The sequence below is a fragment of the Podarcis bocagei genome (assembly GCF_964188305.1).
Source record: "Podarcis bocagei genome assembly, chromosome: 11".
NCBI classification, from domain to species: domain Eukaryota; kingdom Metazoa; phylum Chordata; class Lepidosauria; order Squamata; family Lacertidae; genus Podarcis; species Podarcis bocagei.
In genome coordinates, this window is record NC_138136.1 from 6,768,013 (window position 1) to 7,009,568 (window position 241,556).

Genomic DNA, 241,556 nt, shown 5'->3' on the forward strand with positions numbered 1-241,556 from the left:
TCCCAGGAGTGATGATGTATGGAAGTGAGAGCTGGACCATAAAGAAGGCTGATCGCCGAAGAATTGATGCTTTTGAATTCTGGTGCTGGAGGAGACTCTTGAGAGTCCCATGGACTGCAAGAAGATCAAACCTCTCCATTCTGAAGGAAATCAGCCTTGAGTGCTCACTGGAAGGACAGATCGTGAAGCTGAAGCTCTAATACTTTGGCCACCTCATGAGAAGAGAAGACTCCCTGGAAAAGACCCTGATGTTGGGAAAGAGTGAGGGCACAAGGAGAAGGGGACGACAGAGGACGAGATGGTGGGACAGTGTTCTCGAGGCTACCGGCATGCGTTTGACCAAACTGCAGGAGGCAGTGGAGGACAGGAGTGCCTGGCGTGCTCTGGTCCATGGGGTCACGAAGAGTCGGACACGACTGAATGACTAAACAACAACAAGGAGCCACCCCTCCCAATCCACCCTGAGCTGGCAGTCTCCAGTCAGGCTGACCCAACCTAGGGTAACCCAGGGACCACCTTGCTTGCAAAGGAGAGCTCTGCACCAGCCCTGCATCAATGCCTCCACTGAGACAGCCGTTGATCCTGATTGGTGATGCTTCAAGGATAGGCCTAAAGCAGGAAGAGAGAGCCAATAGCCAGCTCTTCTCAAGAAGATGCAGCCAGCAGTCAGGGTAGATCTTGGCCTTTTGACAGGCTCTTCCTGCTAGATGTTTGTCTCGCCAGAGTGGTGCATGCTCTAGTTATCTCCCACTTGGACTACTGCAATGCGCTCTATGTGGGGCTACCTTTGAAGGTGACCCAGAAACTACAACTAATTCAGAATGCGGCAGCTAGACTGGTGACTGGGAGCGGCCACCGAGACCATATAACACCGGTCTTGAAAGACCTACACTGGCTCCCAGTACGTTTCCGAGCACAACACAAAGTGTTGGTGTTGACCTTTAAAGCCCTAAACGGCCTCGGTCCTGTATACCTGAAGGAGCGTCTCCACCCCCATCGTCCAGTCCAGACACTGAGGTCCAGCACTGAGGGCCTTCTGGTGGTTCCCTCACTATGAGAAGCCAAGTTACAGGGAACCAGGCAGAGGGCCTTCTCGGTAGTGGCACCTGCCCTGTGGAATGCTCTCCCACCAGATGTCAAAAAGAAAAACAACTACCTGACTTTTAGAAGACATCTGAAGGCAGCCCTGTTTGGGGAAGCTTTTAAGGTTTAATAGACTATTGTATTTTAGTGTTCTGTTGAGGGCCGCCTAGAGTGGTAGATGGTAGATGATGAAGATGATGATGATGATGATGATGATGATGATGTTTGGCTCTTCTCCCACTCTGACAGCCATAGATTGCTCCTGGCCATCCAGCCCAACTTTGGATGGTTCGTGGCTGTCCGTCCCTGACACTGATTCCCAAGTCCCAAGAATGGCAAAACAAACTCTGAGTTTGTAGAAATGGCAAAATTGATGGCAATTATTAGCGGCCTCTCAAATCAGAGAATAATTAGAGAGTGGGATGGAGTGAAGGAATACATGGAAAAACATGGTTCCGGAATTGAAATATTAATAGAGAATGTGTAAAATGTGCCGGGGTAAGCAAGAAAATAATAATAGAATCAACTGAATAATTATTAAATTATAACAACACAACAAGATGGAAGAAGTAAAATATTGAGATCACACATGGGTGAAGGGGAGTGGGGGGTATATGGGAACCTATAATATCATTTATAATATAATTTGGTAATTGTGTTGTATTTACATATAGCAAAGGGAAGCCTAGAGCAGTTAGATATATTTTAATTTAGGTAATCTATGTAATAGGCTTATGTCAGAAAATGAATATGGATTTTGAATTTGATGGTTGTATTATTTTATTTTATTTTATTTTGCTTTTGAAATAATATTTTTTTAATAAATAAATAAAGAAGGTCCAATTTGGCTCAGGGCTCAGTTGAATCTGGAGCACCACTCTACTTACTGTGGAAGCTCCAATCCTCAGTCACCATGTCTAGCATTAGGAAATCACCTTTTGTTGAGAAGGGGTGGGAAACCTGAGGCCATCGCGATATTACAGGACTCCCAGCTCCCATCAGCTCCAGCTACTGCGGCCAGTGGTTAGGAATGATGGGCGTTGGAGGCTAGGAACATCTCAAGGGCCACAGGTTCCCGCAACCCTAGGCCAGAGCCTTACCTTTTGCCCTCCGACAACTTCTGCCATCCAAATGTGAACAGTTACCCTTTGCCTGTTTGATCCAGCCCTGTGGAATCTTTCCAAGGTGCCAGCAAAGTTATGCATAGAATTAGCAATCCAGAGGCCAAATCTTGACACTGAAATTAACACTCTTTTTGTGAACGCTTTCAAAGCAAAAAGGCATCATTATTGAATTTTTCTCCATATTTGTTTGCCAATAATTTGCGTTTCAAACCCATGACAACGTTTCCACGTAAACAAGATGGTTCAGACTCATATAATTTTATACATTAAAGTGAAAGCCTAATTAGCCTCCAAGTCAAGCCGATTATGTCTTGTTTGCTGTAATATTCATCCAGATACATAAAATATACTAAGCAGTGTTCCATCTGAATCCTATCAAGCAAAGTTACTGAAGCATGAGGCCTGTGCAGGCAGTGAAGCAGAAGACCATGCTATTACATGGATAAATGCTCCAGAGTTACTGAAGCAATGCAAAAACAATCACAGAACATGGCTTTTTGAGGTCTCCCATGCAACTCATTTTTTAAAAATAGAGAAACAGGAAAAAGCCATTCACTACCCAGAGGCCTCTGACTGCCCCCACTGCTAAAGAGGAAAAAGCTATTTTCCTTCTTTAAAAATTAAAAAAATAATAATCAAGAAGAAGAGCGACAATTAGAAACAAAAGATGCACAGGGATTTTTCTTCGGTCCAGACCAATCGTTCATGGCATACGGTAATAAACCAAGCCCAGACTATGTGCCGAAAAGCAAGCGCAAAACCCGAGGGCGTGCAAATGAAGCTGAAAAATGAATCATTAATTTCAGCTGACATTTCCGCTTGCCAGAACATTCAGGCATTTTCGCAAACAATAGAACGGTCTATAGCCTCTCAACCACAATGTAGGAGATGTTCAATTCTATTGAGGGCTTGGCAGGAAGTGCCTAATCCCACAGGGGTCTTCCTGGTGCTTTAGGCCCTGCAGAGTGTAGCTCACTGTTTGATGCAGGGTCTTCTTGGTGTCAGCACCAGTATTAAGTGTGTCACTGACAGAGATCCACCATCTACTTCCATTAGGTATTTTAGCAGAGGCCTTTAGTAGAGTGAATTATTGGCAAGGCTGCTGATCCATTTTCAATAATTGCTGCTTGCTGTTTGGCTGTTCCATTTGTTGATTCAGCTGCTGCTTTTCAACCTATTGTAATTGATCTTATTTTCAAGTTGCAGTCCATTTTGGGTCATATATATTAAAAATAATAATAACTGGTCTGTACTTTTTATCAGTCAACAAAGCTTAATATTTGCAATTAATGCAAACAATGTACGTTTGCAGTTAATGCTTGAGAGGTGCCTATGAATGAAAACCTTAGTCATCTTTTACTTAAAGACACCGCAAAACAAAGCACAACTGCTATACCGAGGTTGGCAACTATTGTCTGATCATTATAAAAGATATACAAACACACACAACCATCACACACTGCTATACACAGTGCAAAAATGATACTTGTAATCAGTGCTATTTTTCTAGAAACTCACCACGAACACCTCCCTTAGTCTCTTAATAATGGCAAAGGCACCCACCTGAGTTCCTGCTGAAAAAAAGCCCTGCTTTTAACAGAAAATAAGTGAGAATAGTGACCCCTGGTGGCAAGGCCTTGGGCTCTGCTTTGAGCAGCAAAATGCTTTGGCAGTGCAATCATCAAAACAGATGCAGAGAATTTGTGCAGATGACTTTCCAGTAATTCATGAAAATACCCTAAAGGTTGATCATTTCAGTTCTCAGTGCTCTACATGCAATTAAAATGAAAAGCAGCTGAGCAGCAGAGATTGGTCAGTTGCGCTACAAGTGACCAGATTTAATTAAAGCAACCTATCAACACTGCCACAACAAGGATTTTATTATTATTAACAGGAATGATTTAACTAAGAAGCCATTACCACATATTACCGACAAGCTACTGTTACTGGGCAATGTGCTTGCAATGTGGAGGCACAGTCAACCACAAGTTGGATCACAGTAGTATTTTTCCTCCAGGGTACCTCCAGATTCATTGCACATTCGTCCTTGAGAGGCTAGGCAAGGTTGGTTGTTTAATGAGCATTCATTCTGATTTGTCTGCAGGGAGGTTAGACGACGTGTCAAAACAAGGGCATTATCCCGCATTTTCCAGTTCACCTTCCTGTCACTTTACCTAAAGCAAAAAGTGGATTTGTTGCGCAAGGCCTGCCAATAAACTTTCACTTTGCAACCTGATTTTTTGGGGACGTGATTGAATACCACCCCAAAATAATGAAAGTCTGGAAGTGCCCCCAGCTTCATTAGCGATTCCTCTTCTCACCCCAATATTCAAATGGCTGAACAACAACCAGTATTTACAACAGCAGTAAGTCTACAGTGTTTTTAAAGCAAAACATGAAAATGCACATTCGATATCTCTAATCACCCAAGCAACCTGATCAAACAATAACTACTCTAACGTTAATATATTATGTGCCAGGCTTTGCATAGAGCAAAATATCATTTTTATTTTTATTGTCAAATGGTTAAACACAAATATCCTCCAGAAGGAGAGGGAGTGCCTGACAAGACTTTTAGCTTGAAACATTCCTCTGCAATAACCTAGGTTTTTTTTTTAATAAAAAACATATATTTTTAATGATTATTTTCCTTTATGCCTATCTGTCCTGAGGTATTATCTTTGTTGGAAAAGAAGGGGTTCAGTTGGGTAATGCTGCCCTCATGTGGTAACTTTTTTATATACTATATTTAAAAATGCACAAGCTTTTATTCCATTGAAATTCCTTGGTTATCATTTGCAGAATTCAGTTCTTTTGGACCACAGGACAACTTCTCTATACCTAAAATTTGAAGGGAGTTTTAGCTTGTATGAGTTTTAAAGGAAGCAAAATCTGCCAATCTGACTAAAACCATGGCAGCAATGCGAAACCAGAGTAAGTGAGCAACGCTGCAAGTTGGTCTGTATTACACAGAATGATGCTAGGAGCTCCTTGTCGGAGCCAAAGGCATCTCTCTCTCTCCCTCCCTCCCTCCCTCCCTCCCTCTCTCTCTCTCTCTCTGCATGGCTATTTTCATTACAAGCCCTGCAAGGTGAGATTTGAAAGGTTTGATGTGCCGCCTGCATCGCAATGACAGAAAATCATTCTGAATTGATTGCTCTGAAAGGCTGAATTACTCCATGTGGTCTTATATTTGATTGTAAAAGGAGAAAAGAGTTTGTCACAGGGTGGGGCGAGCAACACACCGCCCTGCACAGAAGAAATTGCGTGGCTGACGATAGCTAGAGATTCGCAAAGCATCTGGGTCGAAAAGAAATTATTTAAGAAAGCGTGGAGAATTGCAAAGACAAAAGGGGAAGTGGGAGAATCCACAAATATCAGTGGCCTGGACCGGCCCATCCATGAGGCAAGATGAGGCGGTCGCCTTGGGCAACAGGATTCACAACTGCAGCAGCTGGAGTGACAACACCACTCCATGGAGGCCAGACCTTCCACCTTCTCTGCAGTCCCCAGCCCCAATTCTGCTTCTCCAGGGGTTTCTCAGTAAATAGGAGGCACTGCTTTTTTCCTCCCATCCCTAGAGAGGAAATGGTTGGGGCAGCCCTCTGGGGTCTCCTGGACTTTGCACCCACCCACTGTGATTCTGATGGCAGCCTTTGATTGTGAGCCAAGGCCCCACTCCACGCTCCATGATAAAATAAGACACATGCACACAAGTATTTTAGGTTAATGGGCTAAAAAGGGCCACAACTTTATTGGTTGCAGAATGTGAGTGGTATTGGCTTAGTCACTGGATCCGAACAAACTATACCTGACTCCTGCCCTCTCTGCAGGGAATCACACGAGGGTGAGGGGGGAGCTGGTTGGTGCAAATCAACTGGAAGCTTTCCCCAGAGTCACCGGAGGGTCGTGCTATGGCCCTAGCCACCACCTGGGCATCGGACAGGAACCACGACCGCTGGATTTCTTTAACAGAATACCCTTCAAGTGGAGGGGTAGGTGATGGCCACAACCTCCAACACACAATGCATTTTCCAATGCCTAACCGCCAAACCTTACAAAGTTGTGGCAATTTGCTATGAGGTAGGTGAAAAACCAAGTGGCTGGAGCCAATCTGCCAAGTGGAAAAAATTCCTACCAGGCCCCTTGGGCAACCAACCAAGGTCCATAGCAAGGTCAGACGCTGAAGCAAAGCCTAAAGGGCGGGCAGGCGGGTGATCTGAGGGAGCCGGGAACAAGGAGGAGCTTGTAGGGTCTGCGGCCATTTTAAATGGCTAAACCATGCCCACCAGCCTGCCGGATTGGCTGGCTGGAGTGCATGACGCAGGCCCAGAACTCCAATGAGCAGGGGGCCCGGCCACCACCACCACCCTGCAAACACGGGAAGCGATTCCCACTCACACCTCCCCTCTGGGAAGAGGAGAGGCTTTCCCACAAACCGTTGATTTGATCTTGCCCCCTTGTTCCCTGTGTAGGTCTTCACCCACTTTCCCCTTCTTTGCTGGCTGGGTGGGGGTGCCATTTTGTGGTTCGCCTCAGCTGCCAAAATGTCTTGAGCAGGCCCTGGCAATGAACGAAGAGTTCATATTGGATTGGGCATTGAAAGATGAAAAAGAGCAAAGGATTGCAGGTTGGGCATCAGGGTAAAAACAGCTACTGCAGCACCTGGACTTTTTGGGAATATGCAAGTTGTTGGGCTGCAACTTATTTCACATCTGAATTTATCATTGATGCATCTGTATTTTGAAAGGAGTGGCACCTCTTTGCGCAGTGGGTGTATTTGCGTAAGGAAAGAGACTTCATGAGGAAGGAAAAAACCTGTCCATTTATTCCCCCCCCCCCCAAAAGTGCACTGCATAGTACTGGAGAGGATAAAATGCAGTTAAAAAAGAAAAATAAGAAAAACTGCCATTAAAAAAACTTCTTTCTGCTCTGAAACATGAAGCCATTAGATTCAAAATTATGTCTGCATTGATAATTTTAGTAGGGACAAAAAAAATTGCAAGAAAAAAATTGGGAAAAGCCCTGCCTTTAGTTTCTTTGTTCACTCAGGTAAGATTGCCAACTGGTATTTTGTAGTGATTGCTATCTACCCTCTAATATGTTTTTTAAAGAACATACGCAAGAGGAGAGAGGGACAGAGCCACAGGCAAGTTAAATCTGCATTCACTGTAGATCAAGATGCCAATCCTCACTCACACATTCGGGTGCACACCCCAACCCACCCATAGTGTGTTTGTACGCGTGTGTACGTACATTATACATGGGATGAGATAGAGGAAAGATAATTGCCCTCTGTCTCTCACACACCTCTCCATCCACCCATCTGTGTGCACATTGTGAGTGGATGAGCAGGACATGTGGAAATATGGTTTGTGGAGGGTGAACTGATTCACAGGGAGTCCTCCACCTCCAATCCATCCACACAGCTGAGCAGTGAGGAAACAGCTGAGTGTTGGGGAAGCAGGGCAGTCGCATATTCATGTTATGGCGCAGAGGGGTTGGGTGCTGTTGACCTCAAGCGGGACTGCTGAGAGGAACCAAGCCACCTGCCAGGTGCTGGCAAAGCTTCTTCAGATGTGTAATAGAGGGAGACCCTCTGCCATCTTATACTTAAAGAAACAAACATCCTCCTAATTCTCTTGCCCACTCCTCTCAGAAGTCACTGAATACCCATACACAGAGATACAACTTTGTCAGGGGAGGGGGAAAATACACGGTCCTGTAAAAGTGAAATGAATCCTAATTCATTATTTAAATGAATGAATGAATAAGTGCAAAGACATACACTTAGAATGAAAGAATTTTTTAGCTCAGGAATTTGTTCTGAGCACCAGAAGTAGACTGAACTTACAGTCCTATACCAAATCAATCAATCAATCAGTCAATCCACTCCTGATTAATACCCTCCAGCTGCTGCTTCTTCTTCTTCTGTGGTGGGGAGGTCATGTGTTGTCATCATGTTTAAACAATTAGGAGCCAGAAACCAATGCCAATATACTTCAAATCACCTAAAGGCCCACCAGGAAATCCTAGTTGAGATTCTGCTCACCTCTGACTTACAGAACAGAGTTTCACATGGTTTAATTAGGCATGCTTACCAGGATGGCAATCCTAGACTGGAGCAAGTCCCACTGAACGCTTAAGAGTACTTAACTTCTGAGTGGGAAAAACATAGGATCGCAATGTTTGCAACTACCTAACAGAACCATATTAGAAAGACTTCAAAAATGACATTTTCAATAAAGAGAGTGCTCATTCATGTTTTATAGAGCATTTTAATTCTAAGACATTTTGGTGCAGCATATTTTGGCTCATAAAAACTATTGGCATGTGTTTAAAGGCCAGCTACCAAAGCACTTTGCTAGCAGATCAATTATCTAAGGAGGCCAAAACACAAAGATCATTGGCTTTAAAAACAGCATGGTATGTGTTAACATTTCAGAAGCTAAAGACAGTAAGTGACAGACAATGGTATTTAAGTGCTAAATGCATAAAAATAAATCTTATGTACATAATTTATGAGAAACAAAATCATATAAAGATTTTCCATCGAAAATAAATATACATGTATATGGTAACATGGTCACTAAATAAATAAAGACTACTTTTGCAGTTAAGGCTACAAGTACTCAACAAATCAACAAGAAAATTAGCTGTACAAAGTGGCTGAGCTCTGCTAACCAAACATATGGGCACAAACATATTCAGGACTGGCATGTCCCAGTCCAGTGTCCCACATTGTGCAATGAGTTGCTGTGAGTGGAGGAGAAAGGAAAAGATCTCCTTGCACTCCAGCAGGGATGGGGGAACCCGCGGTCCTCTGGTGTTATTGGACTCCAACTCCCATCAGCCCCAGCCAGCAAGGGCAACAGTCAGGGATGGCAAGAGTCCAGCAACATCTGGAGGGACAGAGGTTCCCCAATCCTGTACTACATTTCATGGCATGAATGGAACCGCTCTTTCCATTGAAAAAGACAGGGACTTCTTGGCATGTGGCAGGATTCGTATTTGCACCGCTCCAGTCTATAAAGGATGATTTGCTAGGAAGTTGGCAACTTCAGAAATAGAAAGTAAAGTTGCAAAAGTGCAATCATGCTGGTTTAAACTGCTGGCTGTTGCTGAGGTAACAAAACCAGTACTTGAGTTTGGCAGTCCCTGCTACTGTAAAGGCATTTCAAAGACTTGTATAAGCCCTGATGCTGAGTAGTTTATACTTATTTTAACACTTCAATTTTTGTTTGCATATCAGACTTGTAACCCATAACCGTGAATGCTTCACGATTACTGCTACTGGTGCTTTAAAATAACACCTAGAAATCTTTAAAATAAATCAACCTGCGAAAACTGGAAATTCTGGGCTCGATTGTTAGGATTGAGTATAAATGTATGTATAAAAGGAGAACGTGCAAATCACTTACGGTGCCCTACTCAGCACAGATTTGCATCCAAGTTGGCTGAATTACAAACATTTGTATTTCCATTTCACCCCAATTTTAAACATTTCCACTGATACGTCTGTTTTGAAATATAAGAGTTTTGGTGGTATTTAAGTGTCCCCAATTCTCTGTTTGCAGTTTTTCCTTGGATACATTGCTTACACCAAGATGGAGCACCTGTAGCCCTCCAAAGGTTGCTATCTTTGGCTACTGACTGTGCTGGCTGTGGCTGAAGGGAACAGAAGTCCAACAACATCCCAAGGGCCACAGATTGGCTACTCCTGAGCTACAAGTAAAGCAATGCACCCACCCACCCCTCGCAACCCAGGCAGTTCTATTGAGACTTGCAGAATTTAGACTAGTTTTCTAGGTTGCTGTAAGTTTCACAGACATGAACAGCTAACAAATGCTTCAATTGCAAACACTTTCCTCACTATGATAAAGCATGGGAAAGCAAAATAAAATCTATACATCTATAAAAATAGACTAGTTTTTATAAATTAGTTATAAGGAAAAAGATATGAACCTATAAATGCAGTAAAATAGTTAACATGTATATAAAAGAGCCCAAGTTTCTTAGCTCAGTCAACAAACTTTTGCATGTACAAATCTCCACCAACTTCCCGTTCCACAGGTCAGAAAAAAGCCCTCGCTCCAGGTAGTAGTTATCAGTAACAGAGGTCAGAATCAACCCTCTAATTTTGTATGTAAGAGTTTTTGTTCTCCATTGTTTTATCTGTTGGGGGCCTTTTCCTTTCTTTCCCTTTAGACTGTTTGAACTCAGGCCCACTGCAAACTTAACCATTTCCAGGTGAGCTGCAGAGGCTGGGATCAGCTGTTTGCCTAAGCTAAGTACAGACTACTTAGGGTGCAGCCTGTGAAAGCTGCTGATCTAAATCAGTTAGCATTAGAGCTCATTATTTTGAAGGAGGGAAGAAAACACCCATATTTAACTCCACTGCATTATGAGGATACTGGCATGTGGGGAGCAGGTCTTTCAACAAAGGGCACATGACAGACTTAAGCACTAGTTCTCACGAGGGCCATGAGCCTGCGCTTGGGCTATATACCTCTTGAGATGTGGGATGCACACAAATTAACTCTCTTCAATAACAAAAATTGGACTATATCCATTGTTAGTCCTCACAGTAGTCATTGAACCTGACAGGCATGACTAACTTTCACCCATGAATTTCAGTGGCTCACTCTGAGTAGAACTTAGTTGGATTTTCTCCACCCAGAAAACAAGATGCCTGAGGGGGAAAGAGGTTCTAGCTTAGCCTTCTTCAAAACCTGCTTAATTTACATTTTACTACACACACATCCCCTGCAACTGGGAGCACTCCAAAGCTGTACAGCCTAGACACAGTGACAGCTAAGACACATTTCATTTATCCTGGTCAACTGACATGTATGGCTTCTAAAAGGAGAAGCAAGCCTGAATGGTGAATTCTTCCCCAGAGTTCCTAAATGACGTCAGGGATGCATGATTAGTTTAGCTTTTGACACAGCCACGTTTTCCTTTCCAATGCAGGTTCATTTGCCTAGAGGTTGACTGCCGCCATGTTTCCTTGGGAACCAGATGCAGCACAGAATGCAGGGGGGAGTGCAGAACTCCACTCAAAATAGACATGGGGCAAGTTTCAGGTCGGGGATGAAATTGCACGAACAGCAGCAAATGTCTCCCAGGAGGTCAGAGAATGGGCTTACTATTTACATGTATATTTCGAGTAAGGAGGATGCCTTGCTTCAACATTTCTTGGGCAGGTTGTCTTTAAAAGGCACAGGCGGTTTGCAGCTGGTTCTTGCACACAGGAAACGATGTCCCAGGAGTGTCTGGCGCTGCTTCTGAACTGAAGGTCCCAGACTCCCTGGCTTGGTTTTGCTCAACAGGGTTCCAAAGCACCTGAAGCTGCTGAAAGGATGTGGCAACTCAAGAGTAATGGTTCTCAGGTTCTTCTCTACAGAACACTCTATGCCTAAATCCTTCATTACTCCTTTTCTGCCCCAGCCACAGGAATCTGTTTCTTTGGAGCAAAAAGAGGGCTGGATTGTCTCTAAACACCACAGCAGTTTTTGGTGAGAGACGGCTTCTTTAATGATGTCCCAGTCAGGTTTGTTACAGACTTGTCCTCCTCTTTGTCACTCCTTTTTCGCACTTCTCTGAAAAATAATAGTTTGGTATGATTACTAGCAGACCTGACTACAACCCAAAACCTGCATACTCAACCGAGCCAAGTTTGAGTCTGCTAGCTGCCTTTCACATGCCATGGATTCACTATCAGCCAGGATTTTCTCTTCCTCTCTCTCCCCTTGTTGTTTACTATCTAGCCTCATAAAAAGTTCTCCAACTTGCACACTATTTTGTGACATTCTGGTTGGCCTAATACAAGGTACTGCTCTAACATGTAGTTGGGTTGCCTTTACTTTCTGCAGTCCTGTGAACGGCTTGCTATATTGGGTCCTATTTGCTCTTGGTAATATAGGAAGCAGGCTTACACCAGGTCAGACTATTAATCCATCTAGCCTGGCAATGTTTGCTCCAGGGATAGGGAAACCCTTTACCCCTGACCATTGGCCATGTCCACCAACATCTGGAGGAACCACAAATGCCCCATTCATGTTCCCCATTCATTCCCTGTTCAGCTCTCACAGTCTCAGAGAGAAATGAGCCTCTCTCAATACCTGCTACCTGAGATACTTTCAGCAAGAGAACTCAAAAGATTGAATCCGGGACATTACATGCACAATGGCCCTTGCCACAGATCTATGGTCCTTCACCATGTAAAAGTAGAGAAATTAAAATGCAGTGTTATAATCTACATGCTCAAGAGGCTGTGACAGAGGTGACCAATGTTGTGCCTCACAGATCTTGCTGGTACAGTGGTACCTCGGGTTAAGTACTTAATTCGTTCCGGAGGTCCGTTCTTAACCTGAAACTGCTCTTAACCTGAAGCACCACTTTAGCTAATGGGGCCTCCTGCTGCCACCGCGCCGCCGGAGCACAACTTCTGTTCTCATCCTGAAGCAAAGTTCTGAACATGAAGCACTATTTCTGGGTTAGCAGAGTCTGTAACTTGAAGCGTATGTAACCTGAAGCGTATGTAACCCAAGGTACCACTGTATTCCAATTCTAATCATGGCTGACATTGGCCATGCTGACGGGAGCCGATGGGAGTTGGTCCAACAATATCTGGAGGAGTCCTCCTCAGATTCCCCTGGAAACATTATTGGAGCAAGCAAATTATTTTCTTCAGTTTGGAAGCAGCCACTAAAGCACCTCTAGAGTTTTGGAGTATGTTTGTTCATGGTCCGCAACCACTCTCAAATATAACCCCCAGAAAACAGGTTTCCCACTCTAGGATGAGCAAAATGGTTAAAATCTCCATTTTGTCAAAAAGAGGGGAACATTTCAGGTCTCGAATAATTCATTTAGTAGTCTGAAAATTAGAACTAAGAGGTCTGTTTTCCATCAACTGTTTGGGTTATATAATTGCTCTGTACTTGCTCCCTGGAAATCTCTAATGCACTGCGCTATTTAAAGGGTAGCGCCTGAAAATTCCTGGAAATGAATCATACCACAAGGCAACAATTAACTTTGAATTGATACTTCCAGATAAGTGGATTGTTACACCTCTGCTGCACCTGTTGCCATTGGAAGATAAGGGTTTTTCGCTGTGCTCCGAATGAACAAGCAGCTTTGCCTCTTTCCAGGAATCCCATACTTATTTTTATTTATTCAAGAAGGGCTTTTGAAAACAAAACAGCTTGCCATAAAATGTAGAAAAATGATTCCAGAAATCCCCTAATTTTTTCATATGAAAGGCCATATATTTCAAGCAGCATAGGGACAAATAATTTATGTTTGGGTACTGAACAGCATTTGTTACCATTTGGAAGACAATTATTAAGAGGCTTAGGGTACAGTGTGTTCCTTTGCTTAAGGTTTCAAAAGCCCTTTGAGGCTGCTTCCTAAGTTACAAAGTTCCTGCACAGAAAGCAATTCCACACAGGAATGCATGAGAAAACAGTGTATCGCTCAGCGCATGAAACAAGAGCACACAGGTATTTCGCACTTGACGTCCTCCTAGGAAGCAGCTCTCCGGGAGACGCCATCGCATGTAATGCAAGGTTCATGTTCATTTTACACAGAAAGAACATCTGTGCAGATTTTTATTTTTTTAAGACGTGAAATGCCATTTAGCAGATCTGACTCCCCTCGCCAAAAAAGAGAAACAGTGTAAATGGGATTAAGAAAAAGTAATTCGTATCTTTCAACCTACCGAGCAAGATGAAGTACTGCCTCCACAATATTAGATCCATCTTTAGCACTTGTTTCACAGAACAATGCACTGTAGGTCTAGGTGGAAAAACAAAAGCAGAAGAGGCTTATGCACATATGCATGGAAGTTTTCCTTCCAATAAATTAATTAAAAGATATGAGAACACCGGGGAAGAAGCTAACCTACAGGAGGTACAGTTCACTAGCCACAGTTGTTTCTGCGTGCTTTGAGGTACCTATCTGAATAAAGCTTGCCAAAACATCAGCCAGCGACAAACCATAAATTTTCAGCAAGTTTCAAACTAAGCACTTATTAAGTGTCATCCAATACCAATGTTTTAAGTGAATTACAATCTCAGTTCTTTATGACTTGACTCTCATAAATCCAAGATCTGACACTATCATTTTAATACATTCATCCAATCCTCCCCTTCCCACTGCCAAGTCTTTCTTGACTGTGAGCGATGAGTTCTGTAGTTCTTACCATGGCCAGCTTCTCTCCATAGTTTATCGGCACACATTTCTGTCCTTGCTCAGCAAGCACCTGGCGAAGATCGGCTTTGTTTCCTACCATCATGATTGGAATGTTTTCATGAGTTGCATCCTGCAAGAACACAGTTTGTTTTCGGTTTTAGGGGTTGCTGGAGCTTGAGACACTAAGCTCCAATTAAACATTTAAACTTCTGCTGTCAAAAAGTACAAGGTCAAATTTCAATGGATGTCAGTTAGATTATACAGGCACATTTATCAAGCTATACTGAATACGGTAACCACACTGAAATGGAATTATCTGATTATAACATTTAAAAACAAAGGGAGTTTCCATTTTAAAAAACAGAAAAGAACATCCCACCTTCAACCCTCCTGGTCAATGTTTTATTTAGCCTTTATTAATGAAAGCAAGTGCTTGCCCTACATTGGTCGAGTCAATACATGAATTGGCTGTTTATCCAGGGAAGCAGAAGACATTTCCTGTGACTCACAGTGGCTCAGAGCAATGCTTGCAGTTACCTGTGTACCAAATCCCTCTTACAACCTAAACCAGTGGTGAGGAACCATGCCCACTTGTCCCACTCCTGATGTCAGGTGTGATTTGAGGTGGGAGCAGGTGTGGCCACAGCTGTGAAGGAACTGATGGGCACTGACAGGGATCCCCACTAGGGAGTTGCCAGCTGAGAAGTCCCTAGTGCAATTGAGCATGTTTGCTTTCTTCATTTGGGAGAAGCAGTTTGACTCCCAACCACTTGCTCTACAATGGAGCTTTCCCCCCCCCCCCTGCAGACATCTGCGGAGGAGAAAATGTTGCATCTGGAGAAAGTAGTTTGAATCATAGCTACTTCTTCCAGACTTCAAAGGGGCTCCCTGAAATTGCCAATCAGCTTATTGGCTGTTACAGTGACCTCCTTTGAATTTGGTCAGGTGTCAGTCTCACAAATAAATACAGCACTCCAGAAGAAGCTCACTGGATTTAAGTGGGAATCTTATGTACACCGAGTTGGAAGCATGCTCCACAGGTTTCACATGGCCAAAATCCTTACCGCAATCATATCCACCCATTCTCGTACATTCAGGAAACTCTTCTCACAGGTAACGTCATATAGTAGAAGTACCCCATCTGCTCTTCTGAAGTACGATTTAGCAATACTTCGGAACCTTTTAAGAGAAAGTTACATTTAAAACCACACTAGGTTTTACCACACTAATAATAACTCTTTTGTTATTTTTTCCAGTCTGATCTATACACAAGTTCAATGAACTCAGTAGACCAGACCCAGAGACTTGAATCCATTTGTTGTGCAGGCAGGAGAAATATTGGCAAGTGGGAGGCACCCGCTAGTCCAAACTGTGGCCAAGTCTTCTAAGATATGAACCTGCCTCCAAGGAAACAGAAAGCAAAGCATCCCAGTGTCTGGGCCCCTGAGTGCTGACGGGTAGCAAGAATTTGGTTTGGATACTATTAGCATCACCATTACTGACCTAGTGCAAGATGTACAAACTTTTGTGCTAACTTTTAAACTTAAGGAAGGTGGCACCTCGTTTTTTAAAAAAATGCAGATTGTATAAGCTGCAGTCATTAGGCATTGAAAGTAATGGCACGATTCAAACACTGTTGATGGGGAGCCCAGGACCAGACTGGACTTTAAAGGCTAACATGCCAGAACTATCCTTAAATTGTACAGATAAAAAACCTGAATGGGAAATATATGTGCCCATTTATACTGTTATATAGTTAAGGCTATACTGAAAGCTTCCTGAGTTGGTGCAGAGATGCCATCCGGTCTAAAGATGACTTAGTTATTAATACACCTCCACAGAGTCATATGTGTGATTAATTTGGGGGTCTCTTTCCCTCCCTGAAACATGCCACCACTCATGTTTTATGTATAAATGTATTGCATTGAATGAATATCCTGCGTTGTACGAAATAGTTTTAATATAATGGAAAAGGAAAATTGATGAAAACCACGGTATGTTGCCTCAAGGCATTCAGCATCCGAGGCTGAAGGATTTCAATATAAATGTACTATGATGCACTAGGAAGCCTTTCTGTACATAACTTTTAAGAAATATGGTAGGAATGGCAAAAAAAGGAAAAAGGAAATTTGCTAAAATATAATGAATTATATTGATTTTATTGGTTTCCCACCCCCAGATCTTCATAGTAATACACAAGTGGGAAAATGTTTATAGAAAAGTTGCAATCTCCCTGACCATACTGTTAATTAATAACAATCCCAATTCATTACAGCTTACCTACTAATGCATTTTTCATATTGCATGGATATCTTCAACCAGCTTCACTGCACAGCAGCAAACTCAATCCACTTTTACGCAAGTACAGGTCAAGACTGCGGCTTGCATTTTCACAGATTTGATCTTAATTATTGCTTCTCCCTTTGAAATTTGGTATGAGATCTAACCCCAAGGTACAACCCCAGGTCACACTAACCTCTCTTGTCCCGCCGTGTCCCACAGCTGCAGCACTGTGGGTTCCCCATCAACAATGAGCCTCTTCATTTGAAAGTCAACACCTTAAAAAAAAAAATACAGAATCCATTATAACCTTTAACAGAGTAGAAGAAAACGAAGGCAGAGGAATAACTTAGTGCAGCTTTCCCCAACCTCCAAATATTGTTGGACTCCCAAGTTCCCATCATCCTTGACCGCAGGTCTAATAATATCTGGAAGACACTCTGACATAACTCTACGACAATTGTGATGACAATATTTAATTTAAGTTGAGGTGAGCATGATGGTGTCCTCCAGGTGCTGCTGAACTACAACTCCCATCACCCCTGTCCATGGGTCATGCTGTCTGAGTCTGATGGAGTCTACAACAGCTGGAGAGGCCCATGTTGGCCACACCTGATTACTTTCCTGTTAATGAATATTAAAATATATGCAGAAATAATTATATTAACTACATTTTTCAATACTTGGCACAGGTATGACACCATTTCCATATACTGATAGTACTTCTATTTAACATAACCTTTAAGAGAAAGAAACATACAAAAAGCTACGGGCATTTTCAGATTGCATAGATCAGGCACGTCCAACTCCCAAGAGACTGCGATCTACTCACAGTATAAAAAGACTGCAGTGATCTACCCATTGTTTGTTTTGCTCCAAAGATTGACCAGGGGTACCCCACGATTGACCAGTAGGTTGCGATCGACCAGTTGGACATGCCTGGCATAGATTAAAAACTGCATCACTGATGCAGTTACAAGTGAATAATAGTAAGGTGGTTTTAGCAAAGTCAATGTTAAGTGCCCCACCCAGACACTTACTGGTTGACAGGAATGCTGTCTTCCAACAGTGACTCAAATGAGATTCTCCATTAACAGACCTCAAGTGCATTTGATCATTGCACATTTTATCATCTTTACAAAATCCACATGCACAGAATACAGATAACAAAGTAAAAATATACACCACTTGCAGCAGCTAAAGAAGGACTGGAATACAGTGGTACCTCTGGTTATGAACTTAATTCATTCTGGAGGTCCGTTCTTAAACTGAAACTGTTCTTAACCTGAGGTACCACTTTAGCTAATGGGGCCTCCCGCTGCCTCTGCCTCGCAATTTCTGTTCTCATCCTGAAGCAAAGTTCTTAACCCGAGGTACTATTTCTGGGTTAGCAGAGTCTCTAACCAAGTGTCTGTAACCTGGAGCATCTGTAAGCCGAGGTACCACTGTATATAAATGGTGCCTTTCGCCTTCACAATACAATTAGCCCACAGGGCTGAGAGTGGGGAAGCCTTTATTCATGCAGAAGTCTCACAATACTTGGCTAATGGCAAGTTACTGGGAGGCTTCATTCCCCATCCCCATTCCAACCATGGCTTCTTCAAGTGGTTGTTGCCTCCTGGATAGCTGCCATTTTCCTCCTCTATCTCTGCTATAGGACAAAGGGTCCAAACTGTGCCTCTTCCTTTCACAGTAATGGCAGCCAGGTCAAATTAGACACCCTCACTGTATAGCAGGTGAAATAAAGATTTAAAAAAATGTCCAGTAGCACCTTATAGACCAACGAAGTTTGCTCTGGTATAAGCTTTCGTGTGCATGCACACTTCTTCAGATACACATAGCAGGCAGCTGTGTACATCAGGCATAGGCAAACTCGGCCCTCCAGATGTTTTGGGACTACAACTCCCATCATCCCTAGCTAACAGGACCAGTGCTCAGGGATGATGGGAGTTGTAGTCCCAAAACATCTTTTTTTTAAAAAAAAAAAAATATTACATTTTTCAGATACAAACTCCAGAAATATAAGAAATATAAGAAAGAAGTAAGAAAAAAGAAAAGAAAAAAAAAAAAACCAACTTTCCAAAACTTTTTTGTACAACCTACTGGACTTCCCCACATCTTCCTCACCCTGCGTTCTTTACAATAAAAATATCAGCAAATTATTACCTTGTTTCATATCTTATTTTGTACCTTTCAGAGTTGTAGTCCCAAAACATCTAGAGGGCCAAGTGTAGCAGAGCCTGATTCCTTAACATATGTAGCAGGCAGCTATGTTGTACCTTGTTTTTTCTTAACTAACTGCAGGGACAAGGAGCCCAATTTTCACTATAAAGGCAGCAATTATTTACAGAGTCGAACCCCCTGCCAGTGATTCGAATGGAGGTTGCCCCCCACCATGTGGTGAGTGGTCTTACAAAATTAGACCCCATTTGTGCCAGTGGGAACTCCACACCCCCCAAGGTCCCTGGCTGCTTAAATGAAAAAGGCTCCCATCCTGAATTGCTGCCTTTACAGTGAAAGTTGCCTGCAGTTAGTGAAGAAAAAGCAAGGTAAAAGGGAGCTGCCTGCTACATCTTACACACATATCTACTGTGTCCATTGGGAGCAGAACACACCCACTGCTGCTTATATTTTAAACCTAGGGTTTTGGCTCAAGCCTCCTTCAAAAGTGATACAATATCACTCCAGTCTGTTGTGACCAGGTGCTGACACCCCAGAAGGGAAAAGTCCGACGAACATACCTAGAGTTGCGCTGGTGTTCCCTCGAAATTCGTTTTTGCAAAGCCTCATAAGGAAGCTAGATTTTCCAACAGCTGCATCCCCAGCAAGAACTATCTTGTAAGCTTTCTCTGAGCTTGGGTATCTGGAGCTGCAGTCTGGAGAGTCCGACTAAGGGCAAACAAACACACGTAAGATTGACATTCATGAAGTGTACAAACCGCCTCTCGTCTACAGTCAACAATCTCATTCCTACGGCGGCTTGCATCCCCAATAGACAGAAGCACATGTCTATTCCAAACCATCCAATGGAATGTCGGACTTGTCTTTCTTAAACAGCTGCCCTTCATGTCACCTGGCAAGTGTCTTTAGAAACCGAGCATGAGTTTTTAAATTTTGTGAGGTAGCAGCGTGACAGGAAGGAAACCTGCCATTTAAAGGAATACTAGTCAAATATTACACTGATCAAGCCCTTAGATATGTCTAAAGCTAAAAGGGGGGTCCTCAGGCTAAAAATTTCTCCACCCCAGGTCGAAAGTATCTGTTGGATCCCAGTCAATACGGCTTTCAGGTGAAACCTGTGGGGAGATACCTGTGGAGACATGACAGGGAGACATTTCCTTATTGAAGCTCCAGAGCTGCTTCGACTGACTGGGTGGGTGGGCTTCCAGTCCAAGACGGTGCCGACATCATCAGGACTATATACCTCTTCATCTCGGATATCTGGGACCTGCAGAGAACAGCAAGTGTTACCAACTTCCACAATGACCTCAAATTAGCCTTAGGAAGGGCACAAGTGGATCAAAGCACACAGCAGTGTCTCTCTTTTTTGGAAATAACTTCACACTGCATTTTCAACAGAGACAGGATATAAACATTGCAGCGTTTTGAAACCAGTGGGGCAAGCGTAAAAAGATTCCAGGCAGGGGGTGGTGTGTGAGAGAGGGTTTCCCCCAAAATATGTACAATGTTAAGTAGCAATAATTAAAAGTCACAGTATTTCAATCATTTTGAAAATCCAAATGAAACAATTAGGGAAGCCAGGTTCTAAGGGGTCATGGAATTTTGTTGGCTAAAAGGGGGCAAGGGTTAAAAAAAGACTGAGAAACACTGACACAGAGGTAAAATATTAGCAGAGCAGGGAAGGCTATTTTCTCCCTGCCCTCTGATGTCCAGGGTTTGCAACTTATGTATGGCCTTTTCTGCTCAATATAATATATTGTTATCAATAATAATAATAATAATAATAATAATAATAATAATAATAATAATAAACAACTTTTATTTATACCCCGCCCTCCCTGGCCAGAGCCGGGCTCAGAGCAGCTAACACCAATAAAATTACAATAAAACAAAATAGGGGGAAAACAAACAAAAACCAGTTTATTAAAATATGTGTTAAAATGCAATTTAAAATGCAGCCTCATTTTAATAGAAGCCCATAAATCAAAACCATAAGGGGAGGGCAACATAAGGGTCAGACAGAGTCCAAACCAAAGGCCAGGCAAAACAGCTCTGTCTTGCAGGCCCTGCGGAAAGATGTCAAGTCCCGCAGGGCCCTAGTCTCTTGTGACAGAGCGTTCCACCAAGTCGGGGCCAGTACTGAAAAGTACTGGTTAAACAACCATACTCAATGAATGGAGATGAGGGGAGGGCGAGAGACACAAAGGAGCTACATGATCTATGGGATGGGGCACAGTACAGCCCCCTTCCCCTTCCATATGGTGTATCCCTCAAACATATGAAGAAGGCTTGCATAATACCTAAGAAGTGGCTTCCACAATCTTGATTTTTGGGGGGCTTGCAAATTATCATAGATGGTTATCATTCTCTCTGATATGTGGGCCTTGAGTAGATCACTGCCATATCAAACATGCTGTCCTTTGTGGATTAGCATACATTTCATTCATGAATTTTATTTTATTTTAATCAGGTCTCTCCAAAAAACATTCTGTGTACTCACAAATCAGACGTATGTGAGCAACCATTCCACAAAATAAACCTCACAGCCACATACTGATTCCTCCCCCTTTTGGTCTGTGCATACACAGTAATAACTCAGACCCGGTGCTTTATTTCTTACTTATATGAAACTGTTGAGTTCGCTGAACAGGTAGCAAGTAATAATTTTGTCTCTTTTTAAAATGCAGTTAAGTCTGGACTTACATCTGTATCAGACGCATCACCCGTAAAGCTTTCACGCAGACCCTGTGGCCTCTGAGAAATCCTTTGGTGTTTAGATTCCACTTCTGAATCATAATCATTTGAATCTCTCAAGGTAGACAAGCCACTGTCAAAGCAGCTTTCGGGCAGGCTGTCAACCTCACAGTTTGTCCTCTGCATAGGGTCACAAAGGGCAAGGGAATCGTAGTCTTCATCCATATAGGACGAATGGTATGACCTGAATGGAGAAACAACATTCCATAACATTGGCTGACAAAGTTCCTTATCTACAGCCAAATAATACTGGTGTGCCCAAGAGCCACAAGATACACACGGCATGCCATTTTTCTGCCTTTCCAGAACAGCCCAACTGCAAGTCCTGCTTCCATTTCCCCCACTAATCCTACTCAGACACACACACACACACACACACACACAATCACTCAAGCTGGGCCACTGTTTTGAGTTCTCACTCTACTACCTTGGAGTCTCTGCTACCACCACCCTCTCATTTTCCTTTCCTCATCACCTCTTAGTTCAAATCTAATGCACATGGTTAATGGTCTTCTAATTTTGAATCACAGAGTTGGAAGATACCGTATTTTTCGCTCTATAGGACGCACTTTTTCCCCTTCAAAAATGAAGGGGAAATGTGTGTGCGCCCTATGGAGCGATGAAGCCATAGCCCTGTGACCCTCTCCCGGCTGGAGAGGTGGCGCGCGGCTATGGCAGGAGCCTCTTTAGCCGCACACCACTTCTCCAGCCGGAAGAGGGTCGCGGGGGGCTTCTTTAGCTAAAGCAGCCCCCCGCGACCCTCTCCCAGCTGGAGAGGTGACATGCAGCTATGGCAGGAGCCTCTATAGCTGCGTGTCACCTCTCCAGCCGGGAGAGCGCGCGCGCGGCTAAACAAGCCCCCCGGGACCCTCTCCCGGCTGGAGAGGTGACGCGCGACTACGGCAGGAGCCTCTATAGCTGCGTGTCACCTCTCCAGCCTGGAGAGCGCGCGGGGGGCTATGGCAGGAGCCTCTCCGCTGCGCGCCTTTCCCCGCTCCCCGACTTGCTCTTTGGGGCTGGTGGTGGGCTTCCCCCTGCCAGTCCCAAAGAGCAGGTCAAAAGGAACCTGAAGCCTGGAGAGCGAGAGGGATCGGTGGGCACCGACCCCTTTCGCTCTCCAGGCTTCCAAGGTAGCCGCCTGAAGGCGACTGTTTTAGAGGGGGAAAACAAGAGGGGGAAAATTCTCCCCCTCTCTGTGCATCGCCTCCTGCCGCTTCGCTGAAGGGGTGCTGGGCAGAGAGGGGGAGAATTTTTTTTTCTTGTTTTCCCCCCTCTAAAACAAGGTGCGTCCTATTGTCCGGTGCGTCCTATAGAGCGAAAAATACGGTAGTTTCCAAATTCCCTGAGATACACTTTGCTAAGGAAACATTAAAGAAAGAATAATGGTAAACCACTGGAGGACTGATTAATGTTTTGGCTTTCTGGAGATATGAAAAAGTTATTCCAGTTCTTCACTGAACAGGGAACAATGCACGTTGAAGAAAAGAAGGTTGCAAGGACCTTGCTCTGAAGTTCAATGAACATTTACTGTCCTTGAAGCTACCGCATGATATTCTAGAAACGCTTGCAGTGCCAACCCCAAGTTTGCAAAATTATTCATCCGGGTAGAAATGCCGAGAACAGTTAGTGTATGGGAAGTGCTAACTTTACTCTGGATGGAATCCAAACGAGTTGTTCCTAATAGTCAGCTGGCAGAAGCATGTCCCTTGCTGCTCGCTGATCATTAACTCCACTAGAGAGCAGCATGGGGTAAGGCAGCCAATCAACGCGTCTGGATCTACCAGCAACTTTAATCACTTAAAACAGAAGGTTAGGGATGTGAGTCTGTGCTCTTTACATGTCTCAGAAAGGCATTAAGCATTCCCAGTCCTCCTAGATTTAAATAGGGCAAGTTCCAATGAACAGTGGCTTCCCCCATCACACACAAACACAGAATTGATACAGAGGGAAGACGCTTAGCTCTAACTTTTTTCCAACTGTGATGCTTTGCTGGCATTGCAGGCCTCGAAACACAGTAGCTTAGAACCAAGTCTCATCAATTTCAGTGAAAAGTATTTTCAGAAAGTGCATGTGTTTAAAGGATCACAGCCTGAAAGGTCTCCTTTATATTGCTAAGATCTGAAAAACATAAAGTAACAGCTGTATCAGTTCTACCTGTCATATCGTGGATTTTGGGGAGATTGGCCACCGCTGCATTTGGGACTGCTTCTGGCGAGAGTATTCCCTGAAGAAGTGTTTGTCAGACGCTGAAAAATATAGGTAAAGAAAGCTTTTCAGAACACCTGGCTTATAAAATACAGTGCTACCTTGGTTTAAGAACAGCTTAGTTTATGAACAACTTGGATTAACGCTGCAAACCTGGAAGTAGGTGTTTTGGTTTGTAAACTTTGCCTTGGAATAAGAACATGTTTCGCTTCCTGTTGAGTGTGTTCCATTTGTAAATTGAGTCCCCAGCTGCTGTGGGAAAGCACGCCTTGGTTTAAGAAGGCTTTGGTTTAAGAACAGACTTCCGGAACGGATTAAGTTTGTAAACCAGGGTACCACTGTACTCTTTAGCTAACAAATGGTAGTCCTGATTCTGGACATTTATTTTTTTGTTATTTTGGAATGTTCAAAACCAAAGGGTAGTATTGAACATTGGGCAGGTAAGGCAACAATCCCCCCCACCCCAAAACTGATTTTGAGGCTGCACAGAGGGCTGTGGGGTGAAAAGAAGAAGGTAACATCCTGCTTTGCAAGCAGAAGTCTGGTCCACTTTGACACTAGATAAAACGCAAAGCAAGAGCTACACTAGCTGAACAGCAGTCAGCCCTTTTTCTGTGGTCCAGTCAGGGACAAAATAGTGTAAATGAAGGATTTCCATGTGAGGGGTTTTTGTTTGTTTTTTGCCCACCTGTTTTTCCTTATGTGACTGAAACATAATTTAACCTATATGGAGAAAAGTTCCAGTACATTAGCTGTGCAGAAGAGAACAACATATACTCTCTGGTGGCAACCATAATTCCTAATTTACCAGGGAGTAAGCTTCATTTAAGGGACGCGGGTGGCTCTGTGGGTTAAACCACAGAGCCTAGGACTTGCCGATTAGAAAGTTGGCAGTTCGAATCCCCACAACGGGGTGAGCTCCCGTTGCTCGGTCCCTGCTCCTGCCAACCTAGCAGTTTGAAAGCAGGTCAAAGTGCAAGTAGATAAATAGGTACCACTCCGGCGGGAAGGTAAACGGCGTTTCCGTGCGCTGCTCTGGTTCACCAGAAGCGGCTTAGTCATGCTGGCCACATGACCTGGAAGCTGTACGCCGGCTCCCTCGGCCAATAAAGCGAGATGAGCGCCGCAACCCCAGAGTCGGCCACAACTGGACCTAATGATCAGGGGTCCCTTTACCTTTTTAAGCTTCATTTAACTTGATGGGACTTGCTTTTGAGTAAAAGTGCACAAGATCACACTATGAGTTACTTTGGCATCAAACCAGAATGACTACATTATTTCCATCACTATCTTACGGCTTATATTGGTATAACCAAGAGCAAATATTTATATTACTGCACAATTATTTAAACATATTGCTTATGCAATGTCGCTGCCTACCAGCGATCTGTTGTACATGCTCCAGCTATTCTCTAATGCGCTTCTTAAGCCATCGTTGCTGTCGTGAAGTTTCCTGTTGGCTGACCTAAAAAACAAGCCAGGACAAACAAAATTATTCACATTCAGAAGGTATCAGAATTAGATTGTAGAGTTTCAATCATCTGGCATTTTGAAAGCCAACAGATAGCAGGGCATTTAATAAGGTGACCTTGACTTTTGTGATAGTGGCACAATGGATCAGTATAAATCATTGCATCAAAGACAGCAGAAGGAATCACATTAATGCCATTTAGACTCTTACAGTAACCCAAAAGTAGGGGAGGAGATTTTCCTATATCACGTAATGCTCCCTGAATGGTCCTACAATGGGGAGGGGGGTTGACTGTTCTGTTATTTTTCTGGGTCTAGCTTGTTCTTTTTAACTTTGCAAGTTCCTTTGGCAGGTGATGCAGCAGCTGATATAAAGGCATTAACCTGTCAGCAATTCGCTAAATTCAAAGCCAAAGCTGATTTCGAGTTGAAAGCAAAAAGTCATAATTATGATACTGCAGGTCTGAGAGACCCCATAAATGTAAAAAAAACCCACTAAATAACTAACTAAATCAATGATTTCTTGATATGTGAACAAACAGCCTTCAAGGAATGCAGTCCAAAGGCTTAACCGTCTGGCCATAATATTTAATCTATCAAATGGGAGGGCAGAAATGCCGGTTAGGGAACCAGCAAAACTTTTCATTACAGCCAAGTACATCTGCTTTTCTCTCATTTTATTATGGGTGCTCAAGTATAAAAGTCCATAAATAAAAAGTGATTTATTGGCAGCTTACTGTAGAATGTCTATCTGCCTCTCCAGACTATCTCTGTCTTCCGTGTATTCTCTGATCATTTCTAGTTCTCTGCAAAACAAAAATTTGCACAATTATTTTTCTTTACTGACCAGAGTATACACAGGGAACTAAATAACCAATTTTCTACAAATATGACTACGGAAGACTCTTACCTTTCTGAACTCAAGCTCTGATCTGCAAGATCGCTTTTCAAAGTATCTAACTCGCTCTGAAGGAAAGCGATATTTGTCTGTGCTTCCATAAGATCTTTCTTAAGTTTCTGGTTTTCCTGAAAACAAACCAGGGGAAAACAATATTACTGATTAAAAATCACTTGTTACATATGTAATGCACGTTCAAAAATACCTAAAAATAAAATATTCACTGCTACTAACTACGAAATGATAATATGAAAATGCTTGATGTGCAAACTCATAGCCCATTTAAAGTGCATAAATGCCTCAAGGCCAGTCTACATGTTACAGTCCGACATGGAGACTCCTCCACAAACATCCGTAGAGAAGACATACCATATAATGCCACTAAGACATGAAAATGTCTTCAGTCACTGCTGTAAGTTCCCATGTCTGCTAATGGTGATGGCAGCATGGAAATTTCATGAAATGAAAAGTAAACCCAACATGTACTTTCCAATTAGGTTTCCAATATGAAGAGGTGACTACACGGAAGTTATTCTAGCCGGCCCCAGATCAGTTAATATTAACCCAACCTCACTTAAAGAGCTTGAGGCAATATTTGTTAAGAAACTGGGTCCACAGAACAGAACTGGTCAAAAATATTTTCCATGAGAAAGAAATGAGAAAGTTATTCTTACTTTGAAAAGCCAGAGTCCTGTAATACCTATACATTCTCCATTGCTAATGTGTGAAAATGACACCCAAGCATGATATACGCAGCTTAAACAGTATAATTTCTTCTCCCTCTGAAATGCTCCCTTCTTTACAACCTCAACAATTTTCAAGAAAATGCCATCGCCCAACAAGCTACTTAAATATGATGGGTGGTAAAGATACCGATCATATCGAAACGTGACAGGCGCAATGATCACCCCGAGTAGGAAAATTATAACGCAGCTCATACCAAGGTCAGATCATGTATCCTGTTCTTTAATGCCACCAAATCTTCTTTGTGATGAATGTTTTTAGATTGCTCTTCAAGCTGAAACAGTAAAGACAGTGTGATTGATGTAACAAAATAACTTTGATGGACACATTAGAATGCATGAAGAGCAGTAGAAAGGGATCAAGCGGTACAGTGGGGGCTTTTAAAAAAACAAAAACAGACAAACTACAAAGCATTTCAGTACAGCCTTGAAAATAAGACAAAAACGACTATCACAAAAACAGTTCCTTGCCAGCTTGCCGGCTCTTAGCAACTTTAGCCCATTTGTGGAACATGGGAAGCTGCCTTCTACTGAGTCAAACCACTGGCCTGCCTACCTCTTTAGTGTCTACACAGACTGGCAGCTGTTCCCCAAAGTTTCAGGACAGGGGACATTCCCAGAACTACCTGGAGATACTGGGGAATGAACCTGGAATCTTCTGCATGCGAAACTGATACTCTGCCCCTGAGCTACAGTGGTGTGCCAATAACCTACAAAGGCAAGGAGCTGACTGCTTTTCCATTTATGAAAGGAACGTCTCCCCATCTGATTAGCTAAAGAGGATTTACACCCATCACAAGCAGTAGGTGGGTGGCTATTTAAAGTTTGCTTTAGTAACTGTGAACATTAATAATTGTATGTAGTTATTTGGTTAATATAAAACAGTAATTCTCAAACAGTTCTCCACACACACACAGTGCCACAGATGCAGTCTTGAGTGCAGTGAAACCCTTACTGAGACCTGACATCATCATTTATGAAAGCACTCTGAAAGCTACTGGTTCCTTCCTGTCTCAGAAAGCATGGCTTTGCAGCCCTTCTTCTCCTTCAACTCATAGACTTCAATCTTACAAACAATCTTCCAGCAAAATGAAGTTCCTGGTTCATCCTCTGAAGTGTGATATGCCCTTAATTACTTCAAAGATAGCAGTGAACGTATCAGAGGTCCCAATAAATTTGTCACAAACGCCAGACCGCAAAAGTCAGCACAACTTACCATTTTAAGTTTTTTTATCGTCACTTGGAGCTCATCCACTTCAGCTTCGTATTGGCGCTTGAGGTCATTCAGAGCCTCTTCTGTTTTCCGCTTCTCCTACAGGCATGATATATTTGTTAAATTACAAATGGCAGGCTTAAGCAATGCACTTTTACACAATCACATGTCTGGGAAGCATCTCTTCCCATTACAGTGCAACAAAAATATTTTGGGCTACCCTTAATGTTTCTACGCGTGGCTATGCATGTGTGAGAGTTGGACATATGCTTATGGATACATGTTGTGCAACCCACAATATGAAAAGAAGTGCAGGGAAATCCCATGGCACTGACAAGCAAGCACACAAAATACAAGGTGACTGTGTCATAAGTCAGCCCTGCATCAGTAATAACTGTGTACATGGTTACCATTAAAATTTATAGTTCAGTACTAACCCACAAAGTAAATATCACCGAAGGAGTGCATTTACATTTGGGGTGTCATACTTCTTAAAATTGCGAGCAGCACTGAATGAAGGACAGAGTAAAGAATGATAAGTGAAATAAGTCATCACCGGGCCAGCCTTGCTATTTCTATCTAGGTGGTAAATTGACTGATACTTGGCAAGATGCTTATCAACTCGGACATTCCATTGTGTGTGTGTGTGTGTGTGTGTGTGTGTGTGTGCTTAGGGAACTACTGATACATTTATAAGGTGGGTTCAAAGTCCATGGTAAGGCCAGTGCTCAGAGAACTGTGGGATCAGCTGTGAATTACCAGCTGTGGTTTGGACTTCACAAAGAGCAGCCTCACTGCCTCCCCTACTAATTCAACAGCGTAGCTAAACGCTTCAGAGCCTCAGGGACATTTTAGAAGTCACATGTGGTCGGGTGTGCAGCCCTGTCATTCCATCGCTGCGCACACACAAGCTCTTAGGGCAGGCCTGCACAACTTGCAATATCTTCTACAGTACACACATCACAAGAGAAAGGTATTCTGCTACTCAGATAGTGGGCCCTAACTAGATGCTTAACAAGCCCCCCATGTGAAGTTCCTGGAAGACAGCAAAAGGAGGAGGTTTATCAACATGGCTGGCTGGTGGGGTCAATTGCCTAAGCGAGTCACAACTTGGGCCAGCTTGCCTTAGGCTTGGGGTAGGGAACCTGTGGCCCACCATATGTTGCTGGACTTCAACGCCCCTCATCCCTGGTCATGCAGATGGGAACTGGAGTCCAGCATTAACTGAAGAGCCCAATGTTCATCACCTGCGCCTTAGGCGCAACTGAGAAAGCCCTCTCAATTGTGGACACAACCTTTGACAACTCAGAGGCTCCTTCAATGAGTAACTAAGCAATCGAAATGGGTGGGAGGAAGAGTCGCTTGCATGCAATTTAAAGAACCTGTGCTCTGTTGAATGTGCAGTCTGGAGGTACCGTATTTTTCGCTCTATAAGATGCATTTTTCCCCTCCTAAAAAGTAAGGGGAAATGTGTGTGCGTCTTATGGAGCGAATGCAGGCTGCGCAGCTATCCCAGAAGCCAGAACAGCAAGAGGGATCGCTGCTTTCGCTGCGCAGCAATCCCTCTTGCTGTTCTGGCTTCTGAGATTCAGAATATTTTTTTTCTTGTTTTCCTCCTCCAAAAACTAGGTGCGTCTTATGGTCTGGTGTGTCTTATAGAGCGAAAAATATGGTACTTAGGAATGAAACACAGAAATGCAGCAGCTTAAAACTTCTATATTACTACTAGTCAGAAAATAACTAGTTCTAATTCTTCTATTAGGGTCTGTTTTAGAGCCACCACATTCAAGGGAACTGTATGCTGACTGCTGCTATACAGCAGGCAAGTTGCTTGCCCATCATGTGGATCAGGCAATTTCTCAAAAAAGTCACACACACAAAAGCTGAGCTAAAAGAAAACTCCTGGTATAGATACAACCAAATACAACCAAAAATGTGCATTTTAGAAAAGAAAAGTTCCAATTAAAATGCACACCAGCCTCTATCTGGCCTAAAAAATGTTTCTCACAGGCACTGAAAACAGCACCACCCCAGCCAAGCTTTCCTTAATAATGCTCCCCACCCAAAAACTGAGGTGGAGAAAGCTCTGACCTTCATACCTTTCACATCCATGGCAAATTGGGAGGAGAAAGAATGCAGAGAGAAAGGTTTCATGTATGAAGCCTCAGGCACAGAAGCCAGAACCTCTTCACTAATTTTCTTAAGCAGAGAAGCCAGTTCTAAAAGAAATATTAGGTCTGTAAACATCAACTATTCACCTCCTTCTTGATTTTATGCTCTGCGGCCTGTATTCTCTGGTCCATCTCCTCTTCTAGTTCACCAAGCTGCATTGCTGCTTTATCTTGTGCTCTAAAATGTAAGCATTCACACAAGGCCATCTTGAGAAACTTCAAAGAAAACTGAGAATACATGGTTTGTTCCATCCCTAACCTGAATCGGTGGCTCAAGATGTTGCAAGTCAGGCATCTGGGGAAAGGTGAACAAAGACCTTGGTCTCATCTCCATTCCACTTTAAACAATAACAGCTCCCCCCAATGCATTCTGGGGACTGTAGTTCGTAAAGAGTGCTTGAAGTTTGAGATCCCAATGCCAGTAATAGAGCTACAATCTACAGCAGTGGAGTCCAAACTTTCTTCAAAGAGGGCCAGATTTGATGAAGTGAAGGGCCATAAGGGATAACCAAAGTTGTTGAAGTTGTTGAGCTTTTTTAAGGTTGAAGTTGTTGAGGTTGTTTTAGGATTTTACCCCAGGAAATAAACTGCCACAAGGGCTGCATTAAACTGACTGGTGGACCTGATTAGGCCCCCAAAATGGACTTTGGACATGCCTGATCTACAGAGTAGTTCATCAGACAGTACCTCTTTCCAGGAAATTCTGGGAATCACAGCACTTTGGAAAGAACAGAAGGTTTCCTAACAACTCCCAGCACCTCTTACGAATTGCAGTTCTCAGGCAGGAAGCCGTGGCCGTTTAAAGTGGTATGATACTGCTTTAAATATATAGTGCAGATCGGCAACTCCAAATTAAAGTCACCTGATTCTCATTACTGTCATTAAAAGCAACCGAATTATCTTAGCATGGTACATGCTACACAGATATCCCAAGCTTAGGACATCCAATTAGCAAGGCTGTGACTGCAAATGATGTGCAGAACTGAATGTGAAGTGGTTTTCCACACACCATTCTGAACATCTTCTCACGGCAGCACAAAGAAGGCAGCTTCATTTTCCGCTTCCCTTTCTGCTGCCAACTTCCTATGAGGTGTTACCACAAAAAGGTAGATCATCTGGGACCTAAAACTGTTGCTTCTCATGGAATAATATTGGATATATACCATCAGCAACAAAAAGTTCAAACACATTTCACCAATCACATCGGCCTGGATGGCATACTGCTTGAACAGTCTACAACTGATAACTATTTCCTTTTTACATATGTGTGTTCAAAGGTATAACTTTAAAGTAAAACAGACTTCTGACAGGACATTTTTTTTTAAGTTACAATCCTGATTCCATAAGGAAGGAATTTTGGTTGTGTCCAGCCACATTATACTCACTGAAATGAATGGACTTAAGTTGGTTGTGTCCATTAATTTCAGTGGGTCTACTCTGAGGAGATAACCCCATGATTGCAAGGAAAAAACATAGCATGAAAAAGAATGATATGAGGCTAATAGTTCTGCCTTTGGATCTTAAGCACTTCATTCAGCTTCTCAGAGACTCCAGGACAACCAATGCTAATTTTGACTTCTCACACCCACCAGCCTCATCCAACTCACAGTGAAATTTTGGCAGTTGAATGCTGCCATTAACATTATCATGTGACTTTAAACACCACCATGTACTGCAGACAAAAATGGTAATTGTTTCACTGTGAAGTACAAAACATTTGACTCTTACCTTTTTACAGCTATGGCTAAGTTTTCCATCTCTGCACTCTGAAGCTTGATCTCTCGAATAAAGTTCTTAATAACATGCTCATAAGGTTGAATTAATCGTGGTTCCACGATATTGATGTTCTGATACAGAACACTGACCTGTTCTTGCCTGGAAGAGGGAAAAAATTACTAATTAAAGCATATGCAGATTTTCTCACAAATAATCGGTTTATATCTCATGCAGAGATGGCTGTTGAAATGGCGAAGGAAAAAGCTCTCCTATTCAGTTTTCGCGGGTTAGGCTTTCGTACCACGAACCAATTATATTTAACCCTTACAAAATTGTTAGCATTTCTTTGGTTATTGGCATCAACTCAGAAGAGATCTGGATATCTTCAAAACAATATTACAAAATGTTTTGGAAACAGTGTAATTGCACAATAATTAATGCTTTTACTGTGGAGACAGAGGCAACTTCTGCACAACTTTCTGAGGGTCACATGCCAGTGGGAGGGTGAGGTCAGAAGCAAAAGTAGGTGAAGCAACAAATGTCATTCTTTGCCTTTGTGCGGTAGGCTAGTTTCTACTCAGGCGCATCTCTATCTTCCATCCAAGCAAGAGGTATAATGGGAGTTCAAAGGCAAATTGCAGCCAGACAAACACTCTTTGGGGTGCAAAGCAGGGCCAGTGAGTGGTGTGGCCTGGGGAGAGTTTGGAGGGCCAAACAGAAAGGCCTGGAGGGCCACATCTGGCTCCCGAGGTTCCTCACCACTGGCTTATGTAAACTTGGTAGAAAACGGTTTGCTCCATGTAAATGCCAACTATGGTACTGGTTTTGTGCCCAGGCATGTGCTGGGATAGCTTAGTTCAGGGGTCGGCAAGGTTTACCTCGCCTGGGCCGGTTCACTCCAGCGGAGATCCCTCCGTGGGCCGGATTGTGTGCGCGCAATTGCCGGCATCTGTGTATGCACAGGCGCGATTTCTGGCGCCATGGAAGCAAATCCCCATGCCACGCTGAGCCAGTTTACAACAGTGCGCAGGGACTCACCGAGCGGGCGGCTCAGTTCGGGAGTGGCTTGTGGGCCGGTTAAACAACCCCAGTGGGCCGCTTTTGGCCCATGGGCCTTAGGTTGCCAACCCCTGGCTTAGTTGGTAGAGCAGGAGACTCTTAATCTCAGAGTTGTGGGTTTGAGCCCCACATTGGGCAAAATTCCTGCACTGCAGGGGGCGGACTAGATGAAACTCGTGGACCCTTCCAACTCTAGAATTCTCCGATTCTCTGTTGATGGCTCCACCTCCTAGGCATCCATGCGTGGGACCAGATACCTGCCTTTATGAAGCCTTGGGGTGAGCAGCTGCTTGCTCATAGGTTTCCATGCAAGTGGCTCTCCTAATCACATGGGTGGCCTCCTTGTGTAGAAGACCACACACCCAGCAGCTGCTTCAGCACAGGCTTTGCCAGTTCAGATGTGTGCCCCAATGAATGGGTGCCTGGGGAGGGCCAGGGCCAAAGGGGCCAGCTCTGCTCCCCAATAATTGTGTGAAGAATATATATAGTGCAAGGTTTTAGATGCAGGATAAACTTTAGAGAAGTGGACAGAAACCAGCAAGCACACGCCCATGCACGGTTAGTAAGAAAGGCAGCACGATAAAAGCTTTTCTAGGATGCTGTAACAAAAATTAACTTAACTCAACCGATAACCTACCATTGGATGCCACTGGCGTTCCTGTTGGGATAATTAAAGATAGTCAATATATATGATCTAGGAACTGCAACCAAAATACTCATTGGAATTGGTGGTGGATGAATCAGGGCAAACTGATGTGGTTCTGGAGGCCAACTTTCATGGCAAATAATACTAATAATACTACTAATAATAATAATAATAATATTTATACCCCGCCCATCTGGCTGGGTTTCCCCAGCCACTCTGGGCAGCTTCCAACAAAATATTAAAATACAATAGTCCGTCAAACATTAAAAGCTGCCTAAACAGGGCTGCCTTCAGATGTCTTCTAAAAGTCTGGTAGTCGTTTTTTCTCTTTGACATCTGGTGGGAGGGCGTTCCACAGGGCGGGTGCCCAATTTTATTTTTACAGAAAGGTAAGCAAATTTTTCAGTGCACCTTCCGTAAAATTGTCCAGACATGTAGCTGTGTTAGTTGGCTGCCACAAAAACAAAACAAAAACAGTCTTACGTCATCTTAAAAACTAACAGATTTATCATGGCATAAAATTCTGTGGACGAGGGCCAACCTTGTCTGGTGCACGAACTGTTCTCTTTAGTTGGCAAGTATGCACAATGGGAACGGGGGGGGGGGGGGAGAGATATAAACAGTGGCGCAAAACAACAGTGAGAAGCCCAGTCTGAGACAATTGTGTGCAACGTTCAAATGTATATAAGATAAGCAAAGTGGCAGTTCACTATGGCAGTACGTTAACTCACCCCTGTAGTGAGAGGGGATGCCATTGTCTCTATTCAAGGCTAAATAAATAGAATCAAATTCCCCAATAAATTCTAGTCCAACAGCTTCACACTGTGGTCTCCCTTTGAAGTTCCTTTGTTTTAGACTGACAACTGCCAGCTCAGTGAGCAAAGTGTCCTGGGAGACGGAAATGTTCGCCCACTTGTTGCTTTGAATGTTGCCGTTTCTTTATGTCAGATCCGTTTCCCATTTGCTCCTTTGTGCAGAGACTGACTCGCTTGTCCTGCGTTGACCACAGAGGAGCAATGCTGACAAGGACACACTGCGTTGGGGAATGACCCTGGGTGGCATGGCTGATATTACGAAGGAGAACAGCAGTGCGGCCTGAGGAGATATGCGAAAAGAACTGGCACCTGGCTGGATGCAGCAGAGTCTGGCCAAGGCGTTTGGCTCGGTTATTGGGCCTGTTGATATCTTTCTGAGTGCTCTGAATAATCAGAGAAAGCGTCTGAAGTCTCTGGGCAGCTTCCCTCACACAGGCAATCTCCTGGGCACAGAATCTTTCTGGGGACACTGTCTTCCAGACTGGCCTTGTAAGGGGCATCAAATATCCTGACATATCATTTTCAACAAGCAGAGCAGGAAGGTACCGTATTTTTTGCTCTGTAAGACGCACCAGACCTTCCTGGAGGAGGAAAACAAGAAAAAAAAAATATTCTGTATCTCAGAAGCCAGAACAGCAAGAGGGATCGATGCTCAGTGAAAGCAGCAATCCCTCTTGCTGTTCTGGCTTCTGGGATAGCTGTGCAGCCTGCATTCGCTCCATAAGACGCACACACATTTCCCCTTACTTTTTAGGAGGGAAGAAGTGAGTCTTATAAAGCAAAAAATATGGTAGGTTCACTTAAAAAAAATAATCCACACTTTTTTTAAAAAAAACAACCTACTTGCATAAAAATCACCACAGCCTTGATTCAGTCAAAGTTATTAGGTACGTAAGACTGAATCTCAGGAGGGATAAGGGTCATTTAGGGGGTTCTGTGCCAAGCTGAGATTCGAAAAAGAGGCTTCCACTTCATAGCTCTGAAATGTTCAGCCTTCGCCAACCTAGTTCCCGGAAGATGTTTTGAATTGCAATAGTGCGCTGTAGCCCCAAACACCTGGAAGGCACCAGGCCAGTTTAATGATGATGGCATATAAAAGTTGTTTGTTTGTTTGTTTGTTTACCACCTGCTGTCAGGCATGTTTAAGCCACTTTGTGGGTCAAATACTTTTAAAGATTTTTCTCAGGGGGAAGCAACAGGTTTTGTTTCTGCATGGCATGCATGCATCAGAGCATGTTGTTTTATTTATTTATTCTACACCCCAGCATCTCAACTTCACAATACACATCTCCCCACAGCCCTGCCGCCTCCCTTTCCATAGAGCCCTTGTAAACCTATCTTCGGGAGCTGAGAAGCAGGCTTCGTGGCCCTATTCTGACAGTGCTACCTTTTGTTCAGGATCTCAAGCGCGTCACAGCTGCTGTTCTTGGAGATTTTTCAGCTTCAAAGATTAAACAAACAAGAAGCCTGAAAGAAGGGAGGTTGAAAGCTTAAGGCTCAAACCCCCCCCCCAGCCATGCTGTTCAGTCTGCGCCTGCTGCGCTCGGCTAAGAAGAGCCGCTGCTGTCACAAACATATGGCGGCAATTGCGGGAGTTTGCTCAGCTTATTTGATCTCAAAAACCACAATATGGTTTCATTGTTCCTCGCTGGCCCAATTACAACTGTCAAAAGAGCTTGATTCAGCAGACTCCAGCGGCCTACATTTATGCTGTGCCAGTCAGGTGCAAGGAGCGAGAAAACACACTGCAGGCAAGCGCAACAGCGCAACCCTCTCCGGAAGCACCGGGAGTCACAAGGAGGCGATGGGGTCTTTTTAAATGAGAGGCGACAGCGGGCACTCACCTGAATGCTTATATACAAAAAGGCTGAATGAGATTTGAAATTAAAAGCACGCGTTGGCAACTGCTACCACCAGCCCCAGAGCCATTTTGGAAACAGAAGTTTTTTAACTACGGTCATCTGGGAAGGCAAAGACACCCTTAATCTTCAGTGAATGGCAACGCCACCAGTTAAAGGCTTCTGCGGGGCGGCGGCATTGTATGGGCCATTCAACAGGAACTCCACAGCACCTTCACAGAGGCACAGGGTACCAGAAATAGAGATTTACAAAGCAATAGAGAAATATAGATTAACAAGCAGTCCAGTCTTCAACTGGGTTGGGTCCCACTTTCAGCTTGTGGCCTGATCTAAGGTCAGTCACAACAGTAGCAGCAGCACCAGCAAATATATGAAAGAAAGGAAAAGCATTGGGTTCCCAAATGCATGTTTGGATTAAAACAGGCATAGGCAAACTTGGCCCTCCAGCTGTTTGGGGACTACAACTCCCATCATCCCTGACCACTGGTCCTGTTAGCTAGGGATGATGGGAGTTGTAGTCCCAAAACATCTGAAGGGCTGAGTTTGCCTATGCCTGGATTAAAGGCAGGTGTTTAAAAATACTGAAGACTACTGCTCTGCTAGCTAGTCCATGAAATTGCATGGGGCATTTAGAGGAAGGGGCATGTGGAAATCATTCTTCCCTCCTGCAGTTTGTATCCAAGTAAGTTCTTCTCGGAGTAAAACCACGGAAATTAAGGGACTTAAGTTAATCATGTCTATTAACTTCAATGGGTCTACTGCTAGTATGACCAAGACAGGATATAACCCCATGTTTCAGATCACTTGAGATTATTGTTTCAGAGCAACCTCTACCCCTGATTATCATTACCTCTTACTGTAGCTCAACTGATTGAAATGGCACCCTGGTAACCTAAAGACTGAAATATTCCAGGAGAAATATGTGTAAGTTGGTTCATCAATGCCGCCAAATATTGTGACCATTTGTTGAAAATGAATTATTAAGGAGCAAAATATTGTGTTCAAAGTTCCCATTAACTTTGTCCTTTGCTTCTGCATCAGAGACGAGTCAGAAACAAAATCCAAATACCAGAATCATTTTAAGGAATTTCTGATCCACATACACTCAAATACATTTCCAGGTAATGAAATGATAATGAGAAATCTACATTCAGCTGTCAAACCTGAAGCTTGAGTCACCCAAGCTTGAAGAAGTGCATTAAGATTTGGAGTTCCACTTGTGGCTGGAGGACAAAGTCATTTTAAAAGCTGTCCCAAGCAAAGTCCCCAGCCATCGTGGTGGAGTGAGGAGTGGCACTGAGATGGTGAATGACAGAGCTGTGTGCCACGTGACCACTTCTGAGCCCCCTAAGCTAGTCTGTTGCCCTCAAGAGCAGGAGAAAACCAAGTTTCGTTGCCAGAGTTAAAACAAGATCCAGCTAGCAGCTCAGTCAGCTTCTGGACATGGAATGGGAGCTTGTCATCTTGTTCTTCACCTCAGGCTACAAGCGTCTTAGACTAGTCCTGCTGCACTTTAATACAGAAAAAGGACTCAAAACTATGACTAAGCATCCGTGCATCTGCCCCCATTATTACTACTCTGTGCACAGCCCACACCCAAGGAAGTAGGAGGTGAGCATGATGTTTGGCTGGAGTTAACAAGCAATCCTTTCCCCTCACGTGGGATAGTGAACCTGAGTCCAGATTAGACTGCTTTGCACCACCAAGTACCTAACTTTGTCATGTGTCTCGATTCACCTCAGCTATCCCATTTTGACCATCGCTCTGTCTGAAGTGATGCATGAGAATTGCCATTCAGTAGAATCAAACGGGTGGTGCTGTGGTCCAAACCGCAGAGCCTAGGGCTTGCCAATCAGAAGGTCGGCGGTTCGAATCCCCGCCACAGGGATGGATTGGTCCCTGTTCCTGCCAACCTAGCAGTTCGAAAGCATGAAGTGCAAGCAGATAAATAGGTACCACTCCAGCAGGAAGGTAAATGGCGTTTCCATGCGCTGCTCTGGTTCGCCAGAAGCGGCTTAGTCATGCTGGCTACATGACCCAGAAGCTGTACGCCGGCTCCCTCGGCCAATAAAGCGAGATGAGCGCCGCAACCCCAGAGTCGGTCACGACTGGACCTAATGGTCAGGGGTCCCTTTACCTTTACCTTTAGAATCAAACCAGGCATCTGCACACTCACACTATGAAAAGCTATGGCAATTCACTCTATCACCCTATTAAGCAGCTGGACTGCATTCAAAGTGCTATGGCAAACATTGCATCCATGGCATTGCGATAAGGACTAGCTGCTGAAACACAAACTCTCTTTGCACATGCCTCATTCCACCACCAACTCAGCAGTCTGCTATACCTGAGCAGCCTTTGTTTGGCAACCACCATCTTACAAAAATAAGAATAACTTTGCCTTTCAGAAAACAGGACAAACCAAGGACTCCCTTCCAAGTTTAAAAAGCACCTATTCTGCAAACCTTTCTGGTTATGTTGTTTTAAAGATAACACACCCACACAATCTATATTTTTTTAAAAAAGCATACATATATATTTAAGTGAAGACTTTAGGGATTTCCAATCTTTTTAAAAAAATAATGTTATAACAATTTTGTAAGATACTGAATAGATAAATGAACAGCCTATAAAGTTCTTGATCATCTGCATTATTCTACATAAGCCCAATACAGTGGTGCCTCGCAAGACAAAAAGAATCCGTTCTGTGATTCTCTTCGTCTAGCGGTTTTTTCGTCTTGCGAAGCAAGCCCATTGACGGATTAGCGGATTAGCGCTATTAGCGCTATTAGCAGCTTTTAGCGGCTTATCGGATCAGCTGATAAGCGGCTTAGTGGCTTAGAAAAAGGGGGGAGGGGGGAAAACCACAGGAACTCGCAAGACATTTTCATCTTGTGAAGCAAGCCCATAGGAGATTCGTTTTGCGAAGCACCTCCAAGACGGAAAACTCTTTCGTCTAGCGAGTTTTCCGTCTTGCGAGGCATTCGTCTTGCGGGGCACCACTGTATCTCAAATGGGCAACTGCAATCTATATTCAGTTAATATTTTCAATACAGGAGTTTCTGATTCAATAAAACAGAAATATAAATTACGCAGCTCTTGCAAGTTCATATTAGAATCATTACAGGCTACAAGGAGGCCATGGCAACACTTCAGTGCTTATCTAACTAGAAGCAGTGCCTACAACCCTCTAGCCTTTTTATTCAGAAATATAAAGGAAAAGACAAGCTACAGTGTTCTAGCTGATTGGTCAGTAAGAATGAAATCTGAACCAATCTTCCAGTGTCCTAACCAATGGTCGCAAAGCTACTGAAATGACAGACAAGTGTAAGCAGCTTATTTTAAATATTTATATGGCAAATGCATACTAAGCTTAATTAGATTCTTGTTGTATCATGTAGATTCATTCCCAGTGTACTCTTGGGTCCCCTTCACTGCATTTCTAGCACTGAGCATTGCTTGGTGTACATTCACCACTAAGGGTTAGTGCTCTTTAGATGGAAGCATAACTTTCTTTGCATCCCCTTCAACAGCCTCCGGGTGGATAATTTGCACTCTCACACTTCATGCCAAAGGAGCATCTTGAACTCGGGGAAACGGTGTTCTAATGTGATTCTGTATGAAAGAGCCTTATTAAGCCCACTCAGAACACCATGGCAATTGATACATGGATCAAGTTACAGGACTCAAGTGCCAAAGTGAACAACAGCAATGCAATGATCCCCTTTTCGTATGTTCCAGAAAATCAATGATAATTTTTACCTTTCCTTGAAAATCTGACATCTCAGTTCCTTTTCATAATCAACTGCAGTCTCATATAACCAAGATGCTGAAGTGTAATTAATGCATGAAGGGGTTAAAACCATAGAGTCAGCTGTCCTGCTAGGTTTAGCTAGGTCACACCCTCTCACCTCTTCCACCATGTGAATCCAACTAGTAAGGCTGTCTAAACTGGATTTTCCAAGCTTAGACAACATGGCTTTAGCAAGCCATCTTTATGTTTCTGTACAAATAATTTAGAAACTCTTACCATTTTTTAAGCTAAGTTGTACAGCCTGCTTTTTCTTGCTGCTATCTGGAAAAGCGCATAAATCTGACCTTTGATGCCTGGAGCTGCCAGGGACTGAACTCAGGACCCTCTGGAAGACACAAGATCTACCCACTCTGGAAGAATGGCAGATGAAAGTGATGGACTATATGACATTGGCCGAGATGACAGGCAGAATCCGTGACCAAGGAAAAGAGACGGCGGAAGAAGAATGGAGAAAATTCAAAAGTTATCTTAAGGACTATTATAAACTTAATGAATGCTAGAGTGTTGAGGTTTTCAGGAACAAAGGGACACAGTGATATAAGGTCAGAATACAGAGATGACTAAGATGACAGAGGTTGGAAAGTAACAATTGGGAGTTGCTATAAAATTATGGACATTGGGATGCAGAAAGGGGGGGTATGGGGAAGTCCCAGAAAAGAGGTTTATGAAAATATGTTATGAAATTATACGTGTATGTTTGTCTTTTTAAGTGTTTGTTTGTGCTATAAAATTTTGTAAAACCAATAAAAATTTTATAAAAAAAAAATGAACTCAGGACCCTCTGCATGCAGATAAGATGCTCCGTCACTGAGCTATGGCTCTTAAATAAAGGAGGCATCTGACTAACAACTACCCAAAGCAGGATGTTGGGCCACATCAGGACTGGCTAACCCTTTGGCCCTTTTGATCTTGCTGGACTCCCCAACCAGCGGCCATGATGGGAACTGGACTCCAATATGACAGGTTACCTGCCCATGGCCTAGATCAGCCTTTCTCAACCTGTGGGTCCCCAGATGTTGTTGAACTACAACTCCCATCACCTCTAGCTAGCAAGGCCAGAGCTCAGGGATGATGGGAGTTGTAGTCCAACATCTGGGGACGCACAGGTTGAGAACCGCTGGCCTAGATGGAGCCTTAATCGAAACCTAAACATCTCTTCCTATGTGGCTAGTTAAAATTATTTAATTGATTGTGTTTTATTTATCTATTAAGAACACTTCTAAGTCTGTCCTTTAGCCTAAGATCCCTGGGTACAGTACAATGATCAATACATAAATAATTCCAATATTATTAAAAGAGCAGGTAAAACAAATCCTTAAAATCACAGTCCATAAAACCACTTAGAGCCACTCACTGACTCCTTAACTGAAGCCCCATACTAGCTATAGTATCCTACAGAAGCCCAGGCAAACAGCTTTACCTGCTACCAAAAAGGGGGAAAGCTTTTGGGAGATACGGAAGGAAGTGCAGTATAAATTATTATATACAGTTGGAAAGAAAGCCCATCTTTGCTGTTCTCTGTCATACAAAGCTCAATAGTACAGCAGAAGCAAAATGGCCTTTGAAATCTGACAGAAGAGACCTTACACCACTCACAGCAAATAATCTACTCAGAACAGCAAGACCAACTGTTAACATCGTAAGCAAAATGATGGTAACCAGTTACTGCGGATGAAAGAAGCTTGCGGTGCAGAAATGCACAGGGTGGCATTTCTTTAGCATGACCACTCCCTCCTCTGGCATCCCAGGGTGTCACCGTTACTATTTGGTCACTGCACCTTTCACGTCACAGCATGGTTGGGTGAAATGGCTATCACAGATCAGCTATCACAAACAGAGCCTTCTTACTGCGCAAACACAGAGCCCATCCATAAAGGCAAACACGGAATGTGATATGCTTGTCACAAGATAATTTATCACCCCACAGGATTGCGAATGCTAAGCCTAAATCCTCGTTCTTGACAATATCTGTTGCAGGCCCAGATAGTCCACTTCCTATGCGTGTTTGTTACTCAGAAGGAGAGCCCACCAAGTTCAATGGGCCTGAGGATGCAATCCTGTACACAGTTACCTGGAAGTAAGCTCTGCTGAACTCTGCAGGACTCACTTGAGTTGACATGCACAGGATTGCATTAATAGTCCCAGGTACATAGGATACACATGGGACGCGGGTGGCGCTGTGGGTAAAACCTCAGTGCCTAGGACTTGCCCATCGTATGGTTCGAATCCCCGTGGCGGGGTGAGCTCCCATCTTTCGGTCCCAGCTCCTGCCCACCTAGCAGTTTGAAAGCACCCTTAAGTGCAAGCAGATAAATAGGTACCGCTTTATAGTGGGAAGGTAAACGGCGTTTCCGTGTGCGGCGCTGGTGCTGGCTTGCCAGAGCAGCTTCGTCACACTGGCCACGTGACCCGGAAGTGTCTTCGGACGGCGCCGGCTCACGGCCTCTAGAGCGAGATGAGCACGCAACCCTAGAGTCGGACACGACTGGCCCGTACGGGCAGGGGTACCTTTACCTTTACATAGGATACACAGGATTCCACAGGAGCATAAAAAGCTGCCTCATAGTGAGTCAGACCACTGGTCCATTTATCTCAATACTGTTTACACAGAGTGGCAGCGTCTCTCCCAGCCTTACCTGCCCCTGCCGGGGATTGAACTTGCAACCTTCTACATGAAAAGCAGGTGCTCTACCACGGAGCTATGCCCTTTCCCCAAACTGAATTGCAATTCAAGCTGAATAGAAACCTGTGTTATTGTCATACATACGGGGAGAGGGAGAGAACACAAACCTAAGAAGAGCCATCTGGATCGCCAATGGCCCATGTAGATAGCATCCTGTTCTCACAGTAGCCAACCAAAAGTCTGCGGGAAACCGGATGTAGGACCCAAGAACAAAAGAACACTTCCCTCCTGTGGCTTCTAGAAACTGGTATTCAGAAGCCTGACTGCCTCCAATTTAAACCACCCATGAGATAGGGAGGAATCTTTGGGTGCTTTGATCATTTCACATACGGAAGTTATTTCTGGCCGATAACCTGTACATTAAAACAGTTACAAAAATCTGATTTCACTGCTCTGCAGAGTGAATGAATTTGCCTTTATACCAGTGTTAGAAACCTGAGATAGATATGAAAGCTAGGAGCTAAATGGCACCTTAAACCGAGCTTATGTGCGCAACAATGGAATGTCTAGGCACACTTTTTTATATAGCAAGAAAACAAAGCTGAAAATGAATGAACTACAGCTAAAATAATGTATGTTCATTTTTCACATGGTCCAGTCCTTCCCCTGCCCACCCCCTAATATTCTTAAGAGGGTCTCTTCTCTAGACTTCAGAGAGTAGCTGGAAGTAGAGAGGCAGAAAAAGGTCCTCCTTTCCTTCCACTCTGCCGTTTTGATCTGAAATCTTAAGCCATGGGTAGGCAAACTAAGGCCCGGGGGCCGGATCCAGCCCAATCGCCTTCTAAATCCGGCCTGCAGATGGTCCAGGAATTAGCGTGTTTTTACATGAGTAGAATGTGCGCTTTTATTTAAAATGCATCTCTGGGTGATTTGTGGGGCATAGGAATTCGTTCATCCCCCCCCAAAAAAATATAGTCCTCCCCCCCCCCACAAGGTCTAAGGACAGTGCAGTACTGCGCACAGAGTTCATAAACTTCTCACGCTAATGAAACTCTCTGTCACAAAATGTACCTAGAACAATAGGAGTTCCAAACACTTCTTTATACCAAATTCGACCCTTTCTTTCTGACTGCTTTTCAGCCTCTGCTTTGAAGTCGTAGGAAGTGGCATATCCAGTCTCAAAAAAAGACGCGGAGTGTGGCGTGAGAAGAGTCTGTTCCAAAACTGCTCCTACCCCAGTGTAGAGGGCTGCCATTTGGACAGGGCTGCTATAGCAGATGGATCATCTACAGATGGGGAAGGGGCAGTATTTTCACAAGAGCAAAGCAGCACAAGCGTGAACTTCCTGCCCCGCCTTAAATAGCCACACTACTACCCTTGCTATTCCAGCTGTAAATACAGCCCCAACACTAAACAGAAACAGATGCAATAAAAGATAACGATTTATTTGTTGATTTGTTTGTGTTCAATATTTTCCTTGTAAGCTGGGCAGCAACTGCCCACTCCAAAAATAGGGAGGGAGTGGCAAGGTACACTTTCTTCTTCTTCGCAATGTGTTCTGCAAACTTTTACAGAACTGGGATGCCTTCAGATAACCATTGCTGCTTGCTTTGGGGTTTCTAAAGCAGTAAGAGAAAAGACCTGAAAACCTCAAAGAGAGTAGCACCGTCTGCCTGCAGTAATGGACAAAAAGGAGCCCAGAAGCGACGTGGCACCTTGCAGACTTGTAGCGCAGGATATTTCAAAGATATGGATTGCATCATAAAATATTCTCTTAAGGGCCTCTTATCATTATTGGTTCCCCCCTCTCCCATCCCAAAGTCCTATTGCAGCGTGACTGGATTGCCACTGCCTAATGTTTTATCTCAAACAATGGGGGGCAGAGAAAAGGCTGTGTGTGTGTGTTTTCTTTTCTTTTAAAAAACACACACATAAAAATGTTTATGTGGACAGAGTGGGCCGTTGCCACCAGTTAATTTCTAAAATTGCAAGAGGATGCCTAGAAACTAAATGCTTTGACTTACAAGCTTTGTCTCTTTATCCCTTTATCTTAGAGACAGTGTTGTTCAGTGGCTAGTGCCAAAAGAGGAATCCCAAGGTGAAAGGTCCACTAGAATAACTAACTTGGGTCAGTCACACTCTTTCTCCCCACTGAGCCACTGTAAGGATAAAATGGGGGGGGGGGACTCTGACTGCTACCTAGAGCTCCTCAGAGGAAGTGAGGTGGGGGAGGACACACAAATAAAGAGCTAAGAAATACCATACTTTTCTGTGTATAAGACTAGGTTTTTTTTACTAAAAAAATGATGTTTAAAAAGGGGGGTAGTCTTATACACGGGGGCAATCTCCCCCCATTTTCTTAATTTTGAGTCCCCAAAAATAGGAGGCGTCTTATACACGGGGGCGTCTTATACATGGAAAAATATGGTACCTCACAAGCTGACCAGTGACAGAAGGTAAACTGCCTTTAGGGATGTTGCCTTGTTCCAAGCAGGATGTCCCTGTGCACACTTTAGGAGGGGGGAATCTACAGCCCTCCAGATGTTGTTGGGCTACAGCCCTCTGTAGCCCTGAGCACAAGCCCTGCTGACGGGGGCTGAGAGGCGTCGGGAGTCCAACAGTTTCGGGAAGATCGCAGGCTCCCCATCCCTCCATCATTCTTGAAAGGCCGACAAGTTTTCCAGGCGGAAAGGTGCATAGGAATTCCTACCGTTGTCTACTTTGTAGTGAGTCGCTGCCAGAGAGGAAAAGCCCGGCAACGCTACTCGGCACATGCTCAGAAGCCCTTTTACCATTCATAACACCCTGCACACCCCAGATGTTCTGGCATGTCGCCTGCCTGCCTGCCTTCCTCCCCGCGGTTTTCTCCTCGCTCGCCCCCCAGTCCGGCAGGGACGGCGGCGGGGGTTACCTGGGGATGAAGCCGGCCTCGTCCCCGAGCCGCTGCTCGAACTCCCGCCAAGCCTGGCTCGGCTCCATCGCCGCCGCCGCCGCCGCCACCTGGCTCAAGACGTCGCGGGCATCTGCCAGCCCCGGCTCGTCCGCCCCGTCCTCGGACGCCTCCTGCGCGCTGTCCCGCCGCCGCTGCTGCTGCCGCCTCCGGCGATGCGTGGCGCCGCGGAAGCCGCGGGCGAACTCGGCGAAGGTGATGGCGCCGTCGCGGTCGGTGTCGAGGCGCTGGAAGATGGCCTCGGCCTCGGCCGGCCGGACCCGCAGCTCGGCGCACAGCGCGCCGAAGTCGTCGCGCTCGATCCGGCCCGAGCCGTTCACGTCGCAGGCCACGAAGAGCGAGCGGAGCCAGGACACGTCGTCCAGGGGCCCCTGCTCTCCTCCGGGGGAGCCCATCGGGCACCCGGAGGCTGGATCCGGCTCGGAAGGGCGATCGCAAGCAGGACGAGCAGCACCCGCCACCCAGCCCAGCCACCCTGCCCGCGCCCAGGCGCCGCGGGGGCCGGTTCCCTTCGGCGCCGCCCCTTCGGCGCTCCACCCCCTCGGCCGAGAAAGTTTCTTCCGAGAGCCCAGCGCCATTCGGCGCGCCCGCCCCGTCCCGCCCGGCGGCCACCTGGAGCGCCGCGTTTGGCCGTGGAGAGGCGGCCGCGCCGTCGACGCCTCCCAAGAGCAGCGCGGGGCCAGGAGGAGGGAGCGGCGCGCCCGAGGCTCTTCCGTCGGAGCGCACGCCTCCGACTCTCTCTTTTTCCTTTCCTCTCGATTTTAGGACTAGCCAAGGGTGCAGAGCGCACGTCGGAGACTAGACGCCAAAGCGTGGATTTCAGGGTTTGCCGAAACCGCTTAATCCGGACTAGGCAGCCTGCGGCCCCCAGCCAGTGGCCAGAGATGTGGTCCGTAGGGAATCTAAGAAGTAGCCCGCCTAATAGCACAACCACGGTTGGTCTCTTAAAGCACCGCTACCTCGTTCCTCTTAGCCAGGGGTCAGGAAACTTTTTCTGCAGGGGGCCGGTCCACTGCCCCTAAGACCTTGTAGGGGGCCGGACTGTATTTTGGAGGGGGGGAATGAACGAATTCCTATGCCCCACAAATAACCCAGAGATGCATTTGAAATAAAAGCACACATTCTACTCATGCAAAAACACGCTGATTCCCGGACCGTCTGCAGGCCAGATTTAGAAGGTTATTGGGCCGGATCTGGCCCCCAGGCCTTAGGTTGCCTACCCCTGCATGTTCTTAGCTGAAAGTACCAGGAGTTAAACGTGGGACCTTGAGCTTTATCGCTGAGCAATGGTCTTATAACACTCCAGCTTAATTTATAAGGATTCTATCCGAAACTTTTCTTGCCCAGGGAGGTTTTTCTGCCTATATAGAGAATCTCTTTATCTTGGCCAAAAATCACTAACCTGTTCACTGCTTCCTATAAAGCCACCCATGGAAAACCCCTTCAATGGCGCAAATACACAATGGGCGTTATTTCTCTTGCATCCCTGAGGCTGCCGTTCTGCGCTCACTTACCCAGGAGTAAGTCCAACTGCATATGAGACTCGCTTCCAAATAAACTCCCATAGGGATGTGCTGTAAGTTATTTCAGTTGCTTAGCTAAGGCAGCAGACATGTTTTTGTTTGCAGCAATCCTAAGCAAGTTGAGCTTACTTCTGAGTAAACACATTTAGGATTATATTGCAAGTGTGGCTTGCTCATACCCAAATACATAGAACTGCAGCCTCCTCAGGCTTCTTCTACTTAAAATCACTTACTCAGAACTAAGTCCCATTAAACATACTGGGAGTGTGTTAAAATTACATGGAATTTTCACCATGAGGCATCTTTTCCATGGAGACATTCTTTTTCCTCCCTTATCTCACTTGCATTTCAGCATTTTGTATTTGTTAAGAGACAGTTTCCTTATAGATATGTATGTGGAGAGTCTATCTAAATAGGTTTATGTGAAATAGAATTACCTTCTTATAAAAACAGGAACTGTGGTCGTGCTGCTGCTACTGGACTACAACTCCCATAATTCCTGACTGAGTGCCACTGCTGGGAGTTTCTGCGTACACCATACATTTAAAGCACATGACTTCCCCAAAGAATCCAGGACACTGTAGTTTACCCCCTCAAGAGCTACAGTTCCCAGCACCCTTAACAAACTACAGTTCCCAAGAGTCTTTGGGGGAAGTCATGTGTTTTAAAATGGAGTGTGTGCATCCTGGGGACCAAAAACGCATGGAAGGCTACAAGCAAAAGGCTCAAGGAGCTGCCTTTTAATTCTGTGGCTGACCATTGGTCTAACTAGCCACAGTTTGTAAGTTCTCATATATACCACATTTTTTGCTCTATAACACGCACCCGACCATAACACACACGTAGTTTTTAGAGGAGGAAAACAAGAAAAAAAGTATTCCAAACGAAATAGTGGATATATGATTTTTGTGGTTCATGCTGTGGCCACAGACATGTGATCTGACAGTGAGTTTGGAGTAGCCCAATGCAAAAATCCTGAGGATCCATGTGGATCCATGCTTTGTAACCACGGAGGAGGGAAGGAAGGGGAACCATGGATCCTCTGCTCACGACTGCAGCAGATCTCCCCCGCCACCCGCAGGCATTCGCTCCATAACACGCACAGACATTTCCCCTTACTTTCTAGGAGGAAAAAATTGAGTGTTATGGTTCAAAAAATACGGTATTTCCCTGTGCTCCTGTAGTCTTGAAATCTTTTAGTTGCATTGGTCAAAAACTTGGTCAAAGGACCTAGTAGACCTTTCCATGTGTTGTGCCACTAAACTCTGATCTTGTATGGATTATTGCTGAATATAAGGGAAAAACTGAAAGGAACACAATCTCTTTTCCTTACTATATGGGGTCCTTTCAAAGAGTAACAAGTCTAGACTTTACAAGTGTGTGGCTTCTAAACATTAAACACACTGACCTTTCTGCTTGCAGAACAGTGTGCTCAAAATAGATTACCTGAGAACCAGAGAAAGGAAGTGGCATAGAGTTGCAACACTGGTTTTGCGAGGTTGGGATTCGCTAAGAAAAGGCTTACTTGCTGAGCAGGTTTCTTTGCTCTAACTACAGTTAACAGATATCACTTAGATTGTATTGCCTGCATATATTACAAGGACAGAAAGAGACTAGCTGCCTGTTGAAACAGAAAGTGTGCCAATGTATTTTCTGGAATATGAGTCCTTAATCAAAATAGATTCATAATTGACTATTATCTTCACATAATGCTGCTGCTCCCTGTGATTTTGGTTTCTATTCACCTATAGAACAATTGTGATATTTTTTTGCTTCAAGGAACAGGCAAAATAAAGGTCTTAAACCCACAGACTTACATCAACACTAGATGGGCTGTGAGGGCAGCTCTAAGAGAGGCAGCTCTAAGAGTGAGTCTTGGATTCAAAAATGGAACTTGAGAGACATGGGGAGGTGTGTTCAATAACTAGATGAACAGTCCCCCAACCACCCAGACCAACATACTGCATGTGCAAAATGTGAGGTGGTGTAGTGACATACAGGGCAGTCTTAAGTATATCTGGCGCCCTTGTGCAAAGCTCCCTCCGGCGCCCGCCCCCCCCCCCCCGTTTTCCAGATTTTTTTAGGGAGGACAGCACTGCTGGCGGGGCTGGAAGAGGTGGGCAGTAGCTGGAGGGCGGCTCCTCTGGCAGGGAAGAGGCGGAGGCTAGACGCGGCGCCTTCCGGCTCAGCTGGCCGCTTTGTGCCACGGTGGCCACGGCAGAGAGGCTCTGGGCGTGGCGCTGCTTCAGCGCGGCATGGTGGAGGTGGGTGAGGGCAGCGAACTGATGCCAGGAGGTGCCGGGTTCAGCTTCCGCCTCTTCCCTGGCACCCTCCAGAACTTGGCAGCCTGGCGCCCCGTGCCACTAGCCTCTATGGGTAAGACACATCTTTTGGCACACTCCAACCAAGTTTCAGGAATGGGCTGAAACAGGCCAAACAGGTTGAATACATTCTGTCCCAACCATTCAGGCCCTTTCCCTTGGCTCTCTTCTTAAGATCAAATATGACGTCTTTGAGCACTGTCACAGGGATGTAACCTATAAAATGGATGGCACTGGTTGTATTTATTCAGGCTGCCAATTTCCACCTATGAAGGCTTGGCACCACCCAGCCTATTCAAGCAACTGGCAGAAAAACCACCCAACAAAAGATGATTTATTTTTATGAGCAGTAAGTGTGGGCGTTGGGAGACGCAGCTCTCAGCACAAAAAGAGAAAACAAAGCTTTATTCCGATATGTCTTATACATTTGTGGGGAGGGGGGAGGACAAGAGATAGCAATTTGAATGCAACCCCAATTTAAATTAAATGTTAAAAATGTGTCAGATTTGGTCTCTAGTCTACATAGTGCCCTCTTTGAATTCAATGACTGAGTAATTCTGGTAGGTAGATGTTATAAGAATTTTTAGGTCTTATAAATATATAATGAATGTTCATAAATGTACCAAGCAAACACATATATAAACCACATGTCTGAAACCAATAAGGTAAAAGGACCCCTGACCATTAGGTCCAGTCGTGACTGACTCTGGGGTTGCAGTGCTCATCTCGCTTTATTGGCCGAGGGAGCTGGCGTACAGCTTCTGGGTCATGTGGCCAGCATGACTAAGCCACTTCTGGCAAACCAGAGCAGCACACGGAAACGCCGTTTACCTTCCTGCTGGAGTGGTACCTATTTAACTACTTGCACTTTGACGTGCTTTCAAACTGCTGGGTTGGCAGGAGCAGGGACCGCACCACCCGTATCCCTTCTGAACCCCATAGGAAAAGTCCTAAAGCCATTTTGACTCTTTCAGTCACCTCAAATATTTCTCTACAAGGTCGAAGGAAATGCTCCCCATTGTCTCTGTCCTCACAAATCCTGCCTTAAGGGCACATTTAAGGTGTAAATAGGGTGAGCCTGTGACCTGGCTCAGGAATTAAGTATTATCATTAAAAATAATGGCCAGACTCTCCAGGTAATCCAGTCAAGTGACCATTAACAGGTAATCTGGCAGACAGGGTAAAAACAATGCATTCAGATTTCTGTTGTAGACTGCCTTTTCTGTGATGTAGATATGGTGTATCTGGGGGGTGGTCTTGGGCTACACCCCTTCTGTGATGTATGTATGATGTTTCGGGGGGTGGTCTTGGACTCCAGGGTGGGCAATTTAAAATGTCTATATAAGAGCAGGCACACCTTTGTTCTGGGTCCTCCTCTCTCCTGTGTGTGTGGGAGCACCCTGCTGCAACAGTTAATAAAGATCAGACTTACTAGCTGCTTTGCTTCACAATATTCTCTGGTTGGTCTCTGTTATTTTCTCCTACTGATAGAGAACCTACATAAGGACTCTATATGGGCTCTTGGGTACCCCATAAGGGGAAAGGAGCAGCTTAATGACTTATAACATAGATATCAAAGCAACCGTTCATTGAGGTAAGACGTTTTTCTATCCTATTTCACTGTAAAATAAAATTCTAGTTTCAAAACTCAACTAGCTTTAGAACCTAAAAGCAGTGCTTTTTTCTGGGGGGACGCATACCCCAAAACATTTTGTGAATCTTTGTACTTTTGTCCATTTACTGTATTTATTTTCCCCAATTTGAACTATAAAATGGTGATTTCCATGAGTCAAAATGAGAGTACCCCTAAACATTTTTTAAAGGAAAAAAGCACTGCCTAAAAGTATAATGAAGCTTTCAGAAATCTCCCAGAGTGTTTCATGTAGGCAATCATGGCACCAATTTTGTGATGTCAAATAAGACATGTAACCATTAGCACACTTCCTGTGGACTCACTGTCATTTTTACTCCATATTTACTATATTTAGGCACCCCAATGCTCAACATTAGAATTTCCAAGTACTGGATGATTCTAGCACCAGTTTTGTGAGGTTGGAAATTATGATCAGTAAGCCCAATCCAGAAAAAGTCGATAAATAAATAAATAACTCTTGACATATATATTAAAGTTCTTATTTTATCCTCTCTTGCCTCACTCATTGCAATCATCAGGACTTAAATGTGGTCCACTACTTGTGATTCACAATTCAAAAATATGTGTGTTTGGCTATATTCACCATGTTTTCCTGCACACATCTTAAGCACATACAAAAAAGTACGTAGATCCGCTTCAGCTCTCTAGCTGAGTTTTACCTTTGTAACTGGATTGTCCCGTTTATGTATTTATTTATGTACTATTTCTTTATGTAAAATAGTTCTATCACACTTTTCTTTGCACAGAAAGAAATGCCGCTAACATGAAAATCATTATTTATTTATTTTTTAAAAAATTAACCAGAGTAAGTTGAGTGTGTGTGGGGGTGTGTGTAAATATTAATAATATAATATAATATAATATAATATAATATAATATAATATAATATAATATAATATAATATAATATAATATAATATAATATAATATAATATAATATAAATCTGAGTGCATCAACAGAGAAAGCCTTTTCCTTTGTTGAAGCCAAATGTCGGTTTGGAAGAAAGTGCAAGTAGATAAATAGGTACCGCTCTGGCGTGAAGGTAAACGGTGTTTCCATGTGCTGCTCTCGTTTGCCACATGACCCGGAAGCTGTACCAATAAAGCGAGATGAGTGTCACAACCCCAGAGTCGGCCACGACTGGACCTAATGGTCAGGGGTCCCTTTACCTTTTTTAGGACCTCTGTAGTATGTGGCAGGCTCATATGTGTCTAGATAGCTTTTCCATTCCTCATACTTCTTCTACACATACTTTTAAACAAAGAGTAAAATATGAATTAAGTTAAACACTTTAAGCACAATTTATGCTTATTGTTTATTGTACTTTTTCAAATTATGTTAAACACTAACTCTTGCAACAGCCTTGTGCAAAGTAGACACGTTTCTCCTCTCTTATTTCACAGATATTGAAGATACAGTAGCAGCAGAGATAGTATCTGGATTAAAGCTAAGTAAAGGTAGATTCTATACCTTGCCCAAGTATAAATTTGTACGTCTTCTTAATAAAACTCTGAGCAGGAAAAACTAATATAATATCTCTTTGCTGAATCAAAATTGTTTTTTGTGAAGTTCCTCATTCAGATGACAATTTAGTAGCTGCCAGGTCATGCAGCACTTCAACGTTTTTATTGATTCTTTTAATGGAGTCCAGATCAGGCACAAAGTGGCAACTATATAAATGAAGTATCTTCAGTCTGGGGAGAAAAAACAACATTTGTAGATAGTTCATTAATTTATTTTACTAGTCATCTGGCAGCCCCAGAATAAGTCCCTGAAAATATGTTGCTTCCTTTTAAAAAACGCCAGAGGGCCTTTCCTGTAAGATGCTCTGCAGATAGTAGGATGAACGTGCGTTACGTGCGCCACTGAAGTCTCTACCAAGTAGCTGTTGACTTTCTGGGAGTTTATAGTGTTTTATTATCTGTTAATGGGGTTATTTTAGTTGGGGTGGTGACAGAATGAGTAGACCACAGGCTTTTCATGCCAAAGGTCCAGGTTCAATCCTCAGCATCTCTAGGTATAGCTGAAAAAGACCTATGAAAAACTGCAGCCGGTCAGTGTACATGTCCTTTCTCCAACCTGATGCCCTCTAGATGCTTTGTACTACAACTCCCATCATCCCTGGTCCATAGCTGTCAACTTACAGATTTGAAAATAAGGGACCAGCAGCCAAAATAAGGGATTTTGCTTAGTTCATACAGAAATCCGGCACTGATGGAGCCCTGCTGCTTTTGCTGCGACTGACTGTGTTTTGCAGGGAGTTGGACTACATGATCCTAAGGGTCTACAACTCCGACCAAAGAAGAGTGGCAGACAAAACTGATGAACGACGTCGAGATGGCAAAGCTTACAGGCAGAATTAGAAACCAGGAAGAGGACCTCTTTAATAAAGAATGGGGAAAGTTTATAATTTAGTTGAAAAGCTATTGTAAAGAGTTACATACATTGGTGGGATTGACAGAAAACTTGTAGTAAAAATTTGAACTATGGATGGACAAATGATTTATAAAAATAGAGTTATGAAAGGGATGCAGAGGGGGAAATCACTACACTAAGATGTTGCACTGGTTGGGGGATACTCTAAGCAGCACGTCGGGGCTGCCGTCGTCCTGGCGTGAGGAGTTCCATCGGCCCCTCCCCTCCAAGGGGGGGCGAGGGAGAGAGACTCTCGCCCGCAAGCCCGGCATGAGGCAGTTGCGGTGCCACAGCGGCCACTGAAGTGCTGCCCTTCTGCGTCCCTCCCCATCCCCTCCTCTTCCTCCTCCCTCAGGCCGCCTCCTCAGCCGCCGCCTCCGGCTTCCCCTGGCAGCACAGCGGAAGTCTCGCAAGAGAGGGGCTGCCTGCCCACCCGCCACCGCCTGTCTCCTCATGGCATGCCCCTGAGGGGGAAAAGGGAGAGATTGAGGCGTGGCAGCTTGTGCGTGCGCGCTCTCTCGTGGCAGAGGACCCCGAGCCACTGCTTCCCTCCTGAGCCGGGCGAGCATGAAACTCGGGAAATTTAAGGGACATCATCAATAAGGGACAGCAGTGGGACACGGTGCTGGGATAAGGGAGTTTCCCACCAAATAAGGGACGGTTGACAGCTATGCCCTGATCACTGGCTACACTGGCTGGAGCTGATGGAGGTTGTACCCAAAACATCTAGAGAGCACGATCTGATTTGATATAAGGCAGCATTCTATGTTCTTAACAGCTGGGCATATTTTCCTGATGGACTAGGATTCTGCCTTCACTGGGTAATAACTGACAAGAGCTGGGAGAGACAGCAGAGACACAGTTTGAAGCCAGTTTGGCAGTTATGAATTTGGAAAGAGAAAACTAAAGGGAAGCAGAGGGGAGGAGGCAAGCTCTCTTTTTTCCCATACAACATAAATGTTTAAAAGGTGCTTCCTACTTCACAGAGCGAGCCCACTATCTCTGGAGAAACAAATGTGCTAACTCCTTGCAAATCCAGTGACAGGAGCCTAAACTATTCCTGCTTGAAGACTGCCAGCACTTTTTGGAATTCTCAAGCTATCACCTTGAGAGATGTCAAACTCTATCCACAAGAAAACTAAAATTTGATTGTCATTCTTGATTCTTGTTGCCAGGTCTCCTTCTGCACTAACAGCTCTTCTTCTGCTGGTAATACAAACTTACTTGAAGCACTACAAAAAGTAAGAGGTATTTCTTCAACTGAATAATATCAAAACCACCTACATTGTCCTGATCCCCAGCCAGCCAGCAAATAGCCAAACAACAGCAACAAGTGAAAAATAAAAAGGCAGGATAGCATTACGGTATCTCTAAAGAATTTGTTAAATGAGGAAATGTTTAATGGAGGTTTCACCATTCATTTACCTCAAAGGAGACTAAGGTTACTCACACTACAAAATAAAACAAACAATAAAGGTCTGGAATGCAAATTGCTCTGGAATGCAATATGACACCACACTCACTGTCTTTAATCTTAACTACAGGGCATTAAAATCTGCACACACACACACATGAATTCTTCCTAATGCAGGTTTGAATAAACTGAACATTGTTTTGGATCCTTGCCTCTCCCTCAGCAACTTCACATTCCTTGGAATGCAAGAAATGGGCCCCTACATATGGCCATACACAGCCTGGGAAGTCCAATTGTATGGAGTTCCTGCTTACATGAACATCAAGGGGCACAAAGCCCTAGGGGTGGATTACACCTCCACCGCCTGCTCATATTGTCATTGAAAATGACAGCTAAAGATGGATCAAAAGATCATCAAATCTAGCATTCTGTTTCTGACAGCAATTTCTGGCGACCAGTGGGGCATGAATCTGATGTCCCACATCAACTGGTATTCATTCTGTCTCTGCACATGGAGGCTCCATTTGGCCATTATGGCAAACAAATGGAACCTATAATAAAACAGTGCAATGGTTTTCTGCTCCATTCAAGCCATGCCCTCCTCCAGGATACTCCATCCTACTCTCCAAATACTGAAACCTTTCCTCGTAATTTAGTTCCAGCAGGGTCTTATTGTTGATCCCTTTACTATTAAGTCAATGAAATCATCAATACCTGGATTGTATTAGAGGAAGTCACACTCACCTTTTGCAATTTTTGCATAATTTCACAACTGCATCCAGGGAGATATTCTTGCAGAAACTCAGCTTCACACATTCCAAAGTCCTGAAGCAGAAGCTAGCCAACAGGCAAACCCTGAAGCCCATAAACAAGACACAAGCTACAAGTTAAGTTCTGCTTTTGAAGTAAGATTTGAAAAGGAATTTTGCTCTAGGAAGTCACTTCTCGGATTAAGCACACAGCACATTCTAAACCATCAAAGGTCACCTATTCCTGATGGACACAGCACTAGGTGAAAAGCTATTTCATGCTTTCAAGACCAGCTACTTATTTGCAAGATGATTCAGACATTTTTGGGGTATATGTATTCTACAGGATGTGATGCGTTTGCACTCCTTAAATCAGCAATGAAAGGCTTTGCTGTAGGAGAAGCCACATTTCACATTTTCTTAACTTTGTTTCATGCTTCTCCATAAAGTATTTATTTTGTCGTTCATTTCTGAAGGTTACATACAAGAGGTTAGCTTCTACACCAGGGTTACCAACCTTTACGGACCAGTTGGTACATTTTGAATTCTGGGAGAGTGTTGTGGGTGCCAGTCACAAAATAGTTTCCATGGGGGGCATGGTATAACACAGAATTAGAGAGCATAGTCATTGCTGCTTCTACCACCTCAAGAACCTCATTCTTATCATGGGAAGTCAGTTATAGTCTGCTGGTGCTGATTGTAGACATACAGCTGTTAAAGTCACAAGTGCTCTGCTTTCCCTAATGCCAATCCTAAACCAAAAGCTCAGCTGCCCTCTTGTGCCCAGTTTCCAAGGGACTATTCCCCATTAAACCTAAGGAGATTTATTTCTGAAGTAAACAATGCATACCATTGTACCGTAACTTACAGTGACTTCTTAATGAGTGCAGGGACATCATTTCATGTACAGTAGGAGATATCCCTGAGTCTTGTTGCAAAGTTTTCACATTTTGCACTTGCCATTTGGGGAAAGTCCTCTTTTAACATCCACCCATACTTACTGACTGTGTACTAGTATTTGCAAAAACTTCCAAGGAGTACCTGATCTCAGTCAAAACCACCACAGGAAAAGTACATCCTGGTTGCCAGGAAAAAGGGAAGGGAAATCATGGAGATTCCAAGGTCTGCTAAAAAAATAAGATGGAAGCAGGGAAAGCATACTAATGGGGAGCAGAAAATAGAAGCTCTTATGACCCCAGGGATTTCTACTGTCTGGTATCTAAACAACTCACTTAGCTCTGACTCAACTCATTTGCTTAAAAACACTGGCAGACGGGAACAGCCAGACCAGCTCATTTTACCTAAATTGCTTAGAAATTGTTTAGAAGGGCACCTGCACATTTCACCTCATAGCTTTCTTTCCAGGAGGGCCAGTTTAGGGTCTGAGAGCCTTAGCCTAGAGGCCCCGATGAGGGCCTTCATAGGTGTCATGGCAATCTCTGGATGAAATGTCCAAAACATTCATTAACCATCAGCTTCAATATACTTAACAAGGATGAAGCTTGGGTGGGGGGGGGGAGAGGGGGTTGTTGGTTTATTTTTGTTCTTTTTTATTATGCATTTTGTGTGGTTTTGTATCCTGAGATTTACAGATGAGATTTAATAAATTAATAAAAATAATATTATGCAAGTATTTCAGAGCCTGTTGCTAACAAGATACTGATCTGCTTGCAGCCAGTGGGAGTGGAGGGCTATGCAATCAAGAAAGTCCATCAATATTATTACAGCAATTTAGCTGAATGTGCTGCAGTCTGAATAACTGCAAGGAGGACATGTTCCAGTGCTGTGACATTTAAATCCACTTAGTTCATAGAAGAAAAATAGCTACATGAGAAGCAGCTGGAAACATTTCTGATAATAATGGAATCAAAAAGTTAAACAGAGCAGACCAATCAGATGAAGCTCGGATAGTCCAGCAGTGCTAGAATGCATCTAAAGAACATAACGCACTTACAATTATATAGCTGTTGCCATAGCTACCTAGGAAACAGTCTTAATGCTCTGCAAATCAGAATGGCAAATTGAAGGGTTCGGGGAAAAGCTCTTAGGTTATTTTGTCTACTCTCCACTCTGGATCTTAATTAACAGATCCTCAGCTTCTGGGGCTGAAAATCCAGTCATGATGAAAAGGGAGATTACAAATTGCACCTACTGGTAACAACTGCAGCTTAGTAGCCACTGGTGCACACCAGGTTACTTTAGCAACAACAAAAACCGCTCTCCTTTTTAAATGTAGATAATAAACTAATCAGAAATAGTCTTTATGCTCTACAACAGCCATATGATCAGCAGCACAACGTACGTAGCCTGAAAGGGAGATAGCGAAACTCCAAATTTTGCCTGAAAATAAATCTGTTCAAACCACAATTTTGGAGCTGAACTGTCCCGCCCTGCCTTATTCCCCAGGCAGGCTGCAGAAACATGGGTGTCAGAAGGGCAGTTCCACCATACAATTACTGGCTGCTACTGTTTGAAGGTCAGATTACATTTTTATTGCATATTTCCTTGAACACGTCACTTGCAAAATGTCCTCAAACACCCTACCCTCTCTTGCTGGTTGCAGTGGAACTTAAATCAAGGAAAGAAAGCTTCCGGCAGCTCCTCGCCAAAGCTTGAACTCCAATGTCAGTGACCTCTTTACAGCCACTAACATCCAGGTACCTGCAGCAATTTTTAAAAAAGAAAGAAAAAACCAGCATCCATATATAGCAATCAGCTGATTATGTAGATCAGAGGTAAGTGTTTAAAGTAGTTACGGCAGCTCCATGTAGTACATAGTTGGTTTTTATGATCCAACCCCGTAGCAGACTAAACTAGCAAGTACGCATATAGGGATGGGTGCACCTTACCAATTGTGTGGTACCTCATTACATGACAATATTTATAAGTGGTTACAGAGGAATAACTTGAGCTCCCCTTTTAACACTTCCCAGGTAAGATGAGAAGCAGGAATTTGCACAGATGTGCACAGAGCTCACACATTTCACCAAAGAGGAGATCCACAAGTTCATGTTTCCTGTGTCACCACTTGTAACACTGAAAATTATTTTTATAGTACGAAACTCTCATTTCTTGCAAAAAGGAAATGGGGAAAAAGACAAAGTACGTTTCCGAGCACAATTCAAAGTGTTGGTGCTGACCTTTAAAGCCCTAAACGGCCTTGGTCCAGTATATCTGAAGGAGCGTCTCCACCCCCATCGTTCTACCCGGACACTGAGGTCCAGCACCGAGGGCCTTCTGGCGGTTCCCTCACTGCGAGAAGCCAAGTTACAGGGAACCAGGCAGAGGGCCTTCTCGGTAGTGGCGCCTTCCCTGTGGAACACCCTCCCACCAGATGTCAAAGAGAACAACAACTACCAGGCTTTTAGAAGATATCTGAAGGCAGCCCTGTTTCGGGAAGCTTTTAATGTTTGATGTATTATAGTATTTTAATATTCTTTTGGAAGCCGCCCAGAGTGGCTGGGGAGGCCCAGCCAGAGGGGCAGGGTATAAATATTATTAAGTTAAATTAAAGTACATTTGTTTCATTTGTGGTCATTGAACAAGCAAATCTCCAAACTTGGCTTTTGATTCTCTTGTCTGCAGTATTAATTTAAACAATTTCATATCGCAAGGTAAAATTATAAAGCTGTAATAAAACACTCTGCTGTAAAGCGTCTTGTAAATAATCCATAATGATTTTAGAAAAGCTTTCTACTTTATCTCTGCCACATGGTATGTTGGACAACTAATTAACCAATTAGGAGATGATGCATAAAATACTTATGATGGTGTGTCTTCAGTCCAAATAAATATATTGAATGAGTTATCAAATAAGAGCACTGCATAAAATAAAACAATGAACTATGAGTACAAGCCAGTTTTATCCACCCTTCAAACTTATCACCATGAACTCATGAAATTCAAGGCAATCTAAGAATACAACTGGTCGTCAGCCAGGAAAAAGCCAATCTTTCAAGGATTAAGTGGTAATAATGCTGACAAAATTCCATGCTACTCAAATAACTGACTAACTCTGTTTTAGAAGCAAGATAAATGGTTCCTTTAAAAGTCATTCTACACACACCAATCACTGTCTCTGGGCTTTCCAAAGACTGCCATTATTGGGGAATCACCTTTCACCAAAGTCAGTTGAGGAATGGTGTAATGCCCCCACTGAGAATGGGTTTTATTATCATATGCTCCATCCCAATCTCTCACACAAATTTCCCTTGTTAGGCCCCTGCTACACTATATGTTTAAAATTGTATCATGGGACATTAAATAATGCTGGGAACCCTAACTGCAGTGCAGATTTCACTCTCAAGTAGCACTCCAACTTGAACACTATAATGAGATTTCCTTTTCAAAAGCTAACATTTAGAATCTAAGATGCCCTGAACTACTTTTTAAAATCATTAATAATTGTATATTGCCATGCATTTCCAAGTGTCATGTAATGAGGTACCAAATGTGCAGTGTTTTGTTTGGCTACTACAGAATTGCATGCTTCTCTGTAAAATGAATATTTTTATTTTACGATTGCGTTTTGCGCGTACATGGCATCCACCACAAACACTGAATCATGCCATGCTCCTGTAAGCAGGAACACCACATCACCCAAAGGGTTAAAAAATGACAGTGTGATTTAAAACACCTGAGAACAATAACGATGAGGCCAGGGCAGGACTTTGCAGGAGAGGTCTGGAGCCCCAAAGTATTATAAAAGGGTTCTTCATTAGACGATTAAGTCTGGTGTGCTGGTGGCCTGTAAGACCTTTAAGTCTAGAGTTGAAAGATTGCTTGCACCATTGAATAACAAATGCATTTACAATAGCTAGTCTTCAAACATACCTGATTGTTGGTAAGCCAATGCTGATTTCTAAAAGGCTTATATCAGTTACTTGGGAGCATGAACTGAGAACCAAACTTTCCAGTTTAGGACATTTCTTCACAATTAAATGTACAACACAATCCCTCACCTGCAGCCCAACAGGAGAGAGAAAAAGGAAACACAACAATTTGGGTAGCACTCTTCATCTAGTGCAGCTCTACAATCTTATTGCCACTGTCATGCAGGCCTCTCTATTGCAGTTTCAACCAATTGAAAAGGAAGGAATGCATCAATATATATGTAATAGTCACAGGCCAGCAGACTGGCCAGTTGGCTACGCTAGTTGTGACAGTCTTATCAACCACCGCAGTCCTATGCAAAACAAGAGGCACTTTTCCTGAGTTGCTGCAAGATTTGTTCTGCTGTGAAATAAAAACCACCTACTCAAAAAACGTACTCGCATAAGATGGCAAAATAGCAGCTGTTAAGAAAACAAATACTGTACTGAGAATGCACAGTCATATGGCAATAAACTTTTATATAGCTCACTGCTGTTTTTCTCCTCCGCAGTTCTGACATAATCACAGACAACATGAAATATATATATATATATCAACATGACTTTTGCATTATAGTAATAATTATAATAAACCACCACATCTATCTTCCCTCTGTAGTTTCTTCAACAGACGGAGTCCTCATGCTGAAATACTTCATCCGTCAGCAGGCAAGTTAAATGCAATTAGCCTAATTTGCACTCCATGCGCATGAACATGGTTGATGCTATATCACAGTTGGACAATATGCTGTATTTAATAATAAATCAGCGTTGTGCTGGAATTAACTCAACTTGTGGTGGCAAACTTTGATTTAAACCATTCACAGTTTGCCACAAGCAAATTTCAGTCACTGCTGAATATAGTCACAAGCATAATTCCAATGAAAACTGTTATATCCCATTTGTGGCCCATTTGTTTTTTTAACTCACCCTCTGGTTTAGAAGTCTCCGCCCACCTTGCTATCACCATTTTCTAACCTAACTTCAAAACACTGAAAACTAGAACTTTTTGAAAAGTGCTAAGTGGGATTTCAGATTTCCAGTAAGAACTTGTAACCTGTACATGTGAGCCTTGAATTCATGAATACCCGTGATTCATGTCTTTCTTTTGCCCACACATAACAATTTATTCCACACAAATGAAGACAGGGGAACAAGGGGGTGGGGGAACTACCTGCTTACCATATTGAGCCCCGTAAGGTTAACACTAGTTAGCTTTTTCATAGAGCTTATGACTTTCGCCAAGCACTCCTCAGTAATCTTGTGAATTCTGCCAATGTTCAGCACCTCTAGATCTGGACACTTCACAGCCACGGATCTCAAGCATTTGTCAGTAAGAGCATGGCATCCAAATATTTCCAGCTTCTTAAGGCTAGAAAAGACACGATAGAGAAAAGTAACATGGTTTTCTAATATTATCAGTTCAATGATCATTAAACCACCACTGTTTCATAAACTTGTCCAAAATGTTTATATATTTTAAAAAATAAGGATGCATATGGGTATCATAACTGTATTGATTCCACAACTCCAATATGAAACAGCTTAAGGAAGTAGATGATAAAACTACTAATGAAATTGTATCTCAAATGCTCTAAATAGGTTCATTTGTGCAATTTCACAAATTGGAAGTGCTATAAAAAGAATAACCCTCTGTTCACACCAAGATCAGCAACACCAGCTATTACTTTTTTGATGCCATAAAAGTATGAGGCATCGTATGCTATTAAATATACAATATAGAAGGCTTATGTTATATGTTTAGTATATTTTTCCTCCATTTATTATTAGTAAAAATAATGAAATTCCAATTATAATACACTTCGTTAACTTAGACCTTTATCAACAAGAATACTGATTATCAGAGATATCAGCTTCATATTTACTTAGAAGTCTCACCATTTTCAATAAGGTTTGCACCCTAATATTACAACTGTGACACCTTTTTCCCCAGGCTGAGGCATCACAATAACTGGACCAACACAGAGACAATTTTTTTTACAAGGAAGATTTTCACCAGAATTCATTGACTTGCCAAACACCATTATATATAAATCATGGAAACTTTGGAGTGTCAGGCATAGCCCTATTGGCTTTAGCCCAAACGTAGCAGAGTTTTCCTGCACAGCGAAGAAGCTAGTTGCGGCAGTAATGACTAGTCAGCTAGACTCAGAATAACTATTTACAGGATTTATTAAAGGAAAAATAAAACCAGCAGAGTTTCTGCATACAAATAAAAGCAAAATAAATCCTCTCTTTCTCTCTCTCAAAACCATACACAGCACTTCTAACTCCTAACACACCTCACACCACACTGTGCTAGCAATCCCTAGATAACAGAGTTGAGTGCTGCTCGTTAACCAATCAGAGTGAGTAGTTTCTAGGTCAAGCAGACCTGGGCTTTCTGCCAAGAGTAAATTGACACCAGCTTGAGTTAATTGGTGAAGCTAGAATCTGCAAGTTTCCCACGAGAACCAATTAACAGAAACTGAACACCCCCTCACAGATTCTGCTGAACAATTAACATCAAATACACCTATGTAGGAGATCATTTTTCCAGCAAACCTAAACCCTTGCACATTCGCTTGTTCTTTACCTTTGCCAATGGTTTAGTTAACACATCTGCTACATTTTCTTCACTTGACACATAAGTACAGGTGATTATATTGTCTTGTACACAGCAACGTACATTTTGGTATTTTACAGAGATATGTTTGGAACGCGATTTGAAACCCTCTGTTTTACTTAAGGTTATACAAGCTTGATTATCAATGTAAACTTGTACTGGTTCTCCACAATTCACATTTAAATCTGCCATCAAATGCTTGAAATAAATCACCTCGTTGCACAATTCACTCAATGCGGCATACTCTGATTCCGTTGATGACACACTTACAACGTCTTGCTTGCGTGACCGCCAGCTGATTAAAGCTCCACCGACCATTATGACTAGTCCTGTGACAGATTTTCTATCTGGCAAATTTCCCCAGTCACTATCACAGTAGCAACTCAACATTTCGTCCTCGGAAGAATTTAATTGTAACATATAGCCGATTGTCTGCTTGAGATACCTCAGAACTTGTTTTACCCCTTTCCAGGCATTTAGTGTGGGTTTTGAGACCAATCTACTTAATATGCCCACAGCGTAGCTAATATCAGGTCTGGACCACTGTGCTATATACAATAAACTTCCAATTACAGAGTGATATACATCAGGATGTTCAAATTCAGGACTCTCATCTATATGGAGTGTTTTTATGAAACCTGGATCCATAGGCACCGCTGCCCCTTTGCAATCCTGCATCCTGTATGTAGTCAGTAGTTGTTTAACTTTGTTCTGCTGACTAATTAGGCAGCTGCCATCTTGGGCCCAGCACACTTCCAACCCTAGATATGTCCTAACCGGACCTAAGTCTTTCACTTTGAACTTACTGGACAATTGCTTGGCAAACCTTTTAGTTTGTTTATCTGTTTTGCAGGCATACAAAACATCATCTACATAAATCAGACAAAACTCTTGATCACTGCCTGTACCACGTACATAAACACAATTGTCAGCTGTACTCTGCTTAAAACCAAATGACACTAAGGCCTCATGGAAGCATTTGTTCCAAGATCTTGCAGCCTGTTTGAGACCGTATAGAGCTTTGTTTAATTTCAACACTCTATTGGAACCTGTCTCATAACCAGGCGGTTCGGCTAGATACAGGTCTTCTGATATTGATGCATGCAAATATGCAGTCTGGATATCAAAATGGTTTAACAGGAGTTTTCTCTTTGCTCCAAGCGTTAAAATCAGCCTTACACTGTCCCCCTTAGCAGTAGGCGAAAAAGTCTCGTCATAATCTTTTCCAGGCCTCTGAGAATATCCTTGAGCAACTAAACGAGCTTTGTATTTGTACTCTCCTGTCACCAGAGGTTTAAGTTTGTACACCCACCTGCAGCCTACAATCTTTGCCCCCTCAGGCGCTGCTACTGGTGTAAAAACCTTGTGCTCATTCAGAGAGGACATCTCTTCCTCCATTGCCTGTTTCCAGCGCTCTGCCTCCTCTTTTGGTAACTTTAACACCTCCTGAAAACTCTTGGGTTCTGCACTTACACTAAACACATTTGCAGTATCAGGAGAAAAACGCACCGGAGGCACTCCTTTGTTTTGTCTTTTAGATCTTCTGGGAGAAAATTTTTCTTCTGACCCACTTTCCTCCTCAGAACTATGACCTCTCTTTTGTTGCTTAGCAACTGGTCTTTGGCTAACTTGAGAGCTCTTATCTGAACTTTCCTCCCCCTCAGACTCTGATTCTCTGTGTCTACCTTCAGAGTCATGAAGCTCCTGGGAAGGTTCAAACCAAACCTCAGTATTGGCATGTAGTCTCTCCCAGCCACTATGTTCACAAAAACTGGCATTCCTGGAGATCACAATGCCATTTGTCCCTTCAGCAAAGCGGAAACCTTTTCCCAGCTCCTGGTAACCCACAAACACTAGCTGTTTGGTCTTAGGATCTCCCTTCTTTCTCATTTGTTTCGGAATTAATACCCAGGCTTTTGATCCAAACACATGCAAGTGGTCAATTTTGGGTTTTTTCTGAAACAATTTAAAGTACGGGGTTGTACCTATTGTTTGATGAAAGAGCCTATTTTGGAGATAACACGCGGTGAGCATGCTCTCCCCCCAATAAGACATGGGTAAATCAGCATCATCAAGCATGGCAAACATCATATCTTGTAAAGATCTGTTTTTTCGCTCTGCAACGCCATTCTCCTCTGGAGAAAAAACGTTCGTTTTCCTATGCCCAATGCCACGCTTTTGTAACCAATCTTTAAAAGCATTTGACATAAATTCGCCACCTCTGTCCGTCTGAATCCTTTTGAGTTTAATGGACAGAAATCTTTCCACAGATGCCACCCAGCCTTTAAACTTAGTGAACACGTCACCCTTATTCTTCATGGGAAAAACCCAAGAATAACGCGTGGCGTCATCCACAATTGTTAGTGAAAAACGCGATCCACCCCTGCTTACAGCAAATGGACCAATTACGTCCATGTGAACCAGCTGTAGCGGTGACTCACTAACTCTGTCACTTCTGGGGTAAGAGACTCTGTGGGTTTTAACCTTTTTACAGACATTACAATCAAGGTACTTGTTACAACTCTTTAAATTACCCCCATCAGCCAATTCAGACATTTTTAGTACACTTTTCCAGCAAGCATGCCCCATTTTCCTATGCAATAAGTGAACACAGTTGTCATGTATAGCTTTGTTATTCACTGCAGGCTGAGATTTACTGACTACTGCTGCAACTTGAGATCCTGCTTTAAGCCAAAACAAGCCTCCCTCTGACTTAGCAGTGCCTAAAATCTCACCAGCCTTCTTAATAATGCAACTGTCTCCTTCAAAATGCACTTTAAACCCAGCTTTTAGCAAACAATCTACAGACATCAGATTGCTCCTTAATGATGGCACACAAAGTACATTTTGCAGGCATTCACGAAGACAAGGAACAAAAACTGCACCCCCCGAAATCACTTCGGAAGTACTTCCGTCTGCTAGAGCCACCTGGCTGCGCTGTGCTGAGTTCTTGGAAACAAACAAGTCATCTGAGTTCACGATGTGGCGAGACGCTCCCGAATCGACCACCCAGACCGCTTGTTTCTCATCAGCAATCTTGACCTCGCCGGTCACCAGCTGAGCCGACTGTTTTCGTTTGAAGAATTTCTTTTTACGCTGCTGCTGATCTCGTCTCTGCTCCTGCACCGGCAACTGAGACTTGACCAACTCCGGACATTGTCGTTTTAGATGCGCTGAAGACCCACATCGGAAACAACGCCTAACAGCAAACGCTGACTCCTCACCGGTACGCTGCTTTTGCTTCACCTCTGGCATGGCATAAGAACTCCTTCCAAACCGCCCGCCAGTAGAAGTCTCTGCAGCCAACGACCTTTCTTGCCTCTTCTGCCATTCTTCAATCAAACGCCCAGTAACGTAACCGACTGATAAATCACGCTCCTGTATGCCTTCTAGAGACAAAACTAAATTGTCCCAGCTTTCCGGGAGAGAACTCAAAATAATAGCCACCTTCTCCTGCTGGTCTAGTGCACAGTCTCTTTCCTGTAGCGCGGCAAACTTTAACTGTAAACTGTGTAGGTGTTCTTGCATTGTAACCCCAGGCTGTAACATTGCCTTGTACAATGCCTTGCGAATGAACAGCTTGGAAACCGCTGTCTCACGCACATGGAGTTCTTTAAGTGCTTGCCACACACCTCTAGCTGTCTTGATTCCCCTCACATACGGCAACTGGGAATCTTCCAGCCCCAAGACAATTGTGGCCCTTGCTCTTTGGTCTTTATCGAGGTCTTCATCATCAGGCTTCGTAGGAAACTTACTCACCACTTGCCAGAGACGATCCCTCTGCAGCACTGCCTGCATGCGTTCCGACCACAGCAAGTAATTGGAGTCATTCAGACGCTCAAAAGCCATCTGAACTGGTTGTGAGGCCATCTTGAGAGCGATGTCCCTGGAACCCGGAACCAGCTACTCACGACCACCGAGAGAGAAAACAGGAACCACAGCACCCAGCACTCACACGCTGCAGCTGTTGTCCTTGTGTCCGCTGCGTCACCAGCTCACCACGGTCAGGAACCAGCCAGAGAACAACAACTTCTGGAACTACTGGAACCAACGCCGTTGATGCTGACACCACCGCAACTCAGGCTGGCAGCACAATGCCCATAACCTCATGGAAACTTTGGAGTGTCAGGCATAGCCCTATTGGCTTTAGCCCAAACGTAGCAGAGTTTTCCTGCACAGCGAAGAAGCTAGTTGCGGCAGTAATGACTAGTCAGCTAGACTCAGAATAACTATTTACAGGATTTATTAAAGGAAAAATAAAACCAGCAGAGTTTCTGCATACAAATAAAAGCAAAATAAATCCTCTCTTTCTCTCTCTCAAAACCATACACAGCACTTCTAACTCCTAACACACCTCACACCACACTGTGCTAGCAATCCCTAGATAACAGAGTTGAGTGCTGCTCGTTAACCAATCAGAGTGAGTAGTTTCTAGGTCAAGCAGACCTGGGCTTTCTGCCAAGAGTAAATTGACACCAGCTTGAGTTAATTGGTGAAGCTAGAATCTGCAAGTTTCCCACGAGAACCAATTAACAGAAACTGAACAATAAAACCCTGAAAATCTCATTTGAAGCTAGAGGCAGGCAGCATGGTATAAGCTGGGCAGAACTGAGACAGTTAAGTTCCCTAACAGTAAATAGCTTGTGTGACATATTTGTTACGTGTGCAGCGCCATGAACTTCAGAACAGATATATTAAATCATGGAGCATATGGGGAAAACTGCGTCCCAATCAACATCCTACAAAGTGCCAATGGCAGCTTCTCTCTCTGGTTGAATAACAACTTTGGGAGGGGGCCATTTTTACTAAAATCAACATGCACAGGTAAAGGACTAACCCACCCCTTCCAACATATCATAGTTCTAATTCTGAGTAGTTGCTGTTTATTTACTTTAAAAACCAGATACATAAAATGCATTCACACATTTTACATATTGTCTAGCTTGGCCCTCAGGTGACAGACTGTGGGTTCTGTTAAAAGTGGTAGATTAATGTGAGAACATGTGCAGTTAAGCAATTCAGATATGCTGAAATAACGCTTCCAGATGGGGCTTAATTTGCAAACTGAAATATTGCAAGTGATTGGTTGTCAACAGGGTTTTTAAAATATATTTTTATTAGATTTACCTCCGAGAGGTTAAAGCCAGATTAAATGGGTGGGGGGAGAATACAGCCTGACATTTTGATGCCAACAAGACTGTGTGGCTACTTTTTTTAAAAAAAAAATCTATTTGTGGGAGATCCTGCAATAAACAACTTCCTGGAAGGGCCCAAAGTATGAACCAGCTTTACACCAGAGAGAAATCCATGTAGGCTGTACCCACAAAGGAAGTTAAAAATGTTTTTCATAAAGTGAAAACCTAAGGAAACTCTGGGAAAACAATAAGAAAAACAAATGTGCGACAGCAAATCAGGCAGGCGACATTCTGATTTATTTATCAGTAGCTCCTGGCTGTGTTGCTCCTGCCATGTCTTAAGCGGCTCTGTTATATTTTCCTGCATTATCGCAGATGTCTTCGCAGTCATACTTGCACTCTGTGCTGAAACACAAATTCATCGTATGCTTTTATTGCACTCAGCTGGAGTATTCCATATCATTAAAGTGCATCTGCCATGTGTAAACACATCAGCAAGAAGAATCATCGCACTCTGCCATGCTCTGAAATTTTGCAATAAAAAGAACAGTCAAATTATGATGGGGAAAGAAGCCCTTGTTGAAATCAGTCATCGTATGAGAGCATCTTTTTAACAATCAAGGCAAGGAGCCAATACTGATTAAGCCACTTAAAATAAGGTATTTTGTGTCTTGTTCTGTTCTAATTTTACAGCCATGACAATTCAAAAGTAACTTCTCAACAGATTATATTCATGTAAATCTGACGCTGGAGATATAAAGGAAAACTCGTTTTGGCTCTATGTCACTTCACGTAGCTGCTGGTGCCATGTTAGGTCTGAAGTCAGGTGCTACAGTATTAGAAGGGAACAGTGTCTTCCCTAACATTGGGCCCTGGGGTTCTGGTTGCCTGACCCTCTGACTACTGGCACAATGGCTTAAATGGCAAAGTCAGTGCTGTTTTTCTAGAAAAAGAGGTGCCGGAACTCACCATGAACGCCTACCTTGTTCTCTTATAGTGCCGGAACTGAGTTCCAGTGAGTTCCTGCTGAGGGGGAAAGCCCTGTGCAAAGTAATGATTGAACAGAGGTGAAACTAGGCTTTGTTTCACATAGGTCAAAGACCTCCCTTGCACATCTGTGTACACACATACACAGGCTGGGAGCCTTAATGGCACCCCTCTGGAGGCTTTACCTGGGGCAAAAACCTGGCTAGTCCTGTCCCCCATCGCTACAGCTTGAACTAGACATAACATATTCAAAACATCTTTACATTTAATGTGCATTTTAAAAATGAATATAGTAGTTGCTGGGGGGTTTATAATTATCAAAATTGTAGCAGGCATTGATGGAGCATTTAATCTTTTCCTCCCCTGCTGTGGTCCTGATGAAAATCACTCTTCTAGAGCTGCTATTTGCATTGGGATGAAAGCTCCCATTCCTCAGTTTTGAAATACCTTCTTCTTTAATTTAAAAAGATAAACCTCCCGTATTTTGTTTTGTTGTTGTCTTTGCTATCAGTTGCAATGAGTAGGCTTTTAAAAATAGGAACTGTTACTCACAGGAAATAATAAAATACAATTCTTTAAGCATAAATTATCCAAAGTGGAAAAAAGAGCCACCATTCTGAAAATATTGAAGGAATTAGAGCAAATCAATACAGATTAGACAGAGAAGTACAAAAAGCAATTTTCAGACAGTCCTGTACAGACTCTCAAATAAACAGCCTGGAACATCAAGTCCAAAGGCTTCAACAACAAAAGAACCTCTTGGATTCAGATACTTCATACATATTAAGCAGAATGAACCACCTAAGTAGAATGACCCATCTAAATTAAGATGCCTCTTAATGGAAAGAAATGGGGTTTTGGTTTTTTCTAATGCAGAAGTATATGTGGGCATGATCTCATACAACAAATAATTGGAGCAGCCAGATCTTTACAGACTGTGTATAATGATGGTTTTGTTTCTAACCACTATGAAAAAACTACTATGTACCTAAGATATAATGAAATACAAACAAGCTAGAATTACGTGGAGAAGGAGGGATGGGCCCACAACCCATATTTGTTTATTTATGCACATATATACAATAGCCTAATAGTCCAGCCTTAGCATGTCTTACCTTCCAGATTTCACGGTATAGGGTGGGTTTAGTTCTTATTGATTTGTTACTGAACCTGCTGGGAGTTGGACCTTCTTGCAAATACTAAATGTTTCTATTTTTGGATGCCATAGACGATAACATAAATCCTGTAATCCATGGACCCAATTACACATGCAGCACTGCCAAGTAACTGGAAACAGAATTCTCCCACCGTGACTTTGCCAACATGATTTTGAAGAACACCTGAATAGGACTCATATGATGACAAATATAGGCGTAGGTATGATTTGAAGGCCAGAGGTTAATACTAAGGGAAATATTTATGACACAATCTCTTTAAAGTTCCAAGACAGCACAGGGTGAGGCATAAAGTAAAAGGGATTGTAAGAAAATTGTAATTACAGAACATAGGTCCTGACTGGCTTAAAACTGGCAAAATGAACAGAGGCTGAAAAGAGAAAGAAATAAGCAAAGCTTTGACAGACGGTGGCTACCATCTGTTAACAATGGTTTTGCATTGTATTCATTTCCCTTGATATTACATGCCTTTTAATAAGTTTATTGTCTTCATTTGTCTTGTTAGCACACCTTGGATAAAATTCATCACAGGGGTAAAATTAATTTTAAAACATTATCCACTAAACTTTTTGTTGCCCTGGGCAGGCACCTGCTGTATATGAGTCGTAGCCAGACTGAGACAGACAGTATTTATTGACTAAAACTTTCTAGGCAAACACACAACCAAATGAAAACTGTACCTGAGAAGTTAGCGTGAATTCTAAAAAAATGAAATCCTGTCCTTTTCATTTTTATAACTAAATATAGGTTCAGAACCCCAAGACCTTGTACATACTTTCAGCTTTAATAATTTGGCATTGAATTGGCCGAATGACTATTTCCAAGGAATAGCTCAAAACAAAATGTAAAAAGCGGTTACTTTTGCAACTGAAAGTTTGTGCTAATTTAAGGCACCAGCCCTCAATAATGCAACATTGTTCTGAGGGCAATTAGCAAAAGGGTATGAGGGAATGTGATGCTAACACTCAACACCAAGATGAAGGTCTACCAGGCTTTGCACATTGAGCACACTGCTTTATGGAAGTGAGTCTTGGGCAACTTACAACTGTCAGGGGTGATGCCTCAGCTGTGCTGTGTCAGAAAAAATTGGGCATCACATGGCAGCACAGAGTTTCAAACAAAGATGTGTTCTCTCAAGCCCACTGCTGGCTTGGTTATGTCCAAAGAATGGAAGATGGCAGAATCCTCAAGGATGTGTTCTATGAGGAGCTGGCTTCAGGCACAAGGCTAATTGGCAGACCAAGTATGCATCACAAAGATGACATGTCATGAAAGCTGGCAAGACGAACCTGTTGTAATCACCTGCAGATGGCCTTTATGCCTGAAGACAGACAGCCCAGTCATGTATCCATAGCAGTGACCAGAGGAGGAAGGAGTGCTGGAAGGAGTGCAGAAAGAAGAAACACCATAGTGTATCCGCTTCAGCACAACCAGACGCCTTCACCTGCCCCAGCTGCAACAAAGCATGTCTCTACAATATAAGCTGCTTCTTTGATGACAATTTGTGAATTATGGCATGCTATTGCACTCATGCCTGTTGTCTTTGTCCATGGAGTTTTCTTGGCAGGGATACTGGAGTGGTTTGCGGGTTCCTACTCCAGGTGGATCACGTTTGGTCAAAACTCTCCACTATGACCTGTCCGTCTTGGGTGGCCCTGCACGGCGTAGCTCATAGCTTCTCTGAGTTATTGAAGCCCCTTCACCACAGCAAGGCAGTGATCCATGAAGGCTCCAATACTTTGGCCCCCTCATGAGAAGAGAAGACTCCCTGGAAAAGACCCTGATGTTGAGAAAGATGGAGGGCACAAGGAGAAGGGGATGACAGAGGACGAGATGGTTGGACAGTGTTCTCAAAGCTATGAACATGAGTTTGACCAAACTGCGGGAGGCAGTGGAAGACAGGAGTGTCTGGCTTGCTCTATTCGATGGGGGTCACAAAGAGTCAGACATGACTAAAAGACTAAACAACAACAACATTGCACTCATATTCTACTTTGAGCCATCAACATCTGGTTGGCTACTGCAGGAACAATATGCTGGACTAGATAGGTCTTGGTCTGATCCATTTATGTGTTTATCTATGCCAACAACAGCAAATAAATAAAATGCAGTGTTTTCAGAGAGAAAACGCACAACTTTGTGAACCATATATAGCTATGGTTATGAAACAAGCACTAAATATTCGTATTGTGGTGCTGGTATATGAATTACCTTTTCCCATGCTTTTCAATCAAGGCAGTTACTGCATCATCTGTAATCCGGCATCCATTAGTAGAAAGGCACTGCAATCTAAAACAGAGAGCAACAGCAATTATCTTCTTTTATTTGAGCAATTAAGCAATATGCAGCCCAGATTTGAGCTTATGTTATGATTTCTCTACACAGATATTCTACCTACATAGGAAGACACCTGAAAGCATCAAAGGTAGTATAGATCAGGGGCAAATGGTAGACTAGTAGATTTCTCAAAGACTTGAAATAGATAGACAGGGTTTCTGTCTAACAACAACAAGTAACAACAACAACAACAACAAAACATTTACTATGGCTGGCATTTAGTTAACTAATTATTTGCTATGGCTGGTCATGTATTTCACAGCCTCCATGTTCCATCCTCACCTGTTAAATGCAAAATATGTTGCAATATACACCCTCAAAAAAAACCAAACCTAGTCTGGAGGACCCCTTAATCTCCTTGTTTCTACAGATCCATTCTACAAAATGGTACCTAGTTGTGCGCAACAGTATGAAGAACAACAAATGTTTGGGTTTTCAATTGTACCTTACAGATGATGCTACTAAGGCAATGAGTCCCGAATCAGTAGCTCCTGTCCAGCTAATATCTACAGTTGTCAGGTTATGGCAAAAGGTGCTTGCACAAAGCAGAACTTTGTCCCCTCTAAATCCAGGACCACTGCAGCTTTTTATATTCAGTTCCTATGTGCAAAAGAAAATTCCAAGTGTGGGTTCATTAAAATGACTTTTCTTCTTTGATATTAATAATAATAATATGCTTTTAAATATTGTCATAACATTTTCAAGCAACCTCATTTAGGGGTTAGGAATGCCATAATTAAATAAATAAAAGAGGGGGTGGTATTCAGTGTCCTCTTACTGACAGAGGCTTCTATCAGCAGAACAGGGAGGCAAGCCATTTTAATTCATCCCCTTCTCTCCACTGTGCCTCCCACATTGTTCCAAAGGGCCTCAATTCTCTGAAGCAGATTTGTGAGAGATGTGGTTTGGCTACAGGAGTGAAGGGGAAATTGGCACACGCATACACACAAATCCCCAACCCAACACTGGCCTCCAGGTCCAACTGATGGAAGCCTTCATTGGAGCAAAGTGCCTTCCATCAGTATGGGGACGTACTGGATGCAACCCAACATATTTTATACAGCACATTTTCCTTTTAACTAGACCCTAGGCAAAGCTTTTATGAAATCAGGCTTTATTTATTTATATAATGCAACCAAGGTAGAATACATAGGGTTCCTAGTTTGTCACCACTGACCAGCTCTACACCTGCTTAGTTCCTGAAAGGTAGCTGGATCATGTGTCTTCAGACCGTGGCCTTATCATAAATGAGATGTCTGCAAGGTCAATGAATATTATTGAGATTCCTACTGCACTAATTTCAGCCTCAACTGTGAGTTGCAGCAAATATTCAGCACTTTCATGGCTCTTCAGATTTCACAGAAAACAAAGTAATCTTGTTGGCTTGCATATCAAATTGTTATCTCCTGCTCTGCTTCGGTCATGGTTCATTTAGATGTTTCCACTGCAGACGCACGCAATCACACTCCTTGCCCTCATTTGAGTTAACAATAAATAATTCTTATGTCACGGATCAGGAAAATACTATATTGTAAAAAGGATAAGAAAATACAAAACTGGGATCCTTCCAATCAAGAAGTAAAACATCGTTTCCTTTGGTTTGCTTTTATGCTAGCTGGAGCTTCGCTTATTTCTTAGCAGGCAGCTGTAGATCCAGTGACTTCACTGTCAGTAGGGATGGATGAATCTGTCCACTTTGGTTTTTCTCATTTTCCCATTCTCAATCTCAGTTCTCCACATTTCTTTATCAGTTTGCAATTATTATTTTTTAAATAATAATTATGGAAATTAATCAGCACAAATTTATCCCAATATACACATTTTTGCAAAGCATATTTTTTCTAATATTTCTAAAATGAATTTTTGTATGTGATTTTCACTAATAAATGCAGTTGTCTGCACACTTTACCTTAGTCACATGCCACCCCGGGTTCTTTTGTAAGGAAAGGGAGGATACAAATCTAATAAATAATATAAATAGCTTATGCATTTTCTACACATTTTCTTGGCTGCAGAACTATACTGCCAAATTCAGATAACTGCAAATTTTGAAGGATATGTTTTGGTTAGTTTATTGTTCTGGAAATTAAGTAAATTTGCCTTTAAATGAAAACTTAACAAAATTTCTCCCCTAGTATTAGCTAATAGTAATGTTTCCTTAATGAAGGCTATTAGGCTCTAACTTTTAATAGATAACCAATATTCATAAAACTTCAGAGTGCTAATGGTGGAAATCTGTGTGGCTGCAAATGGGTCAACTTTAAAACTTTTAAAATTTACGAGTAAACATCTATGGCACGACCAGTATAAAATCTACAACTTTAAAAATATATGATAGAAAATATCCACATTGAGCTTTGCATTCATAAAAAAACAAAAAGTGTGTTATGAAATGTTGCCATTCATTTTTTATAATCCTTCAGGTGTCTCTATGTCAGTTTTGACATGCCAGCAGCCTTACAAGTTACTGAACTCCCTTATGTAAGTGAAGGGAACTTGTGATCATGCTAAAACTTTCACACATCAAGGTGTTTTTGCCAAAATTTGTTTCTATTTCCAACTATTGTTTTAATGCAGATGTAAATACATGCAGATTTAATTAATTAATTAAACTCCTTTTGTTACTCAGCTACACTTTTTAAGCAAGTGAGGTGCCCGATTACTAATATTCTTATCTATGGTTTCAGAACAACAGGGCAACATCTAACAATGATTTTAAGTGGTATATATTGCAGGGAGTGAAGATCTGTTTCTGGAATCTACATTTTCAGTGATTTCTTCATTTACAATCAGGGGTGGGGGGTCAGAGACAAAATGAGGCCAGATTCAAAGGCACAACAAAGTAGGCTAAGCATGTGATTCTTACATTTGTACAGTAGGCTACGTTCTAAGCTGCAAAAGTCATAGCTTAGGGTTTAAAAATACATTTTTTTAAAAAACCCACATTATTTACTTAGAACAGCAACAACAACTAGACCCCCACACAGCACAAAGTTGTAAGTAAAATGGACATCACTCAATTCTATGAATTACTCAGCTGTATGTAGAGTGTACATATTTTGCTAAATTAATATGAAGAGTTTATGTACAGTATTATCTATCATATGGCATTATGAGCTCCCTCTTGTGGGCCCTTTTCATTCTCTTTCTCAATTTCTCTCTTAAAGTATTCAAATGTGAATTGAATTCATTCAGTAAATAACAAAATTATTCATTTTGATTTTTCAAAAACTGAACAATATATTAATTGTTTGTTAATCTGTAGATATAAGCAGCCCACATATCTCATTATAAAGCATTTGCTTAAAATCTACACCACCTATCCTCCCTTTGGGATGCCACTTCTAGGCTCAGTAGGATATGGCCTGTTCCTGCAGTTCCTCTTTTGTCTAATCCCAATTTCGAGTCTGCTTTAATTGCCTGTCCAGTGCACCTGCTTCTGTGCTCATTTCCACAGATATCACAGGGTCCTTGAATTCAGCTTGTATCAAGATTTGCTCAACTAAACCTTTATTTTATTCACTACTGTATGAATACGGGACACAGGTGGTGTTGTGGGTTAAACCACAGAGCCTAGGGCTTGCCAATCAGAAGGTCGGCGGTTCAAATCCCCACAATGGGGTGAGCTCCCGTTGCTCAGTCCCAGCTCCTGCCAACCTAGCAGTTCAAAAGCACATCACAGTCCAAGTAGATAAATGGGTACTGCTCTGGCAGGAAGGTAAACAGTGTTTCCGTGCGCTACTCTGGTTTGCCAGAAGTGGCTTAGTCATGCTGGCCACATGACCCGGAAGCTGTACGCCGGCTCCTTTGGCCAATAAAGCGAGATGAGCGCCGCAACCCCAGAGTCGGCCACGACTGGACCTAATGGTCAGGGGTCCCTTTACCTTTATCTAATGTAGCATAAAGTATGTTTTCTCTGATTATTTGCCTTGTCAAGTGAGGATGCAGAATGTGGCTTTGTTTTTCTAAACTGAACCAGTAAATATTTTACAGGAACTAAACTTCAGAGCTGTGGAATATTTTGTCCTCTCTGACATAACTCCCAAATATGCTGGAATATGCAAAGTGCCTGGAGTGATATCCTTTGTCCTACTGCCAAATATTTGTAAACTGTAAGTACTTATTGAATATAAGGATGCCACTTGAATGTAAGGATGCAACTGTGTATATTCATCAGGGAATATTATGTATTCCCTTACTATGTAAGATGCCGTCACACTCTGTAGTTAGTGTGACCGCCAACATGCAACCACGCCAGCTACAGCATGAGGGAAAGCAGGCAGGACCAGACAAGCTGTTTAATGGAGGGTGGATAGACCTTGCATACAGCATTTCAGCAAACCACTGTGTGGAAGACCTCTTGCCCCTCCGGGAAAACATACCTTTAAAAGGTGGTGGAGCTTCCATTAGCCCCACCAGCCTGACTAATCATCAGGGATGATGGCAGCTGTAGTGCAGCAACATCTGGGGGGCCTCTGGTACCATACTTTTGATGTAAATTTTATTTATTTATTTATTTATTTATTTATACCCCGCCCATCTGGCTGAGTTTCCCCAGCCACTCTGGGCGGCTTCCAATCGAGTATAGGTTATTATTTCTAAAGGTTTTTAAAATTAAGTTCACATAGAAGTCCACAGTCCAAGCTCTTAGTAAAATGCTAATAATAATAAAATGTTATTCATTATTAAAGTTTTATGGCAATTGCAGAGACAAAATGACGTTTCTCCAAAAGCACAGTGCTACCTTAAGAGATTCTCCACAGTGCTGGAAGAACAGCTTTAACCCCACTTCAGTGATTCTCTGGGCTTCATCGTGGCAATGATCAAGAGTGAAACATCGGGGGTGGCGACTCCCCAAACTGATCAACCACTCATCATTCAAGCAGTGGCAGTTCGTCAGGTGGATCTCCTTCCCTGGGGATAGAGAAGCCAGGTTTTTTAATCTGCATACTGATACTTATAGTATTTTATTATTATTACTTTTTAAATAAACAACACAAATAATATTGAGGCAAACAAAGGCTTTGCCCCAAAAGTGAAAATTAAAGACAAGTCAAGAGTTAAGTATGTCTAGAAGAATAATGTGTTCCTGGAATATGCTATCAATAGTACAGTACTTACTATTTAGTCAAGTAGCCTCCAATGCCAAATCTTATTACTCCTAAGGATTTATTGACATCAGTGGCAAATATGCAATCACATCATACGTTCAGAAGCATAGCCACAACAGCTTGATTTTTAACTCTACTTTGCTCCAGCACATAGATTCAAGCTAGTTTGAAAACCTTAAGAGGGCTACACACTAGCGTGCTGATTTAAATCAAAACAGAGGTTCTCACAATGCTAAAGTTGATGCCAAAGGCCTTTGTTTGTGGTGGTAGTGCAGATGAGCAGAGGATACAGAACTGTGGAAAGCACTCCTGGAATTGTGGAGAAGCATAGGGAATCATCCCTACAGATAACCTGCCCCTTTGCATGGGATACACTACAGCAACAAGGTGGGGAGGGGAGAATAAAAAAGGGACAGAAGGCATGAAAGGAGACCTACGCCATCCTATGTGATCCATCATTCATTCATAAGATGTTTGAGACACTTTTTGTATATAAAAATGGATAAACCAATGAAAATAGTTTATGAAAAGCACAACATCTAGCACAGAGAGAGCAGACAACCCATACCTATCGTAGAAAGTTAACAGAAAGCACGTGGGGGAAACAAAAGTCTTGGGCGAGGAGGAAATTCTAGTGAATGCATTTTAAATATAATAGGCAGCAGTTTAAGAATGTAATATATACATTTTGTCATAATAAAGAGAGATGCTCTATTCCAGATAAAATGCCATAAACAAAACAAAATAGCATATGAGGACCAATGACTCCAGGATATAGGATAATATGAAATATAATTAACAAACATACAGAGCCTACCTGGTCTCAAACCCAGGAATTAGGAAATGAATTCCCAACCTCAGCACCTCATATTATTAGGGAAGGGGGAGAAATTCTTACCTAATTCTTACTTCCCATAACAATCTGCTACCTGAGATGCAGCTATCCTTCAAAATTCACATTTATCTGAATTTTGTGATGCAGTTCTCAGACAAAATGTGTACAGAAATTCATATACTAGGGGAAATGTCCATAGCAATAACAAGCACACAAAATATATTACATTGGGGAATTATTTGAAGAAATGTGCTTATTAGGAAAAAGTGCCAAAAAAAGTTTATTTGAACAATTGTGCACTAAAATGCTAGTGACGTTTTGTGAAGGCTTTTTTAAAAAGTTGATATGGAAATGTAGCAATATGAACTTAACACTGGAAAAATAGGAAACAAAAACTGACGAATTCTTACTTTGTACATACTGATGGTCTTTCACCTATGCCATCACTGTTTTCACATGAGGACCAACACATCTTAAGAGCAATGAAACATTTTCTTTATTACATCTTACTGCTGCTTTTAAAATTCTTCTGTTTTTGCATGTTGTGGCTTACATTGTTTTATTGTAAACTAGTCTGGAATCTGTTTGATGAAGGCTGGTATATAAATTTGTCAATCAAGTAGATAAATAAAAAAAGCAGAAGTGTCCAATTAGTACAATAGCTACCTTTGTTTCCAGCCTAACAAACTAATCAGATTTGAGTAACTTGAGGACCGCTGCTCACAACTAGGTCCAGCCTTGCATGAAGAATAGCTGAGCCGTCGGTCATGCCCGGTTTCATTCCCAGAATCAGATTGTGCCGTTCAGCTCCCTTGTATCAACTTCCTCCAGCAACAGCGCTGATGATGTCAGCTAATTAGTTCTGCACTGCTTGACTCTGTGCGCAAGACCCAGCTTATTAGCCCCAGCATTAAAAAACCCATTAACATCCCAAAAAAAGAAAAGAATAACCACCTGAAATTATATGCACATATTCACGTAGCCTCAGGCTTGTTAAAAGCCCAGCATTTCTGCCAAATACAATCCTGGCAGGATCCAAAAGTGTTTGTCTCCAAGCCTTCCCCTGCCCACCACCCTCCTCGGGGGAAACAGCTTTTAATCCTCAACTGGTGAAAATGATTTTGTTCCCTGTGGTTCACTCCCAGCTGAGACCTCCTTTGTTAGTTCCCTGGTCTCTTTCTTGTGTTTAAGAACCCAGCTCCTTCCGTCAGGGTATGTTAAGCTACAGGTGACTGACTAGCAGCCCCCCCCCCCCCCGCATGTGCTGTGGCCAAGGAAAGAGAGATAAAAGTCTCAGGCCTTAGCATCCCTAGAATGAAGCGGAAAGAGCTAAACACTTTGTTTTAATGAAACTGCTTTAATGTGTGTGGGGCAGGGAGCCATTTGATTCCTGTTGTCAGCAGTACTGTGGGAAGAGGTTTTCAAGAACTGAGTAAGTCATCCAGACGTATTTGCAAGGAAAGGGCTCTTTGAAGGGTTTGACTCTCCTCCTGTGTGTCCTGTTATCGTCACTCACTAGTGTACATAGCAACGGAATTAGCATTCAGCTGTTGGGTAAACTGTTAAGGAGACTTGGCCAAGAAACAGTGCAAGGAGGTAGCAAAAGTTTGATGAAAATTGCTACGTGCCCTAAACATTTAAAAACTCATAGATTGGTTTCCAACATGGATGTAGCTAAGGGGGGATGGGGGGAGCTGCTTCCTCTAGAGCAAGAAAAACAATAGAAATACTTAACCAACTGACCAATCACGTCAGTTCTGTCCCCCCTCCCCAACGAAAGTCCTGGCTGCACCCATGCTTCCCAACAGTGACTAATCACCTGACACAGCATTTGATCCTGTCTGTTTCAAAAAAGGAAAAAAGATAGATGTTCTATATATGCATAAATAAATTGAATATGAATCCCAGAGTTAATTGTATGGATTGGTACAGATAAAATGGTTTGGAAATATGCAGTTTGAGATTAAACCATTTTCCGTATATTTTGATGGTCAGGAGCCCAGTTTCGAGCCTTGACCCTGGCTATTTTCAAGAGCTAGGACAGAGCCATGTTATTTTGGCAATGGTCTCCCATATACCAATCATGTGTCTGATTGGCTCCCCCTCAAAGCCTCAACAGCTCTTAATTTATCCATCTTCACCTTTCCTGGTGTGTGGTTGATCACACCACCATATAAACTCCCCCAGGAGCAGCCGTGGCTCTACAAAGGGATGTAGACTCTCCACTGAAGTTAGGATGTTTTAATATCACCCTTCATCCAAGCTCAGAGACAGCATTCATAGTCTTTCACTGTCCTTATTTTATCCTCTGAACAATCCTGTGAGGTGGGTGAGGCTGGAGTGACCCACCATCTCAAGTTCACCCAGTGAGCTTCATAGCAGAGTGGGGATTTGAATGCAGGTCTCCCTCTTCCCAGTTCAACACTTTAACTACTCCATCACACCGGCTCATAAAGCCTGGTTCAGCTTGACCTCTAGGATGGTCACGCATCCTCAGTACTCTATTTCAATGGCTATCTGGTCTAAGTCCAGTCTAAAGATAAATAACTATAAGAAGGAAGTGCAGGGGCCTTGAAGTTGTCCATAAATAATTAACAGTTTGACAAGTGCATTAGCATATACAACATTTGTAAACATTTATGCCCTCATTCTGATGTTACATTTCCTCTCTCTTTTTTTCTTTATTGTGTGATATTTATAAATTGGCTCTCCACATGTGCCACAGAGTCATAGAATCATAGAGTTGGAAGAGACCACAAGGGCCATCGAGTCCAACCCCCTGCCAAGCAGGAAACACACTCCCATGAGGAGTGAGAGGCAATTTAGAACAACAGTGAAATGCTGATGTTTCTCAACAACAGAGGTGTCTAACCTGCGGCTTGCAGCTATTGTTGGGCAACAACTCCCATCATCCCCGGCCATTGGCCATACTGGCTAGGAGCGGGAAGTCCAGCAACATATGGAGGGCTACAGGTTAGTCACCTCTCCTTTACAGGAAGCAAAGATAGATACAGCAGTCTAAATAAGGATAATACCACCACCACTGCCAATGAACACAGAGAAATTTCAAATACTCACTGCATGAATGAACATTATTCTGTGAGAATCAGTACCATTTTTAGGGCTGCAAATCACGTATCTTCCTGTGTTCAAGAGTGTTTTATTTAGGGGTGAAGTTTTGCTTGGCACAAACAGCTCATAGATCAAGTGCTCTTTCAAAGCAGAGTCATCTGTTATAAGCTGTGCAAACAAACTGTTACCGATTTATTAGTTTAGCTTTTCCAAAACAAGAAAAGATGAGGGAGGGAAGGTATTCAGTCCAGCCTTAGTGTGGAAGGTGGAATCAGGGGACATTTTTTGTACACTAGGTAAAGGTAAAGGTACCCCTGCCCGTACGGGCCAGTCTTGACAGACTCTAGGGTTGTGCGCCCATCTCACTTAAGAGGCTGGGGGCCAGCGCTGTCCAGAGACACTTCCGGGTCACGTGGCCAGCGTGACAAAGCTGCATCTGGCGAGCCAGCGCAGCACACGGAAATGCCGTTTACCTTCCCGCCAGTAAGCGGTCCCTATTTATCTACTTGCACCCGGGGGTGCTTTCGAACTGCTAGGTTGGCAGGCGCTGGGACCGAGCAACGGGAGAGCACCCCGCCGCAGGGATTCGAACCGCCGACCTTTCGATCGGGAAGCTCTAGGCGCTGAGGCTTTTACCCACAGCGCCACCCGCATCTTTTTGTACACTAGGACCCTCTGAACACCCACGGTTTGCGGGTCATTCGGTTTTTTAATATGGTCTTCAACTCATAGTGGCCTCCTCCATTTCCTGTCCCATCTATGGCTGTTTCCAGCACTGCTTTTTTCCATGAAGCTCCCAAAAGCTTCTCCTAGCCCATGAAAGCACAAGCAACCCTCTGCAGCCTGTCCATTGCCTTGGCTGTTACTGCTAACATTTTATGTTCTGTGAAAACATTCAGAATCTGTTAAGCAAGATTCAGTTGTTAGAAAGAAGAGTGCTGTTTTAGGTACAATTTAGGCCACATCTGCACCACACATTTAAAACAGTATTACACTACTTTAACAATCATGGCTTCCCTATTCCCCTCACAGAGCTACCATTTCCAGACTGGTTTAAAAACTGATCCCTCTTCCCATGGAACTCTGGGAATTGTAGCTCTGTGAGAGTACTACAGGTCCCCTATCAACTCTCAGCATCCTCAACAAACTACAGTTCTCAGGATTCTTCGTGGAAAGCTGTAACTATTGAAGTGGTATAATAGTGTTTTAAATGCATGGTGCAGCTTTGGCCTCAATCTGAATGCCCCACCGAAAGTGGTGAGCGTTCGGAAGGTAAGGCTCAGTGTGTATTCCCAGCTTCACGTCAGCCTCTTTGGATGCTGGTACCGTATTTTTCGCCCTATAAGACGCACCGGCCCATAGGACGCACCTAGTTTTCAGGGGGGGAAATCAAGGAAAAAAATATGATTTCCCCCCCGCAGCTCTGGGAGCAGCGGACAGGCTGCACGCAGCCTGTGCGCTACTCCAAGACCTTCTCCCTGCTTTTGCGGGAGGTGGCGGAATTCCCCCACCTCCCGCAAAAGCCCACAGGAGCCCCACTTGACTCCTGCGGGCTTTTCGACTAGGAGGGAGAAGGGACTGATTCGGCCAGTCAGTCCCTTCTCCCTCCTTGGGGAAAAGCCCCCAAGAGCGGCGCGCTCTTTAAAAGGTGCACGGCTCCTGCAGGCTTTTCTAGGAGGTTGGGGAATTCCCCCCCTCGTAGAAAAGCCAGCAGAAGCCGCGGAGCCCCTTTAAAGAGCGCACGGCTTTTGCCTGCTTTTGCGGGAGGTGGGGGAATTCCCCCATCTCCTGCAAAAGCCCGCAGGTGGGAGAAGGGACTGATTCGGCCAGTCAGTCCCTTCTCCCTCCTTGGGGAAAAGCCCCCAAGAGCGGCGCGCTCTTTAAAAGGTGCACGGCTCCTGCAGGCTTTTCTAGGAGGTTGGGGAATTCCCCCCCTCGTAGAAAAGCCAGCAGAAGCCGCGGAGCCCCTTTAAAGAGCGCACGGCTTTTGCCTGCTTTTGCGGGAGGTGGGGGAATTCCCCCATCTCCTGCAAAAGCCCGCAGGAGGGAGAAGGGACTGATTCGGCCAGTCAGTCCCTTCTCCCTCCTTGGGGAAAAGCCCCCAAGAGCGGCGCGCTCTTTAAAAGGTGCACGGCTCCTGCAGGCTTTTCTAGGAGGTTGGGGAATTCCCCCACCTCCTAGAAAAGCCGGGGAGCCCCTTTAAAGAGCGCACGGCTTTTGCCTGCTTTTGCGGGAGGTGGGGGAATTTCCCCATCTCCCGCAAAAGCCCAAAGGAGGGTTGGAGAGCAGCGGCTAGGCGTCGCGTGCCTTCCTGCTGCCCCCCATCCTCTGGGGCTGGCAATGGGGGAAGCGCTGCTTTCCCCACCGCCAGCCTCAAACCCGGGTTGGAGAGCAGCGGCAAGGCGTCGCACGCCTTCCTGCTGCCCCCCATCCTCTGGGGCTGGCGATGGGGGAAGTGCTGCTTTCCCCACCGCCAGCCTCAAACCCGGGTTGGAGAGCAGCGGCAAGGCGTCGCGCGCCTTCCTGCTGCCCCCCATCCTCTGGGGCTGGCGATGGGGGAAGCGCTGCTTTCCCCACCGCCAGCCTCAAACCCGGGTTGGAGAGTAGTGGCAAGGCGTCGCGCGCCTTCCTGCTGCCCCCCATCCTCTGGGGCTGGCGATGGGGGAAGCGCTGCTTTCCCCACCGCCAGCCTCAAACCCGGGTTGGAGAGCAGCGGCAAGGCGTCGCGCGCCTTCCTGCTGCCCCCCATCCTCTGGGGCTGGCGATGGGGGAAGCGCTGCTTTCCCCACCGCCAGCCTCAAACCCGGGTTGGAGAGCAGCGGCAAGGCGTTGCGTGCCTTCCTGCTGCCCCCCATCCTCTGGGGCTGGCGATGGGGGAAGTGCTGCTTTCCCCACCGCCAGCCTCAAACCCGGGTTGGAGAGCAGCGGCAAGGCGTCGCGCGCCTTCCTGCTGCCCCCCATCCTCTGGGGCTGGCGATGGGGGAAGCGCTGCTTTCCCCACCGCCAGCCTCAAACCCGGGTTGGAGAGTAGCAGCAAGGCGTCGCGCGCCTTCCTGCTGCCCCCCATCCTCTGGGGCTGGCGATGGGGGAAGCGCTGCTTTCCTCCACCGCCAGCCTCAAACAGCAGACTCTCCTGGCTTCAGCGGAAGCAACGCGAAGCCTCCGGAGCGCAGGCTTCGAAGGCTTCGTGTTGCTATCGCTGAAGCCAAGGAGTCTGCATTCGCCCCATAAGACGCACCCACATTTCCCCTTCATTTTTGGAGGGGAAAAAGTGCGTCTTATAGGGCGAAAAATACGGTAATCATATTGCTTGAAAGTTATTTCCTTGTTACCTCCTGCTCAGTCATTATTTCCTTCAATTTTCTTCCCATAAAGTTTAAACCTTGTTTGCAACACCAACCATGCTTAAAGCATTCACTTCAGAAAATCAAAAGAAATAAAAGATATGTCGGGCAATCCTGGCTGCATCCAAGTCACCGGAAAGTTCACCACAAAGGTCACCACAAAGAACTCTGCATTACCTGCCCTCCAGGAAATCAAACTTATTTTACTGTTTGGCTTATTTACTGAAGTTCATACATATCTTCACCCATTCCCTCCCCTTACTGAAACTTTTGCCATAAATTTGCTCTTTTCTCTCTTGTTTGCAAGCTGCTTCAACAACAAAACAAACCAGAAGTTTTCTGTAAAGATTCAAAGATCAGGCATAACGCTAACCTTGGTTATTAAAAACAAAGCACAAAACTCAAAGAGGCACTCGCTTCTACAACATTTATGCAGCATTAGTGAATTGCAGCACTTGGCTTTGTCTAATTGCCCACCTTTGTTTGCCCAAGGTGTTCAGTATTTGCTTTGGAATTCAGTGTGGGAATGTGGCACAAGCGCAGGTGTACCTGCTACAGCAGTTGACCTTCAGTTTGTTTTCCTCCCTAGCCACAGCCCTAAGCACGCTCCTTTTCTCAGAAATTTGCCCGCAGAAGCCGGCCCACTTTCATACAACGGGATCTGGCACTTTAAACAAACATCGTTTTGTTTCTGTTTTTCCTTTTTAAGGAAGGAAGTAGTAAAATGAGAAGTTTAATTTCTCTGTAGAAAAATCACAAGGCCCCTTCATTATCCAAAGAGAAGAAGCCATGGCTCTGTAGCCAGAAGAGCAGTAGTCTCGTAATCTGGGGAACCGGGTTCGCGTCTCTGCTCCTCCACCTGCAGCTGCTGGGTGACCTTGGGCCAGTCACACTTCTTTCAAGTCTCTCAGCCTCACTCACCTCACAGAGTGTTTGTTGTGGGGGAGGAAGGGAAAGGAGAATGTTAGCCGCTTTGAGACTCCTCAAAGGGAGTGAAAGGCAGGATATCAAATCCAAACTCTTCTTCTTCTTCTTCTTTCCTAGCTTCTCAGAAGGAAAGTTGCTCTTGCCTACCAGTAGGAGCAAGGGGTAAAGTGGCAGGAAGACTGGCACAGTGCAAACACACCAGCAGGAGTGCTGGATTGGCTTCATCAGTGCACTTGCACCACTCCAACCTCACCCCCTGCCTCCTTGGATGCAGTAGCAACCCACCTGTCCAGAAGGTAGTATAGCAGCTCTGCCCCACGTGGCAGGTTGGATCCAGACCTTCTGTAAGCAGAAGGCCTCCTTCTGTTCATAGAAGTGACTTGGATCCATCAAAGGATTCTGCTGGATTCTTTGATGATAGGTAGACGATAGATAGACGTGGATTTACTATTTTGTGAGGCAGGAAAACATACACAATAAGTATAACTGGCTGTATCACAGTGCTAATCCTTTTCATAGTAAACCCAATGAAATTAATAGACCTAAGCTAATCAGGTCGATTAATTTCAGTGGGCCTACTCTGAGTATGACTGACAATGGATGCAATGCAACAGGTTCCAGCAGGTATCACAAGCATTGCTGTACTAATGCTATGCCCGCTCACACCATTACAGTATGTGCTCCAAATTGGCAGAGAGCAAGCACCAGGAAGAGCAGTGAGTGGGGGGCAATGGGGTGAGGGGGGCCACAGAGCTGTGTGCATCATGTAGGCTGCCTGGCACCCTAAAAGCGAGCCTTCTGCCCTCAGATGTCTCATCACCACTACTGAAGTAATTTTCATCTGCCCATACAGTCAGTTTCTGTGTGTAGAATTTGGGGGGGGGGTGTTTCTGGACCAACAGGCATATATCAAATTTTGAGGGTGTGGAGGCGCCAGTCAAAAAATAGCTGCTATGTGGGGATGTGACATAACAAAATGGCTGCCAGGGAGTATGTGGTGTAAGACAAAATAAGACAAGACAGCCTCCCTGACAAACTTATGCTTACCGTACTAAGTCAGCTATGTCCTACTGGTCCTGATCATTGACTGGTCCTGAGTTACACAAACATACACTGTTTGTGTCTAATAGCAGCAATGAACATTCCTCAGAACGAGTACAAGATGCCCATACTTGATCTCATTTTACAGAAATTGCTTAGAAAGTGCTTTCACATTTTGCTCAATAACTTTCTTTTTAGGAGGACTAGGGACTCCCCGCTCCCCATGAGACCTCAGAACCTGGGTCACCCACCCAGGGCACCAGTGAAAGCCTTTGCAGGCACCATGGTGCCTGAATTTGCCAGGCTGGTTACCTTACTGTTTATCCATTCCCAAAGGTACTTACAGAAGGACTCATCTCCTGCAAGCCGATAAAAACGTTGACAAACTTGGGAAACCCGAGTAATATCTTTATGAGTCAGCAGTGAGAAGATGCAAAGCCACAATTCATCAGGAAGGAGGAGCCATGGTAAGAGCTTGCTGTCACTATGCCATTCCTAAAAATCAAAAAAGATTCCTGTTTGTTGTGCCAAATAATGGGGGGGGCAGGGGGCGGAATGCAGCCAGTCAACTACAAAGTAATGGCACACACCTGAGCAAGACAGCAAGGAAATAAAACTCAGTTGATCCAATTTCAAAACTGAATTTTCTTTGTCTCACTAGCAACTGTGAGGAGCCTATTCTTGATGGAACGGAAACACGTCAGTCTCCCATCTTAAAAAATTGTTTCCAAAACTTCTAACTTCTATGTTATTCAGCACACAAAATATACTTACCATAAAATATACTTACTGTATTTATTTCATCATATTCTTTAACAGCAGTTTCATGCTCCTGTCTGAGTTCTGTCCCTGTGGAAGCAAAAAGATTTGACGTGGGATCCCCTAAAGTTGCACTAATTCGGCAAACCTTTCAGAATCCTTTTGATCAAAATACTGCATAACTTGACCTTATCTGAATTGCATTGTGTCTCAAAAAATCTGTAGCCTGAATATTTTTTAATACCAGCCTATAACAGACATAAGCCTATAAGAATTACTGCACAGCAATGGGTTCCGCTATAACTGCAAATAGTGAAGCTCTCTTAGAAAAGCCCAGTATTCAAATGGGATCATGTCAATTTTTGCATCATGACTGTATATAGTTCATCTATTGAATTACCCTGTGAAAAATTGTTTAAAAAATGTAAGTCTTTTATCTAAAGAGAGGTTTGGGTGTTGTTGTTTTTCACATGACACCTTCTGTTTGCTTCAGGAGCTCATTGGCAGATCAACTCGGCTCTGGAAAGCAAGGAGGAGGAGGAGGAGGAACTGACAAGCTCCAAATTAATTAATAATCAATTAATCAATGGAAGTGCTGGATGCTAAAACACCCTTGTGCTCCACATTTGTCTCCATTTAATTCTCCATGCAGAATTGAGGATCACAGAATAATATTCTGCAAGTATGCTCAGTGGTAGAGCACTTACTGTATTTTGCATACCCCAGGTTCAAACCATGGCATCTCCAGGTAAGATGGAGAAAGGAAGATTCGTGTTCAAATTCCTGGGCAGCTGCTGACTGTCAACAGACCATGTGAGCTAGATAGACCCTTCATCTTGGTATAAGATGGCTTCTTATGTTCCTGTCACCAGAGTGCAGCTTCTCAGCCTCACCCTGAAACCTTTGTACATGTATTCCCAGTGCTTTTTTCCCAAAAGAAATTTTTAGGGGTACTCTCATTTTCCAACATCTACCTCAATACACAAAAAAGAAAATTGCAATGCCACAATTCAGATATTTCTTATGGGCACAGAAGCTGAGATGTGCATACCAGGTTTTCCTACCTAATTCATTGGAAATAAGTAAAATTCCCCATGAAATAAATGGAGGAGCTTGCACAAGCAAGAGACCTGTGAGGGCAGGGACGTGTTTTTTGTTTGGTCTGTAGATTTTCTGAACGCAGTTACTCTTCCAGAGATATCAGAAAATACACACTCATCGTATTTCCAACGGATCAAAATGCACTTTACTTGTCCAACTGATTCACACATATACATCTTCCTTTTCACTAAAGTGGACAGTGCGGATTGCCCAGTGATGGATATCACATGCTAAATGTATTAGGACCAAAATCTACTGAGTTGTTTTAGGTGAGGCCCAGAAGATTATGCATACCCAATTGGGGTTTGGGGTTTTTTCCTGTATACAATTGGTTTCACTTCTATGAAAAAACAAGAGATATGCCCCCCCCAACAAAAGAAACCCACAGAATGATTGACAGCTGTATCTCAGTTCACAATATATATATAGGCATTAACTTACATGCATTTGCATTTGTAAGAAAACTTTTCCTTGTGTTCTGATTATTAGATGTTTTCTTCTGATCTTTACATGGTACAGTTGTTTCAGAGGCGGAATGCATACTGGTCTGTTTACAAGGGTTGCAGCCTACATTAAAGCAGAAATGTGTAAGAAGGCTTATTGTAGCAATATATCCTATTCTACAAACATTTAGGTACAAGGTCAAGAAATTGTTGTTTAGTCATGTCCATCTCTTTGTGACCCCTTGGACCAGAGCACGCCAGGCACTCCTGTCTTCCACTGCCTCCCACAGTTTGGTCAAACTCATGTTGGTAGCTTTGAGAACACTGCCCAACCATCTCATCCTCTGTCGTCCCCTTCTCCTTGTGCCCTCCATCTTTCCCAACATCTGGGTCTTTTCCAGGGAGTCTTCTCTTCTCATGAGGTGGCCAAAGTATTGGAGCCTCAGCTTCAGGATCTGTCCTTCCAGTGAGCACTCAGGGCTGATTTCCTTAAGAATGGATAGATTTGATCTTCTTGCAGACACATGTTTTCCTGCCACTCATTCTGAAGTCTCCCACAATGCAAAGCATGAGGAAACAGGGTGGGGGCAGCTCTCGTTTCCTGCAAGGACAGTGCCAACTGTCACAATCCTGCACCCCTTTCACATGCAACGCATGGAAACAAATATAAGAACAGAGGCTTTGACACCAAGTAGGTCACTCCAGATTTCACACACCTGAAGATGGACAGATCTGAGATTTATAACTTCCTTTCCTTGTTCTTTCACTGGTCTGTGCTGGTCTTTGAGTATGTTGTGATCTATTGAAAGAAAAACAAACAAAATTAAATGGAAATAAAATACTCCACAAGAGCCAATATGGATGGATGGAGTGTTTGACTTAGAAAAGTATTCCCCTGCCTGGGGCCCTCTAAATATTTTGTACTTCAACTCTCGTAAACCACAGCCAGCATAGCCAACAGTCAGGATGATGGGAGATGTAGTACAAATGAATATGGAGGGCACCAGGTTGGGGAAAGATGACATCTATGTTGGATATATGGCTTCAATTCCTTTCTCATTCTTGGGTAAGACAGTGACACAGTTCAGACATAAACCATGGCTTATCATTTGCTATGAGTCAAATAATGAGATATATCATCACATTCCCCTTCCTTGTTCCTTCCTATATGAGTCTATTCTTGCTTCTCACAGCCAAATCAAGAAACCATGGTTTAATTGGGACTTACAAACCAGAAGTTAAAACCAGGTTCAGAAGTTACAGGAAACTGTAATCAAGAGAGAGATGTGGCAAAGCAAAGTACTGTTTTATTGTTAAAATGATGGTTGTTTTTTAATAGTGTGTGTAGGTCACCTGGACACATTCAAATAAGGCAACAATGAATAAATAAATATGCAGGAGAAGATGGAACACACAAGCACATGGCCAATAAATCAAGGTTTAATCAGCTCAAAATTATCATACCTAAACTGAGCCACTGTCCCCTCTAAACTACGGTATCTAAAAGGAAAGAATAATAGCGACCTTTCTCACAATATTTTTGTGGAGAAGGACTTTCAGTTGGGCGAACTACAGATTAAGAATATACATGTTTATCTTTGAGGGGTTATTAAATTTTATAAGAAAAGGACAAAAGGACAAAATAGCTTTGTATAGTAACAGGGATTAGATTGTAAGTAGATACTTTACACTTCATTAATGATTGCAAAAGACACCTTATAATTTCTGTTTTGGTAAAACACAGACTTATTTAAATTGTAATTAATCAGTTAAAAGGCAAATAATGTATTTTAATTGCTTAAATTAACTCACACAAAAGATATTCCAAAAGAAAAAAAATGATCAACTAATGTCTGCCTATGTAAGCACAAAACATGATGAATATATTCATCGCTGATGAAACCCATACATTTTGATAACACATAATTATGATGCTGAAAAAATGTACACATAGGTGTAGAAAGTGATTACAACTAATATTAGGGTTTCTTGTATCAGCTCTAATGAAACACTTTCCCAACTAGCCTTTTAAATTAAATGAGAAGAGGTCTGCAGGGAAAACCACAATAAATCAAAGTTCTCTTAAAGACATAAACCATTGTTTTTTAAGGGATGGTCTATTAGTTTCTTTGTAAAACTTTAATCTTGACATCATGGGAAATTAACACAGACATTTCACTTAGGCTACCTGCAGGGAATCAGGGCAAACCCATCCTTCTTTCAAAAGCCAACAAAATACATTCAATAACACATCACTGGATGGTAAATATTAAAACATAAAAGGGCAAACCTTGGCTTCCGCTCCCTCTGTGTGAAAGATGCACATACAGTGCTGGATCTCTCAGAACACCTCTTAAAACCAACTGCATCTCTGCTGATTTTCATGGCCCCCAAAAGCTTCTTGCCTACAAAAGACAATGCAGTCACAGGTAGTTCCATAGTCATAACAATAAAAGCAGACTCAAGGGTTATGACATAATCATCTACAAACATGGATGCGTATTTCCATATGAGGTAAAGGTAAAGGACCCCTGGATGGTTATGCCCAGTCAAAGGTGACTATGGGGTGCGGCGCCCATCTCGCTTCAGGCTGAAGGAGCTGGTGTTTGTCCAGACAGCTTTCCGAGTCATGGCCAGCATGACTAAACCACTTCTGGTGCAATAGAAAGACCATTTACCTTCCCACTGTAGCAGTACCTATTTATCTGGGACAGGACCTCACCCCATTGCATGGACTCAAACTGCCAACTTTCTGATCGGCAAGCCCAAGAGACGCAGTGGTTTAGACCACAGCGCCAATATTTACATATGAATTCATTCCCAAATATACATTCAGACCATCTTCTCTTTTAATTCACTGCCAAGCGTAAGGCATGGATGGTACAAAAGGCAACTTAAAATGGCCAGAGCAGATATGGTCTATGAGATCCACAGTCAGTTCTCCCAATATTTTCATAAAACAAATTAGAAAGTAAAGCTCAAAAACAGCTGTAGATGTTCTGATTTTGACAGCAGAGGTGGTGCTAGGGAGATAATGTTTAACTCTTCTCCCCTACTTCCACAATCAATCCCCCCTCTCCAAACTGCTATTAGCTCTGCTTGGGAGCTGAAAACAGGCATGATAAAGGGAGTTGAAAGGAGATTCACTCACAAAATCAGCACAGAAAGGGAAAAGGTAAACTCTACTCCCTTAGAGCTCACCTTCTGTTCCAATCGAAATTAGAGCTCTGATCCAACTGCTTTTTGATTATGATGAAGTGTTGGGAGAACAGGCCACAGAGTTCCCACATCACACTTGTTTTGGTCCAGAAAATGTAGAGCAGTGTCACATGCTCAGCTTCTCCTTACGTGAGTGACCAGAAGAGGACTTCCACCCCTACTCTGTTATCAAGAGTGGTGTCATAGCAATTAGACCAAGCAATAACCCGTCTGGCTTGAAACCAGCCTTCCTAAGCTTTATGTTGAGCAATGGCCATGTTGTGTTGGCCATGGATATGGCTTGTTCTTTGCCTTTTTTCTGCCCATGCATTATTGCAGAAGCATAGGAGCCATATCCATGATGTGACACAACTTCAAATGAACCCAGAGCTGGCAGTGCCATCTGGTTCACCCCACCCAATATTGGTTCGACGCTATAAACATTACTAGAGTAGCATGGGACCAGGTCACTCAGAATTCTTCTAATGTTATTAAGTAGAATCATAACAAATAAATAATATATTGGGAAAGATATTCATTCATAATTCCCGGCATTTCCTAGCCTTTTGCTAGGAATGGATGGATCAGTCTATTTACAGTGTGTCTCAGTTCTGCATGTGGCCAGTTCCAGGTATGTTCTGTCCCATATTATTGGTTGTTTCTGAAAATCCACATAAAAATGTTGATTTTTAAATATTCTTCCATTATTATGAGGTGGTCAAAGGGCTGCCTTTTTTAATGTTCTCCATCTTTTTGTGAAGGTCCAAGCCACTCCAAGTGGCTAGAAAGCCTGGGGGCTGGTGAGTACATTAACAGGCAGACATCTCTTCCCCCATACAAAGTCCCTGAGAAAGGAGGCACACCATCATTAGAGCAATTTTCAAACTCATTTTGCACATAGTAGCCGGTGGGTGCTACAGAAGCTTAACTGAAGGCACTTAAAAGTTTGATGTGCAACATATGGAAAGTGCAATCCTATATACCTGTACTTCTTCTCAGAAGTGTCACTGTCTTCAGTGGTGTGTGCACTCAGTTAAGTAAGTGCAGCCTAGGTTTTTGGAAAAAGCCTTTGTGTACGCTACAAGTTTTAAAACAATCATATTTTGTGTGTTTATGGGTTTACAAACGGCTTGAAGGCTATGTTCGTAACACAGAAAACTGAGACCCCACAGCCATTTCCATGAAATTTGGCAGATACCTACTTATATTCCATGTTCACAACAATGTAGCTATTTTGACACATTATTTTATGCAAAAGGGTAAAAAACCATATATATACATCACAATCTTGCTAGACAACATCAGTCTATTTTTACCTTTCAAAATGTGTCCATTCTCCAATTGTTTCTTTTCCGTCAATAATAGATTAGAAAAATGTTCAGGGCTGTTACATGAAAAAGAAGACTTTGATTCCTGTTTTTCAGGAAGGCTTTGCTGTTTTATAACCTCAGAACTTTTATCCTCACAGTAGCTTACGTCATTGTTCGTATATTCAGTAGCCTTATGCTCATACATATTACCACCCTTATGGTAGTCGAGTACGGATATTTTTTCTTCTTTAGAAATTCCAAAATGTTGTTGATAAGAAAGAAGATTGCCATCAACCTCTTGCTGAAGCCTTTTGGACTTATTGAGATAACTCAAATAGAAGTAATATTTTGCCAAAACACTATCACTGTGGTTGGAATCAAACTGGGATTTGTCATTCCAAAATAGCTTCTCATCACCATCAGCTTTTATTCTGGGGACGAGAAATTCTTCTGTATTCTTTTTAGAACCTACTACTGATTTTGCAACACCCTCAGAAACATTTTCATGTATATCACCATGCACATATATTGGAACTGTATTGGACTTAGGTTCTACACTATCAGTAAACTGGAGAAGCATGTCTAACAAAACGCAGTCACTACTACTGCCCAAGCAAGTGCTTTTATAACTGTGATTCAAACAGACTGAAGTACTGTTTTCTGAAGGGTTCATTAATGTGTTCCCACAGAAACTCTTAATTTGCATGGCTGGATCTTTCATCAGGAATTTAAATTCTGTTTCCCTTTCTTCTCTGTTACAGTGGTTTCCATTAGATGTACTATTTGCTTGTTCTTCTGTGATATTCTTCCTTTCTAGAGTTTTAACCATCCCTAGCATATGCTCAGATTTAAATGCATTTCTCTGATCGATGCCTTTCTTTAGAGGCTGAAAGTCTGAACTCCCATCCCTTAATGCATCTTTTTTTACTTTGAGATGAAAAGGGATGTTTCTGTCTGTAGTCTCTCCAACATCATTGGTCCCACTGGAAGCTTTAGGTTTGAGAGTCCACATGAAATCTTTGCATTTGTATTCTTTGATCTCCAAGAGCTTTTCTGTTCCTAGATTCCATTTTTCACAGATGTCAGAACTTTTTGTGAAGGAGTGTCTGCCTTCCAGCACAGATAAATTGATGAGTTTAATATTTTCTGCCTCAACATCACTGTTAAGAGGGCTTGTGTGTTCCTTGCTCTCTGGTAGTTTTAGACAATCAATCTTCACATCTGCAAATTCCTCATCTGAACTATCACTGAGAGGAGGCCAAAAAAAAGTTTCATTTTTGTGCTGGTCCACTGTAATTGTACATGAATCATCTAGCTTGCACACATTATGAGCATTTAAAGATCTGGCTTCTCTTGTGCTACTATGCATGTCATCCTCAACTTCACATTCTTCTGAAATGTTGGTGGAAAGCATAATATCCCTTCCTTCTTTCTCAGGCTTAGTTGCTTGAGCAGAACTCTTGCAAGGATGAGGTGATGTATTACAACATAAAAAAACAGGAGGAGTACATCTTTCAGCACGCGCCGAGCTATTTTCAGAGGCTATGAAAGGATTTAAAACATGCGCATGTAATAACTTCATTTCCAAATTGTCAGCATTTTTATTTATGGCATCTTCACCACTGCTGTTCTGAACCACTGTATCATAATCCAAGGTAGATTTTCCAGCTTCCTGCAGGTTGTCCCAAACAACAGATGTATCATGAAACAATTCTGCCCAGCTTGCAACCATTCTCAGTTTCTGTGTCTCAGGAATGCTTGCATCCTCAAGTAGTTGATTATCCAATTTTGATATGTAGGTACTGCTTAAACATTTTCTGTGTGGTGGTTCATTTGTGTTACTTGTTTCTTGTTCCGTTCTTCGATAGCTCACGCTAGAGAGTCTCTGAATTGAATGATTTCCTCTGCTTAGCGACTTGTTGGGCTGCTGAAAGCCCATGCTAGCACCAGCTACAGAATGTAATGGGATACCTTTGGCCTTGACTGAATTTGGGCTATTAGCATCACCAACAGTGCCAGACATTGTCCTTCCATAGAAAGTTAGCCCGCTTAAGTCGTGAGAATGTCAGATTCTGTGTACATGCCATATCAATTTCACTTCCAGCAGAGTGATTCTACCTTAGGAGACAGATGCTCAATCTGTTGAAACAAACACAGTTATACATGAAAGCTATTCTAATTATTTATTGGCAGTGCAAACAGGATAGTCCACATGAGTAAAATGTCTATTCTGTCATAAATTTTACATTCAGGGCCACCTTCTTAACCTTTGCATTTGTCTAACAGGTAGGGATCACCAACAAGATTGTAGCAAAAACCAGCCCACTGAAGTGTCAAGAAAAATCAGGTTAATAGAAGAACAAAAATTCGTTGTTTATGCATTTCAAATGGTTTTAATATCTTGTAGTGAGATGTCTTAAAAACATAGTTATAAGATGGCTTATCAATACCATGCATGAAAAAACAAACAATATGGTGGGAAAGGGCCTAATAAATTATTTGTACAAATGTTGGGGTTTTGCTGAAGCTAAGCAGATCTAGTCCTAATTCTTACCTCTATAGCCTCAACTGCTATCTATATTGCTGGAACCCCATGGGTCTTTATTGGACTGTGCTGTGTGTGGCTGTGTGTGTGTGTATTTGTTGGGAGACTTCTTAGATATGCAGAATTCTCTGCTACTGAGTTTCACTGCTAAATGTATAGGCACTCAGCCACCAAAGATTGTTATTAGAAGGAGCAAGTAGGCATGAAACAAAATGTTTCACTGAGTCACCTATTGAATAGTATAAACTAAGAGGAACTAGGACATTCCACTATTGTCTCTTCCCTCCCCACATTTTCTTTTCTAGCTGACAGTCACATTCTGGGGCAAGTGAGCATGACCAGTTCTCAGTGGTGGGTTTGGTTTTTCTGTCCTTTTCCAAGAATCAGGAATTCCCAAACAACTCTGTACCTCCCTCTTGATTCCTAGTAGTCCCAATTCTGTTACAATCTTGTCAGCAATCAGCACCTGAGCTCACTACTAGAAACGGTAATGATAAAAACACGGTATAGGCTGGCTGCAACATGAAAGCTTCATATCTGAACACACCTTTTTCAGGACTGAGGGCCAGACATTATTTTAAAAGAAAACTAAGCTACTTCAACCACATAATCAAGAAGAGAAAGACACCAGTATGGTGCAGTGGCAATTTGAGCTATGTGGAAGCTAAGTTCAGTTATGCACTTGGCCACAAAGCCAACTGGGTCATCGTGGGCTGTAACAAATCAAAACTGGACACATGTCTCTCATGTCAAATATACCGTAGTAATTACAGATGAACAAAACTGTGTATTCATTTTCAAAATAAAATATAGTCTCAAACTGCCACCTAAAGGTGTAACTTGATTGTACTCTTGTTTTAATATAATATTGTAGACAGGATATTAATTCAGTTCACTTTCAATATTGCTTCAATATTGAGAAGGGCAGCCCATATGGGAAATAAATGTTAAGTCTAGGAGGAAGAGACAAAGATGAGGAAACAAAGGCATCAAGGGGTGATTTGGAGAAGACAGGCAAAAAAATAATAATGCATACAGCTTGTTTTTTCATTTCCCAGAAGGCACCAGTGACTTTTCAAAAAGAGGGTTAGATGAACTCATGTTGTCGTGATTGCCTTATGCTAATTAACAACCGAAGGCAGTAAGTCCACTGTTACTTGGATCTTAAGACAGAGGGGAAAACATGTCTCACAGCATCAAAATTCCCTGGCAATGAGGCCATTGTGTGCTGTGTAAACCCTTTCCATATGCCAACATGCTGCTGTGTGAGGTTATATATAAATACAATATGATGCAACTCCATAACATATAAACAGGGCTTTTTTTTAGAGCCGGAGCTCACTGGAGCTCAGCTCCGCCATTCAAAGAGAACAAGGGAGAAGTTAATGGCCAAATCCGGCACCTCTTTTTCTAGAAAAAGAGCACTGTGCTGCACAGATATATCAAAGTTCAGTGAATGCACTCAGGCAGGACCAGATTTAGGTTTGATGAGGCCCTCAGCTACTGAAGGTAATGTCCAGCTGTCCTTCGTCAACAACAAATTGTCACTGCTTTTTGTGCTGAATATATGTTCTATGGCAGGCATGTCCTAAATTCGTTTGGGGGGCCTAATCCGGCCCGCTGGTAGGTTTAATCCAGCCCCTGTGGCAGTTTATTTCCTGGGGTAAAATCCTAAAAAAACTTCAATCCTAAGAAAAGCTCAACAACTTTGGGGTAAAATTATAAAAAAGCACAACAACTTCATGGCCCTTCACTTCATCAAATCTGGCCCTCTTTGAAAAAAGTTTGGACACCGCTGCATATGGTAATTTATGGACCTAGTAGGTTATCTAAAGCCATTTGCACATAACAAAATATGTATTTTATCAAAGTAACCGTTGAACTGAAATAAAAATAAAATAGTTGTTTTTTATCTTATATTTTGGAAAGGTACATCCAGTTTCCTCCCCCTGTTAAATTTTATATGTGAATCCAGCCCTGCACTCAAGGGCTGGATACTGCCCAGAAGCCGTAATGGGCTTTCTGGAACCCTGTTTGTTGTTGAAAGGCAGCGCTTCTAGGTCTCAGGCGAGGTTTCAAAGCGCTCTCCTTCCCTCCAGCTCGGCAGGCCCAGAAGATCCGATCTGGCCCCGCGCGCGCCTCCCTCGCCAAGTTCGCCCCTTCACAAAACCCAGTGGCGTAGCGTGGGGGGTGCAGGGGGGGCCGGCCACACCGGGCGCAACATCTGGGGGGTAGGGTTAGGGGCGCTAATCCACGGGTTAGGGGGCGCAAATCCACAGGTTAGGGGTGCAAATCCACGGGTTAGGGGGCGCAAATCCACGGGTTGGGGGCACAAATTACTTGCCTTGCCCCGGGTGCTGACAAACCACGCTACGTCACTGACAAAACCCGCGAATTTCTGGTGAGGCGTGAGAGATTCGCGCCCAGAAAACGCACGGGGCTTGTGTGAGGTTTATTTCTCTTTTTACACGAAAGGGTAGAGGGCAGCCGAAGGAAAGGCCCGCTCGCCTCAGCAAGTGCCCGAGAGGGGGGCGAAGTAAGGGCCCGAAGGCGGGACGAAGCGGGACGGTGCCAGGGCTGCACCCGGGGCTTCTCCTCTGAGGAGAAAAACTCGAGCCAGCCGCGTCCCCGACGGGGGCTACGAGTGGAAACGCACCTCCTCACCAAGCGGCAGAGGCCAGGCTCCCGGGGCCGCGCCGGGGAAGAGCGGGATGCTCCTCGTCGGCGCGGGAAGAAGGGCGCCCCGGTTCGCCAGGGAGCCCCGTCCCGCGCGGCGCCTCTCCCGCCCGCGACCCGCAGGAGCAGCCAGGCAGGCAGGGAGGCTGCGGGTGGCGCCTCAGCCGCCTCCTTCTGCCTACGGAGGCGCGGGGCTCTTGTCCCCCTGGAAACCGGCCGCTGGGGGTGGAGTCGGCAAAGCGGGCGGGGAGGCGGCTTAGCCTCCAAAGAGGGACGTCGGTTTCCCCCTCAGCGCTTCTCGTTTCAGGGGCGCCAAGCGGCTCGCCTCGTTACTCCCCGCGGTCGCCAGCTCCAGCCCGCTCCGGGAAGGGGGTCCAGCTGCCTTGGCATATGGCGCCGCCGCCGGGCGTCCTGCCGCTTCCCTGCCGGGGCGCCGCCAAATTCCCCGGGAACACTTTGGACTTCCTTGCGAGTTCGACACGCTGAGGAGATGGAGGCTCGAGGGGCTTCGAGGAAAGGGAATAAAAACCGGCACAGGCCGGCTGGCTCCACTAGGAGGCGCCGTGAGCCTGAAAAAAAAAGAGTTTTCTTCTTCCACTTTGTTATCGGTCATACGGTGGCGTAGCGTGGAGGGTGCAGGGGGGGGCTGGCCGCACCGGGCGCAACATCTGGGGGTTAGGGTTAGGGGGCGCAAGTCCACGGGTTAGGGGGCTGAAATATACTCAGAGTCGCAAAGTGATTTCATGCTCTTTATTCAGCTCATAGTGGTGAGGAGGAATGAATAAAAGTCCCCTCAAAGTATCTGCTTTATATACATTATTTACACAATGGGCTGCACATGATTGGCTAATTCCGGAATTCTACTGTAAGCCAATCAGGTTGTGGATTCACTTCTATCTGGAGCAGGATTGGGTGGTTCCTGCCAACCAATCATACTGCTGCATTGTTCTAGGACCAATCAGACTGCTGAATTCTGAATCCTATTGTTCTAGTACTAATCAGACTGCTGCAATTTGGATCCTATTGTTCTAGGACCAATCAGACTGCTGCAGTTTGGATCCTATTCAACTCAGTACATAACAGGGGCGCAAATTACTTGCCTTGCCCCGGGTGCTGACAACCCATGCTACGCCACTGCGGTCATAGCAGTTGGGTGAGATAGATACGATACGATAATCTTTATTGTCCTTGTACCAAACAGAACAACGAAATTGAAAAAATCTACATCAGACATTCAAAAACCCACAAGTCTGCTATCCCAGCCTGGTCAGCCCCTAAAAACTCTGATACCCCATAATTGAATACAATATACTCACATAAAGACTACCTTAGGTAAAGGGACCCCTGACCGACTCTGGGGTTGAAACGCTCATCTTGCTTTACTGGCCGAGGGAGCCAGCATGTGGCCAGCATGACTAAGCCGCTTCTGGCGAACCAGAGCAGCACACAGAAACACCGTTTACCTTCCTGCCGGAGCGGTACCTATTTATCTACTTGCACTTTGACGTGCTTTTGAACTGCTAGGTTGGCAGGAGCAGGGACCAAGCAACGGGAGCTCACCCCGTTGCGGGGATTCGAACTGCCAACCTTCTGATCGGCAAGTCCTAGGCTCCGTGGTTTAACCCACAGCACCACCCGTGTCCCAAGACTACCTTACACTGTGTTTAAAACCAAAATTGCATTTGGATAGAAACTGTTTCTCAGGCGGCTAGTCCTAGTCTTAATAACCCTGTACCTTCTTCCAGAAGGCAGAAGCTGAAAGAGATCATTTCCGGGGTGCGCACTATCCTGTGCTATCTCTGCAGCTTTCTTATGGCACCTGGAAGCATAGATTTGATCCAAGGTGGGAAGAGTGCACCCAATTATCTCTCCGCAGTCTTTACAACCCTGGACAGCATTGTTTTTCCCCTGGCCCTGCAGCTCCCAAACCACACACAGAGACCACAAGTTAATACACTCTCAACAGTACAATGGTAAAATGCCATCAATAGGTCCTTTGAGAAATTGTTTTTCCGGAGGATTCTCAGAAAATATAACCTCTGCTGTGCTCTCATCATCTTTTACACCTTGCATAACTTCTCTACACCTGTAACACGCACACACACCCCAACTAAAAAGCCCCAGATGCCTCAACCCTTCCTCCAACCCCTTGAGTATTTTGCTTACCCTGTTCTGAACCTTTTCCAGCTCTCTGGGCGAGGCAACCAGAGCTGGACATAGTTTTGCTGCACCATTGACTTGCATATTGGCAGTATGAGATGGACAGATTTCCTTTTTCGGTCTTACCCCTGTAAGACTTCGTCTAATATCTCCAAATTATTAGGAAGCGTGAATGGGAGAGGTGCTCAGAGTGGCTCAGTTTTTGTTTTTACCTTTGATTGCCATTACTGTCAGAAATGCCTCCATAGATGGCTGTGCTTCCTCATTTTGAACCCAAGGGCCCTGGAGTCCTGCATAAAGACTGGCTGCAGTAGTGCACAAATACTTAAATTAATGAACAGAACTAAGTTAAATCTGTTAATTTCATGGGGTCTCTTCTGAACAAGCCTTAGTTGAACACCCCTCCCCAGTTTCTGTTTATTTCTTATGTGGGAGTTCAAGCTTCAGCTCAAATTCCAAAACAAGTATTTTTCTCTGACTTTAGTCTACTATAGACTAAGTAATCTGTGTATCCAATATTTCCACAGTAAGATTATCCTTTGCAATTTAAGCCATTGTTGCTAGTAGTCCCAGCGTCAAGCTATTTTATTTTACTTGTTCCACAGGCATTTCAGTGATTTACCAAAGATTTATTTTACAATCCTGGAGTGGTCTCTCTGTGTGTTTGTTTTCTGCATTTTTAAAAGCTTGTTTCAAAATAATGTTGGGGCAGGTAGCTTTGTTTTTCTCTTACTTAGAAAAGTGGGGAGGACCCATCACTCAGGGGTTCAGCCCATGTTTTGCATATAGGTTTCCCAGTCAACCCCTTCATTTCCAGTTAAAAGGATCACAGGCTGCAGGCCTGGAGAGATTTCTGCTTGGGTCCCTGTGAAAGCCTCCTTGAGCCACAGGAGGCAAGACTGGAGTTTCATGTTCCGTACTATCACTGGACAATGTTTTAAGTGTGTTAAAAGTGTGGCGCTTACTATAACTTTACTATAACTCTTTTAAAAAAGCACTGATGGTCAGTAGCAAATTCCATATGTGCTGCAGCTTTTGTGACAATGCCAATTGCTGCTGACCAACTGCAGTCGCCCAGTTCATGCATTACACTTGTGCATATCAGCCAGTGCTCTCATTTTCCTACTCATATTGAAGTACTGCCCCTCAATGAGGTCAAACTTAGATTCACAAAATGTTTAGGGGTATGCATACCCCTGTGTGTGTCCCCCGAAAAAGCACATATCTATGCATGCTTAGAGCCGATCCTGCAGAGAAAAATGTGTTGAATGAATTAACTCCAAAATGTCAAAATTGTATGTGTACCAAATGACTAAACAGAGGGAGACCAAACTCCAGTTCAGAGACATTAAGGCTACAAAACTATACCCACTTGGGAATAATTGATCTCAATGGGACTTTCCTTTAGAATAGACATGAATAGGATTGCAGTTAGCTTATTATGGTTGCCTAGTACTGGGTGATCTGGACTGCCTCTGTTCCATCCCTTGCCTTATCTCTGTCACCTAGGAGAAGCTGAGGGAAGGGTCACAGCTTAGTGGTGGAGCATCTGTTTGCATGCAGAAGGTCCCGGGTTCAATGCCTGACATCTCCATCAAAAATCACCCAAATCCTAATTTTCAAATTAGCCATTGTTTTTATTAAGGGTTTCTAATTGCCTTATATTTTAATCCAGGATGGTTCTTGGTACTGTATTCATAATGGATGTTGGTCCTGTGACTGTGATCTGTTATACCCTGCCCTGGAACCTGCTGGTGAAGGCTGGGTAATAAATGTAATCATAGAATCATAGAATCATAGAGTTAGAAGAGACCACAAGGGCCATCGAGTCCAACCCCCTGCCAAGCAGGAAACACCATCAGAGCACTCCTGACATATGGTTGTCAAGCCTCTGCTTAAAGACCTCCAAAGTAGGAGACTCCACCACACTCCTTGGCAGCAAATTCCACTGTCAAACAGCTCTTACTGTCAGGAAGTTCTTCCGAATGTTTAGGTGGAATCTTCTTTCTTGTAGTTTGGATCCATTGCTCCGTGTCCGCTTCTCTGGAGCAGCAGAAAACAACCTTTCTCCCTCCTCTATGTGACATCCTTTTATATATTTGAACATGGCTATCATATCACCCCTTAACCGCCTCTTCTCAGCATCCATTAGACAAGGATTATGCTAAAAGCTCAGAAGATGGCACTGACGCATCATTGTTTGGTTTCACTTACCATCTGTGTGATGCTTTCATGAAACAAAATTCCTGAAGTGGAACCATCCCCATTTTACAAAGACATATTCTTTTGATTCTTCCCTAACCATGTAATAATAATAATAATTTTATTACGGCCGTAGGCCCATACAGATAAAAACAAGACATAAATAACAGCTTGTGCACGTGGGAAAAAACAGCCGCTAAAACACTACTATAACAATAAAATACTATAAGATAGAATGGCATACTACGCCTTAATTAGCTTGTGGTGCTCCTTGGCAACGCTTTTGGGTAAGGACAGCGACCAGGAACCTAGCCACTTTCAGGGTCGTATGGGTATCCTTATCCTGCAGGATTTGGGCAAGGTGGAATTTTGGTGGGGTACCCTCTAGCTTCTGTATGATTGATCCCAACAAATTTGCCCGTGGCACCTTGAATAAGGGGCAAGTGAACATAATGTGCTGAAGCGACTCCGGCGTCTCCTTATCACATTCGCACATGGCGGAGGCTTGGCCCTTTGAGAATCTATGTCTCAGGACATTGGAGGGAAAAATGTTAAACCTCGCTTTGGTGAAGGCCAGCCTATGGGCAACAGTCGAAAGGGAGGAGAGGTATGATGGAACGCGGTAAGTTAAAGTGATACCAATGTTCTGGGGCGAACAAACACCTCCCCCCAGCGTATAATTTCGCTGTAAATCGATGTCATCCAGTCTTTGGCGGATCAGTCTTTGAGCAGTGATTTGATCTAGTTTTAGGGAATCTAAGGGAGAGATTCCATAGCTCAGGAGTTTGGCATGAATTCTACTAGTCCAAAGGCTGGAGAATTCATCTCGCCATAAGCATTGGACAAGGTAATGGTCTGGTAATCTATGCCACAATGATAACCAATAATTGAAGACTTGCTTCCACAGGCAAGTTTCTAAGGATGCGATCTTCAATTCTAGTCGCATGGCTGCGTTGCTTACGCACAGGGGGAGCATTAGGAGCCGACGTAGGAATTGGTTTTGCAGAGTCTCAAGAGGAGCAAGGTCTGTCATCACGGCCCAGAGCGGGGCAGCATAAGCAAGCACGGGAACCACTTTTGCCTTGAACACCTTTAGGGCCGAGGGAACATGCAAAGCTCCATCCGAAAAGAAAAATCGGAGGAGCGCATATGACAGAGTTTTGGCCTTGTTAAGGAGGTGTTGAATTTGTGCTTTCCACCCCAAATTGTATTGAAAAATAACTCCTAGGTATTGAAATTTTAGGACTTGCTCTATTTTTGCTCCACCAAGCTTCCATTCGTATAATCTCCGACTTCTGGCGAAAACCAGAATCTTAGATTTAGCATGGTTGATGGTTAATTGGTTGAGTTGACAATACGTGGCAAAGATCTTCAGAGCTCTGGTTAGTCCAACACGTGTATAAGATAGAATTACCGCGTCGTCCGCATATAAAAGGAGTGGACAGCGGTAATCCGCTAGTCTAGGCGCATGTGTACTTGGAGATGAGTTGATTAGGGGTGCTCGCATGTCGCTGATGAATAGATTGAATAGGCAGGGAGCCAATATACATCCTTGGCGCACTCCCTTGTTTATTGGTATCGAATTTGTGAGGTCGCCCCTAACCATTTTAAGTATGATAAGTAAAACCATGAGTGGTCCATTGTCAGGATGCCATTGCCAAGTATACCTAACTCTCAAATACTGATACATATTACTTTTAGCATATTTTCTCCTAAGGCACCAAAGATCGACGGGAGGATAGAATGGATGGGGACCTATGCCTGCTATTTAGAAGAAAGTCTGGATGTAATAAATATAAATAGGTATCTACTATATATTTTGGAAAGTGTTGTTTCTTTGCCTGTTTCCAGTGGATTTTCTCACCTCTTAAGCTATCAAGCAAGTTTTGCATGATAGTTCCTGAGATCAAGGAGCAGGTTTTTGTCTTTGGACGCCATTTTGCATCAAGATGATGGACTGAACCTTTCAGAGTTGCACAGATTTTAACCACTGGTTTCAAAATTGCACTGATTTTCTTTCTTGTTAGAATTCCCAAGCAATGCTGTCCACTTTCTATTAGTTATAAATAAAGAAGGTACTAAAGCGAGTTCCTCTTGCATGCCATACATAGGGCCAGCCCCATCATCAGAAGCTCTGTGCAAGGATTTCCATTTGCGCAATTGAGTTTTTCTTCCTCTGCTCCCCCCATGAGCCCCTCACAGCTCCCCAATTTGGCTAGGAGTGTGTGTCAGAGGAACCCCCAAAGGAACACAGGGGGAGGAGAGGGGGAATCATTCTACCTGGAAAGCGCAGATGGAATGATTCGAAGAAGTTGGGTGGCCGTTTCTGAAATATAGTAAACATAATTGCCGTGAAGAATATGGTGTGAGTTTAATTTCATTTATTAATTATTATTATTATTATTATTATTTATTATTATTATTATTATTATTATACCCCACCCATCTGGCTGAGTCTCCCCAGCCACTCAGGGCGGCTCCCAATCAAATGTTAAAAACTTCCCTAAACAGGACTGCCTTCAGATGTCTTTTAAAGATAGGATAACTGCTTATTTCCTTCACATCTGAAGGGAGGGTGTTCCACAGGGTGGGCGCCACTACCAAGAAGGCCCTATGTCTGGTTCCCTGTAACCTCACCTACACTTCATTTAGGTGTAGATTTATTACGGTCTCACTCTAAATACTGTTGTTGTATCTTCTAGTAGTGACATCATTACATGGGCTGTTACAACTGTCAGCACACCTAATCCTATGCCCCAAGCTAGCATATCAAGTCTGAGGACTGTGCCATTAATGTGTTTTCCCCTCTAAATGTGATGATTATGATGCAAACCATAATAACACAGCGACTCTCCTTCTGCAAAGAACTTTATTGCACAATAAGGAGCATAACATTGAAGAATGGCTTTTTCAACATACTTTTATTAGGGAGTCCTGTCATTATAGTAACATATAAAACAATCAAGATGTTGACATAGAAATGTGAACTTTACAAAGATAAGGCCCAAGTTTACAGGTACATTTCCCCCTAGATTTTTGTGTGTGTTTGCATTTAACGAAATAAACCCTATTTAATTCTTCCCAGAGTTGTGTTTATAAATATTAGACAAATCACAAAATAGATTTCAAGTACATAACATTTTACAATATATTCCAAGCACAGACAGAAATACACAATACTGTACCTATGGACTCTTCATATGCCAGACATTTCCAGTACGGGAGACAAGACTTTGCTTCAGTCTATGCAGTACATGTTGTTGATTTTATACACACACTCTCCCAGCTTCTCAGTTCTCTCTGTTATGTAGAAAAGGTTTGTCCATAATTCCGTAGAATTCACCTTGGGAAAGCTCTACAGGATCAAGAATGTGTATATCCATCTAGACTTTCATGTACATGCACTTGCATCTAACCCTACATGTACCTTTATTGCACAGTCCATTCTCTGAGGTAATCTGTTCCTCATGCAACCCAACCCTTCCCTAATCAAATCATACAAACAAATGTTTCTAATGTTCCTGGCGCTCTATGACATCAACAAGACTACATTTTAGAAGCCAGGAACCTAAGTGATTATAATTAAGGGGCTCAGTAAATTTATATATCTGTAGGACTCAGAATAGAACTTGGTTTTATTTTAGTACACTATATGCAAAGTCTGTATTGCCTAATTCTATCATCATCATAGTGCCTAAAATGCAGGTGTCTGTTATCTTTGTTTTGGGTACCAAAGGCAGATGTGTCCTAAGTGGATTTATGTTTCACTAGAAAGAGTTTATGTTTCAGCTAGGAGTTGTTAAAGAATTAAATATGCACTAAAAACTATTGATCAGCAACTGTTTGCAAGGGAACTGACGGTTTAAGAGAGGCAGAGAGCAGCAGATAGTTACTGTTGAGAAAAGTTTATTTTAAAAAGATATCTGGTACCTTTTAAAGGGATAGGGGGCAAGCAAATGTAAATTGCCCCCCCAAAAAAATTCTGAAGTAGCCAACTGCTCAAAAAGAGGAAACAAATTGCAGTTTTACCTCCTAGAGCTAGACTAGAGAATATACATGAAGCTTCACCAGAGTGCCTGATGTTTCCCCAGGAAAGAATTGTTAAGCCTTCATTGGGCAAATTACAGACACAATCTGATGTGCAGTTGAGCACCTATGGGTTGCAGATGAATAAGAAGGGCTTAATCACGTTCAGTTGTGACTTTGATTGTGCTGCTTTCACATGTTAAACATGATTCACACTCGTCATGGATGAAACACTATGAAGGCTCAACTGGTTAAATGATACACAACAACATTATAACCTTACCACAATAGGTTGTTGTGAGGGGAAATGGTTTTTTTAAAAAAAATTGAGTACTTTATACACTGATAAATTCCATATAAATCATAAATGGCAGCAATTCTTACAGCAATAATGGAACTAATGTTGTGTTTTTCATACTGGCAGAAAATCAGTCTATTGGCTTCAAGAGTCCTGCAGTTGATACAGTTAGATACTAGGGGAGAATAATCCTGTGTCAGGAAATCCAAACTGGAGAACACAAAATATTTTTGTTTTGTTTTTTCCAAAGTTTGGCGGGCACTGGGACTTACTGATCTTTTCTACACACGTGAGGTTTTATGCATTTATAGCCTCTTAGAAGTACTTGGAGCTACACAGGCACAAAACCTCCAGCACATCAAAGACAACAAAAATAACCACACACCACTGTCATAGGGACACATTTATGAGAGAACTATGTGCATCCATTGTCACTTATATTAGGTAAGAGAGTTAGCATGCACAAGAAATAATAACATAAAACGGTGACTCAGGATTTATCATGATGAAACAGTAATGAGTGGAATCAAGAACTAAGAAACTCTGGGATACATCATGATGAAACAGTAATAAAAGGAATCAAGAACTAAGAAAATCATCTTTAGATGCTTGGGATTCAGGGGGTAGGATGCATTTCATAAAGTCTGTCTCTGTTTTCAGAGACCAGTGTATTTTTAAGTTCTATATATTTAAGTAGGCCTACCTAGACTTTTTGTTTTTTATATCTGCATGTTTCTATGTTATGTACAACAATCTACAGTTAATCCCAAAACCTCTTACAGAACTGTACTTCCACTGCCCTGCAAAGACCTTTCATTACCATTGAGTCAAGTGGTGAACCACAGGAATAGCTGAACTGTCATCTTAATGAAAAGTACTCACCTCTCTTCAGCTTTAGAACTGCCAGGACAGAACTACACATTATATGTCATGCATTTGGAAAGCCAATATATTTGGCAGTTGACATGGTTGCAGGGGTGATAGAGATTTGCTGGGCAGGATCAGTGAACAGAAAGAAGAGCTTAATTAAAGATTCTTTCCTGCATATTTTCCCTCTAGGCTGTTTTCCCATACAGCTGGGCATCTCCAAGTCCTGGAGCCTACCAAGGTGGGAGAGCATAGGAAAATGACCATGGTAAAAGAGAGGACAGTTGGACACAAGAAGGCTTAAGCACTTCGTTCTTGCCAGTTGATTCAACCCTGCAAGAAACCCCTACATCACCATTGATAAGGTAATTCCATGTTTGCTTTGCAATGTGTAGTTTGGACCTTAGAAACATGGTGTTGTCATTTCAACTCTATCTAGCAGACCCTGCCTACTTTCCCCCTCATCTACTCACCATCTTGTGCAGATGCCTGAGAACCCCATTCTTCAATCTTTTAAAAAAACTTTGCTAAAACATTTTTAAAAACCAAGACATGCCTTTGTGCATTTATTTTAGTAATCTGTACACTTAAATATCTTCAGAAGTTGACTTTGCTAAAAACTTACCAAAATTTTGTAAACACATAAAAATATTATTATTTTTTTAATGAAAATTCAAACCAAGAAAGAAAACCTCAGCAATCAACATTGCTTGTATAGGCATTGGTTAGTGGAGATTGTTTCACTAAGGAGTATATTCAAACGCATCACCCTCTTTTTGTCGCTAATTAAATTTAGTACCGGTACATCATGGCTTGTAATGGTAGAGATGATAAACTTCTGTTCTATTCAGTCATTGATAAAAACAAGCAAGCAAGAAAAAAATAACTGCTTTTTGGTTACTGAAAGGCCACCATGTAGCTAAATCAATAATTCAATTATGAAAAGGAAACTTAAGAACTTCATAGGTCCATTATGGATTAAAAATGAAGAACTACTTGCTGATGGCCTTAAATATGTTTATGAGCACCTAGCACTGACTGAAATTCACTAGTTTTGAATATAGCCCTTAGTCATGTCGCATATTCTTAATGTTTAGGAGCTGCCAAGCAAATGGCTAACAAAGTCTACTTTGCAGGCCACCCACTGCCTAAGAGGACAGTAATATTCAATGTGAAACTGCCGAAACTCTGGAGTCTGGCGGATTTCATGGAGGAAGGAGATATCGAGATCTGATTCCAAGAGCACAAGTAGAAGAGGGAAAACAACCAGCATTATTCCAAGCCCAACAAGAAGAAGTCTGGAAAAACTCTTCAGGACAGCATTTATCTTCATGTTGCCCATCAAAAAGTTATAGCTCCACCTAAGTGCTTTCCTGGCTTCTTTCAGCTCCTCCTCTTCTGCAACCAAAAAGGCATTTTCATCTGCCTCCAGTTCCTCAAATGAATCCGTATCTTCTTTTTCGTGATCTGCCCTTGGGGAGGTTTGAAAAAGCAGATCAATCTCCTCATCATTAACAGGAGTGGGAAGCAAGCTGCTGCTTGGATTGTACATCAATTCTGATATTGTTAAAGGCTCTTCCTTGATTTTCTCATCTTCCTCGATAGAAAGATCTGAACTATCATCTGCCTCCTTAGCAGGAGAGTTAGATATCATAGGTATTGATACATCATCTTCTTTGGGCAGCTGGATCCCTATAAAATAGATTTGAAATAGAGTATTTAAGCTCTCAATGAAACATTTCAAAGAGATGTTAACAAAATAGTACAAGAAAGGTTCCAGAAACAAGTGTTCATAAAATGAAAAATTACTGAACTCAAAATTCAAACTGACATGAATGGAACTTCTTAACTTTTCAACTCAATCTATTGTGATATGCATATATTAGAATATTAAAAAAATAAAAATGCAAATCTATATTTTGCAAATTTTGAAGGTAATGCTAAGTTATTGCACAGTTTGCAGCAACCATAGCTTTGAAATGAAGCGGTTTTTTGTATTGTCAGATACATTAAACATGTATCTGCTGAAAAATGTGTGATAATATGCAGCATTAGTTTAGCATCTGTTGGTTACAATATATACATATAAAAGCAGATATTCTCCCAGCTTTATGATACTGTTTCTCAGGATAGAATAATAAATCACTGTTCCATGTGACAAGATACTACATAATACAGTGTTGTGTGCAATAAAACATTAAGGTTGTACTGCTGTCTTTTAACTTCAAACCTGACTGAAAAGAGTTCTATGAGTAAGGGATCTGATAAAAAGGCTATTAAAAAACTTCTTCCCTCTTATAAGATTATTATAAGACTATTGTTAGGGGAGTACCTTAAACATGAAAAAAGATGAATCAAAATATGACATATATTTTTCTTAAAGAAAACATGTATGAATGAATGCAAACCTGAACTCTGACTGAACTTTGAAGGAGCAAACACTGTTTTCTGTATTTGGCCACCGAAGAAGACCAATAAATTGAAATGTGTCTGCCAATCTGAGTTTTAATCCACAATGCTTACTTTTCAGTGTGATATGTAATCCTGCTAGCAATATGTTTAAAATGCAGCAATATACCTCTGCTGTAAGAGTTTTAGGGCAAATTATTTGTTTATAATTTTGTAAATATTTCAGTAATTGTGAATTTAAATAAATCTTTATAGAACTATTTGATACCAACATCTTTTGGTTATTTTTCACTTTGGCTTTTACATTTCCCCCTTCACCATTATGTCTGTATCATGTCTTAGCTATTTTCATTAGTACCATGAAAACGGTACTCATCCCATATACCTTCCCACCCACATCACGCCCTCTTGCACATTAGGTTAGAGTAGAAAAGAAGAAGAAAGCTCAAAGGCAAAGTTCAAGAAATCAAAATTCATTGAAAGCTCTGTTTTTGGTATCAAACTTCGCAGCACTGCTTCATTTGAATTAATTATGTAAGAGAAACATTAAACTCAGATAAGCACTAATAGAAAACACACCCAAAGCAATTAAAAATCTCAGCTTGTATTGTCTACGTTCATTCACTTCAGAAACACTGTCTCAATCTCAGCTTCTGCAAAAGAAGTATTTAGACTCCAACTGCGGAGAACAGGATTTTTTTCAGATGGAACTGAAGTGAAGCAACTGCATGACCAACTATGTTGTGCACAAATTTGGCAGAATTCCTAGATCCTATCATCAGTTACCATTCCTGAATGATTAACATAAGATTAAGGTTACTAATGTGCCCCCGCGTAAACATGATGAATTATTGTTCTTCCAAATCAGTTATCTGAGTATGCACAGCACAATGTGGGGGCAATAATTATTTTCTGTTTTGTTAGGCTCAGAATGCCACTTATACAAACGCAGCTATTTAGATGGCGAAAGAGGAGAATAGATAGTGAAACAAATAAACTTTATGTGAGATGTTGCAGCTCCTAAGTCAAAATCACGCATTCATTTTCAAGTACTTAATGGTCACTTGAGAATGTTTTCCCAATGTACAAAAGCTATGCTTTTCAACTGTTTCTACACTTTCTTCAGCTGTAAGAAGAGAAAGCCCTCTCACTCTTGTCTTACGTATTACCCTGTAACCAGAACAAATCATGAAACTTTGGTTACAGCTCATGGTTTGTCTGGATTGAGATAAACCACAAGCCAGGGTTCCGTGAGTGAACTATGCCAAACCATGGCTTAAAGCACAGCGCCAAACACATTGCAACATGACCACACGATTCATGCTAAATCATAGCTTGGTTTAGTGTTATGTGCAAACTGGTTCAGTGTGTACCACCCTTTCTATACTACCTGCCCACTCTCCTCCTTGCCATTTCCCTCACTGTCCTTCCACTCTAGTCTCTGGGGTGGAGACAATTGTCAATTTCATTCATGTTCTTCTCTGGCCTGTGGATGAAACTGACAAACTCCAAAGTAAGCCTCATCAGCCTTTTCCCCCAAAAGGATAGAAATATGTCGGTGTGAATATATAGGCCCACATGTTCATTTCAAGGGCATAAACACACTGCTGAAAATGATAATAATTTTTTCCAACCACATCGGTTTCAGGAGACCAGAGCAAGGGAGAGTGAAGGAAATAACTGATGTATTTAAAGCATGATGCTTTCCAATGACGTGTCAAATTTACAGAGCCACAGCTTTCCCCAAAAGTATACAGTTCCATATGGAGAAAGAAGCAGAGAACTAATAAAGCATTTCAGGTAGAATGCATCTGTTCAAAGGTAAAACTGCAGTAGGAAGATTGAAGTGGAACCATACATGCATTTTTCTACCTGCAATACCATAAATTAAAATATTGTGCAGAGTCATTGAAAATTGCATTTCTGTCTTACACACACCACAGATTCATCAATCATTTAAATGGCACATGTGAAACTGAACTTATAAATTATCTCAGAATGGCTGCTGACCTAGATGTAAATTCTCCTACTATCATTACATCTTCTCATAGTCTAAAACATTTTCTGTAGTCACACTGGTACTTTGTGCAGCAACAGTTTCATTTGGCTTTCATCTTGAGATTTCAATCTTTTCTGTGTCTGATAAAGGCATATATGCATTCCCAGCTGTTTCATGCAGGTGCTGGGCAGCGAACCAGCAATTCTTAGTTCCCTGCATAGTGACATAGTTGATGAAGTATTAATAACCACCATGAAGTGCATTCTACCACCAACACTGCTTTTCCGTAGATGAATTAGCAGAATCGTGCTTATCCAAACAACATTTCCTATCAATTGAATCCAGACTTAGCATCCATGATAGTCCACCTCCTTATGGGCAACGTTCTCCATCAGCAACCAGCAGTAGTGTAGCATCAGAATTCTCCATCTTTGCTACAATGACCTTATCTAAGGTGTGAATGGGAAGCAATTTGCTGCTGGCAGTATATGTGAATGGGACCTTAGCTAGAGATCTTTTCTAAAGAGATACTGACAGCTGCGATAGGGTGCCATGTGTGCTTGCCTGACTCATGCAACCCCAGTAACTGTATATGCTTTGATGGGGCCAGATATCAGATACTGGAAATACCTGTGTGACTTTTAGTCAACAGCAATAGACATTGAAGAAGAGGCTAGCTCCATCTGACACCCCAGACATCTTCCCATCAGAGCAGCTCTGCCCAACTTCCACTCATTGAGTCCTTTCTGCCTGGGATCTTCTCTCAGCACCTGATGCTCTGCTCTGGATTTCTAAAACAGGCATGGCCAAACTCAGCCCTCCAGCTATTTTGGGACTACAATTCCCATCATCCCTGACCACTGGTCCTGTTAGCTAAGGATGGGGGGAGTTGTAGTCCCAAAACAGCTGGCGGGCGCCAAGTTTGGCCATGCCTGCTCTAAAAGGAGCAGGAGTTCTGGGACCCAAACTGAATTGCCCTCCCTAAATTGGCCTTCAGAGCTTCAGCACTGAATACGTTTAGGCACTGTTAAGAGCTCTGCTTATATTGTAGCCTTTAGAGAGAGGCGAGGATTGCTGGGTTTTGCCTTCTCTTTTGATATTATTATTATTATTATTATTATTATTATTATTATTATTATTATTATTATTATTCCCCTCCCACTTTGATCAGATGTTGCTTCCTTCACTTGGAGTGCTGCTGCATTTAAAATATGCTTTTATTGTTGTAATATGGTTCTGTGTTACTGTAAACTAATCTGGATTCCGTCTTAAGAAGAAACAGGTGGATTTTATTTAGTTCACAATAAACAATATTGACAACCCTGATATTTTAGGCTGCAATTCAAACCTCCCCTGCCTGGGTTTATAGGCTGGTGCCCTGCTACTCATGGAAGCAGAGGCAGATGGCGAGGGCAGTAAGACTGCTAAGACAGTCTAGAGCTGGTACAGCAATCGGATCCAGACTAGGCTTAATGCTGTCATGTGATGGCCGTGAGACTAGTTTAGCTCCTCCCCACCTTCAAAATGCCCTGTTTCAAGATCTTCTGGTGATAAATCTCTAGTGGGCATCTCACTGACGGCACTCCTGCCTGCACGTTTCATGGGCCAAAGGGGAAGTGCCACTCTGTCAGTGATATAGGGGAATGATCCAGAAGAACTGGAGGAACACCTCCAACCAATCAACAAGCCTAGCCTGCTGCAAAGGAGGCTGGATTGCTCTGTTATATAATGACAAGAAACAGCACCAGTGCTTTAATTTGACCTGCAAATTTGTTGGGTTGGGTTGTTGTTTTTTAAATAAAAACATATTACTATTAATTAATTAATTCTTTTTGAAATATCTCTTAGCTTTGATGAACTACATTTGACAAAATCTGAATTTTGACTAAGATCATGAAGATCATGAGCTCTCCCCCCCCCAAAAAAGTAAAACATCACAGTGATTTTAATATTATTCCATAGAGAATAAAACATCCTAGACTTCATCACAGAGTGCTGTATTTTTTCCACACATAGACTGTAATGTTTTTGAAAATCTTTTTGCTATTTCTCAACTCAAAACTGTCTTCTCAATGTCATGCAGTTTTAAGAAAAGTTAGTATTAATTAATGCTTTCTGGGAGAGTTTTGTTTTCAGCACAAAATTAAAGTTTGTAGCTCTTTGTGCTTGGTTGCATGGAATTCCAAGGCTAAACATTAAATGCCATGGGAGTGAACCATCTATAGTTCATAGTTTGTTGAATTCAGTTTCTTAGATTCATAGTTCTGTATGTAAATTTCAGAAATAACTTTAAAAAAAAACTTTATACCAATAGTTTAATTTTCTTTGTCAACTCAAGTAGTTGGATGGAATGATGATTTCATTTACTCCTGAATCGCCTCACTGAGAAGCGATTACTTCTGAATCTTTTGCGTGATATTTTAAGTCAATTGATTTCAATGTGTCTACTCTGAGTATGACTTTTATATCACCCTTCCCCACCCTCTACTTCTTCTATCCTATTCTGTGTCAGGGTTTTTTTGGGGGGGAGGGGGTGACAGTTCAGATATTAATACTATAGCTTACTGCACACAAAATGTGGACCTTTATTAGTATGACAAACTGAAAGCAGACCTTTCTGTCCATAAAACAACTAAGCAAAATTGCAATTCAACTTACCAGCACTTGTAGCTGTGATCCGAGACCCATGTCTCAGCAGGCGAATGCACACATCTTTGCTACAATGGTTAACCATTCGCAAATGAATACTTCTCCTGGTCTGGATTTTGACTAGGCATTTCACCATATTGAATAATTGCTGTTATTTTCTGTGGCAGCCTTATGAACTAGTCACCCATACTGGCTGTGACCTTTGCTAAGTTTCCACTGCGTTCAGCCTGGGAGAGTCCTGCTGAATGAATCAAATAACAGGCTTCGAACACAGCCAATAGAAATAGCCCACCAGAGAACAGAGTAGAAGGCTATTTTTAGAGCTTTCCAACTGTCTTATAATACACAATACAATTAACTTCAAATACCAACCATTTCCTTAGCAGTTGCTAGTAAACAGCTGCACCACACATACCGGGCTAAAGCCTTTAAACTAGTTTACTGCACAATCATGCAGAGTAGCGGATCAACAGGCAGTAGAAGTTCTGGTGGTACATGACCCCAGTCAAGCTTGCAAAAATATACCATTTGCCAGACAATAAATGTTGGAAATGTAAGGAGACTGAAGGAACATTCTTTCACCTTTGGTGGACTTGCCCAAGGGTCAAGGCTTTCTGGGAAATGATCTATAATGAGCTAAAAAAGGTATTCAAATATACCTTCCCTAAGAAACCAGAGGCCTTCCTTTTGGGCATTGTCGGCCAAAGGGTGTTAAAGAAGGATCGAACTCTCTTTATGTATGCGACGACAGCAGCAAGAATACTCATCGCAAAGCATTGGAAGACAGAAGATTTGCCCACTCTGGAAGAATGGCAGATGCAACTGATAGACTACATGGAATTGGCAGAAATGACTGGCAGAATCCAAGATCTGGGAGAAGAGACAGTGGAAGAAGATTGGAAAAAGTTTAAAAGTTTACAAAAGCATTGTAAACTTTATGAATGTTAAAATGATGCAAGATACAAAAATAATATGGCATTAGTAAACTAGTGGAAGGGACTATGAAAATAATTGAACTATAAGAACAAAGATGAAATTTGAATAATATTATGTCAAGTGTAAATATTTAAATTTTTGATAAGAGGTAAAATTGGAGACATAATTGTTGAAGTATATAATTTAAAATAATTTTTAAAAGAAGGTGAAGTATTGCGGAATATGATTTTGTAACCAGGGAAACAGAAAAGCGAGACGTGAGGGAGTCACGAAAGAGGGCTATGAAAGCGATACCTATGAAAATGAAGTATTTTCTTTTTTATGTTTTTCTATGCATTTTTTATCTGTATTTTTCTATGTTTTCTATGTTTCTTTTTTGCCTTTTTCTTTCTTTTGATTCAAATATGTTGTATTGTTTGAATTCTTTAAAATCTTTAATAAATATCTTTAAAAAAAACTAAAAAAAACAGGCAGTAGAAGTTCACAACTCTCATACTTAAGTAAAAGCAAATTGTATTGACCTCTCATGCATTCTAACTAAGCAGCAGGCTCTTCCTTCTCTTTAATTGTTACTTCAAGCGTCTAGTGGTAAGGTATAATGAACGAAGAAATTAAAAGGTTGCACTTAATCACTAAAATGTCAGAGAAACAATTGTGACTTGAATATTTGCAGGTTTTCCATTGTCGTGATTTTCAGCACAGTAACCATATTTAAGGGTTTAGAGTGGGGTGTGCAGTGTTGACGGTTTACTAGCAACTGCTAAAGAAAAGGCTGGCATCCGAAGTTTATTATATTGTGCAGAAAGAAATGACCTGTGCAAAGCGAAGAGTGATAGCAAAGCACCCGGGACATGGCTGCAACATCCGCTACATTTCCTAGAGCAAACCCATTTGGCATTGTAGAGAAAGAACTAATCTGCAACAGACAGAAATTCTGATCTAGTTCTTGTTGTCAGGCCAAACTATTGACCACAAAGGGGTTGGATATGTAAAAGTAAAGTAAACGTAAAGGACCTGTGGATGGTTAAATCCAGTCAAACTTGACAATGTGCTTGTCCACAGACAGCTTTCTGGATCATGGGGCCAGCAGGACTAAGCTGCTTCTGGCGCAACGGGACACCATGACGAGTGCAAGAGCACATGGAAACACTGTTTACTGATATGGACATCTCTTCAGCACGTGACACTCTATATGTGAAACTAACACACAAGGAGTGACAAGCACACCAAATTCCAAACTGTGCAAGTTGGAGGGCGAGGTTCTGAAGTGAGGACCTCTGGTAATCCTGGATGTTCCCTGTGTAATTAAGAACCCTGGGCTCCAAATCTCTATGGGCAAGGGGTCTTCGACCCACCCAATAAAATATTTGAGCCCCCGCCCCCAAGTTGATGGGCCTTGCCATTCAAATACTGTGTGTGCACCGCTTCATGTGATTGATTATGGGGGAAGGGCTTACCTGCCCCCCCTAATATTTTATTCAAGTTGGCACCCCTGGTTGTGAGGATGAGGGAAAACCATGTGTGCCACCTTAAGTTTCCATGAAGAAAAGTGGAACATATAAGCAAATAATAAAATAATAAATAAAGAACGTTTGGCAAAAGATAAGACATTAGGAAGAAAGCACACTCTGAAGAGTTGATGCTTCTTGAATAGCTGAAGGCAAAAATCTGGCCGGGGTAAAATACAGCAGAATCTGGGGCCATCTTTGTGTCCCATCTGTCAGTTGTTATGCGGAGTCATTGAGAGTTTAGGGGAAATGCAACTACGAGTGCAAAAAGAACAGAATGAGTTTCCTGGAGAGGATTACAGCACCATGGTCGGATACAGGTGTTGTGCGTAGGGATGGGGGAGGAATTTGAACCTACCTAATTTACACTTTCCAAAACAATATGCAAACCGAAATGCAGCCATCCTTCAAGATTCACACTTTTTTGAATTTTGCAGTGTGGATTTCCAGCGTGCAAAAATGCATGTACTAGGGTAAGCAGTAGATAAAAATGCATATATTAGTAATATTTAAAATTTGTTACATTAGGAGATATTGCCAGGTAAAAAAATGCAGAGCAGGCAGAATGCTTTGAAAAAATGTGTGTATTAGGAGGAATTTGCTGAAGTGTTTTCACAAGGACTTTAAAAGAAATTGCAGTCTTACATGGAAATGTGAAGAGCCAAACTTAAGGTTCTAAAAATGAAAATCTTGCCCATCTCTAGCTTCATGCAGAAAGTCTCGGGTGTAATCACCAGAATCTCCTGGAGAGACTAGAGATAAAACCTAGAGAGCCACTCCCAAATAGTTTAATAGGACAATGTCAGCTTGGAATGTGGCAGCTTCCTATGTTCTTATGAATGATTCTATCTCAAAGGAAAAGTTAATAAGGGTCAGGTTAGATGTAGAATGAGGAGAGGTGGTTAACGTTTGACTCAAAATTATCATGCTGTCCACAATGCATCAGACAGAACCAATGCCATTTTTGCAAGTCAGCAAAATACATGTTGATTTCCACAAATGGCAATTTTGTTTACTATGCATACCATGTTCCATTGGAACCTCTGTTTCTACTAGGCAACCTTATATATAAAAGCACAAACAAATTTCAGAGTGTACACGAGCAATTATGTTGATTTCATTTCCCACTCGAGTATTTCAGTGGATTCTCCATTAACTGTCTCTTTCTGGGGAAGAGGAACAACTGCCTTGGACTGTTGTGTCATATTTTCAGACACAGCATCCCTGTGTCATCCTCTGATGCAAAATACACCCCTTGGAGCAGTTTCTAGGATATAAAAAGCAAGCTTCTAACTGCCAACAAGTGGTGCTGAGGTACTATTTTTATAATGCATAAAATCATAAGGGCCTCACCAGGTTATTAACATGTTCCCTAATTCATAGACAAGCCTCCCGAGGTGAGCAAATGGATTGATGAAGGTGGTGAATTATGTTCAAGGTCAACAGATACACTTGCGTAAAATAAATAAATAAATAAATCGTATCATATTACATGGAAAAACCCACATATGGAGGGCTGAAGAATTTGTGCTGAAACATATAGCCTGAACTCATACAACTGAGTCAGCCACACACATTCATAGCCATTAAATCAAACTGTCTACAAGCAGGAAACAGATCCTTTCTCTTCACAAATGCACTCCTCGTGTTGAAAATCATTACTGCGGTCAGGTGTCAAAGACATTTCTGGTGACTGAATTCCAGCCGTCATCTGTGTTCAGGCCTGGTTGCTTCAGTGACACCAAACATACAGAAAACAATCCTCGCTGAAGCCACAGAGCTAAAATAACCTTAGGTCTCATTCAGAAACAACAGCCAACAAATCTGTTGTTTTAGCCTGTCTCTTTGGAAGATGTGGCCCTCTGTTTTTAGGTAATGCTTGCTAATGATTTCTCCCACTTTCTCTCTCTCTCTCTCTCTCTTTTTGGAAAATTCTTATTTTTGAAAATTCACTGCTATTGGCACATGCATGTGTCTGCATGCGCACACATGCACACACCTATAATTTTGCTCCCTTCAGCAACTGGTACTCAGAGGCATATTGCTTTGGAACATTTCTGCTCCATTTAGCTATTGAAAGACTTGCCTTAGTATCTTGCTGGTTAAATGTGGCTTCTTTGCAGCGGAAGTGCTAGCTATGCTGAATACATATAGAGTTCTCCATAATGCAAGCTCTATTTTTGTGAATGTCATCTAGATCCTTAACAACAACTGCATTACATCAAGGCTACACGAGCACCAACTTGCAGCAATGCCTACTATTTCAAGAACATTTCCTTATGTGTATTAATGGTTGGGGGGTGTCCATTGAAATACGCACATTGCTCCCACTCTCCAGAATTAGAAGTGCACATCTTTGCATTTTAAAAGAGGCAAAGGCTATTCCTATTGCTGAAAGGCATCCCAAGGCATCTGTACAATTACCATATTTTTTGCTCTATAAGACTCACCTTTTCCCTTCTAAAAAGTAAGGGGAAATGTGTGTGCGTCTTATGGAGCGAATGCAGGCTGCGCAGCTATCCCAGAAGCCAGAACAGCAAGAGGGATCACTGCTTTCACTGCGCAGCGATCCCTCTTGCTGTTCTGGCTTCTGAGATTCAGATTTTTTTTTTCTTGTTTCCCTCCTCCAAAAACTAGGTGCGTCTTGTGGTCTGGTGCATCTTATAGAGCGAAAAATACAGTAACTATCACCTACTGTTGCAGGACTGGGACTAACCCACCATATAACTGAGAAGGGGTGGGGGTACTGCATATCTATACTATGGACCAGCAGCAAAGTCCCTGTCATCAGGACAGCAACCTTTTATAAGGAACATGAGATCACAGAGATCCAAGGTGATTCCAGCAGCTTCATGTGGACTGTATTAATAGTTCATGACTCACAGAATCCTCTTGGACAGAGATTTCAAAAGCACCAAGCCCTTCACGAATCTAATGACTAAGGGAGAATGTACTGCCAATTTATTCACGGCAGTCTGCAGAAGTTGATATAGGAACATAGGAAGTTGCCTCTGACTGAGTCAAAGCATTGGTCCAGCCAGCTCAGCAATGACTGGCAGCAGGTCTTCAGGGTTTCAGACAGGTTTCTCTCCCAGCCTTAACAGGAGATGCTGGGGAATGAACCTGGGGGTCTTCTGCATACAAGGCAGATGCTTTACTACTGAGTTATAGCCCTCCCCTCTGGACCAAACTGGAATAAGCGTGATAGCAAGGCCAGAATGCAGTATGTCGAAAATCCTGTACTACTCTTATTCCCCAAATGACCAGTGTTTAAACCCAAGGAGCAATCTTCAGAGAAAGGTTCAAGGTTCTGGAAAAACCACTGTGAGTAATCCATAAACTCAGTCCCCAAATACATTAAATAATAATAGGTAAAGGTAAAGGGACCCCTGACCATTAGGTCCAGTCGTGGCCGACTCTGGGGTTGCGGTGCTCATCTCGCTTTATCGGCCGAGGGAGCCGGCGTACAGTTTCCGGGTCATGTGGCCAGCATGACTAAGCCGCTTCTGGCAAACCAGAGCAGTGAACAGAAACGCCATTTACCTTCCTGCCGGAGTGGTACCTATTTATGTACTTGCATTTTGACGTCTTTCAAACTGCTAGCTTGGCAGGAGCAGGGACCGAGCAACGGGAGCTCACCCCATTGCGGGGATTCGAACCGCCAACCTTCTGATCAGCAAGTCCTAGGCTCTGTGGTTTAACCCACAGCACCTAATAATAATAATAATTTATACCCCGCCCATCTGGCTGGGCTTCCCCAGCCACTCTGGATGGCTTCCAACAAAATATTAAAATACCGTAATGCATCAAACATTCAAAGCTTCCCTGAACAGGGCTGCCTTCAGAAGTCTTCTAAAAGTTTGGTACTTGTTTTTCTCTTTGACATCTGGTGGGAGGGAGTTCCACAGGGCGGGTGCCACTACCAAAAAGGCCCTCTGCCTGGTTCCCTGTAACTTGGCTTCTCACAGTGAGAGAACCGCCAGAAGGCCCTCGGTGCTGGACCTCAGCGTCCGGGCAGAATGATGGGGGTGGAGACGCTCCTTCGGGTGTACAGGACTGAGGCCGTTTAGGGCTTTAAAGGTCAGCACCAACACTTTGAATTGTGCTCGGAAATGTGACCATGTTTCAATGAGGAAGACAGTGTACACTATGTCTGCCTGAGTCTTCATCTATCACACAAACAAATGCATTTTTTAACCCAGTAGTCACACGCATATATATACCTGCAATATATATATATACAGTAGTTATTTAGCCAGCCCTCCTCTAGCCACCAAATGCCCAAGACACCCCAAAGCATCACTCACCGAGACACCTGGGGGCACGAACACAGGAGGGAGGATCATGCGGTACGGAGAAGGAGCCAGATTCCCAAGCTGCCAGGCTTCCAGGGAGGAACACAGGGATGGGGTCATGCTGGACCAGGTGAGGACTGATGGCAGGGTCTTCCCCTGCCAGGGTATAAAAGGAGCAGCAGCAGTGAGAGCAAGATCCCAGCCGGAGAAGCTTCTCAGCCACCCAGCTAAAGAAGCGGAAGACTTTTTAAAGTTTAGGAAGGTCTATGGAACCAGTAAAAGAAAAAAGCCAAGGAGGCTTTCAGGATAGGAATAATATCAGCTGCATGCTCTGAAGGAACACATTAAAAAGAAAACCTGAGCTTTCATTAATCTGTGCATTTCATGTAGGGACAAAGGTAGAAGATCGGGGAGAAAGGAGGGAGGACTGGAGATGGGGAAATTCAGTCACATACATCCACATCGTGAAAGCTGGAAATAGGGGATGTTGTCAGACTTCAGCCAAGGTATAACAAAATAATGGGAGAATTGTGAAGTTAGCACAATAATATCACCACCTATACCACCCTGTGAAACAAATAAATTCAGATGTTGCAGCTCCCCATTAAAGCTGGTGAGAAAGAGACTGAACAGCACAGTTCCACTCTGATGGTGCTTAGTTGGTAGCAGTTCACATACAAACCTTCCTCCCCAACCATCTTCAGTAGACTCTGCAAACTCCTGTTGCTGTTTCTATCACATGCTTACTAAAATAGCCCTAACTCTTTCTTCCTAATAGTACCTTTCCTTTGATACTGCAGACAAAAGAACTTAAGAAGATCCTGCTGAATCAGGCCAGTGGCACATCTAGCCAGCATCTGGTTTTCACAGGAGCAAACAATATGCCCATGGAAGCAGACAGGACCCCAACACAAGAGCACTCTTCCCATTTGTGGCTTCCAGCATCTCATACTCAGAACTAGACAGCCTCCAACAAAAGGAAGACACTCTTGTGCCACCTGATATTCTAATGGACTTTCCCAATTCCACCTGGGCCTATTAGGTTTCTAAACAGAATCCACTTGAAAGTACACAAAATCCAGGCTATCTGTGCCCATATGAGTAAATGTGGTTATACTGCACTCTCACCATGAGGCTTTCAACAAGAAAAGCCAATGCGTTCACTGGACAATGAAAGTCTCAGATTCTGGGTTCAAATCCCAGTTCAGTCATGAGACTCAATGGGAAGCCTTGGACAATTTGTAATCCCTCAACCAAAGTCCTGCATCTGTAGAATGAGGGTTCTGCTTCACAAGATTATGATACAAATGAAGGAGTCCCAGTTCCTACTCTTCATGTTAGGCCTGCAGCAGCCTCTAATACAAGCAAAAATAGCTGAAATGTTTCATTTTCAAACACAGAATACTTATTTTTAAAGTGGTGCTGATGTTTCCTCTTACTCCAAATGAAAAGGATCGTTCAGTATTGCTGTACATCTCTCAAAAGTTAAATTAGAATTCTATGCACAAAATCTGCTTGGTTTGGACTATTCTTTGTTTGCTCTGTGTGTGTGTGTGTGTGTGTGTGTGTGTGTGAGAGAGAGAGAGAGAGAGAGAGAGAGAGAGAGAGAGAACAAACAAACAAGAAGCTGCATCAGGAACAGACTTGCCTTCATCAGAGAGGACATCTTCCTGATCATTTGAGGCTGGAAGGAGAGGTTGCAAAGGCTCCATGTTAATTATGAGCTGTTTGTTCAAAGAGTGAGAACTGCGACTCTGAGTAATGTTGGTTCTGAGAAGAAGCGGGAAATGAGACCTTATTCACCAATAAACACTTGACAATAAATAAAACCCCAATATTTCAAAGCATATAACAAAAGGCATGGCAGGGCCAGCTGGTGCCAGTCTATTCTCTTCATAGCGTTTCTTTGTTCAGAAACACTTTAAGAGCATTTTGTAAAGGTCTACCTTTCCTTATTTTACACAGTCCCTAGAATATTATTGTGTGATATTTGGTCAGCAGGAAAATGAGGTATGTAAAATGTGAAATAATGAAAAGCAAGGAAATAGCAATGGGGGGGGGATTCAATGGTGAGCCCAGTCTTCACTGTATAGTTTGTAGTGAGATCAACTATGCTCACCTTATTTTTACACCTTCTGAGCCCAGGCAGTAAAGAGGTTTATGTCTAGATTCAGTTCACCACCTTCTGGCCAATGCAGTGTTTATAGTGGCCAGTGATTGTGGCTCTGCTCAATTATTATTTTCTTGTTTGGGGAGCATTGGGATTTTCTGAAATAGAAGCTGGGCTTCCAAGTTACAAGGTTGCGGTTCCTTTGCAGGAATGGGCCAGAAAACAGAAAAAGAAACCTTATAGTTGCTTTCTGCTTTCCTTGCAACTTCCTACCCAATGAGTCAGCAAACTTCCGAGAAGCCAAGTTACAGGGAACCAAGCAGAGGGCCTTCTCGGTAGTGGCACCCACCCTGTGGAACGCCCTCCCATCAGATGTCAAGGAAATAAACAACTACCAGACATCTGAAGGGAGCTCTGTTTAGGGAAGCTTTTAATGTTTATAGATTATTGTATTTTAATATTCTGTTGGAGGCCGCCCAGAGTGGCTGGGGAAACCCAGCCACATGGGTGGGGTATAAATAATAAATTATCATCATCATCATCATCATCATCATCAAATATACACTGTGTGACTTCTTCATTTGGGAATACATGTCAATTTTACTTTAGTTCTTTGGTCTAGAAGGTATAGTTGACATTGGCAATGCTGGCATGTACTAGGATGATGACCAATTTGGCAGCCAAGAGCAAGAGCTCTAATGGCTTCTCTGGACATTCACAGTCATTTTTGCTAGAGGAATTTAGATGACAAAGTACCTGTTCACTTCCGGTGGCTCCCTCCGAATTTTAGAACTTGCTTCAACAACCTCTTTTGCAACTTTCCCACTATAACAAAACACAAAGTTTAACATATGAGCTATTTGAAAGACTGAGATGTTATGTGCAGTAAGGTAACTGAATACTTCAACCAATCAATATCTATATTTAAAGGATATTAGCCTATACAGTGGTACCTCGGGTTAAATGCGCCTCAGGTTACATACGTTTCAGGTTATAGACTCCGCTAACCCAGAAATAGTACCTCGGGTTAAGAACTTTGCTTCAGGATGAGAACAGAAATCGTGCTCCGGTGGCATGGCAGCAGCAGGAGGCCCCATTAGCTAAAGTGGTGCTTCAGGTTAAGAACAGTTTCAGGTTAAGAACGGACCTCCAGAACGAATTAAGTACGTAACCAGAGGTACCACTGTATAATGGTGATCTATATTTAAAAATTAATTCAACTCATTTGAAATAATTGCAGCTAAAATCCCAGCTTTATTTACAAGAAGAATATGGAAACTTCAGCCTTCCAAATGCTGTTGGACTCCCCACTTTGATCACCCCCAGTGAGAGTGGCCAGTGGTTCAGGGAGTTGCTGACCAGGAAGATTTGGAAGACCACAGCTTACTGATTTCTGATTTACAGCAGAGGTTTTATTTGTGGTTGGTTCCAATATGGCCCTTGCCCACTAAACACAATGTGCCTTCATCTTCTCAAACATTTCATATGAATAATTGGTTTCCTCAGAAGCAAGTCTCTCTGAGTCCAGCAGAACTTAAAGTAAAGGGTAAAGGGACCCCTGACCATTAGGTCCAGTCGTGGCCGACTCTGGGGTTGCGGTGCTCATCTCACTTTATTGGCCGAGGGAGCCGGCGTACAGCTTCCAGGTCCTGTGGCCAGCATGACTAAGCCGCTTCTGGCGAACCAGAGCAGCGCACGGAAGCGCCGTTTACCTTCCCGCCGGAGCGGTACCTATTTATGTACTTGCACTTTGACGTGCTTTCAAACTGCTAGGTTGGCAGGAGCTGGGACCGAACAACGGGAGCTCACCCCGTCACAGGGATTCGAACTGCCGACCTTCTGATCGGCAAGTCCTAGGCTCTGTGGTTTAACCCACAGTGCCACCCACGTCCCGCCAACAGAACTTACTCCCAAGTAAATGTGTGTAGAATTACAGTCTTGGTCTCCAAGTTCACTCCCCCCTTCCAATATTTATATCATCCTTCAATCATCTCCCTAAGGCAGTTTACAAAAAGGAATAAAGCAACTAAAATGTAAATGCCCCAAAAGCATAGGTAAGGTAAGTTAGGGTAACTTACCCTAACTAAGGTAAGGAAGATCACAGATGGAAAGTTTCCCATCATATCGCTGGCAGCTCCCATTGCCCCATCCCAGACATTGCTACAAGGATAAGAAAACACTTACTTGTATCGAAATCTGCTGCCTTTAAAAAATATTTTGCTGCTTGACACTGTCTTGATTTGGCTTGATTTTGCATACCTTCAGGGGAGGAAAAGCAAAGCAGAGGCAGTTACATTTCCAGGAAGATGGGGGGAAAGGGATGCATTAATACACAAATGTTAGCACTATCACTTGCAAACTCCTTGCTACAGTGGTGCCTCGCAAGACGAAAAGAATCCGTTCTGTGATTCTATTCGTCTAGCGGTTTTTTCGTCTTGCGAAGCAAGCCCATTGAAGGATTAGCGGATTAGCGCTATTAGCGGCTTTTAGCAGCTTATCGGCTTATCGGATCAGCTGATAAGCGGCTTAGCGGCTTAGAAAAGGGGGGGGGAAACCCGCAGGAACTCGCAAGACATTTTCGTCTTGCAAAGCAAGCCCATAGGAAATTCGTTTTGCGAAGCACCTCCAAAACGGAAAACTCTTTCGTCTAGCGAGTTTTCCGTCTTGCGAGGCATTCGTCTTGCGGGGCACCACTGTATGTTGTTTCAATTTCCAGAGAGGTAAGAAAATCAAAGCAACCTTTACAGAGTACATGTGCTTTGAATGATGTTTAATAATATGTTTCATTATAAACATGCAAGTTGCCACCTCCCTGCCCCCCCCCATTATTAGAGGGAGGGGTATATAAAAGCCAGCATGCAGACAGTCTAGTTCCAGTGCAATTCCTGTTCTGCCTTTCAAAATTGGGTTCAGTCCTCTGTCAACCAAATCCACTCCATGCACTCAAACATCCCAGTTTCAGAGTCATTACATGCATTTCCTAAGTGGAAGGTCTTTAGAAAGAACAGCCTTGTCTCTTGGTGGTTAATAGTGACTTCTTGCTCAGGTACATTGCTCAGTTACTTCTTGCAAAGATACACATGCATTTACAGTCAGGACATATGTAATTCCATGTAGGTATGATGTCCGCAAGCCTGGGGAGCCCAGTGGGAGTTGCTGCAGGCTCCAAAGGCTTGCGGGTAGCAGCCTCCAAACTCGACCTGGTTTGGAGGCTGGCGGTGGGGAAAGCAGCGCTTCTCCCCACCGCTAGCCCCACAAGCTCAGGGGACAGCTTTTCCCCGACCTGGTCTTTGGGGCTGGCGGTGGGGGAAAGCAGCCAGCGCTCCCCGCCCCCCACCAGCCCCAGAGAGCAGGTCAAAAGGAACCCAAAGCCTCCAGAGCCCAGCGGGTGAATGCACCTTGAATGCACAGAACGCACCTTGACTTAGAGGGGGAGAACAAGGGAAAAAATTTTTCCCCCTGTTCTCCCCCTCCTATGGTCCGGTGCGTCCAATAGAGCGAAAAATAATAAGGAACTGAGGTTACACAAACCAGAAGGTATGGTTTGCATCCCAGAAACTTGAAATGGCCAGTGGCCCACTGGTTTCCCAGGCTGCACCACATTTGAGAAAACCATGTCTCTGCTTTGCTCATTTCAACTGCATGACTTACAACAGTGTATCTCATAACTGTCAGACTTCCTTGCACTGACTTCATTTATAGGCACAATGGAGCTTTAGGCAGAGACTGGTGGTGCTTTGAGGCAATGTACAAATGCCAAGCCTAGTATTTCTTGTATTTTGTGTAAATACTGCTTGGCCGTCTCCTGTCTCCAATGATTTCCTTGCTTTGATTATCTCCTTTTTACCCTTTGCCATGCTAATGTGTGCTATAAATCCTCCCCCCCCCCCCCGAGTTTCAGAGACAGAACAGCACTGTGACAGCTCTGGGTGGCAAATGCTAAATTGTTGCATGTGTGAGGTGATGCTTTAAAAATATCGCTTTTTTATAAAAACGAAAACTTATTCTGCTTTGTGTCTAAAGAACGTGGCCTGAATATACCTAATCAAACTTTAGGTTATTTGAAAGGAATTTCTTCACTTCCAACATCAAAGCCACCGTACCAATTGATGTAGATATCACCTGAGGCTGGACCATCACTAAGCTGATGTGCAAAACAGTCAAAGTACTTTTTGTTATTATAGCATGGTCACTGAACATGAAAGGAATCTCTCACTGCTCTCTGCTCATCTGCACATTCTGCATTATAACCTGGGATTACATAGATTTGCTTACTTGTAAAAAGCCTGGTTCTCCACTCCACACTTCCAGAGATGTTTGCAGGCTGCTGGTGTAGAGGTATGGAATGACAACATAGCCTTTTTCTATGTGTTCAAAGAAAAATTAAACAAAAGTAGATAAACAGTTGACTTCTTCAAGCTGGGGAAGGGCCTACAACTTAGAAAGTTTGAAGTGTGGGCTCTCTGATCCACTAGGTCTCTTCTCTCCCCCCCCCCCCCAGTCTCCAAATCTAAGAGTTCCATGATCTATACCACAGACTGCTGATGCCTTTCCATCTTGCCTCCATGTTTACCCAACATGGAGCCTGGTTGCCTTCTGCTTTTTCTAGACCTGCTTCCTAGAGCAGGTCTAGGCTATATCTTGGTAAGCCCCTGGCCTCCTGCTGTGTCACTTTGTAGACATTTCCCAGTGGGGATTATTGAAAAACATAAAAAGTCCAGATACAGAAACTTTGAATCGGCAAATTTGTAGTACTGCTGACATGGTTTCATTTCTGAAGATTTGCTACTAATAAGATTATTGTCCCAACTCTTCTTATATGAAGTGTAAGTTAAGTAATGAATATGCATAAAAATAAACAATAAAGAAGAATCCTTTGCAACAGGCTATATACATTTCCTAAGTTTTTTTCAGTTGCATTTGTCTAAAACTAGGCTACATTTTATAAGAGGAAATTCTATATTTAATTAAAAGCATAAGTTGACTGCTTCACATATGCAAGGTAAAAGCTTATTGTGTAAGATCAAGAACAAACATGCTTGCTATCCATTAGAAATGCACAAATGTTAAATTAAAATATTTTAGTATTCAGGGAACTTAAAATATCCAACCTCTTTCTGAATTCCAATCACATAGAAGGTCTTTCCTTCAAACTTTAATTTGCAGACATCACACCTATAAAAAGAAAGCACTTTAAATAAGGAAAATACATTACTTTTTTTTTTACAATTGGCAGTTTCATGAAACTATAGCCAATTCATAAACATTCAGAATAAGCTGCTGTGAAATGAATTATTTTCAGTGCGAAGGGTAAGGACAGCTTATTAAAACCCATAGCATAAGACAAACTGAACAGTTCAATATATTTCTTAATGCTGTGCATTCAATAAATTGGATTGAAAACTTGTGAGTAGGGGCATTATTTTTAATTTTTGAATGGTTCCAAGGAGAATAATATCTATAGTGGCTTATATCTAACCCTGCACAGAGTTCTGCTTGCATAACTAAACTTCCCCATATGCCCCCAAAATCTGCTCCCTCAACCACCTAAAACAGATGTTTAAGGTGTGCAGAGGGCTGCAGGGAAGAGAAGGGGGGAATTTTCAGTGTAGAAGCAGAACAGCAGCAGCACTGGCTACAACTCAAAAAGAAATAATACACGGGAGAAATGGAACAACAACAAAAAAGCAAGCAGGGTTGGGGAACCTTTTAAAGGGACATATTCTGGGGGTGGCCAGGGCTAAAGGCAAAAGTGGGTGGAACAATAGATGTGGCTCTTAACCTTTGTACATTAGGCTAAAATCCAGCCATGCAAAAGTCAGAAGGTTCTATCCTCCCTCCAGGCAAGGAAGAAGTATTGTCACAATCAAGCACTCTAGGAGGAAGCGCAGGGTGTTGCCGGTGGAGAGTCCAAAGGGCCGTATGAAGAGGCCTGGAGGGCCACATTTGGTCTCTTCTGGTTTTGAAGAGATTAATTTGGGGTACCGCAAAATATGTTAATAAGGTGCTCTTGCCACATCAGGATATTTTTAATTCTTGGGAGGTAGATAGTTGGCAAATGAGAAGTAATGTATTATTTGGAAACAGGTGATGCACAGACAGGTATAATACCCTTAAAACATTCAATTACAGATCTCTTGTATTGGTTAAAGCTTTATACTTAAAAATGGGTTGATGAGCATTCCTGTGTTGGGTTTGGTATTTTCAGTCCAAATATGGACAAGTCATCAGAAATTTCATGGACTTACTAATAAGCCTGACCTGCTGAGTTCACTGAGACTTAATCACAGGTACAATGGAAGCCTCATTAGTTAATTAAGTGTATATCCAGATTTCATTTGCTGTATATCCACATTTCAGACAGAAGATTGAAATCAACCAGAGATAAAGGAAAGTTACAGAATTTGCACCTAATTAATAAATTGCCCTGTTGCCCTTGTTTACAAACTTTCACACAAATGCATCGTATTTATTTGTACAAGTCATAACTAAGCTATATATTTTATTAGCAAACTTCAGCTTTAATAGCTCATGATTCAGGACCCTTAAATGCATGGAATAAAGAATTAAAATAATAATATTAATTTAAAAAATATTATTAATACCCTGCCCAAACTGGCTGAGTTTCCCCAGCCACCCTGGGTGGCCTACAGTACGCATAAAAACATATGCAATTAGTGCATTTTAACAAAGAAGGTGTGGTACAGTATATTTGAAACAGGGTTGAATCATTAGTGAATCATTTTAGTTCCAAATGCTTCAATCTTCAATGAGGGTTCTATATACATATGCACAGAGGTAGCACGTGTAATTGCAGGCAAGGATTGCATTTGGATCAAAGTTGTGTCTAACTACAATATCGTTGGAAAAACCAGTTTGCAGTCAGAAAAGTGAACCTGCCGCCCTTTAGGGTTGCAGAGAGGGTGCAACCACACTGATGTTGTGTTGCATTTGTTGCTGGATTCAAGCTGTAGATCTGTCATGGGGTGCGACTGGTGGAGTACTGTATGTGTTATGATTTGGGTTGGCATTATTGGCAAGAATGTAGCCTTATATACACTCACACCAAAGAAGAAAAAGAAATATCTGGGGATGAACCAGGAGGCTAAGGAGCAATTGTGTAGGTAGTATAACCTGAAACTGATGCTACTTGCACTATCTCCTGGGTTGGAAGCTGCACTGCTACAGGACTGAGAGGCAGAAAGAGAATACCTGTCAGTTTTGTGGGAGTGGCATTGTTGTTGTGGAGACTTTGATTATTATTGAGTTTTGGCCACTTTATAATTGTTATTATGGCTGATGTGTTATGTTGTTGTTGTTTAGTCGTTTAGTCGTGTCCGACTCTTCGTGACCCCCTGGAGCAGAGCACGCCAGGCCCTCCTGTCTTCCACTGCCTCCCGCAGTTTGGTCAAACTCATGCTGGTAGCCTCGAGAACACTGTCCCACCATCTCGTCCTCTGTCGTCCCCTTCTCCTTGTGCCCTCCATCTTTCCCACCATCTTTCCAGGGTGTCTTCTCTTCTCATGAGGTGGCCAAAGTATTGGAGTCTCAGCTTCAGGATCTGTCCTTCCAATGTGTTATAAAACATTGAAGTAAAGCCCTCGTAATGGTTCTGTATGTGGGTGAAAGTGTTTGATGAAAATGAGAGGTTGTGACAGCCATGATGTGAGTAGGATGTTTTTGAAAGCTAGATTATACACATTTTCTCTTTTTTAGAATTTATATTATTGTTAAATATATGTTAGATCTATTGACTTGGATTTTCTCTTTTCTTAAACAGTTGAGCATATATTTACTGCATACTTGTGTACCAGGATGTATTTATTTTTTATGTAAACCACTTTGATTGTAAGTGGCCTATAAAGCATTCAAATAAATAAAAGGAAATCACTGAAATGTTGTTCAGAATACAACTTCCGTGTACTTCAGTCCTGTGCCATGGCTCCTGTCAGGGAACTGCCATCAGAGGCATGGGAGAAGGAGAGAGTCTCTGATTCTGCAGGAGAAGGTCCCAGCGCTGGGGGGAGACTCAGCTGGGAAGAAGGGGAAGGGAATAAGTGTAACACCAGGGATCCAGGAGAGCAACGGGACGTGGAGGTGCAGGGGCTCCAGGACTCTTCGCTGGAAGTTAGTGAGGAGAGCCCAGACACCCCGCTGCCCACACCCACCCTGTGCAGGAGACTCCCGCGCAGTGAGAGGCGGAGACGCTTGGGCGTCAAACAGCTCTTATGTTGGCAGCGCTTTAAGAAACGCCCACAGACAGATTCTACGAGTGACTAAGGGCAGCCACGCTGAGATGGGCTGTGCAGTCCGAAGGGTTTAACCAGGCAATCTAATGCCCAAATGGGGCAGGATTACGCACGAGTAACTCCCAACCACTATAGCTCCATTTGTACAGCAAGGTCACTTTCACAAGCAGAAATGAAGACGAAGCCACTTCAGTGCTTAATCTGAGACTGGATTTGCCGGGGCAGTAAATTGGAATCAGCTTCAAAAGCTAGCATAATGTTACACTCAATCTAGTATGAGTCTCAAGCATGTTCTTCCCCTCTCTATGGGTATGAGTCACATTTTTAAAATAAAGGATTTCCTTGTTGTAGAGAAACCCATTCTTTCTGGGGATGAGTCTGGAAGTCAGGGAGAAATTATGTTTGTATATGTAGTACTACTTCTCCTCAGTGTAAGAGATATGAAAGATCTTAAGACTTGTGCCATGTTGATACTTAAAAGTAATGCTTTAACAAACCTTGAATCTCACCCGATACATCAGGCATGTCCAGCTCCCAAGAGACTGCGATCTAGTCCCACTATAAAAAAAAACTGGCAGCAATCTACCCATTGGATTGACCAAAGCTGTTGACCTTTTTTGGAGGAGAATTCACCAAAGTTCTTGAGGGGTTTTTTTGGGGGGGGGAGACGATCAATCAGGATCATGCAATCGACAAGGATCAAGCAGGGATGCCCCGCGATCGACTGGTAGATCACGATCGACTGATTTGACATGGCTGCTATAGATGCATGAAGTTTGGAGATGTAAGTGCTTCTCTGAACGTATGGAAAGTGTCCATTTCCTATTCCTTAGCTCCCACCACGTGGATGACCTCCTTCTATCTCACCTGGCGCTGAGTTTTGGGAAGGCTCTGGCAGGGTCCTAGAGAACTCCCACCTCCTTCCCAAAGCTGGGAAAGTGCTGACTAGGCTTTGGAAAGGAGGTCAGAGGACTCTAGCCCCCAGTCAGAGCCCTCACACCTCCTTCCCAAAGCCCATCGCCTCACTGGCTGGCTTTGGGAAGGCAGGATGAAAGTCAAAAGTTGCCAAAAACTGGCTGCACGTTGGATCACCTTGATCCAGGCTTTCCCCACTACAGAAGGGTGAATGGACATGGTGGTTGGTAGCAAGCTAAATCTGGACTTTGCTCATACTTAATCACACTCTCTCAAACATCTAGATGAGGAAGCATGGCTTAGAAAACAGGAGGCATGGACTCCAGGAAGTTCAAGCACATCACCTTACTTTTTATCAATTCACCACTGGAAGTTTCTCTACCACACAATTCCTGGACCCCCATCAGCTAAACTGAAATGCATGTTTTAAATGTGGACTAATAATCCTATTTCACTAAAACACTTTACAATGAATATATATATATATATATATATATATATATATATATATATATATATCTCAAGACTTACCAACATAAGTTTTTGGAAGGGAAGAAACCAAGACATGTTATAACATTAAAAATCATATTCAGTTAACCATTTTTCAGCTCACCATTTTAGCAAATGTATCCTTTTATTTCCCTGGAAAACAACAAAACCTGTGGCTGTGAATCCTAAAAATGTTGTGGTCCCTGTTGAATCCTTGAAAGAAAGGGGAAAAAGATAAAACAAATTAGAAACTGGAGGGGGCGTGTTCAAACATGCAGAAAATTCCATAATTGGCTATATATATTTCCTTGTATTGTAGAAGATCCTATGAATTTGCTTTTAAGATGGTGTTCCAGCTGTTTAAGAAAGCCAGGTTGTTTGCAGTTTGCCAGAATATAATCAGGTTTAGAGGGCAGCACAGGAGGATTAACATAATGGTCATATATAATTGTTAGCATAAAAATGTAATGTAAGTAAATTTATATGATAGTCTCTCTTGCTAAGTTTTATAGCTTATGCCAGTGCAAGACACTTTTGTAGCAATGGAGAGAGACATAATAGTGAAGAAAGTTTCAAATTTTACAGAGGCACTACACTATTATGCAAAAATAACAAAGTGATTTCTCCCCTCTGTTCAAACCCAAGCATGGGTGTAGCCAGAATTTATGTTAGGGCGGCAGGATATATGTTGGGGGTCAGAACTGAGCTACTGTATCTATGTTGTGATTTGTCAGTTAGTTTTTTTATTTCTTTACTTGATGGAGGGGGGCAGCTGCCTTGCTGCCCCCTCCTCGCTACGCCCATGACCCCAAGGTAGTACTGTACTATATTCCTAATCAGCTCTACCTGGTCTATTCAGGAACCTGTTTGTGAACCTTTCCTGTCATTTTCCATGTTGACATCCAGCTTACATCAGTTTGGACTCCAACTGAGGTGTGTTTTAGATGACTGGGAGCTGCTTTTAAGTGATGCACTCCTCACTTACCTGAGGGTCATCTCAGTTGTTGCATGCTGATGTCATTTCACTCAGTCAAATATTGCCCCAGAATGCTGATCTGCTGATTCTGGCTTTTGAATGAGTGCTAGGTCTTCTTATTAGGAAATATGAAGAGACCCCTGAGTGTTAGGTTCAGTCGCAGACGACTCTGGGGTTCTGGCACTCATCTTGCTTTATTGGCTGAGGGAGCCGGTGTACAGCTTCCGGGTCATGTGGCCAGCATGACTAAGCCGCTTCTGGCGAACCAGAGCAGCGCACGGAAACGCCGTTTACCTTCCCGCCGGAGTGGTACCTATTTATCTACTTGCACTTTTGACGTGCTTTCGAACTGCTAGGTTGGCAGGAGCAGGGACCGAGCAACAGGAGCTCACCCCGTCGCGGGGAGTCAAACCGCCGACCTTCTGATCGGCAAGTCCTAGGCTCTATGGTTTAACCCACAGTGCCACCTGCGTCCCTGGTCTTCTTATTAGACCTACATCAATGTCACTAGTTTTCTTTGCTGATATGGGCTCAGTACCAATTTTATAGTCTAGTTTGGAGGGCTACTCCCAAGAGGGCATTTGCAGGAGAGAGGAGGAGGGCTTATGCACATTGCTCCTACCCACAGATTTCCCCCTGCAAATTTCTACCTAGCCCCCAAATTAGCACAGCAAGGGAAATGTCTGTGTTGGCCATTAGACTGCAACTTGAAACACACTTTGCAGATATATATATATATATATATATATAGTATCTGGTACTATGTAATTTTTGTGGGATAAACAAACCACTTAAACTAGCACTCTAACATGCAAACTGGCATAGTAACATTGAAATTGATAGGACCAAACTGGCCTTTGTTGTCTGACGCCAAGTATGCATTTTTAATGCCTTCATACGGTTTGCCTTTAAAAGCAGTTTGGAAATATATGAAGCAAAACACAGTTAAGATAAATGCTACAATCTCTTTCCCAGCCCTTCTGTCTGGTAGAAGACACCTTATAGTTACAATGAAAGATACCGGTAAGTTTAAGTGTACTCTGTTATCATACTACAGAAAGAGAGAATACTTAATGTGCTGCATTGCGCAATGTATTGCATACATTTGTTTGTTAAATTTGTATATTGTATATTGTATATTGCCCTTCATCTGAAGATCGCAGGGTGGTTCACAACATAAAAACACACAAGAATGCAAATAACACAACAACAACAACAACACCCAAAAGTAAACCAGTGCCCTCCTCTCACAAATACATTTAAAAAGCAATACATGGCTCTTTATTTAGTATTATAATGATGATCAGGCTCCCAACATATACTGCATATTGTGCTTGACGGCACGTGGAGGTACCAACCACTGACCACTGGCATTTTTACTGTATATAGAGAGCTCCACCCATGGTAAAAAAGGGAAAGGTAAAAGACCCCTGACAGCTAAGTCCAGTCGCGAACGACTCTGGGTTTGCGGCGCTCATCTCGCTTTACTGGCCAAGGGAGCCGACATTTGTCTGCAGACAGCTTCCAGGTCATGTGGCCAGCATGACCAAGCCGCTTCTGGCAAACCAGAGCAGCATACGGAAACGCCGTTTACCTTCCCGCTGGAGCGGTACCTATTTATCTACTTGCACTTTGATGTGCTTTCAAACTGCTAGGTGGGCAGGAGCTGGAACTGAGCAATGGGAGCTCACCCCGTCACAGGGATTCGAACTGCCGACCTTCCGATCGGCAAGCCCAAGGCTCAGTGGTTTACACCACAGCGCCGCCCGCGGCCCATGGTAGGGGACCCACCTATGGTAGGCCAGTACATATTTAATGGCATAGATAGGGGAGGGATTGAACAGGCACTAAATATGGAAAATGCTAATTGTGCTTAAAACCATAAAATAAATACATTACCTTGCAAGGGTGGGGATCAACACCATAGGTTTCTAAAGAATGTGCTTTCAATAATAAATTAAACTCAGCAACAGCTGGACTCTGACCCCTAAAAAAAAGCACAATGAAAATTTTTTTAAAAATACAAAAAAATTCAGCCAATGGTATCTATCATGAGAGGGGAAATAGGAGATCTTTCGTATGATTCTGCTTGTACTCTCTCACAGCACCTAATCCCTTTGGATTAAGCCTAGATGCTCTTGACATATTCTCGGGACTCCAGTGAGCTGTGCAGTTAATCAGGGGCTATCAAGTATCCTTCAAATATTTGCTCTCTTCTGGTGCACATGGAACAGTTGGAGCTTAGTGAGAAGTAAGCTGCAGTCTTGGTTTCCAATGACCTATTTCCTAAATTCATTTTAAAGAAGCACTCCTATTAAGATGTGTTTCTTTCCTGCTCTGGAAATAAACAAGCAAATAAACAAGGGTATTTTGGTCATGGCTGCCTCTCCAGGCCTAGACTTGAATCTGTCAGCATTCTTGTCGAACACTCCACTTTACGATGCGTGCATCCAAATCACGAACATGATCCAAATGGTAAACCATGTCATGCATACCTGCTGGTCTGGCACCAAGGTAGTGTGTTTGCAAGGATTGACATACATACTTCAGATAAATCTACTGCACAGAGCGTCTGCATAAATGCTTTGTGGCGGTGTGAATATTATCAAAAGCCATTAGCATTAGCCATAATTAAGGCTATGCTGTGCAGTAATCCATGCACAGAGAGCAGAGGCATTTGTAACCTCCAGCCTCTGACAAACCCACTGGGAAGGAATCACCTCATATGCCCCATCAGCGGGAGTCCTGCACCATCTTCCCCCTGCCCCATCTTTTCCTCCCATGCCCTGAGTGTGTGGGGGTGGGGGGATCGTGGGGGGGGGGATCATTCCACCTGGCAAGCTCCCCTCCACACGCCATGTGACCCAGCAGTGTGGCAAGATCATTAAAATTAATGGTAGGGATGAGTTTGATCTTGCAGAACTGTTTGGGGCCCCTCCTCTCTGGTTTCCTTTCCTGCGCCACCTTCAGCCTTTTGCCCTGGGGCAGGTGGAAGTGAATCTGTGAGATGGAAGTTTTCTCCTTTATTTTGCTCTCAGTGACCGTCCTAATTGACTTGATCACTTCAGATGCTACTTCTCGGTGCACACTTGCACACCCGTGCTTAATTTTAAAGTTATTTTTCGTTTTTCTCTTCTTCTCCCTGGGACAGAGTGACCTCTTTATGGATTTGCATTGGGGAATAGGATATGGGGGAAAGAATGAGTCCTTCTCCTCCCATGCTAAATTATCCAAAGTAAGCAAAAAACCTACTTTTTCAATGTGTGAGATATTCAACCCCATCTGCTTCCCACCTACAGTTTAACTGAATTGTAAATCAGAACAAAGGTAAGTCTTCCCAATTCCCATCAGCCTCAGTCGGCAGGCTCAACAGTCAGGGATGATGGGAGCTGTTGTCCACCAACATCTGGAGGGAACCATACAGATCACTCCTGGCTTTGCAGAAGGATTCACCAATATGCAGCACAGCATTTGTGCAGAGTTCTGCTGCAGAGAAACTGCAGGCAGATAGGCCCAGATTTACAAAGCACGGATCCGCATGGATCCTTCGGATTTTTGCATTGGGTCATCCCAAATTCACCACCAGATCACATAGCATTTCCATGGCTACAGCCTGCACCAAAAAAACCACACATCCACTGTTTCGTGGGGCCGCAATGGTGCAAAAATGTGGTTACAGAGCACAGATCCACATGGATTCTCAGGTTTTTTGCATTGGGCTACCCCAAACTCATCGTCAAATCACATGTCTGTGGCCACAGCATGAAACACAAAAATCATACATCCACTGTTTCGTTCAGAATATTTTTTTTTCTTGTTTTCCTCCTCCAAAAACTTGCTGCGTCTTATTGAGTGAAAAATATGGCAATTGCAGGATCTGCAACTGAGAAAAAAATTGTGCCCCCAAACTAAGAAATGTCCTCTGAACTTCTGGAGAGTCACTGCCAGTCAGAATGATCTGTATGTTTTAATAGAACGTATTTATATATTATTAATGTTAAACTGTTCTTAATAATAGCTTTTTTCTATGTTTGTAGCTGCTTCTCTTTTATCTGTAATCCCCCTGAGTCCCTGTCAGGGAAAAAGGGTGGGATATAAATACTACTACTAGACTAGTTGAGCCAATGGTCTAACTCAATATTAAGTAGCAGTCAAATATAGAATAATCAGTTTAACAGTAGTAGATAGAATTTGTGTTATGCATTTGCATTGTTTTAAAGTAGCAATGCCTCCCAGATTTGGAAATGGAATGGGTAGAAAGCCAAGAAAATGAAAATATATTAGTAATTATCAGTTTTGGATTTAGAACAACTAAAACATTTTAACCAAGGCAAACTGTAACGAAATTGGCCACTTCACAAGCAATGTCACATGTTCATGTCACAAATGAGAAAAGGAGTGAGGACAGTAATAGACAAAGAAATTAAATAAAGGAATGAGTCATTTCTGAAATTCTTAGAGTGAAAAATACAAATCTGCTTTTGCACCAGGGAGGGCTGCACTAACAATGTGGATGAAAGAGAAGAAAAGTAAATCTGCAAACTCCACTGACTATCAAGACAAAAAAAACCCAAACCCCACCCAATTCAAAAAAATGCAGTAAAACATAAAACTGAATGCAGGGAAAGAATTCTGATGCTGGTCTACAACACGAAGTGCTTTTTTCTGGGGGTACTCAAGGGCAGCACATTACATTGGGCTATTAGATTTTATTCTTCTCAAACTAAGCAAAACAAAAACCAACAAAAGCACCTAGTAGACTAATTGATCTAATAGCCCAATTGAACAAGCTACCTCATTAAAGCACTGACTTATGGGATCAGTCATGCTGATGCCTGTCCTGATGTGTGTGGGGGGGGTGTTAATTTACTCACATGCGCGGAACCTAAATCCAGTAAAATTACTCTTTCGGTGGGACTCATAGCATACAGTACCTTCCAACATCCCTTAGATGAAAATAGGGGCATATCTCACTCCCCACCCAACTGACCCTCCTCAAACCTCCTCAAGGTTAGACATGGGCGCACAAAGCATTGTTATTTTTTACAAGACTCCTTGCTCTCTGCTCTGCTCTCGCTTTCTTCGCATCCAGGGTGGCCCTGCTCTCTGCCTGCACCTCTGAGTTGGTGCGTCCCACAAGGCTGGGCTCAGCAGCGACAGCCTCTCCTCCTCTTCACCTGCTCCATGCAGCCACTATGAGTTGCCCAAGCTCAGTGGCGGTGGCACTGGCAGGGAGAAATGGGCACATTCTAGGATCAAATCAGAAGTGGGGTGGGTTTCGTAATTCCAATAGGGACCCTTGGAGGGCATTTCATGGATATTGTGGCAATAGAGCAGTTTTCCTGCTCTTTGGTTGTTTCCCCCCCCCCCCAAAAGATATTTATTAAAGTTTTTTTAAAATATAACAATGAAAAAATGAAAAAATGAAAAGAAACAAAATACAAAACACAACATAAAAACAGTTAAAAAACAAATAATTTTCCATACCATATCTTCCTTACGCTTATTTCCCCAGACCTCCTCATACCTCCCTTCTTTGTATTCCACTTCAATTTGTTAGTTCAGCAAATCCTTACCATTAAGCTTTTACCCATTTATAAACCTTTTTTTTCCGTATCTCCTAAAGCATTACAGCTGGAAACCCCTTAGTTTCTATCCAACATCCTTCTAACATTCATTAATTTTACAATATTTCTGTAAATAGTCTTTAAATTTCTTCCAGTCTCTGCTCTCTTTGAAGTACCATTGCACAATACTACAGTGAAGTTTGGGTGGCCCTGTGGCAATCACACAGGGTCCCCGGACGTTTCACCGTCTATTGATCCCTGTGCCACCACTTTATTTCTCGCTGCCACCACCCAGGCCCTACCTGGTACAATACTGGGTCCAATCAGGGTTAAACTGGAACATAAAGTTCTGTTTATTTATTGCAGTTTAACAAGTGTGTGGTTTCATAAATGGTATCGGTCCATTACAATCATGGGGTGCCTATCCAGACCTATAACTTCCGCTACCTGCTCTCACTCACTAAACCACCTCTCAGATATTTACTTGTCTTCCTAGCTCCTAACTGTTCCTAACTCCACTTATTTCGCTACACTAACTCAACCTGCCCACAGACTCTATCCCAATTCACTCCCACTCCAACCAACCACCCAACTCCCAACGAACTCTTCCTCTCCGCCCCTCCCAGAGCTGGTTTTATAGTCCCTCTGACTCCACCCCCCTGGGTTCTGATTGGGTAACCTGTCTAACTATTTCACCTCCAGCACTCCCATATGTTAACCTCACAGACCCCTTCAAGACAGCTCAACATCTAAAGGTAGTTTTAAAGGCCCAAAGATGGAAACAGCTAAACAGCCTTGCACTATTGTTGCTGGAAGCAAAGGAATTTGCAGGTAAGTCTGGAAGAGCAGAATGCCTTTGCCCACTTCATAATAATAATAATAATAATAATAATAATAATAATAATAAATTTTAATTTATACCCCGCCCTCCCCAGCCAGGGCCGGGCTCAGGGAGGCTAACACTGAATATAAATTACAATAAAATGTAATAGGAAAAAAGAAAAAAGAAAAAAACAGTTAATTAAAATACGGCTTAAAATACAGCTTAAAATGCAGCCTCATTTTAGTAGTAGCCCATAAATCAAGACCATAAAGGGAGGAAACATCAGATATTCACCCGAGCCAGCTATCCATGCTGGTCCTACATGGGCCAGCAAAAAAGCCAAGGGAAAATTTAGATACCAAATCCCATATAAGGGGTCAGAGTGAGTCCAAACCAAAGGCCAGGTGGAACAGCTCCATCTTGCAGGTCCTGCGGAAAGACGTCAAATCCCGCAGGGCCCTAGTCTCTTGGGACAGAGCGTTCCACCAAGTCGGGGACAGTGCTGAAAAGGCCCTGGCCCTAGTTGAGACAAAGCTAACCTTCTTGAGGCTTGGGACCTCCAAAGTGTTGTTATTTATGGACCTTAAGGTCTTCTGCAGGGCATACCAGGAGAGGCAGTCCCATAGGTCCTTGCAGGGCTTAAGGCATAATTTTACTTATTACAGTGTCAAGTAGTTACGGCACTGGAACATCTACTGCCTGTGCATCTCCTTTGTACCAGCTTGATGCCAGCAGCATGATTTGCCATCAGCATACGGGCTACCTGTGCATTGGGAGCCAACTTGCGTAGCAAGCAAGAGCAACATGGCACAGTAGGTGATGGAACTACTATAAGAAGGTGCCACCACAGAGACACACAAACAGCCATGAGAAATATCCCCCAGCCCCTCATTTCTAGGGGAATATCCCTAGGAAACCATTTAAGTAACGTGAAAAGGACAGAAAGTTATTATCTTGTCAGCGTGCGTCATTGTTAAGCCAGACCTTGATTCAAATGATTTCAAACTAATACAATGAAAAGTCCATGGGAGGGTCTAAGCAATTCAGTCCAAAAGCTAGATTTAATATCATGCTTGCTTATAGCTCCACTGAGGGGCCAGAGGCTGAGCAATGATCTTAAGTGTGTCATAATAGTGTGAGAGGGGAAATTCTGTACAGTCTTTGCTGACGGGTTTGGAATCTGGGACAGCTGCTGGTCTCACACTTGAATTAAAAACAAATGTAGAAGTTGCAAGGATCAAAGCAGAAGAGCTGCAATCAAAACCGGGTAAGTGGAATTTAGAGGAGCAGTTGTAGCTACTATGGACTGCTTAAATAGCACATCATCCCAATAGGTACTCTTCACATTAAGTACATCTTGCTGAGAGTATGAACTTTGCAGAGATCTTCTTCGAGAAGGATAAGCAGAATTTCAACAAGCTGAAATTACAGAACTTCCACGTTGATCAGTAAAAAAGAAACGCCATTTTACAATCTGTACAGCAAGCTACTACAGAAGAGGTAGAAGGACTAATTTCTCACAACCCGAGTTACAAATTGGGGTCATTATCTGTAGAAAGAGACATTCTAGACTTAACACTGCTATTTTCCAAATGGCATTTGTAAATTTATCAGACCTTAAAACAGAGAATACAACAGGACTCTAAACAACTTAGGAACAAAAATCCTTTTCAGATTTATTGACACCTTCAAATTTAACACCCTCCTTCACATCTCCTCAGCAGGAAAGAGACATTATAAACCAATAGCTGGATCGCAGATCTAGAAAGAAGGTCCACATTATTTAAAATGTGCGCCTTTAATACTGAATGGCTTCTAATGTTCCAATGTGTATCCAGAAAATAAAATCAGGATTTTCAAAGCACTTACTGTACACTTGGTGACTAGTAGCCAAGTGTGTGAGCTGACTATATTGAAAAGCATTGTGTGAAGCGAAATTGAAGTTCTGTCTGAAGTTAGATACGTGATGACCCGTGTACACATTGCTGCTACTAGTACAACTGTAAGGATTTCTATCTGTCTCTTCTTACGAGTCAGACAATGCTCTGTGAAGAATCCCAGAAGTGGTTGAAACCATGCCATGCAATAGTAGATATATGTGTTAGTCTTCCATATGACTCCTATTTTTGTTGAACAGTGATGGACTAGGCCTTCCCTCACTCAGCTATGAAGCTCGCCAGATGCCTTTGAGCCGCTCACTCTTTCTCAGTCTAACCAATTTCACAGGGCTGCTGTAGGGTTAAAATGGGAGGGAAGAATGGGTTGTACCTCAAGATTGCCTAAGTTAGAATTTTCTCCTCTCATCCCCCTGGTAATACAGCCCAGCAATGACCCCAGATCTTCTGGAAAATATTGAAAGGAAGCTGCTGGGGTGAGAAAAGGAAACACTGTTGTAGGATCAAACCCCCTATGTCTGCCTTGAGCTTCTTGGAGGTAAAAATGAATGAAATATATATGATGGTCCATCCCTATGAGCAAAACTACATTAGACCAGCATTTAGCCACTAAAATTGTTGTTGAATAAATGTGAATTGTACTTTCTTTATGATAAAAGTGTAAGGTGGTGCATTTAAAACAACGACTAGAAAACATAGCTAGAAATCTGACATCTACTTCAGAAAGAACAACCTTCAGACACCAATTCTGTTTGCATTTCACAAAGATTATGCTCCACATTTTGATAGATCTTCATGAGGAAGAAAACGGGAAATGTTCTTACACCTGAAAAAGATGCTTGTTCCCCACTTTGGCACCTGTCACTGTGAGTCACCGTTTCCCTAGCAGCTCATGCATGTGATACGGAGTTTGTTCACTGATAATTTGTTTTGCTCTGCTGTATCCATGGGCCCCATGACAAACTGTTATCCTGATGCGGCCACAGGAGATTTCTACAGTATGTTTAATTAGCAGACAGAAATTTAGTACCTGGAATTTTTTTGACCACCAGAATTAAATACAACATTATATTATATCATTCTACTGAGTCTTAATTTACAGCACTCGACTATTTATTTCAACATCTGGTTACTGGTTTGCTCTTTTCACCTTGTCACAGATATGTCATACTTCTTAAGGCAACATGAAAACTAGTAATGCTGAATATCTGCTTAAAACTTCCCTCATCACACAGAAATTTAGCACCTGATAGTTTCTAAGTCAATTAGAGTAGCATCCTCTTTGTTCACTATGGTGGACAAACTGATGAAAAGCTTACAAGGCCTAATTAATCACAGTCCTCTAAAGCTACCATGCCTTCTACCAGCACCTTCTTAGGAGATTCAGTTGCAGTCAGGCTTAGAGATCAGAATTTCCATAGAACTCAACCATTGCAATGATGGTGAAGGTAAAGGTAAAGGTAAAGGACCCCTGACAGTTAAGTCCAGTCGTGAACGACTCTGGGGTTGCGGCGCTCATCTCGCTTTACTGGCCAAGTGAGCCAACGTTTGTCCGCAGACAGTTTTTCCGGGTCATGTGGCCAGCATGCATGACTAAGCCGCTTCTGGCGAAACCAGAGCAGCGCATGGAAACGCCGTTTACCTTCCCGCCGGAGCAGTACCTATTTATCTACTTGTACTTTGATGTGCTTTCGAACTGCTAGGTTGGCAGGAGCTGGGACTGAGCAACGGGAGCTCACCCCATTGCAGGGATTCGAACCGCCAACCTTCCAATCGGCAAACCCTAGGCTCAGTGGTTTAGACCACAGCGCCACCTGCATCCCTTGCAATGATGGTATTCAGGGTTAATTATTTTAAAAATGCATTGAGTATCATCACTGAATTGTTAGAATGCTGCCATAAAAAAGCACTTAAAATGTGCATAAGATAATTATTACTCATTCATTAGCCATCTTTTTCAAAGCATGTTAAGACTAATTAATATACAGTACATGAAAGGATATTGAAACTGCACTCTGTAGTCTGGACTGATAATTCTAATTTGTGATAGGGGTTTTGAACAGAGAGAAAGATAGGATGTCAGTATTTACTAATGTGTATTAACTAATGTGGAATAAAAGAGTGAGATCTTGCAAATGTTCTCAGAGACACTTTATGCTAATTTAATATGGCACAATGCGCTATATGAACAAACAAAAATCACCAGCAGTGAAATAACATCTGAAAAATGTTATGAGCTGGCAAGATCCCATGACAGCCTCTCAAAACTCATAGAGGATAGAGGATGGAAGCAATATTTTATCTGCCAGTAATGAGTATGTGGCAATATTACAAATACTGAACATTTAATTCAGGCTTTCAAGTGTAGAATATGTGACAGTTATACTAAGCACCTATGGATCCCCTGCCAAACTAGAATTAAACATCCTGCATTAAGTAAAAATGTTTCTATGCCCCTTCTACCAATCACAGGATTTAACTTTGGACTACCTGCAGTCTGATGTGACTTCACTTGCTGTTTTGTGCCGCTTGTTTTCTTTTTCATTTACTATTTCCTGAAATATATGCTTCTCTACTACACAGATTGTCTTGGTTTCACCTGCCATCAGTCAGTCTTGCAATGAGACAGATATCAGCTTCCATTCCAGGGGTAGCGTCAGCTTTGAGGATGGGTGCATTTTCAACAGGACTATGACGCAGAGGGAAAGCATTACCCCTCCTTGCATAGCACAATCCTGATCCTAATTCCCAACCCCAAACAGGCAGCTGTTTTTTAAAAAATAAAAACACGTTGTTGTTGTTTAGTCGTTTAGTTGTGTCCGACTCTTTGTGACCCCCTGAACCAGAGCACGCCAGGCACTCCTGTCTTCCACTGCCTCCTGCAGTTTGGTCAAACTCATGCTGGTCGCTTCGAGAACACTATCCAACCATCTCGTTCTATATCGTCCCCTTCTCCTTGGGCCCTCCATCTTTCCCAATATCAGGGTCTTTTCCAGGGAGTCTTCTCTTCTCATGAGGTGGTCAAAGTATTGAAGCCTCAGCTTCAGGATCTGTCCTTCCAGTGAGCACTCAGGGCTGATTTCCTTCAGAATGGATAGGTTTGATCTTCTTGCAGTCCACGGGACTCTCAAGAGTCTCCTCCAGCACCATAATTCAAAAGCATCCATTCTTCGGCGATCAGCCAAACACATTAAAACCACTCAAACATTTATTGTATCAACTTGTCTGGCTCCATAGTTCCTTTTTTAAAATTCACTTTTTTCGCTTGCTCAATTTTACCCACACGTTATTTGTGTGTGGGGGGGGGGGTGTCCCCTGAAGCAGTACCTGAAGAGATCATAAGCAACCTATTTACACTTGACAGAGGCGGACAGATTTGTGTGCATATGTTCCCTAGGAACACAGGACTATAGGAAGCTGCCTTACACTGAAACTTACCACTGACCTGTCTGACTCAATACTTGTCTATACGGACTGGCGGTGGCTTAGGCTGGTGACTTCCAAGCCCTACCTGGAGAGGCCCAGGATTGAAAACCTGGGATCTTCTGCATGCAAAGCACAACCACGGAGGCAGTGTTTAGGGTTGCCCTACGCCCAGAATTTCCTGCCGGAAATACCGTCTAGGGGGAATTTTGGCAAAATGCCTGGGATTTTGAAACAAAGCTCAACTTGGTTTTTCCTTTAAAAAAGCTCATCAACTGTGGCAACCCTAGTTGCGTATCTATATCACGGAGACCAATCTTGTCATTTTGTGCAAAGTGTGTTCTCCCTCATGGAGAGCACGTGTTGAGGTGCGGGCTGACAAGACACCTCACTGTTGCTGGGCAAAAGAGTCTGGCCATCTTTAAGCAGGGGTGGGCTGTTACTGGGGAGATTTATATATTGCCATTTATTGACTTGACAGCCCTGTTTGTTAAATACACTGCACGCAGTGACGAGCTTCCTCTTTCGCTGCGTGCTTCAGATCACCCATCCTCCCTCCCTAATGTTAGGCTGTTCACTTGACCTTGCTATGCCTGTCATGGGGTCGTCTGCTTTGAAGCAGGGGCCTGGTAGGAATTTTGTCCATTTGGCTGATTGGCTGGGGCCATTTGGTTCTTGCCTACTGCGTAGCAAATCGTCACAACTTGTAAGGTTGCAGTTAGGCATTGGTTTGAGAATTGGTTGGTGGAGGGGTATGGATTGGCTGTGCCTGCCCCTCCAAAATGCTGCTGCTGCTGCAAGGGTTTTCCGTTAAAGGAACCCAGGGGCTCGCCATGCTTTTGTCCGAACCCCTGCCAAGGGGCTAGGGCCACGCAAGAGCCCCTGGGAGCATTCTGGGGAGAGGTGAGACATGGTTCCCAGTCCCGTCTCTCTCCCCAGGTGACTTACCCTTGCTGACTTCGCGGGGGGTGCTGTCCCTGTGCGGGGTCAGTTAGTCGCTACCAATGCCTAAGCAACCACTCACATTGCTGTAATTTGAATAAAGTTGTAGCCAAAATTATGCCAAAAACCTTAAACAAGAAACAAGTGTCATTGTGTTCTTATTTGGGGTGTCTTGGGGACCTCGACGCGCAAAGCCCATCCTGCAAAAATGCAGACCTTAACAGGCGCTTTCTCAGGCTGCAGATACTGTTCCCTGCATGGTCTTGTGCCTTTGCCTTCGGATACTGCATTCTGCTAGCACAGTTTATCTCTCCCTAAATGAAATTCCAACTACTTCTAGGTCTTGGAATCTGCTGGTAATTGCAAGTGTTACATAAACAAAGCCAGTGGTTTTCTAGCAACATTCCATGACATCTAGTGCAGGATAATTTAAATTATGCTCTTAATTCTTCATTTGAAAAGTATGCCTGAAGGGGGCAGCCTTTCCCAAAACAACGTTTATCTCCAAATTAATAAGAGGCCGCAAATGTCTATAGAAAGAGAGAAATGGTTTGTCCTCTCTATTCTGTTTTGTTATCAATTAATATGTCAAAGGAGAGAAATGTTCTACATATATATGATGGTGATGATAAACTATTAATATTCATTACATTTATGAGTTGCTTTACATCGGAACAGTCTCAAAGCAACTAGAAAAGAAATTCAAACTAATAAAAACCAAGCAACAATGTTTAAAAACTGTAATGTACATTAAAAGTGCTCATCCAACAGTAATAAGAAAATATCCTTCAAAGGATAATTACCACAAAATCAACAGAATGGCAATTAAAATGAAAGCAGTAACGAAACCTCTCATGTGATTTTCTTCTAGAAAGAGAACTATAATCAAAGTAGACTTTTTAAAATACAATGGGGGGAAATTATTGACTATTTGAAGACATATTGTAAACAAATTAAAACATTAGCAGGACTGATATAAACATGTGCAGTAAGAGACAATTAAGGGGAAGATTTGGGAAAATTTGTTAATATATTTGAATTCGATATGCCATAATAAAAATATATGAAATAAGTAACCGCAGAAAGGAGCAGAGGGAAGTCGAGGGAAAGGTAATTTAGATTTGCAAAGATTTTGTTTTTCTTGTCAAAATATTTGTAAAAGCTGAAAATGAAAAATACAATTATTATTTTTGGGGAAAAACAAAGAGGTAGACTCTTGCCTGTGAATATGTTGCAGTAATAAACAAGTTAGTCTTAACTGGAAGGCACCACAAGCTAACATAGCTGCTCTTCAGGAAATGGTAAAATGTTTAACCAGAACGTAATTGAACATCAAAGTATGTTCTAAACCTTTGGATAGCAATCATGTTCTTTTCCGTAAAATTCACCAGCAAAACCAAAATTACCACTTGTCAGTAGCAGTGACATTCATATACGCTAGCTCAGTATTTGCTACATCCAGGTAAAAAACAGAGAAATATAAAACAATATGTATGTTGTGATTATATGTTACTTGCTGATCTTTTGAGAGTTTATACAGTGGTACCTTGGTTTACGAACTTAATCCATTCCGGAAGTCCGTTCTTAAACCAAAGTGTTTTTAAACCAATCAAATATGGAGTTGCACCTGTATTAGCTCACTGAAATCAATGAGCTTACCGTATTTTTTGTCCCATAGGACGCTCCGTCCCATAGGATGCACCTAGGTTTTTTTTGGGGGGGGGGAAATAAAGGAATTTCCCCCCCTTTATTTATCCCCCAAAAGCAGGTCGGGGAAACCGAACCAGGTCGAGGAACAGCGGGATGGCGGCGCTGCGCCTCCCTGCTGTCCCCCAAGCTTGTGGGGCTGGCCGATGTCTGCCCGGCGCGAGGGGCGTTCTGCCCGGCGCGAGGGGCTATCCGCAGCGTGGGGAGCCCTGCAGGGACCTCCTGCAGGGCTGCCTAGGCTGCGGATGTCTTCCTGAAGCCTGGAGAGCGAGAGGGGTCGGTGCGCACCGACCCCTCTCGCTCTCCAAGCTTCAGCAAAAGCCTGCATTCGCCTCATAGGACGCACCCAGATTTCCCCTTCATTTTTGGAGGGGAAAAAGTGCGTCCTATAGGGCGAAAAATACGGTAATTGTGGCCTTACCATGGTTTCGGCTCAGTTTTGGATCATAACATATTGAGCAGATCTGTTGACTTGCAAAATTTTATACTGCATTGTCATCTATTGACCCCTTTAAAATACAGATTTTTATTTTCTACCTATGTAGGTTACAACCTGCAGAAAGCTCTAACAAATAATAGTTAAATAATCCTCTTTCAATACATCCTTTAATCAGCTTTCAAAATTACCTGAATTCGTTTTTATGTATATCAAGTATTTTTCTCTCCAGCTTTTGGGATTGTTTGGGGAAAATCTTAAACTCACTGACATAATTGTCCAAGTGTTCATCAGGATCATAGTCACCGAACTCAGCTGCACAGATAAAAATGCAAAGAAAGATTAGGGAAGAAATACCAAATATGTGATCAGCTAGCTAAATTGAATCCCTAGTCACAAAAAATAAACTGGCAGTGAATTATTTGTTGTTAATATATGAATAGACCTCCACATATAATATTAAGACACTGGTGCTTACCTTTAAAGCCCTATATAGTTTGTGACTCAGGTATCTGAATGGGTCTTTCTCCTGTGCAAAGTTAATGTCATTCAGAAAGCCTTTCTCTGGCAGTTTCAAATCTTAAGCAGATGGCTACTGAAGGGACGGCCTTTTTGGTTGTGGTGCCTTTGGAACACTCTCCCCAAAGAGAAACAGAAAAAGCTACACACAGCCTGTTATTTCAGCTACGTATTTATTTACAATTTTGACGGCTCCAGACTAAGCTTGTCATGCATAAGTCTCACTGAAATTAATGGGACAAGTTAGTCAGCATGCATTTTAATTTAGTTTTAAGCTTATCGTTTCTTATTTTCTTTTAAATAATCTTATTGTTTTATTCTGTCAGATATCTGCTTTGAGCTGTTTTATTTCAGCAAAACAGTATATCAGTTCTGTGAAAAATAAACAAATGAATGAATAATATCTAGCTGGCAGAGCTGCAGTGGTTCCTGCAGTGGTTGCTACTGCTTCCTGGTACAGTGGTACCTCGGGTTACAAACACCTCAGGTTACAAACACTTTGGGTTACAGACTCTGCTAACACAGAAGTCGTACCCCGGGTTAAGAACTTTACCTCAGGATGAGAACAGAAATCACGCGGCAGCGGGAGGCCCCTTTAGCTAAAGTGGTACCTCAGGTTAAGAACGGTTTCAGGTTAAGAACGGACCTCCAGAAGAAATTAAGTTTGTAACCAGAGGTACCACTGTACTGGGATAGGGTGGGACAGTGTGAAATCGCAAGTGGTCGCCAGCGATGGCATCAGTCCCACCACCTACACTGCTGCCTTACCCCACCCCGGCAAATGCAACACTGTCATTGCCAGGAGGAGACTGCGCCCACATAAGGTAAAGGACCCCTGGATAGTTAAGTCCAGTCAAAGGCAACTATGGGGTTGCGGCGATCATCTCACTTTCCGGTCAAGGGAGCTGGTGTTTGTCCACAGACAGCTTTCCGGGTCATGTGGCCAGCAGGACTAAAGCGCTTCTGGCGCAACAGGACATTGTGATGGAAGCCAGAGCACACAGAAATGTTGTTTACCTTCCCGCTGCAGGTACCTATTTATCTACTTGCACTGGCATGTTTTTGAACTGTTAGGTTGGCAGGAGCTGGGACAGAACAATGGGAGCTCACCCCGTCATGGGGATTCGAACAGCCGATCTTCCAATTGGCAAACCCAAGATGCTCAGTGGTTTATACCACAGCGCCACCCGCATCTCTGCTCCCACATACACCCCCAGCAGCTATTGCTAACTAAGATCACATCAATTTCAATGGGACCAAACTATGACTAACTAAATCTGGATCCAAACCAAATTAGTTTATAAAACTTTCATAAGGTTTTTGATATTGCTATATATATATATATATATATATATATATATATATATATATATATATATATGCAGGTTTTGGTGTCTTCGGGTATCTTCCCGTGTAAGAGTTGGGGTGTCTAGGCGACGTTTCGACGAGGTCTCACTCATCATCTTCAGGCTGGTGCTTTCGGCTTCTTGTTACTAGAACAGAGCAGGATCTCAGTGTTTGAGTTCCTATAAATACTGTTGAGGGGGGTGTGGTGTATAGCCTCCAACGTTCTGGGCAGAGAGGAAGTTCCCAGGTTATTGTGCCTTTTCTTCTTTTGTTCATTAATTACTTGAGGGATATCTTGAGTGATTTCTTGAGTGATATTCTGAGTACCACTTAGGAGGGTCATTAGGTGTGGATTAGTTGCTAAAGCTTTCGTGTCTTGACCTCTTGAGCTAGTGAAGAGTTTTTCTGGGAAAATGGCTGTACTGCACTTAGTTGTGCTCTGGCTTGGCTTCGTGTATAGGGGCGAGCTGTGGTTTTGTGCCCTGTGCCAGCCAGATCTGTGTAGGGATTGCAGCTCGCCCCTATACACGAAGCCAAGCCAGAGCACAACTAAGTGCAGTACAGCCATTTTCCCAGAAAAACTCTTCACTAGCTCAAGAGGTCAAGACACGAAAGCTTTAGCAACTAATCCACACCTAATGACCCTCCTAAGTGGTACTCAGAATATCACTCAAGAAATCACTCAAGATATCCCTCAAGTAATTAATGAACAAAAGAAGAAAAGGCACAATAACCTGGGAACTTCCTCTCTGCCCAGAACGTTGGAGGCTATACACCACACCCCCCTCAACAGTATTTATAGGAACTCAAACACTGAGATCCTGCTCTGTTCTAGTAACAAGAAGCCGAAAGCACCAGCCTGAAGATGATGAGTGAGACCTCGTCGAAACGTCGCCTAGACACCCCAACTCTTACACGGGAAGATACCCGAAGACACCAAAACCTGCATTCCTGTACCCGTGAAAATCTACGAAAGCAAATATATATATATATATATATATATCTGGTTGTGAAGCTGAGAAAAGGTCTGAAGATGCTGTTGTCTACACTTACCTTGGACAATGCATGCGCCCAGGAAGGCAGCGTCAGAAAACGAACACAGCAAGCGGCCATGGAAAATGTCTCTTTTGATTTGTAGGTATAAAAGGTACCTGCATGGTGTAAGGAAAAATACTATATATAACAGACATAGAATCATGGAATTGTAGAGTTGGACGGGACCCTATCTTATGAAGATTCTGTTTCTATATTTATTTTGCCTTTATTCTCATTTAATCAATGTACATCACAACATTAGCTAATGTAATTGGCCAGAGAGCCAATGCAAAAGTAAAAATCAGGTTGCTGGTACGAATATATTTTCTCCTTTCTACCAACTGGGCCATGTCTTGAAAAAGAAAGAATGACATTAAGCATGCTGCTTATGAACAAAGCTGAGATGCAATATTTAATTTATAATCCTTTTATCACAGCTGTGCCTTTAAAAGATTCCAATATATTCTTGGTTCCTACAGAAGACTCTCAGGACAACAGCAAATGCATTCATTTTTTCCCCATGTATAAATCTACACAGGGTGGTATTTTACTCAAAGTAGACCAACTGGAATAAATGACTAGGCTGGGTTCATTAACTTGAGTGGGTCTACTCTTGAGTCAAACCATGCTCAGTGTTTCTGTTCCAGTCATCAGACTAAGGCATTCAAGTGGAAGTTTGCCATGCAATTCTAATCAAAATGCTAAGAACAGTGAAAGGAGAGAAAACACATTTTCATATGTGGCTGGACCCCACTTCATGTTCAGATATCATTTCCCATGACTTTTCTTTTTAACCCAAAAGCAGGTGAATCTTGGGAGGCTGAATCTTAAATAAAAGACTAGGAGAGGGATGGAATGGGCTGCTTGAACTTTTGCCCTCTGGCCATTTTCCAATTCTGATTCATTCTCCCAGCCGCTCTCTTCTCCCCTTGTGGGAAAAGGTAGGAGCATCCGTATGTTTTTTCTCCACGAGTGGAAAAAGGATCTTGGGGGAAGGGACTGTTTGTGAGGGAAGTGACTGGAAAGGCAAGGGTTAAGCAGCCTCCTTTTCACAGTGGTCTTCTGCTCAAGATTGCTGCCTCCCTGTGGTTACTAAAAACACACAAGAAAATATGTTCGCAACTGTGCGCCACATACATTTTTTGCATAGGTTATTAGAAAACTACATCCCTAGACTAGGATCTGAAGATCTGTGTAACTATTTCCACACACATAATGAGGAAGTTTTGGACTTTTGTTTCTCGACAAAACAGCAACCCACACCCAGTCCTCTAGTAATTTGGATCCCAGCTCTACTCTGAAATCCAGGGATCTTTAATCGTTCAAAAAATTGTTTGGGGTGGGGTACGATAAGGAAGGTTACTGCAGAATTCATTATTGTTGTGCTGCATTCATAATTGCCCTTTTTGTGGCATCTTCCTAATGTAATCTTTGGCCAGTCACAGTTCATTAAACTCCTTTGGAAAATTCACGTTACATAAGTGCTAGTGATTCTCGAGAGAGAAAATTTGTTCCACTATAGTGAACAGATACAAAAATTCTTACTTCACAAGGCAATGTGCTAAATAAGTCCACAGCATGATTATACTTTGAGGTACCACACTAGCCTCTAAATGAAAGGGGGGGTTAATAACACTTCCTAGTTGTGTAAATCAGTTTGCACTACCCTGGGAATTTGCTCTGGCTAAAGAGCACATTTGGGGAACTGGCTGAATTCTGGTGAGAACTGATACAAATTCCACAGAGAGGAATTTAATGTTTTCATCTCAGTACCAGCTACGCTGTTCTATAAACAAGATACATTGGATTCCCCCATCACTATAAGTTGATGTTTTCAAAGGTTGAAAAAAAGGATCAAGTGTGAGATAATGCACAAATAGGTTTTTAGGAAGAGATCAGTAGTGGTGACATAATCATTTAGTGTTGCCTGTTTCTGACTGACAGCATACAGTGTGTAGGTTTCCAAAACCAAATTCTTATCAGATGACAGCTTATATTTGTATACAATTTGAACCATAAATTGGACAGTGCTGGATTAAAGTATCCCTACAGCTATTTCACGAAGCACACTTTGTCCTTCATCTTCACTCACAAATGAAGGCAAACATATTCCCTTGCAACAGAAATCACCCACAATTCAAAAAGTATATTCATTCAGCATTTAATGCACTGCAAAACACAGTAGTGTGATGAGTATCTACATTTTATTAATAGTAGTAGTAGCAGTACTGGAGCTCATTTTGAAACACTAAAAATGCATATTATGCATATAATAAATGGAAAAACAGCAACATATCTGAAGAAATGTGCGTGCACATAACAAACTTAGTTGGTCTCTAAGGTGCTACTAGAAGGATTTTTTATATTTTGTTTCAACAACATATGTATAACATCTTATATGAACTGAATCTATTTGCATAAATTGCAGATTTTACCTCCAAAATAGACAGGAACAGCAGTCCAATCCTTTAACAGTTGCTTTCCATGTGCAATTAGCATGCAAAATGCATGGATTACTATTTGAAGTGGGTCATTCATCATAACTGTTGCTTCAACCTGCCGTTAGCTTTTAAAATCTTTTGTTGCCTCTCAGTAAGTAATTGCTTTGATGGCTATTATAACTGCATTTTAGATTAATTTTTATGTTTGCTGTACATTTTTCTAGCATCCATCGGATGAAGAGCAGTTTAGAAATGTTTTTCTTAATAATGATAATACTAGGCATGTATGCTGGTATTAATTTCCGAGTCCCAAATAAAAATGTAGTATACAAAGCAGCCCCCTGTGTTAAAAGGTTTCCCTTGCTTATTTGACTGTTCCAAAATTTACTTTGCCAATGTCTCATCATTACGACTTTAGGGACAACTAGAAAGCTGGGAACAAAGGATTCTTCAGTAACAAATTCCAAAAGAACATTTTCAAAAACTGATAGAACACACTAGCTCTGTAAAGGATTTTGCACCCTTTAAGCTTCGCTAGCGATGCTCCATACAGTGCAAAAAAAAGAGGAGAGATAAAAATTAAGGTGATTTTGCTTTTGCTAAATTTGTGACTTTACCATAGCTTTGCTCCCAGGTGTTTAACTATTTTCCCCATTGCTCAGTGAAAAATCTTTACAACCTATGGAGGAAAACACTTAATTGGCAATGTCAGCCAACAGAGCAAATTGCTACACACAGTGTGCTGTCAAAATAAACAAACATCATTTTCACACAGCCTCTCCCTAGGGTTGTCAATGTTTTCTTTTTCCAGACAGACTGACGTTATTTCAAATATTTATGCCCTTGACAAAAATAATTTATAATACCTCCTGCCAATACGCAGTGTTGTATTTTTTATTTTTTAATAAACTACATTTTCATTTATGAATAATTTGAACTGTTCGAAATAAACAATTACCAGTTTGCAATGGGCAGCTTCTAAAATGAAGGGACCATGGGCATAGCTGGGGGGGGCAGGGGGGCAGCTGTGCCCCTTAGAGCAAGTAAAACAACAGAAATACTTAACTGATCAATCACATCAGTTCTGTCCCCCCATAACAAAAATCCCATGGAAGGCACAGCAGAAAAATGAGGGCAAAATTAGTGTTCTCTGCTCACTGGCACGATGGAAATACATTTGCACAGTGAGACTTTTCCTCACCCCCACACCAGTTACCCACACTTTGCCAAAATGTGTCTGGGGGTATCTGCCAGCCCTCTGGAATGAAGGAAGCATCTATCCCCCCAACCTTGTGCAAGCAGATCTCACCCTGTTTTTAGCGGGGGAGAAATTAGGGATTGAAAGAGGTAGGGAAGCGCGTCTTCCAGAGTTTTCCACTGCTTGGTGTCCTCCAAATATTTTGGAATACAGTTCCCAGCAGACCCAGGTAGCACAAGTCTCCTGTCTACGGCTCATGGGAGTTGTAAAACTTTCATAAAACATCCCAGGAAGGTCCCAGTCTGGGCAAGGCTTTTCTACCGCAAAGATCTACTGTTGCGTTTACTTAGCTCCATAATTTCAGCTATAAAGCAAGTGTTCCTATGAAGCACAACTTGGTAAAAAAACAAACACGCAAAAACCAGTTCTCACCATGGCCATTTTCATTTTGGCTTTTTATTTCTGTTGGTGGCCACACTTTAATTATTATTTGTATACACTTTAATGATTACTTTTTACTTTTTTATGATGTTAGCACTTTCAGGGTTGTTCATAGGCAGGGCGTATAAAGACGTTGCAAGAAAATAAAACAATAAGTGAAGTAAAATTAATTGAAAACAATTAAGTTAGCATGCTGGTTGGTGGCAGGCTTGCTCCAGAACCTAAAGCAGGGGTCAGCAAACTTTTTCAGCAGGGGGCCGGTCCACTGTCCCTCAGACCTTGTGGGGGGCCGGACTATATTTTGGGGGGGGGGGGGTTTGAACGAATTCCTATGCCCCACAAATAACCCAGACGTGCAAAAGCACACATTCTACTCATGTAAAAACACCAGGCAGGCCCCACAAATAACACAGAGATGCATTTTAAATAAAATGAAACATTCTAATGTAAAAACACACTGATTCCTGGATCATCCGCAGGCAGGATTCAGAAGGTGATTGGGCCAGATCCAGCCCCCGGGCCTTAGCTTGCCTACCCATGACCTAGAGGTTTATTTCTATGCACACTGGAACTGTCCAAACCCATAGCTCTGTTTGGAAACAGATGAATACCTCGAACTGTGAGTTGTATGCAACTATGTCATCCCCCAGATACAAGGGCTTCCACCTATGCAATGGGGCTTCCTTGCCCTCTCCTCTCTCTGCAGCGCCCCCCCATCTGCCCAGGAGCGTTGGGGGTGCACACAGGGCACACAAGGAAAGGAGAGGAAGTTCCATGGCACGAGTGGGTGTCCTTCCCCCACCAGGATGAAACTATGAACATTTATGTGGGTGTGAAGCCTATTGAACCCAGTGGGACTTACGCCTGAGTAAGTATGCCACAGATTAACCCTGCAGGAATTTCAAAAGCAGTGTATCCCAAGAGGCCTACTGGGCTAGAGGAGAAGAAAAGGAGCCCTGGAATCTAGCTTCACATCCCATTTTCTACCACTGCTTCACCATTGCGTGCTTCATATAAACACCTTTACTCTGCTACTAATCACTGGTGGCCCAATTTCAGCTCCCAAAAGCAGTTTATAAATTTTCCAGCATATGAGTGGACAATTTTAGTTAGCTAAAGTGTAGAATGTTAGCATATCATAGGTGATGATAAGAGTTAGCCATGCTCCCAAAATATTGACTAAATGAACAGACAGGGATTAAAAAAAAATATACCTGGTGAGCTCTTCTTTAATCTTCAGTGGTTCATGTGGGTAGAATTTCACTCTAAAGCACATGGTATATGGTGGATGAGCTGAAACATTATAAAGAAAAAGCATGAGAAAAGCAGCATAAAACATGGCCTCTCTTGCACTGCAGGAAATGTCACCATTGGTTTCTCAGAATAGCTTGTGAGATGCAGTGCAGCAAATTAAGAAGAGAAACAAGCAAAAAGCGGATCTAATGTGTGATAAGGAAGATCTAAGCATAAGCACAATATAGTCAGTCTAAACTAGAGAGGTGTACCATGTCATTTTTTAATTAAAGAAAGGAAGCCAGAGAAATTCCACCATAAAGATTTTTTTAAAATCCTAATTATTGGTTGTATCTGGGCTGGACCAGGGGCTGTGCAATGATCCGTATATGGACAATGTGGTTTATAAACCATGTTCCTGTAGTCTGGAGACATTCAGCAGGCAGAAAGTTCTGTTTTGTTGTGCAGAGAAGACAGAAGGCTAGGCTCTCAGTACTTAGACAGGGCTTGCCACTCCAGAGATTTCAGATGATATTGCTTAGGAATTACTTGGCCCAGCAGCCTGTAGCACCTTTAAATTCACACACCAGTTTTGCAACTATATCATGAGAGGAGGGGCACCAGCTCCTAGGGGCCAAGCCTTTTTGCACACACACACACACACACACACACCCACACACACACCAATATTTTTGTGGCTTTGGTTGCCCCACCATGTACAAAAAACGCAAAGGCGAATTGTGGAGCCGAGCATGGCGTGGCTCCAGTGGCCACCTCCTTCTCCTCTTCCTGCTGCTGTGGAGAGGAAGGAGGATCGAAGCAGCCTCCCACCGGTGGCAGTGCCAGGAGAAGGAGGAGGAAGCCACTGAAGACACATGGCTGCTGTGTTCAACTCCACCCCCAGCTCCGCGTGATGTCAGGACATTGACATCACATATGACATCATGCACACAATGTTGGCTCCCCCCAATTGCCATTGCAAGCTGGCACCTCTGGTGATTTATTGTATTTTTCCGTCTCTGAGTTGCCCCCATGTATAAGATGCCCCTTATTTTGGGGGGCTCAGATTTAAGAAAATGGGGGGAGATGTATCCGTGTATAAATCACCCCCTAATTTCTAACATTATTTTTTAGATGGGGGGCCTAGTTTTATACACGGAAAAATACGGTACTTCATGTGTAGCGTAATCTAGACATGCAGGTAGAAAAGACATGGGAAATAAAAGACTGCTTGCATTATTTATTTATGTAATTGTCTTTAGTGGTGGAGAAGACTGTAGGTTGCGATGGAATGAGAAATACAAGGTACTTTCTCAAGCGGCAATAAAATTACTATTTGGCCTCCATCCAGTGGAGTGGAGATATAGCAAGAGACTCTCAGCACTGTGTCTTACTGGGAGGGGGAGGGGCAAGGCGGTGATGAGGTTGGGGTTGTGCAGACACACCTGTGGACCTCCCCCGACACCTCTGCCACTACACCCTTGCAGCCACATCCTCACCAATGCCTCCCCTCCCCCACCTGGTAAGCAGCGGTTCCTGCTGTAATTTACAACATGCATGTTTGTTCAGAAGCAAGTCTCTGAATGAACGGGCACTGAATAAACCAGCAGGACTGGCAACATTATGGGCGCCACGTAATACCTGTTCCACATTTGCAAAAAATCAATCCTCTGCATATTGACACCAGGCGGTACCATTACTATAGTCTTTCCCGGTGCCTGCTAAAATCGCTTTTGTTTAGACAAGCCTGCCCAGATATGTAGACTGTTTATATGTGTTTTCTGTTTTTGGTTCATTCCTGAGTCTTTAAAAACGTGTTAAATAGTTGTTTTCAACTGTTTTTACTGATAATTTTATTGCTTTATCCTCTTTGTAAACTGCTTTGAGGTTTTATTATATTTACTTGATCTTGGAAACTTGTGGCTTCTTGTTCCCAGAAACTGGTACAGTCTTATAATGTAATCCTAAGCAGGCATCCTCAAAAGTCTTATTGCATTCAGTGGAGAAAATGTATGTAGGAGGACTGCAGTTTTATGTCTACTTTATTCCATATACCATAAGCGCCACTGAACACAGTGGAGACTGAATAAGCATTCATAATAGGATTGTTCTATTAATTAGATATATTATCTCCCAAGCCATCTCTCACCATAATAAAACACAACATCCAGGATCTTCTATAGGGGCAAAGCTTCTTCTTTTATTCTTTTGTATTTTTATGTTTCACTGTGATATGCATCATATGCATTCATGTTTAAGTATTTCTATAAAGAAACTGTAAGTCTTAAATACATTGACAGTCCAACAATGATTGGGTGGGTCAATATGGCATCATTACACATAATTTAAAAACTAGTTAGGCAGCTCTTGTGAAACCAGCAATGGTTTTTTATGAAGTTCTCAGTTTCATCTTTTGAGGACCTGACTTACTGTTATGAAGCAAATAATTGACAAATTATAAAATGGACAATGGAGGAGGGTTAAGGGAAAACAGTGCAAAGCGGGGAAGCGGGGAAGCAGAGTGTGAAAGTCAGCCGCAAATGGATAAATAAGATGAAGGAAGCAAGTGGCTGAAGAAAGAAAGAACAATGTAATATATTCAGACTGTTGTGTAAATTTTAATTCATTTTGCTAGCTCAGTTCATTAGGTACAGAAATACGACAGTATGTTTTGGATCACTGGTTTCCTTGGTATTGGCCAAGGATACAACAATGTGTGAATATCCATGTTAAAGGTAAAGGGACCCCTGACTTTTAGGTCCAATCGTGGCTGACTCTGGGGTTGCGGCGCTCATCTCGCTTTATTGGCCGAGGGAGCCGGCGTACAGCTTCCGGGTATGTGGCCAGCATGACTAAGCCACTTCTGGCGATCCAGAGCAGTGCATGGAAACGCCGTTTACCTTCCTGCCGGAGCGGTACCTATTTATCTACTTGCACTGTGACGTACTTTCAAACTGCTAGCTTGGCAGGAGCAGGGACCGAGCAACGGGAGCTCACCCCATAGTGGGGATTCGAACCGCCAACCTTCTGATCGGCAAGCCCTAGAGGCTCTGTGGTTTAACCCACAGCGCCACCCGCATCCCAGTAATATCCATGTTACTTGATCCTAAACCAGGTCTAAGACTATTAAAGTGTATGGAAAGACTCATCTGGTTTTAAGAACCAGCTCTGAGCTGTCAATGAAAAATCACGTTCTGCCAAGGGCGATTATGGTTCACATGTAAAGGGCAAGTGGCTATATTTTTGAATTGTTATAAACTACTGGGAGGAGAAAAGTTGGACAGATTAGTGGTATCAGCTTCTTAGGTACAACAATCCTCTCTCTGACCCTGTATCCCTTTCAATAAACATTATCTGGACTTTGCAAACATGGCAGATCCTTTAACACTCAACACATGATAGAGTCAGTCTTGCATATTTTTAATCTCTCTATTCTCACAGTAAGGAATTTCACTTACTCAGAAATTCCTTATACAGAAGGAAGGGAGGGGGAAGGAGGCAGGGGGTGTTGATTTCCTTTCACATTTCTGAAGCTCTTTTCCGCAGTTTGCATGTTAAATTGACTATAATCATTAACTTGAAATTGAAAAGCATAATAATATTTACTAGAACAAATACTCTCACACATATCTTGTTGTATGGTAGCATCTCAGACACATTCAACAATATTTAGTATACTATGTTCCCAAGAAGGCATATATAGTGCCAACATTTTAGTATTTTAGAATATTTATGTTTCAGTTCGCTCTTTAGTTTACAGGTATTCATTTGTTTTTGCCTATTTTCATTTTGGAAAAAGCTGTCAATTGAACAGATATCAACCCCTGGGGATTGTGGACCACGTGATCATGTTCAGCATGGTAAGACCAGGGCAACAGGTAACATGATAGAAGTTTTATAGTTTTGTGCTAATTCAATGGATGATTTTTGTTTAATTTTGTTTTGTTTTTAAAAAACCTGGGACAGGTAAGGCCAAGCACACATCTGCAAGAATGAGGAAATGAGTTAATGAAGCTGTGTGGTGAAATTTTGCAGACAGGCATTGTTGGGAAAGCCAAAGTTTCCATGGGATTCTCAGTTTTAGCAGATGAAAGAGAATATTTCTGGCATAGAAAAATCATCTTGAGGTGTAAGATTTATAGAAGAAAATGGTGGGAATACGTAATGAATCATTGGGCTCATTTCAATCTCAGACCAAACTGCTGTAGACATACCAAATACAATATTATCTGCTTGTTCTGATTTTTGTAGTAGATCGCAATAAGCTAGTTGGACAAGGATATGATGGTTGTTCAATCATGGCAGGAAAAGAAGGCAGGACTTAAGCACAAATCAGGACACTCAGTCCTCAGGCAACCTTTGGCCACTGCTCATCCCATAGACTTAATCTAACTGTAAATTATCTGAATAGTGTAATCATGTGTGTAATACAGTTGGCACAATTAGAGCCAGTTTTTTTTTCCATTAGAGCATCTAAAGATGACATCCAAAACCTAACGTACCAATTGAAATGTGAAACACAGTAGACTCAACAATACACAAGTATCCCTATGTTTGCATAAAGTTACCCAAGTGTTGTCTTGCATCTCAAACAATAAGCAGGATCAAGCAATGCCAAGACAACACAACTTTTGTACCACTTATTGTGTGCCTCATGGACATCAATTTTAATTTGTTCATCTTGTGACCATAAGCAAATATTCTTCAATGCTAGAACCAGACACCCAAGCTCTGTAATCTGTTCAGTTAGATGTAATAGAAATGAAAGTACATACACAAGAGTTTTTGAGAACAATGGAACAGCACAGGGAAGCTAAAGAGGAGACATTTAGCACAATAACAGAGAAACTGACAGATGAAGTGAATGTAGAACTTAAAGCACTTGAACAAACCAAACAACAGAAAAAGCCATGCCAAATATCCCAGCCAACCCACAGAAGAGTTCTACCAACCAACTCACAGTTTACTGAAACTACTTCCATCTTACCTCTACCACACTTTAGAAAAAAAACTTTCAAGCCCATGTCAATTTTAAAAAATTGAAACTTTGAGGATGAATCTGTTACTTGGCATGAGTTGTGGGCAAAAAGGCATACCAAAGATATTAAAATACTGTAGCTATATTATATTACTGCAGAGTGTTATATTAATATAGAGTGTTTGCCCAGCACTGTGGGTAAGGCACTAAAATGACCTATCAGTTTCGTTTGTCCATTGAACAACAGTAATGTAGGATCCTAAAACAAAACAAAACAAAAACTCTAAGGCTGAATTTCACACCTTTTATGCAGAATATGCCTTGGCTTTGGTGAATGCCAAGCGTAAGAGCTGAAAGCAGTCAGGCTTTTTTGTTAATGTTTGCCCAACCATAACATAAAGGGAAATATAATACACTCTTTAAACAAAAACTGGAGTCTACAGGGGTCTTGACCAGAACAGGCAATAAGCTTTTCTATAAATTTCTCACTGGGATAGCCTTTTCTCTATGGACACTCAACAAACACAAGCCATTATCGAACATGGCCTTGTCTTCACCCTGCATAAAGTGCTAAAGGATCATTCAGTTGTGCATGGAAAGGACGGAAAGTGCTGCAAGGATTGCCATTTTAATAGCAGGGGACAATAGCCCAATAGTTCAATAGTCCTATTGCATATGTTTAGTGGACTTCCTTATGAAGGTTTTGCAATTTTTAATGCGGCACTGTGGCACAAGCCTATGGAACAATAAACAAAGGTTAGTGACTCATGAGAAAAACAGCACTGGCCAGTAAATTACACACATATGCACAATGCAACAGACCATTTGCCTAGCAGTCACTCAAAGAACTGAAAAGGAAAAGTGGAACAGGAAAAGAAAAATAAGATGTCATTTTGGTTAAAGTATTCTCATGCAAAAGAAGCATAAATAATCAAGTTTATTGTAGCAGTGAGTCCTTCTTTTCAGAACAGCCTTTTTATCTGTCAGATAAGGCCCAGCTGGTACACTGGAGGGCCCAAGATTTGTCACAGGCTTCCCTGTCATCTGAGGCACAGCTCTTTTGCTGAAATGGATTCATAATCATAATCGTTTAAAAGGATTTTACACACCATGCCATGAATTCAGTGCAGCATCTTTAAAGTGATGCTAATAACTCGCTGGCTTACGCACCAAGAGTATTCAAGAGACAAAGGGAAGGGAAAGATAAAAGCTTCCTGTAAGATGCCGATGTCAGGGCCCCCTCCGCTCTGCCAAGAACTGGCATGGCTTAGTAGCCCTGGACGGAAGAGGAGGAAGACGAAGGAGCAGATGGAGGGCTGGGAGGATGGCACCCAAGGTGGGAGGATGAAGGAAGATATCAGAGAGGGGGAAGCAGATCTGCTAACTCTCTCCATCACCCCTTCTGTGGAGTGCAGAACCTCATAAGGGAGAAAGGAGAACTTCAGCCAGGGAGAGATGCTGAACCAAATGAGGGAGTGGCAGAACTGGAGGCAGAAAGGCAGGAAATTTTTATCTCCAAGAATCAGGCATCACCTTCGTAGGTGGGCTCAGACCCAGGGCAGACCCACAGGGTGAGAGAGTCTTGTGAGTGAGCTCTTCCTGTCTCATCTTTAAAAGCTTGCTGGAAGGGCTATGTCAGCTATCAGGACATCTTTGTAATTTCCATTCAGATAACTGAATGGAAGAACCTCTTGTCTTGCTATTATACCTTGGAGTCTTGCCTTCTGGACCTTGCGCTTGCTGCTGAGCATGTAATATTACCCCAAATAAAGATCTCTTCCTTACTCTCAAGTAAGAGTCACTGCAATCGTATTTTGGGATGGTAGCCTGACAGCCATACAGTTAATGGGAAGGAATCCCATGTACAAGGGCACCACACATTAGAGGGGTTTGTAATATGTTCAACAGAATTGAATTGCCACTGAATATGAAAAATCTGGTTCAGGATATGAATTTGACCATCCCATAAAGCTTGAATTTTCTCTGACCCAGGGCCTTTTTTCAGCCGGGTTCACAGTACTTGGAAGGATATTCTCCCATTTCACTTTTCTGTTAAACTTTATGGGCTTTCGCTTCTGGTTCTATCGTTCTCTTTGCCACAGATAGTGGCATTAATTTATCAGTTTGCTTATTTAACTTCACTTTTGCTTCTCCTTCAGAATGCTAAGAGCAGATTGCACATGTTTTTTTGTGGGGGGGTCACCTAGAGACTGATAATATCTATTCACACTTAATTTCAACAAATTATAGCTAATCAAACACAATTCATGGAAGCCACTAAAAACAGAAAACCTTCTTTAAAAGAAAGATCATCATACTGTACTAGAAGGCCATCAGGAAAATTGTGGGCAGACTCCCCCCCCCCCCTCTGTATAATGGATATATGTGACACATTGACCTTCTTATGTTGTCTATGTCTCTTGTGCATCTTGTTTTAAAATTATGGGTTTATACCTTTACCTTTTTAAGGAAATGAGGAGAGCATTGAAGACTCCTCTGGACAACTAAAAATATATAGTGCAGGTCTATATGACACAGGTGGTGCTTGGTCTAAACCACAGAGCCTAGGGCTTGCCAATCGGAAGGATGGTGGTTCGAATCCCCGCAACGGGGTGAGCTCCTGTTCAGTCCCAGCTCTTGCCCACCTAGAAGTTTGAAAGCACATCAAAGTGCAAGTAGATAAATAGGTACCGCTTCGGCGGGAAGGTAAATGGCATTTCTGTGCGCTGCTCTGGTTCGCCAGAAGCGGCTTAGTCATGCTGACCACATGACCTGGAAGCTGTCTGCGACAAACGCCGGCTCCCTCGGCCTATAGAGCGAGATGAGCACCGCAAACCCAGAGTCGTCCGCGGCTAGACCTAATGGTCAGGGGTACCTTTACCTAAGTGAGTATAAGATTGCAACCTCCATTTTATTCATTCAGATATACATGTCTAAATTCTGTCATACACTGCTAGCTGCTGAATCACTTATGCTTCTATTGAAAATGTACAATGCTACTAAAGGGACAGAACTTCCCTCCTTTTCATAAATTAACCATGTTGACAACAACCTACGTAAGTAAAACAAGCAGCAGATCTCACTATCTAAAGTCAAGTCTTCAGATACTGCAAAGTGAGCTTTCGTCTCAGGCATCATATCAAATCATTAACAAATGACAGTAGTTGCGGCCATTTAGGAAGGAAGGAAGGAAGGAAGGAAGGAAGGAAGGAAGGAAGGAAGGAAGGAAGGAAATATTTAAACAGAATCACACAACTTTTATCCTTTACAACAGGCTTCTTCAAACTCGGCCCTCCAGATGTTTTTGGCCTACAACTCCCATGATCCCTAATTAGCAGGACCAGTGGTCAGGGATGATGGGAATTGTAGTTTCAAAACATCTGGAGGGCTGAATTTGAGGAAGCCTGCTTTACAATCTACAACACAATCCTATATACCTTCTCCGGCCTGCTGTCTTCCAGATGTTTTGGACTGGAACATAAGAGCCTGCTAGATCAGGCAGCAGCCTGTCTAATCCCACATCCCATTCTCACAGTGGCCAATCGGATGCTTTTAGGAAACCACAACTTTGGGGCTATATCAGAAACTGCATAGCTCTTTCTTGAAACCGGGCAGTATTTCCCAGTAAGTCCCTTTTAGGACTTGCATAAAGTTTGTGAATACCAAAACAAACGGGTAGGAATATAGCGCTCATTTCTTTATTTTACTCAACACTTCACAGCTCTCTCTGAATGAACTGAGTTATTGCTCAGGCGCTTCTTTGGATCTGGGTTCAAAATGAACCCAGTCACGTGAAATGGCCCAAGAAATCAAGCAAGAGTAAGTATAGCAGGTATAAAGAAACCATCTCATACAGTGGGGAAGGATATAGAAACATACTACTACATGGCACTTTTAAACTAGCCCGCCACATTTTAAACTGAGCTATCAACACTTACATTTCATTTGCTTGCAGATAGCCTTGTTGGGCTCTAGCCAGTGCTGAAGAAAAGAGAGGCAGAGATAAATGGTTAGAGGGCTGCAAAAGACATCACTTTTATTTACTGCCACAAGGTCATAATAAACTGACAAGCCGTTTTCATAACAGCTGTGATTTCTATTGTGTTTTGTGTCAAAGAGCTTCAAAGGGATGCTTATACTTGTGGAAGGATAATGAAAAAGAATCAGTTGAACGTGAAAGGCATAGCTAATGCAGTAAGAGTGTACACAATGGGCGTATTTATGTTTGTTCGAAGTCTGGACCTTGGGGACAGGAATGGGAAGAACTGAATCAACTATGAAGCAAGCAGGGGTTTCAGTAGTGGAACAGAAATTTATTTATAGGGTAGCATTCAACTAAGTTAGATAAACAAATTAGACCCATTTATATTAATGGACCAAACTTAGTCAATTCAATTATTCTACTCTGAGTAAATACCACCCACAACTTGTTAATACAGGGAGCTAGAGAAGGCTCCTTAGAACAAACTTAAACCTCTAGATATTATTTATTTCTTATACACCATTGCTTCCTCCAAGCAAGTCTCGAATGGTTTACAGGTTCTTTCTCTCTCATTTTATCCTCAAAAAGAACCCTGTAAGAGAGGTCAGGATGAGAGTGAGAAACTACCGTATTTTTCCATGTATAAGACTAGTTCCCCCCCCCCCTAAATAACAATGTCAAAAATTAGGGGGCATCTTATACACGGATAGTGCTGGGGGTGGATTGCCGATTGGTGAGTCCCCCAAAATAGGGCTTGTCTGATACCTGGGGGCATCTTATAAACGAAAAATATAGTATATTTGCTAGGAAGTATCTCTACAGCAAATTGTGGCTGCTGCTGGTGAGTGCGCATAAGATTGGTGGCTTTGGAGCTTAACAACTATGGGCAATTCCCCCCCCCCCATTTTCTTAATTTGGAGACCCAAAAAATAGGGATCGTCTTATACACAGGGGTGTGTTATGCATGGAAAAATACGGTATATTATGATTTTATCATGTGAACCGACCTGAGACCTATGGGTATAGGGCGGCATACAAATTTAATAAATAAAAATAATAGAATAAAATAAATTAGCAGGAAACTAGGAAACCATTTTCCCATTTAAATTTGATGTCACTTCTAAATCCCCACTGTGAAAGTTAGTCAAGGCTGATTTATAGCAGTATTTTCAAAAGACAAATATTTAATGTAAAAGGTAAGCTGTGCTATATTTACACTGCATGAAAAAGAAATATAATTATTAGAATTGCTTATATATATACTGCAAATTCCCACCAACTATGCATTTCCAGAAAGTCAGACAGATTGTAAATTGTTCACAAAGGAAACAGAAGTTTTAGCATAAGCGTACAAACAAACAAATAAAAATTTGCTGATGGTAATAATGTTGGTGATTAGATTTCACAAAGCCATGTCTAAAGAGGTCTGCTTTCTGCTGAAAGCCAGGTAAAAAAAACAGCTGCCTCATACAAGCACAGACATAATCAAATACGCCAGGCGTAGCTAATGCAATGCCCTCCAGATTTCTGGCCTACAGCTCCCATCAACCCCAGCCAGCAAGGCTAATAGTCAGCAGCAGTACGAACTGCAGACCATTCTGCAAAACACTGTGCATGTCAGGAGTGAGTCCAAAGGAATGTGAGCAAAGAACAATTTTTGCATGATTCACTTACAACATTTCTATTACATTTGTCACTGTTTTTCCCTCCCTCAAAGAAGCTTCAGGGCAGCATGGATGGTTCTCTTCTCACGTATTTTATCTAACCCTGTGAAATAGATTAGGATCCCCAACGTAATGCCATGATGCCCCCACCCCCAACCATCTCCCCAACCATCAAGGCCATCTGTCACTCCTACCCCCCAAAAAAACCTTTATTGAAAAATTTAAAAACTGACACCAAAAACTCCTTTTAAAAAATCAAAACAAGATGGAGGGTGCCTTGAGCTCATTTGTTTTTTATAGATAAGATAAGATATAAGATATAAGATAAGAGATAAGATATAATAATATAATATAATATAATATAATATAATATAATATAATATAATATAATATAATATAATATAATATAATATAATATAATATAATATAATATAATATAATATAATATAATATAATAATATACCCCACCCATCTAGCTGGGTTTCCCCAGCCACTCTGGGCGGCTTCCAACAGAATATTAAAATACAATAGTCTATTAAACATTAAAAGATTCCCTAAACAGGGCTGCCTTCAGATGTCTTCTAAAAGTCTGGTAGTTGTTTTTCTCTTTGACATCTGGTGGGAAGGCGTTCCACAGGGCGGGTGCCACTACCAAGAAGGCCCTCTGCCTGGTTCCCTGTAGCTTGGCTTCTAGCAGCGAGGGAACCGCCAGAAGGCCCTCGGCGCTGGACCTCAGCATCTGGGCAGAACGATGGGGGTGGAGATGCTCCTTTTTACTTTGTGCAACGACTATGCTCACTGGAAAGTGAAGAGCAGACCTCCAGCCATGACAGCCTCTTCCATTCTTTTCCACAAAGTGTTTCTGGTTGCCATGTAAGATCCCAGAGGCATCTTTCATAGGCTGGAAGAGGACAGGGCAGCTAAAACTGCCAGATGTGCCAGGAGGCAGTGAGAAGCTGGAAGGCATTTGTTATTTTTTTTTGGGGGGGGGATATTTTGCCAGTTGGTTTTGAGGTGCATATGTGTGGTATTTATTTGTGTTTCTCTGAGCACCACCAGTTTTCCTTTTGCAAAATGCTTAGTTTGTTATGCGCTGGTGGTGTAGCCTTACTGGAGTTCACCGATTGGGTCTGCGTTGCTCTGGGACAGGAGGAAGGAAGTCAAATGACACCCAGTTGGTTCAAAGAAAGAGTTTATTCTGCTCTCCGGATAGCAGAAGGCACTTGCGTGGTGAGTCCACAGCAAGTCCAAAGAAATGACAAGTTTCATGCAATATATATATCCTCCAGGCACCCTCTCCCTCCTTCCCCAGCCACGTCAGCTTGTACACGCAGGTTGACATCACAGATGTTCCTGCTCCGGCACTCTTAACCATAAATGGGATTTCCTTCCTGTACTTCTGACCATAAAAGGGTATTCCTCTTCCTACTCTTATCTGGGAAGAGGTAATCATCTCTGGGAACACGCTCTGGCGTTTGTTCCCAGACTTGGGTTTGTGTGTCAGAGTGTGTCCAGGCCGTAAGATAAAGCACAGACGTGTCTTCTCTCTCTCCTGTTCTACTACTGGTACAGTGAAGGCCATAGTTGCTGTCACAACTGATAAAGGAGAGGGCTCTGAGCACTTGTCTATACAGCCGGGCTTTTGTTTATGCATTGAGCTCAGAGCTCAAGTAAATGGATTTTAGCTAAGGAAAAATAGGGATTTTGGTGCAGTTTCAAACTGCCTGCATAGTCAGTTTTGGGTTTTGGAAACCCATTCCTTCAGTGGGAGGATAGTGGTTTGGTACTGAATTTCATGGACAGGTTATTTGCATTTTGTGACTACTCGCTAGGCCATCACTTTGTCACTAGACAAGCTCCCCATGGCAACCATTTTTGTGGCAGTGCACATAATAGCTTCACAAATGAGCTCCCAGGCCAAAATAGTTAGGGATTTCTGGATTAGGCTTGTGACTGACCAAGATCGCCCAGCAAACTATGAGGCTTGGCATTGATTTGAAGCTGGGACTCCCTGTTCTAACATTCAACCACTGCAATCTGTCCTCTTTTGTTCTCAGCTTCTGGCAAAAGAGGTTACATTCATTTCACTTATTATTTATTACAACTGTCCCAGAGAAGCTGGAATTTTGCTTTCGGGGTATGTGATAAAAAGCTGGAATCTTTCTATCACTTCCACTTAATAATTCATTAAAATGCTTATTAATTCATTCCTATGAAGTTTCTCCTACTATCAATCTGCACTCATCTCTTCTTCAAATACAAATTTAGCAAAACTGAACAGGCAAATTAAATTATTAGAATTTAATTAAATTATAGCAACAAATGTAAAAGGTGAAAATGACTACCACTGACAGGGATCAATACAGTATCTGCTATATTAACAAGCATGGAACCAAAACCGTCATAGGCTGAAGTGATTTGAAAATGTCAGGTTTGCATCCTGGCTCAATTAATTAACCATGGTGTTTACGGTCAGAGTGGACAAAATCAAACGGCATAAATGCATTATGATGAGCTAATTTCAATATCTGTGAAGGTGTCAGACTGAAAATATTTAGAGAAGTATTTTTTAATTGCTAAAGCAATGTGACCTCTCTATCTTCTTTTGCTAGGGAGGCAACTGCACCTGCAATATGGTATCCCATTGCTTGCTGTGCGCTGACCTGTAATGTTCTTCACTTTCTAAGCACTGTATTAATCCTGGATCAGCATTTCAATGTCCCTGAGTCGCCATTTCCCAGGCCAGGTGCCCTCAGGATGATTATCCACAATGCTGAGTAGGCCTATATGTTATGCATGGCTCCCCGGCAAAAAAAGCCTCCGTGTTGGAAATTGCAACTCATTACCAAACTTAAAACAATGGAGAGACCTGGTCTGAACAGAGACATTGGATTCTTATCTCATTATACATGACTAAACCATTTCTCACCTTCCCACCCCTTGCCTTTTCCTGTAAGACCTATTACAGTCGTTAAGAGTCGTCAACAGGCTCATCTCAGCTATCTGCCAATCTCCCATTCCCACCACCCTTCTGAGTAATACCCCTCCCCACCTTCTCACTATATAGAAGGATCTGGCAACTTCTGTTTCAGTGTATCTGAAGAAGTGTGCATGCACACGAAAGCTTATACCAAGAACTAACTTAGTTGGTCTTTAAGGTGCTACAGGAAGGAATTTTTTTATTTCGTGTTGGAAAGGTCATTTCACAAAGCTCAAAATACAGCTAAAGGGAGAAAAACCCAAGTATGATTTAACAATATTGTCAAATGGCCACTTCACCGTATGTGCCTTTCTATGCTATTTCGGCATCTAAATTAGTCATACTTTGGGTTGTTCCCGTCTCTTACATACTTATAAGTGAAAATGATGCTGAAGAAATGCTACTTCAAATATTGTCCCTCAAATCATCATAAGGCCCCGATTTGATTTAGGACAGAAAATCTGCATCATCGTTGCCTCATCAGAAACTAATCGGGGGGGGGAGGGGGATATACATGGATATTTTTGTGTCTGGTTACAGACTATTTACGTAGATTCCATCGGCATATAAGTGAAGATTACAATGATGTTCCTGATGTGCAGCACTGTGTACCTAATGTGGAATATCATCTGCCATTTTGCTATCTAGTCAGCCGGTTTGGGCAGAACCTTTTGGAAATCTTGAGTCTGCTTGAAAATTTACTTTCCTGAATCATTTTGTTTCACCTCCAGACTTTGCTACCTCACTAATTTACAGATCTCTTAAAGTAGCACCAGACCCCCTAAAATAGATTTTCTATTTGTTTCCCTGCTTTATCATCACTGTTTGTTTAATCCTGTCTTCTCACTGTTATTATTCATAAGAGGACCCATTTTCATATCCCATAATAGATAGGCTCATTTCAATTAAAATGTATTTGTTTTGTAGAAGTTGTTTCTTCCTAGTTTTTAGGGGGTAGCAGGGAGGCTGAACATGGCTTCATCTCACCTTTCAGTAAGGAGGTATGGAGATATCTTACCACTGCTCCCTTAAGAGAACGGGGAGCAAGAATTTCCTAGCTGAACTGTAGTTGGATATAGAATCACAGAATCATAAAATTGTATAGTTGGAAGGCTTATCTTCCAAGTGTCATTTAGCCCAACTCCCAGCAATACAAGAATCTCAACTAAAGCATACAGGACAGATGTCCAGCCAACCTCTGCTTAAAAATCTCCAACGAGGGAGGGTCCACAACCTACCAAGAGATTCCATTCCACTGTCAAACAGCTCTTACTGTCAGAAAGTTCTTCCTGATGTTTAGCACGATTTAGACAACTGGATTACTAGATACAGGATGAGTGAATTAAGTGGTTAGTTCAGCTGAACGCCTGCATGGTCTGTGGTGAAATCCAACAATGTCTGCCAGCAGAATAGCCACCCTTGGCAGAATAAACACTTCACTGAGTGGCCTTGGGCCCATAATCATGTTGGGAAAGAATCATTTTGCAAAGAAACAGTAAAGATGTTTATACCTTTAAGAACAGTTTCTGTAAGCTCTGGGCAAATTGGGTACAGCTGGCCATGGCTACAAAAGGTGAAAAGCTGCAGTTTGAACTCTGCCTGCAGGAAAAACAGCCACAAGCTTTGTTGTTTTGAAATAAAACCTTTATTTAATTTGGTTTTACACTGGTCTCATGGAGTCATAGCTTCTGTTATCTGCCACCAGTGAAAAATCTCCCTCTAACAGATCAGCCTAACCTACAGGGTACAAGGGAAGTACATAACTCTGTAAAAGCTTGCAGAAAATCTAGGTATACGGTTTCTGCTCAGTCGCCACATCTACAGTTTTGTTGACACCTCCAGAGAATTCTGCATTGTCAGTGCAGTATATACCAAATGTGCTTTGGTGTTATGCAAAAGGTGCTGTGTGGCATGAATCAGATGAAGATAACAAATATAGTAAAAAAAAACCTGCATTGCTTAACCTTCCATTCACGTTTCATTTTCAAAGATACAAGTTCTATATTAAATAAATTTCGAAGTGCCAGAATGTTGCAGTGCTGAATGATTTGTTTCAATATTCAGTTAAATAACATGGGATGGGGGTGGTTGTTTCAGGAAGGTTTGCTACAACTGCAAACAATGAGATAGATTTTTACGGCAGAAGTCTTAAGATTTGCTGGGATTAAATGGAATGATTTTTAAAATTCTTTAAAATTATATTGTTCCTGTCATTTCATGCAGTCAGAAAATTTGTTTGCTTTCCTTGTAAAGCTCTAAACATAGTTAAGAACCTAAAGAAGTTACTGAACATCTAAGAGTGCTAGCCACCTCCAAATTAGAAAACACAAAATAAATTGAATTTTAAAATGTTCCCTAGACCCAGGAATGCGGAAATTATGCAGAAATACTAGCACTATTTTTCAGAAGCGAAACATGCTTTAAGCCATGAGAGGGTGCATTATAGAAGCAAGGAAATCCCAGTATACCAACTTAACAGCCATCATAATAGATTTGCCACTTGGTGGGAACTAAATATTTAAAAGCCTTGTTTATTACTGCCAGACTTACTTGAAATATTGCCAGCATTACCCACAGGCAATGCCACTCACAATCTGCTTTGCACTGTGCCCTTTCAACAGAAGCACACACACACACAGTTGCTCAACTATAGCTCTCATCATCCCTGACCACTGGTCATGCTGGCTGTGGCTGATAGGACATGCAGTCCAACAGCACCTGCAAGGCCACTGGTTTCCCACCCCTAATTTAAACAGAGTCTTATAGCCTCTTAGATATGAATAGAAGTATTGTAGCATAGGCCGTCATGGGCCAGAACCCACTTCCAATATCTGATGAAGGCTCTGGTCCACAAAAAACTTGGCCTTTGTTTGGAAGACCATGTGGCCTACTTTACAGAGGACACACCTCTATTTTAGAGCCAGCTGCTCCAAGTTCAGTTTCAGGACCAAGAATCATAAAAAGGAGACTAGGCCATTCACAGTTAGTGTTTCCTGCTACAGTGAGATGCCTTGTATTTATGTTTAAACTACATGCCTTCTAAAGCAATGCTTTCTGAATTTGCATCTATACAAATAAATCAGCATATGCAAGTTTTATATCCGTCTGTGCCCTCTTTCTTCCTCTTTTTTGGTGATTTCTTTCATTCTTTCCTTCCTTTCTCTCCCCCTGCCTCTTTTTGGGGGGGAGGGACATGTGTAAATGATTACCTTAACCACAGGACATTTTTTTAGATGTTTACTTTAAAAATTTCTTTAGAATTGCTAAAGTCATCCTCAACTACTAACCAATCTGGCAACGTGATGGCCCAAAGCAAATACACACTACAAGGGAAATTTGGGGTGAGGGAGACAGAGAATCTTCTACATGGTGCCCATTGTGATAGCCTACAATTCCAGGCAGCACTTCCTTTGTGGCTACAAATTTTAGGTGTTCTTTTCACTTGGGAAACCGGTAAAAGAAGCAAGATTGTTTGCTCATAGACAGAAACCCAGTGTTCTCACTTCTGTTTTCTGCAGGCTATTTTCCTTTCTTCCTTCTAGCTACTCTGCAGGAGTCTTCCAAAATTACTGGTTTGGGGAAATTGCACATGCTGTCATTTCATCCTTAACAGTGCCACAACTGCTGTGTAAAAGCAGATAACGCATCAGTTGACTACGTAAATTCAAAAGCTATCCCTCCAAAAGGTTTGGTCCAGATGAGCATTAATATAGGTCACAAACAAATACTTTTCACATTGTAAGCTGTTTTGCAGTCAGCTGTGCAGGTGAGAAAGCAAGTTGTCCAAGTTATTACCAGTCAGTGCAACAGTGCAAAGGATTATTTTCCTGGGCTCCTATGTGCATAATTCTGTAGGGGTTTTTGTCAATTTTACTCCAAACCAAGACATTCTTTTGTATGAATTTCATAAGGAAAAAAGGACAAACCGTAAGAAAAAAGAGGCAAACTGGGCGAGAAATAAAGCTCTGACAGAAATCAATTCAAAAGAATAAATGTTGCCAATGATATAAAAATATTATTGGGAGGCAATGCTATCCAGCAAGTGTGCTTGTTAGCAGTGGCGTAGCGTGGGTTGTCAGCACCCGGGGCAAGGCAAGTAATTTCCGCCCCCTAACCCGTGTATTTGCGCCCCCTAACCCGTGTATTTGCGCCCCCTAACCCTAACCCCCAGATGTTGCGCCCGGTGCGGCCAGCCCCCCCTGCACCCCCCACGCTACGCCACTGCTTGTTAGCTCTTCCATTTGAAGATCCTTGACTTTTGTGCAATTCAGCAAACAACTAATGCACTCATAAACATGATGAGTCCTTTAATATGAGCAATAAATCTGAGTCTGAGCCACATGGTTCTGGAAGCAGAAGCAGCTGCACAGACTGCAATTAAGCAAACTCGGTTGTATGCAAAACTCAGACAGCAGAAATCAGAGATGGTGGGCAGGCCGGTGGGGGCACCAAACTACTGAACCAGCAAAAAACTTTAGTAGCCTCAGGAGACACTACCAGTGTGCTTAAAAATCTGTTTTTAAATTTGCCACTCATCTCAAGAATATCACCAGTTGCTTCTGTAGTGATCATTTAAAGGATGGCAAGAGATATGAGTCTTTGTCACCTAAAGTATGCAAGCACATCTCCATGTATTATTTATAATGTTTATTGGCATGGGAGCCTCTGAAGCATCTTGACAATCATATTGCTTTCAACCCAATATGCATAGCCATTGCCATAGCTCAATGTATTTTTGTCTATTTTTTAAAGCAGAATAATGCATTCCTAATGTTATCTTTTTTCATCTATTTACAGATTTATATCCCACTTTCACCATGTCGGTCTCAAAGCTGCTTACAGCAGTAAAATATACAATTCCAAAGAGTAGTTAATATAGTGTTCAACATACAATGGGAATTTAAGCACATAATATATGCAAAACCAAGTGACGAAGTCCACACGTGGAAACCTCTTAAGTTCATTTTCCAAGGAGGGGAGGTAAAAAGTGTTTCCAACTAGCAGTGATTGATATGTGTTATGGTTTGAGGTTGACAGATGTAATGGACATCAAAACCCCATACAGAAGATTTAAAAATGGACTTTTGGAAAATCGCTAAAAATTGAAGTAATTTTATTTCTTCATTTAAAATGAATAGGATGTTAAGCATGAGAAGATGGCGTTTTTCTATTGCTATTTCAAATCCTTAGCAGGAAGGGTGCATCAACTTCTGTGATGCACAACAGTAACACTCAGTTAGGATTTTCCCACTCACACAATATAAAACTAAATGTTTGCCTATTAATACACAATATTAATAGTCATTTACTGAGGTCACTGGTAAATAGCTCCCATTGTTATAATTTTAAACTAGGAGGCTTCCTTTACTGGAAGATTTATAGTTTTGAAAAAGGCTTTGAAAGCTTTTCTAAGGATTCTATTGTTTGCAAGTTGAAGATTGCCAGCCGCATCTTCCAGCCTTATTGTTCCTGTGATTTATTTGCAGCCACAAATCTTGCATTACATTTGCAAGCTTCTAGGATGTAGCTTCTCAGAACACAACTTATATATTCATAACCCCACTATTATAATCTAAGAAGATTAACCCAGAGCAGTGGGGAGGGAATGATTTGATTTAAAATGTGGAGCAATATGCGAAACTTAAATTCATTAATTCACTAATTCTTTGAATGTCTATTTTTAAACCATTATCTTAGTTTCAAAGGTACCCAAATACCAATGTGGCTCTAACGGTATGAACTATAGTGAAAACAATAATAATAAGACTCCTATATTTATATAGGAAGGGATGCGGGTGGCGCTGTGGGTAAAACCTCAGCGCCTAGGACTTGCCGATCGCATGGTCGGCGGTTCGAATCCCTGCGGCGGGGTGAGCTCCCATTGCTCAGTCCCAGCGCCTGCCAACCTAGCAGTTCGAAAGCAACCCCGGGTGCAAGTAGATAAATAGGGACCGCTTACTAGCAGGAAGGTAAACGGCGTTTCCGTGTGTGCTGCGCTGGCTCGCCAGAGCAGCTTTGTCATGCTGGTCACATGACCCGGAAGTGTCTGCGGACAGCGCTGGCTCCCGGCCTCTAGAGTGAGATGAGCGCACAACCCTAGAGTCTGTCAAGACTGGCCCGTATGGGCAGGGGTACCTTTACCTTTTTATTTATATAGGAGGCTCTAAGCTACTGAAGGTAATGGGGACCTTTATATGTCTAGCTGTCCTTTGTCAACAACAAATTGTCACTGTTTTTTGTGTTGAATATATGCTATATGGTAATTTATGGACCTAATAGGTATCTAAAGCCATTTGCACATAACAAAATATGTATTTTATCAAAGTAATTGTTGAACTGAAATAGGGGGGGGAGAGTGGGGCCCTAATCTACAGCTTGTTTAGCTTGTACGTAAATCCGGCACTGTTTATATATGTTCCAGACCATGAAAAGGCTAGCATCAAAATGCTGTGGCATAATGTGGAAGTGGATCTGTGGATCTTCAGCTTCTACATTTGTGGCTCCCCTGGTCATGCTATAAAAAGGGTTGACTGAGCAACAGGGAAGAGATACAGCTAGGCTACACATTATAGCCACCACAGGGATACTGATCCCCATGGCAATTGTAGTATGAATCTCAGCTCAGAGACTGGCAGGGTCCTAACCATCCCACACAGGAGAACTCTTGCACTTATCCTAGTATATTGCAGATTGCTCATCAACTCAATAAATGGGGATTTAACACTTACCCCTGACCCTTACGACATCACAATTTGAGGAATCTATACTAGGGCAATGAAAGACCAGACAGAAAATGAGAAGAAATTCTTGGTTCTGCTTGCCAGCTTAGAAGTTTTACAGACCTGACACAAATTGACAAATTCTCTCTGTTCAGAGTTCATATACATACCCGCTGTTTTTCAGGATCCACATAGCGAATGCCAAAGTAGTCTTTCTCCAGCAAACTGTAATGATTGCAAACATGATCTATGAGAAACTGGCCTTTGGTCTCTCTCTGAAAAGGAAAAAGGACATATATATATAGTAAGGCTATAGGTTATTTCTACATAATTATTATGCCTAGCTTTTTAAATTAATGTTTAAATACATTTTATATATTAATTATGTTGCTTCATGAAGTAGCCTGTTGGATCCAGCATTTTGAAAAACATTTTAGCAAAGTGTCCAATTATTCAATTAACTAAACAGCTAAAAAGTCTTAGAAGGAAAATATCATTTTTAACCAAACATCTTACAAGCACAACACCTGGAAACGGCATTTGTATTGCAAAAAAGAGATAAACATGAAGCCAAGAACAACAGTGTTCAAGGATTTACTCTCTAATACATTCATTTTATTGGATTATCAATCTTCCTGATACCTATACACAGAGTACTTGAGTTAATTAGTACCTGATCAAAAGCTGAATAATGCAATCATTTTATTCAAACCAACAACAAAGCTCTTCTTCTAAACCAAAAGCTATACTAAATAGGTACATGAGCAACAGACAAGTTTGAACAAAAGATATGATGACCGAGATGCAAGTTTGTTAGTATCACTCATTTTGAGAATCTCATTCAGTGGAAATGAAGTTGGTATATAGAGTAACCAGTACCAGGATCTATAAGCAGCTAGGCAGAAATGCAATCAGATAGCTCCTTTACGCTCAAGTGCAGGGGTAGCCAACGTGGAGCCCTTCAGATCATCTTGTTGAACCATCAGCCACAGATGGCCAATGGTCTACTGCAACTATAGTCCAATATAATAATAATAATAATAATAATAATAATAATAATAATAATAATAATAATAATAATAATAATAATAAATTTATTATCTGTACCCCGCCCACCTGGCTGGGTTTCCCCAGCCACTCTGGGCGGCTTCCACAGAGACCAAACATGCACTAAAATGTCACACATTAAAAACTTTCCTGAACAGGGCTGCCTTAAGATGTCTTCTGAATGTCAGGTAGTTGTTTATCTCTTTGACATCTGACGGGAGGGCGTTCCACTGGGCGGGTGCCACTACCGAGAAGGCCCTCTGCCTAGTTCCCTGTAGCTTTGCTTCTCACAATGAGGGAACCACCAGAAGGCCCTCGGCGCTGGACCTCAGTGTCCGGGCAGAACGATGGAGGTGGAGACCAATAGGCCAATGCAGCTATAGTCCAACAACATCAAGAGGACAACATGCTGGCTGCCCCTGTTCAAGTACGCATTTGAAGAGCTACGTGAGCTTTGGCGTTTAACCCATGTCTGGTTGCTTGTGGCAGGCAACCGAGGGCCCCAATTCCTCAGCAGCAAAGTTGTGATCGGGCCATACAGTGCTGCCCTGTGATGCACTGCTATGTGAGCTGCCTGTCTGGTACTATGTCAGTCACAAGAGATGATCATGACAGACAAGGATCACTAGCAGCAACCACATTATATGGATGGTGAGGGGGGAAAGAAGCAGAATGAAGCAAAGACTGGAAGACTTTCCCCCACAAAGTCATAGCCACATCCAAGCTACTTAGTAGATGTTCAAACTCTCTTGGTAAGGTACTCTATGTACATCTTTCTTAACTTAGGGAAGCTCCCTATGGCAGCAGTTGGTTTTTTTAATATGTCTAAAATTAGCAGCCTTATACCTGGTGTTGCTCTGAAATTATAAGAAAGAAACAAAGAAAACTGTGCAATTTTTAAATTGGTAGTTAAAATCAGTGCAGTTTTAAAAGGTTCAGTCTACCACCTTGGTTCAAAATGGTACATGATTATATCCAAGCAGATTAAAAACTGCTCCTTCATCTCAGGTATCACCATACAAAATGGTGCCCAAATGCATAGCAAAAAGGCAATCAAGAAACTTTCCCACACAATAGACTAGCTGAAACAGTACACAGTGTTGGCCAGCAATTCTAAGGAACCAAAAATAAATTTTGAAAAATTGAGATTTAGAAAGAAATACTGCACTCTGTTAGTTTTATGGCTGTGCACAGTCCAACCCCCAGACCCAGGGATCCAGCCTGACCCTGGGAACTGCTGACCCACAATCCAGCCCCAAACCACCACAGGAACCCTCATGTCAAATTGGGTGGAAATATCTCAAAAAGCACCCAAATTCCCAGAGAGCAAACAACTTTCCAGAATATATAGTAGATACATGTAGGTATGTATATCCTGCATCTACATCAGCTCTCAATAGACTCCATCTCAGATTATTAACCAGATCCATACCTGATTAGCTTCTGTGATGGTACAGCATCTTGTGTTCTAAGACCACTCACTGGACCCCTCCTCAGAACATTTGAGAACCTTAGCTCTAAAGCAAAAATCACCAATATTGAGCCACAGGTAGGGAGTAAAAGTAAAAAAATGTTTTCTTCTTTGGATAACTATTATGAAATTTCCTCTCTCTTTTTTGTTAGAAAGTGTTGAGAGATAAAAGTTTTTAATCTGCTTTATGGAAACTGTTATTCAGAGTCACCTTTACGTCCATTACAATATGAAGTCATTTCTTTTGCATTTACATTTACATTACTTCAGTTTAGGATTAAAATACAGCATGCTTCCAAGCAAGCATAATTAAAGAGTGAGCTGAAATTATTTTCCCAGAGGTTCATAAGCACACAGGCAATTTCAGTTATAGATCACCATTTCAAGTAATGCCAATAGATGACCCCTAACATCTGCTCCTCACCAATTTCCTGTGAGATACATGTTTACACATGGGAGCAGTAGAGGCAGGCGGGTTAATTGCATTTCTTGAATAATCTCACTGAGTCAGTTGAGTGAGACTATTCCTAAGTGAATAATTCCATAAAACCAAGCCATGGGTTCTCTTCCGTTTCTATGGTCACCAGGTCACTGACTAAATCCTGCTTTCAAGCCAGAAGTTAGCTTGAACTTTCAGAGCTTGCTTTGAACTTTCAAAGCTTGCTTTGAAAAAACAACAACATGATTTTGCACAAGAGAAAACTTTTACAAACTTAGTCTCTCTTCATAAAATCCCTTATATACATTTCTTTTGGTTCCCCTAGATCAGGAGTAAAGGAACCTCTGAATTCCATGAGTCTCAACCCACACAGCTTATGGACAGAGACTTGTTATCCATCAAAATCTGGAGGGCCTCAAGTTCCTCATCTCGCCCCAGATATTGTAGTAAACAGCCCAACCTTGAAATGCTGCTTAGTGAATTTAATGCCAAAGAAAACAAAATATTTTTGTCCCATGGCAGTGAATGGGTAGGAGCTTTTCACAGATGTAAAGGTGGGACGATTGAGATTTGCTTGGCATGGTAAACCTGTTCATTTGGGGGGGGGGATATACAGTTTTTACTCCCAGCATAAATGAAAAGATGCTCCTCATGTCACATAGGACCTATGTTCAGCTCATTTGTGTATTGTCTTCCTCACCCACTTGCAGGCAATTTACTGTTACTAACTTAAAAAGGAAATGGCTGCGCGTTTGTTCTAAAGTGTCATCCCTCATTGGGAAAAATATGGATTTCCCCCCCCTAATGTGTCATTCCTCGGGAGACTGCTCTGAAAGTGTATGAAGTATATACAGTTTCTTCCCACAGCAAAATATCTCATCTCATAGATTTGCATCTACAAATGAACAATAGAGAAATAATTCCTTTATTTCCCATGTTGGAGTTGAGCTGTACAATTTTAAGGAACGCTTCCAATTCAGTAAATACATTTTTAAATCATCCGGCTAGGGCTGGGAACCCTTGTCCAAAACCCTGGAGAGATGCTGTCGGTGGTGTAGATGACAGTGAGCGAGAAGAACCAAGAGACTGACTCCGCAGAAGGCAGTTTCCTACATTCCTATAAAATGCAAGAGGGAGAGGCGTGAAAGTAAAGAGAGCCTTCCTCACTTAAACAAAGAAGGTAAGTAGAACTCTTAAGAGTTCTAATTCAAATCCAGTCCAAATGAAGCTCTTCATTATAATGCAGTGTGCACAAAACCCAGTCCACTTAAAACGGATGATATAGTTAGCTCAGCGGCAAAAAGTATCTTTAGTTGAGCTTCTTCATCATCTGAACATATGCAGATAAAGTGCATATGAATCTACTCAGAAGAAAGTCCCTGTCAGGAGTGCGTGCAGGAGCCAGGTCCTGTGACCAGTAGGGCTTCACAGGACTAGGGGCCTTCCTAAGTTTGTTCTGGAGAGGCAAAGCGTGGCCGCACAGGTGAGGCCGCTTGGTAACTCACTGCACCTGGTGGCAAGAGCCGGGAAGGAACATAAGGTCAGCATTTGCCTTTGGCTCTTTGCCACAGCAACACGTTTCCTGCCTTGCTGCATTTGGCTTCTTGCTTCCTGATCCTCGGACCTCGGCTTCTTGACTCCTTGCTTCTCAATCCTTGACTTTGTGACTCCCTGCTTCTTGACCCTTGGATCCCTGGCTTCTAGACTCTCATTCCTGCTCCCACCCCACCATCTTGCCCCCGGTCCCGACGTCCTCAGCCGGGACTTCAATCACCCGTAGACCGGACCGTGACAGTCCCACTGAATTTAATGGAGCTAATTCCCAGGTTAAGTGGGGCTAGAATCACAGTTTCACACACTATTATTTATTAAAATGTCAGAATGCCACCTTTCCGGCAAACGCTTTAGGCATAATGCAGATGCGTGCCTGAGCAGGATTAAGCTTTTAGCTTGTTCACCAAACAACAGATCCATATGCCCCACAACAAATTTTGAAACTCTCCCAAGGTGCTGTATGGTGAGGAGTGCTATTGTTCAACAGAAGACGAGGAAGGATGAAATGTCTGCATTACATTCCTATGTCCTTTGAATCTTAACTAGGTGCTCTGGGTCACACTTTCTGCAGTCCAATTTAGTATGGTTGCAATGTTAAGAAACTCAGTTCTGTGTTAAAATGAAAAAAGGGCCAAAGCTTGCTTGCTTGCTTACTTACTTTGCATAGCTGGTTGTACAATGGACAGAAGAAAAGAATATATTCTGGAAACCCGTTAAGGACCAACAATTCCCCACAGTACAAAGTAACAGCTTTGCTCTGGCTTTGACGTATTAAATTGTGAATATGACTAAGGGGCCCAAGGAGAATGATTGGAGTTTCAGTTGATAGAATGAAGGATAGAGAGGAAGAGGAAACTGAAACTACGTCCCAGTCAACTTTTAATGAGAAGAGCCTGCAGGTGAAATCGGGGAGGGGGGAAACCTCAAGGGAACTGTCAATGGGATTGTTCCCTCTGTGGCAGAAGAGTGGGCAGAAGAATGAGACACAAGAGGAATAGAATGCTGGGCTGAGTTACAGTGAGTGATAGGTAAACAATGGTTGGCCGAAAAGGCATTGTCCCATTAGGGGCTTTGAAAAAGACAGTGGCTACATGAGACAGAGGGAATGCAATGAGAAAGTTAAAGAAAGCATATGTAAAGGAGTTAGCATGGTTGTGAAGAAGACGACTTAGGATATGAGCATTCTGTATACAGTGACTACTTGTTATGGATGTTACGTTCCTTAATTAGATGTTTATGTTTTACTAGATGCAGCCTTGATAATGCACTTTGAGGAAGCTCTGTTGGGGCTCATCAACCATTTTGTCCAAACCTGAATGGAGTTTGGCCTCCCCACCAGCCTGATGAAGACCAACATTTTTGGTCAGGACATCACCAGCATCAGCATTGCTGACCACATTCTTGAGGTGGTAGACAATTTTGTCTGCCTGGGCTCCACCATAACCAGCAACCTTTCTATTGACACTGAGCTGGGCAAGCCTATTAGTAAGGCAGCTAAGGAAATGGCTTGCCTCTTGAAAAGAGTACACAACAATGGGATGCTAATGACCAATACCAAGATGAAGGCCTACCAGGCGTGTGTGTTGAGCACACTGCTTTATGGAAGTGAGTTATGGGCAACATAAACCCGCCAGGAGCAAAGCCTCAATGTTTTCCATATGCGTCAGGAAGATTTGGGGCACCAATGTGGCAGGACAGAGTCTCAAACAAAGATGTGCTCTTCCTAGCCCACATGTTCACACGTCTGTCCCAGTCTATGATGACATGGGAAAGGGCCATAGCTTAGTGATAGAGCATCTGTATTGCATGCAGAAGATGCCAGGTTCAATTCTCAGCATCTCCAAGTAGGGCTGGGAAAGACTTCAGACTAAAACCTTGGAGAGCTACTTCCAGTCTGTGTAGACAATACTGAGCTAGATGGACCAATAGGATAAGACAGCTTCCTGTGTTCCTATGATCCTCCTATTGTTCCAGGTACTGAGTTGTGTCAGAAGTGGAAGAAAAATCACAAAAAGTATCAATCTGCTATGAGATTTCACTTTATACAATGGAAGAAGAATGATATATGCAATATGAATTCAAAGGTTTCCTGCTTGGCAGGGGGTTGGACTCGATGGCCCTTGTGGTCTCTTCCAACTCTATGATTCTATGATTCTATGAAAGGGCATGGAATGCAATATCCCTGTCTCCCATTTTGCCATCATATGTAGTTTATCCACTTTGCTAATACAATATGCTGAAGAACAGTCATGGCTTCCGCAAAGAATTTTGGGAACTGAAATGTGGTGAAGGGCTGAGTTTTCTAGTCCTCTGCCCAGAACTATGGTTGATATAATCTCAGTCTCCAAACTTTTTCCTTTCTGTGACAGTTATAAGAGAGTTGCTTACAGCCTGGCAAAATAGGGATGGGCAAATCCAGTCCATTTCTATTGAATGCTAGTTTTGCATCAGTTAATACATAAATTCACTATGTGTGTTCACGCTTAAAAAATCAAATCCATCAATCACATTCAAGTCCTCGAAATCAGTGGTGAAATAGTATTCTGTTAATTATTCTATTAGACCATTCAGCAGCTAGAAAACACAGCACACTTTAGTCCCAAACAGAATTCATGTGGTTAAAATCCTCTTTAAATTAATTGCATTCATATAAAAAGGAGAGTCTGTTGACCTCGAAAGTACCAGATTATATTTCTTCCCATCTGTAACATTTAATCCAAATTACATAAACTAAATGTGGTCGCTATTTTAAGATCTAGCAGTGAAAACCAAAGTCAGTTTGGGTTCCAATTCAATACACATTTACTTGGGAGTAAGTCCCACTGAACTCGGTGGGATTTACTTCTGAATAGATCCACAAAAGAATGCTGCTCAAGAGAATGACCACTGAAAAGCATTTTTAGCCAAGTAAGAAAAAGGAAATAATATCAAAATCTTCTTCGAAGTCCACCTAAGTTATCAGCAGAAGACACAGACATCTTGATATGTCAGCCAGGCAGCATAAACCTGGAATAGTCATTTGTGACAGCCTGAAAAAAGAGACGATTGAATTATTTCATTGTACAAGAGTTACCTTTCCTGGCCATCTGTAGGCTATGAATCTTACTCCACAGATGTGGCTGTTTTGAACTACTATCATGACTATATCCTCTGGCTCTTATAAGCTGTAAAGTAATTTATTTGATTCATCAAGACATGACACCCTTTGTGAGGCAAGAGAAACATGCTAGTATATGACATGCCATCTGAATTCCTACTAAAACACCTTTAACTGCTACAATATCTTAGGTGTACTGAGTTGCACTGAGACATTTAGGAATTCCTAAATGATGAGACAGTATTTTCAGTCGGTGAGAGCTTTGTAGTAGACAAGGTTTCCTATGTGGAGATAGCCTCTGTGTAATGGGGGAGGGTTTTTTTTTAACAAATCTGAAAGTCAGTCAGGAGACATTTGAAACTTGTTCAGAAATCACCTTCATGCTCCCATTCTGCTTTACAGAATAGATTCCTTTTTTCTAGCATGAAAAATATTAAGACTGGACCTTAGTAAAAGCATTCAAAAGAAACTATATAATGAAGATGGTAAGCAGTTATCTGTAGAACAATATTCTGAAGATCACGTCATGTGACATCTATTATTTTTAAAGCCGCTTCCTTAAGAAAAACACCAGTACTAATGGAATTGAACTATTTTTCCAAAACTGCACATTAAAAAAAAATTCATTTGGAAATGTACAAACACTCAAAAATGTTATTTTCTAGGTACCTCTTTGGAACTGATGGGGCATGACAGCTGTTGTACACATAAACCACATCTAGGAACATATTGGCAGCTGTTTTCCAGTGGTCCATCTATCTCTGCCTAAACTGACTGACAATGGCTCTCCAGAGTTTAAGATGGGGGACTTTCCCAGTTGTACCTGAATATGCCAGGGATCGAACCGGAAATCTTCTGCATGAAAAGCAAATGCTCTATCACAGGGGCCTTTCCCTGCTTCAAACCACTATATCCTTAAACTATGCCTGTTCACTGCACCCAAAATATTTTTCACACAATATTGTAAAACCTTCTAGAATAAACTTCTGTTCTGCATTTTCTTTACCGATGGTGAACCATTAAAAGTATACCAGAGAAAAATAATTAACTATGCCTACTTGAGATCTGTAGAGCTTATAATGCGCTATTCTTGGAAGAACTACTGGGAAAGGAGCCATGAAGACTTATGTAATAACATATTCCACACACAACTTTACACAAGCCAGCAGAGAAAAGCTGAAGTCTTCTAAACATCTAAGGAATTTTGAAGGGACAAGATTTGAGAAGCCAATGCTACGTAGCTTTAACTCCAGATGATTAATTGCCAGAACTGTTTATATTTTCTGCTCACAAGAGTTGGGGCAATATTGATGAAATAATAGCTTTTTCTTTCTGTCTTTCAGTATCATGTTGGCTATAAAACATCTGTAAGATCAAGCATTTGAGCTTAAGATAAAACGTTTAATCTTTTCCATAGTCCATTTTGCACTGGGTGAAAACGACAGCCAACAAATCGCTCACCTGTAACGATGACGCAGTGGAAAAAACTGATTTGTTTCCTGACTTGTCGGGAATATTTGATGCTATGGAGTAATAGAGCGACGGACGGGGGGCAGGGACTTTCGTTCCATTGCTTTTCACTGCCACCAATTGGTATACAGTAGGTATACAATTGGTGCCACCCCAGAGTTTGGCGCCCGTGTGCCCTGCACCCCTTGCACCCCCAGGTAAAGATGGCCCTGGGTACGCAACCAATGTATCAGAGGCATTGCAGAGTCTTGAAGGAAAGTACAGACATGGATACACAGTGAACCCATTCAAACCCTCAAGAACTAATGCCTACAACCATCTTACCAGAATAAGTCAAGGAAACCCCATTTCCTGAAATATAGAAGTTCACCCAAAATAGCCAAATAAATGGTTTCATTTAGTTCTAAAGATAATAAAGATGCTGTACACAGGTAAAGGGGAGAAGACCTGAGTAGCCATGGGGGTGGGTCAGGGTCAGACATAATCACCAAATCCCCCTCCTGATGTGCAGATTGGGCAATATCACACATGTCAAAGAGCCAGACAGAAGCCCATCAAACTCACAATAAATGTACAAGAACCCATCTCAGGATGGGAATTCACAAGGTGCATCAAGAATAGATGATGCCAACTGATTCAGGATCAAGGAAACTACACACTTTCTTTAAAAGATGAAAGACAGGTGTATAATCACTGCCTTGAGTGACAAGGGGCATGCATGGGACTCGGATTTCTACCTATCATCGACATGTTTCTGACATTTTTATGATGCTTCTTGAAATGTATTGTAAGAAATTGTGGTTGCTTTTAAAAAGTTGTTGTAACCTTTGTTCTGGCTTCTTCTTTGCTTGCTTAGGAGTTGAAACATTGTTGTGACAATTAACAATCAGGCTTAATAGCTGCTCTTTTGCTCTTTAACTTGGCTGCGGTCTCTTCTTGAACCTGACAGATTTTGGACCCACAGAACCAGATCCTGACAAAGTTGGGAAACCCTTTAAATAGGGTACCCCAATTTTTGTTCTCTCCTTAACAGTTGCAAAAGAAATAAGCTATGTGTAAGAAAATCATTGTGTAAAGGTATAGCAACTCCCTGTTCCTTAGCAATGTTTATTTACAACAAATAAGGAAGAAAATAAACAGTTTTTTTAATTCATGGATTCAGTTGAGGAGAGGGGAAGAATTATCTCCTTATCCTTGAAAATCTGTGAGAGAGCATTTGTTCTGATCTTCTTGTAACTTGGCAGATTGTGGTTTGTTTCCCCACCAAAATCTTCATCCAGAAAAGCCTCAAAGAAAATGCCCAAAAATCTCATTAAAGTTACAGATGGGCCCGTGGCATATTTAAATCTGTCAGTGCAAAAACTCTGGGCATCTTTGCTTCAATAGTTCTTATTTCAGTTTTAAATCTTTTCAATATTAAATTCTTCCTTCAGAAAAGACAGGTTTTTCTTATATACTGTGTACAGCAAGTACATCATATTCTAAGGTTCTGCTTTTGCCCTCTTGTGGGAAGGAAGACGTCTACAGTGACAAAATTCTCAACACAAAAGAGACATCTGCATTGCAAAAACTCACATAGAGTTGCACACTATTTATATGTCACTTTGTATGCTTTTTGCAAACAGGAAAATGCAGGCAACTTAAAAAGAAAAAAGCATCAAATCTCACCAGATGCTGTCCTCATTTAACATTTGTTAACAAGTTTGTTCATAGGGCTCAGCAACTGAGGTTGCTTTTTTAGTTGCAGGAAAGCAGATTTGTTTATTTTGGTATTCAGTATATGTACATCTAAAAAAGTTATTAAGAGAACATAGCAACATCTTTAAGAGATGGAATCCATTTGAGCTGCAAGAATTGTTCTATGTACAAAGGTCACAAAAGTAAATTTATCTTAGTCACCTTTGCAAGAAGTTAGTACTAGAAGGGCATATGCACTGTAACTGAGTATCTGGCATATTCAGCAAAATATCTGCCATTCCAGAGAACTGAATCAGGTACTTACGCAACGACACTTGTGAAGGGTGCAGAGAGACAGAAGGGCTGAGATAAATACTAAAATCAGAACAAAGAAGGAGATAAGACATTCGAGATGTGACTCTATCATAAAAGGTAGAGGCAGGGTATAGGGATTCTGTAGGTTTTATAAAAAGCATTATCTTAAGATATTACCCACCACTGATTCAGCTTCCTTATCCTATCTAATATTTTAGTTAACATAGAAATGTCAGGCTTCATAAATGTATGTTGGTCAGTAAGTAGTTATTCCTTAGAAAAGACAAACATTGACTTATACACTGACTGACAACAGCAATAACAACAACAAACTCACTTTGTATGCATTTGACGGTCTAAAAAGTTTTAATCATTACTTTAGAAAAAATTACATACAGCAGCAGTTGTCAGACTTTGTCAAAGTGGGATAGTCTCAGCAGCTGGACATACCACACTTCAAAACAATACATGGGTAAGATTCTTGTTATTAGAACTTCTAAAACTAATTTGGACTGTGTTGTGTAAAACAACACCAGTAATAAATTTTAGATGAGGAAGAGTGGTTTGCAGAATATCGAAACACAAGGAACTCCAAGGACTACCTTGTATTAAATATTAATTTTGTTACCCAGCTACATGAAGAAAATTGAAGAAAATTCTGGATCCTGTTACTATTCAAATATTGAAGATATACGTGGCTCATAATTAATTGGACAGTTTTCTTTTTAACTAAAGTGTGAAAAATAGGGGGGAAGCCAATTAAATACTTCTTGCCATCTGTGGCAAACTTTATTAATTCGGAATTTAAATAAATACACTTCATGAAATTAATATACAGATATCAGTGAAAAACCAGTTTAGATGAAAAGAGCATTAACAGCTAAGGCCAAGATTTTCTGTCACATTGTATAATTAATTCATATTAATGGGGAAGTTTGCCTTGAAGATACGTTCTGCTCTTATTTAGCTGGTCCCAGTTCTTATCTTAAATTTAACACTCTGAAATAATTTCCCATGACTGCAGTGACTCAGAGAGCAGGGGGAGGGGAGACGCACAAGCTTATTGCTATGAATAGTTGTGTTTTGGCTTCTTTATGAGAGTGTTTTAAACAAGTTTTCTAAAGCTCGTTTTTTTAAAAGAGAGAGAAAGCTATTCATTCGGCTGTTTCCCTTCTTATTTCAATCGCACATTGCCACTATGATAGTAACGTGCATTCTTCCACATGAGATAGCCTGGTTTATGTGACTGACCAGTAACTGCTGCAATTTCTCACCTAACAGAAAGGTTGCATTAAATCGCTGCTGAATCTGAAACTGTCTTGTCATGTGTAAACAGCACGTGCCTCTGCAGGCAAATTTATCAATTGACAAATATGAGAAATTTATCAAGTGACAAATAGCTTCTTTGCTAAGGCTGCCTTAGGATGGGAGTAAATTCCATTGACCTCAACTGGACTTACTTCTATGTAAGCGTGCATAAGACTGCACTATAAAGCATCAGAGTAAATCCATGCAAAGAAATCATTTAATTAGTCCACTATACCAGTTCCTAGCTCATGCTATTTGCAGAGACATGCACCATACTTCATCCTTCGTTGAATAATATTACCCCAGTGGCAAAACTATTTTTACGAAGGGGAAACCGTTGCAAAGTTACAGTCCCTTTCCAGCCATCAAAGGCAGAACTGGTATCTTTTTTAAAAAAAACAATTGGAAACCACATTTAGCAGGTCAACATCTAGAAATTTCAGAACAGTTTTAAAGGAAACAGTTTTAATTGACAAAGACATGATGGTTTGTGGGTATGGGCTTGTTTGGGTATGAAAATTAGCTCTCGTTTAATAGTTTTAGTATGCTTTTTCTGAAGAGTTAATGTTGGTGTTGTAAGGACAGAAGGTGCATTTGTGGGCTTTCTACTCTCCGTTTTCTTTTGGATACTTTTTCAAAACACATTTTGAACAAGATATGATGTTACTTTAAATGAGGGGCTATTCATATTCTGTATGCTTATTAAATTACTGGAGATATTTGCTACACTAAATTCAGAGCTTCTTCTACATATTTTTTTCCTACGGAAACAAGCTTATATAAATGCATTGTTGATTCCTGGCCAAAGGGCCCATGAGACCTTAGTTATGCTACTGATTATTATTATGTGCTGTTTATGCAAATTCATCTCTTTCTCCTTATCACAGTGGCCGGTTCAGCAGAAGGGTATTGGATTTGGATTAAGTCTTTTATCTGAAATGCTGGCACAAGAGTTAATACACCAGAGGCTAGAGTGGCTTGAAGCTCAGGTTGGGGGGGGATGTTGTATATTTTCCTCTTATATCCACTTTTCAGATCATATATGATCCCCCAGTGTCTCTAATGTCAGTTTCAAGCTTAGAAAAAAAGCAGGAGGAGAAGGCTGTGACTACTCTCACGTACACTTGGTTTATCCCAGAGGCTATGAACTCGATCACAGAAGTGCCTTCTCCAGTCTTCTATAAATTAGGAAGGGGGATTTACACTCACTCCAGAGGCCCTTGTTTGCACACCTGCCCTGGTAGTCAGGAATTGCAAAAGTTGCAGCATATTCTCCTTCCTAAAAAGAGAAATCATTTTATTATGAAGTTACCTACTATTATCCCCTAATAGACACCATCCTTAACATTGCTGAAAGTTTTTAGTGTTGAAGGTGAAGTTCTGGGTTTATTTTAAATTTTTAATTAAAAAATAGGGAAATGCAGCAAAACTACTCAATCTCTAGAAAGGAATTGCTTAAGCAAATTCATAAACAGCCAGGATTGCAAAATAATCACACTAGAGGGGTTAATGAAAGGCTAAGATATATTAGATGCATTTAGTCATATTTTAGTTACATTATTATTTCAAGACATCTGGACTTATTTTAATGATTTAAGAATACATCAGGATTAGGGAAAACTGGATAGCGGATTTAACAGAGTTGCAATCCTTACCTGGAAGTAAGCCCCATAGAACTCTTTGGGGCCTACTTTGTAAGACTGCACTCTGAGCAATAAATTCTAACGCTAATTTACAATTTAATGGTGTGAACTATCTCGTTTTCCCCACATTTACTCAACAGCTTGCCAACCTAGAATGTCATCCTATTTACAGAGTAACAATAAGAAGCAGGTGATTAGGTAAAGATCAGCCTTGAACCAAAGGCAGAGAATTTCACACTGTCCCAAACAGAGGCAAGTCACAGGGCAGGGTATATCTCCACGCCTTCTGTTAAATGATGTCACTGACTACAGTAGTGCAATCAGAAGATTTGGTACATGTCATTTGGCACATGTCTTGATTTGGTACCTGTCTTGGCCTCAGTCTAACTGACTAAGACATTAGGCAAGTACATTTAAGTTCCATTCAGTTTCTACCAATCTTTGGGAGCTGTCCTGGGTCCTGCAGTTCATACTTACAACTCTATTACCAGCGACCAGCCACAGCACCTCCTACTTGCAATGGCTGCCAGCCAACTGCGTTATTCCCAGTCAGTGCCCACAGGTCATTGCCTGGCACTCTCACTCCAGGGTAGACCAGTGCCCAGTATGAACAGGATGCCAAAATATGATTGCTGCTCATTTGTACCAACTAATACATTATCCTAGAGCAAAACCTGCAAATATAATCATTTAGGTAAGGAAATCCTAGGTTGCTTGGTTTAGTAAAATGTATTATAAGTGTTTTCCAGTATATATTCAGTACTTGAAATAACATCACACACACACACACACACACACACACACACACTCAAATGTACTGGGTATGTAATACTGTTCTGTTAAAGACACATTCACACCAAACCTTTAAAGCACTGTTATACCACTTTAACAGTCATGCCCCCCCCCAATCCCCTAATCATTGGAACTTCAGTTTGTTACACATGCTGAGAGTTGTTAGCAGTTTCCTATTCCCTTTTCAGAGTTACAGTTTTCAGAGTGGTTTAAGAACCAATCCCTCTTCAATGGGAACTCTAAGGCTCATGTGTACATGTAGCAATTTACCGGATTTAAATATCACATCACAATTACCTGATTTTCTTGGTTGCTAACCACTGTTTTCTCTATTCTTCAAACCAATGGGGCATGGTTGGGAAGCACCTTGGAGATGTCTGTGATAGCAAAGTGCTAAAACAAAAAGTGGAGGCTGGCTGAGGTCGTATAAGTCCTCCTGCCCCAATCACAACATACATCACATTATATGACAGCCATATGATAAAGCACATTGCTTTCCTTCAAATAATCATAGGAAACTGTAGTTTGTTAGGAGTACTTAACAAACTAATTGTAGCTCTGTGAGTTCCCAGGATTCTTTGGGTAAAGCCATGTGCTTTAAATATGCTATAAATTGTATGGAGTGAGTGTGATATACCTCTCCTGAACTCCACCACCTCCTCTCTGAGGAGTGTGGTTTTTTAAAGGAGTATCCTCTGGCCTGGAGGTGACTGCTTCTACACCCTTTGTCTCTGAGAAATTGTTGTAGATCAGAGTTTCCTAAAAGATTATGTGTTACTCATTGTGAAGCCCTGAATGAATGCAAACCTCTTTTTTCCACTCTGAAACCTTTTTTTAATGTCATGTGCATAATCTGAGTTGCATAATCTATCTAAAAATGAATATAAACAGCAGGGAGATGAATATGAGGGGAGGAGAATAATATGTAGTACATCATCATTCCTTGCACAGCTCTGTTGTTTCAGGAAATATCTGCTGAGGGAATCTCACAACAATTTCACCTCCCAGATTCAGGCACATCGCATGGTTTATCCATCGCTACATGCAGGCTTCTTGAAACAGTAGTAAAACCACTGAAACATTTCCAATGAATTACTACTACAATCACAGCAGGGAATGCTCTGTTCCACTGATTGAAAGAAGGGAAGAAACAAAAACAAAATTACAGAGCTGATTTTTTAAAATCGCTCTTGTTCATGCAGCAAGCATCCATTTGATTTCAGCGTATGTCTAGTGCTACCTGTCAAGATAAAAGCTTGCTGAGAAATGTCAGAAAGTTATTAAAGAGACTATTCCCCAAAACAAGTTGATTAGAGAACTACCCATTTATGAAAAATCCTCAAGGGTAAGAAAGAAAAATGTAATTTGAGAAAATTGTTGAGAAATATGACCATTTCCTATATATAAGAAAAATGTCTTTATATATATTTCTATAATTGCTTACTAGAATAAGATATGAGAGACAGAACAGCTTAGAAATGTTTGCTAAAAACATTTCCAATCAAATGGTTCATTTTTAATTGTTTTTTTTAAAAAATGAACAACTTTACCGGCACATAAAGCATGCTCAGAAAATTAGGCCTCAGTACAAATGACATCAGGTGGGATTTTCAGATTTGCAAACTTGCATGTTTGTATCGAGATGCACTCACATCATTTAATGTGTAGACTGTGCCAATTACATAATTCCGTGGGCTAGAAACTATGTGTAAGCCTTGAAGCTGGCTCAAGACTTTTTGCTACCCCAAGCACCATCTGGAAAATCCATCCTAAGATCTCTTGAAGCTTGCAAATGACAGAGAGCAATTCCCAAATTATGCATGATCCGATTGGGCGTGATCCGATTAGTGTAGTCTACTCCTGAGTTTTACATATCTATGTAACTATGTGAGCAGGAATCCAAATATTGCCATCCTGGCCAACTGCTTTGGATTCTTGTACAGTTGTGCTCATCCTGACAAGGCCCACTGAGACGTGTAAGAAAAGTACAATGTGAATTTCCAACAGACAATGTCATTTATTTCCATGAGCTAAAGTGTGCTTCACTCTGATATGGATTGTGGCCCAAATCCTCAAGTTAAATTGCACAAATGTACAAATCTGCCTCGAAAGATAAAAACTCCCCTGTTGTTTTGGACCCCAGCAGAGAGATACATAATGCAAGAATTTGGGTCAACAGCTGTGACAAACTGTGAACAAACAGCTCACCTTTTAAAAAAACCCTGCAACACTCTAGAAAGCATATGGTCTTGCTTTAACTAAATGGAAAATAATGAGAAAAGCAATACCTCCATCACAGACAATGTATCCCTCTTTTATAACCGCAAGACAAATTTATGTATTAATTGTAGTTTGGCTCCAAGGCAGGAAGACAGCCTACGGCTACAACACACAATTTTCCCTGATGGAAAGTTGGTGGGAGGATCCAGACTTGGTTCTCCAGTGTTTAGACTGAGAAAAATTAGAAAGTGTTTTCAACTTACTGAACAAAGCATATGGTAATAAGACAGGAACGGGTAAACAGCAAACCATTTCAACTCAGTATATCCAATAAATTACACCCAAAAAAATCTTATGTAAGAAATACTTGGCAAAAGAATAAGGCTGTGTCACATTGTCATGACAGAGCCAGTCATATGTTCAGTGTAAAATATTTAATGCATGCAAAAGAATACATAAATATAAGCATTCTACTTAGTTTTGTTCTTGCTACTGATACAGGGCCGCAAGCTGCAAAACCACATTAAATTCTATACCTTTTGTAGGGGTTGGTAGCATCTGGAAAAACAATTTGGCAGTGTACCAGGGGAAATGGCCATTAAAAAAAAAATTGGTATACGTACTGTACATAGATGTAGCATACTTAAAGTAGTTATATGGCTTGTGGTAGCAAGAAGGAGTAAAAAAAAACACCCCACATTTATTCATGAATGGTCTGCTGAGCAAGTGGAAATAGCTGTAAAGCCTAGAGTCTATAAATGTATATTTTCAGCATGAAAAATTATTATTATTATTATTATTCATTTCAGTTCTATACTGCTCTAATTTTTTGTAAGATAAAAATCTCAAAGTGGTTTACAGCACATTAAAACATCAAATAGAACAACCCAGAATGAAACATTACTGAAGAAAGTAAAATATAAAGTATACAACCAAAGCAACCTACTAATGAAAATGGTGTCACAGAGAAAAGCCAATAGATGCCCATTCATACAATCGGATTCCATATGCTCATTCTAACTGCTTTATAACTATTAGCTGACTGGGTGAATTGTATCTTTTGCAGTAATCGCACATTGACATCTGAGTGCTGTGAACATGTAACATCCAAACAACAGATGCTTGGGTTTGCATGACTATCTATCACCAAATGCGCTGCCTACCCCTCAGCGCAGCGGCCCTTTATATACCGTAGCAGTGGACCAGAGTGAAGCCTTGCTCCCTCTAGTCCACCGCTGAAACCCTGCTTTCCCAAAAGGCCACTATTGGTCCATTTGATTTACATTTTTGGTTGGTCAATCCAGTTCTCGCCTGCGGCTGGCTGAGGCTGGAGGCAACAGGAGCTGGGCTGGGCTGGGCTGCAACCATCACCCACCCTTGGAATGAGTGAGCAATCTTTATAATTAAGCAACTAAAAAAAACAACCTTTCCATAGTTCTACCCAACTGCAGGTGCTGCTTCACACTTTATACCAAGGAAATTATTCCTTTGCACATGTCATTTATGATGGGAACATATGTAAATAAATCATGCTTTTATCTGCAGAATGCATGCAAGACTTCACCTTTCAAAAATGACATTTTACATGCCTATTTTGTAACATCTGTTTTTTTTAAAATCATATTTATTAAAGTTTCCAAAAATATAGAAATACAGAAAAAAAGAAAAAGAAAAGAAGATACTTAAAGCCTTACTTTCATAGCCTACTTTCTGGGACTCCCCCCTCCCCCTCCCAACTGTATTCCCCTTTCATTAATTTGGTTCAACAAGCTCTCACTCCAAATTTGAAACTTAATTTGTTTAACCCACTATCCAAATTAAATTATACATATCTTACCACCATCCAACATCATTGACAAAAAGAAAAAAGATTTTCCCCAAGATCCATCCCAGTTCCTTCCACGAGTTCCCTTTTTTAAACAGGTCCAATCAAATTAAAATGACATACGTAAGTTATATAAAAAAATAGAAGATAAAAGATATAAAAAGATTCAAAAGATGGTTACACAGCCTTTGGATTCCAAATCTCCCCCCCCCCTTCCCCAGTTTGAATTCCCCATGTCCATCAGTCTATATGTTATCAGCCTGGAGATCTCAAGTCATGGCCAAATTTCTCCCCAATTCCATCTTGCCGGTTTTCTTCTAATTTATTAATTTTAGTAATAGTTAACTTCAAACGTCCAATCTAACAGAGGCCTTTGATTTCCTTGATCTTTACCACTCCTCCCATTGTTCTTTCCGTGTCGTAGTCAGTCCTTTGTTCTTCTTATTCCTTACTTTCTCAGGTTTCTTGTCCTGTTCAGCTGCTAAAACGTTCTAATTCAGAAATCTAGTATCTCTACAGAGGTTTGTTATTCAGGAACAAAAACTTACGTCCAGTCCCTTCCTTTCTTCAATAGAAAATTCTATTGTCTCCTTTAATGTAAACACCTCTGTAGACAAAATACAGTTTCAGTTTTGCAGCTTTCCCAGAAGATAACGCGAATCCAAGAGTATTTTTCCACTTACGACCGTTCTTGTAATGTCCCGAAACCCCTCTAGGGGGATTGTAATAACTTTGTATCCTCTAATCCAAAAGTCAAATTGTTGTTCCTTATTTTCCAACAGTTTATATCCATATTGTAACAAATTGTATCAAAATTAGCCAGCAAAGTCCTCATAACAAAGTCCTCTTTATATTCTCCAGCTTTGACAGCTACTTTGACAGCTGTCAAAGTCTCCGTCTCTCTTCACCAGGCTCTACAAATCGCCCCGGTTCCCAGGGGGGGTTGCATTTTCCTTCTCACCTTCCACTCTTCTCCTCCAGCACAGTTCTTATAATTTCCCATTGTGGAATTAATGATTTTTATCAAGAGTATGCTTCTCTTTCGATCTTAGTTTCCCAGTCCTTGTTTTAGAGTGTTTACAATAGGGGGGGGGGGTTGACTTCCTTTTTAGATCACCCCCGCTCGTGCCAAATCCAAAAGAAAAAATTCCTTTTGAAACCCGGTTTCCCAATTATTCACGGGTTGTTGTTAATAGTCCTCCTTTTGAACCCGGTTTCCCAATTACTCACGGGTTGTTGTTAATAGTCCGAATTTCCAATGGAAGAAGTCAGCGCTCTCCATCGAATGGCATGCGGCTGCGCTCGGCAGGGAAAGCAGAGGACTCACAGCACCACGCCGCTCCCCGGCACCCGATCCGAAGCCTTTAAAAAGGCTCCTTCACGAGTCGGGAGGGTGCTATTGGTGCCAGCCGAGTCACCCATGTCCACGGGCTCCGTGCCCGTGGTTTTTACGGGTCCCCGCGTCGCCGGCGCGGTAGGACCCAGCCCCTGCCGAGCAGACTCCCTCCGGAGCTCGGAGGGAGTCAGCCATTCGGCGATGGCGCCAACCCGGAAGTCCCCCTATTTTGTAACATCTGAAGCAGCCCCCCTACAGCAAGGCAACATCCAGCATATAGATTAGTGAGGTGTTATTCTTTGTTTCTTTTTCTAGCGTGTGGAATTGCTAAAGATATGTGTTTTTTCCTTTGACAAGGGAAGGCTGCAGTAATTTCTAAATCATGTCTTCAGAAACAAAGAACAAAAAAAACCCTTATGACTGGGTTCAGAGGTGGATTTAAGGTAAGGTTACCAGACGTCCCCATTTCCCAGGGACAGTCCCCGGATTTACAAATCAGTCCCCGTACAAAATCCACTAAGTTGAAAAGTGTCCCCGGATTCATTGAAAAACATCTGGTAACCTTAATTTAAGGGAACGCAACCAGTTTGGTCAGCTATGATGTAGAATGGATGGCAAAAAGCCGGGAGTGCCGAATTTGGGGATCACATAGGGTGCTGTTGAAATTTGAGACCCCAAAGACCACCAATGCAGGGTTCTTTTAAGCCAATATTATGCTTTGCACATTGTGTATTTGTGTGTTCTCACGTTCTTACCCATTTGAATCTGTACATCACTATTTCCAAACTGCAATGTGCTTGAGGATATTGTCTATTTCAGCTCACCCATCCCTAGGCAGGAAAGAAGCCGATATAGAGCTAAGCTGTCCAATTTACTTAAGTCTATGGAAGCATCATGGGAGTGTCAGAACTAAGAGTCCAGACCAACTGATGGAAAAATTAAAAATACATCAAATCAAAAACTCAAGTGATAAGATCAAAGATATATCTTTTTGTTTTCATTTATATTCACAGAGGGGGTCCCAAGATACTTTCAATATGTCAAGCCTTGTGCATGTTGTGATTTAATGAATATTTATTTCTTGCAAACATGGAAATGAAGCATACGTGTATACAAGCCCTGAGGCACAAACAAGTCCTCTGAGAAAGCTGTGGAGCTGTCACACTAGGACTCCTCCAAAGTGTACATTTAATTCACTACCAACGGAAACTGGGGAAGCTTAAGAATTCATCTGTGCTGATGCCAAGAGTGGTGTGCTATGAAAATACCCTCATTTTCTGTATGGGGTTGTTTAATTTAAAAACATAAGGAGAGACCTGCTAGACCAGGCCAAGGACCCATTTAACCCAGTATCCTGTTCCCACTAGAAGCCTGAGTGCAGCAGCATATTCAGGCCACAGATCGACGGCATAATTTATCTGTACTTGTGGCAAAGATGAAGAGGAAGAGAGAAATACAGGACAGCAGAAATTGCTTACTGACAGATAAAAACAGACTGGCAATGGATTATACACTAAGTAGAGCCATTAAAGGCAAACTGACAATAGTAAAACTGAGTGAGCAGAAATAAATAGGAAGAGGCATCTGTGATACCTGACTGGGTTCAGATCAGCTGCTGAAACTGAGCTGTGTCTCTTGTCAAATTCTAAACCTGAGCCAGATAACATGATACCTCCTGGGACCGCATTGAACTATAGACACCGTAGAGAGGAGTGTGCTAAAGAGCACAGGGAAGCATATGGAATTTGAAGGCTGCAAGAAGAGCCCCCACAGGAGCAATGCTGCTAGAAAGAACAACAAAGGAAAAAGGAGTGCAAGGTATTAAAGGATTTGGTGACGGAAAGTGAGATGAGGCACTTATTGATGCCGGCTAACCAGCAGCACTTCCATTAAGCAAGGAGGCTGAAGTAAGCAGATGATGTAATACAGGAAAGAAAGTGGGGACTCATCATCCAGGGAGAACTTATGAAAAATAGGATTAAGTTTCTGGTCAGTTCAGAAACATATTGTATCTCTGCTGGCTATGCCTCTTCGAAGGAGGAGAAATAATAGCAGAGTTTGCACATACACAAAATACTCTTACAGCAGTTTAAAAGCACAAAGGAAAACGCATACACAGAAAAGCAAACATGAAATATGTGGTACCTCAGGTTAAGTACTTAATTTGTTCTGGAGGTCCATACTTAACCTGAAACTGTTCTTAACCTGAAGCACCACTTTAGCTAATGGGGCCTCCTGCTGCCGCTGCGCTGCCAGAGCACAATTTCTGTTCTTATCCTGAAGCAAAGCTCTTAACCTGAAGCACTATTTCTGGGTTAGTGGAGTCTGTAACCTGAAGCATATGTAACCTGAAGCGTATGTAACCCAAGGTACCACTGTATCTGTTATTTGCATTATAGTATCTGTTGTTAACAGGACCCATGGTTGCCATTTTAAAGATGTCATATAAGATTTGGGATAGGTTTCCCCCCAGAAAGCATTCCTAAATTAAATTGTCTTATAGGAACTGCAGTAAGAAAGCAAATAGGATGCTGAATCAGTAATTTGTCCCATGTTTTATATATTAGTTATAATTATATCACTTCATATAAAAAAAAATTCTCTAAGTGGTTTACAGAAAAATACAAAATATTCAATAAAATATCCTAAAAGCAAGATAAAAATGAGACAAAAATAAAACACGTGCATATCACAAATAGAATTTGAGTAGTGTACAAAACTAGAATTAAAAATTGAGGGTCAGAGTCCAGGAAAGCTTCAATAAGCTGTGTTTAAAAATCATTACAATCTCCACTTATAAATTACCCAAGGGAGGGCATTTCAGAGGGTGAGTACTATCACTGAAAAAGCCTACTTCTGTGTTGTTACTAAGTGATAATCTGCTGGTTATGTAAAGCTGGGTCTCTTCGGAAGACCTTAAAGATTGGTTTGGTCTGTACTGGAAGTATCCTGGGAATATCTGGTCCCAAATTGTTTAGGGCTTCAAATGTTAATAAACAAAAACCTTGAACATGGCTTGATAGCTGATAGGCAGCCATAGCAGATCTTTCAGCATGAGTAACTTGACACAAACAGGAGTTGGAAGGGTCTTGTAGGCCATCTAGTCTAAGATGCCTGTCCAGCCTCTGACTGAAGATCTTCAGCAAAAGGAGAACCTGGTTCCACGGTTGAACTGCTATTATTGTCAAGAAGTTTCTCCCGATCTTCAACTGACACCAACCTTTCTGTAGCTTAAGCCTAGCTGATTTAGTCCTGCCCTGTGGGGCAGCACAGAAGTCTTTGCCCTCTTCTATCTGATGGCCCCTTGGGTATTTGAAGAGGTCTGTCATGCAGCCCCTCTGACTACTAACAAGCACATCCTCTTGCTCCCTGTGTTGGGACACGGATCCGCCTTTTTGTTCCTACTCTGTAAAAAGTCATGTAAAGAGCTACAGAGTGACTACAACCATAGAAGAGAATCCAGCCACACAGTGAAGCTAGTTGTATCCTGTCTGCATGGTATGCAACCTTGAGTTTTACAGTAAAAGTTCTGGCCTCCACTGGAGACAAGCGCAAGGCTGGGTGGGCATGAGGCATCAGATACAGAAAAGCAATTCTTACATTTTTAACTGAAGCATTTAAAGATTATATACTGTTATTTGTTCGGGTCCCAGAATTGGTGGGTGCAAAGGCATCCATAACTCCTAGAGTTAGCAAATGTCAGAGATTACTGAATATTTGGAATTACTAAATGCTGGGAGTCTTCACCTGGGTGCCAGACGATGTAACAGTGTAAGAATATAGGCAGAGCCTCTGGACTGAGGCATTGCCTGGGAGATAAGCCATTCAGAGGGACAAGGGAAGAGTTTTGGGGGGAAGTTTCCAAGGTTACAGTGGGCAATGATGTAGGCTGTAGGAAAAATTGTGGTCTTTTGCAAGAGGCTTGAAAAGCAGGGGAGAAGGAGGAGAGCTGAGGAGATAAGCTGAGGCAGAGACACAATGATGGCATTTTGGCTACCCTAGAATCCAGTGCTGCACTCCTACAGGAAGCAAGCCCTTCTTGAGATGTGACTGCTCTGAACTCTCTCCGGATTCAGGTGTATATATGGTGTAAATAAAACCATATATCTTAAAGACACTACAGTCTCCGCTGTGCACCTTTTCCCCCCAAAGGAAACACAGTTCCCAGGGTTACAAGCCATCTGCAATCTCTGACAAGTGGTGACAAGATTCCAGGGAGTTCCAGAAGTTCACCCTACGGTTTGTGTTTCCTTTGGAAATTAGGCACAGCGGAGACTGCAGTGTCTTTATGAAATATGGTTTATTTACATATATTTACAACCTGCATCTAGATGAAGAGAGTTCAGAGCATTGACATCTCCAGAGGGGCTTGCTCCCTGTATCAAAAGAGCAAAGAATTCAAAGGCATCCCAAGCGCCAATCTCCATCTCTCTGTCCCAACCTGTCACAGCTAGCTTGCCAAGAGTTCTGCGGGCCCCCTTCTCCCCTGCTTTTCAAGTCTCTTGAAAAAAGGCCCCAATTTTTCCTGCCTCCGGTGTCATTGCCCACTGAAACCCTGGCAACTTCCATTGCCTGATCTTTCCCTGATGGGCTGATGACTGCCCATCAGCACCTTTGTTCTTCTTAATGGCTTCTCTCCCAGGAGATGCACCATCAGGAAAAACAGCTTTGCCTGCATTTTTACACTGCTGTTTTGCACCCAGGTGAAGACTCTAAGCATTTAGTAGCATTTACTAACTCTGGGAATTATGGGGAGAATCAAGTACCCAAACTCATAACAATATTTAACTGCTAAGCAGTAGTAGGCACTTAGGAAAAAGAAAATTTACAAAGAAATGGGTGCAAATTTTGGCAGCAATTTGTAAGGACTGAACATGACAATCAAGGTTTTTTTTAATCTGATGTTCCTTATAATAACAAACAGGAAAAATCTGAAAGCAAATTACTGCTCAAGATCTCATAATAAGCTAGAAGATGTACTTTGTATCTTCCACGAGGCAATGGCTAAGATAAATTCCTATCTAGAGCATGCCCTTGGATGATGTGTTTACTAAAAGGGGAAAAAATAAGAGTTCATGCCAAATACTGCCTTCTTTGTTTGGTGAACTAGCAGTTGCTAGCTCCTTTAAGGCTTAGTTATGCATGACAATTCTAGTCAGGGAATCCTATTCTTCATGTCACAATTCCAGTCTCCACTATCTTCTCATACATATTTTTGATGGGCAAACATCACCTGCCTTAATTCTAATTCCCCCCCCCCAAAAAAAAAGTGCTTGCATGCAACTGTGTGTGCTGAATGAAGTGTGCCGAACAGTTACTCCCCTTCACCAAAAGTTAACTTGATGTACATGCCTTGCCAGCTTCATAATACAGTACTGCTCTGTATCAACTCTATTGACGTCAGAGTCAGATGGAAAGAGATTCAAAGGTTTCCAGTGCTCCAACTGAGCATTAAAAACCAGCTAAAATTCTGCCCAGTCATCCAAAGCTAAAACAGGAAAACGGAGATAAAACAATGGGCAGAATATGAACTCAGCTTATACTAAAATAATTAGACATTAGCCAACCTAGAAATTAGGTGAATGCATAACTGCCACCAAATAGTTTGAATGTCTAGGTCCTCCTTACCCTTCATAAGGTGACTAGGGTTGGGGCAGGAATTCATTCAGCCCACTTTTCACAGCAGACCAACCCAATCTGATGTTTCTGAACTTGCTTGTGGATCGGAATGCAACTATCAGTAAAATACCACACTTCTCTGGATTTGAGCCAGCTTTGGTCCGAAACAGTGCCTCTCAAAAATAATACTTTATTTTAAAATGCATATAATACGAACTTTAAGGGGTAACAGCACGAAAATATGTACAACGGAGATGTTTATTTTAAGTAACAAGTACACACTAAATGTGTCCGATTTACAAGCATATCTTTCAGGCATTCTCTAAGTCATTCTCTAAGTCAGTTGTATTATAATTGGTGCTTAACAACAATCTTTTGACTGAAAAAAGGGGGGGACTAATCAAAAAGATCTGTTATCCACTAGTAATGTGCTTCTGCTGTTGACTATTTCTTGACTCTTTTGTACCATTTTTATTCTGTTAAAATCAGCATGGACTGTTATATTATACAATGTAGAGATGAACTCTAGTAGCACATTTAAGCACAAGGTAAAAGCTGAACGTGGAGAATGAAGACATGAGAGACTTTCTTCTTCTAAACTGTAGACTTCACTCATTTTTCATACACATTAAATTGGCTCTTCATAGCTAAATTCATTTAATCATACATACAATCCTTCAGATTTATGTTAGTTACCCCTAAATAATCAACTCATTAATTTTTCTTCATGAATTATGAATGCTAATTTCAGTGGGAGAAATGCCAAAAAATAAATAACAAGTGATAGTTTAGAATCTCAAATTGAGATAACTTGATCAAAATATGCTGTATGACTCAACCAAATTTGTTGCTTAAAATGAAGGGAAGGGAAGCTTAAGACAAAATGTTATATTATTGTGATAGATATATCACTTCACAGAAGGGGTGGGCACTTGGACTTAAGAGAAACTGACAGAGCAATATGTCATGTTACCTGCAGACACACCAGACAGATCCGCATCCTCAAGCCTTACTAACTGAAACTCATCCAACATAACAGGCAGGGGTGCCAACTTGAATAAAATATTGGGAGGGGCAGTTAAGTATAACTGATTACATGATATGGCACATACACACCATTTGAATGGCAATGCCCATCAACATTGGGGGTGGCCCCCTCAAATATTTTATTGGAGGCGCCAAAGACCCCCAGCCCCTAGGAGTTGACTGTGCTCTGGACACCCCTTGAGATTCATCTGCCGTAACAGTGGAGTCAAGGTCCATTTACACAAATTACACAAGTAATTTTATCCTCAAAATGCTTTGCAGACAAGTCACAACAAGCTACCATCTGTCACCTCCATTAGGCCAGGCTGTAAAAGGCCCTGCAGTACCCAGAAAGGTTTTGCCAGACAGCACAATTAGAATGCAATGGAGGCAGCAAAATATGCCTTCTTTGCTGCTTTTAATGCCACTACATAGGCTCAATTTTGACTGGAATTTTTCTCCACTTATGTTTGAGCCATCTCCCAGCCTTGTTCCTCATAAGCTCTGGAGGCCTGAGCCATTCAGATGTTCCAGGTTGACCAGGGCATCACCAAGAACACCAGTCATGTCACCAGTCCTACAAATGAGCAACTCAAACTCTGCTCTCTCTCTTAGCTTCCAGTTTCTACATTTCAACTATTATGTACTGAGTTGAATAGGATCCAAAATGCAGCAGTCTGATTGGTCCTAGAACAATGCAGCAGTATGATTGGTCCGCAGGAGCCACCCAATCCAGCTCCAGGTGGAAGTGAATCCACAACCTGATTGGCCTACAGGAGAATCCTGGAATTAGCCAATCACATGCAGCCCATTGTGTAAATAATGTACATAAAGCAGATATTGTGGGGGAACTTCCATTCCTCCTCACCACTATGAGCAGAATAAAGAGCTTGAAATCCACTCTCAACTCCGAGTATATTTCACCAACCATTAAAATATTCTCCATTGTCACGTGTTTTGTTTGGCTTTCAGTTATGCTAACATGCCATACTACCCCCTTCTTGACTGCAAAAAAGAAGTGCAAACCATGGGAAGATGCTTGTAGTTGACCACATATTTTTGTTTAAAATTGTATAATTGAATACTGTATCCAATCTCACTGGGAAAGTTGACCCAATTATTCTGCGGGTGTATTATTTGATTAGTAACTTCGTTATCTTCTAACCCTTGGCATATTCATTTAGTATGCTGCGAGCTCGCTAGTTGGTAACAATGTACCACAAAAGTCTGTGTAATGAATTCTTTTGCATTTTTAGGACAGGGTTCTTTAATCAGAAAATCACCATCTCAGACATAGTACTTGACTAGCAAGCTCTGATTCGCTGCTTTAGGCAGAGTGAATCAAATGTTATGTGTCTTACAATTAAAGAAACCAAGCTATTGCTCTTGCAGTAGCATTCATTCCTTTAATGGTTTTTCTTTTTTTACCCCAACAGCACATTTTAACCTGCAGTTGATTTGCTCAGAGTGCCTCATCTCATTTCCCCCCTCAAAGGTATTCACTAATATCTGTCAAAAGAGATTTCACTATATCATATTCTCTTTGTTTGGCAATGATTCTCATTCAAATGCCACAATTATTAAATATAGGCAAGGTTTGCATATGTGTGCAAATAGATCATTGGACACAAAAGGAAGCAGAAAAGGCAACCCCCCCCCCCCACAAACCCCAAGCACTAGAACTGCTGTGTACTACACCTCTGCATGTTATTTCTTGCAGCTATTTCTGTGAATTAGAGATAATACCCATTTTTAACACAAAAGGCTGGAAAAAGTGAAGTGGTATGAGTCAAGTCCAAAGAACAAGCCCAACTGTAAAATAAATGACAGTATATATCCAGCATTCCTAAACTCCCACGTTGTGTTCTAACAGTCAGACTGCAGTCCAGGCAATGCAGAGTGACCTCAAAATAATGTCAGTTAGTGTAACTGTAATTATACTGCAACAGACCAAGCACTTCATGAAGAATTATTTCTCACCCTCTTATGGCTTGCCCACATTCCCACTTGTCTCACGCTTTCTAGGCACGGGTCGAATAGGTTTTTTGTTTGCCCTGTCGCTTTCTCCTCTTCATCGCTGAATCATAACAAACGTCAATCAGGTTTTCTGCAAATTGAAGTTTGTTCTGATTCCGTGGTAAGCAGTGGGGTTTCCCAGGGAAAGTGGTGGAGGAAAAGAAAAACCTCTTGAAAGGACAGGACAAGCAGAAGGAACTGTGGGACAAGTGCAAGTGTGAATGAGCCATTACTTTAAGTGGAAGGCACCAAAAGTAGGATACCCTTCTTAAGTCTCTTTCTTGCAGCTTCTAAGGTCTCTTTCCCAGCCTGATGCACACCAGTTACTAAGATAGTTTACAGAGTTTGACTAACATAAAACTGCCAAATATATTTCCTTTATCGTGGAAGAACAAAATAAGCAAAACAGTAGAAAGTAAATGATTGTGTGCCTCCTAGCCACTCAAGTAATATGCTGGGGGTGGGGATACTGCAGTAGTCTATAGAGCAAGCCCTTCAGCAAGCCATCAATGAGTCAGAACTCACAATTTAAAAATGACTGGATTAAAGCAACGCTGCATCCTCTTAACACACAGGTGAGCAGGAGGTAGATCCTAGGGTGATTTTCAGTAGATTACCAAGGGTTTCTGTCTTCCAATTATTTAACAATAACATTGATACTTTCCCCACCTAAGTTGGGCTGCTGAAATGAAGAAACTGAATCAGTAGTTGGCTTTTGGGTGAAATAACTGTAAACTCATTCAGTCCAGTTCTGATACTGGAAACAAATTGCTAGGCTTGGAAGGTGCTCAGAAGAATCCTGTTCTTTAATGCTGTCTTTTGCACCTTACTCTAGTTCAGCCTTTCCCAACCATGGGTGCCCAGATGTTCTTGAACTACAGCTCCCATCATCCTTGATGACTAGCCATACTGGCTAGCAATGATGGGACTTGTAGTCCAACAACATCTGGGAACCCAAGGTTGAGAAGGGATACTCTAGTTGATAGATAAAAAAGTAGATGCAACATGACTGAAGTCTGGCCACCCATATCTTCACAGCTACTTGGTGTGTTTTTTACAGCTACACCCATCACAGCATAACTAATAGTGAGTGTGCCAATTTTCAGGATGTAAAACATGTTAGAGCACTAAGATTTCTTCTTGGCAGGTTTCTACATGATGCAGAGAAAATTCAAATTAATCACCTATACAATACTTTAATGTTGATCCAAAATATATTTCCAAACAGTTTCTTAAACGTGGAGTCTCTGTAAACTGCCTGCTGTAGTTCTAAAGCAAGCAAAATATGCAAATAGATTGTTTATAGTTACGCTTTTAGATCAGATTTCCAGGTTACTTTTCCCAAGCCATTTTGTAGTAACAGGCTACCTTAATATCTATAACAAGACAGAAAAGAAATCCACTTAGTAGAACAGACCTCACATGCACTGCTTATTATGTACTGACATTGCTCTGAGCAGATGCAACTGCACCTTAGTTTTGGATAACTTATTGAGCTGGAAGAATTAAATAGCCTGTATGTATTGCTTCACTTTTATTTTTATTTTAAATGGTAGCTGTACCCCAGATTTTCATTTGCAATGCAGATCATCTTCAACTAAAAACACTACAGGCCAAATTTTAACTTGGTAAAATATTTTTTACATTTCACCCTCTCATTATATGACAGGCAGTATATATTTCAGGTGAAGAGAAATGTTGGTTTTTGCTAAAAATAAGCAGTTCGCTAAATACCTGTTTGCTTTGTTGGAAGCAGTATAGACCACTGGAATGTTCAGATGTTTCCACATGCAAATGTTGTTTCCTCCCAGCTATTTTATTTTGTAGAGGGATGGGGGCAGATGTGTCAGGAATGCTTTACATACAGCTTTCTATTTTGAACTAAGATATGACAGGCCCTGCATATAGTGTCAACTCCAGAGGCAAAATCTAACATTCATTCTAAGGTGTCTCGACGTCATTCAAGAATATTTTCCCATTTCAGTAACTGCATATCAACACCATTCACAGCTCAAAAGTTTCCCCACTCTATATGTCATCACACACATTCCAGCTAAAGTGAGAGAGAAAAGTGTCCCTCCACTTGCCTGCCTTGGATGTTGGCGCAATCTGCCCTGCACCGAAGGCCAGCAAGGAGTAAGTGATGATGTGCAACCACCTCTCTGCCTGTCTACATTGTCTCCCTCTGCCAATATCTTCTCCATCCTTCCTCCACTCCACCCCCCACTTGCTTCTGGAACTAGAGGTCCTGGATCAACTCCTTGTCTGTTTCTCTTCTCTCATGACCAGCTTCTCCATTTATGACCGAAGTAGGAGCAACTCCTTGCCAGTTTATTTTTTAATTAAAATATTGCTGGGTGTGTCATTAAAGCTGATATGCATGCTCTTTTGAAGGAAAATATAGTCACAACTGCGGGACGTGGGTGGCACTGTGGGTTAAACCACAAAGCCTAGGACTTGCCGATCAGAAGGTTGCAGTTCGAATCCCCACGACGGGGTGAGCTCCCGTTGCTCAGCCCCAGCTCTTACCAACCTAGCAGTTCGAAAGCACACCAGTGCAAGTAGATAAATAGGTACCACTGTGGCAGGAAGGTAAACGGCGTTTCCGTGCGCTGCTCTGGTTCGCCAGAAGCAGCTTAGTCATGCTGACCACATGACCCAGAAGCTGTCTGTGGACAAACGCCGGCTCCCTCGGCCTATAGAGCGAAATGAGCGTCGCAACCCCACAGTCAGCCACGATTGGACCTAATGGTCAGGGGTCCCTTTACCTTTACCTATAGTCACAACTATAGGAGAACACACACACACACACGATAGCCAATAAATCCAAAGTAGTCCAATGCCTTGGAAAAAGAAGCTGGCTAGGAATGCCCTAGGTCCAGGCAACTGCAAAATGCTATGCTGGGTGGAACACTTGAAACCATTAAGCTTCCTTCCTTCAGACTGGTACTTACTCCTTCACCAACTTATCTATGTCTGTTTGTATGGCATTTCCACTGGAGACTGTTTGTCCATATATTTTGTAGGAAGGTGCAAGTGCCATCTGCCCTGGATTTTGGGCTGCAAGTCTGACAAAGTAAAGCTACGATCCCAGCTACTCCACCTTCCTAAAAAGTTTTATAGCTTCATTTTCCTCCCTAGGCGTTTGTAATCCCGCCTCAGGCTAAGCAAGTTTATGCTCCAGTTCCCACAGCTGTTGGGAAGCAAAGAACAGGTTTGTGGCAGTGTATTTGGTTTGTGCTTCCAACATAAGCTTCAGGTGTTGGCAATTAAACTAATGTTATTTCAGATTTCCGGACCAAACACCACGTAAAAGCATTTCCATTCGATTAAAGTGCCGTTCTTGTTAATGGTGCAAAGACCTTGTGCTGGTACATCTGGTCCACTGTAATTCTTTTTTGGGGGGGCAGGGGGGGGCAACATTCCTACATCTTAAAAGCTATTGTACTCACTTAGAGTTCTGAGTACCCTGAAGATTTTCATTTGGCAATGAATGCTTGCTCAGGATTTCATGTTCACTTCTGGTGTTATAGATCAGTCAGTAAAGCTATGGGAGAATCTCTTGCAAATAAGCAAATTGCTTTCATAATTCATGAATGCCACATTAAATTTAATACATAATATCCTAGAGTGGGATATGAATAATGGAACAAGCAGGAAACCAATTCCCTTTATATTTTTGATCTCTGGGATTCAATCTGGTAGCATTCTTGTCCTTAATCATATTAAACTATGCTTTTAAAAATCAACTGTAAAAGTTTCATTAAAAAACATTTACATTCCTCTGCTCATTAAATGTCTAATAGGGAAGATTTACTATACTGTACTGTATTACACAGAAATCGTTTATTTCTCTTTTAGCTCCAAGTTGGTAACCCTTTTCTTCCTTTGTGCACTTGTCTAATTTTGGAAACTGCTGCTATAAAAGACATTTTTTTAAACAACATTTCTTATTTTCTCCCTTCTGCCCAAATCTATCTACTTCCTGACCTCAGCTGAAAAGAGAGATATTTCCCCATGCTGTCAGTCTGCTTCATTTGCCCTACAATTTCATTCCAAACAAACAAATTCAAAACTGAGCATATTTGATAGCTGCCAATTGTTCTCTATTTTTATTCCTAGAAACTATGTTTGCAGAACCCTTCTTTCCCAATAAATTTGTCAACAGACTAAGCAATGACACCTGTTCAGAGCATTAGGAACTTTTGAACCAACACACAACCTGCACTTCTCATTGTGCAATGAGTCAGCACTTGGCTGCTCAGGATTGAACAGTAAGAATCAAAAGAGTTTCCAGCATCCCATTTAAATCACACTTTCCTGCTACAGAAGATTTTTAACAATAACTTTTTTAGCATCCTATTTTCATGCTTTAAATGGTAATCTTCACACCAGAATTGTTGTACTTTCCAGTAATTTTAAAGCAAATTCGTGGAAGAGCTCAAGGGACTTGAAAGCAGATTGGGGCCAAATATCCCGTCTTCCCATCTTGGCATGGTTATTAAGTGTAAACGTTTTTACTGACGTAAAATGAGTTTTTGTCGAGTCTGCTGATAGTTATTTAAGACAAGGCACCAGACAGCCTTGCCCTTTTTAAAACAATAAGTAAAAGCTTTGCTGCCACTGAAGGGGCCACACTCAAAGCAGTTCTGTGTATCCTCATTTGCCACACCTGTAACATCATTTCCAAGGCTGGTGGTGCTGACAGTCCTGGGGGGCGGTGCTCACACCCCCGGGCTGGCGGCGCTGACCTGCGGGCGTGATCTGCAGGTGTATCTGTTGCAGCCAACCCTTCCTAAAAAAAGCTCAACAACTCCGGGCAATGTTCCCAAAAATTGCAATGTAGGGGAGGGGTGCAAAAAAATTCCACACCAGGAACCACCTGACCTTGCTACACCTCTGCAGAGAAAGCAAAGCTTGTTTCTTTCAGATATTTAAAGAGGACCATATATATATATATATATCTCCTCTCAGTCCCCTCTGTTCCAAGGTAAACATACCCAGCTCCTTTAATTGTTCCTCATAAGGCTTGGTTTGCAAACCTTTCATTATCTTGGTTGCCCTCCTGCACATGTTCCCGCTCGTCAACATCCTTCTAAAATTAAACCAAGGAAATTGGGTTCCCCCAGCCCCTCTAAGCAGCAACCCCCCCTCTCCGAAATGCTGCGTGCCAAAAATACTTTTGCAAGTGAGAAGTTATTTGTGTGAACCTAAATAAAGTGAGATTCTAACCTGTTGCATTGTTTGTTTGTTTTGTATAATTTATGTACCGCTTGATTGAAAAAACAAAACAAAAACTCAAAGCAATTTACAGAAGATAAAACAGTAAAATAAGGGAAAACCCACAGCCCTACTTTCAAAACATACAAAAGTTGTTTTTCCCCCGTAATGAAATTCCCTCAACTTTCTAAGCATCTGGGTAGATCTATCTAAACATGAATGTTTTTAGCAGCTGCTGAAAAGAGTATATATTAGCAATGTTATTTTACAAAGATGAACTTTGCCATTTCCTAACATTCATCTGAACAGAACATCTGTTACGATGCCATGCATGTTTTATGTATTTATCCAAGGTAAATGAGCCAGTGATGTCTGAGCAATACTTCCAGACTTTAAAATAAGCCCTGTTCCTTAAATGTGAACGTGTGGTTTTTATTATGTTACGATAACGATCATTTAAAAGCTAGGAAGTCAGTATCACAAATGGCGCACTTTAAGAAGTTCCTATTTAATAGGAAACATTTTGGAATATGTTAGACCTCCATGGAATTCAAGCTTTTAGCACTCTGGAAGCATCACTAAGTGGCAAGAGAGAGCAGTGCGTGGAAAGAGAGTCTACAGCACCATTAGCGGAAAGGCATCATAATGACTCTGCTTTAGGTATTTTACTACATTTGCCACCTGTGGCCCTCCTCTGGGTGCAGACGTGTTGTGGGTGGATACAAAGAACAGGTCCCTTTTGATGGTGGCTCCCTCGTGATGGAATGCCTTTCCCAGAGAGGCTTACCAGGCACCTACATTGTGGTCTGTTTGGCGCCAGGCAAAGGCATGTTATTTTTCCAGCCTTTTGAATCTTAAAATCTTCTCCTGCTTTTTAATTATGTTATTTTGTTTGGATTTTGCTGTCTTTATTATGTTTTAGATTTCATGTTTACTATTTAACTTTGTAACTGTCATGTGAATATAAATACTGTAAATAAGATAAGATAAACAAAGCTATGTAGAGCTGGTAAGTCCAAGGTTATAGCAACTGTATGGTTATAGCATTAAGCAATGCGTGGTGGCACAGAGCCTGCAAGTGTCCCTGTTTTCCAGTGACAGTCCCAGATTTACAGAAGCTGTCCTGGTTTCTGATTTGATCCCAGGATGTTCCACTTTTCCTTAGGATGTCCCTATTTTCATTGGAGAAATGTTGGAGGGTATGGAGTTATGTGACTCCCCCTGTGCCAAGGAGACAATGAACTATACCTTTAGAAGACATCTGAAGGCAGGTGTGAGGGATGCGGGTGGCGCTGTGGGTTAAACCGCAGGGCCTAGAGCTTGCCGATCAGATGGTCAGCGGTTCGAATCCCCGCGACGGGGTGAGCTCCCGTTGCTTGGTCCCTGCTCCTGCCTACTTAGCAGTTCGAAAGCACATCAAAGTGCAAGTAGATAAATAAGTAGCGCTCCGGCGGGAAGGTAAACGGCGTTTCCGTGCGCTGCTCTGGTTCGCCAGAAGCGGCTTAGTCACGCTGGCCACATGACCCGGAAGCTGTACACCGGCTCCCTCGGCCAATAAAGCGAGATGAGCGCCGCAACCCCAGAGTCGGTCACGACTGGACCTAATGGTCAGGGGTCCCTTTACCTTTACCTTACTACAGGTGTGGGGTTTCTGAGATTTGAGGGATTGGGAGGGGCATTCCGACATGAGAGATCTACCACCCACACTTTGGAGTAGCAGCAGATACTTGGAAACTTTGCCCCATGGCATTCTGCTGCATGTGTCTATATTTGGCCATGTGCCATAAAAGGGTAAAGGTAAAGGGACCCCTGACAATTAAGTCCAATCGTGAACGACTCTGGGGTTGTGGTGCTCATCTCGCTTTACTGGCCAAGGGATCCAGCATTTGTCCACTTCTACAGACAATTTTTCTGGGTCATGTTATCTACTTGCACTTTGATGTGTGTTCGAACTGCTAGGTTGGCAGGTGCAGGGACTGATCAACAGGAGCTCACCCCGTCGTGGGGATTCGAACTGCCAACCTTCTGATCGGCAAGCTCTAGGCCCTGCGGTTTAACCCACAGCGTCATCCGCATCCCTCACACCTGTAGTAAACATGCCTATTACAGAGAAAGGTTATAAGTACAATTTATTTATTTTTAGAAACATGAGATCTTTCACCTACCATCCAGGAAAAATATATCCCATTATTCTCTTCAATTTGTATATTAATTATCAGGTGCCATACAACCCAGTCTTGAGTTTAATAGCTTAGAAATGTAAATGTGGTACACTCACAGGATTGCATTAGTGAGCATGTAGCTAGGATGATTTATCTGAATTAGCTAGAGCCAACACTGCCGCTACACATGCAAGTTGTCGTCACATTGTTAACTTTTGTTCTCTTTTAGGAACACACAGTCTGGATTGGGTAGCTTGATTTATGAGCTGATGAAGGGCAAACAGCGCCCCCCCCCCCCGCCACCCCCACATTGCGAGCAAACAGCTAGAGCACTGATGGCGGACCTTTTAGAGACCGAGTGCCCAAACTGTAAAGCAAAACCCACTTATTTATCGCTAAGTGCCAACACGGCAATTTAACCTGTATATCTCATTTTTTCTGTGTGCTTCTCGTTTCTTCTTCATGACTGCTGTTGTAATAAATATTCCTTCATAAAAGTTATTGCATTACATTCTTCAATAAATTATCTTTCCATTGATATATAATTTTATGGTATAACTCAGTGCTTTTTTTCTTAAAAAATGTTTAGGGGTACTCTCATTTTCACTCAAGGAAATCGCCACCGGGGGGAAGTAAATACATTTAAAATCAGGAAAAATAAATATAGTGAATTTCTTCTTCCATTAAATTCACAATGTTTAAGGGTCTGCATCCCCCCCCCCAAAAAAACACACACTGGTATTACTCGAAAACAAAGTGATGTTATCAGCCATCAAACCTTGGAAATACATTTTTTTCCAGAAAGTTCCACAATTCTGGCCACTAGTGTACACTGGAGGGCTAAGAGCCACCCTCTCTCAATTTTTAATATGAGATAATAACGATTGTGTGCACACATACATATGAATATAAATAAATAAACCCAGCCAGATGGCTGGGGTAATAATAATAATAATAATAATAATAATAATAATAATAATAAGTTGTTGTTATATTTTGCCATTTCTTTGGCTGCTGTTTGATCGCAGCCTCCATGGAATGTATTTCTCTGTTGGCTTCCGTGGGAAAGCCCAGCGAACATGTAAACCCAGCAGCCCCTTCTTAGATTGCCGTCTTTATATGCTTACTGACCTGGGAGTAAAGCCTTACTGAACTCAAGGCGACTTACTCCCGAGTAGGAAAAAGAGACTGGCGGGAGGCCCTGGAGCATCGAAAGTCAATGTCTGATCAGCCCCTTGATGCTCGCCAGGTCCTGGTGCTGCAGGCATTGGACGGTGTGTGCGAGCCTTCCTCTCCTCCCCCGCCCACCCCTGACATGGAAGCTATGGCCCTGCTGGGGCGATGGCGCACGTGCCCACAGAGAGGGTTCTGAGTGCCCTCTCTGGTACGTGTGCCATAGGTTCGCCACCACTGAGCTAGAGTCACTAACTACCTGGTCTCTTCCAGTCAAATGATCCTATCAGGTTGACATGTCCGATGACCCAACCTCTCTGCTTATAACAAGAAGTGTTTAACTTTTCTCTTCACTGGGCTGCTTCAAAAATGGCACAATTACACTCTGAAACACATCTCTAATTCCCAGCAAAAGACATTGACAAATCCTTTGGAAAGAAACAAGCAAGAAGGCAAAACAACCAGAGCCTTGGCAGTTCTCAATGTTCTAACGAAAGAAACTCTTTGTCTCATATCAACAGGAAGGACACCATGATAAAATAATGATTAGCACTATCAAATAATAAATATTTCATTAAAACTACAAGTATCCAGCCAATCAAATTGAATTGCTGGCAACCATTTCCCAGTCTGTGTGAGGCTGGTTCAGCATGAAGATTGCTTGTCAAACTAAGACACATTGCAACACTTTGCATTAGAGTTGCAACCGTCTGTAAAGCTCCCATTCACTGGACTGGATTTCACAAGCTGATATTCCACCATTTAAATCCAATGAAGTCGGGGGGAGTTTCTCAGTGGACAAGCCACATTTGGCAGGGAGGGGAAAGGGAACCTTTTTTTGTATCACAGCACAACCAGTTAGAGAAATCATTAGTTGTTTATCATTTACTCAGCTCTAAATACAGTGGTACCTTAGGTTACATTCGCTTCAGGTTACAGGTGCTTCAGGTTACAGACTCTGCTAACCCAGAAATATTACCTCAGGTTAAGAACTTTGCTTCAGGATGAGAACAGAAATCGTGCTCTGGTGGCGCGGCAGCAGGAGGAGGCCCCATTAGCTAAAGTGGTGCTTCAAGGTTAAGAACAATTTCAGGTTAAGAACGGACCTCCGGAACGAATTAAGTACTTAACCTGAGGTACCACTGTATTGTTACAAATTCTGATTTGTGGGTTGTGTGAAAGGAGAGTTGATTCACTGGAGGGCTGGGATTTGGCAATGCTCACTCTCATTTTCAGCACATGTGAAAACCAAATTCTCAAATAGGCCTTGTCAAGAAATGTTATAAATTCTGACTGTCTGTGTTCCTCTCTTAGGACTCCCCCTGTACCACCTGAAGGGGCAATCCTATTAGGCAGATTTCTCTTACTGCAGATAGGACATCATTCATCCTTACAGGCACTCTCTGAGGGCTTACAAGCTATCAGCTGGTCTGAATCACCATAGGAGCCGATACCCTTTGTCAATAGTGATCTTTTTTCTGTAAAAAGCGGGACTTGGGTGTCTCAGCAAGTTCAGTTCTCTCTCTCTCTCTCAAATCAAGCTTTTCCTTCTGATACCTAGGTAAAGTGTATGGCTTCCTTGAAGTATCAAAATCCCAGAGAATAAAAGTACTCCTGAATTAATGGAGGTTTTGAGCGCCCTACTTAATGTTTCATCATTACCAGCCAATGCAGGAAGACACTTGTCTAAAAGAACCTTGCTCTTTTTCTATTTTTCACATGTTTCGGTCAGTTTTAGAAGCATTTTCTTCCTTTCCTTTTCCATTGCCATGTCATCTCTGATTTCCTGTAAAACAAATTAATTTCTCTCTCTCTCTTCTTTGATTTTCAGCGCTGTTTTTCAGATGCATACTGTCTTGAAGCTTATCTCCATTGCAACTCTGCTCAACTTATGCTACTGGTGCCCACATAACCAGGGGATTTTGAAAGAGAATCAAGGCGTCCCCAACTGCATATAGGTTTTATAAATTCTCAGACCTGGGTAGGGTTCATATAGGAGAAGCCACCACTTTGAGCACCTGACTTCCACTTTGTTTAGGGCTTTAAAGTTCAAATCCACTACAGTGGTACCTCGGGTTACATACGCTTCAGGTTACATACGCTTCAGGTTACAGACTCTGCTAACCCAGAAATAGTACCTCAGGTTAAGAACTTTGCTTCAGGATGAGAACAGAAATTGTGCGGTGGCGGTACGGCAGCAGCGGGAGGCCCCATTAGCTAAAGTGGTGCTTCGGGTTAAGAATAGTTTCAGGTTAAGAACGGACCTGTGGAACGAATTAAGTACTTAACCAGAGGTACCACTGTACTTTGAATTGTGCCTAGGAATATATTTCTAGTCAGTGAAGCAATGAAGTCTCATTATCCTAATAGCTGACCCAGCTGAAGCTTCTGAACACTCATCAAAGGCATTCTTACATAGACCATGTTACAGTAATCCAGAAGACATGTTCCACTATGGCTGGGTATGATAATTCAAGGGATGGGCAAGCCTCAGCTGTACTGCTGTAACCTGGGCATCCAAACTCAAAGTTGGATGAACTTAAGTTGTGAACCTGTCTTCAAAGGAAGTGGAACTCCACTGAAGGCAATGTCAGTCCTTTGGGTTGTTACCTCAAGGAAGGAGCAAAAGCTCAGTGATAAAACACACTGAACATTAACGATCCTGAAGGCTGGGGTTTACTTTTGTAAGCCAAGGAAATCTTTAATAAAAACATTTTTTTAAAAAAGAAAAGTATGCGACTGTGAGCTGGAGAGCTCTACCCGTCTGGTTGACAGTACTGAATGGTTGACCATGAAACACACGCAATGCGAAGCAATTTCCTATATTCCTACAATAACCAAAGCGATCGAAGCTGGACTTTCAAAAGAAATTTCATGGTGATGTAGGGACAACAGAACGGCATGTAATCAAACAGAATGTTCGCTGGTTGCCTGTCTTGCACCTGCAATATAATGAATTTGACTACGAGAGGTTTTTGTTGCTCCTAAGAAGAATTAAGCCAGTGAGAAGGTTCATTTTTAAAACTGATTGAAACTGAATGCTCTGCAACTATGCAATTTACACTTCACATTTCACTTAGCTATTCTGCCTCTTTTTCTCTAGGGATATTGTTATGCTCAGCTGGGTAGATTTTGTTTAACTTTGAACTGATTACTCTTATCCTTCAAACCTCAGCAGCCCCCAGAGTTGTCTCTGCGATACAAATAGTCATACCAAGAATGAAAATTAATTCAAGGATTCAGGTGAAGTAATTAAGTTTTCCAGTGAAAATATAAAAGAATCTGCACAGAGAGAGACCAGCTGAACTGTGGTGGGAATGTATATCCAGTTTTATGTTACTATGAAAGTCTCAGAATGTATGAGATTAACAAATCTATCAAAGCCACAACAACAAAAATAAAGAGGTTGGTACCCACTAGCATGAAAACCAAAAAGAAAGGGAAGCCACAAATTACAATGAAGGGGGAGGGATAAAATATCAAGGATGCAACAAAATGAAAAATAAATTGGCCCAATACAAACAAATATAGTGATGTGCTTCTTAAGTGTCCAAGAAGAATAATTTTAATTCAATGTGTGCTGGCCCCAAACAGTGCTATTTTTCTAGAAGAAGAGGTGCCAGAACTGATAATGAGCACCTCCTTTGTTCTCTTATAATGGCAATGGCACCCACTTGAGAGGTGCTGGAACTGAGTTCCAGTGAGTTCTGGCTGAAAAAAGGCTCTGCCCCCCCAAAAAAATTATTTCCTGTCCACTTTTGGGATTTCATCTCCCCAATTTATTCCCCAGACATCAGCATGAGTCAGAAAACAAGCAGTGTTATACTTGATTGTACGTGATTAGATAGCTGTATTTCACAGGAAAAGTCCCACATTCTCAGACCTGAAAGCATAGCAAGTCCACCTGACATTCAAAACAATAGGCAAGTCAGTTTGAGAAGAAAATCCAACAGTAATAAATTAAAATAAACGTATTTAGCAAAAAAGATATCTTGAAACAATGCATATTTTAACGTCCAATAGAGTAGACCAACTTATTTAAACAGGGCACTTGCCTGTCTAGGTCTTCCCCATGACCAGCTTTTCACTTAAAATTTATTCAGATTGCTTATCACACCTGCAGACCAATCCATGTGAGCAGTAAGCAAACCAGCAGATGCACCACTGGAATAACAACAATTCCTCTGCAAACTTAGCATCACCACCAGCGCCATTTCCTTATTTCTTTAATAATAATAATAATAATAAATTTTCTTTATATCCCGCCCTCCCCAGCCGAAGCCGGGCTCAGGGCGGCTAACAACAATAAAACAGTACAACAGTACAACACAACACAACACAACACAACACTCTAAAATCATTCATTATAAAATTAATTCAACTCAAATTTTGATATTTTGATACTTTACATATAAAATTTTGGCCCAAAGGCCCCCAAAGCAGCAGAAAACATATGAAAACAAAATATTCAATAAAATGCCATTTATTGAATTACATCTATGGCCTGCCTTTCCTCCTGAAGGAACCCAGGGTGGAGAGAGAGAGAGAGAGAGAGAGAGAGAGAGAGAGAGAGAGAGAGAGAGAGATAACCACCACCTATGGGCACTATATTTTTCAGAGCTCAATAATTTTTTTCTCACTGGCTCTGGGGACATTTTCAGCTTGACCAATTCATCCTAAAATATGGACTCATGTGGAGCATCTTGTTGATAAATATAAGTTACAAACATGCAGGCACTAAAACTGGACAAGAGGAAATGCTGGACTCCGTCTGCTATTTGAGAAAAGAGTGGGGTTTGAATTCACAGAGTCTAGCAAAACATGCATCAACAGCAATCTTTAAATATGTCCACTCTGTGTTCTTATATTGCTACTATTTATGAGCTAACTGTCACAGCAGATCAGAGCTCTTGTTTATTGAGGTTCTGACATCACTTGCAGGATAAATATAAATTCACTAAATCTCCTGCCTGCTGTGCTGTCTGCATAATCCTTTAACCTTTTGTTTCCCATGTCCAAGGCACTTTTTTGCACACATACACTTGGGCCCCATAGGTCTCTATTCCCATTATTGTCCTCCTATTCTTCCTTGTTTCTCAAACTGTTGCCTCTTGACAGTGGGGTTCATCTCCCAGCCACCACTGGCCCTGTGCCTCAAGGCTGCCGTCAACATATGCTGCAATGAAGCATCGCTTAAGGGGAGGAACTTCAAATAAGAGATTCTGGAGAAAGGGAACTAATTTTTAAGAGAACCTATCCATAAGATACGAAGCCTAGCACATACTACTAAATATATATTTTTAAAAGAGCATATCACATGAATGCTCAAGGTCGGGGAGGGGGGAGAGACTGGGAGTTAGGAAATGACACAATTATTGACCATCTGAGTAGGTGATTAGAATGGTAACTGTGCAGATGAAAATGATAGAAGTCAACTGTGTCACTGCCTGCATCTTGCCCGTTGCAGTAAAGGGCTCATGGAACACACGTACTGTAATAAGAAGTTCCGTTTTGCAGATAAATAACTTGGCTTTTGAGTGAACTCTTCAAAGGTACAGTAATGTCAGAAACAGAGTTAGATGCTACCAAAGGTCATCATATCCTATATTTGCCTCCAAAATAGTTTCCTGCCCAGTAGGATATCCTGCAAGCTGAAAAGATCAGTATATGTGCAATTCAGAGCACAGTGTATAAGCAGATATCAGGTGCACTGCCGAGAGGCTCTGCTTACAGGAAATGGTTCTGAAAATGTACCATCAAATGTAATTGATTATATGATTTGTGGTTTTTTTTAAAAAATGAACATTTAAACAATTAAAATCTGTGTAGAAAAGATAATAACTGCACATAATAAAACTGCATAAAATCAATAGAAAACTGGATAATCTCACTTTAATTGTACAATAACTAGCAGTATATCAAAACAATATCCTACATTTTCATTTTTTACGCCACAGGTTGCTCCTAAGGGAAAACAATTTAAACATACAATCACAGCAGAATGAGTAGAAATAACCTATAATGAACCTATAAGAATGTTAAATACTACTGTATTATATTTATGAAAGCACAACTCTGGTGCAACATCTGCTACTGAAGGAGGTCAAGAGAGTTTTTTACGTGTGTTTTACAACTAGGCTGGCATACATAAACCAGGCAACCTACCTCAGCACACAGAATAATTGCTACAAATAATCAAGCAAGGAATAAAGTTAGGCTTCAATATAAACATTGAAAACATGACCTATGATGATTTAATAAAATCAGATCCCCCCCCCCCACACACACACACCAAGAGTCTTACACTTCTTAATTTACTTCAGTTAGCCTTGGAAAAACTCACTCCCCCCAAACCCCCCCTTTCATTCAAGTATTACTTTTATTAGATATTTTCATTAGAAAATGCAGGTTTCACACCCTGGCATGGAACACAGACCTGAATGAGAAACTAAAGGAGGAAGTCTGGAACAAGAGTTGGGTGGTGAATGCCAAAAGGCTGATCTGCATGAAGAATTGCCAGAGCGAGCTGCTAAACCACTGGTATACAACACCTGTCAGACTGCACATAATCAAAAAGACATTAAGTCTCCTTTGTTGGAAAGTGAGTAGGCAGATTGGATCACTCTACCATCTGGGATGGGAATTCCCTACAGTCCAGATTTTCTGGAGCAAATTTATTAACTACTGTGAGGACATCCGCCATCGCCAGATGAAATGTGATCTCAACAAGGCTTATTCTCCTGGACCACAGATACTAGTGGTGCTTTCAAATTCCTTAAGAACCTCTATTTCAAATTTGGTGATGGCAGCTAAGCTGTGCATTCTCCAAACAAAACAAAACTTTTCTTCACACACAGCCATAAGACGATAGTTTAAATTAAGTATACAAAATGAGAGAGGAAAGGGAAAGAAGACTGAATTGCATTCCCACAATGCAGAAAGCTACATGACTTTGAATTACAGTATATGCATGGCTGTGTGCATTTTGCAGCTCTGGACCACTTCATAAACACAGAAGTTGGTACTGACGTGGAATTTAACTTTCTGAAAATCACAGCTTTTATTTAAAAACAAACAAGACGATGTTCTTGAAAGTGTGTTGGACGGGGCTCATGAAATCTCAGAACCCTTTCCCCGAGATTCAGCAGCAGCAGCAGATTAAGTTGTGCAGAACAAGCAAATATGGTCACATTTTCTTAATCTGGGTAATGAATATTAACCACAAAATTGAGCTTTGAGGGTACTGTTGCGATTTTTTTTAGTGCAGAATCTACACAGCCCTGTTGTTATTTCTAAAGTGGATTCCTCACCATATCCGTCCAAAAAATATGGCAACATTAAACACCAAGCACTGAAAGCTTTACATTTAGTTTGGTGTTGTTTGATATTAAACTATACGCTATGAATTTGCCCTCCTTCACAGTCAATGTCAGGAGCACGTCTTGGCTGGCCTTAGTGGTGGGACAAAGGGCAGGTACTCTTCAAAAGAGCAGTGAGACTCAAAGGCACTCCCAGGCTGCCACTTTTTGGGGGTAAGATTGAGTCACAAATTCAGGTTGATTGGGAGGACTTGCACAACAAACAGCTTCCCCAAAAGGTCAGAATTTTGTGATAAGAAAAGTGATGGGGGGTGCAGTGGAAACACTTGCTTTGATTTAACAAGGTCTTGCCTTCCTACAAACAAATCAGACTGAATGTTCACTAAATCATCAACCTTGTCTAATCTCCCTGCAAAGAAATCAGGATGAATGCTCAATAAACAAGTCTTCTGGAAGCGACCTAAGTATGTTGGTCCAAATCTAAATTAAAAGCCCCAGTAAAATGGGAAATCTAAAAAATTTGGGAGTGGAATGACTGTAAGCTGAAAACAAATTCCTGGGCTGAGCACACAGAATATCATAGCACAGAATCATGGCCAGAGGTATTCTGTTTCTTAATTCTAAGTGTACGCCTGTACCCATACCTGGTGCACCAGCTGGGGGGGATGAAGCATTCCCCTCCCCAAGTTCTTAAGGAGAGGACTGAGAACCCTTCAGTTTTGAGTGGTGATGTCAGCACTTCTCATAATGTCACGTGACATCACCCCCCCCCCCTCAATAGCGCCTTTGGCACACACACCAATTACTGCCGTGCACCTGGTTCTAGTTGGCAGAGTTTGGGCTACCATTTAAAAAATAATAATGAAAAAGATCCTACAAGTTTGAAGACTGCCCACACTAGATTAAGGTCTTTATATTACAGGCACTGAAATATATGTATTATCCATGGGTTTGGCAAACTTACCATCCAGGTATAGGGCAGTATATAAATTCAATTAAGAAGAATAAGAAGTCTTTGATTTGTTTTTCTATAATTCCTGTATTTGCAGACATGGACTATCTATCTGCCAACCTGACTGGAAAAAATCCTCCACTGCTTTAAGCTATGTCTGTCTACAATTGCTCTTTAAATCTTCACTGAAATCCTTTTAGCTTTGCGTTTGGTCAGGCAGGTCAACCATCTTTTACAAAGAGTCTGCGTGTTACAGACTGTGGCCGTTATGATTTCAGGTTATTTTCCATTCTACTTGTCTCCTTTTTCCGCTGTGCCATTGCAGTTTTACTCAACGATGCTGCAAAGCAGCTGAGTCCCAAGGGGGTTTAAGAAATAAATCAAACGCCAGGGCAACTATGTCATCAGAAAGATTGCTTATGTCTTGCCATGGGTCTTGACCCTTTCCACTGCCACTTGCCTGGTTCACCTAATTGCTAATCATCAAGTCCCATGTATGAAAAAACAGCATATTGAATGTTGACCTTTGGTCAAGAAATCTAGCCCTAAGCCATGCAATAGCCTATATGATAAGGCTACTGCCTTTTAACCAGCTGGTTAGAATCTGTAATAGCCTGATTCATTTGAGACATTCCTCAGCCCACTCAATGATTCCACAAAGGGAGTCCTCATCACCCGTGTTAGGCACTACGTTCCTTTTTGAGTGCCTAAGATCCAATTCTCAAAGAACATTAACATTCCAGTGCTAGTGCTACTTTCACAGGAACACTAAAAAAATTACACTGGGGAAAGAGGGCAAACTACTGCTGCTGCTTTTCAAAAAAAGAATAAACTAAAGACATCCCACATAACCAATAATGTCCTTTCTGGTGTGTTTAATAGCCTGCTACTTTGATTTAATATTAGAAACATAGAATTGTAGAATTGGAAGAGACCACAAGAGTCATCTAGTCCAACAGAGGAATATTTTGTTCAACCTAGGACTTGAACCCATGACTCTCTGAGATCCAGAGTCTCATGCTATACCTCCTTATGCTGCTGTAACACTTTCTGTAATGTTGGAGAGGGATTGTTTTGAATAAGTGTTTGTCTGGAACTTCACATGCACTACAAATAAGAGTCATTGCAGATGTTTGCTTTGAAAGATTATTGGTATAAAATGCTAAACGACAGCATAAGGGTGCTTTGTTTTTTGTTTTTTTTAAAATATTTTTTATTGCTTTTTTCCAAATACAGATATAAAGTCAGATATACAACAAGATAGCGAAAGAAGAAAGAAGAAAATAAGAGTAAACGAAATCCAACTTTCCAGTACATTTTTTCATAACCAATTGGACTTCCCCACGTCTTCCTCACCCTGCTTTCTTTACAATAAAAATGTCAGCAAATTAATACCTTGTTTCATGTGTTATTTGTGTTTTCAGATAAATCTCTTTTGGTTTCAAAATACTTATTATCCAATTTACTTTTGCCCTGAGATAAATACAATGTTATTTTAAACTTTAATCCTTTCATAGTTATATCTTAATTTCCAATATACCAAATCTTGTTGCTGGAGCTGTATTTTCTAAATCATGCAGTTTCTTAACATTCATATAACTTATAATGTTTTTGTAAGTAGTCCTTAAATTTTTTCCAGTCCTCCTCCATCGTCTCTTCTCCCAAATCTCGGATTCTGCCAGTCATTTCAGCCAGTTCCATATAGTCCATCAGCTGCGTCTGCCATTCTTCCAGTGTGGGCAATTCTTGTGTCTTCCAGTGCTTTGCGATGAGTATTCTTGCTGCTGTTGTTGCGTACATAAAAAACGTTCTATCCTTCTTTAACACTTTCTGGCCGACAATGCATTGTCAGCATAAGGGTGCTTTGGAAGTTAGTCGTTTGTGGTGCTTCTGGCTGGAACGGGTAAATCAAAATCTTAAAAGGGAAGTATACTCTGAAGCACCTATTGGCTGCTGTCCCTAAGCTATTGCAGAGGCTTTGAAGGGCACCTGAAAGCAGACTGGGTAATTCAGAATATTTTGAACCAAAGAGCACCATGTACTATAATATCAGGTTTCACAGCTCTCCTGCTTCTCCTCTTTTTAAAATGACTTTGTGACTGTGAAAGTAACAGTTTTCTATATTTAACAACACACACATCTAACTAAGCAAGATGTGCATAGGGATAATATAAGTCTGCACTGGATGGAAGCCAGTCACTTCATGCTCACTTCCCAGCATATGCCTCCCTTTGCAGCTCCCAGAGCACCAAATCCCATATTCTCTATGTGCATCAACATGAATTTGCCCACAGTCTAGTAATATGCAATGCCAAACAAGCACAGCTGAAAAGCTGGTTTCAAATCCTATATTTAGAGACTGTTTTACTTTATTTTTCTAATAATGCTTCATTTGATGGCATTATGGAGGACATTAATGCTCACTTTCTCATGTAAGCTTTGAGGTCACCACTATAACATTCCATTATGAAATAATTGTTGATATACATACAATGTCTCAGAGACTGTTCCTCCTATTGCTTGGCATTCCACTAAACCTGAGGCAAGTTCCATACTCATTTACCCTCTTGGCAGCCTGTCAGTGAACACATGCCAGCGCATGATGCTTCACGGCACTATCTGCAGAGAATTTAGTCCACATGGAACAGAACCAGCTGGAGCTACAAGAACATGAACCTCCTAAAGTACATGCCTTTTCTTCTAGCATAAAATGTCAGGAAGTGTCCTCAAATGACTCCACTAAGGTCATTAGATTTATACAGGGAGCGTAAAGAGTGGATGTTTACACAAGCCTCCGTGGCTGTTTTATCAATAGCAGCACACAAAAATTTGCAAGAGATAGGAGAATTCCCCCAAAAGAGAATCCAAACTCTGAATTGCTGGTAATGGGCTGCAACATGACTATAAATAACATAAGTCAGAAAAAATTATTTATATAACTTACAATGTGTAAAACACACATAACCACACGTGCATTTTTATTTCATTTACTTGTCCCAGGAACATTTAACAGAAACATGCTGAATGCTTTCCATTCATGTAGAAAAAAACATAAAAGTTGATGTGAAACCTCTTAAAAACCAGCGGCCATGACAGTCTGTACGGACCCTGCTTTTAAAACTTCTGCAGAAGAAGGACTATTTCCCCAAGACTGGAGAAGAATGAGATCCCCGAGCTTTCCCTTACACCGGCAAATCTGAATTCCAACTGTCCTGACTGAACGAAACAAAACTGACTGAAACCCAAGTAAAACTGACTAAAGTTGTATGAAAGTTGCACTTCTACTCCATTAGATGCAGCACAAACTTTGCAACGTTGCTGTTGCTATAGTTTGTGGTAGTAATGATAGTAGAAATTCAAAATATTTTATGTACTTTTTATTAAAATAATACCAAGGCGGTGTTCAACAAAACAGTTTGGTACAAACCACTGGAAACCAATAAAATATACAATATTTATTTATTACATAAAGTTTATATACTGCTTGATTATAGAAAACCTCAACGTGGCTTACAAAAAGAATAAAACAACAAGATTATTAGTAACAACAATTAAAACGTTCAAAGAATTAAAAACTAGCAATAAACTAAAAACCCATCAGCATTCTAAATATCTGGGTAGGCTGGTTAAAACAAAAATAGTTTTAGCAGGCACTGAAAAGAATAAAGTGAAGCCACCTGCCAGATGCCAATAAGCAGGGAGTTCCGAAGTGTAGTTTCTGACACATTAAAAGATCGATTTCTTACGACTGCAGAACAGGTATTACGTGGCACCTGTAACAGTGCCAGTTTCACAGAGCAAAAGGGTGTAAGGCAATCTTGCAGACAGATGGGTCCCAAGTTTTTAAGGGCTTTACGTACCAATACTAAACCTTTGAACCTGACCCAGTACAAAGCAGCAACCAGTGCAGATCTCAGAGCGCAAGTGTTACATGCTAATAAGATCTCGCTCCTTTCCGCAATTGTGCTGCAGTATTCTGCACTAACTGCAGCTTCCGGATCAAGTGCAAGGGAACCTCCGCATAGAGCACATTACACTAATTCAGTCTTAAGGTAACCAGTGCATGAACTACTGTGGCCAAGCCTTCCTGGTCTAGCAATGGGTGCAGTTGTTGTACCAACTGTAGTTCGGAAGAGGCACTTCTAGCCACTGAGGGTACCTGAGACTCCAGGGACAAAGCTGGATCCAGAATCACCTGGAACTGCAAACCTGCTCCTTCAAGCGGAGTGCAGCTGCATTCAGGGTAGGCAGTTGACCAAGTTCCCAAACACAGGAACTGCTGACCCACAGTGCCTTCAACTGGTGAGGATTCAAGTTCAGCTTCTTTTTCCTCATCCATCCCACCACCATTGCCACAGCCTCACCTGATTTGGATGTTATGGAGAAGTAGAGCTGAGTGTCATCAGCCTACTGGTAGCACCTTGCCCCATAACTCCTCCTGAAGCAATCTAATAAAAACAATTTTTACCCTCAGAGTAACCAGTAAGCATTCAACTGGTATCAGAGGCCAAGCAAAGCTGCATCCCATTAGCCTTGTTGGCCCAACACCAGAAGCAGGTCCTAAAATCCTGTCCCAGGGTGGAGAAGTGCTCTGGCAAAGGAGAATGAAGTTTCATGGCTATGTCTCCCTGGCCATTGCTGCTGTACCAAGTACCCAGGCTGGGTCATCCACTCCACCATGTTATGAGCATGGTCCAGATTCTACCCCATATTTATAGATATCATGGTGCAGAGTGACAACAAATATGAATAGGAGTATATGCTTTGACTCCCGCCTCTCAACTAGGCGTAGTGTACAGATGGAAGCCCACTTGCTGCTGTATATCATATGCATATGATTCCTGACTGGCCATAGCAAAGTATTGATCGCATACCTCAACCATGGTGTCCAGCAGTCAAGACGATTTCTGCCTGCAGTGTGTAATTAATCCACTGGCAGTCTAAGCAATTGGGGACTGGTTTGTGTGAGGAAGGGATACTGCAGGTCCATATACCTGATTGGGGCCAAAGCAGAGCAGAGATTGATGAATGTGGGTGTGTACTTTGGCCAGCCAGTGTAGACTCTGGACTACAGGTCAATATATCCTCACCCACTTCTCCATCATCCAGTAAGTGAATAGGGACCATTGGCTGGGTGAGGACTGCAGGGCCTGCTCCCTTCCAGGGCCTTCTCCAACTGGCCCAGGGGGCGTGGCCCAGGCCCTTATTTGGAACAAACTTTTGGGGAAGCTGGGAAGTGTTCTGCAATTGCTTCCCTGTTCCAATGTGTTTTAAAATGTCCTCAAGCAGTCGGTGGCAATTTAAATTTGTATTTCTTTTTTTCCTTTTTTCTCTTGCTGGGGGTGGGTGGGTGTAATGAATATTTGGTTGGGGATTAATTTTAGTGTAATTGTTCTGTTTTTGTTTTCTGTTGTTTTATTGGTTCTGTATAGTTTGTGTTTTGTTTTTAAGGGGCGGGATCAGGGCTGCCTGGGAGTGAGGCCCCAGCCAACACGATGGCTGGGACAAGTTCCACAGGGGGGGAAGCACTGGGACATCCGATCTCGGTGATCATGGGCAGGAGGCGGAGTTACGCTAAGACCAGACCATGTCATTACCGAGGAGGCAGGTTTAGTCGTTGTTTGAAGACTATCCCTGCCTCCGGGTCTGGCCTTGACCAGGTGGATACTGGAATCAACAGGGGAAACCCACATAACCTGAAGGTGTTGCTGTGTAATGCCAGGTCAATAGTGAATAAAACCACTGCCATCCACGACCTGATTGTGGATGGAGGATTTGACCTGGCTTGTGTGACAGAGACCTGGTTGAATGAGACAGATGGGCCCGTCCTTGCTGCCGCTTGCCCACCAGGTTTCTCTTACGCACAGCAACCCAGGTCATGTGGGTGGGGAGGGGGGGTTGCAGTGATTTTTAGGAAGTCATTAGTCTGCACCAGGCGTCCTACTGGGAAGACCCAGTTTTCTGAGTGCATGTTCTGGAAGTTGGGCAATAGGGGCAGTACAGGATTCCTTTTGGTGTACCGACCTCCCCGCTACACCAAGGATTCCCTGTCCGAGCTGCTTCAGGTCGTGGCGGATGCTCTCCTGGAGACACCTAGTTTGGTTGTCCTAGGGGATTTTAACATCCACGCCGACACGACCTTACAAGGGGCCGCTCGGGACTTCGTGGAAAGCATGGCCTCCATGGGGCTGTCCCTGAATAAGTCTGGCCCAACTCATAGCCGCGGACATGCCTTAGACCTGGTATTCACCTCAAGCGACGTGGGTGATCTGACACTAAGTAAAAATGAAACCAAAGAAGTGCCATGGTCAGATCACTTCCTGGTGCAACTGGACTTCTCCGCGACCCTTCCCCTCTGCAGGGAGGTGGGACCAATTCGGATGGTCCGCCCCCGCCACTTAATGGATCCAAATGGTTTCCAGAGAGTGGTAGGGGATGCTTTATCCCGTGTTGATGGCCTTTCAGCTGATTCCCTGGTGGCCCGCTGGAATGCGGAGTTAACCAGGGCTATCGACTGTCTGGCTCCGAAGCGCCCTCTCCGATTGCATGGAGCCCGGACAGCCCCGTGGTTTTCTTCGGAGCTGAGGGCGATGAAACAATCGCTGAGACGGCTAGAGCGTCGGTGGCAGAAAACTCACTCCGAATCTGACCGGACACAGGTTAGAGCTCAACATCGAGCCTACCAAGTGGCGATAGCGACGGCAAAGAAGACTTTCTTCGCCGCCTCTATTGCATCTGCAGAAAATAGTAGCAGGAGACTCTTTCAGGTGGTCCGCAATTTAACGGAACCACCTTTACCATCGGGGCCTTGTAAAGACCCCAAGATCTCCTGCAACGATTTTGCAAAGTTTTTTGCAGATAAAATCACTCATATTCGGAAGGAGCTAGACACCACCGTGGGAGCAGGGCTGGGGCGGGAGAGTGCTAGAGCCCTGTCTGGTCAAGTTGCATGGAATCAATTTCAATCCGTTACCCCTGAGGATGTGGACAGGCTGCTTGGACGAGTGAAACCAACCACCTGTCTCCTTGATCCTTGCCCATCCTGGCTTATAAAAGCTAGCCGGGAAGGGCTGGGCGATGGGCTCTGCGGGGTGGTGAATGCTTCCCTCTGTGAGGGAACATTCCCAGATCCGCTGAAAGAGGCGGTCATTAAACCGCTTCTTAAAAAACCATCTTTAGACCCGGCCAGTATGGCCAACTATCGCCCAGTCTCAAATCTTCCATTCTTGGGCAAGGTGATTGAGCGTGTGGTTGCTGAACAACTCCAGGCACGCCTGGAGGATGCGGACCATTTGGATCCCTTCCAATCAGGGTTCAGGCCTCATCATGGGACTGAAACTGCCTTGGTCGCACTGGTTGATGATCTCCGGCGAGCTAGGGACAAAGGTGAGAGTTGTTTCCTAGTTCTGCTGGATCTCTCAGCGGCCTTTGATACAATCGACCATAACATCCTTCTGGACCGTCTAGAGGGGCTGGGAGCTGGGGGCACTGTTATACAGTGGTTTCGCTCCTTTCTCCTGGGCCGTGTTCAGAAAGTGGTGGTGGCGGATGAGTGTTCAGACCCTTGGGCCCTCACTTGTGGGGTGCCTCAGGGTTCCGTCCTCTCCCCCATGCTTTTTAACATCTATATGAAGCCGCTGGGAGAGATCATCAGGGGGTTTGGACTGGGTGTCCATCAATATGCAGATGATACCCAGCTCTACCTTTCTTTCAAATCAGAACCAGTGAAGGCGGTGAAGGTCCTGTGTGAGTGCCTGGAGGCGGTTGGAGGATGGATGGCGGCTAATGGATTGAAGTTGAATCCTGACAAGACAAAAGTACTGTTTTTGGGGGACAGGGGGCGGGCTGGTGTGGAGGACTCCCTGGTCCTGAATGGGGTAACTGTGCCCCTGAAGGACCAGGTGCGTAGCCTGGGAGTCATTTTGGACTCACAGCTGTCCATGGAGGCGCAGGTCAATTCTGTATCCAGGGCAGCTGTCTACCAACTCCACCTGGTACGCAGGCTGAGACCCTACCTGCCCGCTGACTGTCTGGCCAGAGTGGTGCATGCTCTAGTTATCTCCCGCTTGGACTACTGCAATGCGCTCTACGTGGGGCTTCCTTTGAAGGTGACTCGGAAACTACAACTAATCCAGAATGCGGCAGCTAGACTGGTGACTGGGGGCGGCCGCCGAGACCACATAACACCGGTCTTGAAAGACCTACATTGGCTCCCAGTACGTTTCCGAGCACAATTCAAAGTGTTGGTGTTGACCTTTAAAGCCCTAAACGGCTTCGGCCCAGTATACCTGAAGGAGCGTCTCCACCCCCATTGTTCTGCCCGGACACTGAGGTCCAGCGCCGAGGGCCTTCTGGCGGTTCCCTCATTGCGAGAAGCGAAGCTACAGGGAACCAGGCAGAGGGCCTTTTCGGTGGTGGCGCCCGCCCTGTGGAATGCCCTCCCATCGGATGTCAAGGTGATGGACAACTACCTGACATTCAGAAAACATCTTAAGGCGGCCCTGTTCAGGGAAGCTTTTAATGTATGATATTTTAGTGTTTTTTGGTTTCTGTGGAAGCCGCCCAGAGTGGCTGGGGAAACCCAGCCAGATGGGCGGGGTACAAATAATAAATTATTATTATTATTATTATTATTCTTGGCCTCCTATACTTGATCATCCAACTGTGATGAGGAAACCTAGGAATGGTCCATTCCCTGCAGTTAAGCCCATCTTTATGTACAAAGGACAGGATCAAACCCTATGTTTTGGCATCAGCTTCTTGGGTCAGTACAGTGGTACCTCTGGTTAAGAACTTAATTCGTTCCGGAGGTCCGTTCTTAACCTGAAACCGTTCTTAACCTGAGGTACCACTTTAGCTAATGGGGCCTCCCATTGCCACCACGCCTCTGCCACACGATTTCTGTTCTCATCCTGAAGCAAAGTTCTTAACCCGAGGTACTATTTCTGGGCTAGCGGAGTCTGTAACCTGAAGCGTCTGTAACCTGAAGCATCTGTAACCCGAGGTACCACTGTACAGCAATTGATAGCCCCCTCCCTATCAGTGTACTCAGCTTATCTGTAACTTATCTGCTATAAGTAAATTTGCTGTCATAACTGCAAATTCTTTCTTTTCTGCCCTATGAAAAAAATGCTATCAAACATAGACATTTACATATACTCACAAAAACAAAAGTTAGTGATTTAAGTTATATTGCCTCACCTACTTAATATCTCCAAGCCTTTGCAAGTAACAAAGAAACAACTATCTCTTTCAAAATATTCTTCCACTGAAGCAGAAATACTTATTCAAATTGCTTCAAGTATCCACTTGTGCTAAACCATCTTGAACATTATCAGATATGTACTCTATTTTTTAAATGACCAATATATCAACAACTCCACCACTTCATGTTACAGTTCCTTGGCAATCTATCAAATCAACATTTCTGTAGTACACATATATCAAATGAATGTTTTCCTACTACAGGTAAATAAATTCCTCTACACCACACACACTCAGTCAACCATTTCTATATAGTGCATAGTGGTTCACTAATCTTTTCCCCCCTTGGGGAACTAGATAGTAGCTTTCATATTCAATAGATTTCAGCCATTCCTGTATTTCATGAAGCCTGCTACTAAATCTCCAGTTAAAAGCCACTGGGGTGTGTTAACAGCACAACATACTGGAACAAAATTCCTGGCAGTTAGAAATAAAGAGAGAGGAAGAGGTTAATAGATTCTTAATTGTATTGTCCATCTCCACTTGTCAGAGAGGCATTGAAAAATGCAGTCTGCAAACCACTCTCAGCAGAGGTTATGTTCCCCATACATTCCTTCTAGAATAGAACTGAAATCTTTCATCAGTTAGGCTAGTAGATTAATCAACTGAATGTTTTGTTGATTAATAAGTGATAATTAGTTTTAATTTGCTGGGATATTTATTTTTCCATGCTATTTTGGTTTTCATGTAAGAGCTCAAGAAAATGAGAAAACTAAAAATGGCCCTTGCACAGCGAGTGCTGGCTTTCCTTATGTTTATTAATTAATAAGCTATATTGTACTCCTTTCAATATCTCAAAAAGGAATAATATTCAAAATTTATTTCCATGTGATCAATTCATTAATTGATTTAACCTGTCAGGAATCAACTATACATTCTCTATCTGGTTGCCAGACAGCCCTGATCATTCTTTTTGCTTAAGCCCCACAAACAGCATAAATATTTTTCTATTACCGAACACAGCTAGAGCTGCTGCCAGGGGGTTCCCTAGCTCCTAATTCAGTTGCTGGGTTGTGTATTGGTCCAAGATTTATTTATTTTTAACCACACAGGAAAAAGGGAAAGCTGCTGCACATACTGTTAACCATCCCAATATACAGATGCAAAATGTAAATATAAGTAAGCATCTAAAGGCTGAGGATTACTGTGCTGCAATATACCTAGTGACACCATACATAGATACCAAGAGCCTTGTTTTTCTGAAACCTCCTGTGCAACAGGACCAGCCACCCAGCACCCGTTGAATTCTATGTCCCTAGAAATACCATACACTATTCTGGAGCATATAAGGAAAGTATAACAGCAAGAGTTCATCTCTATCCATAACAGCCTGTTTTCAATGAGCAAAAATTGTCGGCACACTATTTCATCACCAGAATACTTTAGTCTTCTCTTGTGGTGCTTGCGCTTTATTTATGTCTTTCTTTCAAAGGACTACATGACCACTCCTGTACAGTACTTGAACAGCGGTGCTCAACTCTTAAAAAATAAAAAGTGCTGACCGCCCTGACTCAGAATCATCAGTACCACCCAGACAGACCAAGAGTCAAATTCAACATGCACAAGTTTCCTATAGTAGTAGAAAACACAACACAACTAATAAATGGTGGGGGAAAGTTGCTTCTCCCGTCATCTGCATTGTCATGGGCTTCACCCAACCAGAGCTGTGCCATCCATGCCATCCAAAGATAACCCCAACCCACAATGGCCCCTCTGAGTGGGAAAAGGGATCACACACCCCTCCCCTTCCCCAAAAGCAACAATATCACGCAGCTTTTGCTATTGCAGAGCTACAGCCCCTGCAAAAGCAGAAAGGCTTTCTCGAGGAAGCACGTCTGGATGTCACGCAAGGAATGCGCAGCAGCTACGGAATCGCTGCGCTGCAAACCAGTAGCCTGGGAAGGCCCTTCCTTGGTTAACTTCCCAGGTTTTTAGCACCAATTTTCCATTTCTAAGCGCGGCTCTCCCGCCCACCCACCTGGTGGTACCCAGCCCTTCGCCTGCGAGGAAGTTCTCCCTGCGCTGCTGCGCTCGGGGGAATGGTGCGCGCCAGAGGGAGAGTTTGCGCGACGGCGGGAGGGCAAGGGGGTGGCACGAAGCCAGCAGGGATGCCGGGGGGGGCGTCCGCCAGCCAGCCCCCTTTTTTGCAAGGGGCGCAAGGGGTGGGTGGTGCCCGCCCCAGAGCCCCTTCCTCGCAGCCCAGCCGGGTAGAAGCACCTGGATGTGGCAGGAGATCTCGGAGTCGTCCAGCAGCCGGATGGTGCACTTCATCTCCTGGCTCAAAGACCTGATGCTCGAGCTCCGGAACCGGATCATTTTCATGGTCCTCCTGCCGCCTCGCCTCACGCACTCGCAGGGCGCGAACATGCACCGCAGTCCGGAGCGGGGGGGCCCGGCCACCAGCCCTGCTGCCTCGGCCCCTCCTGGCCGGGAGGGGAGATGGACGACGGGGAGGAGGAGGAGGAGGGGACCCTCCCGGGAGCCAAGGAAGGAGGGACCGAGCGCCTCCCTCCCTCCCTCGCCAGGCGGCGGGCGCCTCAAGCCCGAGGAGGCGGCGGCGGTTCCCGCTGCTGTTGCTGGGTGAACATCATGCTGAGGAAGGAGCGGGGCGGGAGGAGCGGGGACGAAGGGGAGGCGGCGGAGGAGAAGGAGGCGGCGGCTGCTGTCCTCCCTTTGCCCCCCCGCCTTGCCCACGGCAGCGCCTGTCCCGGCCTAAAGGGGGCCGCGCGCAGCGCTGGCGCCGGAGGCGAAGGAAGAGCGCCCGTGGCGCCGCGCTCACAGCGGCCGGCTGCGGTGGGGACGGCTCGGCTCACTGCGCTGCCGCCGCTGCGTCAGGCTTCGCTCTTCCCTCTCGCGCCTCCCTCCCCGCCCGCCCGGCCGCCTCTCTCTCTCTCTCTCGCCGCTGCCCCTCCCTCGGGCGCCTGCCCTCCCCTTCGCGCGCCTTCGCCCCTCGCTCCTTCTTCCCCTTCTCGCCCTCGTAGAATCATAGAATCCTAGAGTTGGAAGAGACCACAAGGGCCATCGAGTCCAACCCCCTGCCAAGCAGGAAACACCATCAGAGCACGCCTGACATATGGTTGTCAAGCCTCTGCTTAAAGACCTCCAAAGTAGGAGACTCCACCACACTCCTTGGCAGCAAATTCCACTGTCGAACAGCTCTTACTGTCAGGAAGTTCTTCCTAATGTTTAGGTGGAATCTTCTTTCTTGTAGTTTGGATCCATTGCTCCGTGTCCGCTTCTCTGGAGCAGCAGAAAACAACCTTTCTCCCTCCTCTATGTGACATCCTTTTATATATTTGAACATGGCTATCATATCACCCCTTAACCTCCTCTTCTCCAGGCTAAACATGCCCAGCTCCCTTAGCCGTTCCTCATAAGGCATCGTTTCCAGGCCTTTGACCATTTTGGTTGCCCTCCTCTGGACACGTTCCAGTTTGTCAGTGTCCTTCTTGAATTGTGGTGCCCAGAACTGGACACAGTACTCCAGGTGAGGTCTGACCAGAGCAGAATACAGTGGCACTATCGTATTCCCTTCCTTTTGCGCCGCCGCTCTCCTTCAGCCTCCTCCTGGTTCTCCCTCGCTTCCCGGCCCTTTCCCTTCCTCCTTTCCTGCTCCTCTTCGCGTCCTTTCCATTTCTTCCACCCCAGCCTCAGATTTATTTCCTTCAGCCTTCACCACTCATACTTTACCCCCTTCCTTGCGCCATTTCCCATTTTCCTCCCTCAACTTTTCTTTTCTTTCCTCCCCTCATTCCTTCGTTTGTTTTCCCCACTTTCCCTCCGTCGCATATTATTCGCTTCCTCGCCTTATATTGTCTTCAGCCCCTTCATTCCCTTTTCCCTTCCCCTTGGCGCCCAGGCAGAGACCCAGAGGGGACCCAGTCGCTTGGGGGACACTTCCCTTGGCTACTGCGTTTGGAAAGCAATAAGGAAGCTTTCTTTGGCGAAAACGGGGGGGGGGGGTGGTGACCATCAATGGGGCTTGTGCATTTCATAGAATTGTAGAGTTGGTTCAGCCCCCTGCAATTCAGGAATCTTTTGTCCAGCATGGGGCTCAAACCCACAAGCCTGAGATTGAAAGTCTCCTGCTGAGCTGTTCCCCTGAGGGCTAGTGCCGGACATTTTGCCACCTGAGGCCAAGGATGAGAATTCACCCTTCCCATCCTATGCATTTAGTAATTTGTTAGGCTTCTACCTCGTCTTTCCCCATACATGTCTCTTTCCCCCATTATCTGTGCAACAGGCCTATAGAAGAGGCCAGGCAATGGGTAGGCAAACTAAGGCCCAGGGGCCAGATCCGGCGCAGTCACAGATGGTCCGGGAATCAGCGTGTTTTTACATGAGTAGAATATGTGCTTTTATTTAAAATGTATTTCTGGGTTATTTGTGGGGCCTGCGTGGTGTTTTTACATGAGTAGAATGTGTCCTATTATTTAAAATGCATTTCTGGGTTATTTGTGGGGCATAGGAGTTTATTCATCCCCCCCCCCAAAAAAAATAGTCTGGCCCCCCACAAGATCTGAGGAACAGTGGACTGAAAAATTTTGCTGACCCCTGGGTTAGGCTAAGAGACTGGGCCTATGAGTGGCTTTGAACACTGCTCTCCTTGATCCTCAAACCACTAGACCACACTACAGAGGTCCACCAGACTGGCAGATGAAACTTCACTGCTAACAAAACAGAGTCCGTCACTGCAACAGGTTGGCCTAGTGGGCACAGGGCAGGCTGCATGGCACTCACAGCTCTATTGAGCAGGCAGGGAAGGAGCATCACTGCTTATTTCACAATGAGTATGGCAATGCTCTTCGTGCCAAATAAATAAGCTTTTACTCATTCCTCCTTTTCCTTCCAAAGACCTTTTTATCTCCCCAGGCTTTATTAACCTCTGCCTAACCCCCTGCACACAGATCGTTTTCGGTACTGCCTATTACTGTATTTAAAGTGATTTGTATTAGTTCTTATGAACTGCCTTGGGAATTTTGAATGTAAGGTCAGGTGCATAAATACTTTAAATACAGTGGTACCTCTACTTACAGACGTGATCTGTTCCGGGGTGCCATTCGCACCCTGAAAAATCTGTAAGTAGAGCTCCGCTTCTGCACGTGACGCAATAGAGTGCTCCTGCACATGTGCAAAGCGTGCAGAATGCTTCTGTGTGTGCGTGCATGACGAAACCTGGAAGTATACACTTCTGGGTTTGCCACGTTTGCAACCCAAAAATCCGCAACCTGAACCTAACACAACTAGAGGTATGACTGTAAAATACAACAAAAAGTCTACCAGTCATTTTCTTTGGCACCCTCTCTGTTTTCTCCTACCTGCCCCATCCTTCATCTGATCTAGTTGCTTTGTTGCACTCGAGTAACAGCTAGACACAATAGGTTTGGCAGCTGTTGGGGGCCGGCCTTTCCCAGTTCCTAAAAATGACTTGTTCTGCCAAGTGGAAGGATGTAAATCTTGATATTATTAGCTCCTTGGCGCCTTTCTTGGCACCCAAATCAGGCCTGGAAGAATGGGGTCATGGCTTCGTACTGTGAATCTTCAGCTGTTACCTTACCAACCTGTGGGAAAGTGTCAGGAAATAGCATAAGGATGAAGAGACGTACTTAATCCAGTGTACTTCTCCTTTGATGTGATAAGCAGACAACTGTATAGTAAAGTAATTAAGAAAGGGAGAGAGGAATGTACAGTTAAACCCCCTTCCTCAGTAAACAATTGATATAGTAGTATATTAATCAAGTCCTGGTGAATTCAGGATAGAGTGGCAAAAGCAGAGTAGAAAGGATAAAAAGCTAATTACCTCTGCTTCTGTTAATATTTAATAAATTGCTGGTTTTACTATACATGATCCCAATCATATACAAGAGTTAATTGCATTAAATCTGGAGGAGCAATTTAAGATCTCCAGGCTGTGGCTGCTCATCAAGGCCTTCTCTGAACAATCAGAATTGCTGGACTGCATGCAGGCCTTGAGAAGATTGCCTCAGGGGGTCAGATATGGGCCAGAGACCTGACATTTCCTGCATCTGCATAATTAGCGGAACAGATAGATACTGATGAGAAAGATCAGCTGACTCCTAAGATCTATACTACTGATAGGTGCAGTTTTAAGGCCTGGTCTCCACTACAGTGGTACGTCTGGATACGAATGGGATCCATTCCGGAGTTCTGTTCGCATCTAGAAGCAAATGTAACTAACAATGGTATGTCTGCCCACGCGCGCATTGCTTTTCACTGCTTCTGCGCATGCGCGTGACGTCATTTTGAGTGTCTGCGCATGCGGCAAAACCCAGAAGTAATGTGCTCCGTTACTTCCGGGTTGCCGCGGAGCGCAACTCGAACGCTCTCAACCTGAAGCGCATTCAACCCGAGGTATGACTGTACTGTATAAGCATAGCCAGGAATCAGTTATTACCACTGTGCTTGTCCAGAACTACAGCTGGAAGATCCTATCACAATTATTATTCTCCTTATGGTCCTGCAAGTGTATCCTTTCTCCCTTCTCATATGGATGGATTTAATGCATTTTTAAAATCTTATATTTTGCTTTTATCTTTTTGTTTTCTACACTGCCTCAATATTTTCAAATGGTGCATCGTTTATGAATTATTTAAATAAATCAGTAAGTACACCTTTACTGGGATGCAATCTCAAAAATGATAGAATGATCTCGATACGAATCCAAGGCAGACCTTTTAACATCACAGTAATCCAAGTGTATGCACCAACCACTGGTGCTGAAGAAACTGAAATTGACCAATTCTATGAAGACTTACAACACCTTATAGAAGTGACACCAAAGAAGGATGTTCTTCTCATTATAGGGGATTGGAATGCTAAAGTAGGGAATCAAGAGATAAAAGGAACAACTGGCAAGTTTGGGCTTGGAAATCAAAACGAAGCAGGGCAAAGGCTAATAGAGTTCTGTCAAGAGAACAAGCTGGTCATCACAAACACGCTTTTCCAACAACACAAGAGACGACTCTACACATGGACATCACCAGATGGGCAGCATCGAAATCAGATTGATTATATTCTCTGCAGCCAAAGATGGAGAAGCTCTATACAGTCAGCCTTTGACTGTGTCGACCACAGCAAACTATGGCAAGTTCTTAAAGAAATGGGAGTGCCTGATCACCTCATCTGTCTCCTGAGAAATCTCTATGTGGGACAAGAAGCTACAGTTAGAACTGGATATGGAACAACTGATTGGTTCAAAATTGGGAAAGGAGTACGACAAGGCTGTATTTTGTCTCCCTGCTTATTTAATTTATATGCAGAATACATAATGCGAAAGGCTGGGCTGGATGCATCCCAAGCTGGAATTAAGATTGCTGGAAGAAATATCAACAACCTCAGATATGCAGATGACACAACCTTGATGGCAGAAAGTGAGGAGGAATTAAAGAACCTTTTAATGAGGGTGAAAGAGGAGAGCGCAAAATATGGTCTGAAGCTCAACATCAAAAAAACGAAGATCATGGCCACTGGTCCCATCACCTCCTGGCAAATAGAAGGGGAAGAAATGGAGGTAGTGAGAGATTTTACTTTCTTGGGCTCCATGATCACTGCAGATGGTGACAGCAGCCACGAAATTAAAAGACGCCTGCTTCTTGGGAGAAGGGCAATGACAGGCCTAGACAGCATCTTGAGAAGTAGAGATGTCACCTTGCCAACAAAGGTCCGTATAGTTAAAGCCATGGTTTTCCCAGTAGTGATGTATGGAAGTGAGAGCTGGACCATAAAGAAGGCTGATCGCCGAAGAATTGATGCTTTTGAATTATGGTGCTCGAGAAGACTCTTGAGAGTCCCATGGACTGCAAGA

General features: G+C 42.4%; 3 protein-coding genes and 1 long non-coding RNA gene across 8 annotated transcripts; 1 reads left to right on the forward strand and 3 right to left on the reverse strand.

Annotated features, from left to right (window-relative positions):
- Positions 1-8,465: 8,465 nt before the first annotated feature.
- RASEF (RAS and EF-hand domain containing) lies at positions 8,466-46,268 on the reverse strand. 2 transcript variants are annotated; one of them, XM_081213684.1, is made up of 18 exons: positions 45,761-46,268; positions 33,730-33,750; positions 32,046-32,192; positions 30,405-30,495; positions 28,150-28,245; positions 27,131-27,208; positions 26,203-26,318; positions 26,030-26,098; positions 25,203-25,287; positions 23,772-23,863; positions 21,567-21,801; positions 19,993-20,130; positions 19,424-19,571; positions 16,879-16,960; positions 15,467-15,581; positions 14,413-14,532; positions 13,930-14,006; positions 8,466-11,809 (listed from the first exon to the last, which is right to left on the reverse strand). In XM_081213684.1, the coding sequence occupies exons 1-18, from the start codon at positions 46,192-46,194 to the stop codon at positions 11,704-11,706; spliced, it is 2,250 nt and encodes a 749-aa protein (XP_081069810.1). In that variant the 5' UTR covers positions 46,195-46,268; the 3' UTR covers positions 8,466-11,703. The 2 variants fall into 2 exon arrangements, with proteins under 2 accessions (XP_081069810.1, XP_081069811.1); XM_081213685.1 differs by lacking the exon at positions 33,730-33,750.
- Positions 46,269-52,478: 6,210 nt separating this feature from the next.
- Positions 52,479-99,752, reverse strand: LOC308597652 (uncharacterized protein). Of its 3 annotated transcripts, none has more exons than XM_081213565.1 (15): positions 99,349-99,750; positions 94,154-96,286; positions 91,930-92,044; positions 90,356-90,438; positions 89,638-89,763; positions 88,127-88,185; positions 87,681-87,831; positions 77,751-77,920; positions 73,452-73,606; positions 72,881-72,958; positions 61,929-62,118; positions 60,709-60,836; positions 58,420-58,536; positions 55,871-55,981; positions 52,479-52,991 (listed from the first exon to the last, which is right to left on the reverse strand). In XM_081213565.1, exons 2-15 carry the CDS (start codon positions 96,168-96,170, stop codon positions 52,871-52,873), a joined length of 3,621 nt encoding a protein of 1,206 aa, XP_081069691.1. In that variant the 5' UTR covers positions 96,171-96,286; positions 99,349-99,750; the 3' UTR covers positions 52,479-52,870. The 3 variants fall into 3 exon arrangements, with proteins under 3 accessions (XP_081069691.1, XP_081069693.1, XP_081069692.1); XM_081213566.1 differs by lacking the exon at positions 52,479-52,991 and adding an exon at positions 54,232-54,944 and having other exon boundaries at positions 99,349-99,752; XM_081213567.1 differs by lacking the exon at positions 89,638-89,763.
- Positions 99,753-106,632: 6,880 nt separating this feature from the next.
- Positions 106,633-236,651, reverse strand: FRMD3 (FERM domain containing 3). Of its 2 annotated transcripts, XM_081213703.1 has the most exons (15): positions 235,949-236,650; positions 178,957-179,061; positions 167,380-167,422; positions 158,445-158,523; positions 153,169-153,266; positions 150,441-150,564; positions 137,356-137,443; positions 134,605-134,693; positions 129,939-130,002; positions 129,103-129,191; positions 127,012-127,086; positions 125,584-125,652; positions 124,366-124,487; positions 122,730-122,873; positions 106,633-110,613 (listed from the first exon to the last, which is right to left on the reverse strand). In XM_081213703.1, exons 1-15 carry the CDS (start codon positions 236,096-236,098, stop codon positions 110,015-110,017), a joined length of 1,938 nt encoding a protein of 645 aa, XP_081069829.1. In that variant the 5' UTR covers positions 236,099-236,650; the 3' UTR covers positions 106,633-110,014. The 2 variants fall into 2 exon arrangements, with proteins under 2 accessions (XP_081069829.1, XP_081069830.1); XM_081213704.1 differs by lacking the exon at positions 122,730-122,873 and having other exon boundaries at positions 235,949-236,651.
- On the forward strand, positions 116,115-118,294 carry LOC308597919. Its single transcript, XR_014013286.1, has 2 exons — positions 116,115-116,451; positions 117,385-118,294. It is a non-coding gene; the product is annotated as an uncharacterized lncRNA (long non-coding RNA).
- Positions 236,652-241,556: the final 4,905 nt, after the last annotated feature.

Coding starts and splice junctions, on each gene's coding strand:
- RASEF (XM_081213684.1), bottom strand. CDS start 46,194: ATGGGCTCCCCCGGAGGAGAGCAGGGGCCCCTGGACGACGTGTCCTGG. Junction 16,961..19,423: donor GAACACCAGCGCAACTCTAG/GTATGTTCGTCG, acceptor TTTTTTTTTAAG/GTGTTGACTTTCAAATGAAG. Junction 14,533..15,466: donor AATGGGTGGATATGATTGCG/GTAAGGATTTTG, acceptor GTGTTCTTGCAG/GATGCAACTCATGAAAACAT.
- LOC308597652 (XM_081213565.1), bottom strand. CDS start 96,170: ATGTCTGGCACTGTTGGTGATGCTAATAGCCCAAATTCAGTCAAGGCC. Junction 72,959..73,451: donor TTAGTAGCATCATCTGTAAG/GTACAATTGAAA, acceptor TCTCTGTTTTAG/ATTGCAGTGCCTTTCTACTA. Junction 52,992..55,870: donor TTATGCAAAAATTGCAAAAG/GTGAGTGTGACT, acceptor TTTTCTCCCCAG/ACTGAAGATACTTCATTTAT.
- FRMD3 (XM_081213703.1), bottom strand. CDS start 236,098: ATGTTCGCGCCCTGCGAGTGCGTGAGGCGAGGCGGCAGGAGGACCATG. Junction 158,524..167,379: donor TATCTGCAAGCAAATGAAAT/GTAAGTGTTGAT, acceptor ATAATGTTTCAG/CTCATCCACCATATACCATG. Junction 150,565..153,168: donor GGGCGCATGCATTGTCCAAG/GTAAGTGTAGAC, acceptor TTATCTGTGCAG/CTGAGTTCGGTGACTATGAT.